This window comes from Hemiscyllium ocellatum, chromosome 8, assembly GCF_020745735.1.
Source record: "Hemiscyllium ocellatum isolate sHemOce1 chromosome 8, sHemOce1.pat.X.cur, whole genome shotgun sequence".
NCBI lineage: Eukaryota > Metazoa > Chordata > Chondrichthyes > Orectolobiformes > Hemiscylliidae > Hemiscyllium > Hemiscyllium ocellatum.
The window spans coordinates 39489756-39778113 of record NC_083408.1 but is presented as its reverse complement, the minus strand read 5'-3'; the positions used below and the strand labels follow the sequence as shown (position 1 = coordinate 39778113).

General features: G+C 43.0%; 1 protein-coding gene across 1 annotated transcript; it reads left to right on the top strand.

Annotated features, from left to right (window-relative positions):
• Positions 1 to 97109: 97109 nt before the first annotated feature.
• On the top strand, positions 97110 to 248051 carry LOC132817834 (sodium/calcium exchanger 3-like). Its single transcript, XM_060828346.1, has 5 exons — positions 97110 to 97143; positions 173881 to 174005; positions 210563 to 210662; positions 242358 to 242630; positions 247119 to 248051. The coding sequence occupies exons 1-5, from the start codon at positions 97125 to 97127 to the stop codon at positions 247493 to 247495; spliced, it is 894 nt and encodes a 297-aa protein (XP_060684329.1). The 5' UTR covers positions 97110 to 97124; the 3' UTR covers positions 247496 to 248051.
• The last annotated feature ends 40307 nt before the right edge of the window (positions 248052 to 288358 follow it).

Here is a 288358-nt window from a genome sequence, read left to right as displayed (position 1 = left end):
GGTGTAGTGAACAGCAAAGAAGGTTATCTCAGCGTACAATGGGATCATGATCAGATGGGCCAATGGGCTGAGAAGTGGCAGATGGAGATAAATGTGAGGTGCTGCATTTTGGAAAAGAAAATCTTAGCAGGACTTATACATTTAATAGTAAGGTCCTAGGGAGTGTTGCTGAGTTGGAGTGCAGGTACATAGCTCCTTGAAAGTGGAGTCGCACGCAGATAGGACAGTGAAGAAGGCGTTTGGTATGCTTTCCTTTATTGGTCAGAGTGTTGAGTATAGGGGTGAGAGGTCATGTTGCAGCGATACAGGAAATTGGTTAGGTCACTGTTGGAATATTGCATGCAATCCTGGTCTCCTCCCTATGGGAAAGATGTTGTGAAAGTTAAAATGGAAGAGAAAAGATTTACAAGGATTTTGTCAGGATTGGAGGGTTTGAGCTATCAGGAGAGACTGACTAGGCTGGGGCTGATTTCCTTGGAGCATTGGAGGCTGAGGGGTGACCTTATAGAGGTTTATAAAATCATGGATAGGATAAACATTCAAGGTCTTTTTCCTGGGGTGGGGGAGTCCAGAACTAGAGGGCATAGGTTTAGGGTGAGAGGGGAAAGATGTAAAAGAGACCTAAGGGGCAACTTTCTCACATAGAGGGTGGTACATGTATGGAATGAGCTGCCAGAGGAAGTGGTGGAGGCTGATACACACACACACACACACACACACACACAATGGCAACTCCTGCAGAAAGAGCTTGTGCAAACACATTTGTCATGTGTATGAGCCGTGAATTTCCAAAGGTAAAGTTGAACTTACTGGTGCCAAGCTCAAACTCATTAATACAGATTCATCACTGCTGCTGCCATTGTTTCACATATCATGAGTATTTTGGCTTGATAACTGGAGCGATGGTTTTATTTAAGCGTTCATTCGCCTGGTCCTGTCAATGTTACTAAAATAAATCCCACAGCAGGGAACTGCGCCATGTTATCTCCAGTAGATCTCAGAAGCCAATTAGTCTGGCATGGGTTGATCTATTTGTGAGCAGCAGGTTTGAATTTAAGAACGCATTGTGAAATCCTGCCATAAATTGTCGACATCTATTCACGATATTTGCTGAAACGTCACCTGCTTAACCCCAAAAACTCCTGAAGCCTTCAAAGCTGACACCTAGCTAAATAAGGTCACCATCGCTGATTGTGTTTCTGAAGTAACAGGACTATTTTGTTTGTCGTTAATAATGAGTAATTGTGGGTTGTCTCGACAGGGCAGTGATTTTCTTGCATGTTACTCCACTACGTGGTTTGCAGTTGGTGAGGAAGATTAATGTTTAAAATGGCATAACCATTTTCTGTTGCAGAATCCGATTTTGAGGATTTGTCTAAGCTTCAGTCGTGATCATGAAGCTGAGAGAAGGGGATTACAGGTTAGCTTGATAGTATATCACCCTGACCTCTGTAATTAACGACTTGCAACTATCTACACTTAATGTCCCATTTGTTGACAGTTGACAGCAGACACAGTACCGTGGAGAACATTGAAATTCTCACACACAACAGTAGCGAAAGAAACATGTACGTACTTATTCATACTTATTTAGCAGTTGTTCTTTGTGAAAACTGTCTTCTTCAGTATGTAAAAAAAAAACTGCTTAAAGGGAAAATGTGGGGACCCACATTTCATTTCATTCAGTTTTGCAGCCACATATACCTTATGCTGGGGCAACTGTGTCCTGTGTCAGATTTGACAAATGAAATGTTACTAAATTCATGAAATGCAGTGAGAGACATGGACTGAAAGTGCTGCAGAAGCTGGCAGCATGTGTGGAGAGAGAGAAAGACATAGGTTGGGGGTGATCCTTTCTCAGAACTGAAAGCAGCCAAGAAAGGCTCATATTTATCTTGATTTTTCTTTCTATTCACTCCTACCTCAGCTCTGCCCACCTCCTGCCTGCTGCCATCAGCATAAATGCTAAATTTTCCCAGCTACTTTCAGTTCTGATAAAGGCCCACTGGTCTCCAAATGGTCTCCCTCTACAGTTGTTGTCGCTCCAGACTTGATTTTGTCTCAGATTTCCAGCATGCTCGGTACTTTATTTTATGTTTGAGATAATATTGCCTTCCATATGCTAGACTGAATACATGATTACAGTTCTGTTGCACTACAAGTCTGTTCTCTACTGAATTCTCTGGGAGTTGCAGGAGCAGCTCTGACAATGAGTCCAATATCTCCAGCAGTGTTCAGTGGCTGCCCTTAAGTCAAACACGAAGAAGAAAAGGGAGAACATCTCAGTGTTGTCAATCAGAATGAGAAGAGATCCGATACTTTTCAGGATGTACCTGAAGTGTAACAAAGATTCACTCAATTGATTCCTCGGATGTGAAAGTTGTCCCGTGTAGAAAGTATAAATAGAATGAGCCTGTGTTCCTCTGGTTATTCCATTGATTTATATAAAATGCTTAGAAGGCTTCACAAGGCAGAGATTGGAGTATCTGGAAATGGGGGCAAAATCTCCTTTGCATCATATATCCTGTAGTTCTGCCCTTCCTGTCTAAATGTAATATCCTATTTGCATCAACCTTATTCACTCTTTCCTTGCATTTACTTTAAATCTTGTTTTATGCACATGATGCACTTTGTGTTCTGGGAGTCTACAATGATAATGATACAGATTTCCTTCCCTAATGGGACATTAGTGAACCAGATGGGTTTTCCAATAATTGGCAATGGTTTTGGGTCATCATTAAACAGTTAATTCCAGATTTTTTTATTAAATTCAAATTCCACCATCTGTCATAGCAAGATTTGAACCAAGGACCCCAGAACATTAGCTGAGTTTCTGGACAATGCTCTTGTGATAATGCCACTTGGCCATTGCCTCCCCATTGAATAGTTTTGAGCTTTACCTGAGAGTGTTTGTTAGTAATTAGTTAGTTTCCTTAGTTCCCAAATAGGATGGATATGTTCTGTGAAAGAATGAAATGTTTATGAACTGTGGAGGAACAACTTGATAAAACTGTAAAGTGAGTAACCTTTTCTTGCTCTCCCTTACATTCTGAAGATACAGGTTGTCATATCTTGGATAACAGATTTCTGATGAGGCAGATGCTGAATATCCATTAAAAGAACCTTTTGTCATTAATTGAATTTTCATCGGAACGAACATGAATCTCGAAGCCGTTCCACTGAACTGCACTAGACTGGCAGAATCTCATTCCTTTTCTATCAACTTCAGTTGTTGAGGAATGCTTAAAAAGAAAACAAATGTTGTTCTGTTTTGAAAAGTACCTTTCACAAATGTCCCAGGAGGCAATTTATCACCATGAAATTGCAGCTTTGTTTCCCCACTCTTCTAGAATGATGAGCCAGGTTTGATGATGTGCCATTTGTCCTACTCTTTTTTGCTTTTTATTCTACTCTTTTATTCTCTCATTTTCTGTCAGGCATGTCTTCATTTAATCAGTTTCATCCAGCCAAACCTGCCAAAATCTTCTATTTTTGATTCCTATGGTGGGAATCAAACGCATAATGGATTCATAAAGTAGATTGCAGCTGTTGCTCTGTATCTTTGCAGTTATATAATTGTAGAACATGCAACAATTTACTCAAATCTACTCCCTGTGTATGCCTGGGATTTTCATCACAACTTTCACGCTGAGTCTAAATCTCTGAGAAACCTGTGCACATGAAGTTGCAGTTCGGGCAGGAAAGGCGGTGGGGGAGGGGACATTTCAGAGTGAGAGAGAAAGCTTGATACCACCAGCAGAAATGCACAGAGCATTAATATTCCAATCAATGTCCCTCCTCTTGCTGATGTTTTCTCTCACAGCCTAATGTAAATAATACATTAACCAGAAGATTTCTAAGAAGTGACTCTTGGATCACCTCATTCCAGCAACCTCATGGCCATGACTACCAAGGTACACTCATCACATGGTGCTGCTCCCTGTTAGAAATATTGTATTGTGCTGGCACGCAATGTATGGAATAAAATCAAACAATTCATGGACAGCAGGAAGCCATTCAACTCAAATCACTACCAACCAAAATTGTTTAGAAACTCTAATCCTGCTGTCCAATTCTTGATCTGTATTACACTGAGTATTGTAGCACTTCTGACTCTGATCTAAATGTTTCAGACAGTGAGTTCCAGAAACCAATCACTCCCTGTGAGGGAAAATTTTTCCTGTGATTCACCTGTAGGCCTTCACTCAGTTAGACAACACTCATGGCCGTTGGTTATTGATTTCTCTGAGAACGAGGCAGGATCTCTCGCATCTACTCAATCCAGGTCTGTCATAATTTTATACATTTCAAAGAAATGTTGCCTCAGCCTTTTGTTTCAAACAAGCCCATTTATCTAATCTTTATCATGCCTAACCTTTTCCAGTCCAGGCAACATGCTTGTAAATTTGGAAATGTTGGGGGAAATTTATATACTTAATTATACAAAAAAGTGCATAACATCTTGCACCTTGAAGATTATTATTTTAAGCATTATTATTAGGAGAGACAATGGCCTTAAAGTATTATCACTAACCTGTTAATCTAGAGACCCAGGTTATATCTGGAGGTTGGGTTTGAATCTCACCACGGCAACATGCTGAAATTTGAATTCAATAAAATTCTAGAATGAAGAGTCTAATAATGACCATGAATTCATTGTTGGGGAAGAAGACATCTGGTTCATAAATGTCCTTTAAGTAAGGTAACTGTTATCTTTACCTTCTCTGGCCAACATATGACTCCAGACCCACAGCAATGTTGCTGCTGAACTACCATCTGGGCAATTAGGAACGAGCAGTAATTGCTGGCCTTGCTAGTGATGTCCTCATCCCATGAACAAATATAAGAAAAAATTAGTGAATGCTTGATACACATGATGTTAATTGCTTTATCCATTATTTTAATAATGTTAACTCACATTTTATCAGGGTACTGCCAGTGTTAACTAGAAAATAAAATTCTGTTTAAATGTCTTTAGGATATATACTGCTTTACTCACAGAAACTAATTTCAAAACCCCATTTTAGTTCCCTGACTGTGGAGCCTGAGATATCTTTAGTGGGAAATTTATCTTTATACAGGATTGCCATTGTCAGAAGAAATATAAGTATAGGGTCAGTCAGGAAGACAGGGTGAATTTAATCACTGATCCGCAGCAACGCCAGGTAATAAGATGGAGTTGTAAGTGGAATCACAATAAATTTTAAATTAGAATAAAGTAGGGCTGATATTCTCCTTCAGCATGTAACAGCCTACAGCCAATTCTTAGGCTGATAACAGATCTTATCACAGATGTCAAACACAGTCACAAACGTCTCATTTGACTGTCCACTGTCTTTATTTTCAGCCAAAAGGGAAAAAAAACCTTCCAAAGCATTCTCCTGACCTGGGAACAGTGTCAAAAAATTAGATAACATGATTTGCTTTTGGTATTTTATGCATGTGGATAGATATCCAAATGGATTCTATCTCAAACTTACCATATATTAATACTTAGGTATTCCATTGAATTAGCAGCAAATTCAAGGAAGATGGATTTGTGTTCTGCATGGTCTAACCCAGTGGAGACTGGCTGAACTCCTTTCTGGTTAATGAGCCTGAGACTAGTCTCAGTCTCTGGAAGGTTTACTTAGTTGCTTAGTTGATGGTACAACATTTTCTTTTGCTGACATAGTTGGAATCGTGTAGCTTGTGGGAATATTGATGAGGGGTTTAATTGTTATTCATAGATTTACACTGTGCAGAAAAGGCCCTTCGGCCCATCAAGCCTGCACATCCTGGTGAATCTCCTGACTACAACATCCTGGTGAATCTCCTGTGTACCCCCTCCCATGTTATCACATCCTTCCTGTAGCGAGGTGACTAAAACTGCACATCATACTCCAGTTGCAGCCTGACCAACACTCTATACAATTCCAACATTACCTCCTTGCTCTATACCATGACTAATGAAAACAAGTGTCTCACATACCTTCTTAACTATCCTGTTCATCTGCTCTGCCAACTTTAGGGATCTGTGAATAATTATCCCAAGATCCCTATGTTCACCCAAGCTACCCAGTGTCTTTCCATTCTTGAAAGACACCCTTATCTTGTTTCTTCTTCCGAAGTGCATAACCTTGCACTTTTCAGGGTTAATTACCATTTGTCACTGGTCTGTCCATCTGACCAACCCATCTATATCCTCCTATAACCTACAACCATCTTCTTCGCTATTAATCACTCTACTAATCTTAGTGTCGTCTGCAAATTTGTTTAACATTCCCCCCACATTTTCATCTATCGCATTCATATGTATAACAAACAATAAGGGTCCCAATACTAATCCTTCTAGTACACTGCAGTATACTGGCCTCCAGTCACACAAACAACCATCTATCTCTACCCTTTGTCCTATGAATAAGCCTGTTTTTGATCCATCTTGCCACATTGCCCTCAATCCCATGTGCTTCAGCCTTCTCAATCAATCTCTCATGTGGGACCTTGTCAAAAGCTTTACTAAAATCCATATCAGCTCCAACAACTGAACCTCACTCATCCATAAACTGGATCAAATTTTCAAAATATTCCAGCAAATTTGCTAAGCATGACCTCCCTCTGACAAAGCCATGCTGACCATCCTTAATCAGCCATGCCCTTCCAAGTGGCTATTAATTCGCTCCCTGAGAGTTGTCTCCAATAGTTTCCCACCCACTGACAGTGATAGAATGGTCATTTTTTTAGCCAAAGCTGATGAACAACCAATAAACATTACTTAGCTTAGAAAAATCTTCAGTACAGACTTCTGATAGTAGTATCAATTTAACAGAACATCAAGAATTTTCACATCTGGGTAAGGAATGCAGTCAGGATAACTCCTGCCTCCAAAACCAGGAAAGTGACCTGGAATCTTTTGACCTTTGTTCAGAGTGGGGGGCAATAATGTAGTTTCTGGGAGTTATGGTGGGTGTCCCTGGAGACAAGATGGAAGCGGTTAGGTGGATTGAAAATTTGACAAAGTTTTTTTTTAAATGAGCAATGGCTCTCTCCACCCATGCCTCCAATCATGCTCATCAGGCCATCATCTACACTCATACTCCTTCATACTGTCTGTGCCAATCAATGCCAATCCATGGCCCCTCCTATCAATTATGTCAACCTGTGCCCTCACCGTGGCTCCTCACTACTTCTATGCAAACCTATCCCCTCTGCCTACCATTCATGGACCTTTATGGCCCCATGCCATCCTATGCCTCTCTCATCAGCTCCTTTATAAACTCTAGTGCCAACTCATCCCATACCATATGCCTACGCATCACCCTTTGTCATTACACCTACAATGCCACCTCATTCAATATCCATAATGGTTGGATTTCATTGCTCATGCTAAAATGGGATAAAGTACATTTCTTAGGCATCTATTGAAGAATTCATGATTGAAAAAGACTGTTACAGAACCATAGAGTCATAGGGATGTAAAGCATGGAAACAGACCCTTTAGTCCAACTCGTCCATGTTGACCAGATATCCTAAATTAATCTAGTCTCACTTGCCAGCACCTGGTCCATATCCCTCCAAAACCTTCCTATTCATATACCCATAATTGATAATAAGAAAATTCATTACATTTAACATCCTTTAATCCCTCATAAAATTAAGTGATGGAATTTGTAGTTCCATTTCAAGGAGTCTATAACCTCTTGGAGATTCAGTCAAGCTGCAGAGATACACACCCCAGCGATGGTGGGAAGTAGTGAAGTCAAGTCTTGCAGCACCAATTTAGCAACAATAGTAATCAACAGATGGAGTGAAATAGAAATCAGTGCTTTTTCTAAAATCTCTCTGGACAGTTTTAAGGAGTCTTGAATGCTTTAATAACTTGACAGTTCCCTTGGACAGTTCTGTTGACAGTTCCTTTTGACATGACAATTCCAATGAGCAAATGCACTTTCTATACCAATCTGTATCTCTTTTTAACAATCATAAAGAGACATCTCATCTCCAAACGTGTACCAGGACCATATCCGAAAGGGTGTCAGGTCTTGCCAAAAGACTGTACAGACTTTGCAAAGGCACTTGACAAAACGTAGATCTGCTGAGATCAAGTCAAATCTGCCTGCGTTGTATTGACTACTGCGAGCTAATAAAAATCAGAGGTGACTGAAGGTATCTGCTGTTTTTATGACAAGCAGACTCTGTAAATGAAAGATATGTAAAAGATAACTCATCAGCTCCCCCCCCCCACATCCTCTTTCTAAGGCGGTGGGGTTGTGTTTATGGACAAATATCTTAGAGTTTGGCCTCAGTTCCCTTTTCATAGTGATGGCAAGGTTCTTTTTCATTGTGCAAACAAACTCAAGTCTAAATGTGGCTGTGCCTTCGTTCAATCTATATCAAACTGAAATATAATTTCCCTTGAGTATTAAGTATGGGATTTGAAAAATCTCATTATAATTGTATTATTGATAAAACTCATAAACTGTGACCAGGATTGAATGTGCAGTGAGAGGTACTGGCCAGGAATTTCATTTCTCTTTCCTTACTGAAGTTGCTTACTCTCAAATGTGTTCCTAATCTATCACTTATCCTTCCCATTCTTCAAAACTAAACCTTCATTTTCATTCTTATTTAATTTTCTTTGAATGCACACATTGAAGGTAGCTGCGTAGATCAGTTGCATTCGTTGCAATATATCCACATTCATAAATATTTTAACTTTAAGTATTATTGAGCCAAGAGACAATTCATTGGACAATGGCACCCATGTATCACAGATTTTGCTGGCCATTAATTACTTGCTGGGTTTACCCTGATAACATTGTTTTGAACTAAAGAGTTTAGTTTTCATCCCCCTCTTTCTCCTCATGCCCGAGGGCAGATATATTAATATAAGTCCACCTTTGACTCCAAGTTGAGAAGACTATCTCCTGGTATGGAAATTCTTAATGCCTCTTTGGAAGATTTTTGAAGATTTAATCTCAACGAGCACATTAGTCCAAATTAATTTCTCTCACCACTAAAGTGGCCACCACACCTTCAGCTGCCTAAGATCAAAATTCTGAAACTCTCTCATTTAATCTCCCCACCTCTCTCTCCTTCTTTTCCTTTAAGGCTCTTCTTCAAGACCACCTTTTGATCAATGCTTGTAGGCAATCATTTGTCCTTCTGTGGTTCGCTGTCAATCTCTGTCTTTCTGTGAGGCACTTTGGGAGATGTTGCAAGTACAGTAGTGCCATTTGCTTGCATTTGGACCATGTCCCTCTATACCTATCCCATCCATGTATCTGTCCAAATGCTTCTTTAATGACAGAATTGTACTCATTTCCATCACTACCTCTGGCAACCCATTCCAGATATTTGACACCCTCTAGTGTGAAACAATCGCCCCTCTGAACCCTGTTGTAACTCTCCCCTCTCACCTTAAACCTATGTCCTCTAGTTTTAGACATCCCCACCAAGAGGATAAGCTGTTGGCCATCTATCTCATCCAAGCCTCTCATGATTGTATTGACTTCTCCTAGGCTCCAGGGAAAAAAGTTCCAGCTCTTCTCATAACTCAAATCTTCCAGTCCAGGTAGCATCCTAGTAAAACTTTTCTGCACTCTTTCTAGTTTAACTATATCCTTTATATAACAGGGTGACCAGAACTTCACGCAGTACTCCAAATCTGGTCTTGCAGCTACAACAAGATGTCCCAACTCCTACACTCAATGCTCTGACCAATGAAAGTAAGAATGCCGAAGACCTTCTTCACCACCCTGTCTACCTGTGACACCACTTACAAGGAGCTATGAACCTGTAGCCTTGGATCTCTTTGTTCTATAATACTTCCCGGGGCCTATAATTTTGATTGGGCAAATTCCTCTGTGTCAAACCAGGGCAGTTGCCAATCAGCTGACTCATCTCAATAGCCAAAACATTTTCAGGATGCTCCAGTCAAACCTGCAAATCTCTCAAAAATATTGTGTGTGTAAAAGTCAACTCTTAATTTTTAATTTATAAAACCTGTCACAAACTTTGATTTTTACAAGGGTACATATAGCAATTATGCTGTTTTTGTAATTCCCAGGAAAATTCAGAAACACAGTGTAAAACTCAGGTGTCATAAATAACAAGGAAATGGGAAAAAAAAGGCTCAAATGGTCTACTCTTTCGAGCTGCCGAATACTTGACTAAAAAATGTGTTTCCTTTCCACTGTCGTTGTTCTGAAAGTACTGCCCATAATTCAGCACTACTGTACTTGCAACATCTCCCAAAGTGCCTCACAGAGCATAGAAAGACAGAGATTGACAGTGAACCACAGAAGGACAAATGATTGCCTACAAGCATTGATCAAAAGGTGGTCTTGAAGAAGAGCCTTAAAGGAAAAGAAGGAGAGAGAGGTGGGGAGATTAAATGAGAGAGTTTCAGAATTTTGATCTTAGGCAGCTGAAGGTGTGGTGGCCACTGCAGTGGTGAGAGAAATTAACGGTGTGCATAGTCCAGTTGGAGCGAAGGGGCTGTTTTCATTCTGTCAATCTCTATGACTCTCTGTCTATAGAAGGCTTTTGTTGCATGTAGAATATCCTCTCGAATATACTTCACTGATCACCTGTGAACAGACCATTCTACACGTAGTGGCATTTTGTATCTTTCACTTGATTGGTGCAAATTTAAAGACTCAAATGAGTGGCAGTTTCATATTGTAAACTTAAATCCCATAGGATCTGAGTTAAGATTGACACAAACTTATTTAAAGACTTGTGAATCTTTAGATATTGCATTCCTCTGCGTATCATTCGAAGTGAACTTGTTAATATATTTGCATAAATTCCAGTCTGTGCCATTTTCATTGCAGTTAGAATTCATGTATGTGTACTAACACGTGTATTAAAAAAATGGTACAGGGAGGATAAAATCCATTAAAGCAATTATCAAGATGAGACTTTTCATACCGCCAGTCTGCCTCATTGAAATATCACATGTAAAACGAGAGTGCTGTAACCTGCAGCATCACTTAGTTCCCTTGTGGCCTAATTTTATACTGAAGCTTACTCAGAAATATGCTTTAGTTCAGCAGGGGAATATAGAGATGAGATAAAGTGGTGCTTTAATGGATACTCCTGTCCTTATTCTTGCCTATTACTGAGGAAGTCATCTCCTGAGAAATGGTGTTTTACTTTGTCCAACTTTATTAAGAGAATCTAAGTATGAACATTTACTCTAGGCCAACACCACATCTTTTTTTTATTGTTCTGCTCATGTTCCTGACAGAGCTTTAGAAACAGTTTGTCGCGTTGTTAATTATGGAAGATTTTTTAACCTATACCACAGGCTAAAGGAAAATCGTCTTCTGGGATATGTGCTGAGAGTACGTTCAGATGAAATTATGACAAACACTTTCACCTCTGGCCCAATGAATTACTCACTGAAGCACAGCAAAGGCCTGTAAGCTTTTAGTATGGATAGCGTGTGGAGACCAGGCACAAATTTGCCTCAGCTGAAAAGGGGATTGAACATTGTGTTTTTGGTGTTTATCTGATCCATCAAACCAGTAGGGCCAACCATCACCCATGACACAGGTTATGCTGCATTAATCATTTAGGTCTCTTTATCCCTTTCATAACAGCAACGTAACTTATAAATATAATGTACTTAATAAAATAAATGCTTCTCAGGAGCATGATAAATAGTGATGTGAGGCTGAATTCCATCGGAAATGTTGGCTCAGGCCTGGGATGCAGTGCAGTCGAGATGCACACGTCACTTGGGAAGTTGTAAATATAGAAGATTTCTACAACTGCACAGCATTAGCCTAAATTCAGAAGTGTCACTTCAATTGCATCTGAAATATTGAAGCATATTTCACAAGCTTTTAGCCAATGATTGAATTGCCGCTGTAAAATTGTTCATAACTTTTTTTTGTGGCTGTGGAATCCCCTTAGAGTGCAGCAAAGTCAGGCAAAAGCAATCTTTCAGCATACATACAGGGGAGTCTGGATCATCCTGTACCAAATAAAGCTGAGTATCAAATGACACCAAGTGCCTTTCCTTTCCACATTCCAGCCAATTATGGGGCTTGTCAGGTTGAAGTTGAAAACACGGAACTGCAATTGTAGGCCTCGTCAGCCCCAAGTCCGGTGAGAATTTAGGCTAATGCTGTGCAGTTGTAAAAATCTTCCATGCTTATTATTTTTGAACACACATATATACACACAGACACAGACACACACACGTGCGGCAAAGATGTAGTAATAAAATATTTATGAAGAATTATAAAAATGTTAGTCAGACTTCCTCATTTCAGCTATAATATCTGCCAAACATCGTCAGGCATTGTGGATGCCTTTGATCACGATTTCCATTGTATTGGAGAAACAGAGTTGTGAAAGGGACTGAAAGATCTTTCTGCCAAGCTCATCCTGCATTGATAATCTCTTTCAAACAAATGAGCTATTTTCTGCATACGCTGCAGAATTTTTATTTCATATATATTTTATAAAGTCATTGTTGCTTCTGTTTACAGGAGGCAGGCCTAATTTAAAGTATTAAGGCTTCTTGCAATTATTTGGAAAGACTAGAAACAATTCAGATTTGAGATTTAAGCCTTCCATGGTTGAGATCATAGTCCCTGTTTATGTACAAATTTGTCGCTGTTGTTGATCATGTTTTCTCCAGTAAGGCAGAAAAGAAAAGATGTGTTCTGCGCACACCTCTTATCATCCCAATTAATAATGGGGAAGTTGTTACAATACAGATCTTTTATGCTGCCCTGTATCCACATTACATGTATTTATCATTTTCCAACAGTGCAGGGATGATAAAACCTTCTAATCAATGGTTTTGTGTTGTGTTTTATTGTAATAAATGACATATTTCTGTATATCTGTGTGAGTGCACAAACTCCATAAGTAATCAGATTAATCTTGGTGCAAGGAGAAGCTTCAGCAGATAGTTCAGATCCTGGAATCCTCCCTCATGTTCTTTCCTTATGCCCAAAGCCCACTCTCTTAACATCCGGTCTCTGAGTGGACAGCTCATAAACTAATAAGGATCATGTGTTCTTGGCAAGCAAAGACCCACTTCAGTTGTCTGATCGCACTGCTGTAACTCAGCAATGATAACTACTGATGGTTATCAGGTGATGCTTGGCACACATCCCACCAAATCTGCTGCCTTTCTGTGCTAAGGATTTGGGTTCAATTCCACCTTCGGGCGACTGTGTGCAGTGTACATGTTCTCCTCGTGTCTGCCTGGGTTTCCTCAGGTGCTCAGGTTTCCTCCCATCATCCAAAGATTAGGTAGATTGGCCGTACTAAATTGCCCATAATGTCCAGGGATGGTCAATTAATCATGGTAAATGCAGGCTTATATGGATGGGGTGGGATACACTTCAGAGGGTCAGTGTGGGCTGAATGGCCTGCTTTCACAGGGATTCTATTAAGTTTATGTTTTCTCCCTTTGTTCTCTCAACCAATCTTCCTTTTCCTCTCTTTATCTCTCTTTCTGTACCTGATTTGACATTGAATTCACCAACTGTAAACTTTTAAACTCCACGTCTCTCTCAAGCCTTGCATTGGTTATTTCTCAAACCTTTGCTGTGGTCGATTAAGGAGATAAAAGTTTCTTGCCTTGTTACTCAGGACCCTGACGCCCTGTTTCACTTGAATTGCTATTATGAGCAACGTTCCGCATAAATGTATAGAAATGCAGACATGCAAAGTATCTTTAATAATGGCAGATGCTGCTGAATATCCAATAAAAGCAAATCAAGGCCTGAAGAAACATCCTACACTGTCTCTGTGAATTGACTCATTTAAGTTGTTGTGGCTGCTTTGCCACTGAATCTAATTGGTTCTCCATAGCCCAGTTGGCTTTTGTGAACAGCTTTCTCCTCCAGTTGTATTTCTTATGAGCTCTTAAACCACATTGGGTATATGATAGGAATAATTCACCTCTTGGATTATTACAGGACGTTGTGACTATTACTCAGGCATCAGGGTATGGGCAGAGAATCCATTACTTTCAGAACTCTCCCTGATGGAAGCCTGGGATGCAGAAGGTTATGGTGAGCCTCCCCATCCCTTGGCTATTCAAGCTCCTTCAGTGGGACATGAAGGACTTCTACACTCTCTGGAATTCTCCTGGGGGTATGGGGTTTGGGATGGGCTGAAAGGGTGAGTTCAACCCATTATGGGTGAGATTCGAGTTTCTTTGTTTACAAGTTTATTCATGCAGGCATGGGAAAGGTATCCAAAGATGCTGCATATCCAGAGATGACGTATAGTTCAGATGGTATCACCAGTACAAAGGCATTCTACCAGTTTTACAAATAACAAGCCTCCAGTTGACTAGTCCCGCAAATTTCCATCAAAACCTTACACTTCATTCACCCCAATCTCAACTTTGTTGTTTTCTGTCGTTCACATTCCAAGTTAGTACACATGACTAGATTATCCCATCATATCTCCATTTGTCTCCAAGTTGCAGTGTGTACTTTGTGATTACCAGCAAACATATACTGCCTATTTTTTCCATTCCGTCCCTTCTGTTGCCTACACTGTCTATATTGCCTTCCAGTGGATGCTGTGGCATGTAGCTGGGCTGCCAGTTATGGTCTTGGCAACTGTTGCGGGTTTGTGAAGCTCTCCACACTGACTGGATTCTACCCCCTCTCTACTGCTACCTTTCCCTCATCAGGGTCTTTCCTCACTCTCCCCAGTGACCTCCCTCCTTCCCCTTTTGGGGTTTTCTGCAGGCCTCTGATGCTGCTCCTGGCCTCCTGCAGTCGCAGCTTTGATGGTTGCACCTGGGACTGCTGATTGTCTCCTGGAAATGGCTGGGGCTGGGCTGTCTCCAGCCATGGTGTGGGGAACCAATGTGACCATTAAATTTGATTCGTCCCTGATTTCTGTAATGAATGGGAGGGTGGGCCTCCCATTTGACTGCCAGTGTGACCTGGATTCATTGAGTTATCGCAAATAGAGTGAGAAGTGCTTGGCCACATGGGTGATTTTCCTGGTAGTGGAGTTGTAATAAAGCTATTCACACTTGGTGTTTTCACTGCGTCTTGCACCTACATGTACACAAGGTGCGTACTAGAGTAAAAAAGATTAGAATCTCCTCGGGAAAAAGAAAGAAAATAAATCGAGTGAAAAGTGGTGGTTAGTGACGTCACTCTCCAATGCCATCTTAAATCACAGAAAATAAACCAAAATACAGAAAATAAAACATTGAGATTTCTCTTATAATTTACCTCAGTAAAGTTAGGCGGTCTTCAGAATAGCTCCCGCTTCTAGCTCAGCTCCTCCACCCCAATCCTCGGGTTCGTGTTGCTAATCCAATGACATTGCTGCACTTTGCTGGAACAAAGAGGTGCCACTGTATGGCACCATCTTGGCTCTATCAACGCCATCGTCGCCATAAATTCACGTTGGGCTGACCTCACTGATGGAGCCACCGCCAGTGCTACAGGGTCCAAACCAGCTGCTGTCAGGTACTCGGGCCTAGCCACAGACCTGGAGCCTCAGCTCGGCCTGTGAGTTTTACCAGGGGATTAACCCTTGGGACCTGCTCCTCACCTGCCAGGAGACTGCGGGCTTTGAGGGAGTCGGGGGGGGAATGGGGGGAACCACTTCCTGGTATCGCTGCGGCCGCCTTCAAATATTTTCTCGACCTACCCGGTCCACAGGCCCGCATTGCCATCTCCATTCATGGAATCTGGGCATCCCTGGCCAAAAGCCAGTGTTCATTACCTGTCCCTAATTGCTCTGTTAAGAGTGAACCATATTGCTGGGGACCTAGAGTCACATATAGGCCTGGCCAAGCAAGGACAGCTGTTTTCATTCCCTAAGGGAATTTTTTCTGACAATTGACGGATGGTTTTGTAGTCCTTATTAGGCTCCTAATTCAAGATTTTTATTGAATTCAAATTCCACCATCTGCCATGGCAGGATTTGAACCTGAGTCCCCAGAGTACCGATTGCCTGGGTCTCTGGATTAATGGTTGTTGGTATCTTAGTCCTGTGTTCAGCAGCACAAATCAATCGTTATTTGAAGCCCCTCAGCACGCAGCTTGAAACAGGTCACTAGAGATGGACTTCAAGTCACTCTCCTCCTCCCAATGAAGTACCAGGTATTTATATATCCTGCGTTACAATGGTTACATGCAATATTGACATTAGCATTTGCCACCTTCCCTCTGACTATTATGCACCTCCCTGATTCAGCTACAGCATACTGGGTGGGTGCTGTTTGGGAATTTGTGAAGCTGCAATTGTTTATTTTCCCAAGGTCATGATCACGAAGTAATGTTCTGCAATTGCCCCCTTACAATGCTATCTATCTTCCAGAGTCTTCTCATGAGGTTATCTGTTTATACCCTTCATTATACATCATTCGATATTTATATCTTTCATCCTTCAGTTCTCCCTTGCTGACAGTACGGGGCTTCTCTCTACAATCTACAGATATTTGTCGAAAGGAATTCAACTAAATTCCTTAATGCTTGTTTGTTTGTTAGTTGCACCCATATTTTCAGTTTACCCACATGTTTTTAATTTGTAATTGCATTTACTTAAAAAAGACTTTGATTATGGTGGGATCAGTCTTTCCCTTCTACACTTAACTAAATAATAAATTTTCTCTTTCCCACTAAGATTTCTATGGAGCATTTCATTATCTTATCTGGTTGCGATGAGCATGAAGGCCATGATTCTGACTGAAAACTGCTTCCTCAGCTAACCATTCCCTTCACCCATGGGCAACCCCAACAATTGTCTAATATCACTGGGCCATCACCTCCCCTTGACTTCTGGAGGATTGCAAGTTTATTTTGCTTCGAACAAACTGTATTCCTGCCGGGACATGGCTGTGCATCAGTTGGAAATGTGCCATACCAGGATTGAGCATGAGGAACACCGAAGCAAAATATGGCAAGCTCTGGGAATCTGAATTAAAAGCAGAAAATGCAGGAAATGCTCAGTAGGTCAGGCACCATTTGTGAAGAGAAACAAAGTTTGCATTTCAGGTCAATGCTTTTCCATCAGAACCAAGGAAAGATTGAAATGGAATGTCTAACATTTCTCATACCCGATTTCCAGTGACTACAATTCTGACGGTAAGGAGTAGACTGAAAATCAAACCCCACTACTCCACCAATGTGATTGTCTTACTTTATCACTAAAAAGAGTCAATTTGTTTCTCTTATTAACTAGAACAAAAGAGTCTTTCACTTATGAAAACGACACACTTTTCTTCAAACAAGTGGTAAACTGGTTATCAGCAAAACTGCCATGTAAATTAAACAATATCGTCCTTCATAGGATCCCTCCAGTGTGGAAGCAGGCCATTCAGCCAATTGAGTCCACACTGACCCTCAAAGAACATCCTATCCACACCCTGTCCCCCTACATTGCCCATGGCTAATCCACCAAACCTGCACATCCCTGGACACTGTAGGCAATTTCCCATTACCAATCCGCCTGACCTGCACATCTTTGGAATGTGGGAGGAAACCAGAGCACCCAGAGGTGACCCACACAGACGTGGGGAGAATGTACAAACTCCACACAGATGGTTGTCCAAGGATGGAATTGAACCCAGGTCCCTGGTGCTGTGAGACAACAGTGCTAACCTGAGTCACCCCTTAATCTTAAATACGCACATTCATACACAAACACATCTCTGCAGAGCTAGTATGTGTGGAAAAAAAATACAAAAAAGGGAAAAGAAAGCAACAACATCCTTGTAGATCAAAGATCAAAACTGGGTTGAATTTTCATGGTTCTTTTGAATTCTATTTGAAGAGATCTGATTACTAATAGTCACAGAACAATGGAAAGTCAGATTTTAGATTCAGCTGCAAAACAACTAGGAGTCCTAATATCTGAAACTTTTTCAGGTCTATCCAAATTATTGCGCTGAAAGAAATCCCAGAAAGTGCTGCTTTCAGCACCAAGTCCTGACTCTTACTGACTGAGAGAGAGAGAGAGAGTACTGCATCCTTGCAACGTCTCCAGCAACGGCCCACCATATTTCAATATGCACTGGGAAAACATACCCAGCATCTCATTTCCAGAGACTTGCACGGCAACAGCTGACCCATTAGGGTTTTCCAGATCTGCTTGTTTAACAATTAAAGCATTTAAACTACATCCTTCTTTCTCTCTGAAATCCTTGCTGAATACTTCTTTCCAAAGTCACTTGTTTTTTTTGTAATTGGTAAATGGATTGCGGTCTCCTTTCAACATTTTGACTTTACAGTTCCAAGAAATTGTATGGTAAATCCTTTGCAATCCAGTAGTGTCCAAGCACCTCTATGCAGTTCTCATGATCCATAAATGTATGTGTTTCTGAAACGGTAAGAAGTGTTCTTCTATTCTTCAACATCCTTGGTCTTCAGTCGCATCTGATCTGATGATGCAGACTTCCAATCTGTCTTCCTTGTATCTCAATGGAGGATTCTCCCTGGTGTGGCTGACATGGTCCTCCAATATCTTCAATCCATTTCACACACCTCCTTCCCAAAGGTTCCCCTTGTCCTCACTTCCCACCCTGCCAGCCTCCTTTTTTTTAGATTCTGCGGGTCCAGTAATGCAGTTAGTGTGGAACACAGTCAACCGATTGTAAGGAATTTTCAGATTATGTACAAAGTTAGTTAGGAAATAGCAGTTTAGATTTGATACATTAATTAATTAGACTTAGAAGCATGCGACCCGTAAGAAATTGGAAATGTGGAGCTGTTGTAGGGCACTCTGAGTCTTCTTCCTCCCCCTCCTGATCCACTTCCATGTGAAGGAAGCACTGTCTGGTATTTGCACCTGATAATGACAGCCCCTGACTCTGAACACTTGTTAATCATATTCTATTCCTAGGGGCTACTTCTTTACATTGCATCATACTTTTGAATCATTCTTACCAATGGTCACAGGACAACTACCCAGAATAACAATTATCCCCATGAGCATCTTCATTTGAAAGTTAGTCTTCAGTCTTTTCAGGAACAAGAATTTAATTTGCCTGAGCACAGCATTGATAATAGAGAACATAGAGTACACAATGGTGTCATATAATCCCCTGCCTTCAGCCTATGGAGATAGTAGCGATGGTGATCCTTATTGTCACCTGAAGTGCATTGGAAATCCCCAAAATGCATATCTCTTAGTTCCAGGTTGACAGAAAATGGACCATACAGGTACATAGACTCTAACAACAGGCAAAGAATTATGAAATGTTCGCACATAATTCTACTAGTTAAGATGCTTGTAACCTTATAAATTTATATACGTGAATACTCACTGACAGGAAGAAAAAACACATTAGTGTTTTGGACAAAGAGAAACAATCTATTCACAGGATCTGCTGAGATGGTTCTTGTGCCATTCAGAATGTTGTTTTTCAGTCTTCCTTCTCCAGATACTTTGACTGGCTTGCAGGAGGCACAAGATGGCTGCTTCAGACTTATAAAAGCTCTCTGACTTATTCATTGAAAGCCACAGCTTACAGTGACTGTTGTAGGAAAGATAAATGTTTTCTTCAAGCTTAAAGTAGTGTTTACTGCAGACAGCAGAGAGAGCGTCTGAGCTGGTGGAGGCTTATTGGCTTCTCATTGTCTTTTTCACAGGCTCAAATTGTTCAGCTACCTGAAAGCCAATCACGTGGTTATTGGCAGGCTGAAGGCCTTTGGCATTGATAACTGCTCACCAGACTATAGACCAATCAGCAATTTGTTGCTGGCTGAATCTCTATTTGTACACACCCTTAGCTCCAGTTCATCTGCAAACTAGACTTCAATTATGGTCTGCGTAAACGGTGCTTACAGCGAGTGTCAGTCCATTTGCTTTTAAAAATTGCAGTAATCCTTCAACAATCCTTGGTTTTAAAAACAGTTTTTTTCTTATTTCAGTCAACAATTAGAAATTTTAAAAAATGCATAAGCCTCATGCACTTTCCTTTTGCCCTTGTTTGTTAGAAGGTTTTTAATGTACTTGGTGGAAGGAGACAGCACTTTAGCAGCAGCTTGATAAGGTCTCACGCTGTACAGGAAATACCAGAAAAATTCTGTTTTAAAGAGGCTGTGATTTCCAACAATATTTGCCTGATCACCCTCTCTTACCTCAACCTTCCATGCAAGTACAGGAGATGTGACACTTGCTCTTTTGTCTCTTCCTTCTCACACCAGACCCCTTCCATAATTCCTTTCAATTTATAAAATCATGAGGGGTATCGAAAGCATTAATGGTAGTTATCTTTTCCTTAGGATGGAGCATTTCAAGACTGGGGGCATAATTTTTGGATGAGAAGAAGAGATTTTAAAAAGACTTTGGGGCAAGTTTTTTTACACAGAGGGTGGAACAGACTTCCTGAGGAAGAGGTGGATGTGGACATAATTACCATGTTTAAAAGACACTTAAGATCATAAAGATCATAAAACATGGGAGCAGAATGAGGCTATTCAGCCCGAGTCTGCTCCACTTGATCATGGCTTCTCACTGTAATCCTTACTAATCAAAGAACTTCTCTCTATCTTCAATACACACAATGACTTGGCCGCCACAGCCCTCTGTGGCAACAGGTTTCAGTCACTACCCACTAGCTGAAGAAATTCCTCATCTCACTTGCGTGAGTACATGGAGAGGAAAAGTTTGGAGGAGCAGGCTGGTGGGACTAGTATAGTTTGGGATTATGTTCAGCATGAACTGGTTGGACCAAAGGGTCTGTTTCCATGCTGTATGACTCAGTGACTCTGTGAAACAGTAATTTACTTGTACTTCTTTCTTTCAAGTATAACATATTCACTTCCCACAATGTGGTCACCTTGACTTGGGGAGAGACACATGCAGGCTAGCTCACTGTCTTGCAGGACATGTCCTTTCAGGTCATGAGCACTAGCCTGACCTTCTTGCCAGTTGATATTTCAATTTCCTCATGCTTTCACACTGTGACCTTTCCACTCCTGCTGCAGAGTTCCCATGAAGCTCAGTACAAGTTTAACGAATTGCTCATTATTTGACTTCACATTCTACAACCTTCTGGGATTGCTGACAAGTTCAAAAATTTAAGATCATGCCCTCTGCCTCCATCTAGTTTCCTTTCATTGCTTCAGTTTATTTCATCTTTATGTCTTTATTCCTTCAATTTAGATTCACAAAGTTGCCATCCAGCCATTCTTTGAGACACTTCTCTTCTCTGTTTCCTTCACATTCAGCCATGCTTTTTAACATGTTACCTTTTGTGATTTAATCTTCCATATCTTCCACGCTACCACAGACCTAACCTATTCTTCCTCAAAAAGACAGAAGAGCTGCGGATGCTGAAAATCTGAAACAAAAGCAAATATTGGTGGAAAAACTCAGCAGGTCTGGTAGTATCTGTGGAAAGAAAGCAGAGTCCAGTGACCCTTCCTCAGAATTGATGGTAGCCTGGAAAGGAATGGTGTCTATACAGAAGGTAGTGTGGAGGGAGAGGGAGGAGTAAATGTTCAGTGCAGCCCAAAAAGGGAGGCAATAACAGTTAGATGTACATAAGACTGGATGAAGACCAGTCTGGAAAAATGAAGAGTTGCTACTGGGGACTAACAATGGATTGTGTGTGTCATAGCAGTGTGTGTGTGTGTGTGTGTGTGTGTGTGTGTGTGTGTGTGTGTTTGCCTTAGGGGGAGGGGTAAAGCATTGGGAATGGTGCTGAAGCCCTACAATTGTTGAACTCGATATTAAGTCCAGAAGGCTGCAGGTTTCTGTTTTGTTCCTCTTCTCTTTCAATCAGGCTCAAAACCGATTACATTTCTAGCTTTCCTGAGCAATGATGAAGGACCATCAACCTGAAACATTAACTCTGCTTTTTTTTTGTCCACAGATATTGCCTGACCTGCTGAGTATTTTCAGTATTGTCTGGGATTATTGTGCCCAGGTATCTTTCCCTTTAAGATGTGTGCCTGCACATCAATATTAAAGGGACTGTGCAGTGCAACGTGTCAGATTTACACAGCAAACAAAAGTTAAAGGGAACATTGTTCATGGATAATAAAACTGGCTTCAGCACTAGAAACAATTTCGTTAATCTCTTGTGACCCATATATTATTTCTTTTGACACTTCATTTTATAATCTAATGAATGTCCAAGTGATATTGCTCATGACAATGTAGACATGTTATTTTGGAAGGAATTAAACTGAGTTACATGCATTCTATCAGTAAGATGTTAATGTTAGTTGTGGATGACAAGTCTAACTGCTACTATGTAAACATAATGTGAGGTCAATTAGACTTCTTTGCAGTTCAGAAGATGCCCATTAATATTTGGTTCCAGTTCAGTGACTTTTTTAAAAATTGCATCTGTAACCAAGTGTGATATCTGAATTGCTTTATTTGGAAGGTGATGGGTGTAAATTGCAGTTTTAAATGTACAAAGTGGATGATTTCCCCTGATAGTGACTGCTCAGGATAAGCAATCCCATGGATTCGTTCAGATAATAGACCACTGCTTTAATGCTCTAATCTTTTTTTAAAAAACAAATTATCTAGTTTTCAGGTGGACTTCCAAACGACTGTGCAATAATAGTTCCGACTTGGCTTTGCAATGCTTTCACATAGACCAGTCAAACAACAGTCTGACATAGTCACACTCTGAAAACTCTCAGATACCGTAAGATTGGTGGGGTATCAGACCATGACGGGCACTGTCAGAGAATGCAGCAGAATATAGATAGATTGGAAAGTTAGGCGGAGAAATGGCAGATGGAGTTCAAACCAGGCGAATGCGAGGTGATGCGTTTTCGACAATCCAATTCAAGAGTGAACTATACGGTAAATGGAAAAGCCCTGGGGAAAATTGATGTACAGAGAGATCTGGGTGTTCAGGTCCACTGTTCCCTGAAGGTGGCAACACAGGTCAATAGAGTAGTCAAGAATGCATATGGCATGCTTTCCTTCATCGGGGTATTGAGTACAAGAGTTGGCAGGCCATGTTACAGTTGGATAAGACTTTGGTTCGGCAACATTTTGAATACTGCATACAGTTCTGGTGGCCACATTACCAAAAAAATGTGGATGCTTTGAAAAGAGTGCATGGTGGCTGAGTGGTCAGCACTGCTGCCTCACGGTCCCAGGTTCAATTCCAGACTCGGGTGACTGTCTGTGTGGAGTTTGCACATTCTCCCCGTGTCTGTGTGGGCTTTCTCTGGGTGCTCCAGCTTCCTCCCACAGTCCAAAGATGTGCAGGTTAGATGAATTGGCCATGCTAAATTGCCTGTAGTGTTAGGTGCATTAGTCAGAGGGAAATGTTTCTGGGTGAGTTACTTTTCGGAGGGTTGGTGTGGACTAGTTGGGCCAAAGGGCCTGTTTCCACACTGTAGGGAATCTAATCTAATCTAATAAGGAGGTTCACCAGGACGTTGCCTGGTATGGAGTGCGCTACAATGAAGAAAGGCTGAATTGATTAGGATTATTTTCATTAGAAAGACGGAGGTTGAGGGGGGACCTGATTAAGGTTTGCAAAATCATGAATGATATAGACAGAGTGGATAGCAAGAAGCTTTTTCTCAGAATGGGACTCAATTACTCAGGATCACGAGTTCAAGATGAGTGGGGAAAAGTATAAGGGAGAATCCATGGAAAGTTCTTTACGCAGAGGGTGGTGGGTGACTGGAATGCATTGCCAATGGAGGTGGTAGAGGCGGGCACGATAACATCATTTAAGATGTATCTAGACAGATACATGAAAGGGCAGGGAGCAAAGGGATACAGATCTTTAGGAAATAGGTGACAGGTTTAGGTAGAGGATCTGGATTGCTGCAGGCTTAGAGGGCCGAAGGGCCTGTTCCTGTGCTGTAACTTCCTTTTGCTGTTTGTTGGTCAACATCACCATCACTGGCAATCTCCTGTCCCACTAGCAGGACAGGCTCTGCAGAGGTAGTGGAACTAGGTGTTTCGGGAGTCTTCAACATTGACTTCCGACCCCATGAAGTTTCAAGGCTTCAGGTAAAACATGGTCAAGGAGACCTTTTGCTCATTAACACCTCAAGCCATATGTGACCCGAGTGTGGAGTGAGGACCCCGAGGAGTTAGCAGGAAAATCTCTCCACTCATTCTTCTCACAAAGGAAAATAGGTCTGGTTGTTGGGGGTCTATTATCTCAGCCCCAGGACATCTCTGCAGGAGTTCCTCAAGGTAATGTTCTTAGCCTTACCATCTTCAGATGCTTCATCCATAACTTTTGCTTCTGTCACAATGTCAGAAGGGGGTTGTTCACTGATGACTGTAAAACATTCAGCATAATTTGTGACTCCTCAGATATGATAGCAGCCTGTGACCACATGCAGCAACCAGTTTAATCTGGACAACATCTAAGCTGACAAGTGGCAAGTAACATTTGTGCCACACAAGTGCCAGTCAATGACCATTTCCAACAAGGGTGAATCTGATCACTGGCCCTTGACATTCAGTGGCATTACCAGAATTCCGCACCCCTGCTTCCAGCATCCTGTGGGTTTTACCATTGTCAAGAAACTGCTCTGTACTGGACAGATCAATACTGTGGCTACAAAAGCAGGTCAGAGCTTAGGAATGCTATGGTGAGTCCCCAAAGCCTGTCCACCATTTACCATGTACAAAGCACAGGTCAGGTGTGTGATGAAATACTCCCACTTGCCTGGATAGTACAGCTCCAACAACACTCAAGAAGCTTGACGTCACCCAGCACAACGCAATCCACTTGACTGTCAAGTCTGTTCTCCACTGCCTTCATCACGATGTGTAGTGGCGACACTGTGTAGACTCTCAAATAAAACTAATAGGGTTCCCAGTCCTGATCAGAATACCTGGGCCAAAGCTTCATTACTGAATCGTGTATCTTAATTTGAAGTAATAAATAATCTCTACTTTTTATTTTGCCATGTTTTCTATATTGCAACAATAACTGCGCTGCAAAGGTACATCATTGACCATAGGACATTTAAAGAAATCCTGAGGTTGTGAAGGGTGCTATGTAAATGCAACTTTTTTTTTACATCTTGACCATAATGTTATTAATATTTATTTTCACATTGATCATGCTTCTGCTGTTTCTGATTTTGCATCCTTAAATTAATTGGCACTGAGTTTGGAATTTTGAGAAGTTTCAGTAAACAGATTAATAGTATTCCCAACTCCTTTCACTCCTTTTACATCCAGACAAGCGAGCAGCAAAATCCACTCCACTGTTGTAGTATAATGAGGCAGATGTATATTGTATAATATCAACTTTCCCTGGTTTCACAGGGAAGAGATGCTCATTAACATGGCAGGCTGTCAACTGCTTTTTCCTCCTGGTTGTGATTAACCTGATTTGTATCTAGAATATATCTGAACCTGGGGATAGGCAGGGGGAGCCCCAGCTAATTCACTTCATGTAATCTACTTACTTCCTTATCACAGGTGTCAATGTGGCAAGATGAGGCTATGGGGAGCTGTAAGTATAGACCATTACATACTGTTCAAATGCAATTGCAGATATTCAAGGGGAGGACAGAGGAGCTTGATTACCGTTGAGTACGTTGATCTCAAAAGACTATTTAGTGTCTTCATTTTATGAAAATTAACTTGCTTAATGTATGCTGTCTAATCTGCTCATTTAGCTTTTGCTTCTGTTTAACTTTACAGTTGCAATAAACATGATTAATAATATTTAGCCTGAGCTCCATGGTCTGCCAGCATGATGTCGTGGTTGATTCAGAATTATGGAGGGCGTAGTCCGCAAACTGTGCTTTTTCTGCTGGATATCTAGATTGTAAAAGGATTGGTAGTTTTCCCAGTGGCATGCTGTGTCACACATATTAAACATACTTCCTAGTTTTGGGTTAAAGTATGTGCTCAGGCTCATTTTTTAAAGCAGATCCCATGGTGCAAATGTAAAATACACTGTCAAATAATGACTTGAATTGTAAATCTATCTAGAAGAGTTATTCTTACTCTTTGACGATGCATATTGGTGCAGTTTATAATCAGCTTCAAGATAGATTTAGCAAAAATAGTCGTATGATTATTTTATCAGATAAGATAATGGTCACTTTTGCATTGCCACCCAGATTTTGCCATATGAAGACTACCTTGTCATTTCTATTTAATCATTAAAACATTCACATAGCTTTGAACAAGCTTTATGAATCTCAATCAACGTCTAAAAGTTGTTTTTCAAGTAGAATAAGGTGGAAGAAGCTCCTCACTAGAACATGTTTTCCCAGCAGGATGAGGTGGAACCAGTTTTTCCAGTAGGATGAGGTGGAACCAGTTTCCAGTAAGATGAGGTGGAACTATTTACTCAGCAGGCCAAGGTGGAACCAGTTTCGCCAGTAGGATGAGGTGGAACCGTTTTCCCAGCAGGCCGAGGGTGCAACCAGTTTCCCAGCAGGCTGCGGTACAATCTGTTTTCCAGCAGGCCGAGGGTGCAACCAATTTCCCAGCAGGCCGAGGTGGAAGCAGTTCCTCAGCAGGATGAAGTGGTAGCAGCTTTACAATTTAGTGCTTGTAATGTTGTGCTTTCCCACCCTTGGGATGCACACAGACCTATTAATTTTAAAGGAAAAAACATCTTCCACCACTTTCTTAGTCTCTGCACATTTTTAGGCATCCCCTCCCCCACTCACCCATTGTAGTCTATGCTACTTTCTCCCCACCTCCACCCTCCTCTAGCTTATCTCTCCACGCTTCAGGCTCACTGCCTTTATTCCTGATGACGGGCTTTTGCTCGAAACGTCGATTTCGCTGCTCCTTGGATGCTGCCTGAACTGCTGTGCTCTTCCAGCACCACTAATCCAGAATATGCACATTTTTACCCTGTTTTTGTAATATTTGGGGAAGATCGAGAGCTGTGTGCTAGTTTCTGGGTTTATGCTGCTAACTCTGGCTCTTTCATACTGTTGCTAGCATCAAAAACATTTTTTCACCAGACTATAGTTTCAGAAGCTGTGAATGGGTGCAAAGCTCTGGCATCCTAACATAGGCACCTTGCAACAACCTATCAAACAACTGTTTCCCTCGCACTGTCCCCACATCAGGACAAAAGTGGTGGCTTCAAAGATTCATGCTAATTGTCTTGTACATCAGTGACTTTCTTGTAATTTTATATGTCACAAAATGTTGATCAGTCAGTTTGCAGTGGTGCAGTGAGAAACATGCTCAAATCCTTTTCGCTTTAGAGCATATTGTGCTTGTACTGACACAGCCCATGGAGCACTTAATGCTATGTAAATGTTCTTTGAATGCCTAGCAAAATTACTGATCCAAAATTAATAGAGTACAAAACCCTTAAGGTTGGTCAATGACAAATGCCAATTATATTCTGTCTGTGTTAGCTATTAATTAGATCTTAGCTCTGCGATTAGCTAACAGAAGCTACTATGCAATCTGCACAAGCATGACTTTCTGTAAATCCCTGGATACCTGAATCGGTTTTGAAATTATAATTCAATTCTGTAATTCTGTGGCTCAGGAGTTTATGATCAGTAATATTTCTGTACCATCTTCACAATTCTATATAATTCTCTGCCCCTCTGCCTCTATTCCCTAATCCATTGCTTTATACACATCATATTTATTGGAGAATTATGACATTTTCTCAGAAGTATGTTTCAGGAATGAATTTGAAGATGGATTAACTTGACAAACATTGTGCCTTCCAATGTTTCTGTATCCAGACTTCTGTACACATCATATACTGGCTGCGATTAAACATACATTGGAGCTCTGGAAGTGACAAATGAATATGCTTACTCCCAAACAACAAGCTATTTTCCCTTCTGTAACTAAACCATTTGGCTCATTAATTCATGCATCCAGTGAGATCCTAATACCTACATGTTGTAGCATCCAGCTCTTAAGAACATTCTTGTCATCATGCTGACTGAACCTGTGCCTCCTATGTCTGCTCCTGCAGTTCAACTTAAAGTGATAATCAGACCCAGTTTTCTGCAGCCCTAACAATAATATACCTCTGTGGGATCACTTAGCAGCTCCCTCCTTTTCAAGTTGGAAAGCTCCAGGTTACAAAATTTGGTCATGTACTGCCTGTGGTTTTGAGACTGCGCCTGCCATTGTGGGTTGAATACAACACCCAACCCTGCGTGCACGTTTCCATGGTGGCTATCATTGTGGTAACAATGTTAGTATGGGCAGCAGCTGTAGGCAGAGGTGACAGACTGTGGCGTTAGTCAGTGCGTAACGCCGGTTTAACACAGTGGTGTTGTTATCTGTGCTTCAACCGGTAGATCCTCTTGACCTCAGCCAGCTAGCCATAGCACGCAGCAGCAAGCGCCACATAAAAGGATCAACACCTACTCTTAGATTCATTGCTGATTGATTGCTGCTGAGTTGGTGGAAATGCTTGGTCATTTGTGGTGCCTTTTGAGTGCAAATTTGACATGACTGCTGTGATAGTTTTGGTTACGATTTCAGCAGTTCTCAGAACAAAGGTCCCGTACCTTGGTCCCAAGCATGGGTGCTGTACATTCTATCTCCGCCTTGTCAATGGAAGTGATGGCCATCAAATTTAGATGCTTTCTAAGTTGCTAGATATTTTGTCACTTTTTCTCAATTCATTTTGTGGGATGTGGGCATTGCTGGCTGGCCAGTACTTATAGTCAGTTCCTAGTTGTCCTTGAGAAGGTGGTGCTGAGCTGCCTTCTTGAACTGCTGCAGTCCACCTGCTGTGGGTTGACCCACAATGCCATTAGGGAGGGAATTCCAGGATTTTAACCCAGCAACAGTGAAGGACCAATATTTTGAAGTCAGGATGGTGAGTGGCTTGGAGGGGAACTTAAAGGTGGTGTTGTTCCCATGTATCTGCTGCTCTTGGCCTTCTGGCTGGAAATGGTCATGGGTTTGCAAGGTGCTGTCTGAGGATCTTTGCTGAATTATTGAAGTGCATATGTACATAGTACACACTGCTGCTGCTGCTGCTGAGTGTTGGTGGTGGAGGGAGCAGATGCTTGTGAGTGTAGTGCCAATTGTGTGGGCTGCTTTGTCCTGGATGGTGTCAAGCTTCTTAAGTGTTGTTGGAGCTACACCCATTAAAGCAAGTGTGGAGTGTTCCATCACACTCCTGACTTCTGCCTTGTAAATGGTGGCCAGGCTTTGGGGAGTCAGGAGATGAGTTACTCACTGCACTATCCCTCACCTTTAACCTGCTCTGACCAGTTTGCCATCTGCTGGTGTATGCGTAGATGACTGGGTCGCTGTTTGGAATGAAAAATGAATGCATTTCATGTTCTCTTTGCAGGAAAAAGCAGCTGCAGCAAGTGGAGTATCAGCTTCCCAACTGACCACACAGTCAGTTATAGAACACACCTTGGAAGGAATACTGACATCTCCCACAATTGGAAGGGCCTCTGCTCCCTCAGTATCCAGCAGGGGGTGGGCAACCACACCCACTGCTTCATGCAGGTCAATGCCCAGTATCCTAGCAATGGCCAGGATGCCTTCATCCTGTGGCAGTCCACTATACTATATGTGTGGTCTTTGTTTAGCCTGTTCCAGGAAGGATGTGCTATCTGAGTCGAATAGGTATCCCTCTTTGTCTCAGCGGATGGATACCAGTGATAGTTGGTCATGACTTTTGGTGGCTAATTCATGCTTATGTATCCTGGTGGCTAGTTTCCTACCCGTTTATCCAATGTAGTGTTTGCTACAGTCCTTACAGGGTATTTTGTACATGGCATTCATTCTGCTGGCTGTGGGTACGGGGTCCTGTGAAGTCATCAGGAGCTGTTTCAGTGTGGTGGTAGGTTTGTGGGCCACTGTGATTCCTAGGGGCCAGAGTAGTCTGGTCATCAGCTCTGAACTGGTCCCCCTTGTGTGTTCTGTTAGTGTCTGTCCTGGTGCGCGTCCACAATGTTACCCCAGTGGCTGGAGCACGGCAAGTTAACGGTTGCTGATTTCCAGAGGCTTTGTAGGATGGCCTTGAGCAGCTATTGGTTTGGAAGAACTGGAGTCAGACTGCTCCACCACAGTGTGAGTGATAGCAGTCTAGGCTGACTGGCAAGAGCAGTGGGGTTGGTGGAGTGACAGTCAGGGGAGGACAAACACCAGCATGCTGACAGAAGGTAGCAGTGCTGTGCTGTTGCTGCCATTCCAATGGTGAGGGACCTTAGCAATCCATTGGGATGATAGACTACTGGTCTTCAGGCAACCCCAAGAAGTACCTTTGCATGAATCAAGTATGAAAGGAATAGACTAAGATTGGGTGGCAGGAAGCTGATTAGCAGGACTTCAGTGTGAGTTAGCAGTTCAACAGCAAAGTGCTTGATGGCTTCTGCTTGTGTTGCAGTGGGTCATCAAATACTGCATCTTATCTGCATCTGAGAGTATGCTCATGGAATAAAGCAAGGAACCATAGATGCTGAAGATCTGAAACATGACAGAAACTGCTGGAGAAGCTCAGCAGGCATCTGTGGAGAGAAATTTGTTGGAGCATTTGAGAGCTCTGCATGTAGGCAGAAAGGCTTTCCTTAAAGCCAATACCTCAGAAAGAATGCAGCAAGATATGACATTAGCGACATTAGCGTATTATAAGGGAGAGAGATTTAAAGAATAGAAATGCCCAAGGAGTGTTCTTGGTAAATATGGAGAAAGTAATAAATGTGCAGCATCAGAATCAAACTGTTCAGGAACACTCTTCAAGCTTATTCAGTATGGATTCCAGCTTTGCAGATTCTGAAGAAATAGAACATAATGAGGAGCCAGGCACCTCATCATCAAGTGTTGCACAAATATGAGGTTCAATTGGCCACAAGTGACTGTTTGTGTGATGATGGTCAGATTAATTCTGACGGTCAGATTGAGGCCATCAGTTTCAAAGGCCAACTGCCAAAAGTGGTGCTAGCGTCAATTACTTACCAGAAGGGGGCGACTACTTGCCAAATGGAGAGATGTGACTATTATATGTAAAGCGGGGAAGGCCACTGGGAAAGATATAAGCTGGAGCAATGTTAAGATGAGGGACAGGTGGTTAGGTGCATTGATTCTGAGAATGAAGTACAAAGATGGAAGGCAAGACAACACAATGTAAGCTCAAACTGTGGAGTGGACATGTCCCTAGAGAGAGATCACAAACCACTGAAAGAAATGCAACAGTAGTTGTCCAGAAGGAGATGGAAGACATGGTAGAGGGCATATTTAACAGGGACAAGGAATACATTACAAATGAGGAATACCACCATGAACAGATACACATAGGGCAGTACGGTGGCTCAGTGGTTAGCACTGCTGCCTCACAGCGCCAGGTACCTGAGTTCGATTCCAGCCTCAGGTGACTGTCTATGTGAAATTTGCACATTCACCCCATGTCTGCGTGGGTTTCTTCCCAGAGTCCAAAGATGTGCAGGTTAGCTGAATTGGCCATGGTAAATTGCCCACAGTGTACAGGGATGTATAGGTTAGGTGCATTAGTCAGAGTAAATGTAGAGTAATATGGTAGGGGAATGGGTCTGGGTGGGTTACTCTTCAGAGGGTCGGTGTGGACTAGTTGGGCCGCAGGGCCTATTTCCACTCTGTAGAGATTCCATATGTCCATGAGGCATTAGCATTCATGAACAAACAAGGAGATAAGTTAATAAAAGATGTCAAACAACAAGATATACAGAGCAGGAGAGAATTTGGAGTGCATGCAGAGGTGTTAGATAGGGTACAACCAGCCCTATCACTTTGGTGGATATGCAAGGAAAAGGTGTCTCCTGAGGGGACCTATAAGACAAAGGCAAAAACTAGTGGCATAAGGTTTTGAAGAAAAACTGGGTGATTAAGATAAAAAGGTACATTCATCGACAGCAGGAAAAGAAATTTGGAGGTTTTTTTGGACTTTGTTAGTAACAACTGCTTGGGAGTGGAGATCAATTGACATTAAAGCTACATTTCTACAGGGAGATCAGCTCAGGAAGGAATTGTCCCTTGATCCTCTCAAAGAGGCACCAAATTCAATGGAGATATTCTGGATGTTAGGAAATGTTTACATGGTCTGAGGGATGCTGAAAGGGAACAGGATGGGACACAGCATACAGCCTCAAAAAAAACTCTTTGCAAATTGGAACAAAAAGGGAATAAAAGGTAAGAAGACAAAATTAATGGCTGTTGAATGCGTGCAATATTTGAAACAAAGTAAATGAATTAATGACACAAATAGAAGTTAAGTGGGCAGGGGGCGCGGTGTTGGTTTGTATGAGCTTATAGCCACTACATAGATATGGTTACAAATGGATCAAAGCTGGGAATGAAAGGTGAAAGGGTATGTGACACTTGGACAAGGACAGGCAGGAAGCTGATGGGGTAACATTCATAGTATGAGATGGAATTAGTCCATTAGTAAAACAAATACTTTGGATCAGGTAAAGAAAGGGAGGTAAATGTTGCCCTTTAGCTCAGGAAGTTTAGAAAATCAGCAGAGTAGTAAAAAGTGACATGATGCTCATTACAAGCCTTGTTTATACAATTGCTGGTGAACCAGTAATTGAAGTGTAGATGAACATGGGCCATGGGGTTGTGTACAAATGAAGCTTTGATTGGCAGCAAGAAGCTGACTGGTCTATGGGCTATAGATCACTTAGCAATGACAAGGGTCTTTTGCCTGCCAACAGCTATGTGATTGGTTCTCGGGTAACTGAACAGCTTGAAGTTTTGAATTAGAGACAGAGAAGCTGCTGAACCACCAGCAGCTAAGCGCTCTCTTTGTTCTCTGAACCTGAAGGAAATCAATTTATCTTTCATTCAGCAGTTACTGCAAGCTTTGATTTGTAATTAATTAGCCAGAGACCTTTGATAAATGAACTAGCCATGCTGTGCCTCTTGCAAACCAATGGAGGCATATGGAGAAGAATGACTGAGGAACAACGTCCTCACCAGAACAAGAACCATAGGAATCAGCTTAATAATCCTTGTGTTCAAGAACCATTGAACTGTTTTCCCATTTTTTCTATCCATTCGCAACAACCTTTTTTTTTTGCTTTTTGTAAGGGGAAGTTTATGGGGCATTAGAATTTTAATTTCTAGAATTATATGTACGTTGTTCATAATTGTTTATCTGTAACTGGAGTCTAATTACTTGTAATAAATAGAAACGTTTTTTTTAAAGTACAGTGACCTAATCCACGTTTTCTGTCAACCTGGCTCTAAAAATCAGGTGAATTGGGGAATTTTGCACATTTTTAAAAATCTTGTCATTATTTTGTTTGTTTATTCTTATTTTGTATGTTGATTTTTTAAAAAAAAAAGTTGTTATAATCTGCCATTGTCTGAAATCAAATGGGATGAGGGAACAGGTAATGGAAAAACTAATTAGGGGATAATTGGATTTGAATTGGTTCCATAAGTGTGTGGTGCCAGGAATCCTCTGTGTGGCAGTGAACTTTACGGAGTGTGGTTGACTGAAATAAAGTCCTTACTAAAAGTGTGGACTTGATTCCCTTTTAAATACCATTACCTTCCAGTGTATAACAGTGCTATGTTTTTCTGGCATTACTCCAGCATAAGACCCCAGTACGGCAAAACTCTCTGCCTAGAGAGTTGCTGGCCAATCAGGTGCAGTGGCATAGCCAGATTTACATTGTGGCCTACCATAGGGGCATGGGAGAGAAAATATGTGGAAGCAAGGTCAGAAATGTGCCTTCATGAAGGAACTACCTTTCTAGATGCCACAGGCCTAAATATGGATGTCCGTGAATGCAGGAGCTTCCCGCTAGCAAACATTGACAAACTCATTGGGATTTACTTGATAGCATCCTGAATTGTGAGTTGACTCCTTGCTGTTGACTGAATACCAAGAGCATTAGTCTAAGGGCCTGCTTCAGAACTTGCCAAAGGTAAGGAATGGTGAGAATTAACTTCCAACCCAAATCCCAGTGTTGATCCTTTAACATAGTTTTAAATATTTTGATAAAACCAATGCATCTCTTCTCATTGTCTACTTACAGGATTAATATTACTAGAGTATCTGATGCACAGTACAAGTGTCCAAGATTTAGCAGAATGACGTGCAATGCATGGACCTGAAAGGTATTAGCCAATGTTTAAAAAGTAGGTTTCAAATGAATCTGTAATGGATTTCCCCAGGGGAATTGCGCGCTTTGAATGACCACATTAGAATGTGTTAAAAATGCAAATAGTATGCACCAGAAATTGTTTTTTTTTGACAGTTACACATTTCATTTTAAAAATGTGGAGATTGTGCTGTCTAAATGAATCTGCGTGGAGATGGTTGCCATGGATGCAGGGTCAAATCAAAGATTTTGCATCTTGAAACCACAGAGACAGGAGGCGAGCCCTCCATAGTCCCATAGTCTTTGAGTAATCTTTGTAGAAATGCCTGGAGCATGGTATACTGAAAGCTAGAAGCAAACAATTGTTGTATTATTATTTAACTACTTCTCCAGGGTGAAGGCTAGTTCAGATTCTCAGGCTGAGCTCTTTTAAAAATATATGAGGACTGATAATTCAGAAAATGGCTGTACAATAACAACAATCGCAGTCTAGCTACTGGGAGGAATTTACTGGTTATTCTATCCTCTGTTGATATAGTTTTGCTTGCGCAGATATGTTTAATTAAAAGGAGACACAGGACTCTGTTATTGTTAATGAATGTTCAATCACTTTTCCCAACAGCTCTGCTGCTCCCTCTGTCAGTTGTTGCCGGTGTTTCTGAAAGACAATAGATGTGGGTTATCGCAGTGGCAGACCTGTTTCATTTGTTTACCTCCAGTTAATGACCTTGAAAAACATCTCATCCTTTTTTTTATTCCGGTCAGATCACTTTCTGAAAAAGAACCTCCTTTTGTATTTACCAGTTGTTAAAGAAATTGAGTTACAAGCAAGCAATGAGAGTGATTTGGTCCTTGTGGTGAAGAATATGTGAGTGCAGGGGAATTATTTTTATGTTTTAAAACCCAGCATGGACTTCAAGCATGGGGAACAACCCTCTATTCCAGTCAATAATTCATCATAACTCCAATCTCAGAGATATATGATTCACTTCAACACCAACACCAACCATTACCCTTCCTCTCATTCGGAAATCTTAGTTAAAAATCACACAACAAGTTGTAGTTCAACAGGTTTATTTGGAAGTACTAGCTTTCGGAAACACTGCTAGCGCTCCGAAAGCTGGTACTTTCAAATAGACTAGCTACCTGACGAAGGAGTAGTGCTCCGAAAGCTAGTACTTTCAAGTAAACCTGTTGAACTGTAACCCAGTATTGTGTGATTTTTAACTTTGTCCACCCCAGTCCAACACTGGCACCTCCTCATCTGAGATCTTATACATTGCAGATTCTTATTCCTTCATCACTAGTAGATGTGCCCTCAGCTGCCCAAGTGCTGAGATTTGGATTTTCCTCCTGAAACTACTGCACCTCTCTCTCTTCCTGTACCCATTAAAAAGAACTACCTCTTTGACCAAAAGATTAGTTACCTGTCCTAAATCCCAAGCATCACGTCGTCCTGTCTTATCAATTATCATGTCCCTCCTTGCAGTGCGATGTAAGGATCCAGCGTGGGATTGTTTATTCACCTCAGGACCCACAACTTTGGAGTGAAGGAAGTCATCCCCGATCACAAACCAATGTGTAGGACATTGATTCAGCTACTTTTGGAATACTGTGGTCAATTCTGGTCTCCCTACTATAGGAAGGATGTTGTGAAACTTGAAAGGGTTCAGAAAAGATTGACAAGGATATTACCAGGGTTGGAGGGTTTGAGCTACAGGGAGAGGCTAAATAAGCTGGGGCTGTTTTACCTAGAGTGTTGGAGGCTGGGGGAGGGGGGGGAGCGGGGTGACCTTATAGAGATTTATAAAATCACAAGGGTCATGGATAGGCTAAATAGACAAGGTCTTTTTCCTGGGGTGGGAAGAGTCCACAACTACAGGGTCTAGGTTTAGGGTGAAAGGAGAAAGATATAAAAGAGACCTAAGGAGCAACTTTGTCGCGCAGGTAGTGGTGCATGTATGGAATGAGCTGCCAGAGGAAGAGGTGGCATGTGGTACAATAACAACATTTAAAAGGCATTTGGATTGGTATTTGAATAGGCAGGGTTTAATGGGATATGAACTAGGTGCTGGCAAATGGGACTAGATGCTTCAGGATATCTGGTTGGCATGGACAAGTTGGACTTACTTGAGATGTTGTACATCTCTATGATTGTCTAAGAAGAGGAAGGAAATGAATTGGATAGCTCTTTCAGAGTATGCACAGGCACATTAGACTGAATGGCCTTGTTCTGCACTGGCTGATTTTTATACAGATTGGATGGCTAGCAGTAAACTGTAACGAGACTGTGCAGTATGAGTGAAGGATGTCAATATGAGAATAGAAAATTTCTTTCTTTACTATTTAACAAATGTGAATTAGGGCTTGAGACCTGACACGTTGCATAATTTTGGACCAATAATCCAGCCGTTACTGTAGTTTGTGTCAGAAAATCTCCTTTGAAAGTAAATGCAGATCACCAAGCATTAAATTCACAGGACAACAGCACTGTGTTTGATAGATTAGCATTAGAAGCAAATCGCTTTTCACCACTAAAGTGAGTTTTGACATTCAGCAAAACCTCAGACTTGTTGAAGTTCGTAGTTGACTTGGTTGACCAAGTGGCTAGGGAATCTTTTGCACCATTCAAAAGGCAGAAGGAGAAAAGGGAGACGGAAACATAAGGCCAGCCAGTCAGATTTCAGTGAGGAGACTGCAAGGAGCTATTACTTGATCCTGGAGCTAGAATTCAATTGGTCAGTTCATGTGATTAGAATGTTTCTTTATAGCCTTCTTTCTAGATAATCAGTCAATCGGTTTATAAAAGAGACAAGGTACATTACAAACATTCCTCTTATTTACCCAGTTGACAGTATCGAGTGACAAAAATAGGATTTATATCGACTGATAACTTCTATGTTCACTTGCCATCAGTACAATAAAGCAGCTTAATGATGCATGTCATCAGAATGCCTCTTAGTCCACATATTAAAAGAGTGAGGAATTAAAGGCTCCATGTTCATTTAAGGTTACAGTGGGATACTGTTGTACAATTAGCAGTTCAGGCTCAGTCCTTAATACAAAGTGGTGAGACCAGTTGAAATGACCAGCTCTGCTACGCAAGAGGAACAATCTGACTGAGACAAAAATAACCTGCACGAACACTTCTTTTGAAATATGACAGAGACTTGAACAAATTGTATATAAATAGCTTTCACTTTACTCTCTGGACAGATGTGGCACAACCTGCAATCTTTCAATCATTGTAATTAGATTACAATCTTACTATTTTGGTCAAAGTCTTTAGGGAAGGATGTTGTGAAACTTGAAAGGGTTCAGAAAAACTTTACACGGATGTTGCCAGGTTAGAGGTTTATAAAATCATGAGGGACATGGATAGAGTAAATAGACAAGGTCTTTTCCCTAGGATGGGGGAGTCCAGAACGAGAGGGCATAGGGTTTAGGGTGAGAGGGGAATGATTTAAAAGGGACCTAAAGGGCACACACAGAGGTTGGTGCGCGTCTGGAATGAGCTGCCAGAGGAAGTGATGAAGACTGGTACTGACGTACCTGACGTAAAGTTCACTGGTCTGTAGTTCCCTGGCTTTTCCTTACAGCCTTTTAAAAATAATGGTACTGCATTAGCCAACTTTTAGTCTTCCAATATTTCACCTGTGGCTATTGATGATGCAAATATCTCAGTTAGGCACCCAGCAATCTCTCCCCTAGTTTCCCACAGAGTTATGGGAAATACATGGACAGGTCCTGGGGATTTACCTACATTTATGCATTTTAAAGGTTCCAGTACCTCCTCTTTGGTAATATGAACTCTTTTCAAGACATCAATATTTATTTCCCCAAGTTTCCTTGCTCCAAGTCCTTCTGCACAGTAAATATTGACACAAAATATTTGTTTAGTATCTCACCCATCCCCTATGGTTCCATACTTAAACAGCCAAACTGATCTTTAAGGGACCCTATCTACTCATTTTTCTTAATGTATTTATAGAATCTCTTTGGATTCTCCCTAACTCTATTTTTCAAAACTACCTCATGTCCATTTTTCACTCTCCTGATTTCCCTCTTAAGTATACTCCTCCCTCCCTTAGAAAAAAATGGTTCAGTCAAGAATGGATAAATGCATGTAAAGTAGCAGCATTATCACACACTCTTTACTGTGGTTTATTCTTTCTCGCAATACTTGCTGCTGCTGCTGGCAATCTTTCCCAGTATAGTACATTGTAATTTGAAATAGAGATGGGATAGAGATGCACAGAGTAAGAGAGTGAGAGAGAGAAAGAGAGAGAGGTGGGGGGAGAGGCAACTACCATTTTTGCTGTTCATAGCTACTGATGCCCTAGGAATGTCTGGTGCAAAATGGTACAGTTGCCCCTGAACAGAATGAGGACATATACTTGGGATGAAGCAACTTGACCGATTCTTTCTCTATGACTGATCCGTTCCCACTGAGATCCACAGAACAATCATTCCAATGAGGAGAAATGTTTCTTAGTCTTACCATCATTTTGTTTTGGCATCAAATTGAAATTCTTGACAATATTTTGTCAATATAAACTAAAATCTGGCATAATTTTAAAACTGGCTGCTAATTTGCTATGAGCACATTTCCTATTGCTGATTTGGAGGTGCCGGTGTTGGACTGGGGTGGGCAAGGTTAAAAATCACACAACACCAGGTTATAGTCCAACAGGTTTATTTGGAACGCTACTCCTTCATCAGGTGGTTGTGACCTGAAGGAGCAGCATTCCGAAAGCTAGTGCTTCCAAATAAACCTGTTGGACTATAACTTTCCTATTGCTGGTTTGACTCTGACAAATTCCAACTTTGTCCCAATAATCTGTGCTCAATTTGGAGGAAAAGGAGTATTTTGAGCTTTTTTTCCTCTTTTAGCAGTATTTTTCAAAGTAGCTGAAATTTCACCACACATGCACATTTGTCTTTAAGAGACACTGCTGCTAATCAGTTTCTTGTCAATATTTGAGATAACAGCAAAGCAGAGGTTAAATCTGTTGAATTAATTGCGGAACAAAATTAAAGATATAGATTCTTTTGAAAGTGGGCAAAATATGATTTGTATATTTTGGCGGTTCATGCAGAAGTATAGACTGTGGGACTTGCAATCTGAAACGTCATGAAGGAAAGACAGTTGGCTGCTTGGGAACTTTCAATATCATTTTTTGATATATTAGGAAGAACTTATAGCCAGTGCACTAAAACCCAAATGCTTCTTCCTCTCCCCAACCTCCAACCCGCCATTAAAATCTTGAAGAAGAAGGATTCTGATCTACACGAGCAAGATAAACGAAAGCAGTTCAGTCGCCATCTTGGCCTCTGCTCAGATCTGTCTGTTTCTGGGCACTGAAACCCAAGGCAGTGCACAAAGGACTGAGTCATCATGAAAGGCTGGAGCAGCCTGGACCCTCAGCCTTTGGAGTTTCCCATCAAGAATACAGATTATAAACATAATGGGAAAGGGAATTCCAAAGAATCATGTCCAGTTCCGTAGGTTCAAAGTAATAAAGTGCAAACTTAAGACCGATATCAGGAGGGTCCTCACCATGAAAATAGACTTCTGGGTTAGACAATGGAGACAAAATCTCTATAATTGCTAGTTTCAATAATTATTGAATAGCAGTTATTGAACAATTGGTGATAAGACTGTTATCTTAGATAAATTAATATCATTCATGCTATCAGCAGACCAATTTAAAGTTGTCCATATTAAATTTTATCTACCAAAAATGACAACAGTTAAGAATTCTTTCTAACTAATTTTCAAGTTTCAAGGCTTCCTGCTTAGAATTAACGTCTACTCCAAGTTTGACATTTTCTGGTAATCTGACCAATTTGCATTCAGCTTCTGAATTCCAATTATTTTCATATAAATTAGAAACAGTCCCCAGACAAATGCATAGGATGCACTACTCACAACCCACCTTGCTTAAACTGTACCTACTGCTTTCTGGCATGCAGCCCATTTATTTCCCATTCCAACTGAAGCACCAGAATGGAGAAACCCTGAATTACAAGTGTTCAGTATCTCTGTTTGGCCTGGTTGCAAAATGAGAACATTATTGATTTGTAAACACTGACATCTTTCATGGAAATGACAGGATGCTAACTCTAAAACAGCAACTCGTTTAAGCATCAGAAAATGAAGAGGTCCAGGGAAGGGATCTACTCATTCAGGCTGTAAACTCCAAGAATGAGTTCCAGGATTTCTGTAAAACAGTGAATTGGACTACTTGTTCTTCCTTTCTTCTCTTTTTCACTGTCCTTTATTATTTACCTTTGATGTCTTTCCTGTGTTCTTCATTTCTTTCTCTTTCAATGTGCCCTTTTCCTGTCTGACCCCCCTTATGTCTATTATTATATCGTCTCTTTCACTTTTATCGTCAACCTTTTGCTTTCCTTTCCTGTACACACATACAAATTTCTTCTGTTCTTTCTTCCCTTTGGCTCTTCCACTGTGTCTCATGTACAGTGCCTGACCTTAAACTATCGAGCCATGGCTGACACAAACTTGTCGCGTTTGGAACTCTCAGGCAGCCTGCCTTAAGTAGACCTTAATCTGGGTTAACACAGCTGTAATAAGTAGTGTGTACTGAGACAGTAATATTGGCCAATTTGAATATATAACAGATGTACTCCAGATGTGGTACTGGAATCCAAATTTAGATGCAGCTTTCAGGGAATTGCACAAACAGACCTCAGCTGATGGGAGAACATGACAACTATAGAAGCTGGAAAGTCAGTTGAAAAGAGTGGCGCTTGAAAAGCACAGCAGGTCAGGCAGCATCCAAGGAGCTGAGTGATAAATGGAGGGGTGGGGGTGGATCTGGGGGGTGAAGGTAGCTGGGAAGGTGATAGGTGGATGCAGGTAGGGGGCGATGATTGTGAAAGGTCAGAGGAGAAGGTGGAGCGGATAGATGAAAAGGAAGATGGACAAGTAAGACAGTTCAAGAGGGCAGTGCCTAGTTGGAGGGTTGGATCTGGGTTGAAGTGAGAAAGGGGGAGATTTGGAAACTCGGTCAGAAGTCAATGTTGATGCTGTGTGTCTGCAGGGTCCCAAGTTGGAACATGAGGCGTTCTTCCCCCAGGCGTCGGATGGCTAGGATTTGGCAGTGGAGGAATCCCAGAAATTGCCTGGCCTTGGGGGAGAGGGAGGGGGAGGTGAAGTGGTTGGCCACAAGATGGTGGGATTGTTTGGTGTCTGTGTACTGGAGATGATCTCTGAAACGTTCCATGTGTTGGTGATTGGTCTCCCTGATGTAGAGGAGCAGTCCAGATACCTCCAGTCATCAACAATGGCTTCCAACTGAGGTTTCCAACTACATTCAAACATTGTGGCTGGAGACTGCTACCGGCCAGCTTAACACTCCACCATGTTGCTGTTTCGGAAAGTTAATTGAAAAGGAGATGCCTCTTGCCCTAAAGGAAAAGTTGTTTCCATGTACTTTCCCGAAAAGAAATGTAGACAATCAGCAACAAGAACTATTGTGAATACAAATCTGTCTATAGACATTGACCAGCTAGAATCACGCTTAAATTAGAAAGAAATTAGCTCAGTTTTTTCAAGTTAGAAGCCCTGCTTTCTGCATGAACAAACCATTGCAATAGAGAGCACAAAAGCCTGGTGTTTGGCTTGGTTTCACACATACTTATTTGGCAAGAAATTCACCTTTGAATCAGATTACAAAACCACTGAGGTAAACAGTTAATGAGGGCACCATGCAGCATCTAGTTGTTAAGGTGCAAGGGTAGGATTTTGAAATGAGATATACATCAGGCTTAAGGCCGATTATGTCTGACCTGTTGAGCCGATTGCACAGTCCATAAACAGATCAAGAGTTTCCTCTTGATTTACACGTTTCTGCTCCAGACAGTGAATTTGAGGATGTTATACTCCAGCCAGAACCAAGTGAGCACTTGCAATCAGCAACTGTCGAAAATAAGCAACCAAAACGTTAGCCAAGCACGATTATCTAGGGAAGACCAAACAATGTTAAGGAAGTACCTGAGGAGACTTGTTCACTTCAGCCAAACAGGGATGAATGTGTTGGATGATGACAGTTTTCAAAAGCCATTAAGTTCTAAGTCCAAAAGCATTATGCCAAGATATCTTGTTTGTGTTGCATCATAGATATTGAATACACAAGTAGGTGAGCACATGAATCTGTGCGCTGGCCAGGGATGAATCCGAAAATGCAATAACTCAAGAATGCACGTGACATATGAAAAATCTTATTGATCCCTGCGGGACAGAGCTTCTCTCCTTGGATGAAAGTAGTAACAGGCCGATTCACATGGAGAAGATTGCATCCGAGTGATGGATTACTTACTTAAGTTTCCCATTGCATGATTGTCAACAACAATGGGCTGTGCCATCATTAACACAATGCTGACACTGTTTTCAGTTCATTGAGTGTCTGGAAATACATTGTGTTTGACGACACACTGAAACTCATTGGCAAACTGTTTAAAGATGTACTAGGTGGGCAGTCACCCATAACACATTGTCAATCCACAATCCATGCTGAAATAATCTTGCAGAACATATGATATATGCTATCAAATCAACGAACATCAATTGTCAAATAACTAAACAAGCTTTTCGCCCTGCATTGCTGAATTTCCGTGTGGAACCAATGATGCAAACATTCCTATTTCTACCACAATTTATGCTTAAAAGGCAAGTCCAAAAGATGTTGTCCACAACCAATTGTCCAACCATTCTGAGATACAAACCTTGTTCTTCAAATCTCGAGGAGAATGAAAGAGATATGTGATGAGTGAGAAGGAAGGAGGCTATCACAATTGTTTTACATTGAAGTTTGGATTATTAATCTTATAAACTAGGTTTATACCTATTGGTACAGCAAGCCAATTGACAACATGTGACTGTATACAACCATACAACCCAACTATGTATAAACTGTACAAACTGTTCGATAATTTTCTTTTCAAATTTTGGAAAAGGGGAATGTTGTGTTATATTTCAAAGTTTGTCTGTCAATATACCTATGACAGAAATCTTTACGGAAGGAGAATATAAAGTTGTCAGATTCTATCTTAAATGTGTTCACTTGAAGCATGACTGGTGGATGGAAGCATCCTGCTCTTTATAACGTTAATGTTAGATCAAGCATTGACGTGGTGTTTTAAAAGTAATTCAGAGAAAGTCAATAGCTGAGCCAGCATATATTGCCTGGATCTAATTGCTATTGAGAAGGTTCCAGTGAGCTGCCTTCTTGAACTGCTGCAGTCCATTCAGTACAGGTAGACTGACAATGCCTTCAGGTAGGTAGTACCAAGAAACACTGAAGCCATGGCAAGATATTTCCAAATCAGGATGGTGAGTGACTCGGAGGGGAACTTGCAGGTGATGGTGTTCCCATTGTGTGTTCTGTCCTTGTCCTTCTAGATGATAGCGATCATACAGATTGCTGCTCCTGGGTGTCAGTAGCGGGGGGAGTGAATACTTGTAAATTTGTTTCAATCAGATGGGCTGCTTTGTTCCGGGTGGTGTCAATCTTCTGGAGTGTTTTTGGTGCTACACCCATGCAGGCAAGTGGGGAGTACTGCACCACACTGCTGACTTGTGCCTTGTAGATTGTAGACAGGCTTTCGGGAGTCAGGGGGTGAGATTTTTGCCTCGGTCCTCCACGTAAGGCCTGCTGTTGTACTAACATGGCTCGTCTAGTTCAGTTTTGGGACAATGCCATTTTCCAGGATGTTGTTAGTAAAGAATAGCCTGTGAAATTTCTATATATTAGTGAGCTGTAATGAATATTTTTTGGATCTTTCGATACCACATTACTCATGTCCTAGTTTCTTATGTTATTGCAAGATGATAGAAGCATTGCTGCATTAGGCAAAGATATAATACTGGTGGCAAACTTGACTTCTTTTCAAGTTCACATTCTCACTCAGCACACGTGGATTGATCCAGATTGAGAAAACATTTTGGTTCATGCACAGTTGATGAAGTTTTCCATGGAAAATGAAAGTACAGCTTTAGATTAGATTACCTACAATGTGGAAACAGGCCCTTCAGCCCAACAAGTCCACACCGTCCCTCCGAAGAGCAACCCATTCCCCTCTGACCAATGTACCTAACACTATGGGCAATTTAGCATGGCCAATTTACCTAACCTGCACATCTTTGGACTGTGGGAGGAAACCAACACAAGCGTGGGGAGAATGTGCAAACTCCACACAGACAGTCATCCAAGGCTGGAATTGAACCTGGGACCCTAGGGCTGTGAAGCAGCAGTGCTAACCACTGAGCCACCGTGCCATCCCATAAGTCGAGGTGTGCCGAATACTGGCAACAGATGGCCAAGGAAGAAGTGATACGTATCTTTCTTGTTCATCATGCTCATCAAAATTAAGCTTAAAAATGTATAAATAGAACACTCAAGTTAATCAAGGCTCTTCAACTGTATTTCCCGAGTGACATGAACTATTCTTATGCTTTAGAATTTTGCCTTTGAAGTTTTGGCATCTGCAATGTATAAATTGTTATATTGGGTAGCACGCCAAACATTGTGGTGTGCATTTTAGAATACAAAATGCCTAGCAAGTGTCCCACCAAGAACTTGCAGAGAGAATGTACATCAGTAAGGAATGTAGCAGGTGTTAAATAGCTTGGCAGCCAATTAAAGTCATGAAACAGGAAGCCCAGACATTTAATCCAGCTAAGTGTACATCCATTAGTCAGGACTTGAGCATATTTAAAATGAATGTCTCCTCAATGGCAGGTGACATATGACAGTGGAATACTCACATACTGAGGTCAGGGCATGATGTGTGTAGGCTCATTCCTCTGTTGCTCATGCTACGTGACAGGGAGGGCACTTTGAAACAGAGGAGGAAGAATAATTCAATGTTGAAGTATCCCGAAGTTAGTCTCATTTATTTTAAGGGCCTGACTTCAGCGATATGTTGACAGAAGTCTCGGGGCAGGTGATCAGCTTGACCATTGGTCACAAGTGAGTGTGTGACTCAGACAAAGATACAGGTGTGAAAATGTCTTTCAAAGAGAGGTTACACTTTCAAAGTGGGTGGTCTTTGTTGGCCATTCTGAAACCATCAGAAATGACACACTTTGTTTGATAAGTTGTCATGTGTCATAACTGTTGATCAAATTCCCAATTATTCCTGAGGTCCATCTTATCACGTTCCCTCAGGACCTCATTTGACCATTATCGCTATCTAGGAATGTGCTTTAGTTGTGTCTGGAATTGAGATTGATACAGATTACAGGAGCCCCATGCAGTTGTTGGTAACCTTTACCTTTCATGGGTAACTTTCAATGGCAGGTCAAGGTGTGGACGTGCCGGTGTTGGACTGGGGTGGACAAGGCCAGAAGTCACATGACACCAGATTATAGTCCAACAAGTTAATTTGATATCACAAGTTTTCAAAGTGCTGCTCTTTCATCAGGTGAAGTAATTTACAGTCATAGAGTCATAGAGAGGTACAGCACAGAAACAGACCCTTTGGTCTCACACGTCCATACCAACCAGATACCCTAACCTAATTTCGTCCCATTTGACAGCACGGCCCATATCCCTCTAAACCTTACCTATTCATATACCAATTCAAGTACCTTTTAAATGTTGTAATTGTACCAGCCTCCTCCACTTCCTCTGGCAGTTCATTTCATACATGCAACACCTGAGAAAGTTGCCCCTTAGGTTCCTTCTAAATCTTTCCCCTCTCACCCTAAACCTATGCCCTCTAGTTCTGGACTTCCCCACTCCAGGAAAAAGACCTTGTCTGTTTACCCTATCTATGCAGCTCATGATTTTATACACCTCTATAAGGTTGCCTGTCAGCCTCCGACACTCCAGGGAAAACGGACCCAACCAATCAGCCTCTCCCTTCACCTGACGAAGGAGCAGCACTCCGAGAGCATGTGATTTCAAATAAACCTGTTGGACTATAACCTGGTATCATGTGACTTCTGACCTAATGGTAGGTCAAGACAAGACTTCACATGTGGCTTCTAGTTAAAATCGTATTGCAGTAGCTGGTAGTCATATGGTCCTGCATCGCTGATGATACAAACTGTCATAATAACAGTGACTTTTTACACCTCATAATATTCCATTAAGATCACTTCTCAGCTCAAACAAGAGGGCACTTTTGTTGCCATTGATTATCAAAGAAAGAAGAAATACATTTGCCTGCATGACCGTTGGAGAAAATAATCCTGAAATTCTGTGAAGTAAAGTAACATTTATTGATATGAGTTCACATTCCCCAGGATTTAAAGTTTCTACAATCGTGTGTTGACAATTGTTGGTAAAGCAGCACTACCAGTTCATAACAAACCACATAAATTTATTTGAAAAGGAATACTGATATTATTCTCATAGAAAAGGGCATGTAAAACGTGTTTAGGATGTGGAAACTGAAAGGTACATAAATGAAGACAGAAAGTAAAGATTTGTCACTTGTTAGAAAAACAACATTACAGCAGGCACTTATAGAGTAATTTAATAGTTTCTTCACAGACATAATGTGTTAATTGTGCAATATAAACAGTTTACAAGATCCTTGCGCTTTCTCGCACTAAGTGATATCACAGCAATATCCACTTCTGTCAAGGCAGTCCCAGCGCCAGCTCAACACCTAGCTCAGGGTGAGGAAGGAAGGTTTTGGGAGGCCGGAGCAGTGGAGTGATACTGGCTGTTTCCTGTAGCTACTTTGAAGACGAGGCATTTGGGCAGGACAAGAGCAGGCCTGGCCTTCTGAGTGTGTGTGCTAGTGGCAGCAGGAGTCGAGACCGAGCCTAACATGGTGGGAGTGAGCCTTTAAGATGTTGACGATGACAATGATTGTGGTTCTGGTAGCGAGTGACAACACTGGAGTGGGAAGCCTCTGACATTGATGGGCTCAACGCAAGACTCGAGGTGGTGGTGCCAGCATCAGCGATGGGTATCAGTCAGCTGCAGCAATGCGGTAGGCCCGGATTGATGCTCCGGGTAAATGGACAGGAGTGATGGTAGCTTCGGTGGTGCCGTGGTCAGTCCAGTGTGGGGCCTCCTGGAATGGATTGTATGGGGAAAGCATGGCAAAGAGGAGGAGATCAAGCCTCCGCTTCCCCACCACCACTACCACCACCATCATCATCAGGAAGTGCAGTCCCAGCATGGCTAAGCACTTTCAAAAGACTGTAATGTTTGACGCTTAGATGTATTCTTCTATTTTTTGAGTTAGTACTAAAAAATTATTGTAAAGTAGTCCACCTGTACCCACAGGGTTTATGTTCCAGGATCTATTGCGGAAGCCCAAAACCATGGATAGGATCAAACCATTTAAATAGGAAATGTCCCTTCCTGGCAAACATCTGCCCCCAATCAGCTTTTGAAAGTTCTTGCCTAATACCATCAAAATTAGCCTTTCTCCAATGTAGAACTTTAACTTTTAGATCTGGTCTATCCTTTTCCAACACTATTTTAAATTTAATGGAATTATAGTTGCTGAAAGAGTATGAAGGCAGTAGGAGTATACTTAAGAGGGATATCAGGAGGTCAAAAAGGGGACATGAGATAGCTTTTGCAAATAGAATTAAGGAGAATCCAAAGGGTTTTTACAAATCTTAGCAGGACTTATGCACTTAATGGTAAGGACCTAGGGAGTGTTGCTGAACAAAGAGACCTTGGAGTGCAGGTTCATAGCTCCTTGAAAGTGGAATCGTAGGTGGATAGGATACTGAAGAAGGTGTTTGGTATGCTTTCTTTTATTGATCAGACTATTGAGTACAGGAGTTTGGAGGTCATGCTGCAGCTGTACAGGACATTGGTTAGGCCACTGTTGGGATATTGCGTGCAATCCTGGTCTCCTTCCAATTGGAAAGATGTTGTGAAACGTAAAAGGTTTAGAAAAGATTTACAAGGATGTTGCCAGGGTTGGAGGATTTCAGCTGTAGGAAGAAGCTAAACAGGCTGGGGCTATTTTCCCTGGAGCATCGGAGGTCGAGGGGTGACGTTATAGAGGTTTACAAAATTATGAGGGGCATGGATAGGATAAATAGACAAAGACTTTTCCCTGGGGTGGGGGAGTCCAGAACAAGAGGGCATAGGTTTAGAGTGAGAGGGGAAAGATAAAAAAGAGCCCTAAGGGGCAACTTTTCACACAGGGGGTGGTACGTGTGTGGAATGAGCTGCCAGAGGAAGTGGTGGAGGCTGGTACAATTGCAACATTTAAAAGGCATCTGGATGGGTATATGAATAAGAAGGGTTTGGAGGGATATGGGCTGGGTGCTGGCAGGTGGGAGAGATTGGGTTGGGATATCTGGTCGGCATGGACGGGTTGGGCCGAAGGGTCTGTTTCCATGCTGTACATCTCTATGACTCTATGACTGTAGAGTTTGTGAGAAAACAATGCCATGATATACACTGTTCTGAAATAATCATCATATCTCTTGAGCATGACATAAATTTTCTGGCTGTTTCTGCACCTGAGTAGGACTATTTTGTTGAGTGCTTTATCACAAAATTATTTTCTTTCAATGGACTGCACTATCTCATTTAATCAATAGCCTCTTGCCATCCCCACCCCACCAAAACATGAGCTGCGTAGTTTATAATCGGCATACGTGCAATGTGTATTTACATTTCACCAGTGAGAGTTCCTCTCCCAACTTTTTATTGATGAGCTGAGCATTAAAATCTTCCAGTTTTGCCCAACCATTGCTCAGGTGTAAACTAACAATACTATCAATGACAAATATACCCCTGTCATCAAGGAAATCTGTTCCAGTGTGCAACTGAAAGGTAAGCAGAATATTTCACAAGGTTGCATCAGCCTGACCTTCACTGGAAGAAAATGTTGAAATATGATTCATCCAGTGGGACTCTTTCTCGATGTGGCAGCGGATTATCATGTAAAATTGATACCTCGTGTAACCTCAGTGTTGTCTCCTTTGAGCACAGCTTGGGAACAAGATAAACTGCGCTTTATAATGATGAGAAGTCGAGGCTGCATTGATTAACAGATTTTAAAGAAACAATTTTTTGTGCATGCTAAGCATCTTGTGAAAAGGAAGTCAGTTTTGAAAAGAAAGCCATTTGTCTCCAGTATTTGTTGGGGTAGGATTTGCAAATAAGACGAGGAGCTTGGGGTGGAGTATTGGATGAGGCTGTGGAATCTGAATTTCAGTGTTCTCCATCTGGAAACAGCCTTGGTTTACAGGCATGGCTCCCTATGAAGTGGGTCAGGCTGCAGAGGATTCTACCACCCATTAGGTTTGTTAGAGGTCAGGTTAGACTTCACAAGGGTGGAGTTGGCATCGGTGTGATTTATGGACTATGTGCAGGCAGTGAAACTGGGTATCTGTGTAGAGACTTGTAAGACCTCTGTCGTGTTCAGTCTGTGGAGCACATGGGATGATATAATATTATATGGGATTACCCTGTCCCATGATGGGTTTTGAGGGACAGCAGTTGAAGATATGCCTCTTTAAATGTGCATGCACACCACACCAGTTTAGAGCAGTAACAATTACAGCAGTACAGACTGAAGGTGACTTGCCCTTCCCCAAGTCAAAGGCTGGCTTTAAATGCACCCAGAGGTGATTGACACATCATTCATTATATTAAGCTGCTGATAGGGAAAGAAAATGTTATCGTCAATTCCTGAAGTATTGGGCACAAAACTCACATTTATTTAAGCATTTTTGTTGGCCTTTGATTTTAAAAGTGTGGAATCGCCAAAGCCAATGTCAATATTGACATTGATTTATTCCCTGTGAGTCACTGTTATCAAAATGCAGGTGCTGTGAACGATTGCACAGGGAGGAAGCAGGAGGGTGGGTTTGTCTTCTCTCTGGTCTGTCAACGTTTCATTCGACCCCCTTGCATTTCTTACTCAATTCATTAAACAGATTTAGGGTTAACAGAGAATCCTGCTGCTAACCATTTGGTTCTAGAAGGAATGGTAGCCTGGATCCTCACTCGTGGGCCTGAATTTTCACCCTTGTGAGAATGGGGATGGGGTTGGCAGGTTAGGATTTCACAGGTCAGGGTGCCTTGGCAGTGCCATCCTGCTCTGCATCATTTTCCCAGAACAAACTAAGGGTGAAGAGTGGGGAGGGTAGTATTTTTCAGCCTACCCTGTGGCACCGGGAAGAGTTAGCTGTCTGAACATGAGTTCCCAGTAGCAGAGCAAGGAGATTAGCTGTCTAGGCAGGAGTTCACACCTACCTCCTTGACTACACAGTTCCCTGCAGAGGACTTTGCCATCCATGAAGGTGACTCAGCTGCTCTGGCCAATGCTTGTTTCATTCCATCACATTAGAGACTTGTGCGTATAGACAGGGGACAGGATTTGGGGAGCTCTGTGTTTATGGCCCAGTTCAGTTTCTGGTGAATGATAATGCTGGTAGTTGAGGATTTATCAATAGTATTGCTACTGAGAGTCCAGAGGAAATTGTTTGGCTTTCTCTTATTGGAGATGTATATTACCAGATACTGATGCAGCACAGAACATTACCTGCACTTAACAGCCCAGGTTGTCAACTTTGACCTTGTTTGAATCTAACATTCACATTTTTGCATTGGCCCAATCATCTTATGGGCAATTAGTGACACTGTACAGTTACGTCCAATGTCAGTCACCTGTTGATGCCACTTCCAGTCTGCTGTACAGCCATTTTTTGTCACAGTATCTTCTGTCACGTCCTGGTCAGGCAGCGTGAAAGCAATACTTTCTTGAACATCAGATGGACTGGGGTCTGTATATGCGGCAGTTGGGGGAATCTCTGCACACCCCAGAGATCTTCGCAACGAACACCTCAGTGATTCACTATGCTGAGTTAACTCACACGGGCTGATGTAGCTCAGAAAAGTGGGAATCACCTGGTGTACAGCATTGCCCATGGACAAACGCATAGAACAAGGGTCCCTTCATATAATCACATGCTAAAACTATATTTGCCAACTCTTCTGCCCACAAGCCTAACACCTTCAAACACCTTCGAATTGATGTACAGAAGTTCCCCTTATGCTTCATGCTTCAATGTTAGTGTCATCTGAAAACTCTAGACACCTTTGAACAAATTCTGATATTCTTTTGTGGATGGTAGACAGTAATAACCCTCACTCGGAGAAAGTGAGGACCTGAAGAAGGGCTTATGCTTGAAACATCGATTCTCCTGCTCCTCAGATGCTGCCTGGCCTGCTGTGTTTTTCCAGCATGACATTTTTCAACAGTATTGACCCCCACGCATGTTTCTATGGCAAACATGTAACCAAATCCAGGTCAGATGTTTACTCGTTTAATGTGAATCATGACTTTCTTTCAACCAGCTATTTTTAAAAAATATCGATTTCAGTGCATTTCCATTGAGTCCATTCAATTTTGTGCAGTTGTCTTTTATGCAGAGTGCAGTTGACACTCTGAGACTGGGGACTGATATGCCTAGCTTTGGATAACCTGCCAACAGTCAGTACATAAGCTGAGATGTGAAAAATGTCTATTTGACTTGCAAACAATCAAGTCAACTGTGCGTGATTGTGTAAAATATTTGCTTAAGGTGGTTAAACGTTTAAAAGTGTAGAATGGATTTCCCCAATGTTGGGTTGGAGGTACAGAGCAAGAGAGTGTAATCTTCAAATAATGGCTTGTCCGTTAGGAGTAATGTCAAGAGACATTTATTCACACAAAGAGTATTGAAAATACTCAACATGTCCCCAAACAGTGGGAGAGAACTGTGAATGTCAGATATAAGATTGATACATATTTATTAGGCAAGTGTATTAAGGGTTACGAGACTGAAGGGGAAATGGAGTTCTGCTATAGAATCAGATGTGATCTAATTGAATGTTGGAACAGAGGGATGAATGGCCGTCACTTGTTCTTATATTTTAAACTAAGAGATAAAGCAGCAGAACAGAGGAGCATTGTGTGAAAGGGCAATAATGAGCTGCCACTGTTGATCCTGCTCTCTTAGACTGGAGTGTAGGTGGAACTGTTGATTCTAACTGAGGATATCCCCAGAGCCCTGTGTGAGGCTATTAATAGAGACAGGGGATTAAGGAGATACTTAATAGCATGTTGCAATTGAATGGAAAAATCCCAATGGAGCCTTGCGATTTGGTAGAATGAATCGCTGCACAGGCAGTCTCTGACACTTGTATTTCGACATTGTACCTTTGTAGTCTGATTTTCCTTTCCCTTTAAACTGAGCAGTGTTGGTAATTTTGAATCCTGGGTGCTGCAACTTCGCAGTAATATAGGCAAAGATCCAGTATCTGGAGAACCACAGTGGCTCAGTTGTTAGCACTGCTGCCTCATAAGGGCCCCAGGTTCAATTCCTGCCTTGGGGGACTGTCTGTGTGGAGTTTGCATGTTCTCCCTGTGTGTGTGGGTTTCATCCCACAGTCCAAAGATGTGCAGGTCAGGTGAATTGACTATGTTAAATTGCCCGTAGTGTTAGGTGCATGAGTCAGGGGTAAATGTGGGTTATTTTTCAGAGGGTTGGTATGTACTTGATGGGCTGTAATATGCATGAAGCGTAGGCTAGCAATTTATTTACTCCTTACTTAAATGGTCAGGAGTTATTCAGTTGAGTTTATTTTGGGTTTCCCCTGTGAATGAGAGGGACAGACAGTGAATGTCTCTGTGAAGGAAGATTGATTGTTTCAATTTTAACTTGGGAACTCTGTGAATTCTTTAGATGATATACGTCTCTGCCTGCAAATCCCACAGGTCATCCCTACCGTTTTGAAAAATGCTGTTTTGATTTATGGGCTGGGGATGGGAATGCTCCCAATTGAGAGGGTACTATGAATACGGGAGTGCTTTTTATGCCTCTGAGGAGATTGACAATTGGGCCAGAGTATACCTCATTGTCCACAGCTTCTCAGGACTAAGACAATGATCATGCATCTAGGGAGGTGCCAAAAATGTGCAGATTAGACAGTGGCTGAGGTCAAAACTGGAGCCTGGGATTGTGGGAGGGTGAGGAATATTGGAGCCAGTGGTGGGCGTGAGTGGTAGGGAGAGAAAAGGGAAGGATTGGGTCATAAAAAAAAGGGAAGGAGTGGTCTTAAAAAAAAGTGAAAAATATGCTAAACTTAAAACACTGGCCATACTGGGGGAAGTTCAGACTTTGTCAGTAAAATTATAGAACTGCTGCAGTGTGGAAATAAGCCATTTAGTCTGCATTGACCTTCCAAAGAGCATCCCACCCAGATCCAGACCCCCTACCCTATCCCCATAACCCCACATTAACCATGGAGAACGTGAGGACTGTAGATGCTGGAGATCAGAGTCGGGAGTGTGGTGCTGGAAAAGCACAGCAGGTCAAGTAGCATATGAGGACCAGGATGTTTCGATTCTCCTGCTTCTCGGATGCTGCCTGACCTACTGTGCTTTTCCAGCACTACACTTTCAACCCACATTAACCACACCTAACCTACGTTCCTGGACAATACAGGGCAAATTAGCATGGCCAATCCACTAACAGTGGCAAATGGATTTTATGAAAGGGACTTAAAACGGTAGATAGGCAAGCCTATTTCCAGAATCTGCAAATTGCAAATTAATGCGTGTGTATCCAAGCCTTCATGTTAGGAGCCTGTGTCACCCCTGTAACATTAGCCTTCTCATTGCAAGGCCCAGGTTCTTGACATTGAATATTAAGCTTGAGTAGCTTTGCTGTTTGGTTTATTTAATATGCACAGAGCTTGGCTCCAGTTTGTAACAGATGGTGCTGGGCAGGAGCAGCTGTTCCACAAAGTCAGGTCTTGTACAAACCTGCCTTCCTTATGGAGCGAGCGAACCTTTCCCTGATCTCATCCTTGCCCTGATAGAAGGTCTTTCAAATTCAGAATTGTACAGGATGCTAAAAGAAGTAGAATAATTGGTGGGAAGAGAAGCAGAACATGCTGGGAATACTGAAAGTCTGGCAGCGTTTGTGAAGAAAGAAAGGGAGTTAATATTTTGTGTCAACTGTGACTCTTCCTCAGAACTCAGATAGACAGAACCCTGGCTTTTGTTTTGATCTTGGTAAATATTTGATGAAATCTTTAATATCCCCATATCATGGGGACACAGAAAGTAGTGTAAATGTTAGCATCTGTAAACCAAATGAGCATTTTGGCATCTAGTTTTCAATTGACATATTTCTGGATCTCCAGCTTTAAAAATGATTGTAAATAAATGCTTGGTAGTGCTTGTTAAAAGGCGACTAGAAATTGAAGGCATTCATCTTGAACTCATCAGAACTAAACACAAAAAAAACCTTAACCCAAGGACACCATTTTATAGAGCATGAGAAGAGGATGCTGATTGGTTGGGTCATCATTAACATGGAGATACAATAGGAACAGTTAACTGTCAATCTTAATTCTCAAGAACGAAGGCAGATTCTGATTGGTTAGGTTGTTGCCATGGCTGTGCAGCAGAATATGACTCTCCATGGCATTTGTTTTGAAAAGTAGGAGCAATATATGTATAAATCCTTTGCCCATATAAAACATGGTCCTGCGCTGAGACAAAGAGTTTAAGAGCAAGGAGCTAATACTGGAACTGCATGAAATTATGGTTAAGTCACAACTAGGGTATTGTGTGCAGTTCTGGAATCCACATCATAGGATTTTGATAGCACTAGAGAGGGTGCAGTGGAGCATTAGCAGGAAATTGCCTGTTCTGGAGATTTTCAGTTCTGAAGAGAGTTTGGATAGATGAGGGTTGTTTCCCTTGGAGCAGAGAGATTGAGAGGGGACATGATTGAGATGTATAAAATTACTTGCTGTCCACTGTGAGTGGTCAATGGGCCGTGTTTGATATGTCCCACCAGTCGTTGAGATGTATGGCCTTTGTACTTGGCATCACACTGACACTCAAACTCTTATATCACATTATTCAATTCTGTGGTGGACAACTTGTTTTTTTGGCTTGACAGCAGTATCCTGTTAGTGGAGAAAATCACTCGTAGATTTACTACCATATAGCAGCTAGCTTCACTTGTTCAGATTGTTGAAACACCTTACCCTTCCACAGTAATCTGAGATAGATAGGGCACCTTCCAGGGTCAAAACTGGTGGACTTATTTCATGAGGTTTCAAGGACTGTGCACTAAGAGTTACACTTGAAACCTATTTAACATCATCAGTCAGGCCTGCGATAGGATTAGGGTTTGTGTGATGTATTTGCATGTGTTGGAAGTAACACACATAAATATAAAGGAACCTGTTTTACATCAGCAAAAGGCATTTGCACACACACTGCACCTATTTCAATGATAAAAGGGTCATAGAGATAGCTGAACTATGCTGTATCCCCATGCTAATCTCTGCCGAAACAGAATCTATGTGCCTGGTATGAGAATTAAGATTGACAGTTAAGTGCTTTTTGCTGCAACTCCATGTTAATGATGGCCCAACCAAATAGTGTCCTCTTCTTGTGTTGTATAACATGTGGTCCCCGTTTCAAGTCTGTTTCTTGCTACCCTAATTCAGATGAGTGCAAGACAAAAAGCTTCAATCTCTAGCCTCCATTTAGCTATGCTTCAATGGCATTGTCTGGTCCAAAGTACAACAAACAGTAACCCTGTACAAATGGGGCTGCTACACCCTTGCGTCTGAAGCAAGGCCACTAATTAAAAATGTTGAGCTCTGTCACAAAGGAAATATGGAGCATGGTTAGGTTTCCTGCAGTGTGGAAACAGGCCCTTCGGCCCAACAAGTCTACACCGACTCTCTGAAGAATAACCCACCCAGACCCATTTCCCTCTGACTGATGCACCTAACACAATGGGCAATTTAGCATGGCCAATTCACCTAACCTGCATATCTTTGGACTGTGAGAGGAAACTGGAGCACCCAGGGGAAACTCACACAGACACAGGGAGAATGTGCAAACTCCACACAGACAGTCACCCAAGGCTGGAATTGAACCTGTGACCCTGGTGCGGTGAGGTAGCAGTGCTAGCTATTGAGCCACCATACCGCGTCCATGCTGTTCCCCCAGCGATGTTTGACTAGTAGCCTGGATAGTAGGGCTCTTTGTAACTTGATGTTGTACTTCAGCAATGCTGTATAGCTCTAAGGGGATTGTGGCAGAGTGCTTATTTCAGCAGATTAGTCATCCAGAGTCCTGCTAATGCCTTGGAGACTTGAGTTCAAATCCTACCACAGGTAGAATTGAAGACGAGACCTTTATGGGTGACCAGATAGGCTACCATCAATCATCATAAAAACCCATCTGGTTCACTAATGTCCTTTAGGGAAGGAAATTTGCCATCCTTACTTGGTCTGGTCTACATGTGACTCCAGACTCAGGGCAATGTGTTTGGTGTTGTATAAGCTATTGTGTCTGAGAGATTTGCTGCTGGAGTTACATTTTGCTCCCCAGTCTGATGTGTAACAGCCTTTGGGTGGAGAATCAGTAGTCCAACATGATTTCCTGATGGAGACAGATATGACATATCTGATAATCTTGAGTAATTGTGCTTAACCAGTTAATGTTCGTTATATCTATTGCTATCATACAATAAACAATATCCTTTATGTAAGCCTGTTTTTGTTTTAAGACTCCATAGTGTTCTATCCTGTCCTATTAATAATTAAGCAGGCCTTTAGATACAGTATAGCAAGGATTGTTAACAGCAACCTACCCTTACCTCAAACCAAGTCCTGTGTAGTTGGTACTCAGTTGATTCTTAACTTCCCTCTGGAATGGCCAAGCAAGCCCCTCAGTTCAAGGGAAATTGAAAATGGATAATAAATACTGGTCTTGCCTGTGACATCTGCATCCAACAAAAGAATAAAGAACATGGCTCTGTTAGCATGTAGGAAAACCTTACGTGAGGCTGTTCTCCATCTCTGTAGAATAGACTGATTGTGGTGGAAGGTTCATCCACTTAAATATAAAGGGCCCTTATCTTCTAGTAACTGAGGAATGTAATCCTACGCTGTTAATATACTGGAGACAGTTTAAAACAGCAGAAATGGAAGAGTATGAGGTGAGGAGATCTCATTTGCTGTAAACATGAGGTGTAACAGAAATATTATCCCTTGACTATATACTTAGCTATTTTTGTGTTTGTAATTGAGCCATGGGACAAAATTGCAATACATGGAGAAATTGCTTTGCACATTGGTGCTATTTCTGAGTCAATGGTTCAAAGTAGTTTGGCTGTGTAGATAAAAAAGAATGTTTGCTGCTTCAACTGATGCTATTATCATATGACCAGAAACCCATACCTTGATCTATATAACATACTCATGCCATGTGAAATATGAGGTCAATTCAATTGGAATATTTTCAATGCCAAGGACACACTCTTATAGTTTTCCACTCAGAATCTTTGTGTGGTTATTCCACCACTGTCTTTTGTACAGTTTTAATACTATTGATCTCTCTCTGCCTCTTAAATCATCCTTCCCTATAAATATTGATCCAGCTCCTTGTTAAATTTGTCAGTTGACTCCAAGTGAACTACTTTCTTTGAGTATCTAATCCATGCTCCAAGCTCCTCACAAAGGAGATTCAAAGGAAACAAGCTCAGCTTTAAGACAAAATTGTCCTTGTCTGAACAGATCTGTTGATATATGAAAGGTCAGCTGTCCCATTACTATTTGCACCTCCTTATGTCAGGGCCAACTTCACAAATGTTATAATGTAAAACTATTCAAAATGTTCGAAGCAATTGGATGATCCAGCCTATGTAAAGGAATATAGAACCATAGTGGTCAATTAGCAATGTTTTTTTTCTTAAAGACATTTTTTTAGAACTGTAGGTAACTTGTATACAATGCAACAAGTCCACCTCCTCTCAGCATGGTTGAGTTATTGGAATTATTTTAAATGTGGAGAAAGTGAGGTCTGCAGATGCTGGAAATCAGAGCTGAATATGTGTTGCTGGAAAAGCGCAGCAGGTCAGGCAGCATCCAAGGAACAGGAAAATTGACATTTCGGGCATAAGCCCTTCATCAGGAATGAAGGGCTTATGCCCGAAACGTCGAATCTCCTGTTCCTTGGATGCTGCCTGACCTGCTGCGCTTTTCCAGCAACACATTTTCAGCATAATTTTAAATGTGGCAATAAGAGTTCAGGCTTAGAAATGTGAGCCAGTAGCTAGACTATCAGTTCGATTTGTGGAATCTTACAGGAGGCCATCCAATCCAATATAACGTGCTAGCTCTTTGAAAGGGCACTTGCTCCTTGGGTTATGACAACAAGCACAGGGATGTGGAACTACGTGCTCGTTTAAAATGTTTTGTTATTTTGTGACATGTGGACTCAGCGTCTGCCATTCTTCAGGTAGTCGAAGGTGAGAACTGAAGATGCTGGAGATTAGAGTCAAGATTAGAGTGATGCTGGAAAAGCCCATCAGGTCAGGCAGCATCCGAGGAGCAGGAAAATACACGTTTCGGATAGGAGCCCTTCATCAGCCTGACCTGCTGGGCTTTTCCAGCACCACTCTAATCATCATTCTTTAGGTAGTGTTTGTTTCAAGCTAAGTAGCTTTTAGAAAGTACTTCTAACTGTCCAATTTACAGCTGGAAGAATGTCACACCCCAATTTCATATTTTCAATCTTTTACCATCAAAATGACTGAAAACACCGTTTTTCAAAGTAACATATTTTAAACTATAAGGTTGGGCAGCCTCCTAAGTTATTTACTCAAGAATCCTCAGGAGCCTCCACACCCCACCCCATTGTGAAATGAGCCTTTGGACATTGTTCTAAGTGAAGTAAAGGACTCATATTTGTACAGAAACTTTCCCTGTCACATGACATCCCAACATACTTTACAAACTAAAAAGTATTTTAAGAGCACCTTAACAGTGTGATTGCCTGCTATAGTCCTTTCTCTTTTCGGTTATGTGTTTCTTTTTATTTACTTGATAAGTTCAGTTATGTTCAGAAATGATACGCTGCCTTGTATATTAACTTGCAGAAAGCTTCCCTTTCTCTAGGCTGAGAATGTTGCTTGACCTCCCAGCCTCGCTGCAGAGTGACAATTTCAGTTTCCACACATACCAGCTCTGGCTTTTTCACAATGACATTGACCATCTTAGAGGCCACAAAAGCAATTTGTGGAAACCTGACAGCATAGTCTAGATGGACATTCATGAGGGAATGCTGCAGTGTTAGAGATGCCATCTTTCAGATAAGCTTTCTGCCCTCTCAACCAAGATGGAAATGTTCCTGTCGCACTTTTTCTGAAAAATAGTAGAGTTTTTTGCAGTGTCCTGACCAATATCTCTTGTTCACTTTGTTATGGACCAGACCACACGCTCTCAAAATATTTTAAGAAAGTAGCCTAGACCTTACTTTTTTTTACTTTGAAGGCAAATCTAAAATGCTGTGTTCCAGATGCAATTCGACTGGTCAAACTACTCGATGTTAAGCAAAAACCAAAACTGATGATAAGCAAAACCCAATTTATTTAAACACTATAGTTAAAATACAACAAAATAAAGAAGAACTTAGAATATTGGAAAACTTAACTGAATAATGGATACAGTATATGCTACTAATTATCTGTTCCAATATAGTAACACTCCTTTGGCAAGAAGGCCAATTCAGACACAGATTTTCTCACATAAAACACCCACAAGTTGTTTATGTTGCCACCGACACTTTCCCGTTCAATCTCTCTCTTATAAGAAACCAGGACAAAATATACATCTTAAAGCCACAGTGTAGTCACAACTAACAAGCAACATCATTCTTCACATTGTTGTTCATGGACATAGCTATGTCCAAAGTTGTCTAACATACTTTGTAAAATACAACAATGATTTCAGTTTGTAGAATTACACAGGACATACAGCTGAGAAACAGCTCATTCGGTCCATGAGGTTGTGATGTTTTCCTTGGTTCCTTACTTAACCTCAGCTTAATTTCATCTATACAAGTTAGCTCAGGGGTGAGTGCCTCTGATTATTTCCCCTCTTGTAACCTCTCTTGTCAATTCCTGTTGAGGAGAATCGCATCTGATGCTTCCAATCCATTTCTTGGCTCATAGCTGAGTGACCATTTTATGCTAATGGCCCATTATTTTGTCACTTCCCACAAGTGGAAACCCTCTTTGTCGACATCCTCAAAATCTCTCAGATGTGCTAAGACCTCGATTAGGCCACCCTTCAGTCATTTTTATCCCAAAGAAAAGTCAGCCATCTGCTTATTTCACGCTGAAAGGTGTCATAGAATCATAGAATTCCTACAGTGTGCAAATTCACTGTAAGAATTTGCCTACAGGCCATTTGGCCAAAGACCTCACAATTCTGGTATCATCCTTGTAATTTATTTTTTGCACCCTCTCCATTTTTCTATGTTCTGTTCATAGCAAGATGACTGGATCTATACACAATTTCAAATACTCCATTGCCTGTAAAGAACTTTAAGACACTGTGATAGATAAATGCAGGAGTTCTTTCTTTTAAACAAGCTGTGCCTTCTTTGAAGTGAAATCCACACATTTAATGCCATGTATGTGTGGATGTGATCAGATTTTATTTTTAATTGAATTCTGATGGAAAATACACGAGGTGTCCTCTATATTCTCCTGTCTCTGCTAATGAATGGGAAAAAGCTGTAACAAAATGAGAGTATGCAGAATAAAATTACTTTGTTAGATTTATTTACAAGGTAAATAACATTAAAAAAAGAGGAATATAGCATAGCATTTAACAAATAAACATCAAATCAGGCCGCAGTGAATAATATACTGAATTTATTTGAATGTGGTAAACAATGGGGCTTGTGGATCTGTCAGTACTATTGTTTCCTTCAGCGCTCAATGAGGTACATACAGTTCATAAAGAGAGAGACAAATGATTATAGCTTGAGGGGCAAAACTTTACATCGAATACAGCTGACAAGAGACCTCCAAAAAGATCCTTTGTAACTTTTGGCAGCCAGCAGTGCCAACAATATGCCTTTTGTCAGCTACACCTCTCGAGATTTGAGTCACTTTAGGAATAGGCCACAGGTACTCATGCACAGTTTGGTCACAGGACCAACACTATGCCATGGGATATTGGTGTTGCCATGCCCTGGCAGTTACTGGGACCTTTATGGGAGAGCTAAGTGCTGGATATGGACACGTGACAGTCCCAACCATCCAGGTTAGGAACCCAAGCAATGGTTGCCAGGCCAAAAGTGCTGTTATGATACATAGATCTCATACACCAACATAATCTGGATGAAAGTAGCAATATACAGTGATAGTGTTAAGAATGTATAACTTTATTAATCTTAAAATATATTTTTTATTTTGTGTGTTAAGAACGTGAAGGCGTGGTTTGTCATCTCCAGAATTTAATTTGTGAACTTGGGGCTACAATGCAGAGACGTGTAGAGGTCTGTTTTATTTTTGCGCAATTTAGTGAAATTTTACAAACTTGACTTGAAGAGCTGAGGGGTGATTAACAGTTCACTAAAAATTATTTTTTGAATCATTAGAAGAGGAGAAAAAGCACTATTGCTGCAGTTGTCAGGGGTTCAGCTAGACAAAGGAAAAGTATAATCCAGTAAGAGGCAGCCTGTGCATTGGTATGTCAGCTGGATAGCAGAGTTTGGGAAATATGTATTCATTCTGAATTTAAAGTAATTTTGAATTTAGTTCGCAGTATATTAGCTGAAGAAAATAGCATCCAGTGAATGTACAGAAATTCACTGGAAGGAATTCAATTACAGCTGTCCCAGCCAGAATCTGAGGTTTGGGTTTGTGAGAATATTGCTGAGGAAAGAAGTACAGGATTGTGGTGAGTTTCAGTCCTTTCCTGATTTACTGTTCCAAACTTTTGTTTTGCCATGTGTAATTTAGTTCATATTTCTTTCTTATTTAATAAATGCTTTATTCTTTGTGTTAAAAGCACAGTCCTTGTAAATTTGTTCAGTGAGTGACCTTCACAGTTAAAAGTTAGGATTTAAGAAGGCAGCTTTGGCTCTGGATTCAGCCTTGTCTGGTATTAGCATCAGCTGGGATCATAACAATGTATAGAACTGCAAATCCTCAGAGCTAAATGATTATCTCTTCATTTATTGAGTTTAAGATGGTTAATCTAGTCTTTAGTCCATATATTAAAGCATTATTTGTGCCTCTCCACAAATGCATAAAGTACTGAGAGGATGGGGTCCTGGTCTATCTTAACCTGACTAACATAGACCACTTCTGCTGTGCTAGCTCAAAGCTTGGTGAGATGATTAAATTCAAACCCACTGCACCAGTCAAGTGAGAGAGAGAGAGTGTCCATTTTGAAAGATTGATATTCACAGGGCTAAGAAGTTAGTAAATCGTACAGCCCCTGATTTTTGTCTAGCCATTCAAATCTAAGGGTCCATGATTTTTGGGCAAGTTTTATACAGTACTCGAAATGTGCGATTTGAAAAAAACAGTCCTTCCATTCTTTAACCTAAAGATTCGCAGCATGATGTTTAACGAGTATGTCTGCTCTCCCCTGCTGTCACCTACTCTCCCCAACCTCATAAGAATCTTTAGCCAGAAGCAAAAATGTATGACGTACCAGCAGCAGCATGCACTGTGTGGACGTATATGTTTGGAATAGAACTGGCGCATTAGCAAGTACTAATGTTGTAATTTGTTTTGCTGCAGTGTGGGAGGTTTATTGGCAAAATATGAAACTTGTGCTTAGGAACAGGGGAGTGCTGAAGTGTTTTGAGGCAAAGCGTGGGTGCAAGGTATGTTTTTGTGCTGCGGCAATTTGAAATATAGATCTGGAGCTTCCAAACATTCATCCAGTATAAGCATTCCAAATTGAAGAGCCGCTGGGTATTTCATGAAAAGTGAATTATCCTTTAATGAGGCAGCTAAAGGTTATGTTTTAATCACGCTGGATGAGGGAGAGTAAAGTTGATTATGTGTTTTAATATTCTGTATGCATTTATTATTAAAAAAATAGCAGCTTTCTCTGTCAAGTATACAGCGACTTTTTTCTACAATTTTCTTTTCTCCATCCCTTCTGTGCTGACCCAAGGTTGGGACCATAATTCTGTGGGCATCAGCTGCTTGATCCACAACTCACATGACAATTCCATGTTATTGGGAAGTGGATGTGAGGGCTGGTGAGCTATTCAACCTTGAGGGCATCGTATTCCCAATTGGATCTGCTACACTCCACTTGGAGCGTGTCTACAAAGCCACTCACCTCCTAAGCAGAGACAGCACAATCGGAGAGTCTGGTGGGTAGGTATTGCTTCTGCAGGAATCAGGTTTCATGTCGGTTCCATTTAGTTACATCTCCTAGGCCTGACAAACAGGTGTGAGGACTGAAACAGTCACTCAACCATGATTTTTCCCTGATGCGGCCAATGGCTGACCTGGAAACATTCAACTCAGGATAGCAGGCAGGCTTTTGGAACTGGGGGCACAATCAATGCAAAGTGCTGTCCCACCTTGAGGCTGTCACGGAGTTTAGGTGAGATTACTTACAGTGTGAAAACAGGCCCTTCGGCCCAACAAGTCCACACCGACCCGCCGAAGCACACCCACTCAGACCCATTCCCCTACATTTTACCCTTGCACCTAACACTAGGGGCAATTTAGCATGGCCAATTCACCTAACCTGCACATTTTTGGACTGTGGGAGGAAACCGGAGCACCCGGAGTAAACCCACGAGGAGAATGTGCAAACTCCACACAGTCAGTCGCCTGAAGTGGGAATTGAACCCGGGTCTGTGGCGCTGTGAAACAGCAGTGCTAACCACTGTGCCACCGTGCCACCCACTTAGGCAAGTACAGAGAGAGAGAGAGAGGTTGAAAAATGGCGATTCTCTCTTTGTTTTTCTCTCTCAAACTCCTTGAAATTTCACTTTAAAATAGAAACATAGCTACCGGACCATCACCAGGAAAGGGAGACGGTCATCTTGTGCCTCCTCCTGCACCATAGCGAGTAGAGTAATCTCTGGGTCTCCGGATTAGTGGTGCTGGAAGAGCACAGCAGTTCAGGCAGCATCCAAGAAGCAGCGAAATTGACGTTTCGGGCAAAAGTCCTTCATCAGGAATAAAGGCAGTGAGCTGGAAGCATGGAGAGATAAGCTAGGGGAGGGTGGGGTTGGGGAGAAAGTAGCATAGAGTACAATGGGTGAGTGGTTGGAGGGGATGAAGGTGATAGGTCAGGGAGGAGAGAGTGGAGTGGATAGGTGGAAAAGGAGATAGGCAGGTCGGACAAGTCCGGCCAAGTCATGGGAATGGTGCTGAGCTGGAAGTTTGGAACTAGAGTGAGGTGGGGAAGGGGAAATGAAGAAACTGTTGAAGTCCACATTGATGCCCTCGGGTTGAAGTGTTCCGAGGCAGAAGCTGAGGTGTCTGGTGGTGAGGGAGCAGCGGTGAAGGAGGCCCAGGACCTCCATGTTCTCGGCAGAGTGGGAGAGGGAATTGAAATGTTGGGCCACAGGGCGGTGTGGTTGAATGGTGCGGGTATCTCGGAGATGTTCCCTAAAGCGCTCTGCTAGGAGATGCCCAGTCTCCCCAATGTAGAGGAGACCTCATCGGGAGCAACAGATACAATAAATGATATTGGTGGATGTGCAGGTAAAACTTTGATGGATGTGGAAGGCTCCTTTAGGGCCCTGGATAGAGGTGAGGGAGGAGGTGTGGGCACAGGTTTTACAGTTCCTGCGGTGACAGGGGAAGGTGCCAGGATGGGAGGGTGGGTTGAAGGGGGGCATGGACCTGACCAGGTAGTCACGGAGAGAACGGTCTTTGCGGAAGGCGGAAAGGGGTGGGGAGGGAAATATATCCTGGGGGTGGGGTCTTTTTGGAGGTGGCGGAAATGTCGGCGGATTTCTACTCCCTCTCCCACTCTGCCAAGAACATGGAGGTCCTGGGCCTCCTTCACCGCCGCTCCCTCACCACCAGACGCCTCAGCTTCTGCCTCGGAACACTTCAACCCCAGGGCATCAATGTAGACTTCAACAGTTTCCTCATTTCCCCTCCCCCACCTCACTCTAGTTCCAAACTTCCAGCTCAGCGCTGTCCCCATGACTTGTCCGGACCTGTCCGACCTGCCTAGCTCCTTTTCCACCTATCCACTCCACCCTCTTCTCCCCAACCTATCACCTTCATCCCCTCCCCCACTCACCTATTGTACTCTATGCTACTTTCTCCCCACCCCCACCCTCCTCTAGCCTATCTCTCCACGCTTCAGGCTCTCTGCCTTTATTCCTGATGACGGGCTTTTGCCCGAAATGTCGATTTCGCTGCTCCTTGGAAGTTGCCTGAACTGCTGTGCTCTTCCAGCACCACTGATCCAGAATCTGGTTTCCAGCATCTGCAGTCATTGTTCTAATCTCTGGGACTGCCTGGAGCACCACATCTTCCAGTCTGTGGCCAAGGTGCCTGTCTCCAGGGACCAAACCTGTGCCCCTCCTCCTGCTGGAGGCTGTTTGGAAAATCTCAGCTGCCCCTCCCTTAATTGGATTCATAGAACATAGAACATACAGCTCAGGAACAGGCCCTTTAATGCCACGATGTGCTGAACATGATGTCAAATTAAACTCATCCCTTCTGCCCGCCTTTGGTTCAAAACCTTCCATTCCTTGTATATTTATGCTTCTCTAAAAGCCTCTTAAATGCCCCTCTCGTACCTGCCTCCACTGCTACCTCTGGAACATTCCAAGCTCCTACTATTCTCTTGGTGTAAAAAGAAATTAACTCACCCCTCATAACTCCTTTGAACTTTTCTCCCTCTCACCTTAAAAGCATTCACTTGGCTTCTTAGTCAACCTGGTCGAGGTAGTGGTCAGTCTTCGCTGTTGAACAGTGGGTCTAGAGTCCAAGTAGAGCTGAAGGGAGTCATGTTCAGCACTGCCCATCTCCAACACCATCCCAAGCAGAGGCTGGAAATCCGGCCCGGGTTCCTCTTCATGAAGTTGTTGCTCAATTGCTCCTGACTCAAGCAGCAGTTGCTTTCACTGATCATGGATTCCCCTACAGTGTGGAAACAGTCCCTTCGGCCAACAGGTCCACACGGACCCTCTGAAGAGCAATCCACCCAGACCCATTCCTTTACTACTCTTCATTTCCACGGACTAATGCACCTATGCATCCTTGAACACTGTGGCCGATTTAGCATGGCCAATCCACCCTAACCTGCACGTGTTTGGATTGTGGGAGGAAACCAGAAGGAAACCCACGCAGACACGGGGAGAATGTGCAAACTCCACACAGACAATCACCCGAGGTTTGAATCAAACCAGGCTCCCTAGTGCTCGAGGGCATTAGTGCTAATCACTGAACCGCCATGCCACCCCACACTGATAGAACAGCGGTTGTAGTTTGTGTACCATTACTCTGGAGAGTCACATGCGAGTTCCGTGCGGAAGGTCTCCAATACAAAATGGAGATCCTGGGAGATTGTTAGATTCAGTGGTGATTTTGTGTTATTTAGCTGGGTGTAGAAGTGAGTTTGGGGCGTGATTGGGAATGCAATGGTTACATATTCCTGAGCAGTGTGGCATTGATAGGGTGTGATAAAGTCTTCTTTGTTATATCCATTTTGTTTTTGTACTGAACAAGCCAGCAACCTACGACCAGTAATAATGAATTTTTTGAGAGGATACCTAGGCAATGATAAATGGAATTCAACCCAGGAATGTGTGAAGTCATGCACTTGAGGAAGGCTAGCAGGCAAGGGGATTTCAATATGAATTGTCGGGCCCTGGGAAGTACTGAAGAGCAGGGGGCCCTGTCCACAGATGTCTGATGGTCAAGTGTATAAGATGTTTCGAAGGGATATGGGTTACTTGTCATTATTTTTTTCAAAGCAGCCCTTTTAGAGATGTTATTACACACCTCTGGAGCAGGTGGAACTTCAAACCAGGCCTCAATGATCAAAGCCACAAGACTCCTTTATTAGCTGCGGTCTCGAATATAAGAACAGGGAGGTGATGTTGGAACTGTATAAAATGCTGGCTAGAATATAAGAGCATAAGAACTAGGATCCGTCTGGCCCTTCAAACCTGCTCTGTCATTCAATAAGATCATGGCTGATCTTTTCATGGACTCAGCTCCTACTTACCTGCATTTTCACCATATCCCTTAATTCCTTTATTTTTCAAAATAAGTCTACTTTAGCTTTAAAGGTGTTTACTGAAGTAGCGTCAACTAATTCACTAGGCAAGGAATTCCATAGATGAACAATCCTCTGGGTGAAGAAGTTCCTTCTCAATTTAGTCCTAGATCTGCTTCCCCTAATTTTGAGGCTATGCCTTCTTGTCCTAGTTTCACCAGCCAGTGGAAGCATCCTCTCTACTTCTATCTTATCTATTTCCTTCATAATTTTACATGTTTCTATAAGGTTCCCCCCGTCATTCTTCTGAATTCCAATAAATATAATCCCACTCTACTCAGGCTCTCCTCATAAGCCAACCCCCTCAACTCTGGAATCAAACTAGTGAACCCCTTCAGCGCCAGTCCATCCTTTCTCAAGTAAGGAGACCAAAACGGCATACAATACTCCAGGTGTGGCCTCACCAGCACCTTGTACAGCTGTAACATAATCTTCTTGCTTGTTAACTCAATCCCTTTGGCAATGAAGGACAAAATTCCATTTGCCTTCCTCAGTGCTTGTTGTACCTGCAGACCTGGAGGGATATGGGTCGGGTGCTGGCAGGTGGGACTAGGTTGTGTTGGGATATCTGGTCGGCATGGACGGGTTGGACTGAAGGGTCTGTTTCCGTGCTGTACATCTCTATGACTCTATGACTCTATTACCTACCCTCTGTGATTCATGCACAAGGACATCCAGGTCCCTGTGCAAATTAACATGCTGCAACTTTTTACCATTCAAATAATAATCTTCTTTACTGTAACTCCTCACAAAGTGTATGATTCACATTTATTAACATTGTATTCCATCTGCCAGACCTTTGCCCACTCACTCAATGTATCTATCTTCCTCTGCAAAGTTTCACAGTCCTGTGCACACTTTGCTCTGCCACTCAACTTCATGTCATCTGCAAACTTTGACACTATATACATGGTCCCCAACTCCAAATCGTCTATATAAATTGTGAATAATTACAGTCCCCAAACTGATCCCCGAGGCACACCACTAGTCACTATTTGCCAGCCAGAATGGCACTCATTTATCTGCACTCTTTGGATGGATTAGATTACTTACAGTGTGGAAACAGGCCCTTTGGCCCAACAAGTCCACATCGACCCGCCGAAGTGCAACCCACCCAGACCCATTCTCCTACATTTACCCCTTCACCTAACACTACAGGCAATTTAGCATGACCAATTCACCTAACCTGCACATTTTTGGACTGTGGGAGGAAACTGGAGCACCCGGAGGAAATCCATGCTGACACAGGGAGAATGTGCAAACTCCACACAGTCATCTGAGGCGGGAATTGAACCCAGGTCTCTAGTGCTGTGAGGCAGCAGTGCTAACCACTGTGCCACCGTGCCGCCCCACTTTGCTTCCTGCTAGACAACCAATTCTTTATCCGTGCTAATACCATCCATAATGCCATGCATTCTTATCTTATGCAGCAGTCTCTTGTGCGGCACCTTGTTGAAGGCCTTTTGGAAATCTAGATACACTACATCCACTGGGTCCCCATTGTCTATCTTGCTCATAATGTCTTCATAAAATTCCAAAAGATTTGTCAAGCATGACCTGACCTTGATGAACTCATGCGGTGTCTGTACAACGGGACAATTTCTTTTGAGATGCCCTGCTATTTCTTCCTTGATAATCAACTCAAGCATCTTCCCTACTGCACAGGTTAAGCTCACTGGTCTATAATTCTTTTGTCTACTTCCCTTTTTAAACAGTGGTGTCACATTTGCTGTTTTCCAATTTGCTGGGACTGCCCCAGTGTCTAACGAATTTTAGAAAATTACTGCAGTGCACCTGCTATTTCTCCCAGCATCTCTTTTAGTACCCTGGGATGCATTCCATCAGGGCCAGGAGACTTGTCTACCCTAAGCTCCATTAGCTTGCCCAACAATAGCTTTTCCGTAATTGTTTCCAGGTCCTCACTTACCTTCGCCTCTTTGTCACTTACTGGCATGTTATTAGTGTCCTCCACTGTGAAGACAGATACAAAATACATGTTCAATGCCTCAGCCATTGCATCATATCCCATAACTAGCTGCCCCTTCTCATCCTGTAAACGACCAATGTTTACTTTAGCCACTCTTTTTAATTTTATATATTTATAGAATTTTTTTGCTATCTGTCTTTATATTCTGTGCTAGTTTCTTTTTCTCATGTTCTATCTTTCTTTTCTTTATAGCTCTTTTTGTGAGTCTCTGTAAACTTCTAAAGTTTTCCCAATCTTCTAGTTTCATGCTGTTTTTGGCCACTTTGTATGCCTTCACTTTCAATTTGACATCCTCTTTTACTTCCTTAGACACCCATGGTAGATTACCCATCTCCTTACTGTCCTTCCTTTTCACCGGAATACACTTGTGCTGAGCACTTTGAAAAATTGCTTTGAAGATCTTCCACCGCTCATCAACTGTCCCACCATAAAATCTTTGTTACCAGTCTACTTTAGCCAAGTCGTCCTTCATTCTGTTGTAGTCTCCCTTGTTTCAGCACAGAATTCTGGAATTGGATTTTATCTTCCCACTCTCCATCTGTATTCTAAAGTCAACCATACTGTGATCACTCCTTCCTCAAGGATCCCTAACTATGAGGTCATTAATTATTCCTGTCTCATTACACAGCACCAGGTCTAGGATAGCTTAATTCCTCATCGGTTCCATTACATGCTGTTCAAGAAAACTACTGCAGATACACACAATGACCTCCTCCTCAAGGCTTCCCTGACCGAGCTGGTTCGCCCAATCTACATGCAACTTAAAATTCCCCATGGTAATTGCTGTGCCATTTTTACAGGCATTAGTTATTTCCTTGTTTATAGCACACTCCGATGTGATGTTATTATTTGGTGGCCTTTTCTTCTTAGAATTTTTAATTTCCACCCAAGTGGATTCAACCTCATTCTCCATGGAACCTATATTATCTCTCAGCACTGCCCTGATGTCCTTGAATATCAGAGCTACGCCACCTCCCTTACCTTCCTGTCTGTCCATCTGAATAGTCTGATACCCCTGGGTATTTCGTTCCCAGTCATGACCATCCTGTAACTATGTCTCCGTAATGTTTACTGGATCATATTCATTCATGATGATTTGTGCCGTTAACTCATCGACCTGTATGAATGCTCCGAGCATTCAGGTAAAGTGCCTTTATACTAGCTTTCTTACTGTCATTATTCACAGCATCTCTAATATCTCCTGAGTTATCCTTCGTTTTTGCTTCTTTCATTGTTTACTTTGAACTTAACCCCTCCTGCATACCTGCTAACCTGCTGCTTACCTTTTATTTACCATCGTACTTCATGTCGCTTTCCCTTCCCCCCCCAACTCACTCGGTTAAAGTCCAAGTGCTCACCCTGTTTACCCTTTTTCCTGGAACACTGGTTCCAGATTGGTTCAGGTGAAGACCGTCCCATCGGTACACATCCCCCGGTCCTAAAACTGATGCCAATGCCCCATGAAATGGAATCCCTCTTTCCCACGCCACCATTCCCTTAGCCACGTGTTTACTTCCCTAATTTTCTTATCCTTCAGCCAATTTGCACATGGCTTGGGCAGAAATTCGAATTTTATGACCCTTGAGGACCTGTTCTTTAATTTTGTTCCTAGTGCTTGATAATCCCCAAACAGATCCTCCACTTCGCCTTGCCTATGTAGTTTGTCCGAACGTGGACCAGAATAACTGGACTCTCCCCCTCCAGCTCTAATATGGTGCCATGGTCAGCTGGCCCAGCCTCCCCTCAGCCCTTTTCCTCCTCCACACAGGTAAGTAAGCATCTCATTCCTGTTGGATAAGGTCAAGAGCTGAGGGTCCTCCAATCGTGAGCTCAGGATCCTCCTACCTGCCTCACTTGCAATGACACCCTACTGTATCTGATCACTATCTGAACTTGAGTTACTTAATCTCCCAGGTGTGACTGCCTTCTGAAACAAAGCGTCCAGGTAACTCTTCCCTCCCAGATATGCTGCAGTGTTTGAAGCTCAGATTCCAGATAATCAATTCTGAGCCGGAGTTCCTCCACCAACCAACACTTGCTGCAGATGTGGTCACTGCCGTTCACAATGGGATCAGCCAGCTCCCACATAATACAGCTACAGCACATCACCTGCCCAGCCATTTCTACTTAGTTAATTAATTTATACAGATTTATGAGTTAAATAATTTCCAGTCCTTCTCTGCTATGGTCTTATTTAAATAACCAATGAATAGATAAATAGTAATAACCAATCACCCAATATAGAAGAAATATGAATCGAAAGCCTTTTCTTATCAACACATCACAGAGTCCTTTTGTTTTGGTTAGAGGAGGAGGGTGGGTGGGAGACACTACACGTGTAATGTCTCAGGTTCACCTGCTGCCCAATATATTCCTGGCAGCCCCCTGGTCTTTGGTGTCGCCTCTCCCTTTGCTTCTATTAAATGAAGCCTCCAGACCATAACTAGAGGACTGAGCACACTTCTGACTCCAACATCATGAGGAGGATGTGATTGAGCAAGAGTGGGCACAGAGGAAATTTTCCAGGAAGCAGCCTAGGGTAGAAGGTCTGAGCGATCAGGAAAGCTGAGGTGATGTGAGATTGTTTTCCTTGGAGCAGTCAGCGTTGACAGGAAACCTGACGGCGATGTGTAACGTTATGAGGGGTTCAGATAGGGCGATTAAGAAAGCATTTTCTTATTAGCATTGGGGTCAATTAGTCAGGGCCATAGCTTGAAAATAAGCGGTAGAAGGCCAGGATTGATCTATAGGGAGATGCTGAATAGGCTGGGGCTGATTTCCCTGGAATTTTGGAGGCTGAGGGGTGACCTTATAGAGGTTTATAAAATCATCACGGGCATGAATAGGATAAATAGACATTGTCTTTTCCCTGGGGTGGGGGATTCTAGAACTAGAGGGCATAGGTTTGGGGTGAGAGGGGAAAGATATAAAAGGGACCTAAGGGGCAACTTTTTCACGCAGAGGGTGGTGCGTCAATGGAACGAGCTGCCAGAGGAAATGGTGGAAGCTGATACAACATTTAAAAGGCACCTAGAGGGATATGTGAATAGGAAGGGTTTAGAGGGATATGAGCCAAGTGTTGGCAAATGGGACTAGATTAATTTGGGCCATTTGGTCTGCTTGGATGGGTTTGACTGAAGGGTCTGTTTCTGCGCTGTACATCTCCATGACTCTATGAGTTGAGGAGAAAGTTGAACTTATGCAGACGGTGCTGGAAGTCCGGAACTCTCTGCCTGAAGGGAGTCCGAAACTCTCACAACATATAAGCAGTATTTAGATATTCATGTGGATAGCCATAAACACCTAGACTATAGGCCAAAATCAGAAAATGAGATTAATGTAGTCAGGTCTTTGTTGATGGGTATGGGCATGATGGGCCAAATGGCCTCTTTCTGTGCTTTGGACATTTCTGAACCTCAAAGAATTTATTTATTGACTCTCAGTTCTAAGAGTAACTTGGCAGCAACATTCATTTCTGCTCAGCAAGAAGAAGATTTTCAGGTGATCATCTAGAATAGTTCAGAGTGATTGGAGAGTGACTCAGAAGATTTCAGGCAAGACCAGAAAGTCACTGAGTTACAACAGAAATAGAAAATAGATCTGTGTTAGAATTGCTGATTTTTAGCAAGGAATGAAGGCAACTGAACTACATTGAGTTTGTGTAGTTGGTGACCCAGGGAGAAGCTAAGAGCATTAGAGCATCTCTCTGCTGTTTGAAGTCAGGACACATTCGTGGAGTCCCCAGGCTGTTGGATATTGCAGTCAGGATTTAGGAAAGGTTCTGGATATTGTGGTGGCTGGACAATTCCGATTGTTGGAAAAGCCGATCTGGTTCACTCATGTACTTTAGGGAAGGAAGCTGCCTGATCTGGCCTACACGTGACTCCAGACCCTTGACTCTTATCTGCCCACAGGGCAATTAGAAATAAGCAATAAATCCTGGCCAAGCCAGTGACATCCTCATCCTCTGAATGAATTTTTTAGAAGTGTGTAATATTTACCATTTATTTCAGCGCACTGAGGAATTGTGCAAGGACGGACCAGAAATTCTGCTCAGATTTCCTGAAGCCATAATTTTTATCAACCTTTTCTTCAACAACCTGCTGAGAAATTCAGAGATCCCTGGAGGGGACCTGTGAAATCAGACTAAAATTGAAAAGCACAACACCCAACCTGAACTGTAAGGATCCCTTGGTTTACAACTGAGCTAAGCAGACTGATTCTAAATATTGCTAAACTTTACACTGCATAGAAAGTAGAACATAGACCATTACAGCGCACTACAGACCCTTCATCCCTCAATGTTGCGCCAACCTGTGGAACCAATCTGAAGCCCATCTAACTTACACTATTCCATTTTCATCCATATGTCTATCCAATGACCATTTAAATGCCCTTATATTTGGCAAGTCTATTACTGTTGCAATTAGGGGAAAGTGGGTACTGCAGATGCTGGAGATTAGAGTCAAGATTAGAGTGGTGCTGGAAAAGCACAGCAGGTCAGACAGCATCTGAGGAGCAGGAAAATCGACGTTTTGGGCAAAAGCCCTTCATCAAGAATGAGGCTCATTCCTGATGAAGGGCTTTTGCCTGAAATGTCGATTTTCCTGCTCCTCAGATGCTGCCTGACCTGCTGTGCTTTTCCAGCACCATTCTAATCTTGACTACCACTGTTGCAGGCAGTGTGTTCCCACACCCCTGCTACTCTCTGAGTAAAGAATAGAATAGAGTAGCCTTTATTGTCATATTTACTCATTGAGTATGGTGAAAAGTTTATACGTTGCCAATGTCAATACTGACTTCGATACAAAAATACTTAGGCACAGCTTCTTTAGTTACAAGATTTTAAACAGTACTGAAATAAAATATCCAGCATTACAGGATAAAAGTTCAGTACAGCACACCACATTGGCACCTAGCTTCCAGTCTGCACTTGGCCCTGGCTCCACACCACATTGGCGACATTCCACACCGGGAGGCTGCTGCGTGAGGTTTGGAGGTTGTTGCACAGTGCCAGGAGACTCATATGGGGGGAGACCACATGTCAGGCTGGGAGGATGCCATGCTATGCTGGGAATCCCTTACAGGAGGAGGCCACATGCCAGACTAGGAGGATGCCACACCACACCAGGAGGCCCTTATAGCAGGGGGCCGCATGCCAGGCTGGGAGGATGCCATGCTATGCTGGGAAGCCCTTACAGGAGGAGGCCACATGCCAGACTAGGAGGATGCCACACCACACCAGGAGGCCGCATGCCAGGCTGGGAGGATGCCACACCACACCAAGAGGCCCTTTTACAGCAAGAGGCAGTGCCACACCATGCTAGGAGGCTGATGTGCTAGGCCGGGAGGCCGCTACTCGAGTCTTCTGTACCAGAGGTCCGGAGTCGAAGAGAAAAGAAGATTAAAAAGTGATGAGAGGGAGAAAAAGTAAGAACAAAAAGAAGAAAAGAAAATGAAGAACATGCTTAGTGGACAAGCTCTGATTGGAATGTCCTACTACTCTGCCATCTTGCAATGGTGCTCCACCATCAAGTATCATACTGCTTTGAAATGTACCATTATAATTCAGTGAAGCAAGGAGCTTGACTGATAGATGTCGGTTAACAACATCACTCTATGGGTTAATCAATATTTACTGACTGTTTGAAGGTTTATTTCATTTGCAGTGTCTTCAATCATGAAGCCCTAGAGCTTGCCGCAAAGGCAATTTCCATTTCCATAGATCACTGACTCTCTTTCAGAAATTCCCACTAAACCATCTAGCACATTTGCAGTTGGCCTAGAAGGAACTGTCAGCATGTGATGGCTGTAATGAAATAGTCGTGCAACAGCGAGACCTTGGGGAGAAATAAACTGCAGATGATCATGGATGAGGCAGTATACTTATGCGGGCTTTCAGTCTTCTCTCAGGAGAGGAGGAAACTGAAAACTGAGACAAATCTTTCCACAACTCACGAAGGGCAGCAGCTTCTGAAGTGGAGCTTACTTTTGAACTGTTGAGAGTTCTGTATAAATAGTCAAAGCTGACAGGGCAGGACATCATCAAAGTTTAATGAGCTTCTATAAAACAGATTATGGGTCAGTTGGGATACAAGTGTTGAAGCTTGTGAAGGGCTGGGACAGTAGTGTCCGCAGTACTTGAGGGATAACCACAAGGGGGGTGATAGAATATTAACAGCATCAGTGTTAGAACACATCGCAGGAGCAACTTTTTCACTCAAAATGTGATGGAGGAATTCATGACTTGGACTGACGTTGTGTTCAAGGTTAGATTGTATTAGACTGAATGAAAATGGGTAGAGGAAAATGCCATTGTTTAATGTGGTGCAGGATTGGCACAGATAAGGACTGGATGGGCTGAATGGTCTATGTCCGACTTTCCGGATATGTATGAGTGGGAGAAAGCCTAAACTAGTGGCTGGGTGCTGGCAAGTGTATTTTCTGGACCCCTCCTCCATTCCCCCCCACACCCCCAACCCCCGCGCTTTCCAAGATGCCCATTGATGACCTGGTGATCTATAGAATCACAAGCATGAGACAGTCCCCTTGGGCCTGGGTAATGGACCAGGCCAGACCACTCAAAACATTCTCGAGCAGGCAACCCAGACCACGTACAGTGAAAATTACCTGGAATAAGTTAGCTAGGTTGACTGCTAGGTTTTAAAACAGACAGAAATTTATTCACAACATTACACAATGAAACGTAAAGAACAGAATAGCAAACCACGACAGAATCAGTTTATCCAAATTAGACTTAATTAAGCTGTTCTGAATCTTCACAACAGTCCCACTAAGCAAACCCCCTTAAAACACATTTAAAAAATGGAACAGATGTTCACAGGTTGAGGTTAGAAGGGCAGAAAGAGAGAGAGCCTGATCACGTAGTCCACTGCTAAACCCCTGGCTAGTTCTGAACTGAACTGCTCAACTAGAGAGCTGACCGCTCAACTAGAGAGCTGACCACTCCCCTTCCATTATACAGGTCACTTCTAAAACATGACCGCTTTGGCCTGAAGTCTCATCTATTTATATAAAAGCAAAAAGGCCTCTCAATACCCTTCAATGTCTGTACCAAACTAGTTTAATCGGAGCCTGCCTGTTTATGACCCCTCTGAAAAAAAAACAAGGACACAATCTCCTTGAGAAAAGGAACAGCTTTGAGAAAAAAGGGACCAGCTTTGTGTCACCTGACTGACTATTTTCCTGGTATAAACCTCAACATAGTCTTTGGATAAGAGTTTTCACAAGTCAGCTTAGCCTGAAGTCCACACAATAATATTGCTTGCAGCCGGACTCTGAATGTCATATTCAAATAGCTGGTCAAAGGTTGAGTCCTCAAACAGCTAGACAGAGCTTTTAGTACTTAGGCTACAAGGCAAAGGCTGTTAACAGCTACACTGCAATCATTTACACTCAAAGAGTTTCCAGTACATTTCAGTCACCAGTGGCAAAAGCAGAGTGGCAGGAACTCAGACGGAAGCACTTAATTGGTTTATTTCAATTATGGAAGTACTACGGTTGAGCTCAACAGCAGTGTGTTGTATCTGACTTCTGTCTGCGTTGTTGGTTTTGTTTGCGTCCTTATTGTTGAGCAACACCGGCGGAGTGAGATTGGCTGCACCCTGTGCAGTCAGGCATGAAACAGGATCCAGATTATTTCGCAGGCCCAGAAGCTCGCTTGAGTTTGGAACTCATTCCCAAAGCTGTATTACAAACGTGATTTATGTGGAAGGCTTGTCTTCCACCCCAGTGCTGTAAATTGAGTTTGAAGGCCATCAAGTATCTTGGACATTAATGTACATTTAAATCCAACTGAAGATGTGAGCATTATTGAAGTTTCAGGGACACAGTTATGAAGAAAGGTCACTGAACCCATAACATTAACTCTGCTTTCCCTTCTCAGATAGGAGATCTTCCAGCCATTTCTGTTTTTGTTTTGGTAGTTCTTTCGGTTTTTGATAACACATCTGCTTGGCTGCATTAACAATAGAAATCCTATGCCCATCCTTCACCGGGATCGGGGATTGTACCTTATGTTTTCAGTTCAGAGGCAAGGACAATCCACAGTCCTGCCATGACATCTGACCTCTGGGAATGGAAAATGTGACCCCCCTTAATAGAGAAAGTGAGGACTGCAGATGCTGGAGACCAGAGTTGAAAATTGTGGTGCTGCAAATGCGCAGCAGGCCAGGCAGCATCCGAGGAGCAGGAGAATCAACGTTTTGGGCATAAGCCCTTCTTCAGGAATCAAAAAGGGCTTATGCCTGAAATGTCAATTCTCCTGCTCCTCGGATGCTGCCAGGTCCCCTTAATAGAGGTATGGATTACAAAAATGGGGAAGTTTTGTGGATCCTTCATAAAGCTCTGGTCTGGCCACAACTAGAGAATTGCATCCAGCTCTGGTCACCACACTTTAGGAAAAATATGAAGATCCTTGAGACATTGTTGGGAAATTTACCAAAGTGAATCAAGGATGCATGATAAATTGCAGGTGGAGCATAGGAACTTGCAAAGAGATAAGATAAAGCTGAGCATTGTTGTGCTGTTTCAGGTAGATTGGAAAAAGAAAAACTGCAATTGGAGGTGGGGGGCAGCCCTAAGGTTTTGGGCAAAATATCCAGGGATTACATGAGGAAGACTTTTCTTTACATATTTGTGGTTAAGTCCGTAGCACTCTCTGACACTCTAGTACAGCACAAAAGGAGTGTTGCATTGTTGGAGATGCTTTATTTCTGATGGGACCTAAAACTAAGGCTGGGTTTGCTCTCTGAGGTGGATGTGTGAGAATCCAAGGTGCTATCCCAAAGAAGCAGTTTTCACTGATGTTCTCATCAATATTTAACTCTCAGTCAGTATCTCTAAACTGATTATCTGGTCATTATCACAAATCTGTTTGTGAGAGCTGGGCTAACACAAATTGGCTGCAAAATGTTCTACATTACTTTAGTTACTGCATTTCAAAAGGAGTTCAAAGACTCTCTGGGATTTTGAGATTGCAAATTATAACATAAATGCCAATTCTTCCTTATCATCTTTTCTCACATGAAAATGCAACCATGTATTTCCAATGAAATTCGCTTGCCATTTATGTCTCCATTCTGTAAGATTATTACATTGGTTGTCTACTGGGGTGAAGAGTTTGACAAGTTTAAGTTGCAAGTGTACCGGGGTTTTTGAGGTTGGATGAGGGAGGTGGACGCAGATGTTGCACAGTGTAAGGTTGATGGAGTGTTATTGATTGAGTGAAGAAAGTGGTTGATGGGCAGAATGATAAACTTGAAAGATCTCTTGCAAAACTCCATATACTGCATTACTACCGTTCCTACATCCTACATGGGGAGGTGCCAGTGTTGGACGAGGGTGAACAAGTTCAGATGTCACGTGACACCAGGTTATAGTCTGACAGGTTTATTTGAAACCACAAGCTTTTGGAACACTGCCCCTTCATCAAGTGAAGTGGAGGGAAGTGCACAGGCGCAGAGAGTTTATAAGCAGAGAAATCAAAAGATAGTACAAATGGTGTGAGTGGAGTGTTGACAGGCTGAATAACTGTGTTGCAGGTGATTAAGAGTGTGAGACAGTGTGAGACATTGTGAGTAAAGTGTGAACAGCTGAATAGGTCATCCCTTCACTTGCTATTTAGCTGTTTAAACTTTACTCACGTCACCTCACACTCTTAATCACCTGCAACACAGTTATTCAGCCTGTCAACACTCCACTCACACCATTTGTATAATCTTTTGATTTCTCTGCCTATAAATTCTGTGCCTGTGCCCTTCCAACTTCTTCACCCGATGAAGGAGCAGTGTTCCAAAAGCACTTCATTGCAAATAAACCTGTTGGACTATAACCTGGTGTTGTGTGACTTCTGACCAATATCAGTGTTGATAGAGATGTTTGCATAGTGGTAACATCATTGGAAAAGTAATTGAGATGTATCTTCAAGAGACATGGGGCTGAAATCCCACCATTATAGCTGGGGGGGTGTGTTTAAATACAATTATTAGAGTGGAATATAAAGCTAGTACCAACAATTGTGACACAATTTTATCAATAGCTATAAAATCTATGTGTATTATGACTGGTCTTTAGATAAGGGGAGATGGCACAGTGGCTCAGTGGTTAGCACTGCTGCCTCACAGCACCAGGGATCCAGATTCAATTCCAGTCTTGGGCAACTGTCTGTGTGGAGTTTGCATATTCTCCCTGTGTCTGCGTGGGTTTCTTTCGATTGCTCCGGTTTCCTCCCACAGTCCAAAGATGTGCAGGTCAGGTGAATTGGCCATGCTAAATTGCCCATAGTGTTAGGTGCATCAGTCAGAGGGAAATGCATCTGGGTGAGTTACTCTTCAGAGGGTCGGTGTGGATTTGTTGGGCCTAAGGCCTGTTTCCACACTGTCAGGAATCTAACCTAATCTAATCAAAACAAAATACTGTCCTTATCTTGTCAGGCCTGTGTGTGACTTGAGACCCACCTCAATGTAGATAACTTCTAATGTATTCTGTAATGGCCTACCAAGTCACTCAATTCAAGGGTAATTAGGGATGGAAAACAAATGCTGGGTTTTTCCAGTTTTGCTCACATCCCATGAAAGAATAAGTAAACCTAGGTATGTGTGCAGATAAGTGCACACATCAGCTCAGCACGTTACTGCTGTAATGGTTGTTATTGTTAATCCAGTATTTATCAAATTTTCTGTCCTGAGTTCTTGATTTATAACATATAAAGTGACAAAGGTTAATCAAACCATGTCCTCAACCTTCAAACCACCCTCCTGACATTATTTTAGGCATTTCTCATCAAGTTGATACATTGAGCCAGTATTAAACCACTGCAGGAAATGATTGAAAAAAATAACATCAAACCATTGTTCAAAATTATGTTATTTTTAAAATAGATCCATTTTGTTTTCATTCCTGAATCCAAATTGCAGGTATTTAAAAAGAGAATATTAGCTACAAGATCCCACTGTTTTAAACACATGAAAGAGTACAAGATTTAGCATTTAACATAGAGACGAGGAATATTTTTCCCTCAGCGAAACATTAGTTTGTTGAATTCTCTTCCCCACAAAGGTCATTGAATATCTTTAAGTCTGAATTCAGAAGATTTTTGACTGACAAGGGAGTCAAGGTCTTTGGAGGGGTAGGCAGAAAAGTTGAAGCCACAATCAGAGTGACCACAATCTTATTGAATGGTAGTGTCAACTCGAGGGACCAAATAGCCTCCTACTCCGTATATATTTTCTTTAACCTGAGACTGAAGCAAATGCTGTCTCCCTGTTCTCACCACCCGTCCACAGCAGACTGTGATTTACTTTTGTTTTTAAACAGTGGTGGCTTATTTCACACACTCCCTCTGTTTGCAAACCCTGACTTTGTCAGGATTACAAAAGAACACTGTAAAGTTAAACCAAAAGCAGGATTTGTTTCACACAGTCTCAGAAGTGAACAATCACTTTGCAATGTAGGCACGCTTACAAACATAGACAGAGAGATAGAACCGTAAAGGATTAAATGATTCATGATGAGTACGAGCTTGTGTATCAAAAGAACCGAGGGATGCCAGTTTAACTTGCTTTTAAGATGTAGTCCAAAATTATAAACCGGAGGTTACTGGTCAAGAATTCATTAGCAGGAATGGTTGAATTGGCTAGCCAGCAGTTTCTAGTAGCTAGTCTCTTTTCTTTATAAATTCTCTTCAAGCATCTTCTGAGATTTTGAACGTTTTCTAGCAGAGAGCCACAGAGGTTGGCGGCTGTATTTTATAGGCCAAAGGTTTTTCCTTTGTAGGCCGAGTCACAGATCTTGATATTGTCAGTAGATGTTGTATGAAGTGTCTGTTCTTTGAAAGGTTTAAAAGGGATTTACTGCCCTGTGAGTCAAGTGACTAAACTTCTTGGGGAAGGAGAAGCAGTTACCGTTGAGACAAAGGCTTGTGTTGCACATTGCCAACTGACTGTGGCCCATTCTAGAGGTTAAGTGGAAAGTCATTAACAAATAACATAGAATGGGTATAACTCACAACTCCAATGTGTAGGGGTTTTATTGGAAACAATCACTTCTGTTGCAGATTTTAACAGAGTGGTTAGCATTCCAGGCCCTTCAGGAGGTACATGATTGTTTGATGTGACCTCTGAGAAATTTCTGGAAGGTTATTACTAAATTCAGTCACTTGCTTAGACCAGCATCTTTGTTGGGCTGTTTAATGCATTTTTGAAACCCATCACTGGGCAGATACACTGATAATTACTAAAATTGATTCTTGTTCTATTTGTGACGTTGCTGTTGAAAATGTGAAGTCAGTGACAATTGAAGGGACAAGTTTAAAAAATGTTGGAGTCATAGCTGCACAATTGAGAAGATGTTGGTGGTTTTTGGTGGTCAGTCATCTCAGCTGCTGAAAATCTCTGCAGGAGTTCCTCAGGGTAGTGGTCTGGGCCCAGCTATCTTCAGCTACGTCGACAAAGACTTTCCCTCCATCCTGTGTTCATAATTAGGGTTGTTCACTATTAATTATATAGTGTGTGTCATCATTCACAATTCCTCAGATACTGTAGTAGTACATATCTCTGTGCAGTAAGAGCCAGATGTCTTTCACAGTCAGGTCAATACATGGCAAACAGCTTTCATGGACTCAAATACCAAACAATGACCATCAGAAATAAAAGAGCATCTAACCATTGAGGTTCAAAGGCATAGCCTTTGGATCATCATCAACATCCGAACTTATTATTAACCAGAAACTTAATAGGACTAACCATATCTAAACTATGGCCAGAGGCTGGGATATTGCATCACCAAAGCAAATCCGCCACCAACAGGGCACACATGATGAATGTGATGGAATATACCCACTGTTTCTTTCCAACCATTGAGTTATAAATCCTGAAACTCCTGCCCTAGCAGCATCAGCTGCAGCCGTTCAGGTAGGCAGCTTACCCAGGGCAGTTGGGGATAGGCAATAAATAGCAATGGTGTATGTAGTGGAATAAAAGACAAATAGCGCTGATGTTTTTAAGAGGAATATAGCTAAGTACATGAATACTTACTTAGGTAAGTATTATTGTTTGGGGCACGTTTGAACAGGGTAAATGTATACACCGAGTGAGAGGTGATTTTATTGAAATGCATAAGCTTTCTCAAAAATGGACATTGGGATGCCCTCTCCCCTTTGGGGGGAGACTCATATTCTGGGCGCATAGTTTTAAAATGGTCTCCCATTTAAGACTGAGATCATAAAGCCATACAACGAAGAAGAGGCCATTCAGTCTATCAAATCAACGCTGGCCTATCAATAATAATCCCACTTTCCAGCACTTGGCCCATTGCCTTCAAATGGGCATCTACAAACTTTTCCAAAGGTTGTGAAGTTTCTCATCTCCACCACCCTCCCAGGCCTTTTTTTTTCTCTCCCATCGCTGTTAGTCTGTGGAATTCACTTCTCCAGAGACCACTGGATATATTCAAATCAAACAAAGAGCTGCAGATGCTGGAAATTTGCAACGGAGGCAGAAATTGCTGGAGAAACTCAGCAGCCCTTGCAGCGTCTGTGGGCAGAAAACAGAGTTAATGTTTCGACTCCGATGATGGAAAAGCATGAACAGATGTCGGCAGACCAGCTGCTTGTCTCCAGCGATTTCTTTTTCTGTTGAATGTTTTCAAAGTTGGGTTGCACAGATTTCTGATCAATAGCCAAGTCAAGGAACAGAAGGGAAAGTGCTGTCATCAGATCAGGTCAGCTGTGACCTTACAGAATAGTGGAGCAGGAGGGGCTAAATGGTCTACTGTTGTTTCTGCTTATGTTTTCTGATGGAGGAAAAGAAACAGAGGCATATGCTGGTAGGGTGAAATAAAACTGATGCTGTACAGCGGTACATAAATGTTCCCCTCAGCAGATTGAGCTGAATGACCTGTTCCAGTTCTGAAAAGTCTATATAACAGCATATAATAAATTGATATTAGTTTTCCCAGGCTGTTGGCGGGCTTCAATTGATTTTTTAACTTTGGTTTAACATGTATGCTTTTACAGCCAACCGAGAGAGAAGACAACTTCATTCTATCGAGCCTGGGAATAGATGGAAACCCAGGACTCAGATGCTGAAAAAAAAATCTGCTGCCTTTTTTCTGTCCACCTGTTGCACCATAGTCATTATTTAACAGAGATAGAAATAATCAGTAGGTTCTGACACAAGCAAACAAGATTAAGTAGGAGATAATACACAGCAAGTGTAAGTGATGGAGGGACCTGTGTGTCTGGTGTAAATGTACACACTAAATCTTTTACTTTGAGAAAACAGACAACAATATTCATCAAGGGCAGTACAAATAAATCTGAGATGTGCAGCACATACCTCAGTACTGCAGCCTAAAGCATCAGTGACACAAGGTTGCAGTGAGTCACAGGTAACTTTAATTAATGCATTGAGGCATTTACATGGGGAGTTGATATGAACATACCCAGCCTACCCTGAGAAACACGAGGTCATTAATGACAAAGGGAGTAGCCAGCCATCCGAACTTTTGGGATGGGATGTGAGAGCCTTATATGATTATTTCAGGTCCCCTTATCATCATTTTATCAATTATTTTTATACCACCTGTTGGTAGCCTGTTCACCAACTGTGGTTTGCCTGTCAAACACTAAAGCCAATATGATGGGACACTGGTTTTGCATTTGAGGTGATCAAGTGGACTATCTTGCTAATTCTGTCTGTTAATTTAAGAAAGCACACACACATTTATACCTCAGGACCTTTAGTTTCAGAGGGATAAATATATCATTTTTGAATTCTGCTGAAAAAAGACGTATTTTGTTGAAGCTTTTTTTTAAACCATGTACACATCAGGGCAATTTGCAGGAACTAACAAAGTGCAGGGAAAGCAACACTTTATACAGCATAGGAGGAGAGTGCTGATTGGTTGGCAAGCAGACTCTGATTAGTCAAGGCATTGCTATGGAGTATGTACCAGTTAATGATGACTGACAGCTAACTACCAAGTTTTGTATGCATTTTAAATTAAGAAGGTTTATTCTGGTTAAAGCATTGCCCTGATAAATGAAGCAAAAGAGGGCTATCATCTATTTTGTTGAGCTGAAACAGGGTCATACATGTGTGCATATGTTCTTTTCAGTCGGTGAAGAACTGACTCCTGATTACAAGTTCTGCACTGCCAAACGACGATTTATATATTATATCCATGAGCCATGGCTTCCAAAATGCTGACAGACAGATTTTCTGATACTAACCAGAGAGTAATAGGGAATGGGAACCCCTGGTTTATTTCAGTCAGTTGTCTTGCACCCGGATGACGTACCCTGGGATTGTTGACTTCCTAGCATCTTGGAAGCTATCAAGGGAATTTTCAGATGAACAGAAGCCAAAGGTAGAAAGGAATTGGATTTAACATACAGAAAAATAGAATACCTATAAGAAAAAGTAATGAGAATCGGGAGAAACAAATTGCCTGGAGCTGGTGGTTCCCACAACAGAGTATTAAAAGAAACAGGTGGCCAAGTGCAGATGAATCAGTCACAATTGTTTTGACATTGAGTAAAGCACAAGGCATTTACAAACAAATCCTGTGCATGAGCTCGGGTTCCTAGGAGGTACAGCAATGTGATTCATGGAGATTCATTTCACTGAGGCATTTTTCACTGGGATGTCATTTACGCTTTCACTGCCTGGGGGAATGGGAAAGAATGAGTACAGGAAGAGAAAACTAGGAGATTATTTATTCCTCCATACATTCTGGGAGCAGACCTCCAGCTCACCTCCCATGATGTGTGGTGTCCCATTAGAAGCTTCAGACAGTAACTGCGAAGGAATGCGAGGGAATAATGAATTGATAAATAATTGCTGGTCACGGAGGGGAAGTCTTCTGATTATGTGCAACAACACCATCAATATATTTATAAGGTTTTCTTGTTAAGGATAGAAACAATGAACAAAGGAAATCCATGTTTATGATGTGGCAATACATTAGCTTTCATCAATTTATTCATTATTCCTGACCTCTCTATGAATTTGTCTTCCGTTCTTCTTTCTGTGATTTCCCCCAGCTCTGCCATTTGGTCGTAAATAAATTCCTGCTGTAGGATTAAAGGCTCCAGTTTAATGAAAAGAAATGGGTTAGTTTTCAGATTTTAGCTTCCAGCCAATGAAACCTTTCCAGTGAGGAACTGGCTTAGCAAATGTGAGGGACATGATTTGTCTCCAACATTTGAGCCCTTCAGTCGAAACTAATGTACAGCTTTTGTCAATGAGACATGGGAATAATATTTGAATTGACTTTTCTCATTCTCCCTCGATCTTCATTTGGTATGCCATCACTTCAGCAGTGGCCTGCCCAAATTTCTCTTATAAACCATCTCATACCAAAATCACCCCCCTGCCCCCCCCCCCCCCCCTTAAAAAACAAATGATATTCAGGTCCATAATTCTTTGCAGTTTGCGTCACAAAGAGTCAGAGTGGTTAAAAACGTTTATCATACTCGCCTTCATTGCTCAGTCCTTTGACTATAGGAGTTTGGGCGTCATGTTGAGGTTGTGCAGGACATTGTTGAATACTCAGTTCTGGTTGCTCTGCTATAGGAAGGATATTATTAAGCTGGAGAGGGTTCAGAAGAGACTAACCAGGATGTTTCCGGGTATGGAAGGTTTGTGTTATGAAGAAAGGCTGGAAAGGCTGGGACATTTTTCATTGCAGCGTAGGAGGTTGAGAGGTGACCTTATACAAGTTTACAAAATAATGAGAGGTATAGGCAGAGTTTATGGTAGTTATCTTTTCTCTGGCATGGGGGATTTCAAGACTAGGGGGTACAGTTTTATGGTGAGAGGAAGGAAATTTAATAAAGACATGAGGGATAAATGTTTTACAGAGAGGGTGTGAAATGAACTTCCTAAGGAAGTGGTAGATATGGGGTACAATTACAATGTTTGAAAGACACTTGGATAGATACATGCATAGGAAAGGTTTGGAAGGATATGGGCCAGGAGCTGGCAGGTGGGACTAGTTTAGTTGGGGATTATTTTCGGCATGGACTATCGCATTGCACCATCATGAAGAGGAAACTCCCTGGAGGTTTTCTCTGCCAGGAACCCAAGGCAAGTCTTGCTATTCCTGTAGTTGATGTTCACTCACCCAGTTCTGACAGGTTCCTTCATGTCTTTGACCTATTGTTACAATGCTTTCTAGGGTAGCACACATTGGTCATGTGTTCTGTTCTGTACCACTCCTCCAATACGTTGGAGCCAATCAGCAATCCATTTGGTGTACAATATGATTGTTAAGACACGAGTACAGGGCTTCTCCTACAGCAATCCCCAGGCACAACAACCACCACGACCACCACCACCCCATTCACTTTGAGCTAAATGTTACACTCTATTGCTTTCTTTCCCCGGAACAGTTTTTCTCCAAACTGGGTAGAAGAATGGATGAACGCAGGGCTGTGTTTCCAGCATCTGGCTGTTAGCTAGCTTATGCCAGGGTTCAGCAACCTTAAAAACTTCGCCAAATGTGTATTATCTCAACAGACACAATTCCATTATTCAAATGGCCACAATAATGAAGGTTGAGACAGAGAAACATTTATGAATTTCTGCGCAGCACCATTTAGCTGATGCTCATAACCAGACATGAATTTAGATCAAGTGAAAGATGGCATTGCTGCTCAACAATGCTTTAAAGAGTTTTAGAAAAAAATGTTAGTCGAGTGGTACTTTCCAACAAGTACAATATTCCTACCACCCTGAAAAGACTGAAATAAACTATTTAATTAGCATCAATATCTGTCAGTGGCCCACCTGATCAGTTTGCAGGCAATATATATATTGTTAGTCCCATGGCACGTGAGGTCATTTTGCTTGGCAGAACAGTGCAACTGTAATTTGTTCTGGAATTTGATCCATGCATGGTGTTGACAGAATTTCATATATTTGTGATTAAACATTCCATAACTCCTATTATGTATTAAAATATTAATCGCTAGGGAGATCTTTTGATATCTGATATTCTTTTCAAATTAAGCCGCATTGGGACAGCTATTTTCCAACAAGAAAGATAATAAGTGAAAATGGATTCAGTTGATCAAGGTCAGGAATTACTTATGAGTCCTGAATGAGCTGCATACTGTCAACCTGTGGCACGGTGGCTCAGTGGTTAGCACTGCTGCCTCACCGTGCCAGGGACTGGGATTCAATTCCAGCCTTGGGCAACTGTGTGGATGGAGTTTGTATGTTCTCCCTGAATCTGCATGGGTTTCCTCCCACAATCCAAAGTTGTGCAGTCAGATGGATTGACTGTGCTGAATTGCCTGTAGCTTCCAGGGATGTGTGGGCTAGGTGAATTAGCCACAGGAAATGCAGGGACACAGGGATAGGGTAGAGGCTGGGTATGGATGGGATGCCTTTGAAGGACTGATGTAGGATCAATGGTCTGCTTCCACATTGTAGGGATTCTAACTCCTGACCCAGACTGCTGACTTGTACCTAGGCTTTAAAACAAATATGTCAAATCAGTTTGCTTTGACATATTTGAGCTGAAACTCAAATCAGTTTGAATTCCCACCGACAGACAATAGAGAGTCGGGTTAAAGCTGTAAAAGCAACAACTGGCAGTATGAGGCCTGGGTGGAACTGTCATTGCCGTTTTAGTAGAGATGCCCTTCTTGTTAAAAAGTATGTCTTTGAAGACACAAAGGAGAGAGGCTTATTTTGCGTCTCACCTGGCGTTGTTAACTGCACTGCGTGGCATCAAGAGAGTGGGGGAGAGGGTAAAAGAAAAGACCTCTAACTCAAATTGAAGATATAAATCCATGGCCATGAATTACCTGCTGGCTGGATCACTGATATTAACACACTGCACCCTTGATGACTTTGTAAAGATAGGGCTCCCCTGTGGTGACAGCCAGCCAGAAACATGACCCTGTTGTCTCAAGTTGTCAGTTGCTGCCCGTGCAGGATGTTCTGTCTGTAAAGGGTCAGAACCAGCAGGCAGGAACCACCATGGTTAATGTCATGTCATAATGTCCTTGCTGAAACCCTAATGCTACCTAGCCCCAACCTTTAAACCAACTTTTTTTTTACATCTATAGAGAACTGTTATCTGACATTGCATTTAATAATGTTAGACTTCATCCTTATAGCACAGCCCATGTTGGTTCCTGTTGGATTATTTACGACCTTGCACCAGATGCTGAAAATTGTAGTGGAATTTTCCCTTTCCCAGCTACCGCCTCCCTCCCCCTTATGTTCAGAGGGGGGGAGGTGGGGATTGCTATCATGGGGAGGCAATGTGGTAAGCCAAAGGATGAGGGAGAGGTGAGTTGGGGATGTTGACCATCGAATAAAAGGGATAGACGGTTACGTGGGGAGGCCTCGAAGGTGATGGGGTTGACAAGGACAGCAGCACCAAAGGTAACATGGATGGTGGGCAGTGGCTGGGTGGGAATCATGAGTATCAGGCAAAACTTGTAACTCAGGAGTGCAATTTAGATAATGTGCCATCTTGAAACAAACCTGAACTGCTCAATAAGGAAGAAAACTGGCTGCTAACACACAGTCACTGTAGGTGGAATAAATGTCTTTAATTTTGTCTGTGGGGGTTGTGGTACACATGTCTGTGCTATGAGGCCAAATTTGGATTGTATTTGAGCATTGACGATCATGCATCCTTGAATAAAGGTGTGTTTCCTTGCTATGCGCGTAGATAGAATGGACTCCAAAGATATCTGCACTCATGAATGGTCACAGAGTTTCACACACAAAATGGTTGAGTGTGTGGAAGATGAGTGTAGGTAACACACATCACCATTTTCCCTTAGTGATATACTTATTGAAGGGCTAAATCTTGGCTGTGCTCATATAGTAAGGGTTGAATGAACCCGAACAATTGCTGCTATCTAGGATGCTCTCAGTCGTGCCTCACCAGTATGACTGCCTTGGGACCCTGCTTAGTGTTTGCATTTTGTCCAATTAACCCACTCCTATAGCTAAAATGACAGTCAATCATGCACGTAACGAGGGAAAGTGTACAAATATTTACGGATATGAATGTGTGTTTCCCATGATACGTTACTTGTGAGCCCTCAGTGTTTTGGGTGGTGTTTCCTTGTTCTCCCATCCACTCCAGGTTAAGTCTCAGGCTTTGTAATTGGGGATCCTTCTCTTTAGTGGATCGCAAAGACCTGGAAGATTTGGGCACTTATGGAGAGAGGGCCCAGAAGAACCACTCATTCACTTTGGCTACAGCTTCCACAGGGTTGGCATTCACAGGCAGGCTAGAGATGGAAGCATCTGGCATCTCTGGAGTATCCTGAGAGGATGCTTGAGGGCCTTGTTTTGAGTGCCCTTCTGTCTGGGTACCACCCCGTCTCCTTGTGAAGAAGGCACACCCGGAAGTGAGATGGAGGCTTTTGCTCTTGACGTTGAGAAATAATGGCGAAAGAGAAAAGGTACGGATCTTCCTGTATTTCTGTCAGCTGGTGAGCACTCTGCTAGACCCAGCTTCCCATGGTGGCTGCTAGCCTGTACCTGAAGTCACCAAGATGCATACATGCATGTCAGGGCCTGCACAGTACAAATAGTTTTGGGGCTGGGGGTCTTCTCCATCCTTCAGGCCAGTTTCTACTGAGTGCCTGTCACAAACCTGCCCACTGCTCTGTATCTTTCCATGCATCTGTGCAAATGGCTGATCCCTGAGGAGCATATTCCATCTGGGCCTGAGTCCTTGCCTTGTCACCTGCAGTACCCTGAGTGCCAGCGTCCTGCGCCGTTTCTTCCTTGACTAGCTGCAGAGGTGAGCCAGTGATGTGCCATGCAGACTTCATCTGTGTGTAATCAGGGAAGGTGACCCACTGAGGTGAGAGTCTCTGAGCTGGTGGAGGGTGCAGAAGAGAGCCTCAAAGGTGTACCTTCTGGAGGATATGTGGATTCTTCCTCAGAGGTGGGGGAGAGGGCTGAGGAGCTGGCCTTTTTGGATTCCCAGCAGTGTGGAAGCAGGCCCTTTGGCCCCAACAGGTCCACACCAACCCTACGAAGAGTAACCCATCCAAACACCTTTTCCCTCTGACCCATGCACCTAATTGACAATTTACACATGGCCAATTCTCCTAACCTGCACATCTTTGGACTGTGGGAGGAAACTGGAGCCCCCAGAGGAAACCCACGCAGACACAGGGAGAATGTGCAATCTCCACACAGACAGTCACCTGAGGCTGGAATCGAACCTGAGTCCCTGGTGCTGTGAGGCAACAGTGCTAACCACTGAGCCACTGTACCCCTCCAGGATAGTGACTACATAAGAGATTGGAGGTCATTTAACTAGAACGTTGAGCATCTTAAGAATAAGTTAATGCTGGGGGGCAATGGAAGAGCTGCACAGGGGAATGATGCTTCCTGAGTTACCTTGACCATAGATGTTCCCACCTTGATCCTTATCAGCCATCTTGAGGATCTTCCCACAGAGAGGTGTGCGAGGAGCTGAATGCTGGCCACATTGCTGCCCATCTTGGCCTTCTCTGTCCTGTTACAAGACATTTTCTACTGTAATAAGGCAAGTGAAAAGATTGAGTAAGACAAAAGTGGATGAAAGCACTGTTAGCAATGTCTCAAGAGTAGCAGAAGAGGTGAGATGTCCCAAGTGGGTGAGTAGGAAGCACAGAGAGCAGTGAGGATGAGACAGAGTGAGCATGACGTAGCAGAGAGAAAATGGTGCTACTTCCCTTTGAGGAGTTGTTGATTTTGGAGTGGGGTGGTGGTGGCCATGATCACAGTTAATCTAATACCTGTAACAACTTCTCATTTTCCTTATCCAATACAAAGCACACAAATGGACACAACCGGCTGACTGATTCCCGGCTGTTTCTAACTCAATTGATATTTTCACAAACTTCTGAACGCCTGCCCTAATTGCCATTGCATATTTCTACAATTTCCATAGCGACCCTCACTGCCGATCATCCTGACCTTTCCACTAAACTGTCCGTCAGTCACATTTTCGAATATTGCAGTGACACAGTCACTTCAATCAAAGACTGCTACTTCTTCCAGTTTCTCAAACCAATTAAACCCCAACTTCTGTGTATCATTCCCAGCATCTATTGTTGATTTTAGGTAGTTTGCAATCACAGTTACCTCATACAGATAGTCGATGATGTGTAAATGATATATTTTGATAGTTTATTGTTTGTTAAGAAGTAGCAGTTTAGATATGATATATTAATGAAATAGAAAATGAAAGTATCCAGCCATGACAGCACATTGTTGGCATAAAATATTTCTGTCTTGTTAAAGTGGTGGGTGTAACATCCTGTTCTCTGACCATGGTGGCAGGGAACTCCTTGCTCGATCCTCCTCCACTTGTACCCATCCATCTTCCATCTACTTGATGAGAACTGCTGGATGAAGACTGCTCTCTGGGAAGCTCCTGATGAGAACTACAGCCTACAAGGTCTGCTTGATGAGATTTACCCAAATAGGTCTACCCTCTGCCCTGAGCATTTACTTTTGTATCACATTTCCAGAGGCAGATTATTTTCTCTGTGTCAGTCAATTGCCTGTACCCTTTCGGCCAATAGCGAAGAGATAGCCAGTCACAGTATCAGATAATCATTATCCCCTTCCTCACCTTCATCTGAGGGTTAGTTTACAAACACTTCTGACTTACACTGAAAATAGTGTGTGTTCGGCGCCAGATAAATTGTTGACGTAATTTCGCTGCACAGTGGAACCTGTTTGGTTTTCATAATTCTTTGTTTTCCCATGCTAGATTCCAGCCAAGTTAATTCCTGCTGTTAAATGAAATTTTGAGCTACGTCGTAATTACTTGGGAAGTTAAGTACTTTAGGGAGCCAAATGTCCCTGAAACCAAGAGGATCATTGATTGTAGTGCTTCCTGTGGTGTGTGAAATGACATCGCATCACATGGGCTGCTACCTGGGTCCAGACTGTGACCGGTGCTAGAGCCTCCACTTGCAGGTCCACTGCAGAGAGGGCTTCCTCTCCGACACCCATCCCATCATGCAGCACCTCCATAAGCTGAAGTGGAGAATTTGAAACTATTGTCCAAGGAGCATCCGAGGAGTGGGAGAATCGATGTTTCGGGCATAAGCCCTTCTTCAGGAATCTGCAGTCCTCACTTTCTCCGAGCAGAAACAGCCCTGTCAATCCTACAAAATCCTCCTGATGAACATCTGAGGGATAGTGCCAACATTGGGAGAGCTGTCTCACAGTCTAGTCGTAGTCATACTCACGGAATCATACCTTACAGACTATGTCCCAGTCACCACCATCACCATCCCTGGATCACAAATAAAATGATGGGAAGTGTCATCAACAGTGCTATCAAGTAGCATCTGCTCAGCACTAACCTGCTCAGTGATGCCCAGTTTGGGTTCCACCAGGCCATTCAGCTCTAGACCTTATTACAGCCTTGTTTCAAACATGGACCACAGCACTGAATTCCTGAGGTGAGGTGAGAGTGACAGCCCTTGACATCATGGCTGCATTTGACCAAGTGTGTCATCAAGGAGCCTTAGCAAAACGGGAATCAATGGGTATTGGGGCAAATTTTCTGCTGGTTGGAGTCACACCTTGCATGTAGGAAGATGGTCATGGTTGTTAGAGGTCAGTCTTCTCAGCTCTACAATATCTGTGCAGGAGTTCCTCAGGGTAGTGTCCAACCATCTTCAGCTGCTTCATCAATGGCCTTCCCAAAGGTCAGAAGTGAAGATGCTCACTGATGATTGCAGAATATTCAGCACCATTCGCTGCTCCTCAGATACTGAAGCATTCCATGTTCAAATGCAAACAAGGTCTGAACAATATCCAGGCTTGGGCTGGCAAATGGCAAGTAACATTCATGCCACACAAATGCCAGGCTATGACAATCGCTAATAAATGACAACCACCCCTTGACATTCAATAGTCTCACCATCACTGAATCCACCACTATTAACATTCTTACCATTGACCAGGAAACCCTCCATTGAAATTCCAGAAATAATAGGAAAATAGGAAAATTCAGCCTGTGGTTTTCACTGTGAAAGAAGGACATTGTGTTTTAATTTTCTGTATTTTTTAGATGCAAGTGATAAATCAATAATTAAAATATATTATTTGTTTATTTGTTTGCTTTAATTCTTTTAATTAAGTGTGGCTTTAAATGCATTGACTGGTATTTTATTGCTAAGAGTATTAAAGGAGTTGGAATTGCTTAGTCTGTTGTACTGTTTGGTACGCTATTAATCAGAGGTTGAGAATTCAACCACTTACATTGAATGGCTTGAAGTATATGCTTTTTCCTTTCGTACCTTACCCAGATCCTGTGACCTATATGGAAATATTGCACTGGGAGACTCATTATATGTCAATGCTGGACACCAGGCTGTGAGTTGGATGTTCCGATATGGGAACATTACAAATGATCCTGGCTCTGTCTTCAGTCACAGCCTGCACCCACACATTCAGTTGCCATCAGCAGCAATATGTGGCCATCAGAAATACTGAAGCCCAGAGTGGGAGAGACCTTGAAGCTTGCCAACTCCCTCCCAGCATTCTCCTGAAGATCCTCTGCTTTGAAGAAATACATCACACTTTACATAAATTATGTGAAGGGCTACAGAGAATGATAAAAGGCCTCTAATCTCAGTAAGCAGTTCCATAGATATGATAAGATAGCGCCATGTGTTTATTGGTATTTTTACAAGATAGGATTCAGCCTTCAACTAGTGATAGAATATACTGTATTGAACATTAATACTGCCAATTCACTAAAGGTCTAGTGCTTTCTGACTTTGTTAGGTTTTTCAGTCAAATTCCAACTTGGTTACTGACAGTTTAGCATCTGTTATCCAAATGTAGATAGAATTGCATATTAAACATAAAACTTAGATGTAAATGTAGGCAAAGGGAAGATCATTGTCATTTGCATAAATGTTCTAATATTATGTTCTACCGAAACATCTGTACTCTGTGGAAAACTTAGGGAAGTTTTTTTTTGTTGAACTTTTTTGATTATCAATACTTTTTTATTCTAAAATAGTGCTGAAATTCTGAATGAACGTAGCAAGGTTTTCTGTTCTATTACGGCAGCAGTGATGTGTTAAAGTGGGAGGCAACTAGTAACCATTGTGTTACCTAACAAGTGTTGTACAGCAGTGACACCTTGACTTAATCCTGAGGAGGCCTCATGTTGTGGGAGAATTTGTGAGAAATAAATCGAAGCATCATTGGTGTGAATTCCTTTGCCAGCACCTTAACACAGCAGTGCACCTCCATGCTGTCAGCTGGCCTGTGTTAGAATGTCAGACAGAGGAATTTTACACAAACATTTACTGTGTCGGCTACTAATGCACAGAATGCGTCTGACCACTACCGTGTTGTTTTCAAAGTTTTGTATGTTGTTTGTCCACAGGTATAGTAAAGTTCATCACTGACAATGTAATCTCTTGCTCTGGGGTACTAATGAATTACCCTCATTGGAGATACTCACCCATCACTGCACCCATGGTCCCATCCTTCCCCTACCCGTTCTTTTCCAACCCCGCCCTTGTCCTTTCCCTTCCCTTGTGACATTATTGTTTTTCATTTGCAGCAAAAGAGCTCAGATCAAAATAATTGATGATGAGGAATATGAAAAAAACAAGAGTTTCTTCATTGAGCTGACGGACCCACGCATGGTGGATATGAGTTCAAAGAAAGGTGGAGTACTCGCCAGAATGAGCCACTGCTGAAGACCCTCCTCTCTCCTTCCTTCTTTCCCTCTCTCTGATCTCCCCCTCCCTCTCTCTCTTTGTCTTGTTTGATTGCTTGATTCCCAAGAGATATTTTAACACTGCTGCACTCTCGCAGTCAGATCTGTCACATGCTGCCCATTTCAATCTTGGCCCATTAGGGAGCTTCTAACCTGGCCCACCACCACTGCTCCAATTAACCTGCCAACTCTGAGCCCTTCGCAACGACGCTGCGCCTTTTTGTCCTGTTGCCGACAGCCCCACCTGCCTCTTGAGCCCCAGCAGAAAGGAAGGCATGTGAGAGAAAGTGTCACTCAGTGTGCTGGTCTGACCTCGGTCCGTGCAGGCTGAATGCAGTCCGCCCCAGCCCCTTGGTTTAACTGAACATACCGCTGAGCTGCTTCAAGCAGGGTGTTGCTGCCTGGCTAATGGGGGAGAGCCATTGTGCGTTCGCACCTTCAAACATCATGGATCATGGCATCCCAGCCTGGCGAGAGGGCAAGGCCTGACCAGCCCCAACACCGTGCTTGTGGCATTGCTTAGATGTCAGTCACCAGAAAGAAATAGCCTTGGCAGCTGCTCCTTTTTAGAGTTGGTTTTGTTCACTGCTGCTGGCAGGGACATCACATTCAAATTGGTGTGTGACCATAAAGGCCAAGACAACCTTCACCGGGAACATTGCACAGTAAAAGCCTCACCGTAGAAGGTACAGCGTGAAATTAAGACAATACTTGCCCACATTCAGTAGCCAGTGCCAAGTGTGCAATGTCACGGAAGTGAAGAGGGTAGACATTTTCAACGCTGTACAGCTGAATATTAACCAGTAAGAAAGGAATCCCAAATCAAAAACAAAGGGATTTCAGCATAAAATTTCTTTTCATTCTACACAGACCCAGCAAACGTATACGTATCTCACTGTTTCTGTGTGGTTTTTCAACTTGCGGGTCAAATTGCAGTTGAAGGGGAGGATTGAACAGATACATCATGGGACATTAGGGGAATCTGGTGCTGTAGTATATGACTGACAGCTTGAGGAATGCCCCTTAATTTGCAGTACCCAGAATCCTGAAAGTTGGAGGCAGGAACAGGTCACAGTTGCATCCTGATCATCCGTGCTAGAGCTCTGACGGTCCTGAGAGGGCACCATCCTGGTCTGCAGTGTTTCCAATCAGTTCATAACCCAAGCTGGAGGAACCTGATGGCCTCAGAGATCAACATAAACCATTGGCAAATTAAACACACAGAACATGAATCCCTTCACTTTTAGCAAGAGAAACTGGAAGTGGCAGCAGGAAGGACTTGATAGCAGAGTGCTTATGGTGCTGAAACTATCAGCCAAATACCTGGCTGACACGATCCATGCGATGTGAATTCAAATCTCACCATTGCAAACTTAAGAATTGGAATTAAATGTTTTTGATAAAACATTGTTCAACATTTCTGATGAATAATTTATTGAAATATAAATTACCCAATCATTTTGTGACTCCAATTCCACATCAATCTGGTTGATGTATCTTCCAGGCAGTAGTCCGGCTAGTTCTGAGTCATGCAAGAGCTGGCCGTGAACCTCTGAGGTTTAAATCGGGTTGCGATTTGATGGAGGGAAGGGTCTGTTTCCACGCTGTATGACTCTGTGACTCTAAGACTGGCGAGAACAAGCTAGCTTAGAGCAAGTGAGCTAGCATTGAAGGCAGCTCACTGATCTCGAGACCATTGCTTTTAGGAAAGTCTCTTGAGTTAGTTCTGAGCTCTGTAGAAATAACCACACGTTACATGTTTGAAATACCTCCTCCATCTCTCCTGGCTGACTGCAACAGGATTTCATTGGGCAAGAATGCAGCAGTGAAGGCAACTAAATTAAATTAAAAACTGGAAACTCTGCCCTGAGTTAATCATTGACTTGATTAAGTTGGCTTCAGGGCACAGCTACTCAGAGTTGGGCATTTGAAGGGTTTGGCAGGTATATGACTGGAACTTCTGTCATTCCTTGACCAGTCTTTGCTATAATGAGGAGCTGAGTTTGGTGGGGGGAGGAGGGATTGCGGGGAGCAGTGTGGGAGATGGTGTGGGGGTGGAGTGGGTGGAAGAAAGGAGGCCTGAATTTGGCTTTAACCTGTTCTACTAATAAGCCAAGAAAATGGTGGCATGTGACACCAATCTGGGTGTGCTGCAGGCTGCCTCCCACTAACCGTCAAGCAAGTTTACAAAAAAAAAATCGCATGTGTGACTGCAGTGGTTTTGTAGCAACCCATTGTACATTTTCTTTCTTATATCCTTACAGGAAAGCCATAAGCGTTAAAATAAATGATGCTGAGGAATACGAAAAGCAAGAACATTTCTTCATTGTGCTTGGTGAACCGAAATGGATGAAACGAGGAATATCAGGTGTGAGATCCTGAGATGTAATGTCTTTTTTTTTGACAAAATCTATTATTTTTCCTCCTGTATTCCCGCTCTCACCCTGTTTCGGTCATCTACGCCTAGTGCTTTTTTTGTTTCTCTCCTAGACAATGTGTACTATTGCCTCGACCTAGTTGATTATTTGTACATATTGCCTCATCCCCGTGAGGGTGTGAGGTGGCCTCTTTATTTCTGTAAGCTGGTCTCCAAAGGTCCCAAGGCAATGCACATGTCTCCATTTTTCTGTGATCAGCTTAATTCTGTTGCTCTTTTAATCATCATCTTTTTTTTTGCAACAAAGAAAATCAACTTTAGCATCCTTCTGAGATGTGTCCTAGCCAGTCGGCCATTCATAGCCATTACTGAGGAGACAGCAACCCCTCCACTCGAGCAGCTAAAGATGTCATTTAAGCATTTGTTGTCGCCAGAGTTACACACCGATCTTGCAGAAACCACGTGCATGGTGTTTTCCTAAGTTTACTGCATTAAAACACATGCTTGGTTCCGATAGTGATGAGTGATAACCTTGCCACAGACAATTGAATAAACAGAGAATGATCTAAGTTACTGCACCCAGTGTCATAATCCTATTTTATGTTCCATTTTCCCCTCATATTTCTTTCCCTTTCTTTCTCCTGGGGAAAATGGAATAGGCCGCATTGCTGCTCCCAGAGCAAAGAGGATACGGTGGTCAGGTTCATAGGAGAGTGGTTCAGAATTTTAATCGACCAGAAAGAAGGTGAATTGTTTTCTCTGGTGGGAGGGTCCCGATTTAAGGTGATTGGCAAAAGAGGGAAGATGAGGAGAGATGTATTTGTGCACAGCGATTGGTTGTGATCTGAAAGGCGCTGCCTGAGAGGCCAATGGAATAGCAACTTCTGAAAGGAACTTGTAGAAACGTTTGGAGAGTAACATCTACAGGACTGTGGGCAAAGAGCAGGCAGGAGGGAATGGCTGCATAATTCTTTCATAAAGGCAGAGCCAGCAAGATTATTACTGTACGCTGCCATGACCACATTACAATTTTTAGGTTAAGAAAAGTGTTCTGTGTCATCTGAGTCGTTGAGCCAGAAGTAATTGTTTTCAGAGAAATGGAACAGTAGTTAGAATGCAGGTGGCAGGGGGAGGTGGGGTGTGTGTTATAAGCTGTTTAGTGGGAGAATCTTTTGCCTCTCTTGTGATTGAAGGTCAAGCTGTGAAGAATCAGACACTTGGTGAGCTGTCGTCCTCTTTTGCAGTGTGCAGTTCTTGGGTAAACAGAGGCTGAAAGGTGACTTTACAGAAGTTTATAAAATCATGAGGGGCATGGATAGGGTGAATAGCAAAGGTCTATTTCCTGTGATGGAGTCCAGAACTAGAGGGGTTTAAGGTAAGAGGGGAAAGATTTAAGAGAGACCTAAGGGCTGCAGAGGATAGTGCGCATATTGAATGAGCTGCCAGAGGAAGTGGTGGAGGCTGGTACAATTATGACATTTAAAAAGCATCTGGTTGGGGATATGAATAGGAAAGATTTGGAGAGATATGGGCCAAATGCTGGCAAATGGGACTAGATTAATTTCGGATATCTGGTCAGCATGGATTAATCAGACTGAATGATCTGTTTCCGTGATGTGCATCTGTGTGACTCTAAGAGAAGCTCAAGTGGATTACAACAGGACCTGCCCTTGGCTTGCTCAGTGCATACATTGAGGCATTTCATTGCACAATGGCAGGACTTAGACTCTTCTTTGATATTTATAATTTGTTGTGATATTGTGAGGCTCTCTACCATGAACTTTGAGAACCAAAGGTACTAACCCAAGATTCACAGCAGATGTTCAGGCAAAGGCTGCAATAGCAGAGGAACTCAAAGCTCTGTATATTACTGATCTGTATCATCTGTAGCGTACAAACATCCTGGAGCCACTGAAACCTGGAATGAGTTCTGAGCAAAGTGAGAGGTGTCACACAATAGAGTGAGGGGGTAACAGCATAGAGATTAGGGTCACATTATAGCATGGGGTGTCACAGTATAGGGCAAGTGAGTAGTCACAGTTATTTAAGGTGGGGTCACAGTATGGAGTGAGGATTCATAGTATAGGATGAGAGACTACAAATAGGGAACTCAGAGGAGCGTAGCTTAAAATCATGGCAAGGGCCATTTCTGACCTATCACAATGAATGGCTTTTATCTCTCCCCATGCTTTCAGTTACTTCCCCACTAGGAACCAATGACAAAGTTGCCCCATGAGTCAAGCTTATGCCTGGTATAAAGTAATCAATCAGGTTTCACATCCTATTTGGCATGTTCTGTAACCATGAATGGGAGCTCTGCTGAGGCAGTGTCGTTGGGAGAACATTGTGCACGTGTTGTCTTGAACATTTGAAAGTAGAAATCAAAACCTCCAAAATCCAGTTTCAAAAGAACACGTTTTATTCTGATTGCTTCTGTGACAGATTTACCTATTAAAATCAATCATAACTTCCAAACACAGTTTACAGCTACTTAATGAAATACCCAACAATGTTCAACTCCCTTTTTGATTAATGAAATGCTGTTTATCTTTTTAGAAGAGGAACATATTAAACAAGCTCTTTTAATTTGCAGCTTTCAGATTGTTGATTATTTTCATTGGTGAATGAAAAGTGTCAACAATCCGTTCTGGGATTCAGCCGGAGGTTAGCTTTCAGTTTCTAGAGGGTTGAATAATAAGTACAAAGGGGTTGCTGTCTCTTTAAAAACACTGTCATTTGTGCTTGTGACAGTGCTGTTACCAGTTAAGTACACTTCTACACCTGTTTGCTTTTCCGTTCTGTCGCTGTCTTGCCTGTTGAATGACCGGAATGTGTTGTGTTTTGGTTTGGTTAAATAAAGCATGCCAGCAACCCTGAGACTTAACATGGCAGAAACTACCAAATGTGGAGGCCCTGCAGGTTTGACAAAGCAACGGTACCATTCACGTGATCTACACAAACTGGATTCACTTCAAAGCAATCATGTAAACATCTAACTTGCACAGTGTTTCCCCTCCTCGAGTACTTTGGCCTTCTTGGGAACTTTGCATCCTTTTGTTGCTTTGGCAATATTAAAGGTTGCATTGAAAAAAGGTGGAGGAGTCACTAACCTCTGATTTGCAAAGCTCTTTATACTCTTTATACATACTACAGTCGGAAATTGGGCATTGCAACCTGCTTTGTTTTGGAAGGAAGTGACACTATGTTGTGGGGTAGGGGAGGGGAGGTGGTTGAAATCTAATTGCTTCACATTAGCCAAAAAGCAGGACTCAAATCGTTTCTAAAGAGGTCCGTCCAATGTCTTTTGTTTGTATTTATCATTTTGAATGTGATCTGGAGTTCTGAGTGTGGGCAGTGTTGGTCCAGAACTTTGGCTTGCTTTTGCTTATTCCTCACTTTAAGGCAAGATAAACTACCAGGTGTGAGTCACCTCAAGCCAAAAATAGTTTGTGAGCAAGTAAATCCTAAGCAGGTGTCCTTTCCAAAGAAAACAAGATTTCCATGAAGCTGCACACTTTTTCCATTCTGTGATCTAAAATGATTTCTGGTGTGTACACTTTATGCATATTGTTGGTAGCTGTCTGTTAGTTGTCTAAGATGTTGAGGTATTGCCACAGCAAAGATTTGATTCCCTGCCCTTTCCTGACCCTTGACCTGTTGAGATCTTGCTTTCAGTTGCCCTTCTGCTCAGGGCAGCTATCTCCTCACGCTGAGAAGAATATGAGGGAAGGCAGACATTACCTCTGAGTAGCTGACTTAATAAGGATATGCACAAAAAGCTTGGGCCTGACCATTTTCACCTCATGGTCATGGGTCACGTGACCACAAAATGTGGCAGACCAGCAACAGAAAAGTTCACAGTAGATCTGAAGAAGACCCGTACTGGACTCAAAATGTGGCCGCTGTTACTCTCTCCAACTTAATGCGGCTTTTTGTATTTGTTGTAATCAAATTTTTATCACAGATTGAAAAAAAGATTTTGAAATGATTTTACTTTGGTCTTCTCTTTAACACGTGACCAAGGCGTTACAATTTTTTTGCAAGATGAGATATCTTCTGGAGAAGCTGTGCACAACTAAGTGGCCAGGCGAAAGTGAGGACTGCAGATGCTGGAGATTAGCGTTGAGAGTGTGGTGCTGGAAAAGCACAGCCGGTCAGGCAGCATCCGAGGAGCAGGAAAATCAACATTTTGGGCAAAAGCCCTTCATCAGGAAGGAAACCATTCATGATGAAGGGATTTTGCCTGAAATGTCGATTTTCCTGCTCCTTGGAAGCTGCCTGACCTGCTGTGCTTTTCCAGCACCACACTCCCAAAACCAAGTGGCTAGCCACTACACACGGTGTATTGTCAGTCAAACTCCTGTTCTGATTGTTTTATTTTGGATTGTTTGAAATCCAGCCTGTGCATGTCAAACTGAATGGATACTGTTGACTCCCCATGTTTGACTCATTATCTAATCCCTACGTACAGCAAGCGGTTGCTACAAACGTGTAATTCTTAAGATAACCGGGAATGTTTTTTTTTGATATGGAACAGTATCTTGGAAATTGTGCAGTACCCTTCATTCGGGGACATGAATTTCAATATTTCAAGTGACACTGCTGAAACATTTAGACGCCACAATGGGTTTATTTGATCGACATTTATCTCCCAAGTCAAGTTCCAATAAACAAGATGTGGAGGAGCCAGTGTTGGATTAGGGTGGTCATATAACCAGGTTATATTTGGGAGATTTATTTGGAAGCACTAGCTTGCGGAGCACTGCTTCTTCACCACCACCTGATGAAGGAGCAGTGTTACGAAAGCTAGTGCTTCCAAATAAACCAGTTGGACTATAACCTGGTGCTGTGTGATTTTTAACTTCATACAGAAGATGGCTTCGCTCAACTTCTTTATGTACGTATCCTGATGAAGGCAAGTACAGTTCTGAGCCCAATTTGATCCAATTTAACAATTCGCTTTTTTTTAGTTTTTACGCAATTTCAGGATGTGGGCATTGCTGGTCAGGTCAGCATATATTACCCCTAACTCACTGCCCTGGAAAAGGTGGTGGTGAGCTACCTTCTTGAACTGCTACAGACCTTGTAGTGTAAGGATATAAATTAAGTACCATGGTGCTGCTCCTGGCCTGGGCTTTTGGTTCTACTCCTGACACAAGCTCAACAACCCCATACACTCCCTCGATCAGAGCACAGTTGCCCCTTCACCTCCCCTTGCTCACCATCCAAGGGCCTAAACAGCATTTCACCTGTACCTCCTCCAACCTTGTGTATTGCATTTGCTGTATCCAATATTACCCTACCCTGCACTGGATACTTAATCCCAATCGAATTTGCATTTATTGGTCATATTAACACAGTGGCCTACACGTTGGTCCTTGGCATGCTGGAGTACTCCAGTAAATCACGGTACAAATTGGAGGAACAATATCTCATCTTCAGACTGGCGAATTTACAGTCTTCTAGGCTCAGTGTTGCGTTCAACACCTTCAAACTGTGAACCCATTCCTTCCCTTTCGTTTAGCTTTGCTTGTTAGATTCACTGTCGCCCTGTCTCCCCTTTTCCCATTGGTCTGCCGTTCTCACATTCCCATCACTTAATCTGAACTATTAACATCTTTTCTCCCCCCCCTGCACTCCACCCTGTCCCCCCACATTCTTGCATAAATGCTGCCCCCTCCACACTTCACTTCAGCCCTGGTGAAGAGTCATCCAGACTCGAAACGTGAGCTTGCTCTTTCTCCATGGATGCTGCCTGGCCCACTGTGACCTCCAGCATTTTTTTCTTTTCAGTTCCCTTGATCCTACCTCTTTGGCCAAGCTTTTAGTAACTTGCCTGAATATCTCTTTCTTTATTTTGGTGTCAACCTTTGACTGATTATGCAACATCTTCAGCCTTTTAACAAATGGTGCTGTCTCAATGCCTCCCGAAAAAATTTGGATCAGACATTTGAAATACATCTTAGATACCATGTCAAAGTAACTGCAGAAGCATTCAGTAACCAGCTGAGCAATATACCTCAAATCAACTGTAAAAATAAATGCCTTTTACTTTATGCCTTGATCAGGATATAACTGTATTGCATAATGTTCAAAACACATATATTTCTGACTGTTCCATATCATTAAAGTGCTAGTTCAGATGTGCAAATGAAATACATTTTGATATATAACATGGCAGTAACAATGGAATTAAAGTGCCAACTGTTTCAAGCCAATGAATGGAAAAGGGCTGAGACTATTTGGTAGCTGCAGTACACATGTTCTGTACCAAGTGAAAATGGAAGGCAAGAAATTGTAACTGAAGTTTGATCCTTTCTCTCTTTCCTTCTCTTTCTTCACAGCGCTCTTACTGGCTCAGGGTAAGCAGAACTTTCTTTGGCTTTTTTTTTCAAATACATTTCTTTTTAACCCATTCTGCATGAATGTACGTGAAGGTCTGCTTTGAAAATGCAAGTTATGGCCGCAATGTGACTCCACTTGTACAACGTTGGAGTTTGTACACCTTCAAAATGGTATGTGGTTTTCACACAGGAGATGTCATGCATGCCAATTTGGGAACGTAGAGGGATCTTCACAGATCTCACAGCATCAGCGGAACTTGGCATGCAGTTGGCACAGATTGAAATACTGATATCAATTTTCTGATTGATTTGTCCTGTAAGACGTTCTGCCATCACATGCATGTTTGAGAAATGTGCCCTTAGTTACACTCCTACGATTAGAAGGAAGGAATTAATGCAGCAATTTGTGACACAGCGATATCCTTCACCACCAGAATTTCATTCATTGAGTGAAGAGAGTAGTGTGCTGCTTCCTATATTTGTACACCTCCTAATTCAACTGATAGAGCAAGACAGTGCATTCCTTCAGCCAGGCACTATTATTTATCTTCCTTTTCCTCAGCTGATATGCTGGAAAGACGTAGCTCAGGGGTCTACAACCTATCGTTCATCAGCTAATTGTGGTTCATTCGTGAACACCATACTCGTGTTCAACCTGCCCAGATATTGGAAAGCCCTCCAAAGAATTAAAATGGTTTCTTATAATTTAACCTTCTAATTAATACACTATGCCCAACTCACCCTGCCTCTTTTTTGTTAATGTGCAGTGGCATTTGAGTAACACCATTGCAGCCTTTTTGGCCAAATTTTTAAACATGACCTTTGTTATTATTGAGGTTGCTGATTATGGTCCTACAAAGTAGAGTCATTAGTAGCAGTCAGTAGAATTCTGTGACCAACCTCCACAGCTCTGGCTTTGACAAGCCAGCTGAGAACAAAATAACGGGCACAGCATAGAAAATTAGTCAAAAACCAGTCTGCAAAAAAAGTTGATAACGCAAGTGTTCAGGATGTCTCAGAGAGACTGCAGAGGGACATAAACAATTGGGCCAAAACTTGGCAGGTGGAATATAATGTCAGGTTATGCACTTTGGCAAGAAGAATAGAGGAACTGAACATTATTTAAATGGAAAAGGTCTGCAGAGCTGCAGCACAGAAATGTATAAAATCAAGCACAAATCACACAAAGCTAGCATCCAAGTTCAACAGGTAATAGGGAAGGCAAATTGAATATTTGCCTTAATTTCACTGTGAAAGGAATGTAAAAGTAGAGGGGTTTAAGCTATAAGTATGGAAAGCAGTAATCAGATCATAGCTGGAATACTGTGAACAGTTTTGGACCCCTTATCTAAGAAAATATTCATTGGAGACAGTCCAAAGAAAGCTGATCCCAAGTATGGTCTTATCAGAGGTTGAGTAGGTTGGGCCTGTACCCATTGGATTTTAGAAGAATGAGAGATCCCATTATTAAAACATACAGGATTCTTAGGGGATTTGACAGAGTGAATGCAGAAAGGTTGTTTCCCCTGTGGGGGAGTCTAAAACCACAGTGAATAATCTCAGAGTAAGAGATTGTCCATTTAAGAAAAGAGATGAAGAGGAATTTCTTCTCTCAAATGGTAATGAAGCTGTGAAGTTCTTTACTACCGAGGGCTGTAGAGGCTGGATCATTACATACATTCAAGGCTGAGATAGACAGATAGATTTTTATCAGTAAGGGATTCAAGGGGAAAAGGCAGGAAAATGTGATTGAGGATTTTCAGATCTGCCATGGTGTCATTGAATGACAGAGCAGACTCGATGGGCTGAATGGCCTGCTCCTATGGCCTAAAATATTCGCAATGTTAGAATCTGGATTAACCATTAAATCCAATATGAATCATTTTCTCCTGGGATTACCTACTCCCAGTACTGGTCACTTTGTCAATCAAACCCTCTCCTTCCAGATACCTGATTGGCACATGTTTATTTTTTGATTCAATACATTATTTCCACAGTTATGCATGTGATTGTAATATGTGATGAGCCAAAATATTTCTTTATGATGGTCAAACTTAAAATTAAGGATTGTAATTTATTTACTGGCTGTCCTATATTCTGAGTGTCTATCTCTTAAGATGATTCGTGAGGAGATGCTGGGCTGAAATTGCACTGTTCACAGCAGATCATTTCACTTGAAATGGGTTACTTGTGGCATTAAAGTAGCAGACAATGAAATCTCAAATTAAGATATTTGTTATTACTGTACCACATAATCTCCCCCTAAAAGGCTCACATTTCCAGACATTTTAGTCCCCTTGTCCTTCCTCTTCTCCAATTGTTCTGTCAATATTTTATTCTGCTTTTTAATGATGAACTTTCTCTCGAAGATCACAGTTTTGAACAAGCTTGCTGTGAAAAATGCAGTGAATGGATTCAAATACTAGTATGTTTGGTCTCCTTTTCTGTCTGTGCTATGTGCTCTGCAACATAACGTGGAATGATAACATCCCTGCGTGAGATATGTGTTTGAAGAGAGGCTGAATTAGCAGCCTTTTCCTTTATTGAATTATTCTGTGTGAGCGACATTGAAATGCCTTCTGAAAGCAAAGGCAGCCTTCCCATCAGCCAATAGAATAGATTCCTACTCTCACTCATGTGGGTCCCAGTTGTGTGTGTGTGTGTGTGTGTGCGTGTGCGCGCGCGCGCACGTGTGTGTGTCTCAACTATCCTCTAAAATAGTCAGGCAAGCCACACAGATGTACCAAACTATTATGGGATGGACTGTAGTGGTTCATGAAGGTGGCTCACTACAGCCTTCTCAGGGACAGTTAGAGGGATAGTAAATGCAGACATGACCAGCGACGTCCACATCCCTTGAAAGAATAAATATCAATTCTAACACCACACTCTCGAAGACATATCATTTTGGAGAAGGTGTAGAGACGTACCAGTGTGGTGCCAGGGGTGAAGAAATTTATTTTTGAAAAATGTATCTGGGATTGTTCTCATTAGAACAAAGCTGTTTCAGGGGATAATTAATAAAGCTGTTAGAATTTTAATGTATTAGATTGAAGGAAACTGTTTCCACATGCAGAAGGATTAGAAACCAGAGGATACAGGTGATTGCCAGAAGACCTATGAGGAATCAAAGTTCTATTCAGTTCTGTATGATTTGAAATGAATTGCTTGAAAAGCTGATAGAGTCATAGAGATGCACAGCATGGAAACAGACCCTTCACTCCAACCTGTCCATGCTGACCAGTTATTGTAACCTAACATAGCCCCATTTGTCAGCACTTTGCCCATATCTCTATAAACACTTCCTATTCATATACCTATCCAGATGCCTTTTAAATGTAATTGTACCAGCCTCCACCACTTCATCTGATAGCTTGTTTCATATACACACCATCCGCTGCATGAAAAAGTTGCCTCTTTGGTCCCTTTTAAATCTTTTCTCTCTCACCTTAAACCTATGCCCACTAGTTTTGGCCTCCCCTACCATGGAGAAAAGACCTTCAAATTGCACCCTATCCATGCCCCCCATCTTTCTATAAACCTCTATAAGGTCATCCCTCATCCTCCAACACTCCAGGGAAAACAGCCCCAGCCTATTCAGCCTCTCTCCTTGGAGCTCAAACCCTCCAAAAGGAGAGGAGATATATACTTAAAGAAGAGAACAATTCTTAGGGCTAAGGGGAAGAATTGAGAAGGAGAACTAATTTGTAGGTTTTCCAAAGAGCCAACATTGACAATCAGGGATGCATGGCCTCCTTTCATGCTGTCAGATAATATGATTATTAGAAAATTAAAGTCGTTTCTGCAGTGGCTATTAAAGACAATGTTATCCCAATATTTAAGTGTGAGCTAGGTAAATATTTAAAGAAGAAGATTATAAAATTATACAGAGAAAGAACAAGACAGTGAGATTAGAGTAATAACTTTTGGGTCTGGGTGATATAGCAAGGGGCCAAAATGATGTCTGCTTGTAATATTTCTCTGATCATAAGCATTACACAACAGTAAGGGAGACCAGCTGTACAGAGGCTTTGAAATGTGCAGTCACAGTATTTTTTAATGAAATGTATCCAATCTCACTCAAGTTATCTTTTATATATTTTCAAAAACGATCCACATACATCCAATTACTGTGCTCATTACTCAGCCAATTCCTGAACTCCAGCTTCCCCTCATCTTCAAGGCGAAAAGATGTGCACATTTATTGCTCACTCAGACCAGCACTAAGTTAGAAGAGGTAGAAAAGTTTAATGGCCTGACCTTTCACTTTAATTCCCAGAGCTAAATGTTGATCAGAATGTTCCTGGTCGGTGAAGGTGGTGAGACCTCTGTTGTGCTGAGTATTGCTTTGCGTGGAGTTTGTATGTAAATATGCTGACTAAGAGCTCTCATCCCATCCCAGTTAATGTCTCAAGGCACCATGCATCATTGACTTCTTCACAAAGTCATCAGTAGACTTCTTCAAATATTTTCTTTTACTGATAGATAGAGTTGATAGCCAGAGACTTTTCCCCAGGGCAGAAATTGTTAACATGAGGGGTTATAATTTTAAACTGTTCGGCGAAAAGTATAGAGAGGATGACAGAGGCGGGTTCTTTACGCAGAGAGTTGTGGGAACATGGAATGCGTTGCCAGCAGCAGTTGCGGAAGCGAGATCATTGGGGATATTTAAGAGACTGCTGGACATGCATATGGTCACAGAAATTTGAGGGTTCGTACATTAGGTTTACCTTACATGAGGATCAATGGTCGGCACAACATCGTGGGCTGAAGGGCCTGTTCTGTGCTGTACTGTTCTATGTTCTATGAACTGTGGGAATTCTCTAAAAAAAAAGGGCTGATTGGGAGCTTGCAGGAGTAGAATGGACACTGTGTGGTGGAGAAGAAAACGTCAAAAGAATGTTTATCTAAATTTACATTTAAATAATGGTGGATTATGCATGCAGAATATTTAACAGTCCCAAGTACCTGCAACTCCCTGTAAGAAAGTATATGTCAAACCTTATCAACCTGGATTCTCACAGCACTTCCAATACATAATTTCCTATCCATATTATTAAGCATAACATAATTGTATTTTATAATACAAAACTTGAATACAGCTGGAAAAGTCATATTATTAAAAGCTTTTCAACTTGAACTCACCAGGGCAATTTGCAAAAATGGCGATAAAAGGAAACATCCAACGTTAATACTCTGCAAGAAGAGAGTACTGATCAATTGGCAAGTGGACTATGATTTATCATGGAGAATACAGCAGTTAATGATGATTGACTGTTAACTACCAAGTTTTGTTAAGCTTCCAAGCCAGGCATGTTCATTTTGATTAATCAGGGCATTACCCTGAGAACTGACAATCCTAAATTTGTTGCTTGTATAGTTTTTTTTTACACACTCAGGACTATCAGGCAAATGTTCAATTACAGAATCAGATTTAATGTGGGACACTGTGTTGCAGACTTTGCTAAGCATGGGGTGATTGAGTAAAGCCAGTATTTTACTTATTGTGAACAGCTAAAGGAATATGCTGTTTGATGTGATCTACCCATCTTTGAGATGTATGGCCTGCATAACTAGCATCACGCTGATACTGAAATTCACATATCAAGTGAGTGTATTTTTGGATTGACAGCAGTATCCCCATTCATGTTGCCCCTATATGGTAACAGCATCAAGCATGTGGTTTCATCTTCATCTGTTGCTCAAGCCTTTGAGATCCTTCATCATTTCATGCATAACTGATGTAGTGCCGGCACTTTCCAGGACCAAGAATGACTGCCCTTGGGCCTTTCATGAAGTTATTGGACCAGGGTTGCCATAATCCTGCCAGACGATCTAAGCACCAACCTTGCATGGTGAAAAAAATGGCTCAGGGCCTACTTATGAATTTGACAATAAGGTCAATCTTATAGCACATGGTACTGTAGGAATCCCAACACATATTTGACCAATGAATGTAGGTTAGTGGTTCATTGCAGTAGAAAACCGTATGGCCTATTTCTCAGCCAGCACATCAAGGAAAGGTAGCTCATTTTACTGTACCATTTAAAGTCCAAATTTCAGCTCAGCATGGAGCCCCTTACAATATATTAGGATATTCTTAATGCAGCTGTGTGTTCAAATATAGCAAACATGACCCTAGAAGGGGTAAAAGGTTTGGTATCATTCTGTCTAAGACGCGATTCTCATTGAATCAAACCACGACATTTACAAGAACTGGACCTAATGGGAATTCTATGCCTACACTATCTATTTGGGCATACATGTTGCCATTAAAACTGAATCCAACTCTACGAGCTGCTGAGTTAATTAGTTCAATGAATACCAATAGCATAATTGTGGCAGGTCTAACTTGTCATGATATAGTGCTGCAGTGCAGATGTCTATGTTTTCTGGAGTGATCCAATGGTGAAAGGGCAAGCAATATTAAATGAGCATATGGACGCTGTATTTCCATTAATATGCAATTCATGTCAGGCCTTTGAAAACATAAAGCAATGCTTCACCATAATTCCTTCAGTTCCATATGCTATAAGATTGGCCTATTGGTAAAGGCATAAATAGGACCTAAGCCCTTCTTTTTCAGCGCAAACCTGATGCTGAAACAGGCCATATCAAGGCCATTCTGCAGGATAGTGACTATTCAGATTATTTCTTGCTGCATACCTTGCAAACAAATGGAAGGTGCTAAGGTGATCACTTTGTTGTTCTGGAAAGTACCTTAGATTACTCTGGAAAGGAAAGGTACCTCAAAAGTTTGAACAGCAGCTGAGGTGAAGGTGAAGTTAGCTGATTCACACTGCCTCTATGTTGTAGTAAAGTAAATGTGTGCGCTGCTAGCAGGATGCTATCATCAAGCCAAAAAAGATGTTATCCCTATCACATAAATGAGTAGCGTGGTTTATGAATTTCAGGGCTGGTGATCTGGACATGTAGACTGTATATCCCAAAGATTATTGGATTGTATCAAATGGCTTATCTGTTTGGCTGTTCACAATAGACACGATACTGACAATATCCAACCTGTCCGTGTTTGCAAATTTGACAACAGCAAAATATTTGGAAAATATTTGCTGGATAATTCTGAGTATGCAAAGAATTATGCTGGCAAACAATTTAACTTCACTGTGTGGCATACATGAATGTACTGTAATCTATACATATTAATACACAAGGTCCTATTCATTGCAGATGGAAAGATTACGTGCATGAACCATGCCTGTTTCAACTCAACAAAATAGGTGAGAGCCATTGGCTAACACATCAATCAGGGCATTGACCTGAGAAACCAAGTCAACCTGATTTAAAATTTAAACAAAGGCTGGCAGTTAACAGTCAATCACCATTAATTGATACATTCTCCATGGCAACTCCTCAACTAATCAGTCTACTTGTCAAACAATCAGCACTCTCCTCATTGACAATAGAAATCTTTGGTTTTCCTCCACATTGTTATTCTTGCAAATTATCCTGACAAATGCAAAATGAAAACTTCCAATAAAACACACCTTATTTTAGCAATACTGTTTCTAACATGTTAAATTTCAGTAGTTTTTGTTTTGCTGTGAACAGTAATAAACAAATATCATCCACTAATAATAGGTTCACATCAGATTCTGTGGTGTATAATGGCAGATTAATTTATAGGCTGATGATAAATTGCTCACTGTTTTGCCTTTGTAAATGTCACAGTGACAAGGATTGAAGACTACTCTGTCAGTCTGACCTTGTCAATACGTTTTCATTATTCATACAAAAGGCACAGCACCAGCACTTACAAAACTTTGGAAGGATTTTTATTCGTGTAATAGGACTTCTCTGTATTGAAGTATGCCTATAAAGTCACAGAATCATACAGAATGGAAACTGACGTTTCAGTCCAACCAGTTCACACTGATCATGTTCCCAATCTAAACCAGTCCCACCTGCCTGTGCTTGGCCCATATCCCTCCAAACCTTTCCTATTCAAGAGCTTATCCAAACCTCTTTTAAATGTTGTAACTATACCCGCATACACCACTTTCTCTGGCAGATCATTCCACACACAAAACACTGCCTGTGTAAAAATGTTGCCATATAAGTCCTTTATAAATCTTCCTTCTCTCATCTTAAAAAGATGCCCCCTCTTTTTTAACTCCCTCATTCTGGGGAAAGAACCCTTATTATTCACAATATCAGTGCTCCTCATGATTTTAGAAATCCAAATAAGGTCACCCCTCAACCTCCTACACTCCAGTGAAAGAAGTCCCAGACTTACCAGTCTGTTTTTCTATCTCAAGCCCTCCATCCTGGTAAGTCTTTTCTGAACCCTCTCCAGTTTAATAATATCCTTAACAATAATGAAAAACAAACATGTTGCACAATCAGAGATAAACAATTAACCCTAACTTCTTGTTTCAGGTAACATAATAAGTTATGATACTTTTTAGATCTATGATAGAATAACTTGCATTTATATAGTATTGTATGAAAGTTATAGAAATTTGCACAATTTAATAAAAACTTCCCGGGCTCTTTACAGCCACTTAATTAGACAAAGTGACAATTGCTACTGAGATTTAATGGAGTGATTAGGTAAGATGTTTAAAAGTTTGGTCAAAGATATAGCTTTTAAGGATCTTCTTAAGGAAAAGAAGCAAGAGAAAGAGCTAGAGAGGTGGCGAGAGCTGGACAAATGTAAAAGGTTAGGAAGGGGATTCCAGAGTTGAGAGTCTATCTGCTCAAGGCATGATTGTCAGTAGTGAAGTGAAGGAAATTCAGGATGTGAAGAGGCTGGAGTTAGAGTATCGTCAAATACCTGGATAGTTATAGGGTTGAAGGAGATTACCGAAATTAAGAAGGGCCTAATAAATGAGGTAGCTTTTCCTTAAGAGCACTAATTTGCAAATTGTGTGGAAATCCACCATAAATTTCAGTTGTACAGACAGCATCCCCTATCTTCAACTCAGGATGCCAGGAAAAAGAACTGGCCAGGCCAGTATATATTGCCCATTTCTAATTACCCAGAGGGCAGTTAAGTGTCAGCCATGTTGCTGTGGATCTGGAGTCACATGTTGGCTGGAAAATTTCCTCCTCTGAAGAACATTAGTGAATCAGCTTCACAGTCATCATTAGACTCTATTGTATTGCCACAGCAAGTTTCAGAATGGCGTCCAGCTTTGTTGTCAAGGGGTGGCCTTTCCTTCTTGTTAGTGGCTTCTACAGATTCTGTGGGGGGATAGGACTAGGAAGCAAATTAAATAGTCTCATCAGAAAACACAAGACGCAGTACCACACATTTCACGCCAGTATCTTGTGCTCTGTTTCATTAAAACACCAAATAGGCCCACTTTAATTAAATCAGTCACTATTTCATACAGTGTAAATCTACCCTGTGTATTCAGGCAGAGTAAATTACAATCATTACAATTGGATCGCTTGCCCGGTTGAAAATTAAATGGGAATTGGGAAGATGCGGCCAAGTGGTTTAAATCATTGAGGGGGCCACTTTATGTGGGTGTTACTCAGTCATTATTTGAGGCTTGGTATTTTTTCTGTCCTACTGATGCCAAATTGGTTTTCTGAGGTAATGCGCCATTTGAAGCTGTGGCAGCTAAGTGGAGCAACTAAGTGAAGCAGGGAAGGAGTTTGCAATCCTGGTTGGCTGGTGGTGGTGATAGTTGAAAATGTGTTGCTGGTTAAAGCACAGCAGGTTAGGCAGCATCCAAGGAATAGGAAATTCGACGTTTCGGGCATAAGCCCTTTATCAGGAAGGGCTTATCATTCCTGATGAAGGGCTTATGCCTGAATCGTCGAATTTCCTATTCCTTGGATGCTGCCTAACCTGCTGTGCTTTAACCAGCAACACATTTTCAACTGTGATCTCCAGCATCTGCAGACCTCATTTTTTACCCTGGTGGTGGTGATACACATGAATGGCATAAGGCCCGGGAATAGGGGCAGCGCACACATGCCCATATCCCCAGTCACACATACACCTCAATGGCCCTGGTCAGATCAGAGGACTGTGACCTGCATCGTAGAAATAGCCTTCTGCCCAAGGTGACAATGGTCAAGGCATCAGATCAATGCAGTGTTAATGGTCTAATGCTATTTTAAGGCCACTCCTTCTTTCATTCAGAATGAGTGAAGGAATAGACTCATAGATGTGGTTGACCCTTAACTGCCTCTGAAATGGCTGAGCCAACCACTCCGTTCACCTTACTGGTCTGGTGGGAGAATAATGGAAAGCAATGATGCTGTTTCCTGACTACACATATTGGTAGGGACCCAACATCAGTAGTTATTCATGAGGCTTAAAGTTGGCCTGTACCTCTCGAAGAAAAAGCGCATCATGGCTGCTGAGACCATTTGGAATAATGGTGTGCAAGAAAGAACGATGACTGACCAGGAGACAGAGCATACACCAGGGTTTTCCCATTTGAAAGGTTTTCAGTCTCTCAGCATGTAGTGGGCATTTGACTACTACGTCATGAGTGGGGGAACTGAAGGCCTTGGTTGTGGGAAGGGGAGAAGGAAAACAAAAGAAATGCATGTTTATGCCAGTTGTAGCTCGTAAGCCAGAAGAATTGTACGATAAGAGGAAGCTGAAGGATTTTCAAGAGGTCTCGGAAATGAGGAGAGATGTTCTCTACCTACAGGGCTGGAGGCTCACAGTGAGAACTCAGAGAGCCATTGAAGGCAATTATGAAGCTCAGTCACACAGACTGAACAATGCAGGGCTGCAAGGAGGTCAGTGGCCTGGCAGAAGCGATCAAGGATTACACATTCAAACACCACGTCCTACCGACTGCACTAATAGCCTCAGCCACTGCTCGAGTCTGCTTCCCACAGCTGCCTGGATTACACCTCTTCCCACCCTACCTTCTGCAAAAGTGCTATCCCATATTCCCAATTCCTCCGACTCTGCCGTATCTGCCCCCAAGAGGACCTGTTCCAGAACAAAACACACCAGATGGCTTCCTTCTTTAAAGACTGCAATTTCCCTTCCCACGTGGTTTAAGATGCCCTCCAACGCATCGCGTCCACATCTCGCACCTCTGCCCTCAAACCCCACCTCACCAACCATAACAAGGACAGAATTCCCCCTGGTCCTCACCTTCCACCCTACCAACCTTCGCACAAACCGCATCATCTGCCAACATTTCTGCCACCTCCAAATGGACCCACCACCAGGGATATATTTCCCTCCCCACCCCTTTCCGCTTTCCACAAAGACCGTACCCTCCGTGACTACCTGGTCAGGTCCACGCCCCCCAACAACCCACCCTCCCTTCTGGGCACCTTCCCCTGCCAGCGCAGGAATTGCAAAACCTGTGCCCACACCTCCTCCCTCACCTCCATCCAAGGCCCTAAAGGAGCCTTCCACATCCATCAAAGTTTTACCTGCACATCCACCAATGTCATTTATTGTATCCGTTCCTCCCGATGTGGTCTCCCTTACATTGGGGAGACTGGACGCCTCTTAGCAGGGCACCTTAGGGAACATCTCCGGGACACCCGCATCAATCAACCACACCGCCCCAAGGCCGAACATTTCAACTCCCCCTCCCACTCTGCCGAGGGCATGCAGGTCCTGGGCCTCCTCCATCACCGCTCCCTCACCATCCGATGCCTGAAGGAAAAACGCCTCATCTTCCGCCTCGGAACGCATTAATTCCAGGGCATCAATGTGGATTTCACCAGTTTCCTCATTTCCCCTCCCTCCACCTTACCCCAGTTCCAACCTTCCAGCTCAGCACCATCCTCATGACTGTCCCACCTGTCAATCGTCCTTCCCACCTATCCGCTCCATCCTCCTGTCTGACTTATCACCTTCATCCCCACCTCCATCTACCTATTGTACTCTTGGCTACCTTCTCCCCAGCCCCACCCCCCTCTCATTTATCTCTCCATCCTGGAGGCTCCCTGCCTCCATTCCTGATGAAGGGCTTTTGTCCGAAACGACAATTTTCCTGCTCCTTGGATGCTGCCTGACCTGCTGTGCTTTTCCAGCACCACGTTAATCTAGACTCTGATCTCCAGCATCTGTAGTCCTCGCTTTTGCCATTGCTCAATCAACACACCCCATCGCCAGAAAATTCCAAACCCTATTTCTCCTTGCTTTCACAAACCAAGGAGGACTGTTGTAAACTTCACACCAACATTTAATTCGTTGGACCTGACTGTCAACCATGAAAGTCTTATCATCCAATCATCATGTGTGAAATGCTCCTCCCTCTGCTTTGCGAGGGGAAGATCGTACACAATCAGAGCTCGCAGGAATTAACAGGAAGGGTGAGGTCTTTGCAAGCTCTAACCCTCTCCGTGGAGACCTTTATTGGGAAAAATCCTTTGTGTCTCACTCTCCTTTACAGGTTCCAACTCCCCTTTATCATCACAATTTCTTCCAGCTGACACACCAGAATTGGTGTGATCATGCACTTCTTCACCTCGTTTCTTTGTCGATAATCTTTGCACATTTATTTCTAATAAACCACCTATTCTTTGATTAAATAAAGCCAGGCTGATACAGACTTAATTTCACATAATTGACCAGACATCAGCATGATTATTTTTAATATTTTCTGTTCACAGTGGAGAGATGGAACTAGAAAGGAATTAGTGCATCTCTCCAAACTTGTTGTAACACCACACACAGAGGCATAAGAGATAGTATCAGCTAGAATATTAGCATCATGACCCATTTATCTATGCATACTACTATGGATGTTAACTGTGTGCCTGTGTATTAAGCCCTTTACCAAGATGTCATCCAGCAAACTTGATGGCAGAGGCATGTGCTAGTGTAATGATCACCATTATGTAACCGTCACTGACACCCCCAAAAAGTGTCTGATTAAACTCCTGGAGCGTTTTCCTTTGGAAACTGATGGCTTTCCTGTCCATCATCATTAGGCGTTGGCTCCGTATTGCCTACCCGGTGACCTTTGGACAGTGTAGATACAGAGGGGAAAGCACATCACTGGAATGCCCTGCCAGCCATTTTGGCTGGGATCAGCTAACTTACTGAAGGCCAGATGCTGAAACTTAAATGTTCAAGGTATGCATCACTCAAAGTACACCTGCTGCTGAGCAGAATAATCTGGGAGCTGTGCTGATCAGTCCCAACATGTAGCAAAGCAAAACACAAACATTGCAGAGGAAAAATCAAGTATTGAAAATCAGCAATTGGTTAACAATTGTATTAAATAGTTTAATCAGCTGAATGGCAGTGTAAAAATACAGATTGCCCCTTGCATATGGTTGCAGGCTTAGACAGCTCACATTATGCATAAATAAATCTAATTTAGCATACGGCCACTCTATGTATCGAAGCTTACAAACAAAAAGATTAATTTGTAAAATGCTTCTGTGAGCGATGCATCCTCTTTGTAGTTTGTAACCAGAGGATTTGCTTTGAGTACTCAGTGATCTTTACAGTGGAATGTAGCCTATTGTCTATTTCTTGAAAGAGAGCAGACAATCAAAAGTGCAAGATGATGGCCATTGGCAGGGACAACCTCAGTCACTTACAATTTGAGTATCAAATGCATCAGAGCATGAAGGACTTGGATAATGCGTGGTGACAGAGGGTGCTGACCTGAAGGTCAAACTACTGCTGAGAGTGACGAGAGGCAAAACAACACCATTTACTTCATGAGATGAAAAGATCATATTCATTGTGCAGTCGGGATATGAGCTGTGATCTTTGACTCAGAAAGATGGAGCCCATTACATGTGGAGACAAAATCTGATGTTCCACCTGGGGTAAATCAGCGTCATTGAAAAGTCAACTATCACAGCAAACTAAACCTCTGAAAGTGCACATCGACTGGACTGTGTATGGATTCAACTTGATGCAGTCCAGCAGTTACAGTTTATTAATCCCATAATAACCACTCACTCGCCTTCTCCTTTTGGACCTGCAGATTAATGCTAAGCAATGGAAAGGTTTGGAATGGTATAGAACCTATCCATGATAATTGAGTTGGGGTCTGTTGTTAGCCACTCCTTGGACTGCTGTTTGGTTTCACCCAGCTACACTGCATTTGCCCGAAAAATGCTCACCTGAGTGAAATGTTGTGTTGCCATTAGAGCAACAACAGATATCTATACATTCAAGCTTGAGCTAAAATCTGAATCATTTATTGCTGATCAATGTATCTATAGATCATGAACTACTAATTGAAACAAATTGCATGTATAATTGCTGTCTATGTGGATAGCCACTTAGCACAAGGAGAAAGTTATAGGACTTTGAGCACCTTTATGGGGAGGTGATGACCTCATGGATTTATCACTGGATTGTTTATCCAGCAATCCAGATAACATTCTGGGGACCCAGGTTCGAATCCCACCATGGCGGATGGTGGAATTTGAATTCACTAAATATCTGGGATTAGGAATCTAATGATGACCATGAATCAATTGTCAGATAAACCCATCTGGTTCACTAATATCCTGCATGTGACTCCAGACCCACAGCAATGTGGTTGACTCTTAACTGCCCTTTGGGCAATTAGGGATGGGCAATCAATGTTGCCTAACCAGCAACACCGTCATCTTGCAAATGAATAAAAAAAACCTTGTGAAACTGGCAGCTGTTTCTCATGACAATCCTTCACCAGTATCATTTATCCAAGATTAAAATGCATAATATTTGGGTTGCCTTTGATGATTAAATATAGCAACATTCCAATCAGCTGGTTATTTGCTCCATTATAGGCTCCTTGGAAGCAAAATTTGGCAAGGCTCCAATGTGTTAAGGGGGTTTCTTTTGCCTCATTAGTACATGCCTGGTTCTTGCAAGCAAGCAGCTGACAAACTTAAGCCTGCCTGCTGAGGGAAATGCTGCAGTGTGCTGCTGAATGGCTGCCTCCCCAAGCAGGCAAAACAATATCATGAGAGGCTAGTGCTACTTTATACCCAGTGGCGCTACTTAAAGGTAGAGGTGCTTCTCAAAAAGGGATTGATTGTAGAGGAGAGTGACAACATCGAATGACAGAGAGTGAGCTCCAAGATTAGCTAATGTTGCAGTGGAGGTCTGTGGTGTTGCACTGGTCAATGGTCAAGGTCAGTAGTTGTGTTTACATTGTTTTTATTCTCCTTGTGGGATGTGGACATTTATTGGTCATTCCTGGTTGCACTTGAGAAGGTAGTAGTGAGCTTCCTTCTTGACCTACTGCAATCCACCTGCTGTGGGTTGACTCCCAATACCCTTAGGGAGGGAATTCCAGGATAGTGACCCAGTGACAGTGAAGGACAGTGATACATTTCCAAGTCAGGCTGGTGAGCGGCTTGGAGGGGAACTTGCAGGTGGTGATGTTCTTATCTGTTTGTTGATGCTGTCCTTCTAGATGGAAGTGGTCATGCATTTGGAATGTGCTGACTAAGGACTTTTGGCAAATGTTTGCCGTGTATCTTTTGGATAGTTCACACGGCTGCTGCTGAGCGCCAGCGGTGGAGTGACTGAACATTTTTGGACGTGGTGCCAGTCAAGCAGTTAGTTTGGTTTAGTCCTGGATGATGTCAAGCTTCTTGAATGCTATTGGAGCTGCATTCATCCAGGCCAACAAGGAGAGTTCCATCACACTCCTGATGGTGCCTTGTAGATGGTGGACAGGCTTTGGGAAGTCAGTAGGTGAGGTACTCACTATAGGATTCCCAGCCTCTGAAATACTATTGTGATCACTGTAATTAAATGGTGAGTCCAGTTCAGTTTCTGGCCAATGGTGACCTACAGGATCTTGATAATGAGGGAAGGGGTGCAGGTATTTCTGACTAGGCCAGTATTTATTACCTTGCTAAAATTGCCCTTGAGAAGATGATGGTGAGCTGGCTTCTCAAATTACTACAGTCCATTTAATCCCACAATGCTCTTAAGAGGGGAGTTCCAAGCTTTTGATGCAGTGACAGTGAAGGAGCAGTGATGTAGTTCCAGGACAGGGTACTGTGTGGCTTGCAGGGGATCCTTTAGGTTGTGGTATTGGCATGTGTCAGCAGCCCTTGTCTTTCAAAGTGGTAGACATTGAGGGTTTGGAAGTGCATTGGTGAATTTTTGCAGTGTTTCTTCTACAAGGATGATTTTGCGACCACTATGTGTTGGTGGCTGAGGAAGCGAATGCTGAAGGTCGTGAAGGTGGTGCTAATCAAGCACATTGCTTTGTCCAGGATAGTGTTGAGCTTATTGAGTGTTGTTGAAGCTCTGTCCAACCAAATAGAGAGTATTCCATCACACCCTTGACTTGGGACTTATAGACTGTGGACAGTTAGTAGGAGACAGGAGGTAAGTCATGGATTGGCCATGCTGAGTTGCCCCATAGTGTCAAAGAATGGGCAGGTTAGATGGACTGGCCATTGGAAATACAGATTCCTAGGGATAGGGGAAGGGGTGGGTCTGGGTGGGATGCTTTTCAGAGGGCTGAATGGCCTGCTCCCACACTTGCTGGCATTGTATGATTTGATGATCAAATGAGATGGTTAGATTCTCCTTTGTTAGAGGTGCTAATTACCTGTCACTTACATGGCCCAAATGTTACTTGCCACCTATCAGCCCAAGCCTCAGTTCATGCTGAATATGTATAGGGTTGCTTCAGTTTCTGAGGAAATGCTAATGGTGCTGTATACTACGCAGTCATTGCTACCCCATACCTTCTGATGGAGGGAACGTCATTGATTGATGGTTGGGCCTCGGACAATATTCTCTGGAACTCCTTCAGAGATGTTCTGGAACTGAAATGATTAATCTCCAACAACCTCTGTGTGAAGTATGACTGTGACCAACAGAGAGACCTCCACCAGTTCCAATCAGCTGCAGTTTTGCTTGGACTTCTTGATGTCAACAACTTCACTCTTTCTTCACCTCACCATGGGAGTTCAGCTATTTTGTGAAATACCACATCCTGCTAACTGTGCCATTGCTCTCCTGCATTCTCCAATGCTAATACTCAAACTAGAAGCAGGATTAGGCCATGCAGTCCTTTGAATTTGCTCTGCCAATCAGTGAGACCACAGCTAATTTGATTGTTACAATCCTCATTCCCACCCATCCTTATATCCTTTCACTCCCTTGACATTATCAAGAATGTCTTACCACTGCCTGAACAATATTCAAGGACTCCGATTCCACCACCTTTTCAGGAGAAGGTGTCCAAAGATTCCCAACCCTCTGAGAGAACAATGCTCATCCCTATGTTAAACTGGAGGCTCTGTCTTTTAAATGTAACCCCTGAATCTGAATTTCCCCAGAAGAGGCCACAGCCTCTCCACATCTACCCTGTCATGCCCCCTCAGGATTGTATGTAGTTCAATCAAAACACTTCACCCTTCTAAAGTGCAGTAAATGGAATATAAGCCTGTCCAACTTTTCCGCAAACTATAACCTACCCATTCCAGATATTTGACTAATGCACCTGTTTTGATCTGCCTCTAATGTATTTACATTATTCTTTAAATAAGATGACCAAAACTACACACAGTTGTCCAGGTTCAGTCTCACCAGTGTTCTGTATATCTGAAGCATAATCTCTCTTTGTATTCAATTCAATTTATCACTCTTGATAAATGAGGGCATCCTGTTAACTTTCTGAATATCTTGCATACCTCAATGGGCAGCACGGTGGCACAGTGGTTAGCACTGCTGCCTCACAGTGCCAGAGACCCGGGATCATTTCCTGCCTCAGGCGACTGTCTGTGTGGAGTTTGCACATTCTCTGCGTGTCTGGGTGGGTTTCCTCCGGGTGCTCTGGTTTCCTCTCACAGTCCAAAAATGTGCAGCTTAGATGAATTGGCCGTGCAAAATTGCCTGTAGTGTTAGGTGAAGGGGTAAATGTAGGGAAATGGGTCTGGGTGGGTTGCTCTTCAGAGGGTCAGTGTGGACTTGATGGGCTGAAGGGCCTGTTTCCTCACTGTAAGTAATCTAATCTAATCAACTTGTCACATCCCTATTACCGACTGGACAACACTCTCTATAATCACAACTTATAGCTAATTCATGCTTTACATCTTTTCACAAACTTCACATTACTGGAAGCATCAGTTCCTTATCTCACTGGCTATTCAACCATGATAGCTACATCACACCAGAGGCGGTGGTGTCCCCAAGCCAAAACATAAGGAGTGTTGGCTGTCACTGGAGTTGCCATGACTGAGACTGGGTCCATCAGAGGGGCTGAAAAACAGCAGAATAGAATGGCATGGAATTGAATGGAATGGAATAGAATAGAATGGAATGGAATAGAGTAGAATAGAATAGGAACAAAATGGAATGAAATGGAACAGAATAGCAATTTATTGCCACATGTACTTTTACAAAATAAAATAAGTTGTATAAGTTGCCATAGCACAGCGTCTAAATTAATGGCTGAAGTCATGAATAATAAGATAAAAACAGTAAAAGTTAAAAGTTCAATTAATGACTCTTTCACTTGGTTGTTGGAAAACCCAGGCCGAAACCACCACACAGGGCTGAGACAAGGCTGCCGTGCATGCTGGGCCATTGGAAGACCTGGTTGGAGAGCTTATCGGGGAGCTTGTAATGAGTGGGGTGATGAATTTTGTGGCTCATTGAAAGGAAGCTCTCACTAAAAGTGTGGGCTTGAACTCATTTTTTTTAAAATGCAGTTATCTTCCCGTATCCAAAACCCACCTGCCTGCTAATTGTTTGACTGGTGGGCATTCCCAAAGGAGACAAAGTGGATTTTTCACCACCCTTCTGGCTAGCAGGCAAGACACCTTCCTTCATTAAATCCCTACCAGTTTATTTTCACCATCACTCTCTTTCTGCCTTTCTATGCTTCGCTCACGTACAACTGCCTGGGCAGATTGACAGCTCCTGAGAAACGAGTAGGAGAAAAACACAAAGGGTCTGGTTGGGAGGGTAGATAGGAAAAGCAAGCTTGCTCCAAAGCAAGGATGAGAGCTCCACACCAAGACGAGACATCCATGCTAGGACTAGACCTCCAGCTGGGCTGCTGGAACACCCAGATGCCACCCTAGAACATCTCTACAACAGAACGAGACCTTGACGCTGGGAGACTGCCCAACAGGCACCAGGTCTACACCACACATTATTCATATTGTCCTCCTTTTAACATGCCTCTGCCTCTCATTCAACACTGTCTTCTCATTCACAAGCTACAGATGGAGCAAGCAGGTACATCTTGCTTTCCACATCGCCCCACCAACCAGACCCATTGTGTCCACCTTGCCTCCTTTGGGAAAACCCACCAGTCAAGCAATTAGCAGGCAGGAAGGCTGTTGGATACAGGAAGATAACTGCATTTTAAAAAATGACTTCAAGCCTACACTTTCAGAGAGAGCTTTATTTCAATGGGTCACAAAATTCATCAAGCTCCCCCATAAGTTTACAACCATTTTACACTGGATTATCTCATAGTTAATATATCCATCATCTGCTTCCTTATTCCACTAGATCTCAGGCATTCCTTTAGGCTGTATAAGATGATAGCATCAGTCACCTATGAGCTGAAATACAACAAAACACTGTGGATGTTGGAAATCTGAAATAAGAAACAGAAAGTGCTGGAGAAACTTAGCAGGGCTGGCACCTGCTGCAGAGAAAACAACAAGAGTTAACGTTTGGAGACCAAGGAGCTTTCATCAGTTCTGGAGTTTCTCCAGCATCTTCTGTTTTGGTTCCAAACCTGAGCTCCATGGAATTCATTTGGGTGGAAGAGGCCCAGTATTCGTCGCTTGCTCTTACGCTTTCAAAACTGCCTGCTCAGATGCTACCAATGTGCATACCTTCCAGGATAGCTTGGAGGTGGAATCTTCAAGACACTGGACATGGGTGGCCTGGGCTTCAGCAGGTGACAGGCCCAAGTGCCACCTCACTGGAGAGCAAAGTCACTCATGAATTCTGTTACCGTGGACTCAGATTAGGACACTGGCTGTCAACTCTACAAAGAAAGTAGGAAATATGACCCATCTATTCAACAGGAGAGGGAGGCAGAAAACGATAGGCTAGTTAGCACTATGTCTACCCCGGATACGTGTTAGAATTGACCATTGAAGAGGTCATAGCTGGCATTTAGGAAAACTAAAGCTAATCGAGAAGATTATCTTTCCCATTATATCTTTCCCAAAGTACTGAGGAAGTGGGGAGGCTGCAGAAGGATCTAGACAGTTTGGGAGAGTGGTCCAGGAAATGGCTGATGGAATTCAACATGAACAAATGCGAGGTTTTACACTTTGGAGAAAAGAATAAAAGCATAGACTATTTTCTAAACGATGAGAAAATGCGTATAGCCAAAGTACAAAGGGATCTGGGAGTGCTAGTCGAGGATTCTCTCAAGGTAAACATGCAGGTTGAATTCGTGATTAAGAAAGCAAATGCAATGTTGTTATTTATCTCAAGAGGGTTGGAATATAAAAGCACCGTTGTGCTACTGAGACTTTATAAAGCTCTGGTTAGGTCCCATTTGGAGTACTGTGTCCAGTTTTAGTCCCCACACCTCAGGAAGGACATACTGGCACTGGAGCATGTCCAGCAGAGATTCACACGGATGATCCCTGGAATGGTTGGTCCAACATACGAGGAACGGCTGAGGATCACGGGATTGTATTCACTGGAGTTTAGAAGATTAAGGGGAGATTTAATAGAAACTTACAAGATAATACATGGCTTGGAAAGGGTGGGTGCTAGGAAATTGTTTCCGTTAGGCGAGGAGACTAGGACCCGTGGACACAGCCTTAGAATTAGAGGGGGTTAATTCAGAACAGAAATGCGGAGACATTTCTTCAGCCAGAGAGTGGTGGGCCTGTGGAATTCATTGCCGCAGAGTGCAGTGGAGGCCGGGACGCTAAATGTCTTCAAGGCAGATATTGATACATTCTTGATGTCACAAGGAATTAAGGGCTACAGGGAGAATGCTGGTAAGTGGAGTTGAAATGCCCATCAGCCATGATTGAATCGCGGAGTGGACTCGATGGGCCGAATGGCCTTACTTTCACTCCTATGTCTTATGGTCTTATGGTCTTATTATCATGGGAAAGGACCCTCACAGCACCAGGGACCTGGGCTCGTTTCCAGCCTTGGGCGACTGTCTGTGAGCAGTTTGCACATTTGCCCCATGTCTGCATGGGTTTCCTCCGGGTGCTCCGGTTTCCTCCCACAATCCAAACATGTGCAGGTTAGGTGAATTGGCCATGCTAAATTACCCATAGTGTTCAGTGATGTGTTGGATAGGTGCATTAGTCAGGAATAAATGTAGAGTAATAGGGTTGGGGGGAATGGGTCTGGGTGGGTTAATCTTCGGAGGGTTGGTGTGGACTTGTTGGGCCGAATGGCCTGTTTCCAAACTGTAGGGATTCTATGATTCTTTGGTGATCTTACGTGATCTGGCCTGCGTGTCACTCCAGACCCACAGTAATATGGTTTACTCTCAACTGCCCTCTGGGCAATAAATGTTGCCCTAGTTAGTGACGCCCTCATCGCAGGTATGAATAAAGAAAAAAAGTTTTAATTGGATTTGTTGCAATGCCTGGAGCCCATCCTTTCCAATATTGATGTGAGCAGTTCCATTATCCCATTTGCTTTTCCAAACGTGATGCATTGTCCGATGTGTCAATTCCCAGAACAGCGCAAGCTGCTGCAACCTGATATTTTTGCTGCTGCAGTGATTACAGAAACTGTACCAATGCCAGTTTGGTTTGCTGCTGTTCTAGTTCGGATTAGCAGGCCGCAAAGGGAGCTGCAATGCTCCACACAGTTGCAGCACTCTGCCCTCCAACATATTGCTATCGGTGCTGAGGCACTTTTCTGGAGGAATGGCCATTGGTCTAGAGGACAGGAATCTGCTGTCCTCCATCAGGCTGGCAGCATTCAGTCTCCCACCACCTTCGCTCAATTACCTTTACCATCCATTGTGCCTACAGAGGTCAATTGGAATGACATGTGAACACACCATTCTGTATAGCTTCAGCTTTGGCACTGGTATGTTCCCCATTTTTTTTCTCAAGCTAACTCAGTCACTTTATCAATTATTAGACATGGAGACAAATTTACCATTCACAAATGCAAGCAGTCTGGAAGCATTTTGTGGATGAACATGTCATAAAATCCTTTAGTAATTCCAGAAGCATTAACCATTCCTTCCATCCCCCTTTCTAGTTCATAGTTCTCAATTGATCCATTACATTATTATAAATGCATGTGATGCCGTGCGTGACTAAATATATCATTACAAATTGTGATTTCAAATGGATTTATCAAACTTATGATCATCTTGGGCAGAATCCCTGGGGTTGCATTTCAACTTTTAAGTATTGATTTTAATGTTGTTTCGAAGGAATTTCTTGAAGTGTCTGTCATTAATAAATGTGATTAAGTGTAGAGCTGCCACAGTAAACTTACTCAATGAGTTCTACAGTCACAAAATGTGTTGAGAGTAATTCTCCTTCTGATTTAAAATCTCATTACATTGCTGTACAGATATATCCATTTGATATTTGTTCTGTATTACTTTGGATACTTAGCTGATAATATGGTAGGGTGCAGCTCATGTCATCTAAGTGAGTGAATTGTTCTTTGCAAGAAACATAAATTTAAGATTCTTTACCCCCTCAGCATTCTCTCGATCCCACAAGCTTTTTACTTCCACTGTCTCTTGATTTCTCCCAGCTTTTAAACTTGGTTGAATTGGGCATCATAGGGCTAATCCTTCAGGTATGATTTCTCGTGAAAATAATTAATTTAGGTTAGTCAGACCGGGAATGTACTGGGTGGACATCAGTACACACTCCCATGGTGTTTGGTGATAGAGGACAAAATGTTTAATCAGGTGGAAGGTGGTAGGTGGAGACCAGTATACACTTCACCTGTGACTCACCCCCTTGTCCGCCGGCAATCACTTACAGTAAGCCTGGGAATCCTAGCCCATCACTGGACACTGCTATCATTCTCTTCTCCTCCATCTGTAAACCTCAGGTCACACATATCCCTGAACTCTTTAGTTATGAGATAAGACTCAAATGGGACTCGAAATGTTAACGTGGTTTCTCTCTCCGCAGATACTGCCAGACCTGCTGAGTTTCTTGAACATTCTGTGTTTTGTTTTTTTTGCACAAACCATTGTTTTTCCACACAGGCATTCTTCCACATCATGATTTCCATCATTTCCATGTCAATGGAAGATTTATCTTTATGTTCTGTAAACAATTCACTGTCTCATCATTCCACAGCTCTTAACTATTACACATTTTTACTTTTAACTCAAATTCTGAATTTCAGAGTTCCCAACTTTATGTTTATTTGCCCGAGTTTTTCATTCCTAGTTTGTATGTAAGCTTTTTTTTCTCAAAGTTCATAACCTTAATAGTCAGAGTGTTCTCAATGTGTTGAATCTTTACTTCCTCCAATAAGTTATAATGTTAATACCTGTTAAAGTCATCTTAACCTGTTGTACATTTCCAAGCTCATTGCCCAGTCAAGATGATATTCATAAACCAATCATGCTATTTTTAGCGACAAATTATATCTTGATTAGTAACCTTTTATGAATAACCAAGGATAATTTGTTAGAAGTTGGGTCCTGGTATTACAGACATGGTATGGGAATCATATTAGTAAACTCAATCAGTTTAGAAGACGAAGTGAAAGGAAAACTTACATACACATCTAAACAGAGGCTGTTGGAGGTGCAAATTAAAATCGAGAGTCTTAGCTAGGAGCTCTTACACCCACACAATGAAACAACCGTTGTTTCCAATTCGTCCTTAACAATATGCTAAATGTCCAGAATCCTATTGCTGAAAAAACATGAGAGAATACTTTCAAATCCAGCTCATTGCCTGGCATTGTCTGCTGAGGTGTGAGAAGCCAGCATCTGACTGACTGAAGCACCATGTGAGGGAATCAATTTTTGTTATTCTGCCCCTTACGGCTAAGCTCTGCTTCCTTTATCTACCGGTGCCCTCTTCAAACATGCTTGCAACCAACTGAAGCATTTCTGCAGTTACTTTTCCAAGACTGCTTAAATATATATTTTTTTGTCTTTGTATCTTCTGAGACTAGGTCATAGTTTATTAGAAATAGTTAGAAATGCTGTATGCAGACAGCATCTTGAATCAATCCCAATGCCTGCATGTTGAAAGTATAATGGGTAACCAACAAAGATCTATCTTGATTGGTCAACATATTTTATTATGTATGACAGAATGAGTGCCTTTGTTCACACTATGTACTTGGTATCCTGTCAGATAAGTAAACACATATTTACTGATAAAGCCTACTTACTGACAAAATTGATTTAGTCAGACCATAAGACCATAAGAAATAGGAACAGGAGTAGGCCATTCAGCCCATTGAATCTGCTCCACCATTCAAAGGATCATGGCTGATCCGACATTCCTCACATCCACTTTCCTGCATTTTCACTGTAACCCTTGATTCCCCGACTGATCAAGAATCTATCCATCTCATCCTTAAATATAAAAGGACTCTGCCCCCACAATTCCCTGTGGCAAGTAGTCACAAAGACTCACAATGTGCTGAGAGAAGGAATTCCTCCATCTCAGTCTTAAATTGGTGTCCATTTATTCTGAGAATATGCCCTCTGGTCCTAAACTCTCCCATGAGGGGAAACACTCTCTCAACATTTATAATATCAAACCCGCTAAAAGTCTTGTTTGTTTCAATGAGGTCACTTCTCATTGTTCCAGTCTGTTTCGCCTTTGTTCATAAGACAATCTCACCATTTCGGGGTTCATCCTGGTGAACCTTCTTTGAACTGCCTTCAATAAAATAAGGAAAAGGACTAAAATGCTCACAGTCCTCCAGATGTGATCTCACCAGCACCTTGTACACTTGTAATAAGACTTCCCTACCCTCATACTTCAACCCCTTTGTAATAAGGGCCAGCATTCAATTGCCTGATTACCTGTTGCACCTATGTGCTAGCTTTGTATTTCATGCAAAATACCTCAAAAATTCCTTTCTGGTTGCAGCTTTCTGAAGTTTTTCTTCATTTAAATAATACTGTTCTGTTGTTCTCCCTTCTAAAATGAACAACTTCATATTTTGCCTCATTATCCTCCATTTGCCAATGTTCTGCTCACTTACTTAACCTATCAAATCCCTCTGCAGCTGTTTGTATTCCTCTCGCTGCCTGCCTTTCCACCTATTTCAGTGTCATTTGCATATTTGGGTACATTCACTTACTTCCCCCAAGCCATTAATATATAACATAAACAAGTGCGGCCCCAGCACTGATCCCAGTGGAACCCCATTGGTTACAGGATGCGAACCATTTTCTTGCCCATGAGCCAACTCTCTCTCCTTGCCAATTTACTACCTCCAAGAGCTAGCATGGGCTCTTATCTTCTGACTTCATCTTTTGTGAGGATCTTGTCGAACAGGGGATGTCCTTTCAATGTGTAGAAAGTGTAGGGAATTTCTTGTGAAAGAAATTAGGAAGGAAAATAAATATATTTTGGCAGATGGGATTAAGGAAACCCCCATGCTGTTTTAGAAGTAGATAAAGAGGAAGAGGATTATGAGGGGAAAAAAGTATTAAAAGTGATCATTTATGCATGGATCCAGGGATCATGGGTGGTGTCTTAAATAAATACTTCTCGCTAGCATTCAAAGAGGAGAAACACATTGTAGCGGGAATTTTAATTGCAATGGTGAGGTTCAAGGACATGTTAAGATTAATAAGGAGGAGTGATTAGATGTTTTATTGAGCGTAAAGGTATCCCAAGCTGCTAGGGGAGGCATGCTGAGGCTCTTGTGAATATATTTAATATTTTGCTGGCCACAGGTGAAGTGCTAGATGACTGGAGGAGAGCAAATGTGGTTCCTTTATTGAAGAAGGGCAGCAGGAATAGGCCAGGTCATTACAGAACCTTGCTGTTTGTTATGGAAGTTAATGACTTGGACGTAAATGAAGAAGGTGTAACTAGTAGGTTTGCAGATGTCACAAAAGAATTGGTGGCACTGGTGGTAATGTGGAAGATGGTCTCAAGTTACAGTCTAGGATTGATCAGCTAGTAAATTGGGCAGAACAATGATAGGAGAAATTTAATCCTGATAAGTGTGAAGTAATGTATTTAGGAGGTCTAATACAGGAAGGATACACATGATGTATGGTAAGTCTTTAGGGGCTACTGAGGATTAAAGGGACCTTGGTGTATAAGTGCATAGGTCCCTGAACGCTTGAGCACAGATAGACAGGGTGGTGAAGAAGGCATATGGTATCCTTGCCTTCATTAACTGGGATGTCGAACATAGTAGCAAGGATGTCTTGTGACAATGTTATAAAACATTGGTTAGACCACAAATGGAAAACTGTGTGTCATTCTGATCATCAAACAATCAAAAGGACGTGCTTGCACTGGAGAGGGTGCAGACGAGATTCACCAGGATGCTGCCTGGGTGAAAAGTCTCAGTTATGAAGAGAGACTGGATAGAGACTGGGTCTGTCTTCCTTGGAGCAGAGGAGGTTGAAGGGAATCTGACTGACGTCTACAAAATCATGAGGCATAGGCATAGTAGATTGTGAGAATCTCTTCCCCATGAGGGCATAAGTTTATCGTGAGGAATAAATGGTTTAGAGGAGATCTGAGAAAACAGATCAGACAGTGTTGAAGGCAGGTACATTCACAAAATTTAAGACATATCTTGGTGAGGACTTAAAATACCAGGGTAGAGCAGGCTATGGATAGGTAGGTACAGGTAAATGAGAGTACTGCAGATCAGTGTTTGTTGGTCAACAGAGTCTTGGTAATGATGTATGCCTCTATGATTCTATGAGGTAAGGAAGGATAGGAAAGTAAGCAAGGTAAGTAGGTACCCAATAACTAGAAAGAGTATTACTTCGTTAATTAATCTGCTGATGAATGTGTCTCTGTGTACTAAAGGATTTAATGCCGGAATCTATTTGATTAGAAGCTAGACATCATAAACAGGCCATTACGTGACTGAGTATATTTCCATAGCCCTCAAGATACTCTTAAAGTCTAAACATAAATAAACCTTAACACTAACCCAGGCAGCTTTTCATGGTGTAGGATAATGTGCCATTCAAGACAAGATTACTCATTAACAATTAAGTCAGACCCCCTGAAATGTATCTGGAGACATGCTTTAAGTTTAATAGCTGTCACCCAGATTTTCTAATAGAGTCATAGAGATGTGCCACATGGAAGCAGATCCTTCAGTCTAACTCGTCCATGCCAACCAGATATTCCAAATTAATCTATTCCCATTTGCCAGCACTTGGCCCATTATCCCTCTAAACCTTTCCTATTCATGTGCCCATCCAGATGCCTTTTAAATGATATAATTGTACCAGTTTCCAGTGGGATTGAGAAACCTGGCAGCAAGAAGCTGGAAGCTAGACAAGGAGCTAATTTCTCATTGTAGCACTCCATGTGAGTCAGGAGGTGCAGAGTTGCACCTCCATCTTCTCAAATCCTCACGGAAGCCTCTAGCCTCTCTCTTGTTAATCATGCCACCTCTCTTTATCCCATGCTCTATGCAAGTTTAACGACTCCACTGCTGAATTATGCATCTCTGGCTTCCTCTGTAATCCAGCAGTCTGTCCCAAAGCCTCCAGAATGGAAAAAAAACTGCTGCTGAGGCATTCCTAGTCAGAAACCAACCACCTAATGAACTTAGCTAGCTGCAGGGAGGGAAGGGGAAATGTATTAATTATAAGGAGGTCAAGTCATTAAATTTGGCAGGACCTTCACACCACAGACCTTTCTGACCTTTCTCTTGCCCCAAGGACTAGAGTGGGTAACTAACAGTATAGGCAGAACCATTACTTTTGAGCCTCACCCTTTAACACAAGAACATCCAAGTAAAGAACAAAGAACATTACAGCACAGGAACAGGCCCTTTGACTCTCCCAGCCACCGCTGCCACATTTTGCCTTTCCATTCTAAAACTGTTCAATTACAGGATCCATATCCTTCTATTCCCTTCCTATTCATGTATTCATTCAGGTGCTTCTTGAATGCTATATTGTGTCATCATCAACTCTGGCAGCATGTTCCAGGCACTCATCACCCTTAGTGTGAAAAATGTGCCTCAGACATCTCTTTTAAACTTCCGCCCTCACACATGACCCCTGTTCCCTAGTAATTGACTCCTCCATCCTGTGAAAAAGCCTCTACTTTCCACTCCATTCATGCTATGCACAGATTTTCTAACAGGTAGCCCCTCAAACTCCTGGAAAACAATCCTGTCTGTCCAACCTTTCCCCACAGCTAAAATCCCCCATACCAGGCAACATCCTGGTAAAAAGGATTCTGGGTAATCCAAGATGGAGGATGGGAAAAAAATTGTGTCTGTAAGAGCTGCTCCTTTTTTGAAGTATTTTAGGTGTTGGAGGTGATTTCTCCAAATTCCAGTAGCAGCAATTACTGTTGCACTGCTTTGGAACTTCGGGGAAAAAAAGATTCAGACAATGGCCCTTTTAAAAGTAGAAAGACAGACAAAAGGCAGTGACCGCGTGGTCATTGAGGGAGGAAGAGAGAGAAAGAAACCTACACTGCTAACTAACACAGCAGTGAATCTGCAGTTACTGCCTTTGCTGTTTGAGTTCATGTATCTCCGGACATCGGAGTGTGTCTAGGAAAAATTAAACAGAAAATTCCCAGCTGATTTTGGAGGAGCCTGTGTGGGAGAGCTGACAGCACAGGAACAGATCAGTGCGCAGTTTATGAGTGTAACCTTGCTGTAAGTCTACAATAGTGCAGAGAATGGGTTCTTCCTTGATTATATGTCTTATTGAGATCTGTCTCTTGATATGTTCTTCCTGTCAGATGTGGGAGTTTAGGGAGAGTTTCCATGTTCCGGATGATTATGTTTGCAAGGAGTGTTTTTTGTTGTGAATCCTGTCAGATTGCATAGATCAGTTGCAGCAGCAGTTAGAGGCAATGAGAAAATTACAAGAACTAGTGGATGTGATAGATGGCAATTATAGGAAGGGAGAAAAGCTGCAGATACAGTCAGGTAGATGGGTTACCGCCAGCAACGATAGGAGAGGGAGGCAGGTTATGCAGGAGTCACCTGTGGCTATCCCCATTTCAAACAAGTATGCTGTTTTGGAAAATGTAGGAGGTGATGGATTCTCATGGGAACGTAGCATGAACAGCCATGTTTCTGGTATCGAGACTGGCTCAAATGTAATGAGGGTTACGTCGGGTTCCAAGCGATCGATTATGATAGGGGACTCTCTAGTCCGAGGCACAGATAGACGTTTCTGTGGCTAGCAGCAACAGATCAGAATGGTGTGTTGCCTCCCTGGTGCCAGGATCAAGGATGTCTCAGAGAGGGTACGGAATGTTTTCAAAAGGGAGAGAGACCAACAGGAGGTCATTGTACACATTGGAACCAATGACATAGGAAGGGAAAAGGATGAAATTCTGAAGAAAGAATATAGAAAGTTAGGCAGGAATTTAAAAAGGAGGCCCTTGAGGGTAGTAATATCTGGATTACCCCTGATGCTATCAGCAAGTGAGGAGAGGAATACGAGGATAAGAGCAGATGAATGTATGGCTGAGGAGCTGTTGGATAGCAGAAGGGTTCACATTTCTGGATCATTGAAATCTTTTCTGTGGTAGAACTGACCTGTACAAGAAGGACAGATTGCACCTGAATTGGAAGAGTCTAATATACTGGCTGGGAGATTTGCTAGAGCTGCTTGGGAGGTTTTAAACTAGTAAGATGGAAGGTTGGGACCCAGGGAAGTAGTGAGGAAAGAGATCAATCTGAGACTGGTACAGTCGGGAAAAGGGGTGAATCAAACAGTCAAGGCAGGAAGGAACAAGGCAGAGAACAAGATAGAACTGATAAATTAAACTGCATTTACTTCAATGCAAGAAGCCTAACAGGGAAGGCAGATCAAAACAGGGCATGGTTAGGAACATGGAACTGGGATATCTTAGCAATTACAGAGATGTGGCTAAAGGATGGACATGATTGCCAGCTTAATGTTCCAGGATACAAATGCTACAGGAAGGACAGAGAGTGTGGCAAGAGAGGAGGGGGAGTGGGGTTTTTCATAAGTGATAACAATACAGTTGTACTGAAGGAGGATATTCATGGGAATATATCCAGGGAAATTATTTGGGCGGACCTGAGAAATAAGAAACAGATGATCACCTTATTGGTATTGTCTTATAGACCCCCTAATAGAGGGAAATTGAGAACCAAACTTGTAACGAGATCTCAGTTATCTGTGAGAATAATTGGGTGGTTTATGATAGAGGATTTTAACTTCCAAACATAGACTGGGACTGCAACAGTGTTAAGGGTTTAGCTGGAGATGAATTTGTTAAGTTTTCTGATTCAGTATGTGGATGTACTTACTCGAGAAGGTGCAAAACTTGTCCTACTCTCGGGAAATAAGGCAGCGTGGGTGACTGAGGTATTGCTTGGGGAGCACTTTGGGGCCAGCAACTATAACTCTGTTAGTTTTAAAAGAGTGATGGAGAAGGATAGACCAGATCTAAAAGTTAACGTTCTAAATTGGAGAAAGGCCAATTTTGATGATATTCGGCAAGAACTTTTGAAAGCTGATTGGGGGCGGATGTTCGCTGGTAAAGGGATGGCTGGAAAATGGGAAGCCTTCAAAACTGAGATAACGAGTCCAGAGACAGTATATTGCTGTTAGAGTGAAAGGCAAGGCTGGTAGGTGTAGAGAATGCTGGATGACGAGAGAAATTGAGGGTTTGGTTAAGAAAACGAAACAAGCATATGTCAGGTATAGACAGGATAGATCGAGTGAATCCTTAGAAGAGTATAAAGGCAGGCAGAGTATACTCAAGAGGGAAATCAGGAGGGCAAAAAGGGGACATGAGATAACTTTGGCAAATAGGGTTAAGGAGAATCCAAAAGGATTTTACAAATACATTAAGGACAAGAGGGTAACTAGGGAGAGAAAGGACCCCTCAAAGATCAGCAAGGTGGCCTATGTGTGGGGGATATATTAAATGAGTATTTTATGTTCGTGTTTACTTTGGAGAAAGACATGGAAGAGATAGAATGTGGGGAAATAGATAGTGACGTCTTGAAAAATGTCCATTTTACAATGTAGGAGGTGCTGAATATCTTGAGCCACATACAAGTGGATAAATCCCCAGGACCTGATCAGGTGTACCCGAGAACTTTGTGGGAAGCCAGGGACGTGATTGCTGGGCCTCTTACTGAGATAGTTGTATCATTGGAGGTTGGCTAACATGGTGCCACTGTTTAAGAAGGGTGATAAGGGCAAGCCAGGGAATCCTGAGGGACAGAATTTGCATGTATTTGGAAAGGCAAGGACTGATTAGGGATAGTCAGCATGGCTTTGTGCGTGGGAAATCATGTCTCACAAACTTGGTTGAGTTTCTTGAAGAAGCAACAAAGAGGATTGATGAGGGCAGAGCGGTAGACGTGATCTGTATGGACTTCAGTAAGATGTTAGACAAGGTTCCTCAATGTAGACTGATTAGCAAGGTTAGATCTCATGGAACGGGGAGAATTCACCATTTGGACACAGAACTGGCTCGAAGTAGAAGACAGAGGGTAGTGGTGGACGGTTGCTTTTCAGACTGAAGGCCTGTGACCAGTGGAGTGCCACAAGGATCGGTGCTGGGTCCTCTACTTTTCGTCATTTATATAAATGATGTAGATGTAAGTGTAAGTGGTATAGTTAGTAATTTTGCATTTGACACCAAAATTGGAGGTGTAGTGGACAGCGAAGAGGGTTCCCTCAGAGTACAATGGGATCTTGATCAGATGGGCCAATGGGCTGAGGAGTGGCAGATGGAGTTTAATTTAGAGAAATGTGAAGTGCTGCGTTTTGGAAAAGGAAATCAGAGCAGGATTTATACACTTAACAGTAAGGTCCTAGGGAGTGTTGCTGAACAGAGACCTTGGAGTGCAGGTTCATAGCTCCTTGAAAGTAGAGTCGCAGATAAATAGGATAGTGAAGAAGGCGTTTGGTATGCTCTCCTTTATTGGTCAGAGTACTGAGTAGAGGAGTTGGGAGGTCATGTTGCGGCTGTACAGGACATTGGTTAGGCCACTGTTGGAATATTGTGTGCAATTCTGGTCTCCTTCCGATCGGAAAGATGTTGTGAAACTTGAAAGGGTTCAGAAAAGATTCACAAGGATGTTGCCAGGGTTGGAGGATTTGAGCTACAGGGAGATACTGAATAGACTGGGGCTGTTTTTCTTGGAGTGTCGGAGTCTAAAGGGTGACCTTATAGAGGTTTATAAAATCATGAGGGGCATGAATAGGGTAAATAGACAAGGTCTTTTCCCTGGGGTGGGGTAATCCAGAACTAAAGGGCATAGGTTTAGGATGATATAAACAGGACCTAAGGGGCAACGTTTTCACACAGAGAGTGGTGCATGTATGGAATGAGCTGCCAGAGGAAGTGGTGGAGGCTAGTACAATTACAGCAATTAAAAGGCATCTGGATGGGTATATGAATAGGACAGGTTTAGAGGGATATAGGCCAATTGCTGGCAAATGGGACTAAGTTAGCTTAGAAGAGCTGGTCGGCATGGACAAGTTGGAGAGAAGGATGTGTTTCCGTGCTGTGCATCGCTATGACTCCTTGACTCTATAAAACGTTTCTGTACCCTCTCCAAAGCATCCACATCCTCTTGTTATGTGGTAACCAGAACTGTATGCAGTATTCCAAGTGTGGCCTAACTAAAGTTCTATAAAGCTGCAGCATAACTTGCCTGTTCTTGTACTCAGTGCCCCTTCCAATGAAGGTAAGCATGCCATCTGCCTTTTTTAACCTCCTTATCGACCTGTGACACCACCTTCAGTGATTTGTGAACCTGCACACTCAGATCCCTTTGCAGAGCAATACTCCTGAGGGTTCTGCCATCCACTGTATAATTTCCACCTGTAATTGACCTTCCAAAATGCACCCCCTCACTTTTGTCCGGATTAAACTCCATCTACCATTTTTCTGCCCATGCCTTCAACTAGTCTATGTCCTGCCGTATCCAGTGACAATCCTCCTCATTATCTGTAACTCCACCAACTGTATTATGAACCAGGTGGACCAACAGTACACTTTGAAGCTCAATCTCATATCGCTCAGCATATTGTGTGCATTTGAATTACAATAGGATAGTTCATTTCTTCAACGATCATGCAAGCCAATACTGATGAGGAATTTGCATCGCACCTCATTCTGTATAAATGTGAATCCATTATTGTTGAAATTATAGAAGACATATAATAAACACTTTTAATATTTCTGCTATTTCCCAATACCCTCATGTAATCAATTTATTCTTCAGCGAAGTAACAGCTCTTTTGTTGCCCTGTGCAAACTAATCAAATCTCATCTCTAATATATATTTTGTTCAGTGAGGCCTTCCCAAGTTTATTGTGCATTGAGAAATGCCTGTCATTCCCAGTTCAAACTTTGCTTGCATTCTGCAAAACATGCTTTCAGGATGACTGATGGATCAATGTTCATCGGGTTATTTTGCCTATCACCGTACAATCAGTCAGATACCAACAAAGAGCTAGATGGAATAATTAGTCGATGAGCTTCCATTCATCACCATGATATCATTTCACTACTCAATTTGAAGTAGGAATCCATTGTTCAACGTACAAAATAAAAAGAATCACACATCCAGGAGCCCAGGCACTGCCAAGTTAAAGATTTATTTCATCCTGTTATGAACAGTTCTTTGAAGGAGAGATGTGCTTGAGCACTGAGAGGGCAATGAGAAGGTAATCATGATCGTTTTGACCCTTCAAGGATACCAGTAAAACTGTCAGCAAATAGGTAGATACTGGAGTATGCATCTGTACTTGAGATTTGATCTCAAATATGAATTATTTTCCGTGTGACGTTTGACAAGCCCTCAGATGCACGTCAGACGATACAAAACAAAACATGACAGCCTACGAACATTGATGACGGAGTCAGCTAACCCCATTCCTGGGCTATTTCAGGATAGAGGAAATATGAGAAAATACCCATTTCATTAAAAGATCAAATCATCAGGATGTATCAGATATTCAAGCACAGTAATGTGCCAGACAAAGCAGGCTATTGACTTGATTTGTAATATGCTCTAAACTAGTTATTGATGATGCATAATGACACAAGAGAGAAGGGCAATGAGCCATTATGTTCAAGTGTAATGCACACCATGGCTTTTGCAGGTCGAAACGAATACCAATAGTGGACAAAGTTGCAAAACAAAAATCATTTTAGAACTGGTGTTAGAGAAAAGCAATGCTGGATAACAATAACAAACAGCTAATTATATTTACTTAGCACTTTTAATATAATAAAACAAGAATACATCCCAGCTTCAGAGGATAAAAGACTGAGGCCTTCCTGATTGCCTTTAATAATTTCTTAAGGCCAGGCACCTTTTGCCTTAACTACTGACTTTTTGTTTACCATTTTCTGAAGTTATAGTTCAAAGCAGATCCAGAGCTCACAAAATTCATACTGTCTCTCTCTCATGCAATCTGGCATGCTAGTTGTGCATTAGATTTTTCCTTTTTAACTCTTGCCCAGTGGGGCACCTGTAGCACAAGAGAAGAGTTATTATTAACTCTGTGTAACACAGTAGTACACGAGAGGCACGTCTCACTAACAGTGAAATTGGTATTCCAGCATTTATATTATGTCCTTAGTACGGTGAAATGTTCTCATACACTTCACAAGACGATTATAAAGGGCATTACACTGAACCACATTGAGCAGGTAATTGTGCAGATAGTTGAAACATTAGGTCTTAAAGGAAAAAATATGTTAGAAAGGTGTAGAGATTTAGAAAGAGAATTCTGCAGGTAGTCAGCATGGCTTATTGTGTGGGATATCATGTTTCACAAATGTGATTGAGTTTTTTGAAGAGGTGATCAAGGAGATCCGTGAAGGCAGCGTGGTAAATGTTCTCTGCATGGACTTTAGCACGGCCTTCAACAAGATTCCACGTGGTAAACTGGGTTAGTAAGGTTAGATCACATGTGATCTGAGGAGAGCTAGCCAATTACATACAAAATTGGCTTGACAGTAGGAGACAGAGTATGGTAGAAGAGGGTTGTTGTTCAGGCTGGAAGCCTGTAACCAGTGGTGTGCTACAAGGATTGGTGCAGGATGCACGCTGTTTGTCTTTCATATTAACAATCTGGATGAGAATTTAGGAGACACGATTATTAAGTTTGTAGGTGACACCAAAGTTGGTGGTATACTGGACAGGGAAGAAGTTACTTAAGAGTACAAAGGGATCTTGATCAATTGGGCCAATGGGCTGAGGAGTGGTAGATGGAGTTTAATTTAGATAAACGCAAGGTGCTGCATTTAGGAAGACAAACCAGGGCAGGACTTGCACAGTTAATGGTAGGGCCCTGAGAATTGGAGCTGACTGGGAGCCTGTTGGCATAGTCAAGTCTGGAAGCAATAAAGGCAAGGAAATTGGTCTAAATGGCAGATGAGCTAAGTTAAGAGTGCAAAATGAAAGGATTTGGAAAAGCTGAAGCCATAACAAGGTTAATGACTTTAAAACTGACAAAGTGTTTTTACACTAACAGGTTAAGTTGTCTGCCAGAAATAACATTTAATGTGTTTCCAACTCCGTTATAGATATAAATTTACCAGAAACCCATACTACCACACTGCACCCATAATATCAACCTCCTGGTTTTCCTCTGATTTGTGGCATGGAGCCATTCTTCTAACAGTACTTTCATTCTTCTGTCCTCCTGAAACAAATATTTTGTCCACAAGCTGATTAATTCAGTTTGGGCTACCCCTGTATGAATGAATAAAACACCACATTCCTTAACAGTTTATCTTAGTGACACTGAAAAGGTGCTAATTGATCTTTGTTAGAGGAGCATGCGGGAGGGCAATGAATTGCCAAATTAAATCAGACAAAGTGATGACTAACATAATAGAGAGGCATCTTAAAACCAGAGTCATCGATTAGTTCTTTCATTTGTTGAATGAAGTGGCAGGGAACAGATATTGTACGGAATGTGCACCATTGAGAAAGGTGCCTGATGAACCCTAAACTCTACCTCAGATTTTGAATAATTACATCGGTCAGTTCTTATTATGTGTGCCTGGATGCAGAAGACACCTTCCTCATATGAAGGCAACAAATATCAGTTTTTGCACTGCCTGTAATAAACCCATGGCTAGGATGGTAGATTAAAGGGAAGAGACATTAACTCATGACATGCAGTTCTGTCCCACTAGGACTCGATGTGCAAGTTTTTGTTGCTAGTAGGTCAGCAGTAAATAACACAAGAAATCGGAGAAGGAGGATGCCATCTGGCCCTTTGAGCCCACTCTGCCATTTAATAAGGCCATGATTAAGTTCATGGACTCAACTCCATTTACCCACCCGCTTATCACTATCCTTAATTCCTTTACTGTTCAAAAATCTATTTATCTTTCTAAGAACATGTCAGTGCCAAATAAGAAGTTCGGCATTGACATTTAGATTAGCTGTGAAGGAGCAGGAAAAGGCCTGTGGGCTTATTGCTTCATGAATATTCATTGAAGATCAAGTGCTAATAACATGTACATGCTGATTCTCAGTGCATGGATGCACTTACATTTAAAGGGATAGGGGCCAATCTAGAATGTGACTTGCAAATTTACTTCAGGACAGTTGGGCGACTACATTTAAAAGGATCCTGCTACATTAGGATTGTACTGTGGCCCAGAGATTCTCCCAGTATTCTAAAATAGTTACACTTGGTTCCCATTAGGTTGATCTGAGCTCTTCCAGATGGAATGGCCATTGTGCCCCCCCCCAGCCCCCACCATTGTAACATCCATTCGGCTCTAAAACATCCAGGTGGTTTTCACTTCCATAACTGTACCTGGATATCCATGTTATGGATTGGACATACTTTTGGGAAGAGCTATCAGAAAATATAATAGTGTAGCCATCGTGTTCCTTTTTTACTGTTCCAAATAACATGGCGGCTCAGTGGTTAGCACTGCTGCCTCACAGTTCCAGGGACTCAGGTTCGAGTCTAGCCCTGGGCGACTGCATGGAGTTTGCACGTTCTCTGCGTGGGTTTCCTCCCACAATCCAAAGATGTGCAGGTTAGGTGAATTGGCCATGCTAAATTGCCCGTAGGGTTCAGGAATATATAGATTAAGTGCATTAGTCAGGGGTATATGTAGGGGTATGGGTTGGTTACTCTTTGGAGGGTCGGTGTGGACTTGTTGGGTCAAATGGCCTGTTTCCACACTGCCGGGATTCTAGGATTCTATAAACACAAGTTCAGGTCTCACTGTAGTAGGTTGAGAAATTGAATTTTCAAATGGTGCACTGTAGCAATTCACCAAACTTCATATGACAGAACTCCCAACCCTCTTCACTCCACCATTAAACACAATGCAAGTTTGAATGGCACCATCGTCCCAAAACTCCTATCCATTAGTTTTCATGTTACCGGCGTTATGAAATTGTTTCCGTGGGCTTATTTTAATTCTCCTTTGTATTATGTAGGTATTGCAATACCTTACTGCTATTTCTGTGTCACAGATTCATTTTCCACTAACTCTTAAAAATATCATAATGCCTTTGATATTAGTATCCTAGTGTTAAATATGTGCAGACGTAATTCATCTGGACCACAGGTTGTATCCCTCAAAGTTCAGTTCATTTATCAATTTTCTCCTTCTTTTCTATCATAAATGCCTTTATCACCTTTATGACGTTTTCTAACATCATATCCATTCCAATAAAATACCGAGATTAAATAGTTCTTTGACATTTCTGCCATTTCTCTGTCACTACCTATGAGCATTCATGCATGCCTTGTTAATTGTATATCAGTTGTGCTTAATGTTTTACCTGTGGAGGGCACTAATAAGGGCTTCACTTCAGCATATTTGAAGAAACACTTCCTGAAAATTTGCAGTGCCTGAGTTAGAAAGTATATTCTTTGATAAATCTCAGAGGTTAAAAGGTTGGCTAGACATAGTGCCCCCATATATGTTTCTGGTCAGAGTTTTTAGATTAGATTAGATTAGATTAGATTAGATTAGATTAGATTACTTACAGTGTGGAAACAGGCCCTTCGGCCCAACAAGTCCACACCGACCTGCCGAAGCGCAACCCACCCATACCCCTACATTTACCCCTTACCTAACACTACGGGCAATTTAGCATGGCCAATTCACCTGACCCGCACATCTTTGGACTGTGGGAGGAAACCAGAGCACCCGGAGGAAACCCACGGGGAGAACGTGCAAACTCCACACAGTCAGTCGCCTGAAGTGGGAATTGAATCTGGGTCTCTGGCGCTGTGAGGCAGCAGTGCTAATCACTGTGCCACCGTGCCGCCCCAATTATTCCAACTTTCATAACGCACACAAAAATCCAACACACTGCTTACTCCCATATATCTGTATGTGTTTATATATAACTTAATATACCCAATACTCATCCAACTATCCCTGAATTAACCAAGAGCCATCATCTGTTCCCTAGTTCGTTTTGCTGTCAGATGTCCAGATCAGATAATATAATAACAGCTTCCCCAGTATGCTTTTAAAATTAATAATTGTATACAGTAATACTGAAAAACAAAAAAAATTACATACCATACAAAATGACAACATGTTGTATTCTCATTATTTTTCAGTATGCATTAAAACACCATTGTTCTAGAATTTGTAACTGTTGCTTAGCGCTTGCTCCTTTCTTTGTACACAATCCAATGGACAGATGATTGATATCGATCTTCAATTTTTTTTCATTCATGCATTTTGAAAACATGTACAATATCCCATTGTGACTATCATCAATGTTGTACTCAGTGGTGAATTCTTTTTAGAATGTTTTTTTCAATATTTTCATGAAGATCAAAGATATACACCACCTCAACAAGATTTTCTGTCACTAACATACTTTTACTACCCTTCTGAACTATTTAACTTCCCAAGTGAAAGGGCAACATTTTCCCCCTCTCACAAAAGAGCCTTCCTGCACCTGAGAACCTATCACAGATATTTGCATCAGGAGCATACGTAAAAACAATACAGTTCGTGATTCTTACATCTCCCAAACATAGAAGCTTCGAAATATATTTTTGCTTTCACTAATATTCTGTTCACCAAATTGTATCTTCCACCTTGGAATTTCAGTGTTTACTCAGCTCGAATATTTCAAAATGGGTGTCTGGCCTTGTTTCAACACCCAGCAAATTCAGCTGTCCAATTAACTTCTGTTTCTCCATTTCAGTCTTGGAATCCACTGCATTTTTTGTGAGGCCCTCACTTTGACTGATAGCAATAAAGCTAATATTGAACACTTAAGATTGTGGATGCAAAGTATCACTGGATCCATTCTGCCTGATGTCCAATCCAAAATCCACTTTGAATTCTACTTTAAGCCCATTTATGACAATGTTTTCAAATTCGCAGCTCATACCTCACAAAGGAACATCCACATGAATCATAAAGATGCCTGCCAGGTGCTCCACATGGGGCCAGTAAAACGTGGGAGAATAGCCTTCCAAATGAATACAGTCCAATTTTAAAATGGCAGACCTTATTGAGAAGTAGCAAACTCTAGACACATAATTTGAAGAGATCCTGAAATTCCTGAAGAAGGGCTTATGCCCAAAACGTCGATTCTCCTGTTCCTTGGATGCTGCCTGACCTGCTGCGCTTTTCCAACAACACATTTTCAACACATAATTTGAACCCATAAATGGATTTATTTAACTTCCAAAGCCTTTGGAAGGCAACAAAAAGACTTACCATTTAAGCTGTTCTTCCTGCTGACTGTTGCTGATCATTAACTTGCTGACAATTTTGTTTGCAACAAGTATGGATTTCTGTTCCTTGTGGCAATTCTATTCTGCCAAAATTTTGATCTTGCTGGAAAAGCGCAGCAGGTCAGATTCCTGAAGAAGAGCTTATGCCCGAAACGTCGATTCTTCTGCTCCTTTGATGCTGCCTGACCTGCTGCGCTTTTCCAGCAACACATTTTTCAGCTCCGATCTCCAGCATCTCCAGTCCTCACTTTCTCCTCGAAAATTTTGATCTTGTCAAGTTATTCTCTCTATCTTGCATTCTGTTTATTTTTGGACTTTTCTGTTTGATCTCCCCCTCCAATCATTAATTTTTTTTTCATTGTTTTGTAATCTTTTTCTAGGGACATGCTTCTGCCAGATCCAATGTTTGAACTTACACTGCATTCTCTTGCCTGCCATTTTTTGACCTATTTTTCCCAACCCATGGCCTTAACTTCCGGTGCTTCAGCATTTAAATTCAATCAGTTGTTATATTTAACACAGCTTTCTCTGCTCTGATAATAAGGTCACATTTCTTCATTGACTTCATCCTTACTGGTAGAGACTTGACTTTGATAGCCCCATTTTTGCTGGTTGCCCATTAGAACTAATGACTTCATTTTGATCATCAGATCATGTCTGTCCTTCATCAGATAAACTGTAGATTGCACAGTCATAGAGTCATAGAGATATACAGCATAGAAACCCATACTTGGGTCCAACTTGCCCATGCTGACCAGCTGTCCTAAAATAATCTAGCCCCATTTGCCAGAATTTGGCCTATTTCCCTCCAAACCCTTCCTATTCATATACCCATCCAGACACCTTTTAAATGTTGTAATTGTACCAGCCTCCACCACATCCTCTGGCAGCTCATTCCATACACATACCACCCTCTGCGTGAAAAGTTGCCCCTTGTGACCCTTTTATATCTTACCCCTCTCGCCCTAAACTTATACCCTGTAGTTTTGGAGTGCCTTACCGTGAGACAAAGAACTTGGCTATTCAACCTACCCATGCCCCTCATGATTTTCTGAACCTCTATAAGGTCACCCGTCAGCCTCTAGTGCTTCAGGGAAAACAGCCCCAGCCTATTCAGCCTCTCCCTATAGCTCTAACCTTCCGACTCTGGCAACATCCTTGTCAATCTTTTCTGCGCCCTTTCAACTTTAGCAATATCTTTCCTTTAAGAGGGAGACTAAAACTGAACACAGTATTCCAAAAGTGACCTAACCAATGTCCTGTAAAGCTGCAACATGATCTCCCAACTCCTATACTCAATGCACTGACCAATAAAAGTCTGATTTTTCGTAGCCTAATAATGTTTCCTTATTCCGTTCTATAACTCTCCAAGTATCTGCAAATTTGTAATCCATCCCAAAAAATCATGAAGAATGTGGCAAAACAGTCCGTTATCCATGTTGAACAATTAGTTTTCTTCTTGGCCTTTCCCTTTTTACACTCCTCTCTTTCATGATAAACCATGTCTTCCTGGTCGAAATTGTTTTTTGATAGCCCTATTTTCTGGCTTAAGGCACGTTGAATTCTTTGAGACTATGTCTTTAATAACAACCTGCATGCAGTGCATTCAAATGTTCCAGAAAAAGGTGCAATTAATTCAGTCACTTCCCAAACTGAAGGGGTTGATCACTTATTATTGATTGAAGTTTAGGATTTCTACCAAAAGCTAACTGATCTGGAGGATCTCCCCCTCCCTCACCACCACCACCATCTGAGTTGAATTCTTAGCATGGACAGCCCACTCTACTGCAGGCAGAGAACTTGACCAATCTCTCAAAATTTTGTGAACTATTTTGCCTATTATATTTTGGATCTTTTCACAAGACCCCCATAGCTAAAAGGGCTTTCAACTGTTCTATACGTAACTATTATGTTCATACTTGTAGCCATATCCCTAAATCTGTCATTACCAAATAGCAGGTTCCCTGCCATGGTCAGTGAGATATTTTGCTGGTCATTCAGTTCCCATCCCTGTACACTTTTCCATGAGTTTATCAACACTTATTTACTTACCATTACTTTGTATTATTGTTGACTGACCAAACTTGGTTGCCAAATTTACAAAATGTAAAATAAAATTGTTTTAGTTCTTAATTCTACACCTTTAAATCCATAGCCATTATCTCATTGAAATCCGTCACTCAAGGTAGATGTATTATAGGCTATGATATTGTCTGGTGGTGTTTCTTGCAAATCTCACATCTAATACTTATCTCATAAAGTCATAGAGTAGTACGGTATGGAAACAGATCCTTCAATGCAACCAGTCTACGCCGACCATGTTCCCAAATTAACCTAATTCTATATGCCTGTGCTCTTCCCATTGTCCCTCCAAACCTTTCCTATTCTTGAACTTATCCAAATGTCTTTTAAATATTGTAACCATATCTGCATCTACCACTTTCTCTGGCAGTTCATTCCACACACAGGAACCACTCTCAGTGTAAAAAGGTGCCCCTCATATCCTTTCTAAATCATTCTCCCCCTCACCTTAAAAAATGCTCCCTAGTTTTGAAACCCCCTTTCCCAAGGGAAAAGACCCTTGTCATTTACCTTATCTATGCTTCCCTCATGATTATACAGACCTCAATAAAGTCACCCCTCAACTAGTGAGAAAAAGTCCCAGTCTTTCTAGTCTATTTTATTATCTTAAACCCTCCAATCCCAGCAACATCCTAGTAAATCTTTTCTGAACCCCCTTCAGTTTAATAATATCCTTTCTATATCAGGGTGACCACAACTGCATACAGTACTCCAGAAAAGGCCTCATCAATGTCCTTACAACCTCAACATGACATTTCCAACCCCTGTGCTCAAAGGTCTGAGCAATGAAGGCTGAACACCATTTTAACTCCCCTGTCTACTTGTGACACAAATTTCAGAGTCATGTACCTGAACCCCGAGGTCTTTCTGTTCTACAACACTACTCAAGACCCTACCATTAAGTGTCTAAGAGCTGTCCTTGTTTGTTTTACCAAAATGCAATACCTTGCATTTATCAAATCAAGCTCCATCTGCCGTTCCTCAGCCCATTGACCTAGTTGATGAAGATCCCTTATTGTATTCTTCATTCTTTACCAAGCATTTTGTACCTTGGAAGGACAAATGGGTAAATTGCCGACATAGTTTTAACATAATTAGCACGTTACCTTCCAAATTTCTGCTTCTTGGTATCAATAATGTTCCTTTAATGTCTTTGGTGGAGAAGCATGGTCTATTAAAGTAGTACAGTTGTGTCCCATTTCTGTAAATCGTAAATTCACAGACTTTCCAAATGTGATAACATTGTTGTTTTCCAAATTAGTTTCATCTGCATTTTATTCATGGATGGCCTGTTATTAAAAACGTTATTTCACTGGATACTGTATCCATCGTTCCAAACTGACTGAGTCTGATTGTTTTACAAGGAATGGTTACTCTTTTAAAAAGTACTTTATTGTGTTGTCTAATCTTTTAGATTAGATTCCTACAGTGTGGAAACAGGCCCTTCAGCCCAACAAGTCCACACCGATCCCCTGAAGAGTAATCCACCCAGACCCATTGCCCTACCTATATTTACCCCTGACTAATGAACTTAACACTATGGAGAATTTAGCATGACCAATTCACCTGACTTGCATATCTTTGGATTGTGAGAGGAGACCAGAACACCCAAAGGAAACCCACACAAATGCAGGGAGAACGTGCAAACTCCACACAGGTAGTCACCCAAGGTGGGAATTGAACCCAGATGCTTGGCACTGTGAGGCAGCAGTGCTAACCACTGAGCCACTATGCCACCAAAGTCTCATGGACCTCAACTTCGTTATAACCCTTATTACCTAGAGTTAGCATTTCATCCAGTCTATTCCGCATGAGGAAATTCACAAGGTGGTGCTATTTTCTGTGTCTGTAGACTGTTAAGGTGCAAAACTGGCCTTTAATAGAGTGATGTATCCTTCCTGTTGGATGTGAGATTTTAGGGAGAGTTTCCATGTTACTGATGATTATGTCTGCAGGATGCTGTCAGTTCACATGGAACAGCTGAAGCAGCAGTTCGAGACAATGAGGAATTTACAGGAGCTTGGGGGTGTGTGATGGATGGCAGTTCTCGGAAAGGAGAAAAGCCATGGATACAGTTAGATAGATGGATTAACTGCAGGAAATGTAGGCGAGGGTGGCAGGTAATGCAGGAGTCTCCTGTGGCTATCCCCATCTCAAACAGGTATGCTGTTTTGGAAAACTTAGGGGATGATGGACTCTCAGGGGAATGTAGCACGAACAGCCAAGTTTCTGGTACCGAGACTGGCTCAAATGTAACAAAGGATATATCAGGTCCTAAGTGCTCGATTGTGATAGGGACTCTCTAGTCCAAGGCACAGACACATTTCTGCAGCTGACTGTGAGAAATCAGAAATGTGTGTTGCCTTCCTGGTGCCAGGATCGAGGATATCTCAGAGAGAGTACAGAATAATCTCAAAGGGGAAAAGGACCAGCAGGAGCTCGTTGTACACATCCGTTGTACACATTGGAACTAAGGACATAGATAGAGATAAAGACAAGATTCTGAAGGGAGACTATAGGAAGTTATTCAGGAATTTAAAAAGGAAGTCCTTGAGGGTAGTAATATCTGGATTACTCCCAGTGCCACAAGCTAGTGAGGGTAGCAATAGGAGGATAGAGCAGATGAATGCGTGGCTGAGGAGCTGATGCAGAGGAGAAGGATTCACATTTTTGAACCATTGGAATCTTTATTGGGTTAAAAGTGACCTGTACCAGAAGGACAGATTGCACTTAAATTGGAAGGGGACTAATATACTGGCAGGGAGATTTGCTAGAATTGCTCAGGAGGATCAAAACTAGTAAGGTGGGAGGGCGCTGGGACCCAGGGAAATAGTGAAGAAAAAGATCAGTCTGAGACTGATACAGTTGGGGCCAATGACCATAATTCTATTAGTTTTAAAATAGTGATGGAAAGGGATGGACCGGTTCTAAAATTGGCCAATTTTGATGGTATTGGGAAGATCTTTCAAAAGCTGATTGGGGACAAATGTTCACAGGTAAAGGGACGGCTCGAAAATGGGAAGCCTTCAATAATGAGATAACGGTAGTCCAGAGACAGTATGTTCCTGTTAGGGTGAAAGGAATGGCTGGGAGGTGTAGGGAATGTTGGATGACTGGATAAATTGAAGTTTTGGTCAATAAAAAGAAAGAAGCATATGTCAGGTATAGACAGCAGAGATCAAGTGAATCCTTAGAAGATAATAAAAGCGGTAGGATTATATTTAAGAGGGAAGTCAGGAGGGCAAAGAGGGGACATGAGATAGCTTTGGAAAATAGGGTTAAGGAAAATCCAAAGGGATTTATAAATACATTAAGGACAAAAGGGTAACCCAGGAGAGAATATGGCCCCTCAAAGATCAAAGTTGAGAGTGTGTTGCTGGAAAAGCACAGCCGATCAGGCAGCATCCGAAGAGCAGGAGAATCGACGTTTTGGGCATAAGCCCTTCATCAGGAATGAGGCCTGTGGGCCGGAGGCTGAGAGATAAATGAAAGGGGGGGGGGGAGGTGTGGAGGGGGGGAGGCGGGGTTAGGGAGAATGTAGCTGAGAATGCAATAGGTAGGTGAAGGTGGGGGAGAAGGTGATAGGTCGGAGAGGAGGGTGGAGCGTTTAGATGGGAAAGGTGATGGACAAGTCAGGAGGGCGGTGCCAAGTTGGAGGTTTAGGACTGGGCTAATGTGGGGGGAGGGGAAATGAGGAAACTGGTGAAATCCACATTGATTGCAGGGTGCCAAGGCGGAATATGAGGCTTTCTTTCCCCAGGCATCAGGTGGTAAGGGGTTGGCAATGGAGGAGGCCCAGAATCTGCATGGCCTTGGCGGAGTGGGAGGGGGAGTTGAAGTGTTCAGCCATGGAGCAGTGGTGTTGGTTGATGTCCCAGAAATGTTCTCTGAAACAATCCGCAAGTTTGTGTCCTGTCCTGTCTCCCTGATGTAGAGGAGACCACACTGGATATTAGTCGTGGTACAGATACATTTTGGTCAGATGTGGAAGGATCCTTTGGGGCCTTGGATAGAGGTGAGGGGGAGGTGTGGATGCAGGTTTTGCACTTCTTGCAGGGGAAGGTGGGAGATGTGGATCTGACGAGGGAGTTGCGAATGGAATGGTCTCTCCAGAATGGTGATAGGGGTGGTGAGGGAAATATATCTCTGGTGGTGGGGTTCGTTTGTAGGTGGCAGAATTGGTGGAGAATGACGGAGGTTGGTGGGGTGGAAGGTGAGGACTAAGGGGTTCTGTCTTTGTTGCGTTGGGAGAGGTGGGGTTTAAAGGCAGTGGTGCGGTAAGTGGAGGAGATCTGCTGGAGGGCATCGTCGACCATGTGGGAAGGGAAGTTGCAATCTTGGAAGAAGTAGGCAATCTGAGATTTTCTAAGGTGTAATTGGTTATCTTGGGAACAGATGCTGCGGAGACGGAGAAATTGGGAATATGGGATGGCGTTTTTACAGGAGGTAGGGTGGGAGAAGGTGTAATCTAGGTGGCTGTGGGAGTCAGTGGACTTGTAGTATATATCTGTGGTTAGTTGGTCGCTGGATATGGAGATGGAGAAGTCCAGGAAAGGGAGGGATGTGTCTGAGATGGCCCTGGTGAATTTGAGGGCAGGATGAAAGGTGTTAGTGAAGTTGATGAACTGTTCAACCTCCTCATGGGAGCACAAGGGCTTGGAGGCCTTCAGCTTGGAGTAGGTAGGGAGTTCCTGGACTCAAGAGGACAGGCCGGTGTGCAGGAACTCCCCACTTAAGTTCGGGACACCACCCACGCCCCTCACCACCTCCAAGACTTTCATTTCTCTGGCCCCCAACACCTCATCTTCACCCTGGACATCCAGTCCCTATACACCTCTTTCCACCATGACGAGTGCCTCTAAGCTCTCTGTTTCTTCCTCTCACACTGTCCAAACAAGTACCCTTCCACTGACACCCTCATCCACCAAGCTGAACTGATCCTTACTCTTAACAACTTCTCCTTCCAATCCTCCCACTTCCTCCAAATCAGAGAGGTACTTATGGGCACCCACATGCAATGCCTGTCTCTTTGTCGGGCACATGGAGCAGTCCATCTTCTGCAGCTACACCGATACCATCCCACAGCTTCACCAGTCCATCCTCTACTACGTCAATGACTATATCAGTGCTACATCGTGCTCCAACAAGGAGGTTGTACAGTTAATCAACTTCACAAACACCTTTCACCCGATCTCTAATTTATCTCGGATACCTCTGACCTTTCCTGGACTTCTCCATCTCAATCTCCAGCGACTGACTAACCACAGACATCTACTACAAGCACACTGACTCCTACAGCTGCATAGACTACACCTCCTCCCACCCTACCTGCTGTAAAAATGCCATCCCTTATTCGCAACTCCTCCGCCTCTGCCGCGTCTGTTCCCAGGATGACCAATTCCAGTGTTGAAAATCCCAGATGGCCTCCTTGTTCCAAGATCGCAATTTCCCTTCCCACATCGTCAGCGATGCCCTCCAGTGGATCTCCTCCACTTCCCGCACCACTGCCCTTGAACCCCACCCCTCCCAACGCAACGAGGACAAAAGCACTCAGTCCACACGTTCCACCCAATCAACCTTCATATACATCGCATCATCCTCCGCCGCTTCTGCCACCTACAAATGGATCCCACCACCAGAGATATATTTCCCTCCCCACCCCTATCCGTGTTCTGGAGAGAGCACCACGACTCCTTCATCGGGTCCATGCCCACCACCAGCCTGCACTTCACTCCCGGCACCTCCCCCTGCCACCTTAGGAAATGCAAAACCTGTGCCCACACCTCTCCCCTCACCTCTATCCAAAGCCCCAAAAGGATCCTTCCCTATCCGACAGAAATGTATCTGTACTTCCACCAATGTGATCTACTGTTTTCCTTACACCCGATGTGGTCTCCTCTACATCGGGGAGACAGTACGCCAACTTGCGGATCGTTTTGGAAAACATGTCTGGGACACCACACCAACCAACCCCACCACCCAATAGCTGAACACTTCAACTCCCCCTCCCAATCTGCCAAGGCCATGCAGGTTCTGGGCCTCCTCCATCACCAAACCCTTACCACCCACTGCCTGTAGAAAGAACGCCTCATATTCCGCCTTGGGATCCTGCAACCACGTGGGATCACTGGATTTCACCAATTTCCTCATTTCCCCTCCCCTCACATTATCCCAGTCCCAAACCTCCAACTCCGCACTGCCCTCCTGACCTGTCCATCACCTTTCCCATCTATCTGTTCCACCCTCATCTCTGACCTATCACCTCCATCTACCTATTGCATTCTCAGCTACTTTCTCCCCACACCCATCCCCCTCCCATTTATCTCTCAGACCTCCAGCCCACAAGCCTCATTCCTGCTGAAGGCCTTATGCCTGAATCCTCGATTCTCCTGATCTCAGATGCTGCCTGACCTGCTGTGCGTTTCCAGCGCCACACTCTCAACTTTGATTCCCAGTATCTGCAGTTCTTACTTTCTCCCCTCAAAGATCAGCAGGGCAGCCTATGTGTGGAATCGCAGGACATCGGGGGTGGGGGGGGATATTAAATGAGTATCTTGCTTCAGTGTTTACTGTGGAGAAGGACATGGAAGGTAAAGAATATGAGGAAATAGATGGTACCTCCTTCAGAAATGTCCATAATACAGAGGAGGAGGTGCTGGATGTCTTAAAATGCATGAAAGTGATTAAATCCCCAGGACCTGATCAGGTGTACCCTAGAACTCTATGGGAAGTTAGAGAAGTGATGCTTGAGATTAGAGTGAAGAGTGTGGTACTGGAAAAGCACAGCAGGTCAGGCAGCATCCGGGCAGCATGGAAATCAATGTTCTGGGCAAAAGCCCTTCATCAGGAATGAGGCTGGGAGCCTCGGGGGTGGAGAGATAAATGGGAGGGGATTGTGGGGCTGGGGAGAAGGTAGCTGAGAGTGCATAAGCTGGATGGAGGTGGGGTAAAGGTGATAGGTCAGAGAGGAGGATGGAGTGGATAGATGAGGAGGAAGATTCATAGGTGGGACAGGTCATGAGGAGCGGTGCTGAGCTGGAAGGTTGGAATTGGGGTAAGGTGGAGGGAGGGGAAATGAAGAAATTGGTGAAGTCCACATTGATGCCATAGAGTTGAAGGTTCTGAGGCAGAAGATGAGGCTTCCTACCTCCAGGCATCAGGTGGTGAGGGAGTGGCAGTGGAGGAGGCCCAGGACCTGCATGTCCTTGGCAGAGTGGGAGGGGGAGTTGATGTGTTGGGCAATGGGGCAGTGGGGTTGGATGGTACGGGTGTTCCGGACATGTGCTCTGCAAGAAGGTATCCAGTCTCCCCAATGTAGAGGAGACCGCATCGGGAGCAAAGAATACAATAAATGATATTGATGGATGTGCAGGTGAAACTTTGATGGATGTGAGGCGGAGGTGTGGGTGCAGGTTTTGTAATTCCTGCGGTGGCAGGGGAAGGTGCTGGGAGGGGAGGGTGGGTTGTTGGGAGGCGTGGAGCTGACGATGTAGTTGCAGAAGGAACGGTCTTCACGGAAAGTGGATAGGGTAGGGAGGGAAATATATCTCTGGTGATGGGGTCCGTTTGTACGTGGCGGAAATGTCGGTGGATGATGCGGAGGTTGGTGGGATGGAAGATGAGATCAAGGGGGGTTCTGTCCTTGTTGCGGTTGGAGGGGTGGGTTTTGAGAACAGAGGTGCAGAAAGTGGATGAGATGTGCTGGAGGGCATCATCAACCACGTGGGAGGAGAAATTGTGGTCTTTAAAGAAGGAGGCCATGTGGTGTGTTCTGTGTTAGCACAGGTCCTTATTAGAGCAGATATGGCAGAGGCAGAGGAATTGGGAATAAGGGATATCATTTCTGTAGGAGGCAGGCTGGGAGGAGGTGTAGTCCAGGTAGCTGTGGGAGTTGGTGGGTTTGTAGGAAATGTCAGTGTTGCATCGGTCACTGTTGATGAAGATGGAGAGGTCCACGAAGGGGAGAGAGATGTCTGAGATGGTCCAAGTGAATTTAAGGTCGGGGTGGAATGTGTTGGTGAAGTTGATGAACTGTTCAATCTCCTCATGGGAGCACGAGGTGGCACCGATGCAATCATCAATATAGCGGTGGAAGAGGTGGGGAGTGGTGCCGGTGTAACTGCGTAAGATGGACTGTTCCATGTAGCCGACAAAGAGACAGGCATAGCTGGACCCATGGGGGTGCCCATGGCTTCCAGCTTCATCTAGAGGAAGTGGGAGGATTCAAAGGAGAAATTATTGAGGGTGAGGATCGGTTCAACCAAACAAATAAGAGTGTCAGTGGACGGGTACTGGTGGGGTTGGGAGAGGAAGAAACAGAGGGCTTGGAGGCCCTGTCCATGGTGGATGGAGGTGTACAGGGACTGGATGTCCATCCATCCATCCATCCATCCATCCACCATGAACATTCATCTGCAGTTCTACATATGTTATTTACTATATCTGTTGCTCCCGGTGTGGTCTCCTCTACCTTGTGGAGACAGGACGCCTACTCAGAGTGCTTCAGAGAACATCTCTGGGACACCCGCACCAATTAACCCCACCGTCCCATGGCTCAACACTTCTACTCTCCCTCCCGCTCTGCCGAGGACGTGCAGGTCCTGGGCCTCCTCCACCTCCGCCACTTCCTCACCACCTGACATCTGGAGAAAGAACGTCTTATCTTCCGCCTCGCGACCCTTCAACCCCATGGCATCAATGTGGACTTCACCAGTGTCCTCATTTCCCGCCCCCCCCCCCCCCACCTTACCCCAGTTCCAACCTTCCAGCTCAGCACTGTCCTCATGACCTGACCCATCTGTTCATCTTCTTTCCCACCTATCTGCACCATGCTCCCCTCCAACTTATCACAATTACCCCCACCTCCATCCACCTAATGCACACTCAGCTACCTTCTCCCCAGATCCACCCTCCTTCCATTTATCTCTCCACCCCTGAGGCCACCAGCCAAATTCCTGATGAAGGGCTTTTGCTCGAAATGTCAATTTTCCTGCTCCTCAGATGCTGCCTGACCTGCTGTGATTCTCCAGCACCATACTCTTTGGTCTTTGTTAATATTTTGCTGTTTGAATTCATGCATCGCTGGACATTGGAGTGTGTCTGGGAAAATTAACAAACAGTGAAATTCACAACTGATCTTGGAGGAACTATCTGGGTGAAGTTACAGCACAGGAACAAATAAGTCAACAGTTTTAAGTGTGGCCTTCAGGAAGTCTGCAGTAGTGGGTAGAGTGGGTTCTTTCTTAGTTGTATGTTTTTTGAGATATGTCTCTTGATTAAGCTTAAAATATAAGCCATAACTATTAATTTAAACTGGAACAGTGTTTTGTAGAAGAATAAGACAATGTTATTTTCTGGGTCTGTAGATTGTGAAGGAGCAAAAATGGCCTTTAGTATAGTGATATGTGCTTCTTGTCAGGTGTGGGAGTTTAAGGAGAGTTTACAGGTTACTGTGGATTTTATCTGCAATAAATACTGTTGGTTGCGAATCCTATCACATCGAATGGATCAATTGGAGAGGCAATTGGAGGCATTGAGGAATTTACACCAGCAACGATATGTGATGGATGTCAGTTATAGGAAGGGGGAAAAGTCGCAGATACAGTTACATAGATGGGTTAACTCCATGAAAGGTAAGAGAGGTAGGCAGCTAGTGCAGGAGCTTTCTGTGGCTACCCCATTTCAAACAAATATGCTGTTTTGGAAAATGTAGGTGATAATGGATTCTCAGGGGAACGTAGCACAAACAGTCAAGTTTCTGATATTGAGACTGGCTCTAATGCAATGAGGGGATATCAGGTTCCAAGAGATCAATGGTGTTAGGGGATTCTCTAGTCCGAGGTACAGACAGCCGTTTATGTGACCAGCAGAGAAAAATCTGAATGGTGTGTTGCTTCCCTGGTGCCAGGATCAAGGATGTCTCAGAGAGGGTGCAGAATGTTCTCACGGGGGAGCGGGGTGAGTAGGAGGTCATTGTCCACATTGGAACCAATGACATAGGAGGGGAAAAGGTTGCGATTCTGAAGAGAGCAAATAGAGAGTTAGGCAGGAATTTAAAAAGGAGGTCCTCGAAAGTAGTAACATCTGGATTACTCCTGGTGCTATGAGCTAGTGAGGGCAGGAATAGGAGGATAGAGCAGATGAATGCATGGCTGAGGAGCTGGTATATGGAAGAAGGATCCATGTTTTTGGATGATTGGAATCACTTTTGGAGTAGAAGTGACCTGTACAAGAAGAACGGATTGCACCTAAATTGGAAGGATACCAAAATACTGGCAGGGAGATTTGCTAGAGCTGCTCGGAAGGATTTAAACAAGTATGATGGGGGGTGGGACCAGGGAGATAGTAGGGAAAGAGATCAATCTGAGACAGGTACAGTTGAGAACAGAAGCAAGTAAAACAGTCAGGGTAGACATGGACAAGGTAGGACTAAGAAATTAAACTGCATTTATTTCAATGCAGGGGGCCTAACAGGGAAGTCAGACGAACTCAGGGCATGGTTAGGAACATGGGACTGAGATACCATAGCAATTACAGAAACATGGCTCAGGGATGGACAGGACTGGCAGCTTAATGTTCCAGGATACAAATGCTACAGGAAGGATAGAAAGGGAGGCAAGAGAGGAGGGGGAGTGGCATTTTTGATAAGGGATAGCATTACAGCTGTGCTGAGGGAGGATATTCCTGGAAATACATCCAGGGAAGTTAATTGGGTGGAACTGAGAAATAAGAAAAGGGATGATCACCTGATTGGATTGTATTATAGACCCCCTAATAGTCAGAGGGAAATTGAGAAATAAATTTGTAAGGAGATCTCAGTTACCTGTAAGAATAATAGGATGGCTATGGTCGGGCATTTTAACTTTCCAAACATAGACTGGGACTGCCATAGTGTTAAGGGTTTAGATGGAGAGGAATTTGTTAAGTGTGTATAAGACAATTTTCTGATTCAGTATGTGGATGTACCTACTAGAGAAGGTGCAAAACTGGACCTACTCTTGGGAAATAAGGCAGGGCAGGTGACTGAGGTGTCAGTGAGGGAGCACTTTGGGGCCAGCGACCATAATTCTATTAGATTTAAAATAGTGATGGAAAAGGACAGACCAGGTCTAAAAGTTAATATTCTAAATTGGAGGAAGCCCAATTTTGATGGTATTAGGGAAGAACTTTCAGAAGCTGATTGGGTGGGGGGTGGGGTGGGGTGGGGGGAGGTGGATGTTAGCAGGTAAAGGGATGACTGGAAAATGGGAAGCCTTCAAAACAGATAACGAGAATCCAGAGGAACTATATCCCTGTAAGGGTGAAAGGAAAGGCTGGTAGGTATAGGGAATGCTGTATGACGAAAGAAGTTGAGGGTTTGTTTAAGAAAAAGAAGGAAGCATACATCAGGTATAGACAGGATAAATCGAGTGAATCCTTAGAAGAGTGTAAAGGCAGTGGGAGTATACATAAGAGGGGAACCAGGAGGGCAAAAAGGGGGCATGAGATAATTCTATTTGCCAAAGCTAAGAAGAATCCAAAAGGTTTTTGCAAGTATATTAAGGATAGAGGGGTAACTAGGGAGAGAATACGTCCCCTCAAAGATCAACAAGGCGGACTTTGTGTGGAGCTGCAGAAAATGGGGGAGGTACTAAACGGTATTTTGCATCAGTATTTACTCTGGAACAGGATATGGAAGATATAGAATGTAAGGAAATAAATGATGACATCTTGAAAAATGTCCATATTACAGAGGAGGAAGTGCTGGATGTCTTGCAATGCATAAAGATGGATAAATTCCCAAGACCTGGTAAGGTGTACCCTAGAACTTTGTGGGAAGCTAAGGAAGTGATTGCTGGGCCTGTTGCTGAGATATTTGTATCATCAATAGTCACAGGTGAAGACTGTGAGATTGGCTAACGTGGTGCCACTGTTTAAGAAGGGTGGTAAGGACAAGCCAGAGAACTAAAGATCAGTGAGCCTGACATCGGTGGTGGGCAAGTTGTTGGAGGGAATCCTGAGGGACGGGATGTACATGCATTCGGAAAGACAAGACTAATTAGGGATAGTCAACATGGCTTTGTGTGTGGGAAATCATGTCTCACAAACTTGCTTCAGTTTTTTGAAGAAATAACAAAGAGGATTGATAAGGGCAGAGCAGTAGATGTGATCTATATGGACTTCAATAAGGCATTTGACAAGGTTCCCCATGGGAGACTGATTAGCAAGGTTAGATCTCACAGACTACAGGGAGAACTAGCCATTTGGATGGAGAACTAGCCATTTGGATACAGAACTGGCTCAACGGTAGAAGACAGGGAGTGGTGGAGGAGGGTTGTTTTTCAGATTGGAGGCCTGTGACCAGTGAAGTTCCACAAGGAACAGAGCTGGGTCCTCTACTTTTCATCATTTATATAAATGATTTGGATGCGAGTGTAAGAAGTATAGTTAGTAAGTTTGCAGATGACATCAAAATTGGAGATGTAGTGGACAGCAAAGAAGGTTACCTCGGATTACAACAGGATCTTGTTCAGATAGGCCAATGGGCTGAGAAGTGGCAGATGGAGATTAATTCAGATAAATGAGAGGTGCTGCATTTTGGGAAAGCCAATCTTAGCAGGACTTATACACTTAATGCTAATGTCTTAGGGAGTATTGCTGAACAAAGAGACCTTGGAATGCAGGTTCATAGCTCCTTGAAAGTGAAGTCGCAGGTAGATAGGATAGTGAAGAAAATGTTTGGTATACTTTCTTTTATCGGTCAGAGTATTGAGTACAGGAGTTGGGAGGTCATATTACGGCTGTACAGGACACTGTTTAGACCACTCTTGGAATATTGTGTGCAATTCTGGTCTCCTTCCTATCAGAAAGATGTTGTGAAACTTGAAAGGGTTCAGAAAAGATTTATAAGGATGTTGCCAGGGTTGGAGGATTTGAGGTATAGGGAGAGGCTGAACAGGCTGGGGCTGTTTTCCCTGGAGCATCGGAGGCTGAGGGATGACCTTAAAAAGGTTTCCAAAATTATGAGGGGCATGGATAGGATAAATAGGCAAAGTCTTTTCCCTGAGATGGGGGAGTCCAGAACTTGAGGGCATAGGTTTAGTGTGAGAGGGGAAAGATATAAAAGCGACCTAAGGGGCAACGCTTTCACGCAGAGGTACGTGTATGGAATGAGCTGCCAGAGGAAGTGGTGGAGGCTGGTACAATTGCAAAAGGCATTTGGATGGGTCTATGAATAGGATGGGTTTGGAGGGATATGGGCTCGGTACTGGCAGGTGGGACTAGATTGGGTTGGGATATCTGGTCCGCATGGACGGGTTGGTCCGAAGGGTCTGTACATCTCTATGACTCTATGATTCTATGACTCTATGACATCATTCCTGTATGTGATGACCTGTGACCAAGATTGCAAATTTCATTTGTCATTATATATGCATTTTGCACATACTCTCGAAATACATTTCAGACTGCTTGCTGTCTGGTCCTTCCAACTTCTGAGCTATTCCTTACCCATAATATTTGCCTCTCCCAGCCCTCCCTGCATCTTGAGGAGCCTGTTGTATGTTTCATTCTGGTGCCCACTCTCATCTCACTCTGACTGCTCCTCTACCCCCTGACATTTTCAACACCTCTCATTCAAAGTGTCTTGTGCTTTCATAACCATGTCCTTTACCCTGCCACCACGGGAGGAACGTGTCACTGTACCGATGTGTTCAAATATCCCCAGCCAATCAATCCTTGTTACATTTGCATTATTCTAAGCATCACTTTGTCTCCCTGTATAGGCCTTTACTATGTAGTCCAATGCACCCCACCCCTACCCTTCTACTTCCCACTCCACCAAGGAGTTTCATCCCTCACTGCTAAGTAAACTGCACACTTTTAGAGGACTCTTGCACTGCCTATCTCTTCCTACCCTCCTGAATATGGCCAGATGACACCAGGTTCTAGTGCGACAGGTTGTTTTCAAATCACAAGCTTTCGGAGTGCTGAGGTGTGACTTCACCTGATGAAGAGGCAGCCGAAAGCTTGTCATTTCAAATAAACCTGTTGGACTATAACCTGGTGTCCTCTGCCTTCTGACCTTGTCCACACCAGTCCAACACCTCCACATCATATCCTTCTGAATGCCTACCACCTTACTGCCCTGAGTGAAATGTTTACCTTGATATGTATGCAGATATGTATTTAAATATATGGCACTGTCATAAAGGATATGTGAATCCAAAATGTTTAATTGCGATACAAAATGCAAATGCTCTTGCTCAAGTAGGCTTCCTGAAACGAATCCTAGAACGTCAAATCTAAAGGAAGCCATTCAACCGATTGTGTCTGAAAACTCCAAAGATTGTACCTGTTTATCTACTCACTTGAAACAGCTTGGAAACTATTCTCTCTCAAAATAGTCCATGCTCCAAAACTTCTTTGTAAAAAATCTCCATGAAATATTAAGCAGGGACAAACTTTATTTACTTTCAATCTTTTAAAACATACACTTTTAGAATTATCATGGAAACAATGGCTACAAAGCATTGGGTCAGGCTTCTATTCATTATCACTGTTCCTTAGTTAGAAATTTTAAGCAAAGAATTTTTTCTCATCTTTTTAAAATGTATAGGTTAAGTTTTACACTTCATAAAATCCCTACAGTGTGGAAGCAGGCCATCCGGCCCATTGAGTCCACACCGACCCTCTGAAGAGGGTCCCACCCTTACCGGCCCCCTATGACACTGCATGTCCTCTGGCGAATCCCAGCCAGCCTGCACATTCCTGGACACTATGGCAATTTAACATGGCCAATCCACCGAGCCTGCACTTCTTTGGACCGAGGGACGAAATCAGAGCACCCACAGGAAACCAACGCGGACACATTTGCAAACTCCACACAGATAGTCACCAGAGGATGGAATCCAACTTCAGGAATGATGTATTAAACAAACAACCTAATGCCTGCGCTGTGCCAGTTTATTATCATGTGGAAACTCTGCTGGTTTATTTTTGATTAATATTTCCCAGGTAGAATGAACATATGGTATTCACTCCAGAGGTGCCATACATTCTGGATGCTGTCTATCACCTCCTGAGATGGACAAATGTCATTCATTCATTCATTCATTCATTCATCATTTGCCAGTTTGATTGTTTGAAGTGATTGTTTTCACCTCCTGCTGTGGGACAAGAGCCTGTCAGTTGCACTCTGGAACTTGGGCAATCCTCAAAATATTGTCACAATTGGTGGGTGCTAACGGTAGAAATGTTACTGCAATTTAATGACATGGCAGGATAACTGTGCATGAGCTGAACATTACCAAGATTTGCCCCAGTTCAGCATTAACTAGCTGCTTAAACTTTTGATAGATATATTTTTAGCACGAGGACCAATGCTTAGGGATATCCACTTGTAATTGACTTTTATTGGTTCAATAGCTAGCTTTTGGGGGTGAGGATTCATCCTTCAGATTTTGCTCAGAAGTTTATGGCTGACAGCATTTCAGTCAGTGGAGAGCAACTTCAAGGTTGGTGGATACTGCTAATTAGCTCAATTGCCAGTCTTCATGTTGTGTGAGCAGGCTGGGTAACTTTGGTTGGAGAGAGGAAATGGTGTTACATTTGAATATTAATGATTCACAGGCACTCACCTTCCAGCATGGGTCATTTGATACTGATGCACTATTTAAAATGGCTTCAGTGAGTGAGTATTGATGGAATTTTATATTCTCTGTCGAATAGTGCGTGCACAAGAAGAAACAGCTACTCACTGTGTGGAAGTTGAATGAGATATTATGAAATTCTGTAGTGTGTGATCACATTTATGATGCCCTTAACATAATGTAAGGAACATTATCAAACAAAATTTTAAATCAAGAAAACACGCTGAATGGGTTTTGGTGAGTTTGGATCCTGGCGTGTGAGTTTTTGAGGTACGGAGGGCTTAAGATGAAAAAGTGGCCAGGTGAGTAATGGAATAAATCCAGAAATTACTGGAGAAACTCAGCAGGTGTGGCAGCATCTGTGGAGAGAGAGAGAAAAACAGAGCTAAGACATTGAGTCCAATGACTTGTGTAGTTAAGTCTCTGTGTGCGTGATGTAGGTAAGACGAGCTAACTCAGATAATGTATCACTGTGAGTAATGTGGGAGTCAGGCATTAACTAATTTATTATCTTACCAATACCACCACCACAAGCCTTTCCACTCAGACACAAGTGGTTCCATATCTTGAGAGGCTCTGCTTTCTCTCCACAGATGCTGCCAGAGCTATTGAGTTTCTCCAGCAATTTCTGTTTTAATTGCCCTGAGTGTGGATATGGACACATGTCAGTTATGTTCAGAGCAGCCGTGTTGATTTCAGTATTGGAGTTGAGGCGTCATGCTGGGGTTGCGTAGAATGTTGGTGAGGCCTCTTCTGGAGTACTGTGTGTGGTTCTGCTTGCCCTATTACAGCAAGGATCTTATTAAACTGGAGGGGGTTCAGGAGAGATTTACCAGGATCTTGTTGGGATTGGAGAGTTTGCGTTACAAAAAATAACTGGATTGGCTTTCACTGAGATATAGGATGTTGAGGTATAGAGATTTATAAAATCATGAGGGGCATAGATAAGGTGAATAGCAAAAGTCTTTCTCCCAAAGGTGGGAGATATATTTTTAAGATGAGAGGAGAAAGATTTAAAAAGGACATGAGGACCAACATTTTTACACAGAGAGTGGTTTGTGTTTGGAATGAACTGCCAGAGGAAGCGGTGGATGCAGATACAGTGACTATATTTGAAAGACATTCGAATAAGTTCATGAATAGGAAAGGTTTGGAGGGATATGAGTCAAGCACAGGCAGGTAGGAGTGGTTTAGTTTGGGAACATAGTTGGCATGGAATGCTTGGACCGAAGGATCTGTTTCCGTGCTGTATGACTCTATGAGTCTGTAGCCAGTTCCCTGGGATCTTGTGGTGCAGTGATCATGTGAGCTCAGAGGTCCCGGAGAAATTGGGGACTGCAGATGCTGGAGATCAGAATCGAGGGTGTGGTGCTGGAAAAGCACAGCAGGTCAGGCAGCATCTGAAGAGCAGAAGAATTGACGTTTCATCAGGAATGAGGTTTTGGTTAAAGTTCCACCTGCTCCAGAGCTTTGTCATAATCTCTTTAACCAGGTTAATTAGAAAATATCAAACCACTTTCCCCAGGGGCTATCTGAGAGAACAGGAGAGCAGTCAGGAGTTTGTGTCAAACGGAACAGAGTGAATAGACAGTTGAAGAGTCAGTCTAACTCCTGCCATTTAATTTGATAGATACATTTTTACCATATAAACAAACTAATCTTTTACCCACACTAAAATATTATCAACACATTGAGTTCCTGTCTTGTATAATAATCTTTTATGTGGCATTTTACTGAATTCCTTATAGAAATCCAAAAGTACCACAAATGTTGGTTTCCCCTTATCTATCCTGCATGCTACATCCTCAAAGAGCTCAATAAATTTACTAAACACAGTTCCGCTTTCAAGAAACATGTTGACTCTGTCCGAACGAAATATCATTTTCTATATACCCTGCTATTGCTCCTTTAATAATGGGTTCTAGTATTTTTCAATGCTGGCTTGTTGTTTCTTGACTTCCCTCTCCCAGCTTTCTTGAATGCTGGTGTTACATTTCCAGTTTAACAATCCACTGGGACCTTTCCAGAACGTAGGCCTTTTTAAAAATTACTACCAATGTGTCAGGTCCCAGTCACTTCTTTTAAGACCCTGCATTGTGAGTCATGGGGCCTTTGGACACTGCCTTTGAGTTCAAACCCTGTAAGTTCCTCATCCTCAAATTCCTTTCCAACTTCCTATTAATATTGTTTATGGAATCAACATTCATCACCCTTCCAGGTTTTGAGAAGTCTGAGTTGGAAAAATTGAAGTTACTTCATCTCTTTTCTACATTTTTTGGTAATACTCAAACACACAACAAACCATAATGCTTGCAGACCACTGACAACAGTGATTAGTTGCGAACAAACGATATCTGAGGGAAGACCAAAACTTGCATCATTTGTCTTCAGAATATCTTGTAATAATTGAGGTTGCTATGTCCTAGAGCAAGTCAACATCTGTGTATTTCACCCTGCCTCCAGTAAAAATGCTATCCCTTATTCCCAATTCCTCTGCATCCTCTGCATCTGCTCCAGGAGGACCAAGTCCACCATAGAACATCCCAGATGGTCGCCTCCTTCAAAGACCACAATTCCCCCTCCCAAGTGGTTGACAATGCCCTCCAGCGCTTCTCCTCCATTTCCCGCACCTCTGCCCTTTAACCCCACCCCTCCCAACGCAACAAGGACAGAACGTCCCTGGACCTCACCTTCAACTCCACAAACCTCTGCCAACCTTGCTTCATCGTCCGCCACTTCTGCCACTTACGAACAGACCCCACCACCAGAGATATATTTCCCTCCCCGCTATCTGCATTTCAGAGAGACCATTCCCTCCACAACTCACTTGCTCCCCCCAACAACCCACCCTCCACCCCGCCCCTTCCCCTACCATCGCTAAAAGTGCAAAACCTGCGCCCACAGCATCCCCCTCACCTCAAGACCAGAAAGAATCCTTCTACATCCGAAAGAGAGTTACTTGTACTTCCACACATGCCATCTCCTGTATCTGTTGCTCCCGATGTGGTCTCCTCTACAGAAAACAGGATGCCAACTTGCTGATTGTTTTAGAGAACACCTCTGGGACTCTTCATCAACCAACTCCATTATCCTGTAGCTGAACGCTTTAACTCCTCTTCCCACTCAGCTAAGGACATGCAGGTCCTGGGCTTCCTCCATTGCTAAACCTTAACCATCCGATGCCTGGAGGAATAACATCTCACCTTGGGACCCTCCAACCACACAGGATGAATATGGATTTCACCAGTTTCCCCATTTCCCCTCCCCCCACATTATCCCAGTCCTAACCTCCGAAGTTGGCACCGCTTCCTCTTGAATGGTCCTACCTGTCCATCTTCCTTCCCACCTATCCACTCAACCTCCTCTCCAATCTATCACCTTCACCCTTCCTTCATTTACCTATCGCATTCTCAGCTTCTTTCCCCCAGTCCTCTTCCCCCCCCCCGCCCCCACCCGCCTCCCATTTATCTCTGAGCCCCCTTGGCCCCCAAGCCTCATTCCTGAAGAAGAGTTTATACCCGAAGTGTCGACTCTCCTGCTCCTCGGATGCTGCCTGACCTGCTGTGCTTTTCCAGCACCACACTCTTTGACTCTGATCTCCAGCATCTGCCATCCTCACTTTCTCAAAGTCTGTGTATTTGGCAGATGGTTTCTCTCTTGACTGGCCAAAGTCTACCCACTGTGTTCACAGCACAAGTCAGGAGCGTGACAGAATATTCCCCTCACTCCTAGAGAGGTGCGGCTGTGGTAGTATCCAGGAAACTTAACATCATACAAAAACACTTCATCAGCACCTTAAATGTCCACTCTATCAGAGGTGCAGCGTGGTGATAGTACATACTGGCCACTCACCAGGACTTCTTTGCCAGTGCCTCAGAGTGTCCATCATTATGAAGGACAAGGAGTAAATGATTCCTTCCCAAGCTGCACAGCACTGTTTTTCCACGGAACTACATCTGTCCCTCAGCTCTGTTGGAGCAATTATATGACGCCAAGCGTTGTCGTTTGAAAAAGAAACCCCATTGCCATCTTAGCAAAGGAAAAGAGGATGGCCAGTCTTTTTAAGGCTCTGGGAAATTCCCCTCAACTGACCGTAACATGAAGCACCTCATTATGATTAGCACTGCTGTCTCCCAGCGGCAGAGACCCAGGTTTGATTCCAGCCTCAGGCGACTGTCTGTGTGGAATTTGCACATTCTCCCTGTGTTTGCGTGGGTTTCCTCCTGGTGCTCCAGTATCCCCCCCACAATCCGAAGGTGTGCAGTTTAGGTGAATTGGCCATGCTAAATTGCCCGTAGTGTTCAGGAATGTATAGATTTAAGTGCATTCGTTTGGGGTAAATGTAGAGTATAGGGTAAGGGAATGGGTCTGGGTGGGATAGTCTTTGGAGGGTCGATGTGGACTTGTTGGGCCAAATGGCCTGTTTCCACTCTGTAGGGATTCTATTCTATATTTAAATATGAGTTCCTTTCAAGATTTTTATTCTTGAGGATAAATTACGTCCAAAAGTGCGTTGGAAGAAAGAAACTCGGAAAAAAATCAAAGCAGGAATGTCTTTTATTGTAACAGGGTTTTGATACATTGTGGTGATTTCTTTTGCTGAGAATATTAACCAGAAGCCTGCCACTGAATTAATCATTCAAGCTTCTAAAAGTTAGGAAGCAGCAGCCATTTTTACTGTTACCAGGCAACAGGGTCAGGTGGGAGTCTGACCTATCCGCCCGCACCCCCCAACATAGTTGGGGGTAGTCACCTTTCAATAAGGGGCTCTCCGGGTTGGAAGAAGCAGTAGCTTGCATTTCAGGCAAATGAGAGAGAGAGAGAGAGAGCACACTATGATTTTGAGACTGCCTCTCCCTAATGTTTTAAAGAGTTGGAAGTGCCTTCAACAGACAAGCCCCAGCTGTGAACAGGAGGCAGGAAAAGGCCTCCAACCCTGCTTGGAATGTTGACTCCTCAGTCTTCTAAATGACTTGGAGGACACAGAAGGTGTCTTTGTTGATGGGTCTTTAAAGATTCATTTATTCGCCCCATGTGACATATGGCCCAGTAGTCTTGACAGGTGACGTGAATTTCCGTGTCGGATCACCTCTGTATTTCCCAGAAGGAAAGTCCATTCAACTTAATGCTTGAGTTGCCCTGGTCTAACTTGTATACTTCAAAATGGAGGACCAATGCAGCCAGTAAGTGTATTTCAAAGTATTTCTGGTTTTGACCCTCTGACTAACCCCATCAGCACAGAAAATGTTTCCCCAACACATTGCCACATGATGAAATGAATTCTTCTGATTCTTCATCTTCTCGATGCTGGCAGATGTTATATGAGTGGGCAGATGACATTTCCTGTCCTGGTGAATCTGGGAATGGAATCAGAATTGGGGCTGGATCCACTGGTCCTGAAATATGGAATAAGCCAAGCAGTCATTCCCAAAGGTACAAGGACTGTACAGAATGAGACATTTTAGTTTGACCCATGCTTCAGCATCAAAGTAATGATTGAGGAGTCTGGTTTCATTAGTCTTGTTTTTAATGAAAATTCCATGCTGAAAGTCCACTGTGATTTTATCCCATGTAACGGTCATAGAGCCATGAAGTCATAGAGATGTACAGCATGGAAACAGAATGTTTGGTCCAACTCATCCATGCCGACCAGATGTCCTAAATTAATCTCATACCATTTGCCAGCACTTGGCCCATATCTCTCTAAACCCTGCTTATTCATACACCCATCCAAATACCTTTCAAATGCTGTAATTGTGCCATCCTCCTCCACTTCCCGTGGTAGCTCATTCCCTACACTCACCACCCTCTGCATGAAAAAGTTGCTCCCTTTCAAATCTTTCCCCTCTCACCTTAAACCTATACCCTCTAGTTTAGGACTCCCCTACACAGGGAAAAACACTTTGGCTGTTCACCCTATCCATGCCCCTCATAGTTTTATAAACTTCTGTAAGGTCACCCCTCAACATTTGACACTCCCCAGCCTAATCAGCCTCTCCCTATAGCACGAACCCTCCAACCCTGGCAAAATCCTCATTAATCTCTTCTGAACTCTTTCAAGTTTCACAACATCTTTCCCATAGCTGGGAGGCCAGAATTGAACACAGTATTCCAAAACTGGCCTTATCAATGTCCTATACAGCTGCAACTTGGTGTCCCAATTCCTATACTCAATGCACTCTCCATAATGATAAGTAAAATCATAACTTTTCAAAGGATAATGCATTGAAATGTTTTATGAATAATAAAATCAATGCAACTAATTGATGTGTTACAGTTCACTTGGAGTCTGAGTTACCATGGCAACATACTTATTGTAATCTGGAGCTATGATTAATGATGGCAAAAACTTCAATATTCTTCCCAGCACGTATTAGACCAGGAATTTCTTTGCTCTTAACCCCTGCCATTGGTGTGTGCTGGGAGGTTTGCAGGTGGATACTCAATTGGTTTGGTTTTGATTAGTGCAAACCCTTCCTTGGCCATCAATGCTTTTGGGTCAAGTCTTGAGCCATGAGCTTCTGACCCAGAGTCAGAGACAGTACCCGTGGACCACAAAGAACCTCCAGTTTTGTGAACACCTAGGATGAGATTACGCATAATATTTGAAACTTTGGTTTATGTTAATTGTATTGATTGTCAAACAATGATTTTTAAATAGTTGGCATCCAGATTTTTGACATTATCCATTTGAGACAGAACAAGAACCTAATCTTATTAATTGTTAAACAATGGTTTTTAACTGGATGGCATCCAGATTTCAGTTATTATCTATTTGAGACAGAACAATGCTTTGGTTTTGATCAATTTGAACGGCTTCATTGAAGGCAGCAAAACTCATAGTTGTCACCTGAAGGATCACCATTTATTATGAGGCTATAACAAGTTTATCAAGAAATAATGTACAGTTGATTACACTGAAATATGAATGCATCCCAATCCATCATTCAGATTGCTAATAAAGTTTAATTTTTTGTGCTATATGAGAGCTCGCAATGATGAACCATTGTAATAAACATAAGAAATCTCAAATGGTTTCTGTGCTGCTCATGAATATGAAAGGATGTGGGTGTTTTATATAGTAGTAGTCCCGTGCAATTATTAGACCAAAAGGCTTTGTAAATTTTTAATTAAATGAAATACATAACGATCATCAATGAAATCAGTTCCATAAAATCTTTGATATTGTTAGCTTCCAGGATGGATCTTGGAGGAGGTGGAGATAATTTGTTTCCAAGTGGAAAATTACAAAGAACATTTTAATTGTAGACTCGGGTGATGATTGAAAAACATGCAAATGAAATGCCATTGATTCACCCTGATACTTGATTCCCAGCGGGTGAAATTGAGCTCACCAGAGCCTGTTTCTGGGGTGCCACGGGGCTGCCTGAAGTTTCGGAAATGGGTTGCGGCGCATGCACGCATCTCTAACAGGGAGGGTGCCAGTTACCAAATTGGCTAAAGAGTTCATGTGGATGTGCCAGGACTGACAACAGAATGCAGAGCAGGTACAGCAAGATATCAGTCATTGTGCGTTGCCCTTTTCAACCTGTAGTCCCCACAACGTTCCATCTCAGCATCACACCACTGTATGTAGCATGAAGAAACCTCAGCAATCCCAACCCTCGCCATCGCACTGATGTTTAACAGGATTGTCAACTACTTCCTGGTTAATTGCTGGCTCACCTCATCTCACTGCTGCTGCAATTCTGAGCATTCTGGATGTTTTCCACAATTCTCTGACGTTTTAGATGTTCACAGCGAGTGATGTGCAGTTATTTTTCTGCTGACTACAAAGCTTTCCTGCCAGAGCTGGGTGAACAAGCGGACTCTGCCCTTAGCAATGAGCAACATAGTGGGAATGAAAGGAGGTCAACCAGAGCAAGTCCAGCTGCTAGAAGAAGGAGGATGAGAAGCGGATTAAGCAGGGGTTTGTAACCGTTCAGTGTCATTTGGGAGCCGTTCTCCTGTCTGGGGTCCACATTCAGGTTCAGTGTTTGATTAAGGAAGTTGTGACAGAAATCTGCAATCAGGCACAACTCCAATCTCAAAGGAGGGTCTGTAACTTATAAAATGGCCATGAGCTACAAACTTCTCCATGTTTTGCTCCTTCCAGGATGATAGTGGGGATATTGGCAATATCTAAAAGCTTACAGTACAAACAGTTCACTTATCTTCAGTTGCTTCATCAGTTTTCCCTCCATCACAAGGTTAGAGGTGGAAATGTTCTCACAGTATTCAGTAAGTTCAGTAATTCCTCAGATACTGAAATATTTCTGTCCATTGGCAAGAAGACCTGGATACCCTTTGGCTTGGGCTAGTTAACAGCAGGTAACATTGGTGAATGAAAGTGTCCAGCAGTGACCATCTCCTAGAACAGAGAATGCAACCATCTTCCTTTGCATTGAATGACATTACCATCACTGAATCACCCACGATTCTCATTTTTTGTGTTACTATTGACCAGAAACTGAACCAGACCCGACCATAGAAATATTATGATGACAAGATCAGGTCAGAGGCTGGAATTCTATTGTGAGTTCTAACTTCTCAAAGCTTGTCCACCTTCTACTAGGCACAAGCCAGGAATGTGTGTGCAGTTTTAACAACACTTGAAGCTTAACACCATCTAGCACTAGATTGGCACTCTATCCACCTCATTTAATATTCACTCCCTCCATCACTGATGCAATGTGGCAGCAGTGTGTGTGATCTACAAATCATAAACAACACACCTAGCATTGCAAGGGCATCTTCCATACCAGCAACCTGAACTACCTTGAAGAACAACAGCAACAAAGGTGTACAAGCACCTTCACTTTCCGACTCATGGGAATGTCCTTCCTCAAACTGCAGAAGAAGCATCCATAAAAATGACAACCATTTCAAGCATCTTATTTCATTTTGTTCATTTTGGTCTTTCTTATGTTGCCCTTTTTAAGGTGGTCATTACTGCTCCTCACTTGTGAACTTCCTTAGGAGTCTAATTGTCCTCAAGTACCATTCAATATAATGGCAGATCCCAAGACCATGCACTGTTATACAGTGTTTATTTCGGAGATTTCTTTGTGCTTTATCCTTTATCTTCTCCTGCCTTTCGCCAGTGATGTGATAATCAATAATTGCTCTTCACATTTCTGTTGTAGCAACGAAAGCATCGCATTAATTAAGGAGATACACAAGCAAGCAGGAGGTTGATGGGGTACTTTGCAAATGGAAATCTAATGCTACAGTAAAAAGCTAAACCTCCTTACCCACATTTCCCTCTTGAGTAACCATCTTGAATATTCTAAACTCATGTGCAAGGCAAAGTGACTAAGAAAGTTCTAGAAACTGGTCGCTGAACCAGTTAATCATTATAAAGATGGCATCACTCTCTATTTCCTTGCTTGGCCATACTGAGCTCTGAGGAACCAACCACACATTGCAAACAATATTGTTTTCTGCGATCATCAATCAAAAGAGTTCTGAAAAGCCAGTAATTTTTATTTGTGTAACATTCCTGTTTATTCATTTTTTTAAGATACACATGACAAAGGTTAATGTAGTCTGCTGTCTTTGTTGAAAAACAAACAAGCCATTCTGAGGATGGACCTTAAAATCACTCCAGTGTTGACACCAGTTGTTGCATGTGACAAAACCAATTGACTAATACGCTTCATGAGCATCTGAGGTTGCATTTACATGATTGGTAAATGTAGCAAGAAGAAAAAGTTTAACCGTCGAACTGTTACTTAACATGGAATGTAATGCAGACACTAAAACCCAACCAGGACTGCAGTAAAGTGGAATGGGAATGTTTCTTTCCAGGGATACTCACTGCACTTTGCTGAGATAATATCTCGAGCTGTGGTGTGAATAAACAATTATTTGTGAGGCTTCTACATAAAAACTGGTTTCCTTAATTTCAAAGGTGGGCAAAAACCCTGCAAACATTGTTCTCCAACAAAAAACAGTGCTCATTTATATTGTGGACCCAGTAACGAAGCTTGTGGTATACCACTGGTCACAGGCCTCCAGTCTAAAAAGCACCCTCCACCATGTCCTTCTGGGGTCTTGTACCTTCGAGCCAAACGGCTACTTCTCCCTGTATTCCATGAGATCTAATCTTGCTAACCAGTTTACCATGAGGAACCTTGTCTTACTGAAGTCCATATTGATCATGTCCACCGCTCTGCCCTCTCAATCCTCTTTGTTACTTCTTCAGAAAACTCAGTCAAGTTAGTGAGACATGATTTCTCAAGCACAAAGCCATGTTGACTATTCCTAATCAGTCCTTGCCTTTCTAAATACATGTACATCCTGTCCCTCAGGATTCCCTCCAACAACTTATCCATCTCCGATGTCAGACTCACCAGTCTATAGTTCCCTGGTTTTTTCCTTATCACCTTTCTTAACTAGTGGCAACTTGTTAGCCAACCTCCAGTCTTCCGTCATCTCACCTGTGGCTATTAACGATCCAAGAATCTCAGCAATGGGCCCCACTTCCCTAGCTTCTCACAGAGTTCCAGGGTAAACCTGATCAGGTCCTGAGGATTTATCCACCTTTATGCGTTTAAGACATCCAGCACCTCTTTTTCTGCAATATGGACAATTTTAAGATTTACGATTTATTTCTTGTTGTTCTGTATCTTTCATATCCTTCTTCATTGTAAAGACTGATGCAAAATACACATTTAGCATATCCCCATCTCCTGCAGTCCCACACATAGGCGGCCCTGCTGAGCTTTAAGGGGTCCTATTCTCTCCCTAGTTACCCTTTTGATCTTAAGTTATTTACAAAATCCCATTGGATTCTATTTAACCCTTTTTGACCTCCTGATTTCCCTCTTAAATATACTGCCTTTATACTCATCTAAGTCTAAATCTTTCACTTATAAAATGCTCAAAGTCATCATAGAATAATCAATTATTCCAGCATCAGCAAAATGTAATGAATACTATTAAAGCCTCTCTTTCTTATCAGTGATTTAATTGGCTGGCTATGTCTTTTGAGGGAAGTTGGAGCAATTTGACTCCTTGGAGTCAAAAAGAATGAGATGTGATCTTACTGAAGTATCTAAGCGTCTGATGGGGTTATACTGGGTGGATGCTGAAAGGATATTTCCTTACCTGGAGTAATTTGAACGAGGGGGCACAATTTAAAAATGTGGAGCTTTAATTTGTCTCAGATAAACAGTGAAGGTTGGTTCATTGAATATATTCAGTAAGGCTGAATTGATAGATATTTCATTGGCAAGATATAAAGGTTCCAGTGTTGGACTGGGGTTGACAAGGTCAGAAGTCAAATGACGCCTGATGAAGGAGCAGTGCTCCAAAATCTGGTGATTTCAAATAAACCTGTTGAACTATAACCTGGGGTTGTGTGACTTATGACATTGGCAAGGAAGTCAATGGTTATAGAGATCAGACAGGAAAGTAGATTTAAGGCTGCAATTAAATCTGCCAATGAATGGCAGTCTTCATGGGTCAAATGACCTATTTGTCCTGCGGTGCCTTATGCTATTGTATGGAGTAATGGTGCGGTGTCTTGATGTATTAACAAGCCAAAATCATAAAATCTAGAACATAGATTCATGTTCCTACTTCCCAGGCAGAAAGGTCATGATTTTATCATTGTCCTCTAAGTAGGAAAGCCTGGAGGGTGAGAGGAAGGATTGAAGGTTGAATTGCCATTGATTACATTTAACATTCGAAGGTTTGACTGGATCAAAGCTTCAAACCAGATGAATATCTGATATACTTGAAGATTCAGCATGGACCTGGCATGTGAGGGAATTTCCGCATCCAGGTGCCACTCCTCCTCCCGGATACGAGGAATAACTCAAACTGTTCATTGCCATACAACACTGCAGTGTGTCCAACTCTGGTTCTCAGTTTTAATCTTCATATTCACTGAAACAGTCACATTTCTGCTCTCTGGCAGAAATACTGAGGGATATACTGAGAATGTTGCGATCAAAAATTAATCCTGATTTAGTGACTTTTGATCTTAACCACAACTTTAACTTAATTTGAAGCCCATGTGCTTTACTCAGCCAAGGATAATATGATGAACTCAAAAGCAGAACGCGTTCATCCAGCTGCAGGATTAAATTTTAAATATATTATTAGATTCTAGATTTTTTTCTTTGTCTGTAGCCACTTTGTTTTGCAGAGATGGACCAGGATCAATATAAAAGTGCTATTAAATAATCTACAATTGTCTTGGAATACACAGAACAGCAGCATGATATCTGTGATATCAGTTTCTCTTCAGTTGCTGTAAAAACAGTGGAGGAGATCATAGAGTCACAGAGATGTACAGCATGGAAACAGACCCTTCAGTCCAACTTGTCCATGACAACCAGATATCCCAACCTAATCTAGTCCCACCTGCCTGCACCCGGCCCATTCCTCTCCAAACCCTTCCTGTTTATATACCCATCCAGATGCCTTTTAAATGTTGCAATTGTACCCGCCTCCACCACATCCTCTGGCAGCTCATTCCATACACGTGCCACCCTCTGCATGAAAAAGTTGCCCCTCTCACCCTAAACCTATGCCCTCTAGTTCTGGACTCTCCCACCCTAGAGAAAAGACTTTGTCTATTTATCCTTTCCATGCCCTTCATGATTTTATAAACTTCGATAAGGTCACCCCTCAGCCTCCAATATTCCAGGGAAAACAGCCCCAGCCTATTCAACCTCTCCCTCTAGTTCAAACCCTCTCACCCTGGCAACATCCTTGTAAATTTTTTCTGAACCCTTTCAAGTTTCACAATATTTTTCTGACAGGAAGGAGACCAGAATTGTACTCAATATTCCAACAGTGGCCTAACCAATGTCTTGTACAGCTGCAACATGATGTCCCAACTCCTGTACTTCAATAAGATTGCATCCACAGTTCACACTACAGCTGTAAGTAATGAAAGAGATGTTTGTTTTACAGAGGACTCTGGTCGGAAGCTGTCAATTGAAGAAGAGGAGGCAAAACGGATTGCAGAAATGGGAAAACCCATTCTGGGGGAGCATCCAAAATTGGAGGTCATCATTGAAGAATCCTATGAATTCAAGGTACAAAAATCTTCTTTTTCCATTTTAGGCTGTGACAGGGCATATGATAATTTATCATAACAGAAATAAGAGATTAATCAAGAGTGTTAAGAGATTTTGGAGATACCGGGGAAATGATATGGAGGTCATGCCATGATCTAGGTAAATGGTGGGGCAGGCTTGAAGAGGCAATCTGTCAACTCCAGTTCCCAGTCCCGATGTTCCTATGTCTGCATCTATCTGGGAATTGACTTTGAACACAGGATTATTTATATTATGCTCTTGTCTAATAAATTCAGGTGAGTAAGGGCCAATTATTTCACATTCCGGTATCAGAATAAATGGGTTAGTTGGAAAAAATTGTATTATTAATGGCAAAGATAACCGGGGGATGTGCTAAATATTGGTAGAGCACACATACAGTTAATCCCGAGTTTCTCAGAGAACGTTGTGTTGACCCTTTTATTGTTGCAGTTCCCCTTGCTTTCATGGTGGTCTTAGACTTACAGAAGTTTGGAGCAGAATTTTCACTCACCTACCATCGGCAATATTTGAATAAATTCAGTGGGTGCCTGGCAGGATTATTGCTGCCATCAGGCCACCACCTTGGGAAAGTAGGGAAAATCAATCCTGGCGTTTTTGGAAGTGGTGAACTTGACTGCACTCTCAGCTAAAATGTAAATCTCTCCTGTTCATGCAATACCAAGAAAGCATGTGTCCCAAAAAAGCCCAGACTTATAGTGGTGGGTGATATATTATTCAACATGTTCCTTCCATCTCAATTGAATAAAAGTGCTGCGTTTGAGAAAACACTTCAGATAGCTGACATTGGTTCCAATAGGAAGACCCTGAGGTGGTGTCAGGATGTAAGAGCCAATGAAATATCTATTTGTACAATTTCCCCACCCTCACTTTGTTCTCTACCCCTCCTCCTAAAACCTTAAACTGCTGGAATTATGTTGAGCAGCCAGACCTTTTCCTGAAGAAAGCTCCACCCTCACTTCCTGCTGCTGTCCTCAGAGTTCGATCTGGTCATGTACATCACTCGGAGATATCTCTCCAATTCAGTCATGAAGAAATCCATGCTACAAATGCTCACGTGAAGGACTGGTGCAAACACAACGAGTTGGATGGCCTTCTCCTTTTCACCTTCACGACTCTGTGATACTGACATCTGTTAATCTCTCTGAGTAAACTGTTTAAAATCACCTGGGCAAAAGTGAGGACTGCAGATGCTGGAATCCAGAGTCTAGATTAGAGTGGTGCTGGAAAAGCACAGCAGGTCAGGCAGCATCCGAAGAGCAGGAAAATTGACATTTCAGGCAATAGCCCTTCATCAGGAATAGAGGCAGGGAGCCTCCAGGTTGGAGAGATAAATGAGTGTGGGGTGGGGCTGGGGGGCGAAAGTAGCAAAGAGTACAATAGGTAGATGGAGGTGGGGATGAAGGTGATAGGTCAGAGAGGAGGGGAGAGCAGATAGGTGGGAAGGGAGATTGGCAGGTGCAACAGGTCATGAGGATGGTGCTGAGCTGGAAGTTAGGAACTGGGGTAAGGTGGGGGGAGCTGAAAATGTGTTGCTGGAAAAGCGCAGCAGATCAGGCAGCATCCAAGGAACAGGAAATTCGACATTTCGGGCATAAGCCCTTCATTAGGTGGGGGGAGGGGAAATGAGGAAACTGGTGAAGTCCACATTGATTCTTCGGGTTGAAATATTCCGAGGTGGAAGTTGAGGCGTTCTTCCAGGCGTCGGGTGATAAGAGAGTGGCGATGGAGGAGGCCCAGGACCTGCATGTCCTTGGCAGACTAGGAGGGGGAGTTGAAATGTTAGGCCACGGGGTGGAGGGGTTGATTGGTGCGGGTGTCCCGGAGATGTTCCCTAAAGCGCTCTGCTAGGAGGCATCCGGCCTCCCTAATGTAGAGGAGACCGCATCAGGAGCAACGGACACAAGAAAAGACATTGGTGGATGTGCAGGTGAAACTTTGATGGATGTGGAAGGCTCCTTTGGGGCCTTGGATGGAGGTGAGGGAGGAGGTGTGGGCACAGTTTTTGCAATTCCTGCAGTGGGAGGGGAGGGTGCCAGGAAGGGAGGGTGGGTTGTTGGGGGGTGTGGACCTGACCAGGTAGTCATGGAGGTGGGAAGGGAAAGAGGTGGGAAGGGAAAAATATCTCTGGTAGAGAGTGCACAAGGTGGCACCGATGTAGCGGAGGAAGAGGTGGGGAATGGTGCTGGTGTAGCTACGGAAGATGGACTGTTCTATGTAGCCAGTAAAGAGACAGGCATAGCTGGGGCCCATGCGGGTGCCTACGGCTACCCGTTTGGTCTGGAGGAAGTGGGAGGATTCAAAGGAGAAATTGTTAAGGGTGAGGACCAGTTCAGCCAAACGGATGAGAGAGTAAGTGGAAGGGTACTGTTGGGGATGTCAGGAGAGGATAAAACGGAGGGCTTGGAGGCCCTGGTCATGGCGGATGGACGTGTAGAGGCATTGGATGGCCATGGTGGAGATGAGGCCTTGGGGACCGGGGAAACAGAAGTCTTGGAGGAGGTGGAGGGCATGGGTGGTGTCTCGAATATATGTGGGGAGTTCCTGGACCAGGGGGATAGGACAGTGTCGAGGTAGGTGGAGATGAGTTCGGTGGGGCAGGATTAGGCTGAGACAATGGGTCGTCTGGGGTGGTCAGGCTTGTGGATCTTGGGAAGGAGGTAGAACCGGGCAGTGTGAGGTTCCTAGATTATGAAGTTGGAAGCTGTAGGTGGGAGATCCCCTGAGGTGATGAGGTTCTGTATGGTCTGGGAGATGATGGTTTGGTGATGGGGAGGTGGGGTCATGGTTGAGGGGTAGTTAGGAGGAGGTGTCTTCGAGTTGGCATCTGGCTTCAGCAGTGTCGAGGTCAGTGAGCAAAACTACCACTGCACCCCCTTTGTCTCCTGGCTTGATGGTGAGATTGGGAATGGAGCAAAGGGAGTGGAGGGCTGCGCGTTGTGAGGGTGAGAGGTTGAAGTCGGGGTGGGTGGAGGTGTGCAGATTGAGGCAGTTGATGTCCCGGCGACAGTTGGAAATGAAGAGATCGAGGGCAGGTAATAGGCCAGCACGGGGTGTCCAGGTGAATGGAGTGTGTTGGAGGCAGGTGAAGGGGTCCTCGGAGGTGGGTGGGAATCCTGATGAAGGGCTTTTGCTCGAAACATTGATTTTCCTGCTCCTCAGATGCTGCCTGACCTGCTGTGCTTTTCCAGCACCACTCTAATCTAGACTCTATTTAAAAAACACCTCCTCGAAGCTAACTTGTGTTTCATACCCAAGACCATTCATATCCCCCTGCACTGCACTTTTGTGGAGTCTTTCTATTTAAATAATTGTCTGCTATTTGTTTCTTCCTATCAAAGTATATGACATCACACTTGCCTACATTATACTCCATCTGCAAATTTTTTGCCCACACACCCAATCTATCTATATCCCTTGTCCTTTACTTATCTCAGTGTGCCTCACATCTATTTTTGTAACAACAGCAAATTTGGATACTTTACTCCCTATTAACAGAGATGATCCATAATTGTGGCTCTAGGACTGATCCTTTTGATAGACCAATAGTTGCATTTCCAATCTGAAAAAAGACCCATTAATCTTGATTCTCTGTCTTCTGTGTGTTAAATAATTCTGAATTCATGCTATTATGCTGAATAGGCTGGGGCTGTTTTCCCTGGAGCATCTGAGGCTGAGGGGTGACCTTATAGAGGTTTATAAAATCATGAGGGGCATGGATAGGGTAAATAGACAAAGTCTTTTCCCTGTGGTGGGGGAGTCCAGAACTGGAGGGCATAGATTCAGGGTGAAAGGAGAAAGATATAAAAGGGACATAAGGGGCAACATTTTCCCACAGAGGCTGGTGTATTTATGGAATGAGCTGCCAGAGGAAATGGTGGAGGCTGGTACAATTGCAACACTTAAAACATACCTGGATGGGTATATGAGTAGGAAGGGTTTGGAAGGATGTGGGCCAAGTGCTGGCAAATGGGACTAGATTACTTAGGATATCTGGGCAGCATGGACATGTTGGACAGAAGATTCTGTTTCTGCGCTGTACATCTCTATGACCCTATGACTCTATATTATCTCTGATACCATATTGTGCAACAATCTTTTATGTGGCACCTGATCAAATGCCTTCTAGCAATCCAAATACATTATATATACCAGATCCCCTTTATCAATTCCACTTGTTATTTCTTCAAAGATCTTTCAAAAAACCATGTTGTTGCTATTAGATTTGGTAAGAAATTTCCAAATGTCCTGCTAATCCTTCCTTTAATAATAAACTCAAGTTTTTTTTCCCCAATAACAGACATTGGCCTAACTTATCTAAAGTTTTCTGTTTTCTGTCTCCTTCCCATCCTGAGTAGGGGCATCAGAGAGTTTTGCAATATTTTGACCAATACCTCTATTTTCACTGCTTTATGGGTGGAACGTCCTCTCACTGAGAGAAATAATTCTATCTCTCCACCAACTTAGCTTTCCTGGAGCATGTGAAGGCTTGTTCCACTTGGGTTATCATCCAGGACCAGCTGGGGGACCTGTTGGGTGACCAGTCTGCAAAGCAGTCCAAAACCTCTACAGTTGAAATTCCTCCTTCCCCTTATTCAAAAACCTGACCTCCTCCCACCAATCCTCTCGCTTTCCTAGTTCTGAGTCCCTGTCTCTCACATTTCTGACCGACTTCTCCCTGCAGCTGTTAATCTCCTCTCTTTCAAAACTATTCCTGTCGTTCCCCCTCCCTGATAGAACACAATCTTCATCATTGCCCGAACTCTAACCTTGAGCATAGTGTCATCAACCCCATCTCTTCTGCAACTCTTGTTTGAATTCAACCCCTCCCCCCACACTGAAATGGCTTGAACCAATGATGAGTGATCCTTTCTTGATTGTGACCATGGATCATTGTCTGTTTTTGTCCTCCTCAAAATCTGCGCGAACCTTCCACACTCAAGAGCATTATATTCCTCTGATGCTGTCCAGCTCTGTTCAATGGTTCTTATTTAATTCATGGCACTTCCATTGTAGTCAGAAATTCACCACTAACAGAACGAGCACCAGGCAAGTTTGACTGTGTATGGAGTTACTCAAACCAAGCCCCATCCACTTACTAATCTCTATTTTTTCCAGGTCTTGAAATGGATCAGTTTGAACATTTTCATGCTTGTTTTCAAATCCTCCCATTTATTCATCCTTCCTTCCCTCTGTAACTTTACAGTAATCCAAATGTTAATTTATAGCTTCGCCACACTTTTCATTGTTGCACTATTGGTAGCTGTGCTATCAAGTATCAGATTCTTAAAGTTGGGAATTCCCCCTATAAATCTCTCCAACTGTCTTCCCCTTGAAACTGGCCTCTTTAATTGTTGAGGAGATGTTGACAGAATGGTACTATCACTAGCTTAGTAACTGAGAGCCTTAAGCAAATGCTGGGAGGATGTGGGTTCAAATTCCATTATGCTAAAGTTGTGAATTCAATAAAAATTTGAAAGTTAAAGCTGGTCTAATGGCAACCCTATTGATTGGCATAAGGGGAAACTCTAGAGCCACGTGCAGACTAGGTAAGGCCAGCAATTTCCTTCCCTAGTGAACCAGATATTTTTTATTAAATGTTAGGGGTATGGAAAATTTGCACCTCCACTCTGTGCTCCTGAGTGTTGACTCAGAATCAAGATTGGAGTCAAGCACATCTGCTCGTGTTGTTTTTATCGCTGTCTGTATCCTGTTAAATATATATTAGAATGTAGAATTCTGGCTGCCAACTCATCTAATTATATAATCAGCAGCAATGACTATTTAAAGAGAAATAATAACACTACATTTAATCATCAGCCTGATTTCTAAAAGTGAACTTCTCTATTTAAAGCAGAGTCTGCTATCAACAATTAACTTGTCACATAACGTAAAATGTTCTTTAAAAACCAACACAAACACCAATATTGAGAAAATCACTACATAGCCATGAATCACCTGTGTGGTTGGATTTTTTGAGAGGCAGAAACAAGTCAACAGTAATGTTTCTTTACACGTTTGCCAGTAACTTGTTTTTGCTATTCGGGTTTCCATAGATAACTAAAGTAATTGTCAGTGTCCTGTAAACGGCGACCTTCAATCTTAAGCCAAAAATCATTCATTTTTCATTTACCTTCTGTATAGGTCAACCCCCAACATTTAACCAAAATAATTCAAACTCTTTGTACTTAACATTCACTTGGCAACTGAAATCATTCTCATCCTACTTGGTATAATCATAGAATAACACATCATTGCATGTGGCTGTGTCTACACACAGTAACATTGAATGTCAAGTCTACCGTCTCATTGGTGCACACTGTCCTGCCAATCCTGGTTTCTAATATGACAAAGTGGTGTCAATAAGGAATGATTCATACACAGAGCGAATAGTTGTGCAGCAGCGAGAGAATTCAACAGTGAGCAAAGTTTGTGAGAAAACAATGTAAATGAAAACAATTGGTTTTGTAAAGTATAGATTCACTGTTGTGCTGTTGTGTACAGGACATAACTTCTGCTAATGGCAATATTCAATACAAAAATATCCTCCCCTAACAGCCGTTCCCAAAATGAGCAGTCATCCATCTCTAAGACTAAGGATAGATGGGTGAATGAAGGCGACTTGAAACTATGACTGAGGAAAGCTTGGAGTTTCTGATTAGGAGGGTTATGACCTGGATGAGGGATTAGAAGGGTGGGTTAGTAAATTTGCATACGACACTAAGATCGGTGGAGTTGTGGATAGTGACGAAGGATGTAGTAGGTTGCAGAGAGACATAGATAGGATGCAGAGCTGGGCTGAGAGATGGCAAATGGAGTTTAATGTGGACAAGTGTGAGGTGATACACTTTGGCCGGAGTAATCAGAATGCAAAATACTGGGCTAATGGTAGGATTCTTGGGAGTGCAGATGAGCAGAGAGATCTCGGTGTCCATGTACACACAAATCGTTGAAAGTTGCCACCCAGATTGTTGTTAAGAAGGCATACAGTGTTTTGGCCTTTATTAATAGAGGGATTGAGTTCCGGAACCAGGTGGTTATGCTGCAGCTGTACAAAGCTCTGGTATGGCCACACTTAGAGTATTGTGTACAGTTCTGATCATCGCATTATAAGAAGGATGTGGAAGCTTTGGAAAGGGTGCAGAGGAGATTTACTAGGATGTTGCCTGGTATGGAAGGAATGTCTTACGAGGAAAGGCTGAGGGCCTTGAGGCTGTTCTTGTTAGAGGGAAGAAGGTTGAGAGGTGACTTAATAGAGACATACAAGATAATCAGAGGGTTAGATAGGGTGGACAGGGAGAGCCTTTCCCCAAGTATGAGGATAGCAAACACGAGGGGACACAACTTTAAAGTGAAGGGAGGTGGGTATAAGACAGATATCAGAGGTAGTTTCTTTACTCAGAGAGTAGTAAGGGTATGGAATGCTTTGCCTGCAACAGTCGTAGATTCGCCAACTTTCAGTGCATTTAAGTCGTCATTGGACAGGCAAAAGGAAGTACATGGAATAGTGTAGGTGGGATGGGCTTCAGATTGGTATGACAGGGAGGTGCAACATTGAGGGCCGCTGTAATGTTCTATGGTCTATGTAACAAGACCAAAAAGTCCGTGGCATGCTCAATCGGTTCCTTCTCCATAATGTTACTCATACAATAATAGACAATATGTGGCACAGAAAAATGCCATTTGGCCCATTGTGTCTGCAGCATGAAATAAAACAAGTCACCTAGTCACTTTCCAGCATTTAGCCCATAGCCTTGTGGGTTATCAAATTGGGGTGCATTTCCAGGCTGCTAATTGAAAGATTCTACCTCTAGCATCCTTTCAGCCAGTGAGTTTCACCCCTCTATCACCTCCTCAGTTCCCCTCCAGTTTTTCTCCCCAAACACAATGACTCCATGCCCCCTAGTCACTGACCCCTCTCCTAAAGTAAATCATCCCTCCCACCTGCTTTATCCGGGGCCCCTCAATTTCATGTATCTCACTCAAATCTGAGGACATTGCAAGGCCAACAACTCCAGTCTGCCCAATCTTTCTTCACAGTTGGATTTTTTCAGTCTTGTCAACATCATTGTAAATCTCTTCTCTACCATGGTTCCATCTTTTCCGCGGTGAGGTAGGAAGTACTGCACTCTCTACTCACGTTTTGATCTAACTAAAGATTTACGTCAGAGAAAGTGAGGAGTGGAGATCAGCGTCGAAGAGTGTGGTGCTGGAGAAGCACGGCCGGTCAGGCAGCATCCTGCTTGCCCTGCTCCTCGGATGCTGCCTGACGAGCTGTGCTTCTCCAGCACCACACTCTTCGACTAATGATTTATGTCAGCTCATAAAGGAATGAATGCCACATGTCATCCCAACCACCTCATTGACCTGTACTGTGCCTTCAAGGATCCATAGACGTTCAGCTCAAGGTCCCTCACTTCCTCTCTATTCCACAGTATTCCTTCATTGACAATGTATTGTTCGACCTTGTTTGCGTCCCCCCCCCACCTCCCCACACACACACTTCTTGCTGAACATAGATCACAGTGATGGCTCAGTGAATCTGATGGCCTAACCAGCCTTGTAGAACCAATCAATGTTTCTGTAAACAAGCTCTTCCAGAAGCGCAGGATGCTACAGCGTTGGAGGCTGAGGGGTGACCTTATAGAGGTTCATAAAATCATGAGGGGCATGGATAGGATAAATAGACAAAGTCTTTTCTCTGGGGTGGATGTGTCCAGAACTAGAGGGCATAGGTTTAGGGTGAGGGGGGAAAGATATAAAAGAGACCTAAGGGGCAACTTTTTCACTTGTATGGAATGAGCCGCCCGAGGAAATGGTGGAGGCTGGTACAATTTAAAAGGCATCAGGATGGGTATATGAATAGGAAGGATTTACAGGGATAGGGGCCAAGTGTGGGCAGGTGGGACTAGATTGGGTTTGGATAACTGGTTGGCATGGACGAGTTAGACCGAAGGGTCTGTTTCCATGCTGTACATCTCTATGAATCTGTGATTGGACGAGAAAACACTTTGCCAAGGCAGGCAGCACCCAGGCTCTCTCATTAGCAATCCTGGGAGAATGGGCTGTGGAGGCCTGCAACAAAATCCGAGCAGAGCTTATCGTCAAATTATTCAAGAAACATAAGACCATAAGACATAGGAGTGGAAGTAAGGCCATTCGGCCCATCGCGTCCACTCCACCATTTAATCTTGGCTGTTGGGCATTTCAACTCGACTTACTCGCACTCTTCCCATATCCCTTAATTCCTTATGAGATCAAGAATTTATCAATCTCTGCCTTGAAGACATTTAATGTCCTGGCCTCCACTGCACTCCGTGGCAATGAATTTTACAGGCCTACCCTCTGTGGTTGAAGAAATGTCTCCTCATTTCCATTCTAAATTGTGGGCTATCTAAGGTACTTGATGGCAGAAGGGATAATTCTTTGTGGAATAATATGGCTAATGACAAAGTAAATGCTGCATTAATTCAAGCTGCAGATTGGAGCAAGTTATCTGAATCTGGAGTCATGGAGGAGAGTGACTTTTTAATGCATATTCAATGCCTGCTCTGCTGTGCTATTAAGTGCTATTCGTTTATGCACTGTCGAAAAGGAACTGAATAAATTTGTTAAATGGCTTCAGTTTTTGGATAAATCTGATAAACATAATGAATCCAGTATAAGAAAATAATGTCTGATCATGAAGGTTATCTATAACAAAGAAACCTTTAATAATGGAAAATGCTTTTGGTGTCTTTTACAGAATTCTTGAGCGTGTGTTGGCAGGAACAGTGTCTGACATTGCAGAGGCTGGGTTCCAACCTCTCCAAAACGTTAGTTATGTAAAAGTCCACCTCTTCTTATTGAAAGATTTAGTCTTGGAAGTGTGGCTTTTGCATGAGTGTATTTAACATTGTAACGTTGTCCTTGCAGCTGCCATAGCAACAGCTGTATTCTACATCTTCAGGCAGCAGGAATAATAGAGTAATGGCTTGTAATTGACTTTGTGTTAACATGATCAAAAATGAGTAGTCTGCATTCTCTAATGGGTAGGCACTGTTCAAGCCAGTCAGAATCACATGAATCTAACAACCACTATAGCTGTTGTTTTGGCCCTAATTCCTGTGGTGTCTGGTTAACCGCAAAATGAGTTTCTCTTGCCCACCCTGAGTGCCATTACGGATTGGTACAAAGGTGGGTGACCCAAAAATAATGGCAAGATTGTGTGAGCCAGTGTTTTGCCCCCTTCCCCAATTCCTACATGGGCACAGGGAGAATGTGCAATCTCACCTGCATTCCTGCTCAGGCCGTTGACAATGGTCAGGGTCTGATGAAAACCCGTGCAAACAGGATTTTAAATCCGGTGGAGGCGGTGGTGTTGAGGAGCTGTCCATCTCGGTTAACTGAGGGCAGATAGGAACCAAGTTGGAAACTGCCTCTCCCTCATAGCATCCAAGATTGGATTGAGGTCGACACTGAGGAAGTGGGGCTGCTCCTGTGTCCTGGGTGCCAAACCTCTGTATCTACGTGTGACAGCTCGCTCACCATCTCCGGCTGATGAGGGGGGTCAGTGCAAAATGCAGATCTGTCCCTGGGGAGGACCAGCATCCTCAGCAAAAGGGAATGCAGGCAAGTCCTGCAGTTTATTGGACCAGCCTGTGCTCTCATCGGACAGGAAGCTCACCTCCACATGAATGTAGGGGCTCACCGCTGGGTAAACCTGTAGTTGGTCTCCCCTTCCCCTGTAAACAGTGGTTTACTGACCTGGTAACAGACTCAGCTCCAGTTCACCACCACGATGCTGAGCATCCAGGTCTGAGCTGTCTGTGAAACCACTCTGCCCAACCCCGAATGCACGCCTTCATTACCCAAGTTGCTGCCATTGTGAGTAATATGGAAGAACAATCTCAAGTCTGCTGTTCTTCTGAGATTTCTTTCCTGCGCTCCCATCCCTGAATGCACTGCCCTCGCATGGTGCCAAGCCTCAGAGAACAGGGAGGTCCCCTGGCGAATATGACAGGTGGTGATGGAAGAACTGCTCTCAATTCAGATGTCCTGAGTGGCCAAAAACAAAAAATCAGACTAGTACTGGAAAAGTACTGCAGGTCAGGCAGCATCCGAGGAGCAGGAGAATCGACGTTTCGGCAAAAGCCCTTCATCAGGAACTCTAATCTTGACTCTAATCTCTGGCATCTGCAGTACCCACTTTCACCTGAAAAAAAAATCAGATCTCTTGAGCCCTATCCTGTAATCCTTAATTGGAGGCTACATGCACTGATCTCAGCTGAGCAATGATGTAGCTCCCACTCCTATATTTGACACTAGGTCAGGGCAACTTAAAGTATTCCATCTGTTTGATGCAGTTGGGGTGCTGACAGAATCTGTGTAACTGCTCCCCTTAGCGTTGGGAGGGAATGCAAAGAAACATGATCTTTGTCAGAGATTTTCTTCTTGTACAGCGAGGAGAATGGCCTCTTTAAATGATGAGACTGTTGTCCCTTTGTGGCCAATAAAACCCAGCCCGTGGAGACTGCACAGCTTGCCAACTTCGGTTGCTGTGGGTATCTGTAACAATAATGACGTCTCATTAAGCCTCATTGTAATTTCCATTAATATTGAAATCCGCAGAAGCCGTAATGACACTGACGCCCCCTCCTATGTTTCAAATCCAGCTCAGGGCTTCACTGCATATCCTGTCAGCAGTGCAGCTTCCAGCAGGCAGTGAGATAAAGGAAGGGGCTAACATTGAGGAGCAGTGCACCTTAATCCTGTCGCCGGGACGCTAACGTCTCATTGGTAACACTCGGCTAATTAAAATAAACAGGGTTTAGCTATTGTTTAAAGTGCAGTGTCACTCCAGCTGGCTCACTGAAGCCGGAGAGAGTGCTGAACTAACTGTCATTGTCTGTTCTCGCTCAATCCTGCTCTATTTCCCCTGGCAGTAACAGGGGCGAAAGTATTAAGCTTGTGAGTTAGGAGAATAAAAATAGTAATGCTTGTTCTTAAAAATAGCACGCTCTTATTGTGTCATTTGAAAAGCAAAACAAACAGAAGAGTAGGCCGACTGGTGCGTTAATTGGTGACAGAATAACCACAGCAATTAAACCTGCTCACAGGGATGGGTGCACCATTTAGAAAAAAGAAAATGTCAAGTGTTCCTTCAAAGTAACAACCATGAGTGGCAATTCTCTCCTCCAAGACTGTTGCACCAGTAAGGAGGTACATTTGTGAAGATTGCTGAGAATCCACTTGACTGACAGCTTCATCTGTTCACCAGTGTGGCTGCAGTTCAGGCCTTCACATGTGAGTGCACTGGAGCATCCGCACAGCTACAGAGTAGAGTCTGTTTCACCGCTGGGTAAAAGAAATGAGAGAGATCGAGAATGAAACGAGAGACTGCCTGTGAAACATATGGGACCTGAAAGAGGCAGCGAAACAGAAATAGTTGTGGATCACAGCGGGATTTATTTCCCCCTGTTTACTGTTGAACAACATAGAAACAAAACACAGAATGGGTTCATGCAGTCTGTTGAGGGGTGAATCTGTTCAGCTTTACTTGCTGATTGGTTGATACTTTGGGCAGCCCAACAGAGGAAGGATATAGGAAAATGGGATCCATGTTGATTGCTTCATTGGAATGGCACCAGAGCTTATCGTTATGAAGGCCTGCATTTTATACTTCTGCACCTGACAGTGCATCTGAAGGCAGAAGGGCGCATTCCAGCAATCCTGCCCCTGCCAGCCATAGGCCAACCGATGTTGTTAAGTTGGGAATTAGTTCCCCTTTGAGAGCCCCATGCTGAGGTTTCAGTGCCAACCATCCAGCATTGCAAGCTTCCCTGTGTGAGTTGCTGCAGAAGATTCTCCTCATTAAACAACCAGTTGGGCCTATCCCCACAGCTTCAACCACCCTTACCATCTCCATGTGACCTCTCAAGCCTCTAATTCCACTTTCTTTCACTGCCAGCTAGAGACCAGACTTGATGCTCAACCCCATCCTGTCATCCTGATCCAAAGCTGACTGCCTGTATCAGGACAGCTCTCTGACTGGTGACTCTCGGTGCAATACCTTTTGCTTCTGAGCCCTGCTTCCACATTATTAATGGAAATTAATCTGGTCTTTTGAATAATGCAGCCCAGAGAGGATTCAGAAGATATGATTTGCTGTGGGGCTTAGAAGTTGGGACACAACCTGTTTGACATAGAGTCATAGAGATGGACAGCATGGAAACAGATCTTTTGGTCCAACCCATCCATGCTGACCAGATATCCCAACCCAATCTAGTCCCACCTGCCAGCACCAGGCCCATATCCCTCCAAACCCTTCATATACCCATCCAAATGTGTCTTAAATGTTGCAATTGTACCAGCCTCCACCACATCCTCTGGCAGCTCATTCCATACACGTACCACCTTCTGCATGAAAAAGTTGCCCCTTAGGTCTCTTTTATATCTTTCCCCTCTCACCCTAAACCTATGCCCTCCAGTTCTGGACTCCCCGACCCCAGGGAAAAGACTTTGTCTATTTACCCTATCCATGCCCCTCATAATTTTGTAAACCTGTATAAGGTCACCCCTCAGCCTCCGACGCTCCAGGGAAAACAGCCCCAGCCTGTTCAGCCTCTCCCTGTAGCTCAAATCCTCCAACCGTGGCAACATCCTTGTAAATCTTTTCTGAACCCTTTCAAGTTTCACAATATCTTTCCGATAGGAAGGAGACCAGAATTGCACGCAATATTCCAACAGTGGCTTAACCAATGTCCTGTACAGCCACAACATGACCTCCCAACTCCTGTACTCAATACTCTGACCACTAAAGGAAAGCATATCAAGCGTCTTCTTCACTATCCTATCTACCTGCAACTCCATTTTCAAGGAGCTATAACCTGCACTCCAAGGTCTCTTTGTTCAGCAACACTCCTTAGGACCTTACCATTAAGTGTATAAGTCCTGCTAAGATTTGCTTTCCCAAAATGCAGCACCTCGTTGAATTAAACTCCATCTGCCACTTCTCAGCCCATTGGCCAATCTGGTCAAGATCCTGTTGTAATCTGAGGTAACCCTCTTCGCTGTCCATTACACCTCCAATTTTGGTGTCATCTGCAAACTTACTAACTGTACCTCTTATGCTCACATCCAAATCATTTATGTAAATGATAAAAAGGAGTGCACCCAGCACCATTCCTTGTGGCACTCCACTGGTCACAGGCCTCCAGTCTGAAAAACAACCCTCCACTACCACCCTCTGTCTTTTACCTTTGAACCAGTTTTGTATCCAAATGGCTAGTTCTCCCTGTATTCCGTGAGATCTAACCTTGCTAATCAGTCTCCCATGGGGAACCTAGTCAAATGCCTTACTGAAGTCCATATAGTTTACATCCACCACTCTGGCCTCATCAATCCTCTTTGTTACTTCCTCAAAAAACTCAATCAAGTTTGTGAGACATGATTTCCCATGCATAAAGCCATGTTGGCTATCCTTAATCAGGATTATGAGGTTAGAAAGAAGGAAAGACTTCTTCAAAACACCTTATGTCATCTCAGGATGTTCCAAATGGAGTGCTTTTACCATGGAGTTATTGTGATATTGTTGAAGGAGAGGCTCATTTAGAGAAAAACAGAACCAGCACAGTGGGCTAAGCAATCAGTGTGTGTGTTATTAGTTTTTCTGATTCCAGTTGCTGCTTTGAGAGCTGCACCTGAAAATTGTGTTATGGAGCAGGAAGAGCCGAGTTATATCCACATCTCAACATCAATAGTAACATAGCCAATAATTAGGATGTTCAAAACACACATTGGAGTTACTGAAACTTGCACTTCGTATCAGTCTGTGAAGAGATGTCAACTCAAGATAGTCTCATGCCACGTGCTGCAGTACAGTGTGGTAGCAATTTATCAGTTACGCGTCACATTTTTTTGTCAATGAGGAACAGAGAACATCTCCCTGTAAGGAAATGCATTGTATGACTTCTGAGTGTATTCAAGTCTCATTAAAATAACAGAAAATGATCAAATTAAAAGACTGATAGTTTTAGAACTGCACAGGTAGGGGGTTTAGTTGAATTACACCCAAGTAATGGAAGGTGACTCAAAGTGGCAATGCTACAGTTTGAACATTGTGTACTAGCACGACCATTTGACATATTAGCACAACAAGCATAAATCAATCTGTTGTTTGCTGGAACCACTAGAAGATGATAATAACATAATTAATCAGCATGGAGCAATTCAGAAGAACAACATTCAAACCACCTGCTGAAACAATGAGTGCAGAACATCCAATGAATTTTAAAGGCAAGCTGCCTTTGTATTGAGGGCAGTGATTACATTGAAGAATAGTTGATTGGTAGCATGGAAGTTAAGTTTGTGTAAAAAGACATTTTTTTCAAAGCTATTTGTCTTGCACTCATCAGAACTATTCACATGAATATCATTGCATTCCAACTGGAAGCTACATAAGTTAATACATAGAGCTGTGGTCTTTACAAGCACCAAGAACATGTGCATACAATGTGTCTGTTTCAACACAACTAATTCAAAGCCATTCTCTGTTTGATTTCTCAAGGCAATGCCTTGAGCAAGCAGAATTGAACTGTCTGGTTTAAAATTATATCAAAGCTTGGCATTTACCTGTCAGTTATCGCACAACTAGTCCATTCTCCACAGCAACTGTTCTACCAATCAAAATCCACTTGCCAATCAATCAGCACTCTCTCCTCATAGAGTAAGAATGTTTTCTCTTTACATTGGTATTTCTTGTGAATTGTCCTGATGAGTGCAAGACAAGAAACTTCGACAAATGTGTCTTTTCTCATCAATACTGTGATGAAATTGCTTTCCTGTGATACGGTGGCTTTGATTTTCACACAAAGCAGGTTGGGTGTGTGGGGAGAGTTGTATGTTGCTGGGGAACCTGATAAAGTCACTTTAACAACAGGTGTTTTAATGAACTCCATTGAGACCCAAACCAGACTGGCTATCTGGCATATAGTTAAGTGTAGAAATTTAGTCACTTGCCCCTTCAACAGGGATGACTTTATTGAATAGTTAAATTTGACATCATATAGCCGCATAAAACATTGAGAATCAAGGGAAACTTTGATAGGGGTGGAATTGTGAGCTGAACGTAGGTGTTTAACTCTCACATAAAGTTAAGATGCAGGTACAGAAAATAATTAGGAAGGTAATAGTTATATTGACGTTTGTTGGAGGAGGAATGGAATCTAAATGTAGGGAGATTTTACTTCAGAGCTTTAGATGGACCATAATTCGAAGGCAGTGCCAGTTTTGAAAAGTGATAACATTTCTCTAGAAACAGTAGGCCTGACTCATTGCCACACTGAAGATCAGGCTGGGCCATTACCCATTGGATTTTACAAGAACAAGAAACAACTTTATTGAAACATCGAAGACCCTTAGGGGAGTGGGGATGTAATGTTTCTCCTTGTGGGGGACACACTAAGACACAATTGTAAATAAGAGATCACCTGTTTAAAATATTGATGAGGAGACATTATTTATCTCATTAGTCTGTGGAATTCTCTTCCCTGGAAAGCAACAGCATAAGGCTCATTGAATTTATCTAAGGCTGAGTTTAATAGATTTTATTAGGTAAGACTTATGTGAGTTGGATAGAAATGTGAGACCACAGCCAGATAAACCATGATCTTATTGAAAGATGGACCTAGTTTGAAAGACCAAATATTCTACTCTTGCTCCAAATCCTATGTTCCTATGTTGCACTGCATGCAGTCTGTTGACTCTTCAGGCCCCTTTCCCAAATATTGATTGATTCACAGAGTATGACAGTATCCACTTGCACCATGATTGATTGCCTGGCAATCATCCCCATTCACAGATAATTAGGCAAAGGTGCCCATTCATCTCAATGTACAGATATCTTCGTCTCCAACCAAATTTCCAGACAAGGTCACTCACTGATTGCACTGACAGTCTCCTTCATCCTGTCTTGAAGCAGAACACTGGGGATGGGAAAAGTATCTTCAACTAACCATGAGCTGATACTAAGGGTAAGGGTGAAATTTTGATTGGTGGACATTCAAGTAAGCTTGATAACTGGTAAGGAGGAGAGTTTTTATTTCCAAAATCCAAAATTACTATTGAATTACTTTGTATTTAATTGAAAGGTTAGTTACTTCTATTTCATTTCCTTGGCATCTATTTTTAAAATGCTTGGAAGTCTTAAGCAGCCTTGCTTTCCCAACTACAAAAAGTGCATTTGAACTATTTACTTACATTTACATCTGCCTTTCATTGTGTTATACTACAGAGAGAAAATGAGGCACTAATGTAAACAAGTTTAAATGTTTCTAACATAACAAAACCATGTATACATTGACAGGAGGCATTTATAGTAAACTAAAAAGCTGTTTGCAAATATCATTATACACTTTGAAAACTGCACTAATGATTAAAATTAATTTATATGAGTCAGCAAGAGACTATTGGAATTCTTCATGTTCAGTGGAAGCAATTGCTGAAGGTGATGGCTGAGCAACAACAACACTACCCTGTCATTTGGCGTTGCATTAGAGTTTATCATTTGTCACTAACATGATATACTGTATTGTATTGAGAATACTGGTAACTCATTCCCTGGGAGCCCAGGATGATGTGGCAACGATTGAGTCTTTATTAATTCCTAGCCAAGTAGAAGTTTTCACCAAGTTCTCTTTTACAAGCCTGACATCTGCTGGGACTCCAGGTTCAAATCTCTCTGAAGCAAATGTTGTACCGCTAGAGCAGCAGAGCACTTTTAATCAACGTCACTACAAAATGCATTATCTGTGACTAATCAGGGTGCACCTCTCTTTGACCCCTCTGCTGTCTTTGACACAGTCAGATATATTGCCTCAATCCTTTCCTCGCGTACAGTACAATTCCCTTAGTTTCATTTTCACCTCTAACAAAAGGTATATATGATACACTATATTTGAGGACTGTAATTTAAAATAGAGGCATATGGATGTGGGTCCGTTCTGTGAAGTTAAATTTTCTAACAAGTTAGAAAGTCATTTGAAACAGTGACCTATGTGCATTAATCAGAAAAAAACTTTATGACTGCAGTCATGTCTGAGAGAACCCCTGTAGTGTTAATTGATGAGGTGTTTACAACTGACTAAATATTCATTTGTTTTAGTTTTAACTTTGAAACAGAAGTTTCAATGGCTGAGTTTAGAAAAACACAGCAGTTCAGTTCAGAAGAGAGAACAGTTTCTCCTTGTAGAAGCCTCAAGTTTTAATTTCAGGCACCAATCACAATAACCAAAGTGTTTTAGTTGACCTTGTTAGGTAGACATTAATATAGAAAATGTTTAGGTATTAGAATTGTGAAATGTTCATGTTAGCAGACTTGGAAAGGAATTGGAAAATTGTCTCCATGGTCAGTGAAGAGAAGCTGGGAGTCAGATTTGGAATGGAGTGAAATTTGTCTTGGATTGGGTATCTGTAAAAGGATTCTATTGTCAAACAGACTTTAGTTGTGAGTACAATTCAAAGTTAACGGTTTTGGATCGGTGTCCCTTCCTCAGAGGGCTCATCGGACCCAAAATGTTAACTCTGATTCTAACTTCATAGATGCTGCCAGATCTGCTGAGCTTTTCCTGCAATTTCTGTTTGTTGTTTCTGATTTATAGCATCTGCTGGGTTTTTTTTTCAGTTTTTAGTTTATGTTTTATTTTGCTGTTTGTGTTAAAATCTTTCTATTTTCTCTTATGCAATAAATTTATACACAGTTGCTAAGGAGCATCTGCAGCCTCATGTGAATATGTTTCAGTGACTAACCATCACAGTAATAAACTGCAAGAATTAAGCAGATGATCTATCAAGTCAAGTTTCTTTCTAGAATCTAACGTGTTCAGTATTATCATCAGCTGACATAGCTATCTCATTACAGCCAGGGCACCTTCAAACTATTCTTTTCACAGCCATGTCACTACCTCCATTCCCATCAAAGAGCAAACATTTGCCTGCTCTTGCTCCTCACCTACATGTTCTCCCTTGGCAGCATCACCTACACCTGGGCTCTGCTTATATGCTCTCAACACCATCCTCCATCCCCTCTCTCAGCCACTCCAATACGTTATCTTCCAGCTTGGGACCCTCCAACTACACGGAATCAATGTCGATTTGACCAGTTTCCTCGTCTTCCCTCCCCCCACCTTATCCTAGATCCAACCCTCCAGCACGGCACCGCCCTCTTGAACTGTCCTACCTGTCAATCTTCCTTCGCACCTATCCGCTCCACTCTCCACTCCGACCTATTCTATCACTTTCACCCCCCACCTTCATCTATCTATCACCTTCCCAGCTACCTTCCTCCCCCGCCCCACGCCCCTCCCATTTATCTCTCAGCACCCCCTTGGGCCCTCACCCCACATTCCTGATGAAGAGCTCATGCTCAACATGTTGATTCTCGGATGCTGTGTGATTTTCTGTGTTTTCCAGCATCACACATTTTGACTCTGATCTCCATCATCTGCAGTCCTCACTTTCTCCCACTCCAATACATTGCCAGACTACTTGTCCAATACCCTGTTTGGAATGAGATACATTTTCTTCCAATCAAAACTGAAGAAAGTAATGAATCTGTTTTTATGTAGCGTCTTCGACATATGCCAAGGTGCATAACAACGAATGAACTATGCTAAGGCTCGTTCACTTCAGTTTCTGATGAGTGGTAACCTCCTGAATATTTATAAAAGGGGATTCAGCAATGGAAATGCCATCAAATGTCATAGGGCCATACATCTTGGCACTTGTCAATCTAAGCCTGCATGTTATCCAGGTTTTGCTGCACTGAGATACAAATTCCTTCAGTATACATTGGTCTCGGGAATAGTACTGAACATCATGCAATCATTAGCAAGACATCCTCACTTCTGACCTTATGAATGGAGGGAAGGTTATTGATGAAGCAGTTTGAAGTTTTGTGCCCAGGAGCTGAGATGACTGACCTCCAGCAACCACAACCATCTGTCCATGTGTCCAGCATGACTCCAACTCGCAGAGAGTTTTCTTCCTGAGTATCATTGACTCCAGTTTCACTGGGGCTCTTTGATGTCACTTAGTCGAATGCGGCTTGATGTCCAGGGCAATCGCTCTCAACTCGCATCCAGAACTCAGTTCTTTTGTCCATATGTGGACCAAGACTGTCGTGACGTCAGGAGCCAAGTGGCCCAGGCGGAATCCAGACTGGACAACAGTGAACAGGTTACTCTTTTGTAACTGCTGCTTGATAGCACAGTGACACCTTCCATCAATTCGATGATTATGGAGAATAGATTGAAGGGGCGGTAATTGGTCGTGTGGAATTTGTCTTGCTTTTTGTGTATGTGACATATTTGGCCAATTTTCCAAATTTTTTTGGGTAGATGCCAGTTTTATAGCTTTACTGGAACAGTTTGACTAGCAGAGTGATTAGTTCTGGAGGCCAGGTCTCCAGTATGATTATTTGAATTTTGTCCAGCCCCACAGCCTTTGCAGCACCTCCACCTGTGTTTTGCGGTCACGTGGAATGAATTGAATTGGCTGAAGGCTGGCATCTGTGAGGAGGCCAAGATGCATCTTTTGCATGGTGTTTCTGACTGAAAATGGATGAAAATACTTCAGCCTTGTCTTTCATTCTGATGTGCTGGCCTCCCCCATTATTGAGAATGGGGATATTTGTGAAATCCCCACCTCCTCCTATGCACCATCATTAATTGTCCATTCACAACTGGATGTGGCGCTACTGCAGAGTTGAGGTTTGGTTGTGGAATCGCTTAATCCAGTCCATTCCATGTAGCTTCACTGTTTTAGCACCTATGTAGTCCTCTTTGGTAGCTTCACCAAATTGACTCCTTATTTTGAGCTACGCTTGATGCTGCTCCTGGCATATCCTGCACTTTCCATTGAACCAGAGTTGATCTTCAAGCGTGATGATAATGATAGAGTGAGGAATATGCCGGGCCATCGAGTAGAGATCAAGGTTAAATGCAAATTTGCTGCTGATGCCACAGTGCCTCAGAAATACCAGGCTTTGAGTTGTTAGGCCCATTCAAAGTTTGTCCCTTTTAACATGACAATATTGCCTACGCAACCCAGTGGGAGTTATCCAAAGTGTGAAGTCATAACTTCATTTCATTAAGGGCGTACCATAGTTACTGTCACAGATAGATGCATCTACTGCAGATGGACTTTGAGGATGAGGTCAAGTCATTTTTCCCTCTTGTTGGTTCATCAGCTCCAAGTCCAGCCTCAATGTCCTTCAGGACTCAGCCAACTCAGGACTGGTAGTGAGGCTGTCCAACCAGACTTGGTGATGGACATTGAAGTCTCCCACCCAGGGAACATTCTGCACCCTTGCCACGCCAAGTGCTTTATACTAGAATTAGAATTAGCATTATTGTCACATGTACTCAAGTTACAAAGATCAGGATTACTGTGAAACGTGTACAGTATCACCAGCACATGACACTATCTTAGGTACAAACAATAGAGAAAATTAAGAAAACATTGCACTGCATTACTGATATACATCATTTAAAAGTTAGGAAAATAAGTATAAAGTTAAAAATATCGAGAGTACAGTCTTTCAATAAGGGCTTCCACGTGATCTGACTGGGCTCCACCAATTCCCAACCAGTAGCCATCTTTGCTCCAGGCTCACTGGCTGCTGTCTCTGCTCCACTCCACTGTCTATCCCCACTCCGCTCCGGGCCCACTGACCATCCCCACTCCGCTCCGGGCCCACTGACCATCCCCACTCCGCTCCGGGCCCACTGACTATCCCCACTCCGCTCCGGGCCCACTGACTATCCCCACTCCGCTCCGGGCCCACTGACCATCCCCACTCCGCTCCGGGCCCACTGACTATCCCCTCTCCGCTCCGGGCCCACTGACTATCCCCACTCCGCTCCGGGCCCACTGTCTATCCCCACTCCGCTCCGGGCCCACTGACTATCCCCACTCCGCTCCGGGCCCACTGTCTATCCCCACTCCGCTCCGGGCCAACTGTCTATCCCCACTCCGCTCCGGGCCCACTGACTATCCCCACTCCGCTCCGGGCCCACTGTCTATCCCCACTCCGCTCCGGGCCCACTGTCTATCCCCACTCCGCTCCGGGCCCACTGTCTATCCCCACTCCGCTCCGGGCCCACTGTCTATCCCCACTCCGCTCCGGGCCACTGACTATCCCCACTCCAGTCCGGCCCACTGACCATCCCCACTCCGCTCCGGGCCCACTGACTATCCCCACTCCGCTCCGGCCCACTGACTATCCCCTCTCCGCTCCGGGCCCACTGACTATCCCCACTCCACTCCAGGCCCACTGTCTATCCCCACTCCGCTCCGGGCCCACTGACTATCCCCACTCCGCTCCGGGCCCACTGACTATCCCCACTCCGCTCCGGGCCCACTGACTATCCCCTCTCCGCTCCGGGCCCACTGACTATCCCCACTCCGCTCCGGGCCCACTGTCTATCCCCACTCCGCTCCGGGCCCACTGACTATCCCCACTCCGCTCCGGGCCCACTGACTATCCCCACTCCGCTCCGGGCCAACTGTCTATCCCCACTCCGCTCCGGGCCCACTGTCTATCCCCACTCCGCTCCGGGCCCACTGACCATCCCCACTCTGCTCCGGGCCCACTGACCATCCCCACTCCGCTCCGGGCCCACTGACCATCCCCACTCCGCTCCGGGCCCACTGACTATCCCCATTCCGCTCCGGGCCCACTGACTATCCCCACTCCGCTCCGGGCCCACTGACTATCCCCATTCCGCTCCGGGCCCACTGTCTATCCCCACTCCGCTCCGGGCCCACTGACTATCCTCACTCCGCTCCGGGCCCACTGTCTATCCCCACTCCGCTCCGGGCCCACTGACTATCCCCACTCCGCTCCGGGCCCACTGACTATCCCCATTCCGCTCCGGGCCCACTGACTATCCCCACTCCGCTCCGGCCCACTGACTATCCCCACTCCGCTCCGGGCCACTGACTATCCCCACTCCAGTCCGGCCCACTGACTATCCCCACTCCACTCCAGGCCCACTGTCTATCCCCACTCCGCTCCGGGCCCACTGTCTATCCCCACTCCGCTCCGGGCCCACTGTCTATCCCCACTCCGCTCCGGGCCCACTGTCTATCCCCACTCTGCTCCGGGCCCACTTACTATCCTCACTCCGCTCCGGGCCCACTGTCTATCCCCACTCTGCTCCGGGCCCACTGACTATCCTCACTCCGCTCCGGGCCCACTATCTATCCTCACTCCACTCCAGGCCCACTGTCTATCCTCACTCCACTCCAGGCCCACTGACTATCCCCACTCCGCTCCGGGCCACTGTCTATCCCCACTCCGCTCCGGGCCCACTATCTATCCTCACTCCACTCCAGGCCCACTATCTATCCTCACTCCACTCCAGGCCCACTATCTATCCTCACTCCACTCCAGGCCCACTGACTATCCTCACTCCACTCCAGGCCCACTGACTATCCTCACTCCGCTCCGGGCCCACTATCTATCCTCACTCCACTCCAGGCCCACTATCTATCCTCACTCCACTCCAGGCCCACTGACTATCCCCACTCCACTCCAGGCCCACTGTCTATCCCCACTCCGCTCCGGGCCCACTGTCTATCCCCACTCCGCTCCGGGCCCACTGTCTATCCCCACTCCGCTCCGGGCCCACTGTCTATCCCCACTCCGCTCCGGGCCCACTGTCTATCCCCACTCCGCTCCGGGCCCACTGTCTATCCCCACTCCGCTCCGGGCCCACTGTCTATCCCCACTCTGCTCCGGGCCCACTTACTATCCTCACTCCGCTCCGGGCCCACTGTCTATCCCCACTCTGCTCCGGGCCCACTGACTATCCTCACTCCGCTCCGGGCCCACTATCTATCCTCACTCCACTCCAGGCCCACTATCTATCCTCACTCCACTCCAGGCCCACTGACTATCCCCACTCCGCTCCGGGCCACTGTCTATCCCCACTCCGCTCCGGGCCCACTATCTATCCTCACTCCACTCCAGGCCCACTATCTATCCTCACTCCACTCCAGGCCCACTATCTATCCTCACTCCACTCCAGGCCCACTGACTATCCTCACTCCACTCCAGGCCCACTGACTATCCTCACTCCGCTCCGGGCCCACTATCTATCCTCACTCCACTCCAGGCCCACTATCTATCCTCACTCCACTCCAGGCCCACTGTCTATCCCCACTCCGCTCTGGGCCCACTGTCTATCCCCACTCCGCTCCGGGCCCACTGTCTATCCCCACTCCGCTCCAGGCTCACTGTCTATCCCCACTCCGCTCTAGGCCCACTAATTATCCCCATTCCACTCTGGGCCCACTGTGTATCCCCACTCTACTCCAGGCTCACTGGCTGTCCTCACTCCACTCTGGGTCACTGAATATATCCACTTGATATACGTAAATGATTTGGAGGAAGGTGTAGGTTGCCTCATTCATAAGTTTGCAGATGACACTAAGATTGGTGGAGTAGCAGACAATGAAGAGGAGTGTCAGAGAAGACAGCAGAGGGATACAGATCCTTAGAAGATAGACGACTAATTTAGATAGATTGATCAGTGCAGGCTTGATGGGCTGAAGGGCCTGTTCCTGCGCTGTAATGTTCTTTGTTCTTTGTACTATCCCCACTACACTCCAGGCCCACTGGCTATCCCCATTCCATTCTGGGCCCACTGGCTATCCCCACTCCACTACAGGCCCACTGTCTATCCTCACTCCACTACAGGCCCACTATCTACATCTACTCCACTCCGGGCCCACTGTCTGTCCCCACTCCACTCTTGGCCCACTGATTATCCCCACTCCACTCCAGGCCCACTGTCTGTCCTCACTCCACTCCGGGCCCACTGACTACCGCCACTCTGCTCTGGGCTCACTGACTGTCCCCACTCTGGGCCCACTGACTATCCCAACTCCCCTCCGGGCCCACTGTCTATCCCCACTCCACTCCGGGCCCACTTACTAGCCCCACCCTGCTCCGGGCCCACTGACTATCCCCACTCCACCCCGGCCCATTGTCTATCCCCACTCCACTCCGGCCACTGTCTATCCGCCCTCCGCTCCGGGCCCACTGACTATTCCCACTCCAGTCCGGCCCACTGTCTATCCCTACTCCATCTGGCCTACTGTCTATCCCCACTCCACTCCAGCCCACTGTCTATCCCCACTCTGCTCCTGCCCACTGACAATCCCCACTCCACTCTGGCCCACTGACTATCCCTACTCCACTCTAGGCCCATTTCCCACTCCGTTCCAGGCCCACTGTCTATCCCCACTCTGTTCCTACCCACTGATTATCCCCACTCTGCTCCGGGCCCACTGTCTATCCCCACTCTGCTCTTGCCCACTGACTATCCCCACTGTGGTCCGGGCACACTGTCTATCCCCACTCTGTTCCTGCCCACTGACTATCCCCACTCTGCTCCTGCCCACTGACTATCCACACTCTGCTCCGGGCCCACTGACTATCCCCACTCTGCTCCTGCCCACTGACTATCCCCACTCTGCTCCGGGCCCACTGACTATCCCCACTCTGCTCCGGGCCCACTGACTGTTCCCACTCTGCTCCTGCCCCCTGACTATCCCCACTCTGCTCTTGCCCACTGACTATCCCCACTCTGCTCCGGGCCCACTGACTATCCCCACTCTGCTCCGGGCCCACTGACTATCCCCACTCTGCTCCTGCCCACTGACTATCCCCACTCTGTTCCGGGCCCACTGACTATCCCCACTCTGCTCCGACACCATCCACGCCCTCCACCTCCTCCAAGACTTCTGTTTCCCTGGACCCCAACACCTCATCTTCACCATGAATATCCAATCCCTCTACACCTCCATCCGCCATGACCAGGGGCTCCAAGCTCTCTGTTTTTTCCTCTCCAGACGTCCCCAACAGTACCCTTCCACCGACACTCTCATTCGTTTGGCCAAACTGGTCCTCGACCTCAATAATTTCTCCTTTGAATCCTCCCACTTCCTCCAGACCAAAGGGGTAGCCCTGGGCACATGTATGGGCTCCAGCTATGCCCGTCTCTTTGTTGGCTACGTAGAACAGTCGATCTTCCGTAATTACACCGGCACCACTCCCCACCACTTCCTCCGCTACATTGATGACTGCATTGGCGCCACCTCATGCTCCCGTGAGGAGGTTGAGCAATTCATCAACTTCACCAACACATTCCACCCTGACCTTAAGTTTACCTGGACCATCTCTGACACCTCCCTCCCCTTCCTGAACCTCTCCATCTCCATTAATGACGACCGACTTGACACTGACATATTTTACAAACCCACCGACTCCCACAGCCAAATGGATTAAACCTCTTCCCACTCTACCTCTTGCAAAAATGCCATCCCGTATTCCCAATTCCTCCGCCTCTGCCGTATCTGCTCCCAGGAGGACCAGTTCCACCATAGAACACACCAGATGGCCACCTTCTTTAGAGACCGCAATTTCCCTTCCCACGTGGTTAAAGATGCCCTCCAACGCATCTCATCCACATCCCGCACCTCCGCCCTCAGACCCCACCCCTCCAACCGTAACAAGGACAGAACGCCCCTGGTGCTCACCTTCCTACAAACCTTTGCATAAACCAAATCATCCGCCGAAATTTCCGCCACCTCCAAAAAGACCCCATCACCAGGGATATATTTCCCTCTCCACCCCATTCCGCCTTCCGCAAAGATCGTTCCCTCCGTGACTACCTGGTCAGGTCCACGCCCCCCTACGACCCTCCCTCCCATCCTGGCACTTTCCCCTGCCACCGCAGGAACTGTAAAACCTGTGCCCACACCTCCTCCCTCACCTCTATCCAAGGCCCTAAAGGAGCCTTCCACATCCATCAAAGTTTTACCTGCACATCCACTAATATCATTTATTGCATCCGTTGCTCCCGATGCGGTCTCCTCTACATTGGGGAGACTGGGCGCCTCCTAGCAGAGCGCTTTAGGGAACATCTCCGGGACACCCGCACCAATCAACCACACCGCCCCGTGGCCCAACATTTCAACTCCCCCTCCCACTCTGCTGAGGGCATGGAGTTCCTGGGCCTCCTTCACTGCCGCTCCCTCACCACCAGATGCCTGGAGGAAAGCCTCATCTTCCACCTTGGAACACTTCAACCCCAGGGCATCAATGTGGACTTCAACAGTTTCCTCATTTCCCCTTCCCCCACCTCACCCTGATTCCAAACTTCCAGCTCAGCACTGTCCCCATGACTTGTCCGGACTTGTCCTACCGCCTATCTTCTTTTCCACCTATCCCCTCCACCCTCTCCTCCCTGACCTATCACCTTCATCCCCTCCCCCACTCACCCATTGTACTCTATGCTACTTTCTCCCCACCCCCACCCTCCTCTAGCTTATCTCTCCACGCTTCAGGCTCACTGCCTTTATTCCTGATGAAGGGCTTTTGCCTGAAACGTCAATTTCGCTGCACTTTGGATGCTGCCTGAACTGCTGTGCTCTTCCAGCACCACTAATCCAGAATCCGGGCCCACTGTTTATCCCCACTCTGCTCCTGCCCACTGACTATCCCCAATCCACTCTGTGCCCACTGACTATCCCCACTCTGCTCTGAACCACTGACTATCCTCAGTCGCTCCGGGCTATTGACTATTCTCAGTCCACTCCAGCCCACTGACTATCCCCATTCCGCTCCAGCCAGCTGACTATCCCCAGTCTACTACAGACCACTGACCATCTGTCCTCTGCTTTGGCCCACTGTCTATTCTCACTCTGCTCCGGTCCACTGTGTATCCCCACTCCACCCCAGGCCCACTGTCTATCCAGACTCTGCTCCAGGCCACTGTGTATCCCCACTCTGCTCCAGGCCCATTGACTATCCCCACTCTGCTCTGGACCACTGACTGTCCCCTCTCCGCTCCGGGCCACTGTCTATCTCCACTCCAGGCTGCTTATAGAAGAGGAAAAATGCAGGGACAGTAAAAAAAAACCCACGAGAGAGCAAAGAAAAGAGTAAAAACACAGAAAAGGAACAAATGGAGCAAACAGAGCCTCCACTGCCATTTTGGCAGAAAAAAATCTACTTGTGCTCAATGTCAACAAGCACTGATTCATCAGCTGAGGGCTGGGTGGACTGTGTTAATCAGCAGGAAGTTTCCTTTGTCATGTTTAACCTGATACCATGAGACTTCAGGGGACCGAGAGTCAATGTTGAGGACTCAGAGTCCAACTCCCTCCCGACTGTATACCACTGTGTTGTTGGGTCTGTCATGTCAGTGGACAGGACATATCTTGGCATGGTGAACTTACTATTCGGAACTTTACCTATAAGCTATGATTTTTTGAGTGAGACGATGCCAGGCAATTGCTTGAATATCCTGTGGGATAGCTCTCCCTACTTTGGTTAATACCCAGATGATGATAGGAGGGGTTTGCAGGATCAACAGGGCAGTGTTTGCCATTGTAGTTTCTGATCTAGGTCAATTCAAGGTGACCTGTCTGGGCTCAGGTGAATGATTAACTTTCTAGGCCATCTCAGAGGGTAGTTAGAGTCACATTGTTGTGGGTTTGGTGCCAGAGCATGTAACGGTGGCACCTTACATTCCCTACAGGACATTAGTGAACCAGAATAGATCGGTTTTTTCAATAATTGACATGGTTGCATTAGACCAGATTGTAATTCCAGACATTTCTTTAATTGAATTTAAGTTTGGCTATTTGCCATGGTGGGATTGTGAACCCACATCCCTGTTGTTCTGGATTATGAACCCAGTAACCACTTGGTAACCACCTCCCCATCTGAAAGGTAGTGCCTTTTACAGTGCAGTACTCTGCCCTGCAGTGTCAGATAGAATCTTATGGGACTTGAACCCACTAATGTATGATTTGCAAGACTGATTCATTTGCATACATAAATTGATCACAATTTGGCAAAGTTTAAGAACTGTTTGTATTGGAGGTTTCTGCCAATTAACTATATTCCTAATTCTTTCTAAATTGTCAGCTCATCGAGCTTTGTGGTGCTTTCAGCTACATTTCATATTACAGCAAATCAAGCTGAAACATTTATTCTCTGTTCATCTAAAGAGTCACAAAGGAAAAATGAACCTAAACTATTGGTTCATTTTTATTCCAATATAATGGTTAAAATTGCTCTTATAAAGTATTGCATTTTTTTTCAATCTGTTGCATGAATTTGCCTCTGTGTAACAAAGGAGCAGTTTTATAGATTTACCTTGAGCTGTTTAATTCATATATAGCTCTCCTACATTTCAAAAATTTCAAAAACACATCATTAGCATCCTTTCTGGCATTAGTCAATACTGTGTCATTCACTCCAAACATGAAGAAATCTTGATTCATATGAAGCATAGATCTGTTTCTAAGGGACAGCAGTTTTGATGTTATAAAGGTAAGTAGTGTTGTCAGGTAGTCTTACTTACTTAGCAGTGAGGATCTGGTTACAGAGGTGCGTATCAATAATTTAACATGTGGATTTACTTGCAGCCCTTCCTCTGGCAGAGCTATATACGTGTGTGTATATTCTTTGTTAAAGTATAATTTCTAGTCACATGAAAGAATCATGTGAAGTAGAACCCTTACAGTGCAGGAAGAGGTCCTTCAGGCCATTAGGTCTGTACTGACTCTCTGAAGAGTATCCAACCCAGAACCAAACCTATACCCCATGCACATAACCCTGCATGGGGCTTTACGATGGCTAACCCATCTAACCTGCACACCTTTGGACTCTGGGATGAAATCCACACAGACATAGGGAGAATGTGCAAACTCCACACAGACAATCGCCCAAGGCTGGAATCGAACCTGGGTCCCTGGGGCTGTGAGCCAGCAGTGCCAACATGCTTCTCTTCATGGAGGTGAAACAAAATAGTGATTGATTGTCATTCCTAGTGTTGAACTTCCAACTAAACATTGAGCTCTATAACATGTAGGGTTTCAAGCAAAACAGACCTCTTCATCTGTTTCTCTGATCCTTGGTAAAATGACTCCAATGATCACCTCTGCCCCCTTGCCATCATCCTGAGCATATGCACTGAGCTCTTAGCTGCTGCAGCTATTCCTCTTGTTAAGCATTGGAGGCAGAAGACAGGATTTTTAACTTTGAAGTGGGAATCAGGAAATTGGAGATTCTCAAGAATTGCAATGTTGTCTCTGAGCTGGCAGTGCCAACCGATGCTACTTCTATCTTGTCACCTCCAGCAGCAGAACCATGGCAGAATCTGAGGTGGACCAATTCCGAGATACCCAGCCTAGAAGAACTACCTATGTACAAAGAAACATTGGCCAATTCTGCAGATGAGAGTGAGAACTTCTGAACTAATTATAAGCTTCCTTCCTTACCATTTGGAAGTGTTTGAAAAGCTCATACATCTGTCAGAATAAAGAAACATTAATTGGATATTCATTATCTTCATAAAAATCTGATTGTTCTGTCACAATCAACAAGCTCTCAGTTCACTTTGACAGCTGTGTCAACAAACCTTGCTGGGAACAAATCTGTTAATGGAGTTGGAAGGCAGCTAACTGATTGCAGTGGAACTTCATTGAACAACTGTATCACCAAATCCTCCTGAATAGAATCAATTGGAAACTTTGAATATAGCCAGAAGCTAAGTCATCTGTCAGTACTTGATCAAAGTACTGACAGATGTGAAATTCAAGGGTAAGATAAAAACCAAGGGAATATTTCATGCACTTGCATCTGGTCTCCAATATTGTACAATGCAGAATAATGCTTTATCCAGCAGTCTATTCTAATGTAATACATCTGAAGACTTTTCCACTTTCTCAATGCTATTGACAGCTGGGAATTGTCAAAAGTAACAGCTTGGTAATCACATTACTTAATTATCATTTACCTTTTCAAAACCAAGAACTGTGATCACTCAATACAATAAAAAGGGAGATAATCTGTGCTACAGCATTTCATAATGTGAAGTAGATAACACATTTTCATTATGTGAAGTAGACAACATATTTTTAATTGATGCTTTATGCATATCCTGTGGTTTGCCCAGAATACACAACATCTCGGTGATGGAGTGATTGATATCATTGTCAAAGCCCACCTTCCTCCATCAGAAATGTTTAAATTCGGAAACTCACATTGTCCCCAGGCTGGGAAAGGTAGATCTGGCCCAGATGTTCTGAAATTCAGTGATTCTCTCTGTGCCAGAAGGATGGCATTGAGGAAATTCCAGCTGCTTAAGGAGACATCCACTAACCTTATGCCAAAATAAGTGAAATGCCCACCCAGACCAGCAAAAATGGCCCCACAAATTCTTTATATTGCAAAGGGAACTCGAACATGAGTTTAAAAATGAACAATGCGCTCTGATATTATTCACTTTTTTTTACTTTCGTCTGGAATACCTTGGAGCTTTCGTTGGAATCTGAGTGGAACTAGTGTCAACCTTTACCATTACATTGTGCCTGATTGAGATGGGAGTGGTGAGATTCCTGGAAAGGCACAGGAAATTCTCTAAGAATGTCCCAATGACATTTAGTTTTTGCACTTTTCCTCATGAGGGAGACATTTAACTTTCACACAACCTTTGGCATACACAGAGGAACATTCAGGCTCCTTGGTCCTCAGCATTTTGACTCCTCTGAATTGGCACGGCATCTGACCGTAGAGATCTGAACAATCCTTTTATTTGGCATGCCAAAATGCTTGAAATTAAAAACAGAAACATTGGTCTTCTTCTTTCTCCCTTTCTTCAATGAAAGATGCTGAGATTAATTGTAACACTTGTTGATCCGTATATTGTTGGGGGGAGATAGGCAATGACCCAGTTATAGTATCGCTAGACTATTAATCCAGGAACTCAGTTCATTTTCTGGGGATGCGGGTTCGAATGCTGCCACGGCAGGTGGTGGAATTTGAACTCAATAAAAGAAAATCTGGAATTAAGAGTCTATTGATGACCATGAATCCACTGTTGATTGACGGAAAAAAACAATTTGGTTCACTAATGTTCTTCAAGGAAGGAAATCTGCCATCCTTACCTGGTCTGGCCTACATATGACTCCAGACCCACAACAATGTGGTTGATTTTTAACTGCCCTCTGGGCAATTAAGGATGGGCAATAAATGCTGGCCCGGCCAGCGTTGCCCTCGTCTTGTGAATATTTTTTTAAAAAGTAAGACTGACAAGCTGCTACAGCCCAAACATTCAAATGTGGGGCTTTCTGGATGTGAATGGTTCTTAGTGCATGAATGTGATGTATTCAGCTTTCAAGAGTTGGATCTCAAAGTTCTTCTGAAAGCTTTACCTTGTTCACTGTACTGATGCATTTGCCTCAAGAAACAAAATAAATTAGACCAAGATGGTCCTCTGTTGTAAAGATCTTTGAAATGTTAAGGTGTATGTACCATGAGTGATATGTTGGAAATGCAACTATAAGATTTATTAAAACATCCAGCACTGTTTCAGTCAGCCAATGGCAAATATAGACTCGACCCAGCATTTAATATTAAACATAACTTGATATCATACCTCCAAGTATGAGTTCATATGAACTAAAGTGAGGTTTCAATTAGCTGCCAGAACCAATTGGAAATCTACAATTAAATCCAGGTTCAGAAAAGACTAATTTTATTTGAATGCCAGAAATTTGGAACAAATTAATTCCATTTCAATATGAAATGTAGATGGAAAGTCTTAAGAGCAAAGTTGAACTGATTCAAGTCAGATATGCCCCTGAACTTAGGGAATATGGTAATAAAACATCAAGTTGCAAACTTGACATGTACAAAGATATGTAAGACATAATCAAAATGTATTTTCAATTAAACTGTTGATGCACGGAAAAGCAGTTAAAAATAACCAAATCTACTATCCATAATGCTAACACACTTATGGTAAAGTGGAACATGGACTCCCATGTTAGTAATGGGAAGAGATATTTTAGCAATGGGACTGTATTAGGACATTGGAAGATAAGAATAAATAAGTAAGGAACCTCAGAGCATCCCATAGTTGCTAAGTACATACTTGCTTCACTATGCACAATGATGAGTAACTGTACTAAATTATGCTGTTGACATTGAAAATAATTAAAGTGAGGAGATAGTTTTGAAAGAATAATTTGCTTGTATAAGGTCACTAAGACTGGAATCGTGCCAGTGTAGATTTAGTTTTGTTTTAAAAATGGATAAAGCAGAACCAGGTAATTATAGTCTTAGTAGCATGACATCAGTAATGCTTCAGGGAGTCATTAGCGATAGAATATATTACCGTTTAGTCAGGAAAGGTACATGAGATACCCAACAAGGTTTCTGGGAAAGAAGATTATACTCTACCAGTCTGTATTTTTTAAAAGAAGTCTTTGGGTTAGTAGATAAAGTCAACCCAATTGGCATTGTTTTCCTGTGCTTGAGAAGATTTTGACAAGATACCTCACTGTAGTATAGAATCGTGTGAAATTAGTGGAAGTCTGCTACAGTGAATTGATAATTGACTGAATGCTCCTGCATAGTAAACATAGAATCCCTAAGGTGTGTGGAAGCAGGCCATTCAGCCCTCACTGACCCTCTGAAGAGTAACCCACGCACACCCACTCCCCTCTATTCCCAGTGGCTAATCCACCTAACCTAACATTCCTGAACACTATGGGCAATTTAGGAAGGCCAGTCCACCTAGCCTGCATACCTTTGGACTGTGGGAGGAAACTGGAGCTCCAGAAGAAACCCATGCAGGCACGGGGAGAATGTGCAAACTCCACACAAGCAGTCAACCAAGGGTGGAATCGAATCCATGCTTTTGGCACGGTGGGGTAGCAGTGCTAACCACTGAGCCACCGTGGTGTGTTGTTAATGGATTTGGGTCTGCTTCAGAGCTTGGTCATTCTTCTTTAGTTTTCCTCCCAAAGGCCAGTCTGACCCCCAGTGTCACAATCTTCTTCACAGCTAGAAAGGTTCTGAATTCACCCCAGCTGCAAAGTTGATCAAACCTTGTATCTTTGGCACCAATCAAATGCACACTCATCATCCAGTTAACTGAGTGACCTGAACCCCATTACAAGAGTGAGGCAGCACCTTTATGTTCATGTTTTCATTCTGAACTATGAAAGCTGCATTTTTATTCCCACCGTTTGGCTGACCAGGAATTTCTCCCACTCTTAGCACCAGCCATTGCTGGGAGGATTTTCACAGATTGAAACTCAATTCATTTGGCTGTACTGTGAAAGTACCTTCTTTGGCCAGTAAGTCTTGGAGTGAAACTTGAACTGAAAGTTTCCAATTCACATGCAAGATGCTACCCATTTGGGGCTTGGTTAGCTCATTTGGCTTGACAGCTGATTTTTGATACAGAGAGATACTAACAGTGTGAGTTCAATTCCTGTAAGGTTTGAGGTTACCATGAAGGACTCTCCTTCTCAACCTCTCCCCTCACCTAAGGTATGGTGACACTCAGATTAAACCACCATCAGTTGTCTCTGTCTACTAAAGTAAGCATTCTGATGGGACTATGGCAGCCTTACCTTTGCCACTTCACCATTGAGCCAATTACCATTGGCTTCCTGCAGGAATTAGTGTTGGGGCCTTTGTTACTTACTGTTCTGTTAATTATCTAGAAAGTTTTGAGAAGCTCAGGTTGACATTCTGGATGTAAGTTTGCTCACTGAGCTGAAAGATTTGTTTTCAGATATTTCGTCACCATACTAGATAACATCATCAGTGAGCCTAAGAATGAAGCACTGGTGGTATGGCCCGCTTTCTATTTATGTGTTTAGGTTTCCTTGGGTTGGCGGTGTCATTTCCTGTAGTGACACCATTTCCTGTGATGATGTCATTTCCCATTCTTTTTCTCAGGGGGTGGTAAAGGGGATCCAAGTCAATGTGTTTGTTGATAGAGTTCCAGTTGGAATGCCATGCTTCAATGAATTCTCGAGCATGTCTCTGTTTGGCTTGTCCTATGATGGATGTGTTGGTCTTCCTCATCCATATGTAAGAATACTAGTGAGAGTGGGACATGTCTTTTTGTGGCTAGTTGATGTTCATGTATCCTGATGGCTTGTTTTCTGCCTGTTTGTCTAATGTAGTGTTTGTTACAGTTCTTGCAAGATATTTTGTAAATGACATTAGTCTACCTTGTCTGTATAAGATCTTTCAAGTTCATTAGCTGCTGTTTTAGTGTGTTGGTGACAAGAGGTCTCAGTAGTCTGGCAGTCATTTCCGAGATGTCTTTGATGTAGGGGAGAGTAGCTAGGGTTTCTGGACGTGTTTTGTCTGCTTGCTTGGGTTTGTTGCTGAGAAATCAGCGGACTGTGTTCATTGGGTACCTGTTCTTTTTGAATATACAGTGTATTGCAAAATGATCCAGATATCTGTGTTCAGGGTTTAAGGCACATTTGCACTAACACCAAGGTATCTGAGACAGGACAGTGCAGGTTACTCAGTTACCACATGCAGATCCAGATAGGCTGAACAACTAAACCTTTGTTTGACAAATGATGGCTCACATAGGAAGTGTCAGGTAAGGCACCTGGGAATGTCAAATGCTAAACTGACATGTACCACACAGGGAAAAGAATGACAGAGAGTGCTGGAATAAAAGCTTAACTAGAATATGAATCTCTATGGTCTAATGTTAATGCTGTAAATCAATAGCTAAAGTAATCAGGAATCCAGCATGTATTTGTGGGAAGATTCACTACATTAAAAATAAAATCATTTTTGCCTCACAAGCTTTGGTCCACTTTGGTCTCATCATCTGATAATGAGTACTGAGATTTTGGAAAGGGTGGAGTGGTATTTGATAACATAATTCCCAATTTTTAATGCCTTAGCCACCTTTGATGACAGTGATAAGCCTAGCCTGGAATCATTAGCGAAATGTTTGGAGTAGCTTGATCCAGGTTTGTAAGATCATGAAACAGTGATGGACTGACTATTTCAACCGACCAGATTAGGGAAGACATTGGGTCCTGTTTACACATTGTGCAGCAGTGAACCTAAGTTAACGCTCTGTGTTTCTTTTCCCTATGAAATGTGAAACAGATTGCCAGGTCATGCAGTTTATTCACTGTATTCTTTCAAGTGAAACTTGTATGCTTGTTTAGTTGGAGTGGAGATCAGGTAGGAAGGCTGTAACAGAAATCAGGGAAAGACTGATCTCTAATACCAGTTTCAGTCAATAAGGGGAATTGAAGGGGAATTTTCCATTTCTTTTCCTATCTTGTCCTGGTTCTTATTCGATTGTCTAATGTGACATAAGGTGGAGTAGGAGTGCATGTCCTCTGATTTGTAAGGTGACATGCCTGGTTGTGATAAACTGAACAGACTTATGGCATTTTTCTGCCCATACTGTTTGCAGAGCAGCTATAAGTTGCAGTATTATAGAGTAAACCATTATCCCAACTCCCTCATTAGAGAGAGACAACTGGTAATGGTTTAGTGTGAGGGTCACCATGCCTCAGGCAAGAAGAGAGGTTGAGATGGAGAGTCCTGTGTGGTAGCCTCAACTGGTGTGTGGGGATACATGCCTTTTTTTGTCCTTTGATTTAATCTGTGTCCTTTTCACCGACAGAGCACAGTGGACAAGCTAATAAAGAAAACGAACCTAGCACTCGTGGTAGGAACACATTCCTGGCGGGATCAGTTCATGGAGGCCATCACAGTCAGTGCTGGTAAGAACTATTATCATAAGATCTGCCTGTTCTGTAGGCTGTTATTAATATGAGACCTAATCCTCCTGTGAGTTGGAAACAAGACATGGACATGACCCTTGAGAAAAACATTCACTTTTCTTTGACTACCAAGAATGGTGTCATTAGAGACGCTTGTTGATAGAATCTAATGTTTGATCACCTACATTTTCAGCATTGTGACTAAATGCAAACTCTCTCATCAGGTAAGGGCTAAGTCGCCCAACAAAGGTCATACCCACTGGCTGGAGGATGGCAGCATGCCCCATCGGATTCATTGAAAAGGCATCTTGGAATTAAATGCTTTTCAGGCACTCAAGTGATTACTGTTGGACACCTTTGAGGATGGCACAGTGGTTAGCACTGCTGCCTCACAGTGCCAGGGACCTGGGTTAGATTCCAGCCTTGATTAACGGTCAGTATGTGCAGTTTGCACATTCCCCCTGTGTCTGCATGAGCCCGCTCTGGGTGCTCTAGTTTCTGCCCACAGTCCAAAGATGTCCACACTAGGGGGATTGGCCATAGGAAGTATGGGGGTTGGATCTGGGTCGGATGCAGTTTTGAGGGTCATTGTCAACTTGATGGACTGAATGGCCTCTTTCTGTGCTGTAGGGATTCTCTGACTTTCCTCATTTTTGAGGTTTGCACTATTGGAAATCCTGCTGTCTGGGTACCGACCTGCCAATGAGGGGTCAGCAGTCCCTCATTTCCACCTATCCCCACAGAGACATTACACATGGAATATGTGTGTTCTTCAGCATTCATTCTCCAAAAGAATTCAGACCATTTGAAAAGTCCAGTTTGCCAGTGGCCATCTTTCTCAAAGTACCCAGTGGGATAGTCCAGAGCACAGAGTCTGTGATTGTGAGTGTGTTGCAGAATCCATACCCAAAACTTTATTTTTGTCCCATTTTCTTTATAAGCTCCAGTGCAGAGGGGTGTGTCCTCATGGCCAGAACAAACTAAATAAACAATTTACAACAAACACAGAGACTAAGGAATTAGGATATTGGTAGGTACTGGAGACTAAGTAAGAATGGAGTCTCAACATATTCCAGAATTAATAAATGTACTAACTATAAAAGAAGTTGGCAAGCATGATTCCCTTTTGGAAAATCATGTCCATTGAAAATCTCTAAATGTCCGGCTACATTTTAATAATGGATTCCGGCATTTTCCCAGTGACAGTAGGCTAGTTCAGCTAGTTCAGAAGAGTTAGATTTCCATTTTATCAATCCATCAGGACCTCTTTACAAGGTTACAGTGATTCTAACCATTCTCTATTCAGTCACTTACTTAAGGCCCTGTGATGCAGGCTTCAGTTCTATGAGTTCTAGCAATTTTCCCTAGTGATCGTGATTGTTTTAGTTCTCCCCTTCTTTTTGCCTCTTGATTGTCTCCTATTCCAGGGATTCTTGTTGTGTCGTCTACCTTGAAGATAGATACAAAATATTTGTTCAAATACTTGCTATTTCTTCGATTCCCATTATGAATTACCAGGCCTCATCCAGAGAGCTTTTCTCTTCTTTGCCATTCTCTATTTCTTATTCTCTATTTTTATATTTCTTGCTAGTTTACTCTCATACTCTAATCTCACTTTTTTGTCATCATTTGCTGGTTTCTAAAGTTTTCCCAATCTTCTGGTCTGCCACTAAACTTGGAAACATTATGGGCTTTCTCTTCCAATGTTATACTGTAACTTCCTTATTTATTCCCAGGTGGTGGTTCTTTCCTGTAGAGTCTTTCCTTCTCATTGGAATATACCTTTGTTGAGAATTACGAAATATCTGCTTTAAAGTCTTCCACCACTTATCAATTCTTCAAATCCTCTACTACAATTCAACGAAAGGGAGCAGAGATAAATCAGGAAAATAAAGGATGATTAACCTAAAATCGGCAAGTTACTGGAAACATTGTCAAGAACAAAATGAACTTTGTTTAGAACCAAGTGGATTAATCAAGGAGAACCAGCAGTGATTTGTCAAATCAAATTGCATCTGGCATGGTGGCTCAGTGGTGAACACTGTTACCTCACATTACAAGGGTCCTGAGTTCAATTTCACCCTCAAGCAACTGCCTATGTGGAGTTTACACATTCTCCCTATATCTGTGTGGGTTTTCTCCAGGTGTTCCAGTTTCCTCCCACAGTCCAAAGATGGGTAGTTTAGGTCAATGTTAAGTTGTCTGTAGTGTCCACAGAAATGCAAGGTGTCCATGGGAAATGCAAGGTGATAGGGGGGTGGTGGGTAGGATGCTGTTTGGAAGCCAAAGTGGACTTGATGGGCCAAATGGCCTCTTTCCACACTGATTGAATTGTTTGATGTGGTAATAGAGAGGGATAAACAAGCTGGTGTGGTGTGGATTTTTGAGAGACGTTTTTGATCAAAAGGTAATGTGGGAGGATTTCCAAAATGATAGAAGCTTTGAGAAAGTGGTGTTTTAGATATGGAATTGGCTCAGGGAAATACAACATATGCTGGTGGTTCACATAAGTCTTTCAGATTGGGAGGTAATTTTGGGAAGTCAGTTTCGTGATCAAAGCACTTTACTATTTCAATAAATGGCTTAGCCTTGGTGTGTAGGGTATAGTATTAAAATGTTGGCACATTGTATACAACTCGGCAATGGTAAATAGAAATGCAGGAAGTTGTAGACTTTAGAATTAAATGTATAAGAAATCTTGGTGTTTACATATATATAAAATGAAGGGCCTCAGTCATAGGGAGAGTTTGCAAAAGTTAAGCTGATTCTGATTGATTAGATTACTTACAGTGTGGAAACAGGCCCTTCGGCCCAACAAGTCCACACCGACCCGCCGAAGCACAACCCACCCATACCCCTACATTTACCCCTTACCTAACACTATGGGCAATTTAGCATGGCCAATTCACCTGACTTGCACATCTTTGGACTGAGGAAGGAAACCGGAGCACCCGGAGGAAACCCACACAGACACGGGGAGAATGTGCAAACTCCACACAGTCAGTCGCCTGAGGCAGGAAATGAACCCGGGTGTCTGGCGCTGTGAGGCAGCAGTGCTAACCACTGTGCCACTGTGCCGCCCACACTTTCTCTAAGCTTCTATCATTATGGAAATCCTCCCACATTACTTTTTGATTGGAACAGGCAAGGTGAGGAAATGAGCTCATAGAGGTTTTATGCTGATGAGGTCTGGAGTTGGAAAAAAAAAGTCCTCTTTGAGTAACCAGAGGTAATAGATTTAAAATCGAGGGCAATAGATTCAGAGAAGAGCTGAGTAAAGATGTCCTCACTTGGAGCGCCAACAGTGCTCCACATGAAAAGGGTAGTAGCAACTGATTCCAAAAGCAGTTTTAAAAGAGTCGAACATACAAGGAATTTACAGAATTGCAGGTAAGAAGCAGCCATGATTGAAAGGCAGAGCAGGTTCAATGAGCTGATTTTCCCTAATTTCTGCTCCTATGTCTTAAGGTCTTATGAATAAGCACGACTGCTCTTTCAGAGAGCCAGCACAGGCACAGTGGGCACAATGGCCTCCTTCTGTGCAGTACGTATCTATCATCCTAAGAATCACATATTGGGAACTTATCTTTGCTGGAGCAGAGGAAGCAAATCATCTTTCAAACCCATTGTTAATTGTTGCCTTGAAAGAAGAGTGGCATTTTTTTAACTGTGCTCGAATGTCACAAAGGTGACATGTGAATAATATGGACGCGTACTTCCATTTACTGGACAGACTATCTCATGAGACAGTATGCTGGCTGATAACATAGCAGCTGTGCAAATAATTCTTATGCAATTTCCAGACCATGCAAATATTATTGATGATTGTTCTGACATGTTGACGATCTGATCCAGACAAGCTTGTGTAACAGGCAACGGGATATTTTCTGTGGAATTAACGATGGCCATATCCCAAGGAAAGCCCATGTCAAAACATCCCATCTGTCAACCTTGAAATTACTGAAAGTGCACTTTTGCTTTGTTACAGCCTGATTTGGTTTGACAAGCAGCCATCGTGTTAAAGAGTGCAAGTTATGTTACTTGAAAGAGAATATTTAGGGACAATGCTTCATTTTATCAGATACCAAAATCTGAGCTGACTCGCCAGAAATCAAAGCAACCATCAGATGTACTTTTCATCGCTGCCACAACATTTAAGTATTGAATTTACCCGATGGATGCCAGAAATGCAAAAATCAGCAGCACTTAGCAGGAGTCATAAAAATCATAGAATCCCTAGAGTGCGGAAGCAGGCCGGTTCAGCCCATCAAATCCACACCGACCCTCCGACCAGTCAGACCCACCCCCCCACCCTATCCCTGTAAATCTGCATTTTCCATGGCTAATCCACCCAGCCTGCACATCGCTGGACAATATGGACAATTTAGAATGGCCAATCCACCTAAACTGCACATCTTTGGACTGTGGGAAGAAACCGGAGCACCTGGAGGAAACCCACGCAGACACTGGGAGAAGGTTCAACTCCACTCAGACAGTCGCCCGAGGCTGGAAGCAAACCTGGTGCTGTGAGGCAGCAGTGCTAACCACTGAGCCACTTTGCCACCCCAAATGTACGCCATTATTTGCGAGGCACTTTGAGATGTTCTAAGGTCATGCAAGATGCTGTTGAGATACAAGTTACATCTTTGCTTTTCTTGTTATTAATCCAGCTCCTTTCACACCTCCATAGCATTCCACAGTCTTGTAGATGAACAGAGATAAGGCAGGAGATGTTTTCAGATATTTTCAGAACAGAGGTTATGGGATGAGAAGCAAAGGCACACTGATGTACAATACTTGCAAATATTGCCCCCCACCCTGAGTTTTAAAGGCCTTTTGCATGTTTAAAATTCTCCCGTCTGTCTGTAAAAATAAAGACCCAAAGACTTTTGGTTGTCCAGGTATAACTCTGTTGAACCTTACATCAGTGTGACTGGAGCTACACGGGTCCCACCCTTGTGACATTAGGTTCTCGACAATTGTGTTATATTCTACCACGTGCATTAGCAGGCTAACATCTCCCTCTCATTCAGACAAATTTTGTTGTAATTTCGATTCTTAGGTTCTTCGTAACTCTCAAGCCAGACTTCCATCGCAATGTTTATTAGCAGGCTTTGCAATGATGGTGAGGCTGTCGTGCAGCGCAGAGTTTCAAGCCTCCTAGCAGAGTACTAACACGTGACTAATGAGGTCAGAGTGACACCATAGGTTCCCTCAGAGGCACATCTATATGTTCATTAAACTCGATCTGTCTGATTTCTGTCTGGCCATTTTGCTATCCTTGGTGAGTATGTTATGGAATAGACCAGAACCCCACACATTATTTTAAGAAGGTAGCCTTGACCCTAACTTTTTCCTATTTTAAAGGCAGATGTAAAGTGGATATTCCAGGTGTGATGCAGCTGGTCAAACCACTCGGCTTTATGCAAATCAGAATTTAGACACAACAGTTGAAACGCAAACAAAAGAAAGTGGAATTTAGAATAACTTAACTATTGGGAAACTTAATCGATCCGCTACAGTAACTATTACTAATCAAATGTTCTGATGCAGTAACATCCCTTGGCAAAAAGATAAATTCAAACACAGATTTTTAGGAGGGAACAACATCCAGAGAGAAATTTCAGAAGCAAGTCAGAGGAGTTCTTTACTGAAGCTTGCAACTCCCCTGGACTCTCAGATCTTGTGCCTGCTGCACCTGAAAACAAACAAGAACAAAACCTGAATTGGGAGAACTGGCCACTCCCCTTCCATTATTAAATACTCTGCCCTGGGTTTTGAAGGCCTTTTATATGTTTAAAATCCTCCCCACTGTGTGTGAAAAAAAAACTCCTTGGCATCTCTGCATTTACCATCTCTCTTCAAACAAAACCAAGGACAAACGATTCTTGTTCAAGCATCAGCATCATCACAAAGAGTTGTAGGAGTTCTCACCATCGCCAAGAAAATCAAGACTAAGACTCACCAACACCCACACAACCCCTTCCCCATCCTGCTCTTAAACCCTTCTATGGACACAATTCCAGCAGAATTGTTTTCTTCTTTTCCTGCCGAGGATTTGGATGAATTCCCTGGGAACTCGGGCTCACAAATTGTTAAACCGTGAGGACACAATTGTAGAAATTATGCTTAAGTTCCCTTCAGTAGAGGAGTTTCCACTGATCTCTTGCTACCGCTCCCATGTTAACTCACAGAACAATCATCATAGCATCTAAAGCAATAAATACTAAATCATTCTCCCCGTGTCTGCGTGGGTTTCCTCCGGGTACTCCGGTTTCCTCCCACAGTCCAAAGATGTGCAGGTCAGGTGAATTAGCCATGTTAAATTGCCCGTAGTGTTAAAATAAGGGGTAAATGTAGGGGTATGGGTGGGTTGCACTTCGGCGGGTCGGTGTGGACTTGTTGGGCTGAAGGGCCTGTTTCCACACTGTAAGTAATCTAATCTAATCTAATCACCTTTCATTGGCTGCAGTATCTTAAAGCTTGGGGCATTTTTAAAGCATTTTAAAGCTTAAACCAGAATTTCCCGCACTTTCAGTGCCTGTAAACTAGTGAGAAGTGGTTTCTTGGCTTCATTATATGGTTATAGAAGGTTCTGGAAAGAGGTAGATTGACAACCAGTGGAGCACTCCATATGGCTAACTGGCTAGAGGAAAGACAATCTACGGGATCATGTCAGAGACTGAATCTATCCCCAGTTTCTGCATTTCAATGGCTGCATGATTCCCTGGTTCTCCCAAGCCTAGTACAAGCATAACGCAGTTTACAGAGAATATCAGACAGACCGGAACTGAATTTGAGCACATCGGCCTCCAAGGCATAAATGATGCTTCATACATTTTAGTTTAGTTTGACATTGGCAGCGTGGTCAAAGAGGTTCGGGTGCCTGCAGGAAGAAGTCCAATCAAGTTCTCGATGTGAAACTTGAAGTAGAAATGTTCAGCTTTTAAGCAATTTTGAGTTAGGTTGAGTTGTGGTATTTGACATTGTAGCAAACGTCTTTGCACACTGTACCCTTATCTCTCTTCATTGCATGCCCTTTTACCTGTTGCACTGTCTGCTTCAGATAGGTGCTAACACACATGTGCCTGCAACACTGGGTTACTGTTATAGTGTAAAGGATTAATGTGAACACACTAACAAGATGGGCTACATCATCAATGATGCAAGATCACATGACTGCCAGAACTAATGTACTGAGCGATGGTTGGATGTGAACCCTTGTGCAAAGCCTTGGCCTGCATGTAGGGAGAAGGCAATGTTCGAACAAAGGTTATGTTTAAGAACAGCCAACTCTCATGCAGTCTCTCTCACCTCTAGCCCTGAATGTGACAACATGACAATCACAATGCATGGGAAAGGGTGGCAAGTGAAAAGGCAGCAAGCAAAACAAACGGTGAATGAAAGGACAGCACCAAAAGAATATGGCAGGAAATGGCAAAGACATCAATCAGCAATCAAAAAGCATGTGAACAGTGGCTAGATGAAAGACAAGCAATATCAAAAACCCCACTCTTACTGGCTTGTTTGAGAAGAATAAAAAACAGTAGGGCATTCCATCTTTCCTGGCTTGCTCCACCATTCATTATGATCATGGCTAATCACCCAACTCTATAGCCTGTCTACATTTCTCCCTCAGATCCATTGATCTCCTTTAGCCCCAAGTTCTATATCCAACTCCTCTGTGAAATCAGAATGTTTTGGCCTCTACGGCTTTCTGTGGTAGCAAATTCCACTGTCTGGCTGAAGGAGTTTCTCCTCATTTCAGTCCTCAATAGTGTACTCCTGTATCCTTAACCTATCACCCCTGGTCCTGGACTCTTGCCATCGTGAATGTCCTTCCTGCATTCACCGTGTCTCATCCAGTTAGAATTGCGTAGGGTTCTATGAGATGTCACCACATTTTTCTGAAAGTGGAGCAGGTCAAAATCAGGCTGAGAAGTTGCTGAATTATCCTTGTACATTTGAGAGGTACAGGACTGCATCAGGGCGAGTGGAAAAATGTAGCGAGGAATAAATAAATATCTTTCTCTCCGCCATAACATGGTATAGCAGATGACATTTCGGTCTAATGGGGTATAACTGCAGAAATGGCTGCCAATGCAGAAATATAAGAACATTTGATGCATTCTTCAAGCTTGTGAGGCATTACATGGACAGTAGTTCAAACCTTGAGAGCTGCTAGCCAGTCAGAGGTTTGTAGTTCTCTGTTGCCAGCAGTGCCACTGGGAATGATGGAGGCTGACGGTATTGCAGATATGTCTTCACTTGTTGCTGGATCCTTGGAGAGAGGTATGGTGGAACGGTTGTGGATGTTTTCTAATCAACCTGCTCAAAGATACATATTTGGAGTAGGTGGGGCTTGAAACCGGGTATCCAGGCTCAGAGGTATGGACACTACCATTACACCACTTGAAGTGGTATGAGAGTCTCCAGGAATGGGTAGAAGGTGAGCAACTGAGGTTCAGAGATGCAAGACCAAGTGGTTTGAATGCTTTATTTGACTACCAAACATCTATTAACAGCATGATAAATTGCAATAAATTGACTTGCCAGTATCCAAACCTTCAGATGAATTAGTTCATAGTGACTGAGAGGGATATGGGCCAAGTCCTGGCAAATGGGATTAGATTAATTTAGGATATCTGTTCTGCATGGACGAATTGAATGAAAGGGTCGGTATCCATGCTGTATATCTCTGTGATTCCATGACTAAAATTATCGTGATCAAATGATAGCCTGATGTTGTGCACTGATGTCCTAACCATTTCGCTAAATTCATTATGTATCAGTGTGCATCAAGCCAATATCTTAAAAGGATTTGAAGATTTCATCAGAGAATTGCAAACAATTGGAGCTCCAACTTTTTGTAATTGGTTCCAGGACAAAGTTACATTACTGACTAATACGATATCAGATCAGAATGTCATCGGCATCGCCTGCAATCTGTGATAACACAGCCATTTCATTCACTGCTGAGTGCCAGGGTTTGCCACTCAGCAGCTGTTAACTCTTGCTTTCCCTCTGCTGAGACCAGGCATTGCGTTCAGTAAATATTTGTCAAGCTTGTAGAATAGTTGGAAAGAACACAGGAAGTGGATCAAAGGTAGAAGACAGAGAGTGGTGGTGGAGGGTGTTTTTCAGACTGGAGGCCTATGACCAGTGGAATGCCACAAGGATCGGTGCTGGGTCCACTACTTCTGACATTTACATAAATGATTTGGATGCGAGCATAAGAGGTACAGTTAGTATGTTTGCTGATGACATCAAAATTCGATGTGTAGTGGACAGTGAAGAAGTTAACCTCAGATTACAATAAGATCTGGACCAGGTGGCCAATGGGCTGAGAAGTGGCAGATGGAGTTTAATTCAGATAAATGCGAGATGCTGCATTTTGGGAAAGCCAATCTTAGCGGGACTTATACACTTAATGGTAAGGTCCTAGGGAGTGTTGCTGAACAAAGAGACTTTGGAGTGCAGGTTCAAAGCTCCTTGAAAGTGAAGTCGCAGGTAGATAGGATAGTGAAGAAGGTGTTTGGTATGCTTTCCTTTATTGGTCAGAGTACTGAGTACAGGAGTTGGGAGGACATGTTGTGGCTGTACAGGACATTGGTTAGGCCACTGTTGGAATATTGCATGCAATTCTGGCCTCCTTCCTATCAGAAAGATGTTGTGAAACTTGAAAGTGTCCAGAAACGATTTTCAAAGATGTTGCCAGGGTTGAAGGATTTGAACGATAGGGAGAGGCTGAACAGGCTGGGACTGTTTTCCCTGGAGCGTCGGAGGCTGAGGGGTGACCCTATCGAGGTTTACAAAATTATGAGGGGCATGCATCGGGTAAATAGACAAGGTCTTTTCCCTGGGGTCGGGGAGTCCAGAACTAGAGGGCATAGTTTTAATGTGAGAGGGGAAAGATATAAAAGTGACCTAAGGGGCAACTTTTTCACGCAGAAAGTGATACATGTATGGAATGAGCTGCCAGAGGAAGTGGTGGAGGCTGGTACAATTGCAACATTTAAGAGGCATTTGGATGGGATTATGAATAGGAAGGGTTTAGAGGGATATGGGCCAGGTGCTGGCAGGTGGGACTAGATTGGGTTGGGATATCTGGTTGGCATGGATGGGTTGGACCGAATGGTCTGTTTTCATGCTGTACATCTCTATGACTCTAAGTGAGTTTAGTTCAGCCTTAATTGTAATGTGCAGTCAAACAGAATTAAACTGGTTATAAACAGGATAATGTGTCCAAGCTGACAGCAGAGCCGGACTCTTGAGCCCGGGGGCTCGTCTGCTTTTCTTTCCTTTCTTTTCTGTGTTTTTTTTCTGTTTTCTCATTTTTGTTTTCCTTTTTACTTACCTTTCACCTCTTGTGGAGAGTCCGGTGAGATGAAAAAAGTGAGGTCTGCAGATGCTGGAGATCAGAGCTGAAAATGTGTTGCTGGTTAAAGCACAGGAGGTCAGGCAGCATCCAAGGAACAGGAAATTCGACGTTTCGGGCAAAAGCCCTTCATCAGGATTCCTGATGAAGGGCTCTGGCCCGAAACGTCGAATTTCCTGTTCCTTGGATGCTGCCTGACCTGCTGTGCTTTAACCAGCAACACATTTTCAGCTCCGGTGAGATGAGCCCAGGGTGGATCCATGGCTGCTGTGGCAGAGGCAAGGTTTTGTCCCTTGCGGTGTCTGCATCCAGCGCAGATTCTTGGGACAGCATCGAGGGGAGGTGGCAAGTTTAAGGTCAGTGTGAGACCTGGCAGCATCAGTAGTGGCTGCATTGACAAGGTCCACCAAGGAACCATGGCGGGGAGGGAACTGGAGAGTGGCCACACCCGTTCCAGTGGTTCGGCATGGGGACTCATAGCTGACTTCTCCAGGGTCCATGGCTGAGCAGTTAACAAGAAGAACTGGAAAGTTGAACTTTATTTCTTTTTCTGCTTTACATTCTGTGTTTTGGTTTATTTAAATGTGTTTTAAGATGGGGTCGGAGAGTGGTGACACTAAACAATACTTTTCACGATATTTTGTAGCAGAGCACACGCAGCAATAAATAAACCGGTGTAAGATAGATAAATGCCATGTTGGAGGCTGGTGCATCATAGCCCATCCGTCCAAAGGAAGACTTCACATTACTTTCATAATTTTATCCAAATGTCTCTTGAATGAATTTAAGGTCTTCATCTTCCCTCCTTTATTTGCTAAATTGCTGATCATTCTGCATGGTGAAGGGTTTCTTTGTATCTGCCCTAAGTTCTTCATTAACCAGTTTTATTCTCCACAGATGTTGCCGGACCTGCTGAGTTCCTCCAGCACTTTCTTTCTCGGTGCTTTATTTCCTTTAGGTCTGGTCTCCTGGAAGGTTATTTATAAGGTTACCTTATTCAGACAAGAAAAACACTGAAGGCTAGATTAAGATGATGACAAGGAGCAGTCGAGAGAAGAGTTTCAAAAATTATTTTGGAAGCATCTGCCTTACTTTATTCTGCTATTTTGTCAGGAGTATTCATGGTGAGGTTTCATATCCTTATTCCAATCCCAGTGTGCTACTTTATGAGAATGAATGAATTTTATGTTCCACTCACTCACTGTTCTCACCTTAATTTCTCTGCACTTCTTTCACACCATGTCCTTGTCTGTGTAACATCCATTTAGATGTATAAATGTGTAACTATATATCAATATATGTGTCACTCACTCTCTGTTTTTCCTCTTTTTGAGCCATTATTACTTTCCTTTGGGGGTTGGTTAGCTGAGTTGGCTGGATGACTGATTTGCAATGTACAATGGTGTCAACAGCGTGGGATTAATTCCTGCACTGGCTAAGGTTGCTGTGTAGGAATCTCCTTTTCCACCTCTTCCCTCACTGGAGATATGGTGGTACTCAGGTGAAATCACTGCCAGTCATCTCTCTCTCTAGTGAGAAAGTAGCCCTGTGGTGCAAAAGAACTATCGCAACTTTACCTTTTTACTTGCTGTAATTTTTCATCGATCTACACATGTCTGCCTTTCAGAGTCAAAGAGATGTACAACACTGAAACAGACCCTTCGGTCCAACTTGTCCATGTCAACCAGATATCCTAACCTAATCTAGTCCCATTTTCCAGCACTCAGTTCATATCCCTATTCATATATCCATTCAGATTACAAATGTTGTAATTGTACCAGCCTCCAACACTTCCTCTGGCAGCTCATTCCATACATGCACCTCCCTCTGTGTGAAAAAGTTCCCATGAGGTCCCTTTTATATCTTTCCCCTCTCACCCTAAAACTATGTCCTCTAGTTCTGGACTTCACCACCCCAAGGAAAAGACCATGTCTATTTACCTTATCCATCCATGCCCCTCATGGTTTTATAAACCTCTATAAGGCCACCCCTCAGCCTCTGATACTCCAGGGAAAACAGCCACAGCCTATTTGGCCTCTCACTGTAGTACAAACCCTCCAACCCTGGCAACATCCTTGTAAATCTTTTCTGAACCTTTTCACATTTCACAATACCCTTCCTACTTCAGCACTGCTTTTCTGTCTGTGTACATGTTCATTCCTATTTGTCTACTTTAATGAATCAGAAATTAGTCTGCGCTCACACTGAAAGGCCAGGAGCCAACCAGAAATTCAGCCATGGGCAACCTCACTTCAATGAGCGGGCACTATCTGGCACACCTCCTCAGGCAGCTCTCCCTTCGGGAAGATTAATCCGTGGAGTGGACAGCATTCCTGACCCTCCTGGTTCCATATTGATTAAAATGCACATCTCTTTGGGGGCAAGCCATGTCATGGCAACAAAACTCAGCAGGTCTGGCAGCACTAGCAGAGGGAGGTCAGAGTTAACGCTTCAGGGCCAGTTACCCATCTTCGGAACTGACTGAGTTCTGAAGTAGGATCGCTGGACCCAAAACATTGACCATGTTTCTCTCTCCACAGGTACTACCAGACCTGCTGAGTTTTTCTTGCAATTTCTGATTTTGATTCAATAATCAATTGCGGTGAGAATTCTATTCAGCATTCAGAATTAATTTTAGCTTCTGATCTGTCAAAATATAAGCCTATAGTATTGGTGTTAGTTCAAGCATTCACCTTTGATTTGAATTAAGTGCAACAGATCTGTGCAACGTCCTACTCTACAAGGTAAAAAAAATACACACAAATTGAACAATTGTTAACGAATTGGTTAAGTTGCAAATTCTCCTCAGCTCTATGTCTGACTACCGAATCAGTTTGCTTCTTGTCAAAAGTGCCGACATTCTATAACATCAGAGACTGGGAACAGTATATTCACTTATTGCTCATTTTTTCACAATGAAATAATCATATAACTGGAAATGATAATTTTGATTTCTCTGCACCGCCGCTGCCAGACCTGCTGAGTTTTTCCAGCAGCTTCTGTATTTGAATCTTACCACTATTTGGGACCATTTCAGCAGGATATGCATCAAATATGATATCGCGAGGCCTGCGATATTTGAGCCAGATGGTTTTAGCCACAAATCTGTGGAATTGATATCACTTAAGCAAATCTGTTTAAAACAGTGAACATTGTTCCCAATTGTTACTAACATTATACCATGTTAATGTTGACATTTTTCTCTGACATGAAATACAGCGATTGGTATTTACAGTTTTTCTTTATTTGAACTCATTTTTCTGTGTAACACAAAGAGAATGAGCACTCTCTTCCTCGTTAACCGTGTGGGGAGAGCAGTTGGAGTCACTGATATACATTCATGGCAAACACTGAAGTTGCCTGAACTGAATGTAGTTTAATATCAGGTAGCTCAGCTCTTGACATTTCCAAAAGAAAATAATAAATGCTAACCTACCAAGCTCAGGCAGGCCCAATCAATATCAAATCCATCTTGCCATTGCATTTACTGCAGAGGAGTCCAGTCAGAGTGATCTGACAACATACAGTCATACATTATGGAAACAGACCCTTCAGTCCAACCAGTCCATGCCGACCATAATCCCAAACTGAACTAGTCCCACCTGCCTGCGCTTGGCTCATATCCCTCCAAACCTTTCTTATTCAGGTACTCAACTAGATGTCTTTTATATTGTCACTGTACCTGCATCCACACTTCCTCTGGCAATTCATTCCACACATCAACCACTCTGTGTGTAAAGAAAAATGCCCTTCATGTCCATTTTAAATCTTTCTCCTCTCATCTTAAACATATACTGTACCCCCTAGTCTTTAGATCTCCCACACTAGGAAAGAGACACCTGCCTATCACCCTATCTATACCCCTTATGATTTTATAAGCCTCTATAAGGTTGCCTCTCAACCTCCTATGCTTCAGTGAAAGAAGTCCCAGCCTACCCAGCCTCTCATAACTCAAACCTTCCATTTCTATCATCACCCTCGCATGTCTCTTCTGATTCCTAATGAAGAACTTACGCTCGAAACGTCGATTCTCCTGCTCCTCAGATGCTGCCTGACCGGCTGTGCTTTTCCAGCAACACACACTTCGACTCTGATCTCCAGCATCTGCAGTCCTCACTTTCTCCTCTTCTGAACCTTCTCCAGCTTAATAATATCCTTCCTATAACATGATAGATGCTTCTTGAACATTTCAAGTGTCAATACAGACTTTATTTCCTTACTGCCAGAAATTACATTAGTGTTTATTGCATATTCTGTTGTTACCTGATACTGGGAGGTTTGCATTGATTTAGTTGGATTACATGAAAGCGTTTTATACACAAGTGTGAATGTGGTGGTGAGGTGAAGACATGTTGGAGCATTAGACAGTGTGCGAGTGTGGATGCCCCCTTACAACTTGAAGGTAATATTTCATTATAATGGTCTGATGGAGCTATGGGTACATCCCTACTTCTGAACCAGAAGAGCCAAGTTCATCTCCCATTTCAGGACATGACAGCCATTGAGGGTGCATTCGTCACTGATTCTCAACCTGGATGACCTTCCAGTACACCAATGGCAATGTTAAGGTTGAGAGAGACTTCTGATTAGCCGTGTTTGATGCTAAGCTATGCCTTTCAAATATAGTCTCTGGCGTTCTGTGCCAGGAAAATCATCAGTGGAAGTGGAAACAAACATGGACTTTGCTGCTTCAAGCACTGTTAGATGTAGGAGGTTTCAAAGATGGAGGTGCAATCTTTGTGATGTTCAATTTCTAGTGATTGTGATCATCTAAAGGATACAGCCCTGTGATTGCAAAGCAATAGTGTGATTTAAAATTGGTGCCCCAGTCATGGATAAGATGCCACTATTACTAATGTGTCAAACACAATTAAAACTAAATGGGTAATGCTAATTTTATTTATTTTTCCTTTAAAATCTATTTATTTGTGGAATGTGGGCATTGCTGGTTGGCTAACGTTTTATTGCCCGTTCCTAGTTGCCCTTGAGAAGGTAGTGGTGAGCTGCCTTCCTTAACCGCTGCAGTCCACCTGCTGTGGGTTGACCCACTATGACATTGGCGAGGGAATTCCAGGATTTTAATCCAGCGATAGTGAAGGAAAAGTGATATATTTCCAAGCAAGGATGATGAGTGGCTCGGAGGGGAACCTGAAGGTGGTGCTGCTCCCATGTTTCTGCTGCCCTTGTCCTTCTAGATGGAAGTGGTTCTGGCTTTGGAAGGTATTGTCTGACGATCTTCGGTGAATTTCTGCAGTGTATCTTGTAGACAGTACACACTGCTACTATTGAGCATTGGTGGTGGAAGGAGTAGATACTTTTCAAATCTAGCATCTTCTTATAGGTTTCACCAAGCTATTTTCTAAGCCTGTGTAAGTGTAACAGGAGTAAGTATCATCTTACATTTTCTGATAAAAGGCAACTTTGAAAGAGTGAGATTTCCACCCATCCATTGAGCTGTGGCAGGTCAGTCAGCCAGGTGAGAGGTAAACCCTGCAGTGCATGCAATGTCATAGATGCACACGATTCCTACAAGAAAGCATCTATAGCATGTGTCTTTGGCTGCACAACGTTAAGTCTGGGCTTCAGAACTTGTGCAGAGACTGGAGCAGCCTTGTGTATCTGCAAGGCAGAGGACTAAGAGGATAGCGCATTTAGGAACATAGTCACACCATAGATTCAGAGTATATAAGCAGAGGGGGGATAGTGGCTGCCAGGGAGTGCAGGAGCCTCCTGAGTTAATCTTGTTATTTCATGTTGGACACTGGTGCGGGCAGTGATTTCCTCAGGAGCTGCAGCCAGAGCCAAGTCTATTCCACCAGAGCGGAAGGGCACTGGTGAGACTGGGTTCCATAGTTAGTGGACTAGACAGGTTTTTTTTTGCAGCAGAAACGTGAGTCCAGAATTTTCGCCTCCGAGTTGGCAGGGTCAAGAGTATCATGGAGCAGCTGCAGGACCTCCTTATTTGGCAGAGGTCACAGTCAACACATGTACTAATGACAGAGGTAGGCAGAGGAATGATGTCCTGAAAGGTCTAGGTTGTTTGGAAGGAAATAGGACCTCAAATATGATAATGTTGGGATTACTCCAATGCCACGTGCTAGTGAGCATAGGAGGAGGTGGATTGCTTGGTACACACATGACTGGAGAATTGATTTAGGAGAGAGGGACTTGGATTTCAGTAGCATTGGAACCAGTTCTGGGGCAGGCGGAGCCTGTACAATTTTGCCAGGTTGTATCCTAACAGGATAAGAACTGGCATCCTTGCATGGAGATATGTTAAACTGCTGTGGAGGGTTTAGACTAGCTTGTCTAAACCTGATGGGAACCTGAGGGACAAATTCACATTGGAAGGAAGTAAAGCTGGGAACAAGAAGAAAAAAAGTAGCAAGTGCAGGTGAAATGAAGACAAACATCAACTAAGTTTAGAAAGCTGAACTGTGTCAAAAATTCAAAGTTAAGGGTTTTCTATCTGGATACATAGAGCTTTTGCAACATGGTAGATGTTTAAAAGGTGCAATTAAAGATCAATGGGTATGATATAACTGCTATTACAGAAACATGACTGCTGGGTGACTAAGACAGGGAACTGAACACTCACGGATATTCAACATCTGGGAAGGACAGGAAAAAAGCACAGGGAGGTGGAATTGCACTAATAATAATAGGTGGAATTTTGGAATCTGTACATTAGCAAGGGAGGATCTCTGATGTGGAATTTGTGACCGGTTAGCATGCAGCAAGGGAGCAAGCAAGGAGTTGTTTATAAGTCAGATAACAGTAGTGATGGTGTGAGTCATGCTATTAGGAGATTCAAGAATAAGTAAGAGTAATTATGGATGACCTAAATTTGCATGTAGAGTGGGTTAGCCTAATGAGCACTAATGCTGTGAAAAGTGAGTTTCTGGAGTGTGTGATGATTTTCCAGAGCAGTATGTTGAGGAACTGAAAGACTACTGAATAATATTGTTGTTCATGAACCTTTAAGGATGTCAGGCCTTGAGTTTCAAGATGATTGAATTTTATCGACATTTTGAAAGTGAGGTAATTCATTCTAAAGTAGGGTGTTAAATTTGAAAAAAAGGAAATAATGAAGCTATGAGGGACAAATTGGCTGAGGTAGATTGAGAAAATGCATTAAAACATGTGATGGTACACAATGAATGGACTCTCTTTGAAGTATTATTATCACACCACCACTCCTGTTATCTGGCTTATTAACAACTCCTTGCTTGCTCCCTTGCTACATGCTAATAGATTCCACATTCCCTTTCTTGTTCTTAGGTACAGACTGACAGATTCCACATTCCACATCTGAGATCTTCCCTTAGTAATGTGCAGATTTCAAAATTCTAACTATTATTATCAGTGCAATTCCACCTCCCTTTGCTTTTTTCCTGTCCTTCCCAGATGTTGAATATCCATGAATGTTCAGTTCTCTGCCTTAGTCACCCAGCAGTCATGTTTCTATGCAATTCAATCACAACCATTGATCTTTTAAACATCTACTTTGTTCCAAAGGCTCTATGTATCCAGGTAGACTTCCCTTAGTTTTGACTTTTTGATGTATACAGCAACTATACATTCCTTCAAGGCAGAAAAACCCAAAGTTAACTTGGCCAACAAAAGAAGTTCAGGATTGTCTAAGTTTGCCTATAACGTTGCCAAAAATTATAAGAAACCTGAGGATTGGGAAATTTTAGAAACCAAAAGGAGAACCATAAAACTGATGCAGAAATGGAGAATGGAATATGAATGCAAAGTAGAAAAGAAGCGTAAAAATAGATGGTAAAAGCTTCTATAAACATAAAGAAAAGAAAATGTTTGGCTGTGAGTTCACTATAAGCAGAGTCAGGAGAATTTGTAATAAGAAATAGAGAAATGGCACAGGAGCTAAGCTATTGCTTTGTGCCTTTCTTCATGGAGAAAGATCCAAGAAATCACCCAGAATTAGAGATCTAAGTGACTGGGGAGAATAAGGAATTGAAGTATATTGGTATTACTAAGAAGATTTTGTTCCAGACATTGATGTGACTAAAGGTTGTTAAGTCCCCAGGACCTGATAATCTATGCCTAGAATGCTGAAAGAAGTAGCTATGGAGATTGTGGATGAATTGGTAATCTTCCAAAATGTTTTGCATTCTGGAAAGGCTTCTGTGAATGGAACATAGAACATTCCAGCGTACAGGCCCTTCAGCTCTCAATGTTGCACTGACCTGTGGAACCATCCTGAAGCCCATCTAACCTACACTATTCCATTATCACCCATATATTTATCCAATGACCATTTACAAAGCCCTTAAAGTTGGCAAGTCTACTACTGTGGCAGGCAGGGCATTCCACACCCTTACTACTCTCTGAGTAAAGAAACTACCTCTGACATCTGACCTATATCTACCATCCCAAAATTTTAAGCTATGTCCTATCATGCTAGCCATCACCATCTGATGAAAAAGACTCTCACTGTCCACCCTATCTAGTCCTCTGATCATCTTGCATGTCTCTATTAAGTCACTTCTTAATCTTCTTTTCTCTAACAAAAACAGCCTTAAGTCCCTCAGCCTTTCCTCATAAGACCTTCCCACCATACCAGGCAACATCCTGGTAAATCTCCTCTGCACTCTTTCCAATGCAGCCACATCTTTCGCTAATGTGGCAACTAGAATGATATGCAATACTCCAAGTGAGGCCGCACCAGAATTTTGTACAGCTGCAGCATGGCCTGGTGGCTCCGAAACTCAATCCCTCTACTGATAAAAACTAACTCACTATATGCTTTCTTAACAACCCTATCAACCTAGGTTGAGAGAGTGTTGCTGGGAAAGCACAGAAGGTCAGGCAGTATCTGAGGAGCGGGAGAGTTAATGTTTTGGCATAAGCCCTTCATCATGAATGAAACCCTTCATTCAGGCTTATGCCCGAAACATTGATTCTCCTGCTTCTCGGAGGCTGCCTGACCAGCTGTGCTTTCCCAGCAAACAATCTCGACTCTGATCTCCAGCAACTGCAGTCCTCACTTTTTCCCTATCAACCTAGGTGGCAACTTTCAGGAATCTATGCACATGGACACCGAGATCTCTCTGCTCACCTACACTACCAAGAATCTTACCATTAGCCCAGTACTCTGTATTCCTGTTACTCTTTCCGAAGTGAATCACCTCACACATTTCTGCATTAAACTCCATTTGCCATCTCTCAGCCCAGCTCTGCAGCTTATCTATGTCCATCTGTAACCTGCAACATTCTTCAGCACTGTCCACAACTCCACCGACTTTAGTGTCATCTGCAAATTTACTAACCTATCCTTCTATGCCCTCATTCAGGTCATTTATATAAATGATAAATTTATATCATTGCAGTGTCCCCAAAACAGATCCTTGCAGTACACTGAATGCCAGGATAAACGTTTCCTATTAATCACCACTGAAATCTTCTTTCAGCTAGCCAATTTCTGATCCAAACTGCTATATCACCCTTAATACCATGCCTCCGTGTCTTCTGCAATAGTTTACCATGGGGAACCTTATCAAATGCTTTACTGAAATCCATATACACTGCATCAACTGCTTTACCCTCATCCACCTGTTTGGTCACCTTCCCAAAGAACTCAATAAGGTTTGTGAGAAAAGTATCAAATGTTAGCCTACTGTTTAAAAATAAATAACAGACACGCCAGTCTTACAGAAAATGATAGAACCTATTCTAAAGCTGCCATCTGCTTCACAACTTTACAGCTGGTGTTACCATTTATGTCCATTATTGGCTGGTGTTTCCTACTTGTCGTGATTGATGTTGAGGAACTTCATGTCTTTTTTTTAACATTGTTTTTGAAATAAAACTTTGGAATCCATGTTGGTTCTTAGTACAGGCAACCTTAATATATAGTGCAGCCAAATTCTATTTTGCACACATGCCCAAACCAACAAAACCTGCTTTGCTGAGATTAGCACCAGCATGCTTGGCATGTTTGCATGGAAGAGGATTATTTAAAGAAAGTGTTCATTGGATTTGGCTTCACTGGCTAGCCAGCATTTATTACCCATCCCTCGTCACCTTCAGAAGGTGGTGATGAGCTACCTTCTTGAAACGCTGTAGTCCATTTGTTGTAGGGAGACCCAAAACGCTATTATGGAGGACTTTCAGGATTTTGACTCAGCAACACTGAGAAAATGCTGATATATTTCCAAATCAGGCTTCCAGGGCAACTTACAGCTGTTGACGTTCCCATGCATCTGCTGTCTTTGTCCATCTAGATGGAAGTGGTCATGGGTTTGGAAGATGCTCCCTAAGCAGTGTTGGTACCCACTGCTCCAGTGTATGTCAGTATTGGAGGGAGTTAGTAACTGTGGATGTGGTGCTAATCAAGTGGGCTGCTTTGTGCTGGATAGTCTCAAGCTTCTTGCTGGAGCTGCACTTATCCGGATGACTACATTGGTGATTCTTTCTTTGCATGTAATGCCAAGGATGTATCGTAGGCATCAGAGTAGGATCTTATCGAGTTGTGTTTTTTGGTAAGTGCAGAGTATCTAAGCTTTGCTCACAACATGCTGACAATTCAGACCTTGAAGAGTTTGCCATCTGATTTTGTGTGGAGATACACTCCTTCCATGTTGACGGGGAACAAAAAGATCAGAAGGACAGAGAAAAAAAGATGACAAGAGTATGTTTGTTTGATTTAAGTTGCCAAGGACAGAGAGGATAGACATAGGCTAGGATCTTCCTCTCTATAGCCTAAATCCAAAGACTGGAGAGATGTGAAGAGGGAAACCCAAGCTCTTAGAAGATGGGGAATCCCACCCAGATCTTCCTGCTGAGAATAAGCAAACAGATTAGCAAACAGATTTGATCAGATTAGTGCAAATTAATGGGTTCCACATCTCCACACCCCTCCCCCCAACCCCATTTACAGCCTGCCTGCTGTAGTTCAAGACTAGCCAACTCTTTTATTCCATTGCATGTGGAGCTGAAATAGTTGCTGCCTGACCACTTCAAGTCCTCAATTGATTAGATTAGATTCCCTACAGTATAGAAACATGCCCTTCAGCCCAACAAGTCCACACCAACCCTCCGAAGAGTAACCCACCCACACCCATTCCCCTACTCTGTATTTACCCCTAACTAATGCACCTAAAAACTCTGGACTTTTAGCATGGCCAATTCACCTAGCCTGCACATCTTTGGACTGTGGGAGGAAACCGGAGCACCCAGAGGAAACCCATGCATACACAGAGAGAATGTGCAAACTCCACACAGACAGTTACCCAAGGCAGGAATTGAACCTGGGTCCCTGGCGCTGTCTGAGCCACCAAGCTGCCCCAGTTGACATTGGGCTGGGAAGCTTGAACAAAAGTGGGAAAGTGGCGGGGCTCTGGTCTTGCCGAATTAAGTACACTTCCTGCCTCAGGACCTACGTCGCTGGGCGCAGAAGTTTCTGCCCATAGTTTTGGTTTATAAGTAACTCAGTACACTAATGAGCAAATTGTACAAGCAAACCCTGACTGAATGGTTTCTTGCTGTATAGTGGAGGACCTACAGCTACTTAGACTGAAAGTGGATAAAGGCAAAAGAGAGAACTTAAAAATGAGCAAAAATCGAACAATGCAAAAGGAGCACCAATTTGTAAAGGGCTCATGCAAGTGTTGGGTTAATTTGAATGTTTCACGATGTGATGTTAGTAGTGAAGGTACTATAGCCTTTATATATAAAACTGTTCTCCCTAATACTTTCATTGAAGAGTTTTTTTTCATTTAAAATACCTGTGTTAGAAATTTTAACCTTTGTTAAAAGTAACTAAAAATAGGATTTGAAACAGAAAACATTCATTACCAATATCACACAAAGGCACTTGCATGCATTAACTGCTGGAATCTCACCTTCACAATGTCAACTCACACAAGTACTGCAACACTGTTTTTGAATAGGAACAATGAAAAAAACGGAGGAAATCTGATAGCTGAAAATATAACAGGGGCCCAATCATTTCAGATGTGAGATCTTCTGCTCTCATCCAAAACCAGCGTGTGTAATTTTTCTAATTAATTAATTTTGAATACGGTGATTTATCTTGATTAAATTATTATTTCTAATGATTTGATGCCTGTGCTGTCATTATTTTATTGGAATCTCTATTTTAATTAATCCTCAAGCTGCCGTTTGGGAGTGCTGTGTTTCAAATTGAGTTTTAATGAGTCTATTTTATTGATATGGATGCAGGATCACGGCACTTTTTTTAAGCAATGATGGATAGTAAAAAATAAAAATATGATTAATTATTTCATCAAGAGCGTCTAAAGACTGAGAGCAACCCTGATATTTCCAATGAAATTGCAGAAATACCTGACCTCACAATAGTCAGTTACTTGTTAAATCAAATCCCGTCTCAGTTTAATTCTAGTGAAGGTAGCTATATATGGTGCTGTTAAAATGGGCAGGAGCTGTGACAACTGGAAACCTGGGAATTGTGTCAGAGGTTGTCTTGTCTGGGGTTTATGTTCAAAACTGACCCAGAAGAACAGTTTGTAAGTGTTTGTTCATGGTACAGGTCCTGTACACTGTTCAACCCCATCATGGCTCCATGTTCCATAACACTCACATAGTACCTATTTTATTCACAGCACGTTTTATCTACATACAGCATGGAATGTTCTTCCTCCTTTAATCTCTGTGGTGCTAAAGTAAAGACTTTCTCAAAAATTTCCAGTCACCCTTGCCCTGGGGTCATCCTGACCACTCATTCCAATCTTGTGCTTTGCCACAAGTTTTAGGATTTAAAACCCCAGGCATCATACTGGCTATGTAAAAACAATGACTGCAGATGCTGGAAACCAGAGTCTAGATTAGAGTGGTGCTGGAAAAGTACAGCAGGTCAGGTAGCATCCGAGGAGCAGTAAAAATGCTGCCTAAACTGCTGTGCTTTTCCAGCACCACTCTAATCATATTGGCTATGCACAATTTCCAAAATCATTTTTTCCTTATTGTCTGTTCTTTTTATCTTAAGTGATGGGTAAATGGTGAAATTCCAAATTTACTTAACATTAGGTCCATCAATTATGAAGCATGTTGGACTCAAAATTGACTAGAATCCATTATTATAAAGAAGAAATTTAGCAATCCATGGGAAAGCAACACTGCCAAACCTCTTCCATCTTGTGCCTCGAGTGTCTGGATTTATCCATCAAGATCGAGTGTACTTTAGGGTGTTTAACTTTGAACTTTTAACTAATTTGGCCATTTATGGAGATGTGAGCATCACTGACATGCCAACATTTAAGATTCATCTAACTGAGGATGATAATGAGCTACCTTTTTGAGTTGTTTCAGTATTTGTGGTGAAAATACCCCCACAATGATGATGAGTTGGGAATTCCAGTATGACAACTCAATGACAAAGAAGGAGTGGCAATACAGTTCTGGATTCAAAATGTTAACTCTGTTTCTCTCTCTCTCTGCAGATATTGCCAGACCTTCTGAGTTTCTCTGGCACTTTCTTCTTTCTGTAGTAGAGATCAAGGGCTTGAAAGGTGCTGTCAAAGGAAACTTGACAAGTTGCTGCATTGCATCTTCTAGATGGCACATGCTGATGCTACTGTAGTAGAAGGGAGTAAATGTTTAAGATGCTGAGTAATGTGTAATGAAAACTACATGGATAATTGATGATAATAATGAGAAATTAATACTAATATTATAGTTGGCACACAAAAGGCTCCTGTGGTTGTGAGGTTCCAAAATATAGTTGTTCTTCGAGTGCAATGGTAGTGCAGAGTGAAATAACTCTTTTTGTATAGCAGCATGATATCTTTTGGACATCTTGCTAATTAGGGTTGAGTATCCATGACTGTCTGCTAATGTGCATAAGTGACATAAATTAATAGCTTGTCATTTATAGCATCAAGTGTTGTGGGCCAAATCAGGCAGCTAGGGTTAGACTAATTTGTCATGTAACTTAACTGGTGATGCTTGATAATGCAGTGCTCTAACTAAACTAAGTCAAAGGAAGAGTGAAAGAATGCTCAGCAGAGACTGGATTAGACATGAAAGGATTAGCTTTTGACATTTTGACTGTGATTAAGCTTTGTTAAGAAAGCAGAGTCTATTTTAAGTGTGCTGTGTACATTCTTTGCAATGAATATGACGAATAATCCTCATAGATAACTATTCTAGACTGAAGACACAGATATCTTAACAGCAACTGGCTTGACTGATACTGAGTGAATGGGACATATTCCCTTTGCTTTGGAATAGAAAAACAGTGCATTGTAGAGCAGCTATTAAACAATAGGTGACAATGATTACAGATCCAGTTCGGCACAACCGTTTTAGTTCTTAATCGATCTTTCCCCTCAGGGTCCCAGCAGAATTCATTTGGGAAACTCAGAAAAAGAGGTTTGGTGTCTTCCCCTCCGCGGTCTGCATCCAAATCCAAATGCCTTGAATATGACTTCCATGAAGATCCTTGTGTGTTTTATGCTTAGATTACAATAACAAAACGATCAGCTGTGAGTGTACCTGAGAGAAACTAGACCTTTACTAGGGATAAAGTCAGTACTGTACAGTAAAACAGTGTGAGGAATCAATTGAACTGGCCGTGTGCTGTGATGTTTTTGCTTGTATTCAGAAACTAATTGCATTGAAAATTGCAGATTGGAAAAGCAGAAGAGGCCAATTATCCCAAATGATTGTGTCCTCAATACAGTTTCACTGTGATTGAGATTGCACTGTGTTTTGGCCTTGGTGAGTACAAAAGCCAGCTGAGTATGTTTGAGTTCTCATTAATATCGCTTTTAAGTGCTTTTCCAAATTTTACATTGAAGTGGGTTCATCTGTCCTTCAGAACCAGAAAACAAAATTCTCTAAGAGCTCTGGAGTTTTCGCAGATATTAATTCCCACTGTTTTGATTGTCTGTCTAAAAGTAATGAAGTGCATGGATCTTTGTTTCAAATATTTCCTTAGAGAATCAATTGAAAAGATGAATGATGGACTCTGAAGGGTTTATATTTGTTAATTTCAGAACAATTTAAGCAGTGGGCCATTGTATTTTCTCAATGTCCTTCTATAGCTTAGCACTCTATAATGTCTGGCAGAATCCTACAAAGCAAATTAATATTTTCATTTCAGCTGTTCTTATTTAAATGAAAGATTTCTGGTTATTTTTCACAATTATGTCAAAGAATCAAAACCTTTCACTAGAGAAAGCTACTTAAATTGTCCTTGTTTAAAAACAAGGCTCAAAAGCACACAATTTTCCAAGATGTGGCTTTTTGATTTTGTGACAATGCTGTCACTTTAAGAGGTTAATTTGTCCTGTTTTTTTTTAAGGTGTAAGGTGTTGTGGAAGAATCACTCAATGTTCCATAAAATGTTACCAGGAGATACAGAAAATCCTTCACTGAATTAAACTTTAATCTTGCAAAATCAATGCTGTGGCAGCCAGAAAAATGTCTTCCCTGACTGCCCTTAACTTTTTTGTTCTCCTCCAGTTTGTACAATTTGTTGGCCCAGCACATATCGGATAACGTTAACATAGCCAATCATGCTGGCTTGCTTTATCTTTCTAAACTAATCATCATCTGTCACACTGGCTCCCTCCATCACACTTAACCTATCACATTACAACGGCAACATCTTCAGCATTAGCTCATCTCCCAGTGATTTAACTAACCTATCGTAATGCACTACTGTTATCTGTTGCTGGAGCCCTAAGACATGATCCCGGGCATACATTGCAACACTAAGTTAACCACATGACTGTCATAATAACTTTCATAAAGGCAGAAGTATGAAGCTTTCTCTATGAAAGTAAACAATTTGTGAGGCCCTGGGTTTTGTATTAAAATCAGAACCAAGGAAGCAATCTCAGTGGGGCCAGCTCTTACAGACCAGGCTTTTTGTTTTTTTTTAAGTTTTTAGGTTTAGTTTTAGGTAGAAACCTTTGATGTCTCAAAAGAGTTGGAAGCTTCAGTGAATGTCTCCTGGCTGCTGCACTTTCTGCATTTTCTCTTGATGTTTTTTCCTCTTGGATAAGAGAACTGTATGTGAGAATCGAATCTAAATTTGTCCTTTTGCCAAGGGGTGTGTTTATGGGATCAGTTAATTAGCAATACTAACTGTATCTATTATTTGGTTAAATTTTCCAATATTTAAGTTATTCTAAATTTCTCTTTGTTTTGTTTATATTTTAACTACAGTGTTTAAATAAATTTTGTTTTGCATAATGTCAAGTAGTTTGACCAGTCGCATCGCAACTAGAACACGGCATTTCACATCTACCTTTAAAATAAGAAGACGTGGGGGTCCAGCCTACCTTCTTAAAGTATTTTGAGGGGATTTGGTCTGATCCATAACAACTTGTTCATAGTTATAGAATACAAAAGTCTAATTGGCAATTGCTTTCTCCTGAGTTGTAAATGTAGTTGATGGGCTCAATATTATTAAAGAAATAGAAATTCCGTTTCTTGCAATCCACCCGATATAATTTCAGCTCCCACTCCCTATCAAAAAAATCAGATTCTTCATGACAACTTTGGTCAACAAAAGAGCCCTGGTCTGGATTCACGTTTCATAGCAGCATTAATACTGCGCCTTTTCTAGATTCTATCACTATGCTGTTGCATGACCCTCTCCATCTCAACTCTATAGAATCTTGAAAGGGTGTAGATTGTTCATCTTCCTTTGCTACACTGAATATAGTTGATTATCTTCTAAAACCTTTTCAATCAAGTTGATTGAATGTTCCTTTTTAACACCAAGAATAGCTTTCAAATAATGCTACATACATAAAAAACTGTCCACAATTTCATCTTCTTCACCATCTCTCCCATGCTATGACTTCACTTCCATCAACCCTATTCTGCATGGAAACAGTCTCTCCAGCCAGGGTAACTTTGTTGTTTGGCTGCATTTCCCTTCCACAGATTCTTTTTCATTTCTTTCACCATATCCCACCAACTGTTGGCACATATATGGGCCAATACTCCATGTGCTCCCTATGTATCTCCATGGACATTAGGTACATCACCCTGTAAGCAAATGCACCAATAGGTGAGCCTCTGAAACTGAACAATCAAAATCATCTCGATGGACAAAGAGTGAACATTTAATAAATGTTCATAAATAAATATCATTTCTGCTTTAATCTGAGTTGTACAGTTTGCTTTTCTATTGTTTGAAGCATGTCAGAAACGTGAATGGGAGATCTTCACGTAATCCCAAGTGAAAGGTACAATGGCTTTAGGTTAATCGCTAATTGTGTGGCATGTTACCTTATTCACAGCACACAACAAGGTGCATGTTTTCGATGGTAGCCTTCTTGATCTGCCCATGAATAAGGAGTATCAAAAGGAATATGAAAAGGAATCCAAACACTATCGTTCAGCTCACAGAAAGACTAAGCTTGCCTCCTGTAGACGGAATTTCGAAATGCCATGGAAACTATAGTTTTAATGAATTATGTCTATTTTGTTAACTGGATGCAGATGATCCTAGTGTTGTTCAAAGCTTGGGTTCATGAGACGAATGTGAAATATGAAGGTAAATGAGACATCAGACAGAACCCTTGGGTTCTGATTTGCATTCAGTAATAGCTGATAGCCCACCCGAGGTGAAAATGAGATCAGCTTGGATAAAGTGCTGGGAGGAAATACTGCATTCAGGAATTATCACAACAAGATAATTCTCCTAAAGTCAAAATCTTTTGCTGTTGATATGATACTCCTAGGGATAGAGTGCATCCAACCCCATGCACAAGCAGCAAAGGCATTGTTTACTGAAGTGATGGATGTTTCCATGACAACGAGCCATACCACTGAATCAGTGGCCCTGCTTTTTGCAGTTTACGGCAAAGTTACATGCCACAAGTTTTGAAGAAAACTGTCCAAAAAATCCAACAAAGTGTGGGGTGCAAATACCCCATTTCCTGATGGCAGTTGCAGCACCACATCAAGGGATGCTTCAAGGCTGTTGTAGAACTGGATCGTATTAACTGTGAACTAGGGCCAGAATGCTCAGGAGAGACGTTTGGAAGCCCGTCTCCACAGAAAGGGTAGGAACTGCCTTCCACAACTGGCACTAGGTGCTGGATCAGTTGTTAATTTTAAATCTGAGGTAAACTTTTGTTAAGCAAAGACATTAAGTGTTGTGAGCCAAAGGCAGGTTTCTGGTGTAAGGCCACAGATCAGCCAGGACCTCATTGAATGGCAGAACAGGCTCGAGAGGGGCTGAATGGCCTACTCCTGTTCCTATGTTCCTGTCAGGAAGCAGCCAGTCACATTGAAGTGATCTCTCAGATGGCAAACCAGGATGTTAAAACCATTTTTAAGAGTTGAACATTTTAATTGGATTGAAATGGTGAGCACAATTAATATAATGAAAAATCTCTTCTTATAATGTGTAGCTTTCTTAACATAATGAGAAAAGTTGACATTTCAAAGAATGTGAAACTGACCTTTCAGGGTGTGTAAGAATAATTCTGATGTTAAATGCTGTTAACACTTTATTTAGAAAGCTGTCACTTTCTCAGAGGTTTTCACAAAGACGCTGACTGTGACCCAGATCTTCTGTGGTGCAACGATCATCATCAGGTTGCTATTCCACTCAGACTTTCCTTAAAGTTGACTCTTTTCCTCTGACCTTCTGGACCCAGCTCCACAAAAAAATAAGGAGCACGGTGTCCCTCAGAGAACTCTATCGGTTTGTAGATGTATTGGAGAAGGTGGAATGTTCACATTGTCCCAGCTCCTGTATAGGAGGTTTTAAGCTGCACCCTTAAAATTGGTAGTAACACTGGTAGTCAGTGGTTGAGATGAATAAGTGGGACAGTGTCGAACAAAACATCATACATATACAGTGAGAGGAGGTAGATTCAAAACTCAGTTGACTGGTAACTGCTTCTCTTCGAGAGTGAGGAATCTGTCGAATCCACTGCCCCAGAATGCACTGGACTCTGAATCATTCAACAGATTCAAGAAAAAAATCGCTATGTTTCTGATGAAAAGTAGGATAAGGGGCTATGAGGAGCAGGCAGGTGAGTGAACTTGAGATCAGAATAAGCTCAGCCATGATCATGTTAAATGGCGGAGTGGCCAGAAGGAATGGATTACTAATGTTCCTACAAGTGAATGGTTATGGTGGTGGTGTGGGGAAGTGGATGAGGTGGTTGTGGAAGGTGGAAGGTGGCAGGTGAATGATGAAGGTAGTTGGTTGTCAGGTCTGCTCAGATGGTGGTTGAGTGAATGCTGGGTGATTGCCCCAAATTGGTTGGTGCAATCAGACTGGGTTGGGGGAACAGCCAGGTGATCAGGGTTGTTAGGAGCTAGTTAAGTTGAGGCGGGTGACAATTGGATGGATGGTGGGGGAGGGAAGGGGAAAAAGGGACTAGTCAGTTATGATCGGTGGCCAAGAGGAGTGGTTGTTGGTAGGAGTCAAGGCAGGGTGTGTGTGTGTGTGTGTGTGTGTGTGTGTGTGTGTGTGTGTCTATGTGTGTGTGTACATGCGCGCACGTATGTCGACATGTGCGTGCGCACACATGTGTGAGAGTGTGTTTGTGTCTGTGTGTGCACATGCATGTGAGAGTGAGTGTGTCTGTGTCTGTGTGTGTATATATGTGCACGTGCGTGTGTGCGCGTGTGTGTCTATCTATGTGGGTGTGTTAGGGTGGTGGTTAGGTTGATTAGAAGCTCTGTCCTGTAATTATTCAGGAACTGAACTAGGAGTAAGGTCTTCTGCCCCAAGAGTGATGACCTGGTGAACTCTGACTTAGTTGGGATCGTGGTGCAGCTAAACCGCATTCCACCTTCTCACACCAACCCGAACTAAATCCTGAGCTGCAAGGCCCACAGTCTCCTGCTCCCAGCCAATCGATGCCATTGAATGACCAATTATGGAACAATGCCCCTCTGCAGTGGGGACTCATAGAGCTCCAAGCAGTGACCAGGGGTGGGGTAGACGAGTTGTCTCAGTTGGGAGGGACAGTGTTGTTCCTCTACCAGAGGCACTCAGTGCCTGATTGAGAGACTAGACGTCTTGCAGGGAGTTAGCTGTTGGGAACCAAGCTTCTTACCATTGCCTACCCTTTGTCCCCCACCTCATTTCCATGATGCCCCAACCCAATAATATTCCCCATCTCATTTAACCTTTGTCCTGGGTGCTCTGCGATCCGAGACCTCACTGAGTGATCTTCCATCGAGCAAGCAAGGGCTTTCGCTGGAAGAGTCAGTGTGGGTCCATTGCAGGCTCTCAAACCAGCTGATGAGGCCTCTGACAAGTTTCTCCCCAAGGTATTTTCTGAGAATCAACTTCTGGGAAATTCCCACGGAAATCTGCATGTCGGAAACTGCACAGGGTCCTGACACACAGTTCTGGTATGAGATCCACTATTAGCCAATCTGGAGATTGGAATTTTTCCACTGTGAGAAAGATCTTATCATTTCAAGGACTGTGCATGATTGCAACCTGCGAGTTTCACCCTCTGTAGAAAGACAGAATTGCTCTTATTAAATTCTGGACTTCTGTATTATTCTGTGCATATGTAGAACTCACAAAACCACTGTTACTTTCAGGTCGTGATGACAATGAGCTTTTTCTCAATCATTACCTCTGCAAAATACAGGCAATAGAGAGCAAAGAGATTTTTTATTATTTTATTGGAAGCCGGGTGCTTTTCAAATTTTCAGAACTGTCCTCTGAAAGTATTGGCAATACTTCTCCTTCCCTGACTCTGTAAATCGACTTTCTGCCATAATTGCGGGAAATGTACGGCAGACCAGAAAAATGTTACAGGGAAATTACCTTAGAGTCCTTGGCAACTAATTGTGGACTGGACAATCCAACATTTGAGTGGACTGTTCTGGTTTACAGCTTAAAAAGTTCTGAAAAACTTATGTGAAACTTTCAACCTTATACTTGTAATGCTATGCCTATTAGCTGAGGGACAGAGCATTAGAAAATTAGCCATTCAGTGATCTTCCATTTATTCATCACAACATTATTGACTGTCTGAGATTTGTTTCTTATGTGTGTTGGTGTTTTTAGCAAACGCTGTCAACAAGTCAGCTATTAGACTTTTGTGACCATCCATATCACTCCAACGCAGTCCTTTTGTTCAGTTTTGCATTTGACAGAAAATGGCAGCTTTAATTCTATTCAGTAGTGTCTTTAGTGCCACAATAAGGCCAGTATCAGTAAGTATTATAAGTGCCAGGAAGGACCCACCTAAGCCAATGATCCCACAATGCTTTACTGTTGATGTTGTAAAAGCCCTCCCGTCTTGTGAGGCCCAGTGATCGCCTGCTGATTTAACATGATCTGCCTCTGATATATCCGACAGGTGATGAAGAGGATGAAGACACAGGAGAGGAGAGACTGCCCTCGTGTTTTGACTATGTGATGCATTTTCTGACCGTCTTTTGGAAGGTGCTGTTTGCCTGTGTACCTCCTACTGAATACTGGAATGGATGGGCCTGCTTTGTCACGTCCATTCTCATCATTGGCCTCCTAACAGCCATCATTGGTGATCTGGCCTCTCATTTTGGCTGCACCATTGGCCTGAAGGATTCTGTTACAGCTGTGGTATTTGTAGCTCTCGGCACTTCAGTACCAGGTAAATAAATATAAGGAGCAAAAAAACTATTATAAAATTGCTTGAGAATGTTCATACTAACTTAAATGTCTTCAATTCATGTGAAAGGGCATTGATCTCTTGATTTGTTGCACCATCTCAGAAATTTCTGCAGATGTTTCAGCTACAACTTTTGACTTTCAGTAATGTCACTGAATTAGTGATCGAGAGAATCAGGTGAATGCTTTGGGGTCATGGGTTCAAATCTAATTTACAGTAGCTGGTGCAATTTAAATTCAATTAAATGTTCTTTCTAAAGCTAGCGTCTGAAATGGTGACCCTGAAACTCTCATCACTGATTCATACAATACAGAAGAAGCTCTTTAGCCCGTTGAGTCTGTATCATCAAAAACACGCTACTACTGATACTAGCCCCACTTCCCCACACTAGGTCCAAAGCTTCATCTAAATATTTTATAAAGTTTGTAGGGATTCCCATCTCAACTACACTTCCAGGTAGTGCATTCCAGACCTGCACTATCTGGGTGAAAAAGCTTTTCCTCAAATCCCTTTTAGCCTCCCGCCTTTCACTTCAAAATTATGCCCCTCTGTTATTGACCCTTCGAGGGGGATTAGTTGCCTGTTATTCACCCTGTCCATTGCCTCTCATGATCTTATACATCTCTATCAGGTTCCCCTCAAACATTCCTCTGCTCTAAAGAAAACAACCTGAGCATATTCGCCTCTCTTCATTACTGAAATGCTCCACCGCAGGCAACATCCTCAGCACCCCCTCCAGTGCAATCACACCCTTCCTATAGTGTGGTCACCAGAAATGCACACACTCCTCCAGTTGTAACCTGACCAAGGTTCTGTACCTTTCTGCTCTTAGAACTTATGCACACCTAATAAAGGGAAGTATCCCATATGCCTTTTTAACAATCCTATTAACCTATCCAGCCGCTTTCAAGGACAAGGTGCCTGTGTTCCTCTAAGCTTCCTGGTGTCTTGCCATTCATCGAGTACATGGGTATTGAAAAACTCATCTGCTTCACTCATGCTTCACTCAAGAAGCTTCACCTCTTTCCACAGAGGGGGATGGAATGCACTGCCAGCAGTGGTAGTAGAGTCAGGGTCATTAGGGACTCTTTAAATTACTCTTGGATAGGCAGATGAATGATAGTAAAATGAAGGGTGTGTAGGTTATTTTGATCCTAGAGTAGGATAAAAGGTCAGCACAACATCAAGGGCTGAAAGGCCTGTACTGTGCTGTACCATATTCTGTGTGTGGTGGGTGAGAAAAGCTTACCTTGTCTGGACTCCATGTAACTCCAGCCCCACAGCAATGTGCTTCATTCATAATTACTCTCTGAACTGGCTGAGCAAGCTGTTCAGTCCAAGTGCAATCAGGGATAGGCAACAAATCCTGCCCTTGTCAGCGTTACCTACATACCTTTGCAAAAATAAAGGATGGCAATAGCTGCACCCATTTTGTACTAAACAAGATTCCACATCGGGTCAATGGGCTGTTAACGGGGCTGATTTCCCTCTGTGTTCCTGCTGGGATTTTGCCTATTTTCCAGGCTGAAGGTGTGGGAAGGAGTAGCAGACTTGGTCTTGCTGTAGAATTGTAGACAACCATAAGGATATCAAACAGAAATGACATGGATGTAATATCACAACAACAACTTTGCCATTTTCTGTGGTGGCCTCATGAAAGGCACTTCAGCCCCTGAAAGTGAGCCTCGAAATGTTGCATCAGGCTTCCTCCCTATTCTTCCTTCTCCACCTCCAACTGGTAAACCGCAGAAAGGTTAGGGCCGAAGGATCACAGTGGGCACAGTCATGAGTGCGACTCGGCTGTGATATGTTAATCTTCCCAGCAATGCTTGTAACCTCAGAATTTGTGTTTCAAATGGTTAGGACCATTCCCCAGTCACCAGTTTGCCAACTTCCAACGAGCTCCTGAGATCAGGGATATGTTGGAAGAACTGCTCCTGGTCTGGATTTTGTAGCTCATCAAAATGAGGACTGCCCAGAAACGTTTGTGCATTGAGATGAAATAGTGCTTTTATGTGAGAGTTCCAGACAGTAGCACCAGGCCTGCAATGTTACCAAGTAGACAAGGGAAAAATGGAGCTTGTCAGATTTCAACCCTGCTGAATGGGTGGCAACAGTACCCTGTCCCAGGGAAAGTCTGTATCCTTAGCCAAACTAAAGCTGGCCGTTCAACAAATCGGGGCGCACAGTGACAAGTGCAGAGCAGGAGGGTCCCTACAGTTAACAAAAACAGAAATTGCTAGGGAAACTCAGCAGATCCAGCAGCATTTGTGGAGAGAATGTAGAGATAACGTTTCGAGCCCATATTTTCAAAATGGATAGTAGCTAGGAAAAGGTCGTATATAAATGAAGACGGGGTCAGGGAAGGGTTGGGGGTGTGGTGGGGGGTGGAGAGTGAGTGGATAGACAGAGGTAGAGAGAGAGAGAGAATTACACGAGGCAGACAAAGGGGTGGATGACAGTATGCCGGCAAGAAAGGAAAGCTGATAATCAGGACCATAAATGGGTGAAAATGAATTGGCTGAGCTGAAAGAGTGACAAGAGTGTGGGAGTGGGTAAACGATATTGAAGAAGGTGAGGGAGAATAAAGTTGGGGAAGTCTTACTACAGCAGTACAGGGAATTGGTTATGGACTTGGAATATCTGTATAATTCTGGTGCACAAATAAAGTGAGAGACATAGTTGCAATGGAAGAAATTCAGAGCAACTTCACTAGCTGCGTTCCCTCTAATGATTTTATTTTTTGCAGATTTCTGAGGTGCGTGCGTGCATGCCATTGACTTCCAAAACTGTAAATCAATCATGAAAAGGTTGTCAGCAGGCTGATCGGCACACACACACTCTCAGAGTGGCTGCGTAGCCACAGAACATCGAGGAAACATTGCTCACCAGGCTAATTAAAAGGATTTACAAGGATGTTGCCAGGGTTGGAGGATTTGAGCTATAAGGAGAGGCTGAACAGGCTGGGGTTGTTTTCCCTGGAGCGTCGGAGGCTGAGGGGGCGTCCTTATAGAGGTTTAGAAAATCATGAGGAGCATGGATAGGATAAATAGACAAAGTCTTTTCCCTGGGGTGGGGGAGTCCAGAACTAGAGGGCATAGGTTTAGGGTGAGAGGGGAAAGATATAAAAGAGACCTAAGGGGCAACTTTTTCATGCAGAGCATGGTGCGTGTATGGAATGAGTTGCCAGAGGAAGTGGTGGAGGCTGGTACAATTAGAGCATTTAAAGGCATCTGGATGAGTATATGAATAGGAAGGGTTTAGAAGGAAATGGGCCAAGTGTTGACAAATGGGTCTAGATTGGGCTGGGATATCTGGTCAGCATGGATGAGTTAGACCAAAGGGTCTGTTTTCATGCTGTATATCAATATGACTCTATGACTGTAAAATTCCTGGGATAAAGGAATTGCCTTATGAGGAGAGCAAAAACAGGTTGGATATAAAAATAAAAGGTGACCAGCATGATTGTGAAGGGGCTTAACAAGGTAGACACTGACAGGATGGTTCTTCTTGTGGGAGAATGTAGAATTAGGGGGAGCACTTTAAAGATATGAGGTCTTCACAATTGGAAAGAGGGATTCCTTCTCTCAAAGCGTGGTTAGAGTTTGGAATTCTCTTCCCCACTGAGTAGTGGAGGCTGGACCATTGAATATGTTCAGGGCAGAGAGGCACAGAGATGATCAACAAGGGAGGCATGGTGGCGCAGTGGTTACCACAGCTGCCTCACAGCGCCAGAGGCCCAGGTTCAATTCCTGCCTCAGGCGACTGACTGTGTGGAGTTTGCACATTCTCCCCATGTCTGTGTGGGTTTCATCCGGGTGCTCCGGTTTCCTCCCACAATCCAAAAACGTGCAGGTGAGGTGAATTGGCCATACTAAATTGCCCGTAGTGTTAGGTGAAGGGGTAAATGTAGGAGAATGGGCCTGGATGGGTTGCTCTTCGGAGGGTTGGTGTGGACTTGTTGGGCTGAAGGGCCTGTTTCCACAATGTAAGTAATCTAATTTAAAAATAAAGGGAGGCAAAAGTTTTTTGAGGAGGGCAGGAAAGAAAATGCTGTGAAGGCCACATTCAGACTTAATGAAGTGGAGGAGCAGGTTCAGTTCCTGCCCATGTTCCTAGTTCTTTACGGCCTTACCAGTCAACCTGGGTTCTCACTCTTCATTGCCGCCCTGTAGCTCCCGTTGTAAGCTGTGAGCTGTAAGGCGGGTTAACTTAGCAATATCTATAGGTTGACAGCTTTAGATCGATACAGGAAATGGAGGTTTAGGCACAGCACTGGAAGCTGTGTGGTGCCTGTGAAGTTGTGAGGTAGCACAAGGTAATCCACTTAGTTGAGGGGAATGAGAACAGGGAAAGATGGAAGTTGCTAGCTGCCGATTGCATTTTTGGAGGAGGTTGTTTCGGGGGCTGAAATCGAAGCTTTTGGCTTGTCTGCCCTGGTCTGATGTACCTCTTGTTTTGCCTTTGCAGACACCTTCGCCAGCAAAGTAGCAGCCACCCAGGATCACTATGCCGACGCCTCCATTGGGAACGTCACCGGCAGCAACGCAGTCAATGTATTCCTGGGCATTGGATTGGCATGGTCCGTGGCTGCCATCTACTGGGCTTCCCAGGGCAAGGCATTCCGAGTCGATGCCGGCACCCTGGCTTTCTCTGTCACCCTCTTCACCATCTTTGCTTTCGTCAGCATCAGCATTCTGTTGTACAGGCGGCGGCCGCACATCGGGGGAGAGCTGGGCGGTCCGTGGGGACCCCGAGTCATCACCGCCATGTTGTTTGGGGGATTGTGGTTACTGTACATTCTGTTTTCTTCGTTGGAGGCTTACTGCTACATCAAGGGGTTCTAAAGCAACAGAAGGCCTCCGCTACGCCCCAAAGAGACACATACCCCCTTGAATCTCTTCAAACACAATGCAATACTCGCCAACAATATTCCACTCTTTAAGGGAAAACAGAATTACTGGAGATGGTCCCATTGAAGAGGGCAGTGTACGTCCTACAAATAAAATGAAAAGAACAGAAGGCATTTTGTCAAGGACTGTTCTGTATCTTCATCAAGCACTCCTGAGCTTTCTTGCCTTACAGAAGGGTTTTTATTAAACTACAAAGGGGGGAGGGTGGGAAGGAGGTATTTGGATGCTGTTGGGACGGAGTTGGATGAAGGTTTGCCTAATCAAAGAGCCAGTTATAAGCAGAACACATACAGTGGTGAGGACTGCCCTTCTTCAGTGGAAAAGCCTGTTGCGTGTCATCCAAAGTAATTATTATGTCCAGTCCTTGCTGCTGAGAGCTAATCCATCCAGACAGAGAGATAAAAAAACATCATGTTTCACAGAAGGAACTGGGCAATGGTGCTTAGGTACAGCACGACTGGCAGTTTGAAAACAAAACATGCCTGTTGCAAAGACACCCTCTAATTTGATTACATGTCGTGTAAATTTTGGAAACCGGTTTTTATGTGTCAGTAACATATTGGGAATTTGCTTGTGTTGTCACGAGTTGGAAAGAATTAAAGCACTTGTGGGGAAGGGGTGTTCCAGGGAAAGATCAACTCATCTCTCTTCAGAAAACATGTTTGGTTCTTTTTTTGAACGGCATGTTTAACAAAACCAATGGCCAGGGGGTTACCTTGTAAATACTGTCACATCATTTTAACTCACCCTCACACGCAGCTGAAAGGAAATGCCATTCAGAGTCTTAAAGTATTGCTACCGGGAGATGCATTAATAATGGATCCGCAAGCATGTGAACAGGAGAAGGCCATTCAGTCCCTCAAGCCTGACATGCTGCTGGGTATGATGGTAGCTGATTGGCATCTTAACAATGATCGCAGGATTGCTGTAGGGGTGTCAGGGAGAGGTGACAGCGTTGATGGGGTTGGGAGAACTGTACCACATTTTGTGCATCACAGTGACTCATTGTCCACAGAGTCAGACAATAAGAGAACAGTCGTACGACTTTCTGAGAGTAACGTTGCAAACAATTTGGAAACGAGTCTACTTTGAAATGTTTATTGACGTAACACAGCCACTTTCTATATAAAGGCACATAGAATTGCCTGGTGTGAAGGGGGCTGCATTCTCCACAGTTTAAGCAGCACATAACATTAGGGTTGTTGAGTGCATCACATACTGTAAATATTTGACCAGAATACATTCTGTGCTTACCACACTTGGAGGCAGCAGGGACCCAGTGGCAAAATTATGAAAATCAAGCCCTTGCTTCTAGCAACCATCACATAACTTGAGGAGGATATTCTTAACCCTGAGGTGACTTGTTGTGACAATGAGATCTTAAGGACCTGGGCAGTAAGAGTTGGAGAGTGAAGTGAGAGGGAATATAGTTTGAAAGCAGAATCTCTGGGATAACCAAATGGACGGTAATCAAAGAAGTAGCTGGATATTCAAAAGTGCTCTTATATTTCCTGCTGCTAGTGACTTGTGTACCCTCTAGCTGCATCTAATGCTTTCCTTTTCAATGGAAAAATAAAAGCTGGTCCTATAAGAGTAGAGATTTTTTTTGACAGGCATCCACCATGTTGTAGCCAGTCTGTGTAGCCAAGTTCCTGGTGACGAGTTCATAGGATTGTTGGTTTTGTCCAAAGTATTAGACCTTTTTTTTAATCAGAGGAAGTCGGCATGGATAATTTCATCATATTTGTGTGCATTTCTTTTTTTCTGATTAGAAAAGATTTGTGTAAACATTATGAAAAAATGCAATTGTCAAAAAAAAAATTTAGAATAACTTTGTTTTCTTGTTCGTTAAACTTGCTCTGGATGTTAGTGTGACTATCTCTGACGACAATTCACTGATGGGTTGCTTTGGTTTAGCTGTTCACTCATCCTTACAGTAGTGTTTTGTTTTTGTCCAGTATGCTCAGGGTAACTTTCTAGTAAACATAGTGATGTGGGCTAGAAGATTGGGAAAAAATCCCAACCTTGATAGAGAACCAACCTCTCTAGCCAATCAGTTGAGAATACAGGCAGCCCCCGGGTTACAAACAGATCCCTTTGCTAAGTACATTTGTGAGTCCATTTGTACACAAGTCGGAACACAATGTAGTACTATATAAAAGAGCCGTTTGAAGGTACGAGTAAATGTTGGTATGTTGGATCTTTAAGATGAATATTAATATGGGATCTCATTCGTAAGCATTTGTTAAGTCAGACATTCGTAAACTGGAGACTTCCTGTGGTCTGCCCATGGTTGTCATTGATTTCACAGAATAGATGCAAGTTAAGGTCAAGTTAAAGGTGAGTGATAAGGCACTAATAGTGAATTTAAAGTCTGAGGCCAGTTCACCAGACAAAGTCCTCATCACCATCAAATAGAGTGGCTGCTGTGTCTTTAGACTTAGAGACAGTGGTTCAAGTATTGTGAAGAAATCCAAGCATGACTTTCTTTTAAAAACAATGTATTGCAAAGAAAAGCCTTGAGGTAAACTATTACTTTGATTCTTCAGTTCCAACTTGCCCACTCCCTCACCAAAACCCCAAAGATATGAATGAAATTGTTGATAATTGTGAGATTTATAGCTTTGATCTGTCCACACAGAGAGATTGCAGCACCAAAATACAGTAAATGATGTTGATTATGAAGGCCTCACCTGGTCTGGATGATGGAGGTTGGCCAGGCCTAGTAGGTTCTCCTTGAACTAGTAACAAATTTAATGATAGGAGGTCCTTCTATATCATGGACAGTCACACTCTACATATAATTTTGTCCGAGTACCACCGACAAACTTAATGTTTGTTGACCATTCTTAATTGTCCTTGAATTGAGTGGTTTTACAGGTTTTTGTAGAGGCAGTTACAAATCAATCATGTTGCTGTGGGTCTGGAGTCACCAAGAGACCAGACAACGTAAGAGTTTACTTCTTTAAAGGCCATCAGTTGAATAAAATGAATTTTTACAGATTTTCAAAATTAAATGAGCTACTGTGATAGTTAGCGCAGTCATCATATTGCATCAGCTGAATTCAAATGTTCCCAGAATTTGTACCCATTACCCCTAATGCTGTAGTTCATAGATTTAAATGACTTGGCCAGTGAAATTACTGCTATGATAATGTTTTCTCGAACTTCCATGTACAAAACTGCTTCATGCAATGGTTACTATTTAAAGCCTGATTTTGCACATGATTGAAACCCCCATTTTAATCAAATACTCCAACACAAAGGCTGAGGAGTTCACTCAGGTGAATTGTCGGGTGCCTGAGAGACTCAGTGTTAGCAACACATGGTCAGTTGGGGAGGTCTGACAAGGTCTGTTTTTTGGGCCTCAGGTTTCCTAACAATGGCTTTATGGTAGAAGCCTACATTGTTTAGTGCTCCAGTTACCAGCTAGGAAAGCAGGTTGATTTGTGCAAGCCTGGCAGAAGATTGGTAGGGTGTTGGCTCAGGTCTCTGACCAAGGTTCGGGGGGCAATAGGCTGTTAAGATCACAGGACCCTGGAGTAACACTCAGCTGTCAGGCCCAGATATGCTGTCGGGAGGATGGATATCAGATAGAAAGATTGCAGACCACAGGAAAACTGTCGGCAAGTTCAGGCAGGAAGATGGCAGATCTTGGCAATAATGCAGGGGAATTGATAGACCCCGGAAACAAGAATTGGGAATGTGGTCGAAAATCTCTGGATTCACAGTGACCTGATTCTGGTAGATGCTAACCTCTTTCTCACGTCAGTGATGCTCAGTGTTGCTTTTTCCCTGTTGACATTCAGCACTGCCTCAGGGCAAGCCAAAGATGCGATAGGATCAATTGAAGCAGGTGGTAGCCCTTAGTTGCATGTGCAAGCGAATGGGAAGCTCTTTCAGGCATGGGTGAAGGAAACCGCTTTGCAAACATGATTCATGGCCGAGATGTGTGGGTGCAGATCAGACAACAGTATGATCCCCAGGAAAGGGGTGCTGCCTTATTGTCGTGCTGCATCCAGGTTTGCACACTAAGGTCATGAAGGGAATTCAGTTTAATGTCTTTGCACAAGAGGGATCCCTTATTAGTTAACTCTTAATACAGACTAGATCATGGACAATTATCCTGTATGTTTGCTCCAGCCAAACATTTTCACAATGTGATTCACCCACTTGACACTCCTTATAAACAGTCCTTTTAATGGCAAGTGATTTCTGTAGAGTCACTTAATGAACAGGGGGTCTTTATACACACTGTATTAACTTCCTATAGGCAACTCTTTATCCTGGAGGAACCATTGAGCACGTTAACACTATACATTGATATTGGAATGATGATTACAAAGTTTCAGCCTCATTTCAGAAGCAAATATAGGATAATCCTGAGAATCCTTGAGAAAGTAACTGCCACAGTGCTTATTAATTGATCTTGGAAATGTTGACTCAATTCTCTGCAGCAAATTGTGTAGCTTTTACACCAGTTTGTGATGCTGGGTGGGTGATGTGATCTTGACTGTGCAATAATGTAAAATGGGTAATAATGAGTCACTGGCCTGTTTTACATCTCTCACAGTTTTAATTTCCATCAGCTTCAACGCTGGGAAATTAAACAAGTTTCCGATTTATATCACTTTTTTTTTAAACATTAAGTCCCATTTTTGTCCCTACTGGTGCCTATCTCTTCAAAATGTGGATATGAATCATCATTACTGCCTTTGTAATGCTCAGGAAAGTTGTTTAAAACACTTGAGATTTTGTGGGCTTATCTGCAATAGTTTCAGCATGGAAGGCCATTTATGAATAGAAACCAAGTTTAAAAACTAGGCAGTGAAACAAAACACCTGCAGCATACAAACATTTCTTTTTTTCTGACCTATTGTTCATGCAAACAAAGAGAACACAGTCATTTTGATTCACAAACTGACCACGTTCGACTTAGAGACCACCCTGTGGGTATTGGTATCTGTAACCTTCAATCCTCCATCCGTAGCCTTGCATGCCTTGCATGGTTCATTGACTGGAATTGTTTAATTATTTATTTTGTTTCACTGTTGTCTTTCTGTTTTATTCTTTCCTAATTTATTTTCATTCTTTTACTACATCGAAGAGATTCTGTACACGATGCCCTATGTGACACAACTCCTGAAAATGTTTCCATTTGCGATTATGCATAGTGTACTTGATGATCGTGGCTAGATTTGTTAAAAGGCAAGCTTGCTCACCATGAAGTACTTCAGTGGGAAAGCAACTTCAGGAAGACTCTAGGTAGACAGGTAATAATTACACTGCCTGTTCACCTAGAGCCCATTGGTGTAAACACCCCAGACTTGCATACAGAGTTGCTTTGTACAGTAACCTGAAGGGAAAATGTGTGAACATTTACAATAAAAGTCTGAAAACTATCAAAAGTTTTGGAGTGCTCACTTTTGTCCTGATCAGTTGTCATTCAGGTGTACTCAGAAGAACACATAGATACTGGCCAATACTTGTCCTTCGATCATCATCACAAAAACAAAGACAGACAAATCATCTGATCATTATTACCTTGTTAACCCTATTCATAGAGTCATAGAGATGTACTACACAAAAAGACCCTTACGCCCAACTCATCCATGCCGACTAGATATCCTAAATGAATCTAGCCCCATTTACCAGCATTGGGCCCAAATCCCTCTAAACGTATTTGTAAACCCTTCCTATTCATAAACCCTTCCTATTCATAAACCCATCCAGATATTTTTTAAATGTTGTAATTATACCCACCTCCACCACTTCCTCTGGCAGCTCATTCCATATGCACACCACCCTTTACGTGAAAAAGTTACCTGTTAGATCCCTTTTCAATCTTTCCTCTCTCACCTTAAACCTATGTCCTCTAGTTTTGGACTCCCCTAGGAAAAAGACCTTGTCTATTTACCCTATCCACGTCCCTCATGATTTTATAGACCTCTATAAGGTCACCCCTCAGCCTCTGCTGTTCCAGAGAAAATAGCCCCAGCCTATTCAGCGTCTACCTATAGCTCAAATCCTCCAACCTCGGCAACATCCTTTTCTGAACCTGTTCAAGTTTAACAACATCTTTCCTGAAGCAGGGAGGTTAGAATTGGAAGGTTGCAGATATGATGCCAACTCAACCAAGGTAGAAGCAGAAAATGCAAAAGCTATTTTAAAGATGAGCAGGAGAGTTGACCCAGTGCCCCAGCATTATTTATCCCTAAAGCAATAGATGAGTTGGTCATTAACACCTTGATGTTTGAGTGACTTCTCAGTGTCCCCAGTAGCTACTGTGTTCCTCCGCCTTGTCACGATGAGCATTTTTCATAAGTACTTAATTGGCTTTTAAACATGTTGGGATCTGCTGGTGCTAATTTGTTTTGAATTCTTAAGGAATGTGGATATTACTAGCAAGGCCATCATTTATAGCTCATTCTTAATTACCCTGGAGTTCCCTTGACCACTTAAGCGTCAACCAACTTCCTGTAGGCCTGGAGTCACATACATGCCTGGCCAGGGGAAAAGAAAGTATGGCATTTTTGTTTCATGATAACCAACAAAGGATACATGGTCACCACTCAACAAGGCATTTTTATAAGGTTCACATTCATAGAGTTCAATTTTCACCATTTGGGATTTGAGCCAGTATCTCAGAGGACTAGCCTGGGACGTTGGATTGCTCAGCAGTGGCAATACCCCCTACACCACCACCTCCCACAAGCCTGTGTTTTCTTTTTTATGTGTATGTCTCCATTAAACATTCTGATCTACATTCAGTATCTGAGGTTTGAAATTGTTTAGGAGCTGAAGGGGATTTAAAAGTGCAGTTGCCTTCAGTGAGTTTCTGAAACATGGTGCATGGCATCTATGCATCTGGGGAAAAGGTTTAAAGTTTCCAGAGATCTCTGTGATGCTCTGGTACACTTCAGGAGAGCTTTGAATGCCCACAAATTCAATAAAAAATGTATCACTGACACCCAGTAGAGGTGGGGTGGAGCAAGGCATATTTGGCATTGGCAGTGCAGATATTGTTCCTTCCAGGCACCCAATTGGCAGTATAAACAGTGTAACAGCAGAAAAGAGTGCACACTCCTGGCAAAGAAGTGGCAGAAAAGGGATGACACCCTGACACAGTCATGATAAAGAGGTGTGTGAGCAATGTGAGGTCAGCAAGAGTGGACTAGGCTTCACATTAAAGGTACACCGAGGGGCGTTTGACCCTGAGGAAGCCAAATCTCCATAATCTCGTACAACCAATGGAGAAGACAGCTCAGGTTAACCTGGGAAGTAGCCTCGTGTTTCAACCAGATCTCGAACAACATTCTGCCAATCCTCATGCTTGGGTGTAGGAGCACATTGACTTCATGATGAACATAGCATCTCAAGTGCAGAGAGTGGAAAGGAGTTGCTGAAGCAAAGGTGCTACCGCAGGCGCCCCATATCACCAGACTGGCACCAACTCATCAATCTGGTTCTTTAATTCCCGGAATATGCAGGTAGTCAGTAACCACACCACACGGTCTGAGCGTTGTTCCTCAGAAATGTGGTGATGATTCATTCATCCTGATGAATTCACAACTCCCCCCACCTTTCCTACTCCTCTTGGAGTGATGACCCCCTTCAGACAGCTGCCATCACAACAGTCACATGGTGACACACAGTACAATAGAGCAGGCCATTGGCAGACTTGCATGAAACACAAACTTGTTTTGCTTTTTGTCCTGGAGGAGGAGACCCCAGGATTCCCCTGCAATGGTCTCCCAGACAGTGGTCATGTTCTGCATTCTGCTATAGAACACAGGGGCCTACAACCAGAGGGGCTGGAGGCCAGATCATTAACTGCAATCATCTCCGAACAAGAATGATAAGGAAGGTGCAGAGCAGGAGGAGGAGGCCCACATACAGATATGTGGGGAGATGTGGGGGAAGAGGATGAGAATGGAAGAGAAAGAGAATGGTGGTAACAATGCTGAGGGCAGGCTGAGGTAGCCCTGACTGACTATCAAGAGATGCTCATTATCAGAAGCCTGTCAATGCAGCATGTACTTACTGAGACTCAAAAAACTCCCAGCTGAACCCAGTGAACAGCTTCCACATCATAAACCTCCAACATGGAAGACTTTAATCTTTCATGAAATGCATGCTTGCCAAGAGAGAGAAAACTAGGAGAAAGTGAGGACTGCAGATGCTGGAGACCAGAATTGAAAAATGTGGTGCTGGAAAAACACAGCAGGCCAGGCAGCATCCGAAGAGCAGGAGAATCAACGTTTCGGGCATAAGCCCTTCTTCAGGAATGAGGCAGGCTGAGATAAAAGGTAGTGGGGAGGGAATTTGGGGGAGGGGCATTGGGAATACGATAGGTGGAAGGAGGTGAGGGTGATAGGCCGGAGAGGGGGTGGGGGCGGAGAGGTTGGGAAGAAGATTGCAGGCCAAGAGGGCGGTGCTGAGAGAAAACCCCAGCACACATCAAAAGTCAGGAGCAATGTGGCTTAAACCACAACCCTTAACCTCATAACTGTGAACAAATAGGAACTCTTCATAACCTGAAGATCCCAACCCCCAACATACACACACACAAAAAAAATCACATACGCACGCACACACATGTACACACACATGATTGTTGGTGGCTGCCAATGAACTGGTCAAAATGCCAACTAGTGCCCACTCAAACCATGCCCACTGTACCGAGATTGCCATTAGGAAGTAGAATTTTACACCAATGATCTACAGCAATGATTGTATGTGCCAACAGTACTACAATGAATGCACATTGTTCAGGGTGAAGTCACATCTTTCTCAAAATAATTTCTTTAATTACCTTCCATATTGACCAGCCTTGCTGTAACCTCAAGACTGAACACTATTTATGATATCCAATGCTGCCAGAAATCTAAACTCACTTAGAAACAACAGCCTCCACTCCTTGGTGTGTAGAGGTTTCCAATGAAGTTGGTGGAGGGGGGAACCACACAAGCATTCTTCCCTAGAGCACGTACAGCATCCGGACAGGCTGAGCACCCATTTAAGTGAATAACTTCAACCCAATACTCCTGGTTAAATTTCACCTTTTAATCAAGATTTCCCACTATTTCCATTTGTTTACACATATTGTTTCCATCTGATCCAGTGATGAAATTTCCCAGTCCAGGTATCACTGGGCCCAGTAACAAGTTGAATCCATTTCATGTACACTCCCCCTTCCCTTTCTATGATAGGGTTCCCCTTGTGACTCCATCCACCCCACTATCTCTTGTATTCAACAGATTACCCTGCACCACCTCTGCCACTTCCAGTGTGTTGCAACCAGTCAGCACATCTTTCCCTGTCATCCACCTTTAACATTCTGGACTTATACACTTAATGGTGAGGTCCTAGGGAGTATTGCTGAACAAAGAGACCTTGGAGTGCAGGTTCATAGCTCCTTGAAAATGGAATCGCAGGTAGATAGGATAGTGAAGAAGGCGTTTGGTATGCTTTCCTTTATTGGTCAGAGTATAGAGTGCAGGAGTTGGGAGGTCATGTTGCAGCTGTACAGGACATTGGTTAGGCCACTGTTGGAATATTGCGTGCAATTCTGGTCTCCTTCCTATCGGAAAGATGTTGTTATACTTGAAAGGGTTCCGAAAAGATTTACTAGGATGTTGCCAGGGTTGGAGGATTTGAGCTACAGGGAGAGGCTGAACAGGCTGGGGCTGTTTTCCCTGGAGCGTCGGAGGCGGAGTGACCTTATGGAGGTTTACAGGGGCATGGATAGGATAAATAGACAAAGTCTTTTCCCTGGGGTCGGGAAGTGCAGAACTAGAGGGCATAGGTTTAGGGTGAGAGGGGAAAGATATATAAGGGACCTAAGGGGCAACTTTTTCACGCAGAGGGTGGTACGTGTATGGAATGAGCTGCCAAAGGAAGTGATAGAGGCTGGTACAATTACAATATTTAAGAGTTAAAAATCACACAACACCAGGTTATAGTCCAACAGGTAAACCCCAGTCCAACACCGGCATCTCCAAATCATAATATTTAAGAGGCATTTGGATGAGTATATGAATAGGAAGGGTTTGGAGTGATATGGGCCGGGTGCTGGCAGGTGGGACTAGATTGGGTTGTGATATCTGGTTGGCATGGATGGGTTGGACTGAAGGGTCTGCTTCCATGCTGTACATCTCTACGACTCTAATCCTCAATCATCCTGAACATAGAAGTGACAGAAATGCAACTCCTGCTCTTCTGCCTTCTCCTTACTCATTTTTCAAAACACCAAACACTCCTTGCAAGCGAAACAGTAGTTTAATTTGTCTTTAAGTTCTTGTGGTTCTGTTCGCCGAGCTGGGAATTTGTGTTGCAGACGTTTTGTCCCCTGTCTAGGTGACATCCTCAGTGCTTGGGAGCCTCCTGTGAAGCGCTTCTGTGATCTTTCCTCCAGCATTTGTAGTGATTTGTATCTGCCGCTTCCGGTTGTCAGTTCCAGCTGTCCGCTGCAGTGGTCGGTATATTGGGTCTAGGTCGATGTGCTTATTGATTGAATCTGTGGATGAGTGCCATGCCTCTAGGAATTCCCTGGCTATTCTCTGTTTGGCTTGTCCTATAATAGTAGTGTTGTCCCAGTCAAATTCATGTTGTTTGACATCTGCTTATGTGGCTACTAAGGATAGCTGGTCTTTAAGTTCTGTTTTCTATGTTCACTGCATGCAATGTGGTCTCTCATAAGTTAGGAACACCAAATGCATTCTGGGTGACCACTTTTGCAGATTATCCCTGTTCAGTCTGTGATGAAGCTACCCCTTTGACAAGATTATGTTGTCTTTGGTTTTTTTCAGAGAGTTTGCAAAATGACACAGGTTCTGAAAAGTCTGAGTTTGGATGGATTTTAAGGTCAATTTGTTTACAGCTAACAGATACTGCCTCAGGCAGAAGGCTAAAAACCAACACTTGTGCAATGAAAGGGGGGTGGCTGGTTCTCCCAGCTCAGCTAACTTCTGGTTTTAATGCAGTAGTTTGTGTTTGTGAAGAAAGGATGCTGGCACCTCTCTCCCTCTCTCTCTGACTTCTCTTCTGTAAGAACTTGTTTGACAGCAGAAAGAGGTAAATGTAAAGTAATTGTATCAAAAGGCATACAAAGAAAAGGAAACCAAATGTATCCCTGAATGTTATTACCTTAAAAATGATATTTTAATGAAGAAATGGAGATCATCACATATTCAGGCAGATGAGAATTGGGCAGAAGTTGATCAAATCGTATTGCCAGTGGGGTATAGAAAGAAGGTGTTGCGAATGGTGCATGAGCTATCACTTGGGGGTCATTTAGGAGTGAGCACAACACAGGCTAAAATGCAAAAAAAAACATTTTTACTGGCCTGAACTACATAAGGATGTAGTTGAATTTTGCCAGGCATGTCATACACGTCAGGTAATTGGAAAGCCACAAATGGTGCTAGAGCCTGTACCTTTAATACCTATTCCAGCATTTGAGGAACCTTTTACAAGAATCTTAATTGATTGCGTAGATCCCCTACCTCTAACAAAAAGTGGGAATCAGTATTTGTCAAAAATAATGGATGTATCAATTAGATTTCCAGAGGCCATACAATATCACAGCCCAATGGATTATAGAGGACTTACTTAAATATTTCACTAGGTGCGGACTACCTATAGAGCTACAGTTGAATCATAGGTCAAACTTCACATCAAAATTATTCAAGGAAGTTATGGACAGCTTAGGAATAAAACAGTTCAAATCTACTGCATACCATCCAGAATCGCTAGAAGGGTGGCATTAGACATTAAAGACCAAGTTGAGGGACTATAGTCAAGACTATTGAGATGATTGGGATAAGGGAATTCTGTTTGTGCTTTTTGTGATCAGAGATGCACCAAATGAATTGACCAAATTCAGTCCATTTGAATTAACGTCTGGGCATGAAGTGAGAGGATTGATAAAGGAGAAATTGGTACGTCAGAATTTAGAGATCACATATTTAGACTATGTGCCAAATTTTAGCGAATGATTAAATAAAGCTGGGGAGTTGGCTAGACAGCATTTAAAAGTATCGCAGCATACAATGAAACGGGAAACAGACAAGAAATCAGCAATTCATAATTTCGCTATCAGGGGTAGGGTCATAGGTGAACCTTTAAAAGCAAGGTTTTCGTGGACCTTATCAAATTGAGAGGGAATTGAGTGAGGTGAACTACAGACTCCAGACAGAAATAATCTCACAGACTGTATCATATGAATATGATCAAAAGGTATTTTGACAGGGAAGGAAAGCAAGTGGAGAATGTGTTATTGATTACAACACAGAGGGAAGAACCAAGTTCAGATGATTCTGAATTGGACATTCCTCAAATCAAATTAGACAATGAGGAAGTTGTCAAAAATTGGGATAAATTATTGAGTCACCTTCCCAAAGAAAACTGAAATGACCTGAAAGAGTTATTGCTATCACAGGGGGAGATATGGGGAAAGAAACTGGGAAGTACCAATCTAATTATACATGACGTAGAGATAGGAAAAACTGTTCCAATTAAGCAACATCCTTATAGGCATAACCCACTAACATTGGCACAAGCTCAAAAGTTCAAAAGGAGATTGAACACATGCTCCAAGGTAACATAATCTAAGTGAGTTACAGTGACTAAGCTCACCCATAGTAATGGTGCCAAAACCAGATGGTACCCAACGGTTTTGTGTGGACTTTCGCAAAGTCGATGCAGTTACAAAGACTGATGCATATCTGATTCCACAGTTGGAAGACTGTGTTGAGAAGGTGGGACAAGCAATTTATATTTATAATTTGCACTTGCTCAGAGGATACAGGGAGGTACCTTTGTCAGAAAGAGCAAAGCTGAAAATGTGTTGCTGGAAAAGCACAGCAGGTCAGGCAGCATCCAAGGAACAGGAGATTCGACGTTTCGGGCACGAGCCCTTCCTCAGGAATGGGGAAAGTTTACTCATTCCTGAGGAAGGGCTTGTGCCCAAAACGTCGAATCTCCTGTTCCTTGGATGCTGCCTGACCTGCTGCACTTTTCCAGCAACACATTTTTCAGCTCTGATCTCCAGCATCTGCAGTCCTCACTTTCTCCTCAGAAAGAGCAAAGGCAATTTCTGCTTTCACAATGTCAAATGGACGGTATCAGTTTAAAGTCATGCCATTTGCCATGAAAAATGCGCCAGCCACATTTCAGAGACTAACCAATAAGGTCATTGCTGGATGACCCACCTGTGTTGTTTATGTTGATGACCTGGTGATTTTTAGCCACACATGGAAGGAACATTTGCAACATTTATCAGACTTGTTTGTTCGACTTTTGAAGGCAGGCTTCGTGATAAACCTGGCTAAAAGTGGATTTACCAAAGCCCAAGTCACTTTCCTGGACCATGTTATTGGACATGAACAAATGGGATGCAAAAACAAAGGTAACTGGGGAGTTTCCCATAGCATCAACAAAAACGGCAGTACTACAGTTCCTGGGATTAAGTGGACTTCATCGAAAATTTGTCCCAAATGTTAGCGGTGTGGCTGCTCCACTCCCTGGATTGCGAAAGAAAGGCAAGAACTTTCAGTGGACAGCCGAGTGTCAGAAGGCATTTGACAGCCTGAAAGCTGTGTTAATCACTGCCCCAGTATTAGCCACACCTAATTACGCAAAGCCATTCAAGGTGGCTATCGATGCCAGTGACGTGGGTGTCAGTGCTGTGCTTTTGCAACAAAATGTCGAGAAGATAGAAAGATATAAATACCTATCAGGTATTTCAAAGTTGAACATTCATCAGCAGAAATATTCGACGTTTGAGAAGGAGACTTTGGGCTTGGTGTTGTCATTGCAATATTTCAGTGTTTATGTTACCAGCAATGCATCTGAGACATTCATACGCACTGGAAAAATTTAAGGACAAAAATGCCGGAATGTTTAGCTGGAACTTGTTGTTACAGCCATTCAATTTAAAACTGTGTATGTGGCAGGATGGGAAAACATGATTACTGACACATTGTTGAGACTTGAATGAGAAACGGAGGTGTTTGGTGGCAGGAGGACAACAGGCTGAAATGGAATGTAATTGTGTATGTTTGCACATTATTAGCCAATGTAATATATATGTGTGTTTTAGAGTACTCATCAGTTTTTAGGGGGTTTTAAATGAAAACATCTTTGGAAATTGATGGTTCACTTTTTTTAAGGGTGGAGGTGTAATGAAGCTACTCCTTTAGCAAGGTATTTTTGTCCTTGTTTTTTTTTTCAGAAAGGTTGTAAATGACACAGGTTCTGAAAAGTCTGAGTTTGGATGGATTTGAGGGCCAATTTGATAACAGCTAACAGATACTGCCTCAGACAAAAGGCTTTCAAGTTAAAAAATCTTGTAAAATGAAAGGGGAGTGGCCAATTCTCCCAACTCAGGTAATATCTGGTTTGGTTTTAATGCAGCCGTGTGTGTGTGCTTGTGTGTGTGTGTGTGTGTGTGTGTCTGTGTCTCTGTGTGTGTGTGCGTGTGTGTGTGTGTCTGTGTCTGTGTGTGTGTGTGTGTGTGTGCGTGTGTGTGTGTGTGTGTGTATGCGTGTGTGTGTGTGTGTGTGAAGAAAGGTTGCTGGACCCTCTCTCTCTCTGACTTCTCTCCTGTAAGAACTTGTTGGATTTTTCCTTTTTGTTAAGGGGTGTTTATGGGAATTGTTGCAAGTATCTGGAACAACATCGTTAAGTTAGGATAGCCTGTTGGGTTTTCAGATATGATAAGTTATTCAGTATTCTGTTTTTTTGTTCTTTGTGTTTCATTCAGTGATATTATAAATAAATTCTGTTTTGTTTAAAACTAAGTGGTTTGACCAGATGATTCTCTCCTGGAACATCCACTTTACACCTGCTTAAAACAACGAGCAAAGTTAGGGCCTGGGCTACCTTCTTGAAATGTTTTGAGGGGTTCTGGCTTGGTCCATAACAAGTCCATAAACATGGCTCTGAGCTCCGGGTGGCTGGTCATTTTTGCTCTGTGCTTTGCTCCTACGCTGACTTTGCTGCAGCGATCCAGTGAAGCTCAGCACAACCTTGAGGAACAGCATCTTACCTTTTGACCACGTATTCTACAGCTCTCTGGACTCAACACTAAGTTCAACAACTTAGATGGCAGTTTCTTTTGTCTTCTGCCTTTTTATATCTTGCCCTTTGTTTTACTGGAAAGGCCTGGTCTTCTTTCTGTATCACTTCACATTGTATTCAGATGGTTTTTATATGAGGATGTACACCTCATTCCAACATACTCTTTGTTTCTTCTCTCTGTCCATCCTTGATACTTCATGAAATCTTTTTGTTATTTATGTCACTCTATCATGGACCTTCTCCTTTGTGCTTCCTGTCCCCTTGCTCCAACCGAGAGTTCAAACACTATTTATTTCTCATTAATTCTGATGTAGGATTATCAACTCGAAATGTGAGTGCTGGTTCTGTCAACCAGATGCTGCCAGACATGCTGAGTATTTCAAACTCTCTAGTGTTGTTATTCTAAACTAGGTCTGACCTCTGAGACTTATCCTCCTTTCAAGTCAATCATTTCAGGGCAAGAAAATGCTGCAAGGAGCATTTTGGTGTTGAACAAAAGCAGGGCAGGACGTTTTCGGTACAGTGATGTGCATTTCAGAAAGTGTTTAATTGTAATATATGCAAAGACATGGTGGTACCCCAGTTAACCCATTAGCTGTCAAAGTGTCTCTTACGTTGCCTCACAAGAGTTGGATGGTGGCTGCTCGTCTCTGGTTATACATGGCATTGAGGAAGCATGGTGGCTCGGCTATTGTGTAGGGTCCTGTTGAGGACATACCTCCAATTATAGTTTCTGCAGAGACAGTTGTCATCACGAGGATACATAGAGCTGACAATTGCTGAGGCCAAGGAGCTGGGGAGTTGGGTGAGGATGAGCATGTTAAGATGGTGTCAGTATCCTCACCCGCTGCACCCTGTCCTAACCTTCCCAGGTTACCCTTCAGGTGTTAGGTGGGGCACCAGGGTGAATGTTCCATTCAGGGATCCCCGTTCCCTATGTGGATAATGAATTGACTTGAATTGAATTTATTGTCACGTGTACCGAGGCACAGTGAAAAGCTTTGTCTTGCAAGTAATACAGGCAGGTCAGAGTTAAGTAGCATAGATAGTAAATAATAGGGAAACAGCGGCAAAAACAAAACACAGGTACAAGCGAATGGTAAGAGTTTGTGAGTCCATTCAGTATTCTAACAACTAGGGTAGAAACTATTGCGAAACTGGCTGATGCGTGTGTTCAAGCTTCTGTACCTTCTCCCCGATGGTAGAGGTTGTAGAAAATTATTGCTATGGTGGGATGGATCTTTAAGAATGCTGGCGGCCTTTCCTGGACAGCGGGCCTGGTAGATGGAGTCTATAGATGGGAGGTTGGTCTTTGTGACTGTCTGGGCTGAGTTCACCCATCTCCGATTTTGAATGGTACAGTTACCACACCAGGCAGTGACAGAATGCTCTCGATGGCACACTCATAAATGTTGGTAAGGGTATTCACCATCATGCCAAATTTCCTCAGCTGCCTGAGGAAGAAGACGTTGTTGGGCCTTTGTAACCAGTGCATCCACATGAAGGGTCCAAGAAAGCTTATTGTGGATGACCACTCCCAGGGGCTTGACACTCTCCACTCATTCCACCTCTGTGCTGTTAATGTGTAGGGGAGCATGAGTAACATCCCGCCGAAAATCAATAATGAGTTCCTTGGCTGTTGTGGCATTGAGAGCTAGGTTGTTCTCAGTCCACCTCCCATCTGTAGACTGTTTCATCACCATCTGAGATTCGACTGACTATAGTTGTGTCATCAGCGAATATGTAAGTGATATTAGTCTGATATTTGGCGACACAGTCATGGGTATACAGTGACTACAGTAGGAGGCTGACTACGCACCCCCTGGGGGGTTCCAGTGTTGAGTGTTAGTGAAGATGCCGAATGGACTGCAGGAGACTACTTGAGTCAGCCTGCTAGCCTTTGCAGGGAGTCACCCTGCTCTTGTATCCACTCCCAGTGAAGTTGTGTGTGTCTTACGATGTGGCTAGCTGTTCTCTCATGGTTGGAACTCACGTCTGAGACTGGGTAGGGCTCGGCACTGAACAGAACCCGTCCACTTTCAATGCCTGAGCTCCCACTGCTGCAGGAACTCTACCAGATGCCTACACATCTGTTCCTCATGGTCCAAAAGGTGGCTCCTGTATCCATACTTCCTTCCCCATAGTGACTCTCTTTCCTCCTCTGAGCTGAGTAAACAAAGAGAAGTGTATAAACACAAGGAAACTGTATTTAATAACTCATATATGGGTGTAATTAAAGAGTATTACAGCACTAAAGAGAGTGAACGAGTTTCACTTGAAGATAAGGGTTACCTAATGATGTCTGATACCAAGAAGGGTGGTAATGTATTGAAATAGAAAAACAAAATTGTTGTCGCATGTGCTTTTACTTGAAAACTACAGCAAAAAGTTTTATAAGTCACCCCATTTACATCAATGACAGAAGTCATATATAATTTAAAACAAGTATAATTGAGACAATGTTCATCACAGTTCAGTTTATAGGTTCATACGCTCAGGGAAAGCTGATTAAATAATGATGAGATATCCTGAAGACACAGCCAGAATAAGATCATCACACCAGGAGGCCACTGGAATATTTGCCCAGACACCTCAGGCAAAGAAATCCACCACGCTGATCCGAGACTCCCACTCCTGCATCTGCCAGGCTGCTGGATAACTGGACGTTGAAGATGAAGAAGACCTCCAGGCAGGTCCATGTCAGGAGACCACCATGCTGAGCTGAGATTGCTACTTCTCCGCCTTCAGGTGTCCGGGCCTAGCTATAGGCCTGGAGCCTCAGCCTTCTCTCTTTTCTGCACCCATCTGTAACAGCGTTTGTGTAGACTTCCACAGCTCAGAAACACAGTGAGGTTCACATCAGACATGTCAAGGAGCACTATAATTAAGATTCCTGTGAGATCATGGGTGTTAGGTATCCCTCCACCCTTCTGGAGTCTCTCTACCCTGTGATTCACTACAAGGAACCACTTAGTCCTTCCACCCCCCATCTCTTGTCTTCCTTTCTAGAAAGCAGACGTGACCAGCTGGAACACTGCTGGGATCAAGAAGGTGCCTGGTCACTGGCAGTGATCTGGGCAGTTTCTTCCTTGGCCAACCATGGAATTGTTGTTGTGAAGTATACCTCAGAGCGTGCACCCACATTCTCCACCATGTTGGTTCCCACCGAGGTGTCAGTAATGGGGCTGGTGAGTGGAGGCTGCAGGAGGCAGCCATGTTGAGACTTCCTCTGAAACCTCAGTACTCCCACCCTCATAGGTTGAGGATGGGGCTTTTGGTCAAGCTGGCCATTTCTCCTCTGGGGGAGCCTGCAAGTTAAAAGAGAGAGAGAAAGTTGGCATTGCGGACAGTGGCTAGAAGAGGTATCTGTCAAGTGAGAGTGATAGCACGGTTAATAAGGGAATGGCCGTGGATTGCGGAGTGGTGCTTACTTGTTTGATGGGACATGGATGTTTTAGAATCCCTCCAGGATTCTCCTCTGAGGGTCAGGATTATCTCCTCGCTGTGGGAGGGTTGTGAGATCATGGGTGTTAGGTATCCCTCCACCCTGCTGGAGTCTCTCTACCCTGTTATAAGCTGTCTTCTCTTGTAATGGGGGGAATAGGTAAGATGACAGTGAGTGTCAGGGCTGTTAGTGCTGGTGATTGTGGGAAAAGGTGTACTGAAGGACTGGGGAGGCGATGCAGAAGCCAAGTTGAATTAACGCTGTGGGGGGAAAGGAGATTGTAGGCAATGGTGTGATTGGCAGAAGCTGAGTACTGTGGCAGAGATGGAGTGAGTGTGAGGTGGATGGGTGAAGACTGTGGCATTTAATTTGGTCGCGCAGAGAGGGTCATTGACCATACCTCCTTCATAAGGTCAGAAATGTGGATGTTCCCTGATAACTACACAATGTTCAGCACCAATTGTTTCTGCTGAGATATTGATGCAAGCCATGTCAAAATGCAGCATGACCTGGATGATGACCAGGCTTGGTTTGATATAAAGCAAGTAACATTCATGTCACAAAAATGCCATGCAGTGACCATTCCATCCTAACCTAACCACCATCTCTTGATATTATTACTATCACTGAATCCCACCCTATCGGCACCCTGGAGGTTACCACTGACTGACCACTGAACTAGACTATCCATATAAATGCAATAGCTACAAGAGCAGGAAGAGATAGGAATCCTGCAATGAGTAACTCACCTCTGGATTCCCCAAAGCCTGTCCACATTCTATAAAGCGCAAGTTGAAATTGCTCGGGAATATTTTCCATTTTCCTGGATGACAGCAGCTCCAACATTGTGTAAGAAGCTTAGGACAATGACACCATATCTACAAAGTGTCATTCTCTCCATTACCATCGCTCAGTAGCAGCAGTATGTACTATCTACAAGATGCAAAAATTCACCAAACTCCTTAGAAACCACCTTCCAAAGCTATGACCATTACCAACTCGAAGGCAACCTAGAACAACACCAGTTGCAAATTCCCCTTCAAGCCACGCATTATCCTGACTTGGAAATAAAAGACTGTTCCTACAGTTTCACTGAGGCAAGACCCTGGAACTCCCGAACCTATCTCACTGTGGGTGCAGCTACATCATCTAGACTGAAGCATCTTAGGACAGCATTCTTCATGGCCATTATAGGCAGGCAACAATTACTGGCTTAGCCAGTGATGCCACAGCCCAAGAGTGAGTAAAGGTAATCTGAGCACTGCACGGTGCAAGCAGAATAAAAGCAATGACAAAATGTGCCTGTGTCTGTGCAATTGATGCAATTCATGTTTGTATCTTTAGAGGGTGCTATCATTCCAGTTATGATTGGAATGAAAGCTTGCAAGGCTACATTCAAAAAAAGATGAAGCAGTTTTAAAAACTAAAATTAGAAAAAAATTTCTTTCTTGAATTGAAAAGCAAGAAGATCACAGAAAAGTTACTTGCTACAATTATTTGATGATGATTCTGAAGGCTGGTATGGAGAAGTCTTTTGCTTTAGCTAAGGAATCTAGAACACAGGGGGAGTGTCTCAGGGTAAGGGGCAGAGATAATAAAGGATTTCTTCCCTTAAAGGGTTGATGATATTTGGAATTGCCTATTCCAAATATTCCATCATCGCTTATAGCCAAGACTTGGACTGATGGATTTGTCATTTCTCTGGGAAATGAGGAATAAGGCAAACAAGTGTGAAAATCAAGTTATGGCAGAAGATCGGTCATGATCATAGTAAATGGAGAGACAGGTTCATGGGACAGTATGACATTCTCCTGTTCCTACACATGCTTTCAGCGTCTGAAGATCTGGGCCATTAAATCCAGGAGATTTGTTAACTTTTAACCGCTTCATTTCTCCAGTTATTTTTCTTTCCCAACAATAATCAGTGTAGATTCCTTGTTGCAGTCATTTTGGTGATTTATGGCGAGAATGCACCGATATCTGTAAAGGCAGACACTAAATATCTGTAAAGTACCTCAGTAACTTCCTTATTCTTCATGATAATTTTCCTGATACAGTCAACAAGGATCCTCGTTTACTTTTACTGTTCATTTCCTCTTTCCAGATTTGTAGAAGCTCTTACAGTTTATTTTTACATTTATGCTTGCATTTAAGCCCGTAGCTAAGATCTTTCCTCATGAGCATCTTTATCTAATTCTTTAATATACTGGCTACTGCATTTCTTTTTCCATTTAGCCCTTCTTTTTGAAACATCAAATACTTTGGAATATTTAGATCCTCTACTTTGTCACTAAGTAATCCTGTCTCTGTAATGATTTTACTCTATGTCATTATTATATCATGCACATTATGATTACTTGGTGCTGTCCAAAAATAGCACTTTTAACTTTTTTTTTCCTATTTCTGCCTGATTTGACTTTATTTATATCATAGAATCCCTACAGCGTGGGAGCAGGCCATTCAGCCCATTGAGTGCCCACCAACCCTCTGAAGAGCATCCCACCCCCATACCCTGTAACCCTGCATTTATCATGGCTACCCTACCTAGCCCATGCACTATGGACAATTTAGCATGGCCAATCCAGCTAACCTGCATATCTTTGCACATTGAGAGGAAACCCAGGCAGACGTAGGGAGAACGTGGAAACTCCACACAGACAGTTGCCCGAGGGTGGGATTGAACTTGGGTCCCAGGTGCTGTGAGGCAGCTGTACTAGCCACTAACCACTAACCCCAGTAATGCATTCTTTGTCCCTTCCTGGCTAACTTTGTTTATCTTTACTCAGATTGCTTCAATGTCCTACAGTTTGGCCTTCTCTCTTCAGATTTATAAAGTTCCTATGTTCAAGTTTTTCTTCACACATTATCATTCTAGTTTGATACCTTATCCACTGCCTATTTATATGATCTACCAAAGTACTCATTCTAGCCCAGGTCAAAGCTAGCCCAAGCCTAAAGCAGCTCCCTCTTACTCCTGTACTGATGCTTATGTCCCATTTAACAAAAGGGTTTGAGTTATAAGGAGATGCTGGATAGGCTGGGACTTTTCACACAGGAGCATTGGAGGTTATGGGGTGACCTTATGGAGGTTTACAAAATGATGAAGGGTATCAATAAGGTGAATGGAATGTGTTTTTTCCCTAGGGTGGGGGATTTCACTAGGTGGCATATTTTTAAGGTGAGAAGCTAAATATTTTATATAAACCTGAGGGGCACTGGCATTTCCTTTTACACAGAGGGTGGCTCGTGTGTGGAAAGAGCTCCCAGAGGAAGTGATGGATGTGGGTACACTTACAGCTTAGATATTTAGATAAGTATATGAATAAGAAATGCTTGGGGGAATGTGGACAAGTGGGACTAGTTTCGTTTGGGAACGAAATGGTCAGCATGGACTGGTTGGACCGAAGGGTCACTTTCCATGCTGTGAATCTATATGATTGTAAGATTCTATAAAACCACTGATCTTCTTTACATTAGTTCATCCACACAGTCAACTCCCTGATCAGTTTAACCCAATGACAATTTGAATGGGATTCAGGGAGCTACTTAGAGATGACTACCTTTGAGGATCTGTTTATTAGTTTGCACCTACCTTATCAAATGCTTTCAGCAGGATGTAATTTCCCTTTCCATCTCTCTCATTAGTTCATGTGTGGACTATCCCTCTCCCACCCAAGTTCATCTCCTGTTAACAAGCAAGGCAATACAACACTTAGGGAGCTTCATTGCAACAATGTGTCTTTCTTCTCTTTGTGCTTACTAGCAGATAAATATCAAGCATACACAAAGGATTGGTTAACATATAAATATGTGGGTTTATTTATTAAGGAGCTGAGAATTTGAAGCAGTATGACAAGGTGGGAGAACTTGCTCTCTCACAGCAAACTGAGTTGAACTTACATGACACATTACATCATTTCCCCTCATAATAGGAACAGAAAGCATAGTCTTGGGAGCCCTCAGCATTGGCTCTGGAATCCATAACGTCCCATATCATCAAATGTGGACAAAAAAAGGTGCTGATTGCCACCCACTGCACACCCCCATCCCTCAAATGATGAATCAATATTCCCCATATTGGCTGTCACTTCAAAGAAACGCAGAGGGTAGAAAGGAGCAGAATGTACTACGGTGGGAGAATTCAACGTCTATCACCAACAGTAAACTCAGTAATACTATGACTGACCAAACTGGCTGAATCCTGAAGGATATATCTGCCATATTAGACTTACAGCATGAGATGCATAGCCACTTTTTGTTAGCTCCTTCATTTGGTTTCTCTCATTTGTTTGAGGCAACATCAATGCTGGTTAAATACCTTTCTACACCTCCTCCTAACATTTACCCCAATCATCTTCTCATTCCATTTTTAAAGTCTCTTGCCATTTGGGTCTTAGGCTTTCCCACTCCTCTGTCTTCCTGTCAGTCCACCTCCATCACTCCCCTCACCAAATGGATCGTGATTAACAGCAGACAAATTATATCCAACTGTTACCTGTGACCTTAAGGCCCTGACCTCACTCACTCCATCACGATGTGGAGGTGCCACTATTGGACTGGGTTGGATAAAGTCAAAGATCACACAACATCAGGTTATAATCCAAATATACCTGTTGGACTCTAACCAGGTACCATTTGATTTTTGACCTCACTCTATCAAATGAGGCCCTCCTTTCTTCCTCTCCCGACATCCCCACCAGTACCCTTCCACTGATACTCTCATTTGTTTGGCTGAACTGATCCTCACCTTTAACAATTTCTCCTTCAAATCCTCCCGCCTCCTCCAGATGACAGGGGTAGCTATGGACACCTGCATGGGTCCCAGCAATGCCTGTCTCTTTGTCAGCTTCATAGAACAGTCCATCTTCCATAGTTACAGCGGCACCACTCCCCATCTCATCCTCCGCTACATTGATGACTGCATCGGTGCCACCTCGTGCTGCAGCAAGGAGGTTGAGCAACTTCACCAACACATTCCACCCCGACCTTAAATTCACCTAGACCATCTCTGACACCTCTCTCCCCTTCCTGGACCTCTCCATCTCCTGCTAAAAGGGTAGATGGTGTGTGTGTGTGTGTGTGTGTGTGTGTGCGTGTGTGTGCGCGTGCACGTGTGTGTCTGCCTGTCTGTGCGCGTGTCTCCAGTAAGACACTTAAAGTCCAAAGAAAGTTAGTTTATTTTCCCTCACCAGTTGCTGTAAGCTGTGGTTTTTAACCAGTACCGAAGAGACTTTGTAATGTACCAATCACCCTGTTCCATCTGTGAAGAAGTGAAAAGAGCTTAGAGAAGAGAGATTGAAGAAGGATCATCGCCGTGAACCCTGGGGACAGTGGCCATTGAATTGCTCTCCAAGTTTTTTTTTCCCTGTCCATCCAAAATGCTTTTGTTCTTTTGTCTGACTGTCTAGGTCAATATGTCTGTATGGGGATGGTGGTGGGTGGTTAGAGTTTTAACTAATCGAATTATATGTCGACAGTTCATGTCATTTATCTGTGGTTAGACTCTACCTATACATAATAAATAGTACACCATTTTTAGGGTGGAAATATGGTCTGTATTTTCTGTCAACATGAATCGATTCGGCAGGTAAGTTGAGCAACTTTGGGTACCTATAACCATTTTGTATGGACTCCAGGAACAACAGGGCTTGATTTCCTGTACAGTACTCCAGTAAGGCACAACTTGATAAACAGTGGAAACAGTGGAAAAACACAGAGCTAAGCACTCCCACAACCAATGACTATTTCAAACAAGAATTCCTCCTATGTATGATCCATCTTGGCTTTGTCCTGTCATCCCCAGCATCTCAGGAATTGAGGTGAAATTAATTAATTTCATTCCCTATCATAACAATGAACAGTTGAATGGACTGGAGGCAGCAAAGGCTAGGGCTCTGGACAATACCCGGGATGTGGTGCTGAAGACCTACGGTCGGCAATGATCTGTGCCCCTTACCAAACTGCTCCATTACAGCTACCACACTGGCATTTACCTGGCAATATGGAAAACTGCAGGAGAAACACAATTCAGCCAATTGCTCCCCTTTGCTCTATTCTCAATCATCAGCAAAATGATAGTAGGAGTTATCAGCAATGTTATCAAGGAGCACTTACTCAGAAATAACCTACTCATCGGCGCTCAGTTTTGGGTTCATCTGTGATCCAAGCATGGTCAGAAGAGATGAATCCCAGGTAAGAGGCTATAGCAATTCCTCTTGGCATCAAGGCAAAAGAGGAGGCAATGGACTATTGGTATTATTGCTAGATTACTAATCCAGGTGTTTTGGGTTCAAGTTCCACTATGGCAGATGGTGGAATTTGGATTGAATTAAACATCTTTAATTAAGAGTCTAAATGACGACCATGAAACTGATGTCAGTTGTCAAGAAGAAGCCAATCTGGTTCACTAACATTCTTGAGGGGAATAAATGCCACCTTTACCTGGTCTGGCCTAAATGTGACTCCTGGCCCACAGCAATGCTGTTGCCTTTTAACTGCCCCCTGGGCAATTAAGGATGAGCAGTAAATGCTGTCCTAGCCAGCGACACCCTCATCCTGTGAATAACCAAAATACAAACATGTGACCAAGGATAACACTAAAATTGAAGCTAACATGAATCAGCTCGAAGGTTCTCCACTGGTTGCAGTAATACAAAGGAAGATGGTTATGGTTGCTGGAATCCAATCATCTCCATTTCAGGACATTGCTGCAGTTCCTCAAGAACTTGATGTCAAAGGTCCATCCAACCCCAGCTTCTTCAGCAATGACCTTTCTTCGATCATGTGGTCAAAAGTGAGAATGCCCTTTGATGATTATGTCATGTTCTGATCCATTCACAATGTCATATGAATGAAGCATTTTGTGCCCGTACTGGGCAAGATTTCAACAATATTTAAGCTCTGGTTGGTAAGAGGTAACATTCACTCCACACAAGTCCGCTCAAGGGTGAAGTTAAGCATCTTTACTTGAGACATTATTTCTTTCACCATTAACATTTAGAGTTCACTGTTGAACAGAAACTGAAACGGATAACTTGCATAATTATTTGGCAACCAGAACAGGACAGAAGTTGGAAATTCAATTCCAAAGTACTCTCTTTCCTAATTCCCTAGGTCCTGTTCACCACCTTCAATTCACATAACAATGATACTCAATAACACTCTCCACTTGCTGGGATTAATGTGGCTCTAACAATTATCAATAGTGTTGAGATTGTCCGTGACAAAATTCCTTTGATTGGTATCCATCCACCTTAAACATTTGTTAGTGGTAAACCGTGAACCTGTAACCTGTAAGGTGGACTGGCTAGATCTTCCAAGTTTTCTTCAACAGCAACTTTCTGTTTTGTTATCACCTTTGCCCCTTTCACAGCCAAATGCCAAAATGAGTTCAGATGATTGTTTGCGACAGATTCTTTGAACAGTTGACTGAGGTACAGGCTGTGTCTGAAGATTACTTTGTCTTGTATACATCAGTTTAGCTGTAGAATAAATGCATCAGCGACCATTATGTGAACAGAATCCCCATGGCTTATTTTTGTTCCATTTAGATTACTATTATGATCTAGTTGGGAAATTGCACTGAAGCTTGAACTCCATCATTGTCACCACAAGAGTTAATTGCACAAGCCAATCAGTGATCTGTTTGCTGGCCAATATCCACACCTGAGTGACATGCCGTCTTGCCCTGCTGCTTGCAAAACAACAGCTTCAGTAGCTTGTTTTCAAACATGCAGAATTTCCTTTCACAGCACTTGATTTTACAAATAACCCTTTTCCCATTTTACTCCACAAGCAAAAACAAACAAAAATAAGAAATGCAGTCTTTGCAATAAGCAAGAATCACGTTCCCAAATCCACAACCTGTGCTGTAGGAAGGGCAAGGGCAACAAGTGCAAGGAACGCTCTCATGTTCAAGTTCCCATCCCCTGTTGCAAATCATCCTGATTTAGGAGTTAGGAAAGAAAGTACTTGGAAGTGAATTCCCAACTTCTGTCCTGGAAGTACATCTCCATTATCCATTATTGCTGGATCAAAAATCCCAGAACTCTATGCTTAACAGCTCTATGACAACTTTTCTCTGCAGTGATCTATGAAGGCTGCCCTGCAGCAATTTGTCAAGGGTAATTAGGGATAGGCATTAAATTCTACCCACATCCCATGATTAAATAAACAAAAAGAAATGATCTCTTGGCCAACATTCATCCCTCCACAGAAATCCATCTCTTCATCTATTTGTCCTATTACAGATGAAATGGTCAAACACATCTTGCCAGTTTGGAAAAGCCTTGTTATTGGAAAAGTGGCTGTAGTTTGGCTACACACCAGTGATGAGATATGAAATGTCATCGCTTGACTGTAAACAAATTTAAAATTGTGATGACGCACTTTGTCAATATTCTTTCTGCAGGAAAAAGCTGCATCTATTTTACAATGTTGTTCCATTATTTAAAGGTCTTGCTATGAAATACAATGAGCTCACATCAATGATATGCCAGTACTTAGAAGTGAGTGAGAAGGACTATTCTGAATGGGTAAAACTGAAAGGGAGACCAAAACAGCACAAATCCGTTTTTTTTTTAGCTCCTTTGCTGACCTCTGGACAAATGTGGGAAGAAAATACGACTTAGACTGCAGGGCTATTTCTGATTTCTTGCCAACAGCACACACAGCTACAGTACTGAGATGGTGCTGCTGCCCTCAGATTATGATGAACATCATTAAACATGGAAGGGTCACTGAATCTGAAACGTTAACTCTGAGTTCTGTCGACAGATGCTACCAGACTTACTGAGCCTTTCTGGCAATTTCTGTTTCTCAATCGTTAAAAGTGGAGTTTTCACATGGAAGCCTTCAAAGGTTTCATAAATAGACAGAGCGTCGGAGGCTGAGGGGTGACCTTATAGAGGTTTATAAAATCATGAGGAGCATGGATAGGATAAATAAACAAGGTCTTTTCCCTGGATTGGGGAGTCCAGAACTAGAGGGCATAGGTTTAGGGTGAATGGGGAAAGATATAAAAGTGACCTTTGGGGCAACTTTTACACAGAGGGTGATGTGCATATGGAATGAGCTGCCAGAGGAAGTGGTGGAGGCTGGTACAATTACAGCATTTAAAAGGCATCTGGATGGGTATCTGAATAGGAAGGGTTCAGAGGGATATGGGCCAAGTGCTGGCAACTGAGACTAGATTAGGTTAGGATATCTGGTCAGCATGGACAGGTTGAACCGAAGGGTCTGTTTCCGTGCTGCACATCTCTATGACTCTATGACTCTAAGACGGAGAGTTATTCTCAGGGTGTAGGCAATGCTCCTTCTTCAACATGTATCATCAACCCAATAAACTGATTCTTTATCACAAGGGAGTCCATGATTTTTTACCAAACATAAAGGTGAAGGTGCTGTCGGGAAGGAACCAAACACAGTGAGAGACTTTGCTCAGAGGCCAAGCCAAGTGAGGCATCCAATAAAGCACACGGATCTCTCAATAACTCATTTATCCCAACCCTCAAGCATGGCCTGAACCACGTGTGACAGAGTCTGCAGTTAACACATTTGACTTTCCAGCTATTTCCGAACCCATTGACCCATAGTGCAAGCCAGCCATTTTCGATTCTGAGTGCCTAAGCTGAATAAGATTAGCTGATGAACTAACTCAAAGAAAAATGGCAATTTTTTAAAAAAATGAATCTTTAAGGTATATCACCTCGTCTGGCTGATTGAAGGACAGGTTTCCAAAAAGCAGCAGTGCAGAGGTGACTGGGGCAGCAGTTCAATAAAATTGATTCTTTTTAAATAAACAAACCACTATATTTAATAATTCCAGAAAACTGTCCAGACTGTGTTTGAATATCATAATGTAGAAGTTTTATTGATTTTAATTAAGGTACGTGGCTCTTTCGAAATCTTCATTTCTATTCATAGAGAGCTTGACCTCAGAGAGTGAATTGATTTGACATTTTTGTACACATTGAAGAGCAGGACAATCTAACTCAGCATGACTATGGAATTACATCAATAATGAAAGAGCACATGAAATTATTTGGAGGAAATCAGAACTGTTGCATGCACTGTTAAAATGTGAATTCTTTTATTCTCTTGCCAGACTCGGTCTACTGATGCATAGATCCTTCTACATCTGACAGAAATTTGCCTGTATCTCCATCAATGCCATTTACTGTATCCCAATGTGGTCTCCTCTACATCGGGGAGACAGGAAGCCAACTTGTGGATTGTTTCAGGGAACATCTCTGGGACACTTGCACTAACCAACCCCACCACCCCGTGGCTGAACTCTTCAACTCCCCCTCCCACTCTGCCAAGGACATGCAGGTCCTGGGCCTCCTCCATCGCCAAACCCTCACCACCCGAAGCCTGAATGAAGAACACCTCGTTTTCCGTTTTGGGACCCCGCAACCACATAGGGATCAATGTGGATTTTATCAGTTTCCTCATTTCCCCTCCCCCCATATTATCCCAGTCCCAAGCCTCCAACTCGACACCACCCTCTTGACCTGTCCATCACCTGTCCCACCCATCTGCTCCACTCTCCTCTCTGACCTATCACCTTCCCACCCACCTTCATCTACCCATCCCATTCTCAACTACCTTCCCCCCAACCTCACCCCCTCCCAATTATCTCTCAGCCCCCAGCCCACAAGCCTCATTTCTGATGAAGAGCATATGCCCAAAGCATTGATCCTCCTGCTCTTCTGATGCTGCCTAACCTGCTGTGCTAACATCACGATCTCAGCTCTGATCTCTAACATCTGCAGTCCTCACTTTCTCCTCCTTGATAAACTGATCGGCCATGATTGAACAGCAGCTGAATGGCCTAATTTCTGCTCCACAATTGATATATAAAGTGGCAAGTATCAATTAGATTTACCTGATAGGAATGCAAAATAAAGACTGGGAAATAAGGGTAGGAAATACAGAAAATCAAATGCTCTAACACTAGCCATGATTGAATGGCGGAGCCTACCCAATGGGCTGAATGGCCTAATTTCTGCTCCTATATCTTATGGTCTTATGATTCCCCAGCATGTTTAGCCAGAACTAGGCTCCTTTGTTCTCATGTGGATGATGATCTACTGATTTCTGGGGAGGCATGGGGCACCATTTTTGTCATAAGAATAATGCTGAGATGATCAGCACTCAACGTTATCATGATGAAATGCAATTCTGGGGGACATGGACAAGCAACTGAATGTGAAAATCCAGAAGTTGCTGTAAGATTGTGCTGCCATTTCTTCAATCATAGACTTGGCACTGAGATTGCGGCAACCTGTGAATTTTGAATATATACCCAGCAGCACTCCGTTAAAATTTGGAGATTTTGGGCTAATGCATTCAGGAGTGAGTAAATTTTAACAGCGTGATAAGTGGTGGTTACTTCTGCATAAATATTGGCTCTGAAAATATAATTTTACAACATAAGAATCTTTTCACCCTGAAAAATGTTAGTTTTGGAGCATTTGTTTTCTGTATTTCCTATCCCTATTTCCCAGTCTTTATTTTGTGTTCCAGGTATAATTTAAAACTAATTGCTACTTGCTGCTTTATATATCAAAGAACAAAGAACAATACAGTACAGGAACAGGCCCTTCGGCCCTCGAAGCATGTGCTGACCCATTTTACCTTTCCATGCCATATCCTGGTTTAAACACTGTCAGCATGAGTCTGCTGACCCCATGGCATGAGATAGAAAGTGACGGGAGGCTGGAACCATGCCAGGCTGGTCACTGCAGTACTGGCCAAACCTCACAGTTGTAGTTGGCACAGGCTCATCCAAACACCGAATAGGGGCAAGCAGACTGTTAAGCAATCGCGTAACAGTGACTTGTCCAGCGATTGAGATGTTACAAGGGGAGCACAGGTCAGCCACAGATTGGCAGTCAGTTTTGTTTTAATTCATTGTGTCATTGGTTAGGCCAGAATTCATTGCCCATCCAAGAGGGTAGGAAAGGTGGTTCTGGAGTCACATGCAGTCCAGCTCAGGTAAAAATGGCAATTTCCTTCCCTGGAAGACATTCGTCAACCAAATGGGTTTTTCCTAACAATTGACAATGGATCCATGGCCATCATTAGACTCCGAATTCCAGATTTTCATTGAATTCATCTGTTGCGGTGATTCAAATGCAAGTCCCCAGCACATTACCTGGGTCTCTGGATTAACAGGCCAGCGATCATACCACTAGGCTATCAGCTCCCTGGGTTGGAAATCTGTGATACAAAAGCAACTCAGCGCGGGTGGGCAAGCCTGGAGCAAGTGCAAAGGGTGGGAATGTAGTGAGGGGTCCTCAAGGAAGTAGGTCTCCCAGGTACGCAGTAGGAACTGGAGTAGAATTAGCTGTTTCAGAGACTCATTGCTATGAGACCTTCATCTGGTTCCATCTCCATGGGTGCATAGTATTCAGAGCTTGAATTTTCCTGTGGGGAGGAGAATGAAAGAGAGGTGGGACATGCGGCCACATGGGGGAGCTGTGGAACAACGAGGGAATCTCTATCAACTTGAAGAAGTGACGGAGTGTGGACGAGGATATTGCCCGAAGGTCAAAGAAGGCATTACCCAGTTGACATGGTGTACGAACAGAGCCTCAGATTGATGGAAATGTCTCATCCCCAATCACTCTGACAACTAAATCTCTCCAGCACCAGCCAGGTTGCATTTGTACTACATGTATTCATAATCATATGTTTGGTATGCTTTCCTTTATTGGCCAGAGTGTTGAGTACAGGAGTTGGGAGGTTATGTTGCGGCTGTACAGGACATTGGTTAGGCCACTGTTGGAATATTGCGTGCAATTCTGGTCTCCTTCCAATCGGAAAGTTGTTGTGAAACTTGAAAGGGTTCAGAACAGATTTACAAAGATGTTGCCAGGGTTGGAGGATTTGAGCTATAGGGAGAGGCTGAAAAGGCTGGGGCTGTTTTCCCTGCAGCGTCAGAGGCTGAGGGGTGACCTGATAGAGGTTTACAAAATTATGACGGGCATGGATAGGATAAATAGACAAAGTCTTTTTCCTGGTGTGGGGAAGACTAGAACAAGAGGGCAGAGGTTTAGAGTGAGAAGGGGAAGATATCAAAGAGACCTAAAGGGCAACTTTTTTCACACAGAGGGTGGTACAGGTATGGAATGAGCTGCCGGTGGAAGTGTTGGAGGCTGGTACAATTGCAACATTTAAAGGGCATTTGGATGGGTATATGAATAGGAAGGGTTTGGAGGGATATGGGCCAGGTGCTGGCAGGTGGGACTAGATTGGGTTGGGATATCTGGTCAGCATGGACGGGTTGGACTGAATGGTCCGTTTCCATGCTGTACATCTCTGACTGTGACTCTGTGTTTCCTTACCCTCAGAGTGGTTCCCCATAAATTATTCTAGCAGCAAGATTTTTATGAGTTTTAAAGTACAACAGGCTGTTAATTCTCAAACACGTAACACAATGTGGGGGCAACTCCTTCCGTTTATTAGGTCTCCACCTTTCGAGGTCTGACTGTACATTAATATTTTGTTTGTTTGCATGACCTGCAGCTTGTTCAATGGTATTTAGTGGAATATTTTGCCAGCAAGCAACCTACCTGATCTACCTGATTAAAAAATTGACAAAGAAAATTGGCTCCCTCATGATGTGACTTCCACAAGTTCAAAGTCCTTCTTCCAAATAAAGGGTAGTGTTTAAGCTGATTCCAATCATCTTGTGTTGCTGTTTGACATCTTGAAAGTTGGAGATAGCTATTCAAGTGGGATGAGGGACCATGATAATCCAATGAAAGGCCAATATGATCCATTCACTTTCATCCATCAGACAGCAGGCTAGATTTTCCGATGAGTGACTAAATGATCTATTCCACCGCTCTGGTCAAAACCAATTTAAATAATGATTTCAAATTTAGAGATTTATATCATTCCTCATTATGCTATGATGAATATGGCTGTGACATGTATTAGGTTTACAGTGACTGTTCTTCAGAAGTACGTGGTTAAAAGTGAAACATTCGAGATGTGATAATTATGTGAATGTTGCCAAATTTGTTCTTCATCAGCAATTAGTCAATATGTGAGCAGTGCTCTGGTGGTGCTGTAGGTAGTGCCCAGGTCCCTGAGCCAGAAGGTTCAGGTACAAGACCTATTCCAGAATTTAAAATATGAAAGAACTGCGGGTGTTGTGAATCAGAAACAAAACCAGAAATTGCTGGAAAAGCTCAGCAGGTCTGGCAGCAACTGCGAAGAGAAATCAGAGTCAACGTTTCAGGTCCAGCTCTGAGGAAGGGTAACCGGACCTGCAAGGTTTATTCTGGTTTCTCTTCACAGATGCTGCCAGACCTGCTGAGCTTTTGCAGCAATTTCTGTTGTTTTTGCTCCATTCCAGAATATGATGGCAAGGAAAGTCACACCAACAATGCAACAAACAGTTATGTTAACATGTAAAGTCTTTTCGACATACAATTGTGGTAGGCAGTGAGAGTGGGAGACATTCCAGGTCAGCCGTGTGAAAGAAGTTCAAACCGCTAACATCACTATCTACATCTGTAAATAATATGGTTTGATGCTGAAGCAACTCAGATTCTTTAGGGGCCAACAGGGTGAACAGTGGTCTGGATCTGTTTAGGATCAACAGCATGGGGTTCACTCCCCATTCCAGTCAGGATGGATCCATAACCTATCTCCTTACACTATTATGGCAGAGATTGTGAACAGCAAAATAGGACAGGACCAGTTTCTACTTTGATTTTCTACTCGAATGACTGCGTTAATGGACTGGGCGAAAGTGAGGACTGCAGATGCTGAAGATTAGAGTCGAGAGTGTGGTGCTGGAAAAGCACAGCAGGTCAGGCAGCATTCGAGGAGCAGGAAAATCGACGTTTCGGGCAAAAGCCCTTCATCAAGAATGAGCAATGTTATGGATCGGGCCAGACACACTCAATATGTTTTAAGAAGGTAGCCTAGACCCTAACATTTTATTCTTTTTTAGGCAGATGTAAAGTGTATAGTCCAGGAGTGATGCAGCTGGTCAAACCACTCAGCTTTATACAAAACATAATTTATTTCAATATTACAGCTGAAACACAAGCAAAAGAAAACAGAATTTATAATAACCCAGCTGACATGATATCGCAACTTAACGCAGCTGTTCCAATCCCTACAACATCCCATAAGCGCACCCCTTGGCAAAAAGTAAAATCAAGCACAGGTTCTTACAGGCAGGGTTTTTATAGAGAAAGCTCAGGCAAGACCTCTGCTGAAACATGGAACTTCTTTTCACTGTAGCTGTTTCTCCAGGTCCCCAGCAGTTTCCCAACTGCTTGCTAAAACTAAACCAAACTAGAAAAAAAACCTGAAGACGGGCTTATGCCCGAAACGTCGATTCTCCTGCTCCTTGGATGCTGCCTGACCTGCTGCACTTTTCTAGCAACACATTTTTCAGCTCTGATCTCCAGCATCTGCAGTCTTCACTTTCTCCTAGAAAAAAAAACCTGAACTGGGAGAACTGGCCAGTCACCTGCCATTGTTTTAGAGCAGCCATTTTCAGACAAATCGGCACCTCTGCCTTTACAACCCCTCTTGAAAAAAACCAAGGACAGCATCATTACAGCTGCTAAATAATAAAGGGTCAGACCTGTCTTTGGCAGTGACTCAGGAAAAAGAAGGTGCATTGGGATTTAATCAATTACCATTGCTTTCCCTCTAAATCCCCTTTTTTACTAAATCTCAGTTTCATTTCTTGCCCTAACCTACACTTGACTACACACTTTGTCCTTCACTTAGACATTGTTCAGACCATTTGTGACTCCTCAGATACTGAAGTAGCCTGTGTCCATATGCAACAAGACCAAGATAACTTTCCGTGTTATGTTGATTATTGGCAAATTACATTCACGCCACAGAAGTGCACGTAGTGACCATCTCCAACAAGACAGAATCTAATCATCTTCCTCAACACATTCACTGATATCATCACTAAATCCCCCATGACCAGTATACTGGGGATTGCAATTGCCCAGAGACTGAACTGAACCAGCCATGTTAAATGTTTGGTGCTCTCAAGTAAAATTCATACCAGACTTGAAATGTTAATTCTATTTTTCTCTCTCCACAGATGCTGGCAAACTTTCTGAATTTCTCCACCACTTTCTGTATTTACTCCAACCACGTTAATCCTGTGGCTATAGGAATAGGCTGGGATTTCTGTGGTGAGTGACTCAAATACTGATCCCCAAATTCTGTCCACCATCTGCAAAGCACTAAACAGGATGGCGGTCAAATGGTAAAATAAGGCTTGAATAACATTCAACAAGCGTGACACTATTCAGCAGCCTTTTTTATCCATCTTCAGCGTTAACTCCCTTTCCGTTGATAAATAATGACAACAGTGTGCTCCATTTGCAAGATAGAATCATGGAAACCCTACAATATGGAAGCAGGCCATACAGCTTATCAGCCGAAGAGCATCCCATGCAGTCCCACCCCATCCCTGTCACTCTGCATTTCCCATGGCTAATCCACCCAGCCTGTACATCCCTGCACACTATGGCCAACTAGCACAGCCAATCCACCTAACCTGCACATCTTTGGACTGTGGGAGGAAACTGGAACAAACCCTCACAGACACGGGGAGAATGTGCAACCCCCAGACAGACAGTTACCCGAAAGTGGGATCAAACCCGGGTCCCTGGTGCTGTGAGGCTGCAGTGCTAACCACTGAGCCATCTCGTCACCCTGGAAGTTTAAGGTGATTTGAACCCAGGATCTCCTCTTTGCTAGACAGACACTTTAACCAACTCAGCCACGGCACCATACGTCTGGCCCCAACTCAACAAGGCTCCTCAAACACCCTTCTCCAAATCGCTGACCACCACTGCCTTCAAGGACAGGGCAGCAGATGCATGGGAGCGCCACACCTTAAAAGTTTCCTCCAAGCCGTGCACCATCATGATTTGGAACTATATCTCCATTCATTCACTGTGGCTGGGTCAAAATCCTAGGACTCCATTCCTCCTATGGGAGCATCTGCATGAGATGGATTGCAGTGCCTCATGAAAGCAAATCACCAGACCTTCTCTAGAGCAATGAGAGACAAACACACGGTCTTGCCTGATCAGTTATACTCACATCCCAAGGAAGAATAAAAGAAAGTGAACGCTAGACTTCTCCTCACTGGATTTCACTGTAACCAGAGATATACTTCTGCAGGGATTTTGGATCTTTCTAGTTTTTTGTCACCTCCCAGCACTTTCATGCTTATCTCTACTCTGTTGATTCTTCTTCCAAAAATACATCCAGTTTTCTGGCAGGAAGCTAATTCCCCATCTCTAAAGTTAACAGAGTGCTTCAGGAAAATTGTGAAACAGCACAACCTTCAAAAAGAATCAATGGCTGCTCACATTATATGGCTATGGCAGTCATTCGAAATAGACTGAGACGGACTGCCAACGAAGGAAATTATGCTCGACCTTGATTAGCTTTCAGCTGGTGAGCTGAACTCAATACATGACAGCACATGGGTGTGGCACCAGAGTGATATAGCAGCAAGATCAGGAAGCAGAGGGCATAGATTTAAGTAATTGCCAGAATAACAAAAGGTGAAATGAGGTTTTCATTTTACACAGAGTTGTTACAATTTGGAAAGAATTGCCTAAAAGGCTGGCGTAAGTAAATTCATTCAGAAGGGAATTGGATAACTATTCGAAGGTAAAAATAATTGCACAGCTAATAGGAAGGAAGAGAATCCTCGGGCAAATTAGATAGCTCCTTTAAAGACAACAACAAACGTGCAGTGATCTGAAAAGCCTCTGCCTACTCTGTATAATTATGGGAGTTAAAGGTTCTCTGAGACGCTGAGTGTACGTTTTTGGTTAATAAGTGACTGATGAAGATGGCTTGTCTTGAAAACAAGAGCCAACTGTTCCATGATCAGTTCAGTGCTTTCCCATTCGATGTGATCACAGCATTAAGCAGGCAGCTACCACTCACTGTTACTGCTAAGTATTACATTCTGGTCCCATTAATGCCACTGCATGATCACATCATGTAACTGGGAAATGACCAAATCAAAAAAAAACAACAAAAAGAACTTTTTTTTTTCTCTCATGCAAGGTTTACCGCAGTTTGGATGACTAATGTGTTGACAACAATGAAGGCAATTTTACTTTGAGGATATGATCATATATCTCCAGACGGTACATACTTCTTTGAAGTTCAGGTCACATATAGACAGGATGGCTAAAAGGGCATTTAGCACACTTGCCTTCTTTGCTCAGACCTTTGAGTAGAGGAATAGGGCAGCATAGTGGTTCAGTGGTTAGCACTGCTGCCTCAGAATGCCAGGGACCAAGATTCAATTCCACCTTCAGATGACTACCTGTGTGGAGTTTGCATGTCGCCCTGGATCAATGTGGGTTTGTCTAGGTGCTCAGATTTCCATCCAAAGATGTGTGAGCTAGGTGGATTAGCCATGCTAAATTGTCCATAGTGTTTAGGAGCCGTGCATTAGCCATGGGAAATGCAGGGTTGTGGTGGGATGCTGTTTGGTGCTGGGCCAAATGGCCTGTTTCCACACTGTAGAGATTCTATGGTCATGTTGAGGTTGAACAGAATGTTGGTGAGGCTGCTTCTGGGGTACTGCGTCCAGTTCTGGTCACCACTATTTAGCAGGAGAAGGTTCAGAAAAGATTCATCAGGGTGTTGCTGGGAATGAAGGGTTTGAGTTATAAGGACAGGCTGGGACCTTATTCACCGGAGTGTAGGAGGTTGAGGGGTATAGATAAAATGAATGGCAGGTGTCTTTTCCTTATGGTGGGGAATTTCAAGACAAGAGGGCATTTTTCATGGTGAGAGGAAAAAGATGTTAAAAAGACATGAGGGGGCAACTTTTTTATATTGAGAGTGATTCACTGAGTGTGTGGAATGGACTTCCAGAAGAAGTGATGAATGCGGATAAAGTTACAACATTTGAAAGACATTTGGATAAGTACATGAATAAGAAATGTTTGGAGGGACATGGGCCATGCACTGGCAGGTGGGACTAGTTTAGTTTGGGATTATGGATTGGTTGGACTGACAGATCTTTTTCGTTGTTGTGTGACTCTGTGACTCTATAAATCGATTTTGTAAAGATGAAATAAAACTCCTTCTCCTGTTAACAATCCTGGCTCTCTTCCTTGCGCCATTGCTTCAGAAAACGATTGGTCAAGTCATTCCAAAGAGATCCCACTTCCTTCAAGCTGCTTCCTTTTGATCCCCCTTTCCAGTCCCAAGGCATCCATATTGATTCATCTCTGTAATATCGAATCTTAAAATAATTTGCATTTGTCCTGAACGCAAATAAAAACAAAATGGCATTATGAAATTGGTTCTCAATATTATTCAGTCAAAATATTTCAAGGCCGAAGACAAATAGCTACAACAACAGAAGAGGGCTGAGCTACTGGTCCTTTTATCACAGGAAGTTCTGTACGTCTTGGGGCAAGCCTATACTGTGAGCAGCAGAGTGGTAGGAAGTAAGGTGCCAATTGAAGGTTGGCCATTAAGCGTCTAATACATGTTTATTCCTTTTATGTGCTCATTTACAATTGTCCACTAATGCCCTCTTAAAGTAACCAACAGCATAAAAGGCCCAATTCAATGCTATTTTGTTGGTGTCTCAAATAGAGGTGAATTCCATTCTTGGACCAGCAGGGAGCGTAAGCAGCAAAGAACAAAAAAACAAAGAACATTACAGCACAGGAACAGGCCCTTCGGCCTCCAAACCTGCACTGATCCAGATCCTCTATCTAAACCTGTCCCCCATTTTCTAAGGGTCTGTATCCCTTTGCTCCCTGCCATTCATATATCGAGACACATCTTAAATGAAGCTATCGTGCCCGCCTCTACCAGTTCCACTGGCAACACATTCCAGGCACCCACCACCCTCTGACTAAAGAACTTGCCAGACTCACAGCAGGAGAGTTGTTGACCACCTGAGACAGGCATAATCTAAGTAGACAGTGCCATTGTAAATATAAATGTAACTTTGTCTTTTGAAAAAGGTTCCACTTTAAGTGGAATGATATCCAAGTTGTTGTTGCCAATGATATCTGGGGCAGGGCCTTTTGGCTCAACAAACAGAACCTTCACGCTCCAACACAAGTTAAGAAATTTGTCTATCCACCATTAAAACATTAAAAATCCGATTAAATTTCTTTTCTAAAGAAGACTTAATTTCAACATTTATAAATAACCAAACTCAAACCCATTCAAATTAATAAAATAACTACATTATTGCTTCTTGATCAAGTGCAAGCTTCTCAATAGATCTGACTAAGCCAACAGAGTTAGACACGAATTTATTTTTCTTGAAGGGTGCCACTGCTGACCAGAAGATGCTTCCACTATTACCATCCAGTTGTGATCAATGTATCTGGCCACGTTATAAATTCATCTCGTATGGTCATCAAATCCACGGGAAGTACATGAACGTAGACCTTCTGACCAAAACCTGGAGCAGTACCTACTGAGGCCCAAGAGCTCCCTATTCCAACACGAACATCTGATCGGTGTTCACGGAGATGCTGGTGGCTGGGGATTGTGAACAGTCTATGATACCTGAGCAGTCTAATCTCCTGGAGAGAGTCGTAAGAGAAAGGAGAATCCTGGAGACACGAAGGATGAACAGTTTATGCATATCGAAACAGCAAATATCATCTGGGGCTTTAACTGCATTTTGAGTTGGAGGGTGCCATTTTGAAACCCTATCACTTTTCACTGCTGTTTATTCCGAGGTGTGATCATTGCTCATCCTCAGCCCAAAGGGTTGCAAACCCTCCACATGAATTCACCAATCAGCCAAGGGGTTCAGACAATTTGATATCACCCAATGATTAGCATGAAATTAATGTAAGTTCCTAAAAATGCAAATTAAAGAACAAACACAAAAGGTGTTTGTTCTGTGCCTCAATTCTTACAGAGAATAACCTGACCGCAGAACATTTTCCTCTTGACTTAAAACAAAATAATTCAGACTTTCCAGATCAGTGGAAGGAACACACTGAACCAGGAATGTCAGTTTATGAAGTAATCCACTTTGAATGTAACAAGGTAAAACCAATTGCAGCGTAAAAGGTGTGAGGTGGGAAAGGAAAACATTCACATTCATTGCGTTCAGTTCCTGTTCTTTTTTTACCCATATTGAGCATGGTTATTACCATGTACAATTCCGTAGAGGGAATGCTTCCAGATCCGGAGACGACTCTAGTTTGGACTAGGTTGGCATGGAAGCTGTCGTGACCTCTGCCGTGGCCTTAGGAGAAAAAGTAACACCCCATCCAGCTTCTGTATCACCCCATCCAGCAGGGTGTCCAAGTCCTTGCCCATAAAACTGGGTGGTGTGATCCATTGTCTTCCATGTTTAGGACAAAGGTCAGGAACCATGCAGGGCACCTCTGGATTGTCAAAGCTTTCCCAGAGCATGCAAAACGACCTTTTAAAGATGGCACCAAGGATGCCTATCAATTCTGCTAGAGAACCTCCAAAAAAAACTCATCAAAACTTACACTTAGCGAAAAACAACCTAAGATTCAGCCCACTGTGTCCACTGACTCTGTTTACGATGTTACAAATGTATTTAAAGCAGTTTAAGACAGTCCATTCAAGGAAGTGGCTCCCACCCATTAAGATTCCAATCTGGACTTGCTGGGTTAAAGTTGTGAAGTCCACCCGATCTCCTTGGCAACAGTTCATCAATGGGCATTTCAAAAGACACCAGTCTGGATGTTTCAACAGTTAGAGAGTCCTTGCAGTACAGTCGGTTGGAATTGTATGTCAAGAACCAGCAGAAACGGACAGGCAGTAGACTCTGAGGGAATTGTCTAGGATATTGACGATTCCAATGGACTATTCCTTTTTGCCTTGCACCCCACCCATTGGTCCTGAAAACCACCCCACTTGTCTACTGGCACCAATATACCCAGTCCCTGCCTCTGCCAACCCTGACACATTTAACATTCACACTACCAACCTATGTAAAGCACTCCATCACTTACCTGGCACCCTACTCAGTTGACAACTTACTATTTGGCATCTTCCTCAACTGGCACCCTAATTTGCCTGGCACCCTGGAATCCTACTTATCTAGCACCCTACCATGGCACCCTATAGCATCCAGACCCATCCAGCACCCGATGGAGAGCACCCCATCCACTTGGCACCCGACTTACATTGCACCCTAGTGTGAAGTTATTCATTTTGGATGAATAAAAGGACAGAGTATTATTTAAATGGATAAACCTGCA

Coding starts and splice junctions, on each gene's coding strand:
- LOC132817834 (XM_060828346.1), top strand. Junction 174,006..210,562: donor AAGAATCCTATGAATTCAAG/GTACAAAAATCT, acceptor TTTCACCGACAG/AGCACAGTGGACAAGCTAAT. Junction 210,663..242,357: donor GGCCATCACAGTCAGTGCTG/GTAAGAACTATT, acceptor TATATCCGACAG/GTGATGAAGAGGATGAAGAC.